General features: G+C 40.4%; 17 protein-coding genes, 3 long non-coding RNA genes and 3 pseudogenes across 30 annotated transcripts; 13 read left to right on the top strand and 10 right to left on the bottom strand.

Moving 5' to 3' along the window:
* Window positions 1–11535: 11535 nt before the first annotated feature.
* Window positions 11536–16458, bottom strand: LOC143304439 (venom serine protease Bi-VSP-like). Of its 2 annotated transcripts, XM_076626923.1 has the most exons (6): window positions 16327–16458; window positions 14502–15998; window positions 13839–14289; window positions 13495–13763; window positions 13338–13434; window positions 11536–13175 (listed from the first exon to the last, which is right to left on the bottom strand). In XM_076626923.1, the coding sequence occupies exons 1-2, from the start codon at window positions 16456–16458 to the stop codon at window positions 15843–15845; spliced, it is 288 nt and encodes a 95-aa protein (XP_076483038.1). In that variant the 3' UTR covers window positions 11536–13175; window positions 13338–13434; window positions 13495–13763; window positions 13839–14289; window positions 14502–15842. The 2 variants fall into 2 exon arrangements, with proteins under 2 accessions (XP_076483038.1, XP_076483037.1); XM_076626922.1 differs by having other exon boundaries at window positions 13839–15998.
* LOC143304443 (uncharacterized) lies at window positions 15184–23579 on the top strand. Of its 2 annotated transcripts, XR_013061123.1 has the most exons (3): window positions 15184–15248; window positions 17731–21113; window positions 21265–23579. It is a non-coding gene; the product is annotated as an uncharacterized LOC143304443 (long non-coding RNA). The 2 variants fall into 2 exon arrangements; XR_013061122.1 differs by lacking the exon at window positions 15184–15248 and having other exon boundaries at window positions 17044–21113.
* Window positions 23580–39717: 16138 nt separating this feature from the next.
* Window positions 39718–42817, bottom strand: LOC143304441 (uncharacterized). Its single transcript, XR_013061119.1, has 6 exons — window positions 42684–42817; window positions 42376–42471; window positions 42021–42299; window positions 41677–41945; window positions 41520–41616; window positions 39718–41357 (listed from the first exon to the last, which is right to left on the bottom strand). It is a non-coding gene; the product is annotated as an uncharacterized LOC143304441 (long non-coding RNA).
* Window positions 42818–43334: 517 nt separating this feature from the next.
* Window positions 43335–119413, top strand: LOC117165664 (omega-amidase NIT2-like). 2 transcript variants are annotated; one of them, XM_033348981.2, is made up of 5 exons: window positions 116868–116907; window positions 116995–117141; window positions 117698–117850; window positions 118245–118413; window positions 118688–119413. In XM_033348981.2, the coding sequence occupies exons 2-5, from the start codon at window positions 117133–117135 to the stop codon at window positions 118819–118821; spliced, it is 465 nt and encodes a 154-aa protein (XP_033204872.2). In that variant the 5' UTR covers window positions 116868–116907; window positions 116995–117132; the 3' UTR covers window positions 118822–119413. The 2 variants fall into 2 exon arrangements, with proteins under 2 accessions (XP_076483036.1, XP_033204872.2); XM_076626921.1 differs by lacking the exons at window positions 116868–116907; window positions 116995–117141 and adding an exon at window positions 43335–43430 and having other exon boundaries at window positions 118688–119411.
* LOC143304440 (venom serine protease Bi-VSP-like) lies at window positions 43826–44909 on the bottom strand. Its single transcript, XM_076626924.1, has 3 exons — window positions 44735–44909; window positions 44509–44663; window positions 43826–44180 (listed from the first exon to the last, which is right to left on the bottom strand). The coding sequence occupies exons 2-3, from the start codon at window positions 44638–44640 to the stop codon at window positions 44025–44027; spliced, it is 288 nt and encodes a 95-aa protein (XP_076483039.1). The 5' UTR covers window positions 44641–44663; window positions 44735–44909; the 3' UTR covers window positions 43826–44024.
* Window positions 45268–47952, bottom strand: LOC143304432 (venom serine protease Bi-VSP pseudogene; annotated as a pseudogene).
* Window positions 48640–55813, top strand: LOC143304438 (uncharacterized). 2 transcript variants are annotated; one of them, XM_076626915.1, is made up of 2 exons: window positions 48640–49355; window positions 51122–55813. In XM_076626915.1, the coding sequence occupies exon 2, from the start codon at window positions 53203–53205 to the stop codon at window positions 54562–54564; it is 1362 nt and encodes a 453-aa protein (XP_076483030.1). In that variant the 5' UTR covers window positions 48640–49355; window positions 51122–53202; the 3' UTR covers window positions 54565–55813. The 2 variants fall into 2 exon arrangements, with proteins under 2 accessions (XP_076483030.1, XP_076483029.1); XM_076626914.1 differs by having other exon boundaries at window positions 48641–49355; window positions 51119–55813.
* Window positions 54643–63834, bottom strand: LOC143304444 (uncharacterized). The gene is made up of 2 exons (XR_013061124.1): window positions 63492–63834; window positions 54643–55455 (listed from the first exon to the last, which is right to left on the bottom strand). It is a non-coding gene; the product is annotated as an uncharacterized LOC143304444 (long non-coding RNA).
* On the top strand, window positions 76578–80429 carry LOC117162956 (katanin p60 ATPase-containing subunit A-like 2). 4 transcript variants are annotated; one of them, XM_076626918.1, is made up of 8 exons: window positions 76580–76731; window positions 77063–77133; window positions 77191–77263; window positions 77550–77747; window positions 77865–78153; window positions 78330–78669; window positions 78876–79052; window positions 79203–80429. In XM_076626918.1, exons 2-6 carry the CDS (start codon window positions 77130–77132, stop codon window positions 78609–78611), a joined length of 846 nt encoding a protein of 281 aa, XP_076483033.1. In that variant the 5' UTR covers window positions 76580–76731; window positions 77063–77129; the 3' UTR covers window positions 78612–78669; window positions 78876–79052; window positions 79203–80429. The 4 variants fall into 4 exon arrangements, with proteins under 4 accessions (XP_076483035.1, XP_076483033.1, XP_076483034.1 ...); XM_076626919.1 differs by having other exon boundaries at window positions 76581–76731; window positions 77874–78153; window positions 78853–79052; XM_076626916.1 differs by having other exon boundaries at window positions 76581–76731; window positions 78853–79052.
* LOC143302415 (survival of motor neuron protein-like) lies at window positions 80944–82969 on the bottom strand (annotated as a pseudogene). The gene is made up of 6 exons (XR_013061117.1): window positions 82673–82969; window positions 82310–82492; window positions 82072–82184; window positions 81387–81684; window positions 81189–81268; window positions 80944–81120 (listed from the first exon to the last, which is right to left on the bottom strand). The product of XR_013061117.1 is annotated as a survival of motor neuron protein-like (transcript).
* Window positions 83550–85396, top strand: LOC117162955 (adrenodoxin-like protein 2, mitochondrial; annotated as a pseudogene). The gene is made up of 4 exons (XR_013061118.1): window positions 83550–84006; window positions 84297–84408; window positions 84573–84705; window positions 85073–85396. The product of XR_013061118.1 is annotated as an adrenodoxin-like protein 2, mitochondrial (transcript).
* LOC117165660 (uncharacterized) lies at window positions 88172–109183 on the bottom strand. Of its 2 annotated transcripts, XM_033348978.2 has the most exons (4): window positions 108227–109183; window positions 90763–90848; window positions 89785–89909; window positions 88172–88723 (listed from the first exon to the last, which is right to left on the bottom strand). In XM_033348978.2, exons 1-4 carry the CDS (start codon window positions 109174–109176, stop codon window positions 88301–88303), a joined length of 1584 nt encoding a protein of 527 aa, XP_033204869.2. In that variant the 5' UTR covers window positions 109177–109183; the 3' UTR covers window positions 88172–88300. The 2 variants fall into 2 exon arrangements, 1 of the variants encoding a protein (XP_033204869.2); XR_013061116.1 differs by lacking the exons at window positions 88172–88723; window positions 89785–89909; window positions 108227–109183 and adding an exon at window positions 91286–91299 and having other exon boundaries at window positions 90351–90848.
* A 16079-nt stretch (window positions 119414–135492) lies between the features above and the next one.
* LOC143304431 (uncharacterized) lies at window positions 135493–135960 on the bottom strand. Its single transcript, XM_076626907.1, has one exon. It carries the CDS (start codon window positions 135958–135960, stop codon window positions 135493–135495), a length of 468 nt encoding a protein of 155 aa, XP_076483022.1.
* A 4813-nt stretch (window positions 135961–140773) lies between these two features.
* Window positions 140774–148170, top strand: LOC117165663 (uncharacterized). The gene is made up of 4 exons (XM_076626906.1): window positions 140774–141763; window positions 141853–142208; window positions 147332–147867; window positions 147959–148170. The coding sequence occupies exons 1-4, from the start codon at window positions 140774–140776 to the stop codon at window positions 148168–148170; spliced, it is 2094 nt and encodes a 697-aa protein (XP_076483021.1).
* Window positions 148171–150110: 1940 nt separating this feature from the next.
* LOC117161901 (uncharacterized) lies at window positions 150111–154498 on the top strand. The gene is made up of 2 exons (XM_076626905.1): window positions 150111–150591; window positions 154428–154498. Exons 1-2 carry the CDS (start codon window positions 150111–150113, stop codon window positions 154496–154498), a joined length of 552 nt encoding a protein of 183 aa, XP_076483020.1.
* A 12861-nt stretch (window positions 154499–167359) lies between these two features.
* Window positions 167360–167878, top strand: LOC117165429 (uncharacterized). The gene has a single exon (XM_076626904.1). The coding sequence runs from the start codon at window positions 167360–167362 to the stop codon at window positions 167876–167878; it is 519 nt and encodes a 172-aa protein (XP_076483019.1).
* A 390-nt stretch (window positions 167879–168268) lies between these two features.
* On the top strand, window positions 168269–170521 carry LOC117162950 (uncharacterized). The gene has a single exon (XM_033344931.2). It carries the CDS (start codon window positions 168269–168271, stop codon window positions 170519–170521), a length of 2253 nt encoding a protein of 750 aa, XP_033200822.1.
* Window positions 170522–189963: 19442 nt separating this feature from the next.
* On the top strand, window positions 189964–193786 carry LOC117165366 (uncharacterized). Its single transcript, XM_076626903.1, has 3 exons — window positions 189964–190020; window positions 190898–192017; window positions 192801–193786. Exons 1-3 carry the CDS (start codon window positions 189964–189966, stop codon window positions 193784–193786), a joined length of 2163 nt encoding a protein of 720 aa, XP_076483018.1.
* Window positions 193787–194176: 390 nt separating this feature from the next.
* Window positions 194177–196432, top strand: LOC117162936 (uncharacterized). The gene is made up of 2 exons (XM_033344917.2): window positions 194177–194287; window positions 194537–196432. The coding sequence occupies exons 1-2, from the start codon at window positions 194177–194179 to the stop codon at window positions 196430–196432; spliced, it is 2007 nt and encodes a 668-aa protein (XP_033200808.2).
* Window positions 196433–196545: 113 nt separating this feature from the next.
* Window positions 196546–201284, bottom strand: LOC117164590 (uncharacterized). Its single transcript, XM_076626902.1, has 3 exons — window positions 201155–201284; window positions 198877–200047; window positions 196546–196594 (listed from the first exon to the last, which is right to left on the bottom strand). Exons 1-3 carry the CDS (start codon window positions 201282–201284, stop codon window positions 196546–196548), a joined length of 1350 nt encoding a protein of 449 aa, XP_076483017.1.
* Window positions 201285–206522: 5238 nt separating this feature from the next.
* On the top strand, window positions 206523–211922 carry LOC117165515 (uncharacterized). Its single transcript, XM_076626901.1, has 5 exons — window positions 206523–206648; window positions 209090–210017; window positions 210099–210227; window positions 210691–210897; window positions 211033–211922. Exons 1-5 carry the CDS (start codon window positions 206523–206525, stop codon window positions 211920–211922), a joined length of 2280 nt encoding a protein of 759 aa, XP_076483016.1.
* Window positions 211923–212312: 390 nt separating this feature from the next.
* On the top strand, window positions 212313–214568 carry LOC117163857 (uncharacterized). Its single transcript, XM_033346577.2, has 2 exons — window positions 212313–212423; window positions 212673–214568. Exons 1-2 carry the CDS (start codon window positions 212313–212315, stop codon window positions 214566–214568), a joined length of 2007 nt encoding a protein of 668 aa, XP_033202468.2.
* Window positions 214569–214681: 113 nt separating this feature from the next.
* LOC117162492 (uncharacterized) lies at window positions 214682–219408 on the bottom strand. The gene is made up of 3 exons (XM_076626900.1): window positions 219279–219408; window positions 217013–218183; window positions 214682–214730 (listed from the first exon to the last, which is right to left on the bottom strand). The coding sequence occupies exons 1-3, from the start codon at window positions 219406–219408 to the stop codon at window positions 214682–214684; spliced, it is 1350 nt and encodes a 449-aa protein (XP_076483015.1).
* Between the last annotated feature and the right edge of the window lie 38702 nt (window positions 219409–258110).

Here is a 258110-nt window from a genome sequence, read left to right as displayed (position 1 = left end):
CATACAGTCAACTACAACACCATTAGATACATCCACCATACAGTCAACTACAACACCATTAGATAACAGCAATACAATAGATTATAATTTTCTACGCGTCATTGATTCATCATCATCATTTTCCATTTTTTTAACATATGTAAAAACGTATCTGACGTAATCTTACCTCGCTCTTTGAGTACAAAAATCCATTCAAATGAAACAAAGGGAAAAGAAATAAGAAAACAAACACTCACATACGAATCTTCATCACATAACTGTATGTACTCCTCGAGGTATAATTACTCAGACACGTTACAGCGTACCTTCTTCGTTCCCTGATGGCTGATGTTGATCGTTGACGTTTATAATGAAAGAATTTCATCAACGGCGCCATCTGGATCCTTGTTGAAAAATTAAAATAGCCGCAACAGCACCATTAAGCTCATTACCCAGAGTAGCTCTTGTTGCTGAGTCGTGGAGGAATTCTTATCATCAACGACATAAACTATACCAGTTCCGGTAACGTTCTTCAGATGGTCCAGGCACTCGAACTCGCAACATCGCTCTCCAACACGGAATTTCTTGCATGTCTGTAGTAAAAAGAAATCGATCAATTGTACAGATCAATCGTCACTCGACTGCTCGAGAATTCAGATCATCCAGAGAATAGAATAGAGACGTGGAAAAATGTAGTGCGATCATCGCAGTGGGAGGAAATAGGGGGATAGGGACCAAATGAATGAACGAGATGTTAAGGACAACTGACGATAAGTTCTTCTTTTGTCGAGAATTGCATGTTTGTGAATGGTTTGTGGGTGGTTAGGTGGAGAGAATTGAAGAGTTTGGAGGTGACTGGGAGAGTGTTTTGGGCAAGGTAGATTGCAGAATGGTTGCGGTAGCATTGTGTTAATTATGGGTTTGTACATGTAATCTTTGTATGTATCACTACATACAACCTAACGTATATTTTTAATAATACATCAGAGTTTTAGTTATTTCATAGCTATGAATTTTATACTCTATAATCTTGACGTTTCATTTCACAGAAGCGTTTGAATATCCATAAAAATTAAATGAACCAATGTATTCATTATCTTATAGAGAAGATATATTATTTTTAATTATGTTCCAATTATTTATCATGATCCTGATTTCCTTATTCTGAAAATTTGAAAGAAAGTTTTGTAGTTTGATACTTTCAGCGACAAAGGGTCAATATTGCTTTAGTATATTTCGTCACATATACATGTATATCTATATGTCGGAGATGAAAGGACACCGGAACCTTTGGATAGCCCCGCAACATTGCAATCTAAAGTCTACTATAACTGTAACTAAACTATTGTAGTTATTCAATCCGATTGTAATTGTTCGAGATTAGTGACGGTGAACTTTGGCTCGAGGTGACAGTCTGTCGCCCAACGTAGCCGCGGTCAAGGGATGAACGCTTTGCCTAACAAAGGTATGGAGTAATTCTATAGCTCTCCTTAAAAGAAATATTCGTGGCGACACGCGACAGTAAACATTCCAACGGTTTCTGTCCCGTGGCTCGCCACACGCAGACCCTATTCTTCGAGTAAGATGATTGCCAGATGTCGATGCGTCTCCGCAGTACATGTTCGGCTAGCCCGAGGGCCCGTTATAAATCTTAAGGTTTAGTTAACTAAAGTCCTTCAAACAGACAAACAGTCTTTGTCCCAACTACGGGAAGATAGGGGAGACATATTTTTCAACGAGCGGCGTCTCCCACTAGCAACTTTCCCTCGAGGGCGGCTAGCATCATTTTCTAACCACCGATATGGAGATTGACCAATTAGCAGCAACGTCAATTTCCCTTACTTCCTAAACGAAGGCTTTCCTCGACGAATCCGATGATCTCGTGTCCTTAGACACACCCCATTATAGTTTTCCTCTGTGGCATCATCGGGACGGGACGGGCATTCTTTTACGCGCTCCCGTCGACCAAAGAGTAACGTTTTTACGCTCAGCAATTATTTTTACGAGTCAGACTTAGATTCAGCGAGAACGCCCATCTGTCATCCCGTTGGCCGCGGATTCGTTATTGAACCGGAGACCACTGTCACTAGTGTCGCGGACGTCTCACCGCCGTGGTAGATTGTCAAACCTGTGTTATTCATACCTGTGTCAATAAATCGTATCTTCGTTACACCGCAACGATGGCTACCTTCAATGAAGACTCCTCAAACACCGACAACCCTATCCCCAATGTCATTCCGACATATATATCCACCGAAAATGCGCTCCTGTAGACAAACGCTCGATTCGCGTCATAGCTTGTCGGATCTCAATCCGTTGGAAAAAGTTTTTCCTGTAGCATATTTTATTTTTACGAACCAACAAGGTCTTTGTTTATTTCCTTCTTTTGTTTGCTCCAATTCCCCCATTGTTTTTTCAAGGATAGTATTTCAGAGCCATTAGTCAAGTTCATTGTAACAATAAACGTACGTTTCGGAAACATTTTGTGCTGTGAAACAGAATACACTAAAGTTTGAAGGTCAACATTTTCGAAAGTTTATAAATGGAGGTGTATGACAGTATCACCAGCTGTTGCTGTCCAAGTAACTCCAACATCGAAATACTACAACGATTCCAATCGAAAACGCTAAGAGCCTTAATAGACGCACCTTGGTATGTTACCAACGAAACCATCCATCGCGACCTCAAGATACCTACAGTCAAAGAGGAAATAGCAAAATATAGCGACAGATATAGCAAAAGAGTCAAGAAACACCGAAACCCGCTAATCACTGGACTACTCGATACGACGGACCAGATTCGATTTCTTTTTACTACAGACATGCAAGAAATTCCGTCTTGGAAAGCGATGTTGCGAGTTCGAATGCCTGGACCATCTAAAGAACATTACCGGAACTGGTAAAGTTTATGTCGTTGATGATAATAATTCCTCCACGACTCAGCCACAAAAGCTACTCTGGGTGATGAGCTTAATGGTGCTGTTGCGGCTATTTTAATTTTTCAACAGGGATCCAGATGGCGCCGTTGACGAAATTCTTTCATTATAAACGTCAACGATCAACATCAGCCATCAGGGAACGAAGAAGGTACGCTGTAACGTGTCTGAGTAATTATACCTCGAGGAGTACATACAGTTATGTAATGAAGATTCGTATGTGAGTGTTTGTTTTCTTATTTCTTTTCCCTTTGTTTCATTTGAATGGATTTTTGTACTCAAAGAGCGAGGTAAGATTACGTCAGATACGTTTTTACATATGCTAAAAAAATGGAAAATGATGACGATGAATCAATGACACGTAGAAAATTATAATCTATTGTATTGCTGTTATCTAATGGTGTTGTAGTTGACTGTATGGTGGATGTATCTAATGGTGTTGTAGTTGACTGTATGTTGTTCAATATTGCTATGAAACTCTTCTGATTCATTGTCACTTATACGAAGGATGGAAGTATACGAATTGGGAGAAGTCAGGTTGAGAGATGCAAGATTTATACGCTCGTTCTGTCAGTTATCCCAGTGTCTGTTACGCGATAGAAAATGAACGAACTGAATAATAAATGCATTATCGGCATGAAGATTGCTTGATGTAGGCCACCGCTTTTTTTCTATCCTTCCGATACCATTTTTCTTTTCTTTTTTTTTTTTTTGCGAAACACTTTGCTAGTCGTGAGAAGCAGCAATTCCCTTCTGCGAATCAATTACGGTTCACGAGAAATTGTATTATAGCCTGGAACGTATTCAAATTATCTTCAATTATTCTCGGCTGTTTCCATTTCCATTCGTCTCTTACGTAAGTACTCGTTTGATGTACGTACATAGTGAGACAATAATCGTTAACACCTTTAATGTCTTCAGTATTATAGAATAAGACGCGAAAATACGTTGAAACCTGACTTTTAGATTCGCGAGACTCTATAAGGCTTCGAAGGTCTCTTGTTTCAGGCCGAATAAAAAATTGTAGATGAAGAATTACATTGCGAGGTCTGTTAAGGAAAATTTTAAATCGTATCGTTGTAATAGGATTATTTCAGCGAGGGAAATTACGTGTTGCGTGCGAAGCCACGAGCTTTCTTTCAGGCTAATATACATAATTGTCCTATCGAACTTTCCATCTAAACCGTTGCGCTCACACGTGGATTTTGCATTTCAATTTTCTTACTTACAGTCCAGTCCAGTGAGACCAAGTTAAATTTTTCAGCCCTCCGAGGTAGAATATGTTTTATAGAGAGACGTACAACGCCATGAAGGGGAGACAGATCAATAAATTGGGTTATCTTTAAATCACTGACAATCATTTCATCGACGCGGTTTCACCGACACCGAGTCCCCCGGCAACGTCTGTCGAAGCTTATTTACCGATACACTGAAATCAACCACAATCATTTTACCGACCTCTTCCTTTGCTGACAGTTATTATACTCGCTGTCATATGTTATCGTTGATTATACATCTTTATTTACAAATTCGTTCCTGTGTATAACGAAACAAAGGAAGAAACGAAAATGATACGTTTCATGACGCATTGTTAAATTATTAATTAACGAGAGTTACATATCTACATGAATGCTTTGAAATGTCAGTTATAATTCATGAAAATGGAAACAAGCCATTTTACTATACATAAATAGAATTATAAAGACATGTTACGTACTAATGCTTTTACGAAATATATTTCTGTATACGTTTGACGTTTCTGTATTATTCCTTATGTGCTTTCTGCTCTTGTGTTTAGCTCGTCGGAAGTAAAAATACGTTAAGCGAATCAGCTAATCTATTCGAGCGTTTCAATGGCTCAGTCTTCTCTTATGCAACTACCAAAAGAGAAGATAAGTCTTTGGTTATACAACATTTCATAACGTCCAAAGTAACGGGGCACTAATTAGTTGAAACTTTAAGACAGACCAGATATCAGTCATCGTCCGTAAATACATTTATTACGATCGTTTAAAGTTTAAAGAAACACCGTTATAAAGTCGTAATACGAGACAAAGCGAAGAGAAAGTAAACTGTTGGATATATGACAAAATAATTCTATTTTAAATAAGAGACTGATCAGCGTGGTTATTTTGTTTACAAAATCAAACGAATGTAATGAATGTAATGGTAAGGAAGTAACTATAAGTGGCTGTTAAATTATTTTTATGCTTGAAAAGTAATTCGCAAAGTAATGTAAAGCAGTACTACTGAGTTGTACATAACCTCTTTCAGAATTTGTTCTTAACCTCTTGCTTCATAACTTCCTTAATTATACTCTTCAAACTTATGGACTACTTCGATGTTGTTACGAACAGAAACTGATAAAATATTAATCTTAAATATAGATTGAAATGAAAGCTTGTCACGTAAGTATATATATGTACTAGTTACTCAAACTATGGATCACATAACCTATACAAAAAAAAAAAAAAAAAAAGAAAAAGAAAAAAATTATTGTACACTATAAAGCAAGAGGTTAAATCTTTAATCTGTTAAGAATTAAATTTTTTATTGTAACCGGAAAATTATAAAAGTACCAAGCGAAGCAAGTACGGAATATATGCGGAATATGAATCGCTCAACGAACCAAAGAGCGGCTCAGTGACAAAATTAGTAAAGCAAAGACCACGAATATTACAACATTATATTCTACCACAAAATAATTCTCTATACAAAAAAGGTACACAACGAATCGATTTTTCACAACGATAAGAGTCAACAGAACCAATCAAGACCAGGCGAGACTCTCATAAGACAACGATATCAGAGGGATCAAATCAGCGACTTCAATCTATGTTACAGAGTATAGTTATCAAGAAAAATTGCTGTTTTCATGAAAAGTATGGTAATGATACTCTTATAATACATTGTATATCTGGCAGTCGGATGTGCCCGTGGCCATCGGAAATGTAAAGTCGACGCTTTTAGAAAGTGATAGCGCCATCGCGTTTTAAAAACGCGTTAGAAGAAGGACGGTTTCGCTATCCAAGGCGAATCGAAAAGTGTGCGTGTTGCGAGAATCAGAGTTGATGGAGACGTCGAAGCATAGAGTCGTTAGAATTGAGTTGCGAGTGTTGTCGAGTGTTAGAGTTGCTAGTGAGAGAGAGAGAGAGAGAGAGAGAGAGAGTTACCAAATAGTTGTCAAGTTATTTGTTGTAAATACGAGCGTTGCATTTAGTTTTCCTGTTAATCAAACATCGTTTCTCTGTCTAACTAACATCTGTATTTTCAATCCATTATTAATATATTCCGATATTACAAGTGGGGGCTCGTCCGGGATTGAATAAGACAGAGAAACGATACGATTTAACGGAGCTATTTGTGCGGGAGTAGAAAAGAATAGAATAAAATGGCAAACGTTGAAGACGAACGATTGTCGGGTGAAGAGGATTTGACGCTGGAGGAGCTGAGGAGTAAGCTCGCACAGATGAATCTGCCTATATCCGGTGCGAGATCAGTGCTGGTTGCCAGGTTGAACAGAGCGTGCAAACCTGGTCGATCTACTCCTAAGGATTCGAAGCGTGGCGAAGAACCAACAAACCAGCGAGATCTAAGAAGCAAGCAGAGAGCCGAACGCAGTCAAGAGGGAGAGGAAGACCTCGAGAAGCTGAGGACGAAAGAGCTGAGAGCGCGTCTCGTTAGCTTGGGGTTGAAGGTAACGGGAAGAAAATCCGAACTACGCGCGCGGCTACAGGCGGCCCTAGAAGGAGACGATGTATCGTCGGAAGAAGGGAGCTCCGACGAAAGTGAAGGCGAGGACGATAAACAAGGCGCGCGAGAATACAGGAGAGGCACGCGAGCGGTGTGTCAGGACCGCGATGAGTATCAGCAGAAGTATATGCGTCGGTTCGATGTTGAGTCTTAAAGACGTGGAAGACTCATTAGAGAAATTCAGCGGGGATGATCTGCTGAGTGTAAATCAGTGGGTGGAAGACTTCGAGGAAATGGCAGAAGTGTGGGGTTGGTCAGACGCCCATATGGTGGCCTATGCTAAGAAATTACTCGCAGGCTCCGCTCAGGCCTTCGTACGACAAGAGCGATGCGCGAAGTTTTGGGCAAAGCTAAAAAAGGCGTTGAGGAATGAGTTTAAAAATGTAGTAAGCGACCAACAGATACATGGCGAGTTATCCCATAGAAAGAAGAAAGCAGATGAGAGTCTGCAACAATATATGTATCACATGTGCGGGATTGCAAAACAAGGAAGGGTTGATACGCAATCCTTGATAGACTACATTATTCAAGGCATTCCCGACGAGGTCGCGAACAAGACTGTGCTATACGGAGCCAGGAATATCGAGCAATTAAAAGAGCGTTTCAGGCGCTACGAAGCGATAAAAAGAGATATGGAGATGAGGACGAAATTTGAGGAGCCGAAGAGTAGCACGGTAAAGCCGGTGGCGAAGCTGTCCGAAACCGAGAGGAACAAGGAACCCGGTCGATCTGGAGATGCGAGGAAGGCGCGATGCTACAATTGCGGTGATGCGGAGCACGTGTGTGCGGAGTGTCCGAGCAAGTCGAGAGGACCTAAATGCTTCAAATGTAGGGAGTACGGACACATCGCATCAAAATGCGACAAGGCACTGGGTGAGCCCTCAAAAAAAGTTTACAGCGTGTTTCGGTCGTTACAAACAAGGCGTGGTAAGGATGTTAAGATGGAAAATTTCGAATTGAGCGCGTTGATAGACACCGGTAGTGAGCTGACTCTAATGCGAGCAGATCAGCATGTGAAAATCGGAGCGTCCAGATTAAGTCGGGAAATCGTTGGATTTCGCGGTGTCGGTTCCGGAAGGAATTTTACGCTCGGGAAATTTTCGACGAACATTATTATAGACAATGAGTCGTACTGTATAACCATACACGTAGTTCCAGACACAGTGATGCAACATTCGCTTATTATTGGCGCAGACTTTTTGGACACTGTTGAAATAAGTATAAAAGGGGGAAAATCTTTTATTAGTAGAATAAAGGACGAAAATCCCGATGAGTGTCCGGAAGTCCTCAAGATAGATGTAGAGACACAGGCGAGTGAGATAGATTCGTCACACGTTAAGGACATGCAACATAGGCTAAAAAGAGATTTGAAGAGAACCAAAGCATTGCTAAGAGACGCTCAAACGATGCTGGAGAGATCGAAAGGTGACTCGACGGGTAAAGCAGCTTTACGACAGCTGAAGAACCAGTTAGAAGATGCAGAATGCGCTAGAGCAGTTGCAGTTAAAGCGAAACAGGCACTGGAGCAAGAACCGAATGAGACGCAGGCTTCGTTGCAGGAAGTACTGCGGCAACGTTCCGAAGCAGAAGATCGTGTTAATGTAGCTAGTCGCGAACGAACTGAGCTACTGTCGCAATTGGAAGAAAATAAAGAAGAGTTAGCAGAAGTTTTGAAGAAGTATCGGGCAGCTGTGCAGCAAGTGTCGGAGGAACGGAGAATAGTGGCAAGACACGTGGTGATTGGTAAAGTGGATCACGAGATGGTGTCCTCGTCGGATTCTTGCGGCCAGCAGGAGGACTTAGCGAACATCACGAGGAGGAAGAATCTGGCTAAACAACAGCAACAGGATGTTGTTGATGATATTTGCGAATTTACTGAGAAGGATAGCGTTGCGGGTGTGAGGGTTGTTTCAAGTTTTCGGATAGACTCGAAGAGAGTGAGTGCAAGGCGAACGAAAAGACAAGGGAAGTCGCACGCGCGGAATCCCTCCAATAATATCGATACGAAGATTCGATATACAGAGGATGTGGATGACGAGGACGACGATGGGATTGTCGAGGACACGATGAACGTGAAGACCTTCGAAAAAGAAGAGATCATAGTCTCGGTAGATGGTAAGTTGTTAACGTCTTCCATGTACGAACCGAGCCTACGAAAATGTCACGATGCTGCCACGACGATCAAAGCCCCTGACAAGAGTGAAATGGGTAAACAAACAACGGAGAGGAAGATAGAGGAAGAGCGAAAGAGGAGCAGTAGCATCGAGGACGAACAGGCCGCGGTGTTCCAAGAGGAACGAGATCAGCTGCGTGCGGACGCAAAGAGACGGATTGAGGAGATCCAAATCCGAAACAAGCGGGCGTATAACAGGAGACGCAAGAAGGCGACAGCATACAGAACGGGAGATCTAGTGGCAATCGAGAGGATGCAGAGGGGTCCCGGGCTAAAGCTGCATCCGAAGTTTCTTGGACCGTATCGGGTGATAAAAGTCCTGCGAAATGACCGATACATAGTGCAGCGAGAGGGGGAGCGCGAAGGGCCACGTACAACTTCCACGGCAGCCGATCACATGAAATGGTGGAATGCTGACGATAGTGATGTAAGTGCGAGCGGCGATGATGAGCACATCTGAGGGCAGATGTGATTGTCAGGAAAGGCCGATTGTGATATCGTAGAATAGCTTTGATTGGAGATCGGCTGAAAATAGAAAAACCGTGTACGTCGTGTTTCTGTGGTTCGTTTACATTTAAGAGTGCCTACGTGACTAAAGGCACGTAGTTGGTAGTTCTTACATAGGTATGAGGGAAACCATAGACAACGTTAGAAGAAGGACGGTTTCGCTATCCAAGGCGAATCGAAAAGTGTGCGTGTTGCGAGAATCAGAGTTGATCGAGACGTCGAAGCATAGAGTCGTTAGAATTGAGTTGCGAGTGTTGTCGAGTGTTAGAGTTGCTAGTGAGAGAGAGAGAGAGAGAGAGAGAGAGAGAGAGAGAGAGAGTTACCAAATAGTTGTCAAGTTATTTGTTGTAAATACGAGCGTTGCATTTAGTTTTCCTGTTAATCAAACATCGTTTCTCTGTCTAACTAATATCTGTATTTTCAATCCATTATTAATAAATTATAATTAATCGGACAAAATTACACCTTTAATATATTCCGATATTACATTACCGTGATGTAATATTTATCATGCTTATTTTGTACGTAAAACGAATCGTTGGAATATTCCCGAAGCTAACGAAGCATTTCCCAAAAGTTAAACCGAAGAAATTAACGCGAATAGTTAAGTGAAATTTTTCCATTAACTTGCTGACCAACCGGCAAATAAAAAATCATAAAAATTGTTTCAATGTGTTGAGGTCACGCATAACTTCTTTTTTCATTGACGATTACCAAACAGGTAAAATTTCGAAATTGTACGAAGGCCACGTGACCAGATCGTATTGGAATTTGAAGTGCATGGAAAAAGACAACTCGAAGTACAAACCTTGAGCTGTACTACTCGAAGTACAAACGTGAACTAATGGATGAAGAAAAGCAATTAACGCCAAACATCCGAACAGCATCTTGGAGCCCGTCATTGTTCTGAAATAAAAGAAGTGACGAATTAAAAAGACGCAGGACTAATAATAATAAAGGAAACTTAGTTCGTATCATAAATTGAATTTACATCAGAAAAGAAGCACGATCAAGCGAAACAGATCGTAGAAATGACAAATATCATCGATATACGATTCAGTGTAATTTCACTTTTGAAAATTATTTAGTTTAATACGATCGTATTCATCGCTCTGAAACTTTCATTGTGCTGCAATTTGTGCTGCGTCTTTTTAATTTCTCTATCTTTCTGTGTTTTCGGAAAAATTACTTGAAAGATTAAGAATTGCTTGCCTTATTTTATTTTCGATTAGTTAGGATTTGATTGTTCCAGGTAAGGTTTATTATTTATAACAGGTTTTATCACTTGTTTATTATTTAGGAATTTGTTATTTTAGGATTAGTACCTTTTAGGATTTCTTATCCTTCGAGTTTCTGTTTCAGATATCTAGGGCTATTTCAAGATGTTTTATTACATTAGGATTATTTATTCGATTAAGATAATTTAAGAGTTTCACAATGTACAAAGAAATAATCGCGTGAAATTTAGATTTATGCTTTAAACGTATTAAACACGCGGTAATTTCAATGTCTATAGCCTCGAACGTGTTCTGATTAGTTGTGTCATTGTCTGTGACATTGAAATCACAAAAATCCATTGCAAGTGTGCTGTCATGCAATGTGGATGTAATTGGGTTTTTTGGGTATTTCCTGTATCATCTGATTTGTACAGTACTATTTTAACGCAAGGACAGGAAACTTATTATATATTTCCCGTCCATTATTTGAATCGTTGTGAAGTGTAACGAATTATATTCGATTCGAGGAGATGTTAATGAATTACCCATTTCATATGTAATTACATGGAAATAAAAATCAACAGACAACGGAATTTCCAATATTTTTTTGTTTCGTCACGTCTTTTTCATAATATATCTTTTATAGGTACGTGATCTATTAATCGTTCGAATGGAAATAATTATTCGTATAATATTCAAATGATTCTAGCCATAAAATAAATTAAAACGATACCTGTCAATGATATGCAATCTGCGTATGACGTCAACCTCGATCTATGCTTATACAAGAAATTTTATCAATCAATGACTAGATATACAATAATCAAATATTATAAAATTTCCTGAAAACCTTTAGGTGTTAATATTAAGGTGTTAATATCTTTAATATTTGCAAGTTATTGTTTAGCGCTAATTAGTTAGAATGTAACAAGTGGTGTACCAGAATTGAGATAATTAAGCCACACGAACAATCTTATTTAGATCTTTTTAATTTTTTAATTCTCTTTTGCTCCAATACTTCGTAAAATTAATCTTCGTTAGCTACTACACTTCATAGAATGACAAGAGATAATTTGTCTTATATAACGTTTCATTCATAAAATCTATCATTAAAGTATATCTTCATAAAAATATCATTCCATACTAACGGTATATTTGGTGTCATACGAGATAACAGTTACCAGTGATGACATATGTAACTTTATAAAGATATCTCGTTTTATTATATATTAAAAGAATGTACTCATTGCTGCTATATTTCAGATGAAAAAAAGGAGGCAACGATTTTACAGTAAAATCGTTCGTTTACAACTGATTCATTTACATTTCATGATAATACTGTGCATTCTGAATATGCTATGATTTGGTTTAAAATAATAAATAGTCCATTCTTGCATACTATTGCTCCGGCTTTACTTGTATTTTCGATATTGGTATAAATAGAAAGACAATTAATGTCGTTCGAGTCTATTTTCGGATCATTTATATTACGTTTAATCCATATAGTTATTATATGAGACATAGTATCGTAAAATTTGGAAGAATAAAACGTTCGTACAGGATGTACATTTTATAAGAACTCCAACAAATCTGCGTGTGCACCTAAAATACAAACCGATAGTGATTGTTCATAAGTTTATATACATTATCTAATGTCAATCGAAGGTATCAATTCTTTTTCTCCATAAGAGTACTTTTTCATTTATATGTGTTCAAAAATACATGTGTTCAACCGTGAAGCATATGTCACCTACAACGAAAAAGAGTTTTCCTATACTTAATATTTCCTTTATATACCTATGAAAGTCTATTCTTCGCGTAGTATGAAATTATGAATAAATCTGGAATATTGTTCAATCTGAAAAGAAAAATAACTTATTGACATCATTCATTGATACGAGATTCAGAATGTTTGTTTTGTCTTGCAGAGAAAGAAGGCAGTCCTTTCTTTTAATGTGAAATAGAAAGCGAAAATTTGAAAACAGATTTTTTGGAAATTTACTTGCAAATATCGTTTTCAATATCGTGATTTTCTTCCCAATGGTACTGTACTTTCAAATTTTCCAGTATCCCTCTAAAAACAAAAAGTCGAACCTCGTTATCATTAACATAGGCATTACAAGGAAGAGAAGTATTAGAAAGCAGCTCCTTCTTATTATGGATTTCTTTATAATCGTGTAAATAAGAAATTCCGGAAATTTTTTCCTCAAGAATTTAATTCTTGTGTTTTGATTGATAATTATTACACTGCATACTAACTTTTCGCATACTGTTCGCGTCTAACAATTTCCTAATAATAACTACTTCAAAATTACATATGTTCTTGCACGAATTCAAAAGTACGTATGATACAATTACAATTGATTCTAAAATAATAATTATTTAAAGATATTAAGATACTAATTAAACGTTTCACTATATTTCAAAATCTGGAACAACAAATTTTTATTTATAAAAAATGAAACTATCTTTATATATTCTTTGTCATGATGCTATTTCTTATTACCATGTCGACATTTTTTAAAATTCATTTTGTTATCTCTACGCAATATGAAAATTCATATACTGCTTAATATTTTTTACATATTATCCATCCACCGCATGATATCTCCTGAAAAATCAAAATATTAATGTTATATTATTACAATGCTTCTTAAATTTCAATTTTTGACAAATTTGAAATCCAATATATTTTGCACAATTATTATTTATCAAAAAATTCTAAGTTAGTAACTTTCTTTTCAAATGGCAAATAACATGTACATTGACTTACCTGTAAGTTTTTGTTCCTAATCATAATTTCCTCTTATAGAACATCGTTATTGTTCTCATAATTACTACCAGTGTCATAGATATTGTAGTGGCTACAACTGAATTAATAGAAAATGATAAATAACTGTGTATAACAATGACACATAACTTTTACTTACATATCAGTCGATAAGGGATTACTGTGATATCCTGTTGATGTTTCTTAAGGCACTTGATTAGGTGCGATACGGTATCATTCCTTATGGTATACTGTAGATAAGTATTTTAGAAAATAACAAGAATAAATGTAAATTATTCAGAGGTTCCAGTTTCGGCTTAGACATAAATACAGGACCATTTGCAAAGAAGAAAGGGTGCGTTTCTACAGCCTCGTTATAGTAACCATGAATACCAATCTCTGAATTACTGGTTACTAAACATAAATATCCTATAAAATTTAATATATTTCTTTAATTTGTAATACATACATGAGATAGTAGTTCTAAATTATGAATCATCCTACCTGTGATATTACACTTTTCCTTATAATATCATCACTCAAGTGAACAACATTAAGATCATGTAAACCATGTCATCCTATCTTACTGTGAAGATACTTAGCTATGTTATCTAACGTTACAAAAATATCATCAAATTCAAGTCCTTTTATTCACATCACATGGCCACGGCGATCTGGTTCTTCGTTATATAATGTTCTAAAATTTGTCGTATATATAGGATGTACAAACCGTGATATCAAGGTATCAGTTCTTCCTTCCCAAGGGACAGTTTCATTAAAATTCTGATAGAAATAAAGATTAATTATTAATATTCTAACAATCATATATGTTAAATACATTATAGTCAACGATATATACCTGAGCGAATGTAGGGGTGATTCCTTGATAATTATAAATGTCATCAGCCCACATCATTGTGCCACTTCTTTGTACTCCAGCCTCTAGATTAACAGCCTAAACAAACATACAAAATTTTATAGAAGCTGTACAAAATATAGTATATATGCGCAATATTGAAGCGTTCAAGGGGATATAAAGGTAATGTACATCACATACACGTGTACTCTCATGCAACAAAATACAATTAGATTTAATAGTATAAGCTCTTTTGTTCATCATAATAGATTGGAAATTTAAGTGTCTTACGAGGGTGAGTAAAAAGTTACCCGCTCTGTCGGTGTAGAATTTATTTTAAGCAATTGTCAAAAAAGACATACATCATTTTTTGACATAATCACTCAATTTCTGTATACACTTTGTCCATTTGCTGAAGGACCTTCGTATTTTCTCGTTAAAAAATGTTTTGGGCTGAGCTGCGAACCACGAATGCATCGTCGTCTTCACCTTTTCATCAGCTTTCTCGGCATCCATCTCGCACAAACTTTTTAAAACCCAAATCTGTCGTGCACTATTGCATAAGCAGAGCCGTGGCTGATTTGCAAATGATTTGCCACATTATCCAGTGTCACTCGTCTATTCCATAGAGCATAAGTTCATGAGCACGTTCAATGTTGTCGTCGTGGATGTGGACGGGCGTCCAGCTGCTTTTTCATAACACTTGTGCGATCTTCTTTGAACTTTTGTGCCCATTCAAACACACTTCGTGACAAAACACTTTCTCCATAATGTGCATTAAATCTTTGATAAATATAGGCATCAAACATAACTTCCGACCACAAGAAACGAATCACAGCATCCTGCACTGTTTTCCTGCAAATCGCCATTGCAAAGCGCCATTACTCGCGCAACGGTCACAAACGAATTGACGTAACACAATGAAACCTGCGCAGCAGCACTGAACAGATATTGACGTCATACGAAGAGTGCAGATGGATCAATACGGTCGACAGAAGTTTTAACTATCTGGAGTGCGGATAAATTTTTACCGAGAGTCGTATAGGAATCTATAATCTGTAAGTACACCTTTGGCTGAATGGAAATTTCTCTTACATATAGTCAAAAATGCAGAAACAGTGTATTGAATTGGAAAGTGATAAAAAATAAGCGAAGTTTCGAGGTTGCATGTGATTGCATGAGTACACAGGACGTTTTTAGCGAATAAAAAATAATTTTGAAAGACACGAGACTTATCTTGTATTTTATGCACTCTCTGTGTCCGAATCTCCAGAAGCTCTCTATCTTATGAAGTGTTTTAGATTAGCCGGAAAATTTTGTATGTACATACAAGAAGTATACGATCTAGGTGGAATATTCCATTATTCTCTTGATACAACAGAAACGAAATTTACAGAACTTCTCAGAAAGTTGGTTTATTATTACCAAATTAATAGAATTAATATACGTTTATCATCTTTACATACCTAAGTCGTGGAGGTTTATCGTGCGTAAAAAATTAGTGTCGTTTCAAAGTTACATTTCGTACATTTTAAGCCTATAATTTGTAACGTACAAAACAATGTAAATTTGAGCTGTTTCTTATCTCCACAATAAGAAAATCCAACTTTACGTTTTTTACACAATGATATTTATGGAACAGTAATATCATATTATTGCATCGCTTGGAGAATGAAGTCAAGGTACGATGTGACCCTAGTGTAAACGCTGGGATAGCCAGCTGTGCCGCACTTATAAGCGTAAGACACAATACCTATTAAATAGGAGGTTAATTCATGTTGTATCAGCAGTGGTCCGCCGCGGTCAGCCTGAAAGGATCGTTAAATTTTTAATCAAAGATACTGAAATATATCGATCGAATTGTATTGAAATTATACTTATATACAGTAACAATCTTCTATTGATTTGTGTATAGAAATACTCCAATTTATAATGTACATGTTATATGTATTTTGAGCAAAACTAAGATTAGAAGGAAATTAGATTAAATACCATAATGAGGTGTGAGAAGTGGGCAAAACTATTAAATTGTGTTTATCTATTATTTCTAATGTTTAAGACGTCGATTTGATGTTAATTCGAATTGACGTGTCTTCAGATACCGTATAGTTTGTAGTAACTCTGTAACTTAATTACCGTACAAGAATCCTCTCCACCCTGAGCATGTTCGGCGCATATTATACCATCAGTGATATCAGGTGCATTAGGAAATTTGGAATAAGCTATTTTGCATTCGGCGTTCTTAATCACTGGCATTTGTACTTCCATTAATGCATTACGTCGTGGTCGTCCTACGAAGAAAATAAGAAAGATATTTAAGACTGGAACTGTTTAATTTTATTATAAAATTGATATCACTTACTATATCTTAACGCTCTCCATCCAGCAACAAGGGGGTTATAGCCGACGAAGTTGCTCTTTCGTAGGGGCTCTTTCGTACAAATGGGATATACGTACCCTGAAAAATAAAAAAGTAAATGAAAATGCAGGAAACGAATGACGAAAAGTATGAGAAAGAATTGTACACGCTTTATGACACAATATATGTGTACAGTAAGAAATTTCAGGATATGATACTTCAGTAATACTCAATAGCATATATATATATATATATTTGAGGAGTTACTCGAAAATGGCACCTCCTCCACCAATCTAAGAATGGCAATATTATGATTGTGTATGTTTTCTATTCCATCCATATGTGCACAATGTGCTGCGGTCAAAACATGCCTAGCCGATATCAGGGAACCTCCGCACTTCCATAGTGGTTTGTCTGGGTTTCGGGGATTACGAAAACCTAATGCATAGTCATAGTTGTGAATATACATAATTTTTTACATATTTACATATACAATTTTTTACATATACATAATTATTCGATATTCGATCATACAGCAGACGATAAGTACATACGTACAAATACTGTGAAATAGAGATTTGATAAAGACAGAAATTAAATTTTTATTCCAGTGGAATACAAATTATTAAATAATTCTATATAATTTCTATTTGAACTATACTGAACTATAAAGTTCAAACGTGTAATTTCTGCCCTAACAGTTTTTGATCTCTATCCATATTATTACTCCTATATCAATTTTTTATTTCAAGCAAAAAGATACTCTTCCTAACATGAAGTAAAAGAAAGAAATAATTCAAGTTAATAAGTAAAGTTACTACCGATAAAATCATAGCATTATTATTTAGTCTAATTGAAATGTACATTGATGTGCTGTTTAATGCCTTTAAAGTTCATTCTTTGCAGTAAATGGCTTATTATTAATCGGAAAGAAAGACATAAAACGTACCAAGTTCAGCTGGTTTACCATCGACCACCCTGGTATGAGAGACGTTGCTAAAACCACGGTATGGTGGTCGCAAAGCCTTATACTTATACACAGTTTTTATTAAAATTTCTCTCTTCTCTTTGTTTGGATCGTTCGGACAGCAAACGATCGTAACATTGCCCTGGTATCTGCACACTGATCGTCTATAAAAATCGGTGGCTGTACGGTACTGTATCTGCCATATTTCTTGCAGAGGTTTACATTTTCTGTAGTCAAGGCACCTGCCTTCTTGATTGTCCGGTGTGGTACATTCTGGATCAAACAATTTTAAAACATTTATGCAGTTCAAAGATGCGTAAGAAAGCGACACCGATTACTCAACTTTCGAAGTAAAAAGCCGATCAAGTCCACCGGATTGCCCTACAGACACGTATTAATCCGTAAGAGTTAGTCATCATGTTGATAATAATTATCTAAAGAAACTTTTCACGTGAAAATATAAAATTTTAATTGATTAGATATTGTGTTAGCCATACTTAAGAAAGAAAATGAAAATGAATGAAATGAAAGAAAAGGACTACCTTCAACCTCATTTTTTAAATAAACACTTTGTCAGTTTTGCGGTAAATAAATTCTTAGGAATTCAGGACAGTTTTTAGTGAATCATTTTGTTTCGACCGTTCGCGGAGAGACGCGATCGCGAGATAGCACGTCAACGAGAGTTGTAAGTTCCCGTTACGATTAAATAATCGACGCCACGAACTGATCGATCCCCTTATTTCGATTATGATAATAAGGGTAGTTCAATGAAATTCCACGGAATTAACACAAATAAATTAATGTTTATTTCAACAACTTATTAACTAGAAAGATATAAAAGGAACAAAAAAAATGTAACTGCGTTTTGGTTGATAAGTAATGCGCGACATACCACATGTGTTGACGGTTCGACTTCTCGAAAAGTTCTGAACGCCTTTCGATTTTTTTCGTTTTTTCTGGAAGGCGACCCCCACTACGTTCGGATCACGCCACATTCTTTTACTGCGAGGTAAAATATGCTTAATGAACCACGCGCTTGCCACTACAATGTTTGTTTGCCGGGCAGACGCGACGATCCGCCTGCGACATTATAGTGGCGCGATCGATAGTTAAGAATATGACCTATGGTAAGCCGCATGGCGTAACATTCTCCCCCCGTTGAGAGGGTACCGATCAAACTAGGGAGGTGTGGTTGAAGTTCCCATCTTATTTCGTCTCGGTGGCTAGTTGTTCGGGTTTCTCGAGATCGGGTTGAATTGGCAGTGGGACAAGCCTTTTGACGCCCCGATCCAAAATGCTCTTTGCCGTCTGAACTGTAGCTGTCCGGATGACACCATCGGCGCCTGGATGAACCTTGATAACTCGGCCCAGAGGCCAATGCATGGAGGGAACGTTGTCCTCTCTGAGGATGACGATTGTGCCCTTTTGGATGCTGTGTCCACCCTTGCTCCATTTATTGCGGTTGGTTAGCTCGTTCAAATACTCCTTATGCCAGCGGTTCCAAAAATGTTGTTTAAGCTGTTGGATATGCTGCCATTTGGAGAGTCGGTTCGATGGAATGTCTCTGAAATCTCGATCACGTAAGCACATTAATGAATCGCCAATGAGGAAATGTCCGGGAGTGAGGGCTAGGAGATCATTTGGATCGGTGGAGATAGGAGTTAGCGGGCGGGAATTGAGGACTGCTTCTATTTCTATGATAAGAGTATTACGGTGTTAAGCTCATATGTTTCTGTTTCTCCACTCGCGCTGCGCCATAATATCCTTTGATATTTCCGATCCTCTGGTCGTACGAGGAATTGCCGATACATTTTCTCGATGTCGCCAGTGAGTACGTACTGATGAGCGCGGAATCTAATTAATATACAAAATAAATTGTGAGTTGATTCGAGAATATAGGATTTCCCCATTTTCATGATTATCGTGATTTTTGTATAAATATATTTTTTAAGATACTAATAATTAGGTAGTTATAAATTAGTATTATCAATTATTTTGCATTTATAATTCCGCCTCTAGTATAAGTGTTAATTGAAAACTAACTTTATGTTTCAAAAAGTACTAGCAAAGTCGTTGAGTAACAAGCCACTGATGCTAACACAAATAGCATTGTCGTGATTAAATATTTCTAAATATTCATTTTTCATTTTGAACCTGTAGAAACAATTTATTATATATACTATTAGCTAAGTAATTGCATATTTAATTAAGTCGAAATATAAAACTTAGTTATTTTAATAATTTAAAAAATAAAAAACTGACAAACATTTCAATTTAATTTATGGTTGGAACAAAAGACAGTTATTTTTCATTAATTGAAATATTGCAATGCAGAGTACTTTCCAAAATACGCCGAGAGTATTCCTGATGATGAAACGAGCGTTGCTTCATCGAACGCAGCTAAAGAAAACAACATCTATGTAGTTGGTGGTACGATGCCTGAAATAGAGGGCGATAAATTGTACAATACCTGTACTATTTGGGGTCCCGATGGAACGTTGATAGCAAAACACCGAAAGGTAAGTAATATATTCCTTTATGGCTTTGAATTTGAAAATATTGGGGTGAAGAAAGTGACTCTATCTAGGAATAATTTAGGAATATACATATGTACATACGTATACTATAACCAATTCTATAATTTACGGTTTATAAAATACGTTATGATACGGGAAACGCCCATTTTTGTTGTAATGTGTTTGTTGTTGTATAAATTTTTCACATACTTAAAATATTATTATACTTATTTTTTCTCCTTTTTAAACATTATTAAATGATAAGATTTTTTAATAAAAGAAAGTGATAAAAACGCTGTCAGTTATTAAATAAAAAGTAATTGAAGTTTAGGAGTTGGTAACTTTGATATTAAATTACAAAAGTTGCAGCAATAGAATTAGCGACTACATTTTTATGTTATTAGGTACATCTATTCGACATCGACATTCCTAATAAGATTACTTTTCGAGAGAGTGATTCACTCAGTCCTGGTAACTCCCTAACGACGTTCGATGTGGAGGGCTGCAAAATAGGTATTGGCATTTGCTATGATATTAGATTCGAGGAAATGGCACGCATTTATCGGAACAAAGGTACAGTAACTGAATCGATCAATACTTAACTAGCAAAAAATTAAATATCTTTCTTAAATATATTCTATATAAAATTAATATAATCTGTAACTCTGTATAAAAAGAAGCTTAATTTAAAAAACCAGTATATTTGCTGAAAATGAAACAAATAAAAGAATTAAAAGCACAATAAGAGGACTGTCCTCGCATATTCAGAAATGATGGAATGTGAACCGTGCAACTACGAAGTTAATTGGTATTCGGTGGCTTCATATTTCCTGCTTCTCTGAGTTAGGTTGCCAAATGCTGATATATCCAGCGGCATTCAATATGACCACTGGACCACTGCACTGGTCATTACTTCAGCGTTTCAGAGCGAATGATAATCAATTATACGTTGCCTGCATATCACCGGCTCGTGTTCCTTAAGCAAGTTACGTCGCACGGGGACATACACAGTTGACCAATCCCTGGGGAAAGATTCTTTACGATTTGGAAACTCAAGAGAATATGGCAGTCACCGATATCGGTAATTTACAGCTTAAAATTAAAAGCGAGAGATCCATGATGTAATTAATTTTTAGTCTCGTTAATTTATCGATTTAGCCATCTTCCTCTGTATTTGTTGAATTTATTAGTAAGCATTACTTATTACTTCGTATGTTTCTTTTTTCTATCAGATCTAAAAGTTGTTGAGGAAGTAAGGGCTCAGATACCTACATCTTCTCAGAGACGTACAGATTTGTATGACACTGTCTGTAAGAAGGAGTAACTCTACACTAAAACAGAAAATGTTTTTTTATAATATTTCTACTACGATATCCTTTTTCTGTGAATTATTACTAATTTCTTATCATTTGTACTACATGAATGACTCAATTAAGAAAACCAAAACGTTATAAATAATAATCTGTATATCTTGTGTATCAACATGTAATTGGATATTATAATAATATAGGAATGCTATAATAATATAGGATAATAATATAGGAGAATAATAATATAGAAAAAAATACATGCTTTTAAACACCTTTAATATCGATCACATAAATTGTTATAATTCACAATGATTACGCATACATAAAAGACTCCTTGATAGTAAAATTTACGATCAAAAGGCAATTACGTATCGTTTAACAACATTTAATTTATAACACCTTTTAAACATTTAGACAGATTAACACATAACACTTCTTATATATAAACATCAATTCGAAGTTATCGGCTTGGAGAAATTGGTCGATTAATACCTGTAGATTGTCTGTCTCGATGAAAGACTTAAAGAGAGCAAAAACATGATAATGCCGCTAATATAATATTCCTTCTTTCTTGTATCTGTCTGCCTCTCAGGTCGTTTTACTAATTACAATAAGTAATTTCGACTTCTTTGCGCTCTCTTTTAACGCATTCGAGACCGAAAGAAATTCATATCAGTCAGTAGGCAAGGGTATAATATACATATTTTATATATAACTTATGTAGTAATGTATATATCATGTTAATTTCATATTTTTTTCAATATAGAATTATTATATATATATATATATATATATATATATATATATATATATGTCGGAGATGAAATGAAAAATCGGAGCCTTCCCTATGCAATTTTGAGGAGGCCTTTTAGTGCCTTGGCCTAGATTTTATCATAACTGTAATTAAGTAATTGTCATCTGTAATTGTTTAACATTTGTGAAAAGCGAAAGTGGGTTCGAGGTGACAACTGGTCGCTGAACGTAGCCACGGTCACGGGATAAACGTTTTGCTTGATGAAGACAGAAATTGCCTAGTATCGGCGTTTGGATCTTTCTCGATGTTACCAAGGAGTATATAACAAACTTTTGACAGATATTGCCTAGCAATAACGATTGGAACCTTCTCGATGTTTCCAGCGAGAATATAACAAACAAATGCAGTCGTATTACGAAAAAGATTTTAATCAGAGAGGCATTCGTGTGGTCGCCTTGGAAAGTGATACATCGAGTAATTTTTCCGTGTGATTCAGCAAACGTATTTTTGTGTTATAAAATTGTTTAAAGTTTTCCCGTTGACCGTGTATTCGTTTGAACCCCGGATCATTGTTTATAGCGTAAATTAAATTCAATATTTGTAAATTTATCAATCGTTAATTTTCATTATTCGTTAAAATTAGTAAATCGTAAGATATATTATTCGTTTCTTTTATTGTTCGATAAAATTTATTATTCTTTAATCTAATTAATAATTTAATTTATCATTTGTTAATCAATCATATCATTTACAAAATTCATTATTCATAATATTTGTAAAACCTTGTTTATTCGTGTAAATATATTCTCTGTTTTGTAAAACAATGGCTAATTCAAACGAAGAATCGGTACGCGCCTTAAATCCTAATGTTAACCCGACATATATATATATGACTGTACATAATACATTATAGAATAACATAGTATATAATTTTATATTTTAAAAATATGAGGTATACTATTTAAGATTGTCATCGATTTAAAATCAAAGTATGAAAAGGATACCCTGGAGAGAGTAAAACACAGAATCATTCTAACTAAACATTCAGATCGTACCGACACCTAGGTATCGTCTTACAATTAAGTCTCGGTCTCGAATGGATTAAAATGAAATACATACTTGCAGCTTCAACATCTTCAATATCGAGGAGATTCAAACTTTACAAATAAATGTAAATTGCGATGTAAAACAAAGCGATGTAAAAAGGGAAAAAGGAGGAAAGAAGGAACAGGGAAGCAAAGAGAAGAAACGAATTTTTCATTTTCTCTTGCCAGGAATATAAGATGCTAAGTAATCTTCCTAAGTAATCTCCTCCAGCTTTTTCTAGTTTGCTCAATAATTATTAGTACATGTTAGGAAAACAAATAGAATTTTTGTTCTCAAGCGAGGTATAATTTAAATTTTGTATGTACACAAAAATGTTAAATATCTGTAATAAACATGGTATAATCAATTTTTTTACATAAAATTATATTGTATAGGCTATTGTTATTTAAACATTTTAAATTGGATAAAGAAAAAAAATGACGCAAATAAAACGTAGGACATTTTAATTAAAGAGACTAATATAGAGATTTATCTACTTAACTGTGATTAAATCATCTCCACTTAACGCTCTACCTCTTCTATTAATTATGCTTCGTTAAACTATGATTACAGAGGATGGGTTTTTTGATAAAATGACATTCTGACAAATATATATAGATCGATATATATAGATATAGATAGACAAATATATAGATTCTTACAACAGTAGTTATGAATGAACAGTAGTTATTGTATCAATTCCGTTCTTCAGAAGCTTCATTTGTGAAAAGACAATTCGCCAGAATATGGATTCACTGTAGTTATAGCTATAGGATTTCAATCTAGTTGACAGACTTGCTTTACGTAGAGAATATCTGTCTCTTGTTCTACCTTATCGCGATTCTCTCCTCATCTTATACGCTTTGTCGAGTGTCACGTAATTTTTGGGTTGGTTGGTGAAAATAAAATATAGTTGAGTCGTAACACAACTATTAACTTGGTTTTAATCAACCTTTATTATGAATTCAGCAATCACAATGTAACACGCACTGAGTTAACATAAATCACAATTCACTCCAACCACGTTATGTAAGACTTAGTTACAACAATACATTAAGTACGCGACTTATAAGAGTAGAGACCGACATAGATATGTTGACTATTCTAAGGATACAGAATAAGTGAAGTTTTACTGACGATACTGTGTCTGAGGAAAGCTAGGGGTGGGTGTGTCTAAGGACACGGGACTATCGGATTTGTTGATGACAATTTTGGTTAAGGAAGTGAGGGCAGTAGACACCATCTCCGATTGGATAATAGGACGGTTGGTAGACCAGGAAGGGTTTTAGCCGCCCTCGCGAGAAAGTTGCCAACGGAACATACCAGATGTGGAGAAAACCAACTTTCTAAGCTAACACGTGGTAGACAATAAACGTAAAGGGAAATTTAAGACAGGAAATACTCGCTTGGTCCGAAGGACCTTAACTATAAAAATGCCAAGGCCCCTGGTGGGCACTTAAGACTATTGAGGGTGCGCGCCAAGGATATGCAGACATCTGGGTGCCATCCTGTCCGTGGTGTGTGGCCTGGTCTCTGATATGAATTGACGTTACACGAGCAAAGTAATATTGGCATATATCTCGGCTCTGGTTACAATCATTAGTTTCCGCCTAAACGGTTAGAATCACATAGCTCGCGCTCTACTCTCGTTTATTCAACATTCAGGCCATATGGTCGCATGCGACGAGTTTTATGTTAATTCCGACCGATTACAATACCTTTCTTTCGTTTACAAGGAACGACGAGACTGGCAGTTGCGTGATTTCCAATGCAAAAGCCGCGATATCTGCACGATAACCTAACCTGAACCGATTTTGTTGTACTATTCTTATGTGGACTTCGTTTGTACCACTTTCGTAACAAAAATAGAATACGTAGAACACAGCATTCCGTTATGCGATATTGTCGATTCATAACATCCGAAAAATCAGAGATAATTATTTCCCTACAGTTGTACATTTGTGTGAAAAATTACGAACGTAAAGTTGTTTGGTGCATGCACAGTCCTCCCCTCCCCTGCATTTGCGTGGACATGCTAGAAAGATTCACTTTTCCACGGTGAAACTGTATGTATTATAATTTCATTTTTACAAAGGTCGAACATCCTACTATGCATAAATTTAATATTAATATAAGCAGGTTTCGTGTTAGGTATTACATCTGACGTATAAGCACACGTGTGTACGAGCCTTGGTTTTAAATGTCTTGTAGTAGACACCGAAAAGATTATTCAGATGGATATCTGACTCAACATCAATATTTTACTAGGAGATAACATGTTAAGAACACGTTGGTGGATGGCATGGGAGATGATGAATGAAGACATACTTCTGTGAGATACATAAAATAGTAGTCAAAACGTATTTTGGCGCTTGGGGACAGCAACAGCTTTTTTTTTTTTATTTATTTGTTGGAATTACAATCAATTCTCGCGTTGAGAATTTTCAGTAATTTTTCTGGCGTGGCGCAGTGACATGGCTGTTTATTTACAATAAGTTAATACTTATTATAGATAGGTATAATTTATAAGTATTATAAGTAAGTGCATATGCTTAATTTGGATAATTAAATGAATCTAACGTTTAGGTCTAGCGGGTAGTGCCTCTTCAGCCTGCGAATCTGGTCCGTCGTATCGAGTAGTCCAGTGATTAGGGGGTTTCGGTGTTTCTTGACTCTTTTGCTATATCTGTCGCTATATTTTGCTATTTCCTCTTTGACTGTAGGTATCTTGAGGTCGCGGTGGATGGTTTCGTTGGTAACATACCAAGGTGCGTCTATTAAGGCTCTTAGCGTTTTCGATTGGAATCGTTGTAGTATTTCGATGTTGGAGTTACTTGCTGTTCCCCATCGCTTCCTATATCCCTATATTCCGTACTTGCTTCGCTTGGTACTTTTATAATTTTCGTAGTTACAATAAAAAATTTAATTCTTAACAGATTAAAGATTTAACCTCTTGCTTTATAGTGTACAATAATTTTTTTCTTTTTCTTTTTTTTTTTTTTTTTTTTGTATAGGTTATGTGATCCATAGTTTGAGTAACTAGTACATATATATATTTACGTGACAAGCTTTCATTTCAATCTATATTTAAGATTAATATTTTATCAGTTTCTGTTCGTAACAACATCGAAGTAGTCCATAAGTTTGAAGAGTATAATTAAGGAAGTTATGAAGCAAGAGGTTAAAGACAAATTCTGAAAGAGGTTATGTACAACTCAGTAGTACTGCTTTACATTACTTTGCGAATTACTTTTCAAGCATAAAAATAGTTTAACAGCCACTTATAGTTACTTCCTTACCATTACATTCATTAAATTCGTTTGATTTTGTAAACAAAATAACCACGCTGACCAGTCTCTTATTTAAAATAGAATTATTTTGTCATATATCCAACAGTTTACTTTCTCTTCGCTTTGTCTCGTATTACGACTTTATAACGGTGTTTCTTTAAACTTTAAACGATCGTAATAAATGTATTTACGGACGATGACTGATATCTGGTCTGTCTTAAAGTTTCAACTAATTAGTGCCCCGTTACTTTGGACGTTATGAAATGTTGTATAACCAAAGACTTATCTTCTCTTTTGGTAGTTGCATAAGAGAAGACTGAGCCATTGAAACGCTCGAATAGATTAGCTGATTCGCTTAACGTATTTTTACTTCCGACGAGCTAAACACAAGAGCAGAAAGCACATAAGGAATAATACAGAAACGTCAAACGTATACAGAAATATATTTCGTAAAAGCATTAGTACGTAACATGTCTTTATAATTCTATTTATGTATAGTAAAATGGCTTGTTTCCATTTTCATGAATTATAACTGACATTTCAAAGCATTCATGTAGATATGTAACTCTCGTTAATTAATAATTTAACAATGCGTCATGAAACGTATCATTTTCGTTTCTTCCTTTGTTTCGTTATACACAGGAACGAATTTGTAAATAAAGATGTATAATCAACGATAACATATGACAGCGAGTATAATAACTGTCAGCAAAGGAAGAGGTCGGTAAAATGATTGTGGTTGATTTCAGTGTATCGGTAAATAAGCTTCGACAGACGTTGCCGGGGGACTCGGTGTCGGTGAAACCGCGTCGATGAAATGATTGTCAGTGATTTAAAGATAACCCAATTTATTGATCTGTCTCCCCTTCATGGCGTTGTACGTCTCTCTATAAAACATATTCTACCTCGGAGGGCTGAAAAATTTAACTTGGTCTCACTGGACTGGACTGTAAGTAAGAAAATTGAAATGCAAAATCCACGTGTGAGCGCAACGGTTTAGATGGAAAGTTCGATAGGACAATTATGTATATTAGCCTGAAAGAAAGCTCGTGGCTTCGCACGCAACACGTAATTTCCCTCGCTGAAATAATCCTATTACAACGATACGATTTAAAATTTTCCTTAACAGACCTCGCAATGTAATTCTTCATCTACAATTTTTTATTCGGCCTGAAACAAGAGACCTTCGAAGCCTTATAGAGTCTCGCGAATCTAAAAGTCAGGTTTCAACGTATTTTCGCGTCTTATTCTATAATACTGAAGACATTAAAGGTGTTAACGATTATTGTCTCACTATGTACGTACATCAAACGAGTACTTACGTAAGAGACGAATGGAAATGGAAACAGCCGAGAATAATTGAAGATAATTTGAATACGTTCCAGGCTATAATACAATTTCTCGTGAACCGTAATTGATTCGCAGAAGGGAATTGCTGCTTCTCACGACTAGCAAAGTGTTTCGCAAAAAAAAAAAAAAGAAAAGAAAAATGGTATCGGAAGGATAGAAAAAAAGCGGTGGCCTACATCAAGCAATCTTCATGCCGATAATGCATTTATTATTCAGTTCGTTCATTTTCTATCGCGTAACAGACACTGGGATAACTGACAGAACGAGCGTATAAATCTTGCATCTCTCAACCTGACTTCTCCCAATTCGTATACTTCCATCCTTCGTATAAGTGACAATGAATCAGAAGAGTTTCATAGCAATATTGAACAACATACAGTCAACTACAACACCATTAGATACATCCACCATACAGTCAACTACAACACCATTAGATAACAGCAATACAATAGATTATAATTTTCTACGTGTCATTGATTCATCGTCATCATTTTCCATTTTTTTAGCATATGTAAAAACGTATCTGACGTAATCTTACCTCGCTCTTTGAGTACAAAAATCCATTCAAATGAAACAAAGGGAAAAGAAATAAGAAAACAAACACTCACATACGAATCTTCATTACATAACTGTATGTACTCCTCGAGGTATAATTACTCAGACACGTTACAGCGTACCTTCTTCGTTCCCTGATGGCTGATGTTGATCGTTGACGTTTATAATGAAAGAATTTCGTCAACGGCGCCATCTGGATCCCTGTTGAAAAATTAAAATAGCCGCAACAGCACCATTAAGCTCATCACCCAGAGTAGCTTTTGTGGCTGAGTCGTGGAGGAATTATTATCATCAACGACATAAACTTTACCAGTTCCGGTAATGTTCTTTAGATGGTCCAGGCATTCGAACTCGCAACATCGCTTTCCAAGACGGAATTTCTTGCATGTCTGTAGTAAAAAGAAATCGAATCTGGTCCGTCGTATCGAGTAGTCCAGTGATTAGCGGGTTTCGGTGTTTCTTGACTCTTTTGCTATATCTGTCGCTATATTTTGCTATTTCCTCTTTGACTGTAGGTATCTTGAGGTCGCGATGGATGGTTTCGTTGGTAACATACCAAGGTGCGTCTATTAAGGCTCTTAGCGTTTTCGATTGGAATCGTTGTAGTATTTCGATGTTGGAGTTACTTGGACAGCAACAGCTGGTGATACTGTCATACACCTCCATTTATAAACTTTCGAAAATGTTGACCTTCAAACTTTAGTGTATTCTGTTTCACAGCACAAAATGTTTCCGAAACGTACGTTTATTGTTACAATGAACTTGACTAATGGCTCTGAAATACTATCCTTGAAAAAACAATGGGGGAATTGGAGCAAACAAAAGAAGGAAATAAACAAAGACCTTGTTGGTTCGTAAAAATAAAATATGCTACAGGAAAAACTTTTTCCAACGGATTGAGATCCGACAAGCTATGACGCGAATCGAGCGTTTGTCTACAGGAGCGCATTTTCGGTGGATATATATGTCGGAATGACATTGGGGATAGGGTTGTCGGTGTTTGAGGAGTCTTCATTGAAGGTAGCCATCGTTGCGGTGTAACGAAGATACGATTTATTGACACAGGTATGAATAACACAGGTTTGACAATCTACCACGGCGGTGAGACGTCCGCGACACTAGTGACAGTGGTCTCCGGTTCAATAACGAATCCGCGGCCAACGGGATGACAGATGGGCGTTCTCGCTGAATCTAAGTCTGACTCGTAAAAATAATTGCTGAGCGTAAAAACGTTACTCTTTGGTCGACGGGAGCGCGTAAAAGAATGCCCGTCCCGTCCCGATGATGCCACAGAGGAAAACTATAATGGGGTGTGTCTAAGGACACGAGATCATCGGATTCGTCGAGGAAAGCCTTCGTTTAGGAAGTAAGGGAAATTGACGTTGCTGCTAATTGGTCAATCTCCATATCGGTGGTTAGAAAATGATGCTAGCCGCCCTCGAGGGAAAGTTGCTAGTGGGAGACGCCGCTCGTTGAAAAATATGTCTCCCCTATCTTCCCGTAGTTGGGACAAAGACTGTTTGTCTGTTTGAAGGACTTTAGTTAACTAAACCTTAAGATTTATAACGGGCCCTCGGGCTAGCCGAACATGTACTGCGGAGACGCATCGACATCTGGCAATCATCTTACTCGAAGAATAGGGTCTGCGTGTGGCGAGCCACGGGACAGAAACCGTTGGAATGTTTACTGTCGCGTGTCGCCACGAATATTTCTTTTAAGGAGAGCTATAGAATTACTCCATACCTTTGTTAGGCAAAGCGTTCATCCCTTGACCGCGGCTACGTTGGGCGACAGACTGTCACCTCGAGCCAAAGTTCACCGTCACTAATCTCGAACAATTACAATCGGATTGAATAACTACAATAGTTTAGTTACAGTTATAGTAGACTTTAGATTGCAATGTTGCGGGGCTATCCAAAGGTTCCGGTGTCCTTTCATCTCCGACATATAGATATACATGTATATGTGACGAAATATACTAAAGCAATATTGACCCTTTGTCGCTGAAAGTATCAAACTACAAAACTTTCTTTCAAATTTTCAGAATAAGGAAATCAGGATCATGATAAATAATTGGAACATAATTAAAAATAATATATCTTCTCTATAAGATAATGAATACATTGGTTCATTTAATTTTTATGGATATTCAAACGCTTCTGTGAAATGAAACGTCAAGATTATAGAGTATAAAATTCATAGCTATGAAATAACTAAAACTCTGATGTATTATTAAAAATATACGTTAGGTTGTATGTAGTGATACATACAAAGATTACATGTACAAACCCATAATTAACACAATGCTACCGCAACCATTCTGCAATCTACCTTGCCCAAAACACTCTCCCAGTCACCTCCAAACTCTTCAATTCTCTCCACCTAACCACCCACAAACCATTCACAAACATGCAATTCTCGACAAAAGAAGAACTTATCGTCAGTTGTCCTTAACATCTCGTTCATTCATTTGGTCCCTATCCCCCTATTTCCTCCCACTGCGATGATCGCACTACATTTTTCCACGTCTCTATTCTATTCTCTGGATGATCTGAATTCTCGAGCAGTCGAGTGACGATTGATCTGTACAATTGATCGATTTCTTTTTACTACAGACATGCAAGAAATTCCGTGTTGGAGAGCGATGTTGCGAGTTCGAGTGCCTGGACCATCTGAAGAACGTTACCGGAACTGGTATAGTTTATGTCGTTGATGATAAGAATTCCTCCACGACTCAGCAACAAGAGCTACTCTGGGTAATGAGCTTAATGGTGCTGTTGCGGCTATTTTAATTTTTCAACAAGGATCCAGATGGCGCCGTTGATGAAATTCTTTCATTATAAACGTCAACGATCAACATCAGCCATCAGGGAACGAAGAAGGTACGCTGTAACGTGTCTGAGTAATTATACCTCGAGGAGTACATACAGTTATGTGATGAAGATTCGTATGTGAGTGTTTGTTTTCTTATTTCTTTTCCCTTTGTTTCATTTGAATGGATTTTTGTACTCAAAGAGCGAGGTAAGATTACGTCAGATACGTTTTTACATATGTTAAAAAAATGGAAAATGATGATGATGAATCAATGACGCGTAGAAAATTATAATCTATTGTATTGCTGTTATCTAATGGTGTTGTAGTTGACTGTATGGTGGATGTATCTAATGGTGTTGTAGTTGACTGTATGTTGTTCAATATTGCTATGAAACTCTTCTGATTCATTGTCACTTATACGAAGGATGGAAGTATACGAATTGGGAGAAGTCAGGTTGAGAGATGCAAAATTTATACGCTCGTTCTGTCAGTTATCCCAGTGTCTGTTACGCGATAGAAAATGAACGAACTGAATAATAAATGCATTATCGGCATGAAGATTGCTTGATGTAGGCCACCGCTTTTTTTCTATCCTTCCGATACCATTTTTCTTTTCTTTTTTTTTTTTGCGAAACACTTTGCTAGTCGGGAGGAGCAGCAATTCCCTTCTGCGAATCAATTACGGTTCACGAGAAATTGTATTATAGCCTGGAACGTATTCAAATTATCTTCAATTATTCTCGGCTGTTTCCATTTCCATTCGTCTCTTACGTAAGTACTCGTTTGATGTACGTACATAGTGAGACAATAATCGTTAACACCTTTAATGTCTTCAGTATTATAGAATAAGACGCGAAAATACGTTGAAACCTGACTTTTAGATTCGCGAGACTCTATAAGGCTTCGAAAGTCTCTTGTTTCAGGCCGAATAAAAAATTGTAGATGAAGAATTACATTGCGAGGTCTGTTAAGGAAAATTTTAAATCGTATCGTTGTAATAGGATTATTTCAGCGAGGGAAATTACGTGTTGCGTGCGAAGCCACGAGCTTTCTTTCAGGCTAATATACATAATTGTCCTATCGAACTTTCCATCTAAACCGTTGCGCTCACACGTGGATTTTGCATTTCAATTTTCTTACTTACAGTCCAGTCCAGTGAGACCAAGTTAAATTTTTCAGCCCTCCGAGGTAGAATATGTTTTATAGAGAGACGTACAACGCCATGAAGGGGAGACAGATCAATAAATTGGGTTATCTTTAAATCACTGACAATCATTTCATCGACGCGGTTTCACCGACACCGAGTCCCCCGGCAACGTCTGTCGAAGCTTATTTACCGATACACTGAAATCAACCACAATCATTTTACCGACCTCTTCCTTTGCTGACAGTTATTATACTCGCTGTCATATGTTATCGTTGATTATACATCTGTATTTACAAATTCGTTCCTGTGTATAACGAAACAAAGGAAGAAACGAAAATGATACGTTTCATGACGCATTGTTAAATTATTAATTAACGAGAGTTACATATCTACATGAATGCTTTGAAATGTCAGTTATAATTCATGAAAATGGAAACAAGCCATTTTACTATACATAAATAGAATTATAAAGACATGTTACGTACTAATGCTTTTACGAAATATATTTCTGTATACGTTTGACGTTTCTGTATTATTCCTTATGTGCTTTCTGCTCTTGTGTTTAGCTCGTCGGAAGTAAAAATACGTTAAGCGAATCAGCTAATCTATTCGAGCGTTTCAATGGCTCAGTCTTCTCTTATGCAACTACCAAAAGAGAAGATAAGTCTTTGGTTATACAACATTTCATAACGTCCAAAGTAACGGGGCACTAATTAGTTGAAACTTTAAGACAGACCAGATATCAGTCATCGTCCGTAAATACATTTATTACGATCGTTTAAAGTTTAAAGAAACACCGTTATAAAGTCGTAATACGAGACAAAGCGAAGAGAAAGTAAACTGTTGGATATATGACAAAATAATTCTATTTTAAATAAGAGACTGATCAGCGTGGTTATTTTGTTTACAAAATCAAACGAATGTAATGAATGTAATGGTAAGGAAGTAACTATAAGTGGCTGTTAAATTATTTTTATGCTTGAAAAGTAATTCGCAAAGTAATGTAAAGCAGTACTACTGAGTTGTACATAACCTCTTTCAGAATTTGTTCTTAACCTCTTGCTTCATAACTTCCTTAATTATACTCTTCAAACTTATGGACTACTTCGATGTTGTTACGAACAGAAACTGATAAAATATTAATCTTAAATATAGATTGAAATGAAAGCTTGTCACGTAAGTATATATATGTACTAGTTACTCAAACTATGGATCACATAACCTATACAAAAAAAAAAAAAAAAAAAAAAGAAAAAGAAAAAAATTATTGTACACTATAAAGCAAGAGGTTAAATCTTTAATCTGTTAAGAATTAAATTTTTTATTGTAACTGCGAAAATTATAAAAGTACCAAGCGAAGCAAGTACGGAATATATGCGGAATATGAATCGCTCAACGAACCAAAGAGCGGCTCAGTGACAAAATTAGTAAAGCAAAGACCACGAATATTACAACATTATATTCTACCACAAAATAATTCTCTATACAAAAAAGGTACACAACGAATCGATTTTTCACAACGATAAGAGTCAACAGAACCAATCAAGACCAGGCGATACTCTCATAAGACAACGATATCAGAGGGATCAAATCAGCGACTTCAATCTATGTTACAGAGTATAGTTATCAAGAAAAATTGCTCTTTTCATGAAAAGTATGGTAATGATACTCTTATAATACATTGTATATCTGGCAGTCGGATGTGCCCGTGGCCATCGGAAATGTAAAGACGACGCTTTTAGAAAGTGATAGCGCCATCGCGTTTTAAAAACGCGTTAGAAGAAGGACGGTTTCGCTATCCAAGGCGAATCGAAAAGTGTGCGTGTTGCGAGAATCAGAGTTGATGGAGACGTCGAAGCATAGAGTCGTTAGAATTGAGTTGCGAGTGTTGTCGAGTGTTAGAGTTGCTAGTGAGAGAGAGAGAGAGAGAGAGAGAGAGTTACCAAATAGTTGTCAAGTTATTTGTTGTAAATACGAGCGTTGCATTTAGTTTTCCTGTTAATCAAACATCGTTTCTCTGTCTAACTAACATCTGTATTTTCAATCCATTATTAATATATTCCGATATTACAAGTGGGGGCTCGTCCGGGATTGAATAAGACAGAGAAACGATACGATTTAACGGAGCTATTTGTGCGGGAGTAGAAAAGAATAGAATAAAATGGCAAACGTTGAAGACGAACGATTGTCGGGTGAAGAGGATTTGACGCTGGAGGAGCTGAGGAGTAAGCTCGCACAGATGAATCTGCCTATATCCGGTGCGAGATCAGTGCTGGTTGCCAGGTTGAACAGAGCGTGCAAACCTGGTCGATCTACTCCTAAGGATTCGAAGCGTGGCGAAGAACCAACAAACCAGCGAGATCTAAGAAGCAAGCAGAGAGCCGAACGCAGTCAAGAGGGAGAGGAAGACCTCGAGAAGCTGAGGACGAAAGAGCTGAGAGCGCGTCTCGTTAGCTTGGGGTTGAAGGTAACGGGAAGAAAATCCGAACTACGCGCGCGGCTACAGGCGGCCCTAGAAGGAGACGATGTATCGTCGGAAGAAGGGAGCTCCGACGAAAGTGAAGGCGAGGACGATAAACAAGGCGCGCGAGAATACAGGAGAGGCACGCGAGCGGTGTGTCAGGACCGCGATGAGTATCAGCAGAAGTATATGCGTCGGTTCGATGTTGAGTCTTAAAGACGTGGAAGACTCATTAGAGAAATTCAGCGGGGATGATCTGCTGAGTGTAAATCAGTGGGTGGAAGACTTCGAGGAAATGGCAGAAGTGTGGGGTTGGTCAGACGCCCATATGGTGGCCTATGCTAAGAAATTACTCGCAGGCTCCGCTCAGGCCTTCGTACGACAAGAGCGATGCGCGAAGTTTTGGGCAAAGCTAAAAAAGGCGTTGAGGAATGAGTTTAAAAATGTAGTAAGCGACCAACAGATACATGGCGAGTTATCCCATAGAAAGAAGAAAGCAGATGAGAGTCTGCAACAATATATGTATCACATGTGCGGGATTGCAAAACAAGGAAGGGTTGATACGCAATCCTTGATAGACTACATTATTCAAGGCATTCCCGACGAGGTCGCGAACAAGACTGTGCTATACGGAGCCAGGAATATCGAGCAATTAAAAGAGCGTTTCAGGCGCTACGAAGCGATAAAAAGAGATATGGAGATGAGGACGAAATTTGAGGAGCCGAAGAGTAGCACGGTAAAGCCGGTGGCGAAGCTGTCCGAAACCGAGAGGAACAAGGAACCCGGTCGATCTGGAGATGCGAGGAAGGCGCGATGCTACAATTGCGGTGATGCGGAGCACGTGTGTGCGGAGTGTCCGAGCAAGTCGAGAGGACCTAAATGCTTCAAATGTAGGGAGTACGGACACATCGCATCAAAATGCGACAAGGCACTGGGTGAGCCCTCAAAAAAAGTTTACAGCGTGTTTCGGTCGTTACAAACAAGGCGTGGTAAGGATGTTAAGATGGAAAATTTCGAATTGAGCGCGTTGATAGACACCGGTAGTGAGCTGACTCTAATGCGAGCAGATCAGCATGTGAAAATCGGAGCGTCCAGATTAAGTCGGGAAATCGTTGGATTTCGCGGTGTCGGTTCCGGAAGGAATTTTACGCTCGGGAAATTTTCGACGAACATTATTATAGACAATGAGTCGTACTGTATAACCATACACGTAGTTCCAGACACAGTGATGCAACATTCGCTTATTATTGGCGCAGACTTTTTGGACACTGTTGAAATAAGTATAAAAGGGGGAAAATCTTTTATTAGTAGAATAAAGGACGAAAATCCCGATGAGTGTCCGGAAGTCCTCAAGATAGATGTAGAGACACAGGCGAGTGAGATAGATTCGTCACACGTTAAGGACATGCAACATAGGCTAAAAAGAGATTTGAAGAGAACCAAAGCATTGCTAAGAGACGCTCAAACGATGCTGGAGAGATCGAAAGGTGACTCGACGGGTAAAGCAGCTTTACGACAGCTGAAGAACCAGTTAGAAGATGCAGAATGCGCTAGAGCAGTTGCAGTTAAAGCGAAACAGGCACTGGAGCAAGAACCGAATGAGACGCAGGCTTCGTTGCAGGAAGTACTGCGGCAACGTTCCGAAGCAGAAGATCGTGTTAATGTAGCTAGTCGCGAACGAACTGAGCTACTGTCGCAATTGGAAGAAAATAAAGAAGAGTTAGCAGAAGTTTTGAAGAAGTATCGGGCAGCTGTGCAGCAAGTGTCGGAGGAACGGAGAATAGTGGCAAGACACGTGGTGATTGGTAAAGTGGATCACGAGATGGTGTCCTCGTCGGATTCTTGCGGCCAGCAGGAGGACTTAGCGAACATCACGAGGAGGAAGAATCTGGCTAAACAACAGCAACAGGATGTTGTTGATGATATTTGCGAATTTACTGAGAAGGATAGCGTTGCGGGTGTGAGGGTTGTTTCAAGTTTTCGGATAGACTCGAAGAGAGTGAGTGCAAGGCGAACGAAAAGACAAGGGAAGTCGCACGCGCGGAATCCCTCCAATAATATCGATACGAAGATTCGATATACAGAGGATGTGGATGACGAGGACGACGATGGGATTGTCGAGGACACGATGAACGTGAAGACCTTCGAAAAAGAAGAGATCATAGTCTCGGTAGATGGTAAGTTGTTAACGTCTTCCATGTACGAACCGAGCCTACGAAAATGTCACGATGCTGCCACGACGATCAAAGCCCCTGACAAGAGTGAAATGGGTAAACAAACAACGGAGAGGAAGATAGAGGAAGAGCGAAAGAGGAGCAGTAGCATCGAGGACGAACAGGCCGCGGTGTTCCAAGAGGAACGAGATCAGCTGCGTGCGGACGCAAAGAGACGGATTGAGGAGATCCAAATCCGAAACAAGCGGGCGTATAACAGGAGACGCAAGAAGGCGACAGCATACAGAACGGGAGATCTAGTGGCAATCGAGAGGATGCAGAGGGGTCCCGGGCTAAAGCTGCATCCGAAGTTTCTTGGACCGTATCGGGTGATAAAAGTCCTGCGAAATGACCGATACATAGTGCAGCGAGAGGGGGAGCGCGAAGGGCCACGTACAACTTCCACGGCAGCCGATCACATGAAATGGTGGAATGCTGACGATAGTGATGTAAGTGCGAGCGGCGATGATGAGCACATCTGAGGGCAGATGTGATTGTCAGGAAAGGCCGATTGTGATATCGTAGAATAGCTTTGATTGGAGATCGGCTGAAAATAGAAAAACCGTGTACGTCGTGTTTCTGTGGTTCGTTTACATTTAAGAGTGCCTACGTGACTAAAGGCACGTAGTTGGTAGTTCTTACATAGGTATGAGGGAAACCATAGACAACGTTAGAAGAAGGACGGTTTCGCTATCCAAGGCGAATCGAAAAGTGTGCGTGTTGCGAGAATCAGAGTTGATCGAGACGTCGAAGCATAGAGTCGTTAGAATTGAGTTGCGAGTGTTGTCGAGTGTTAGAGTTGCTAGTGAGAGAGAGAGAGAGAGAGAGAGAGAGAGATACCAAATAGTTGTCAAGTTATTTGTTGTAAATACGAGCGTTGCATTTAGTTTTCCTGTTAATCAAACATCGTTTCTCTGTCTAACTAATATCTGTATTTTCAATCCATTATTAATAAATTATAATTAATCGGACAAAATTACACCTTTAATATATTCCGATATTACATTACCGTGATGTAATATTTATCATGCTTATTTTGTACGTAAAACGAATCGTTGGAATATTCCCGAAGCTAACGAAGCATTTCCCAAAAGTTAAACCGAAGAAATTAACGCGAATAGTTAAGTGAAATTTTTCCATTAACTTGCTGACCAACCGGCAAATAAAAAATCATAAAAATTGTTTCAATGTGTTGAGGTCACGCATAACTTCTTTTTTCATTGACGATTACCAAACAGGTAAAATTTCGAAATTGTACGAAGGCCACGTGACCAGATCGTATTGGAATTTGAAGTGCATGGAAAAAGACAACTCGAAGTACAAACCTTGAGCTGTACTACTCGAAGTACAAACGTGAACTAATGGATGAAGAAAAGCAATTAACGCCAAACATCCGAACAGCATCTTGGAGCCCGTCATTGTTCTGAAATAAAAGAAGTGACGAATTAAAAAGACGCAGGACTAATAATAATAAAGGAAACTTAGTTCGTATCATAAATTGAATTTACATCAGAAAAGAAGCACGATCAAGCGAAACAGATCGTAGAAATGACAAATATCATCGATATACGTTTCAGTGTAATTTCACTTTTGAAAATTATTTAGTTTAATACGATCGTATTCATCGCTCTGAAACTTTCATTGTGCTGCAATTTGTGCTGCGTCTTTTTAATTTCTCTATCTTTCTGTGTTTTCGGAAAAATTACTTGAAAGATTAAGAATTGCTTGCCTTATTTTATTTTCGATTAGTTAGGATTTGATTGTTCCAGGTAAGGTTTATTATTTATAACAGGTTTTATCACTTGTTTATTATTTAGGAGTTTGTTATTTTAGGATTAGTACCTTTTAGGATTTCTTATCCTTCGAGTTTCTGTTTCAGATATCTAGGGCTATTTCAAGATGTTTTATTACATTAGGATTATTTATTCGATTAAGATAATTTAAGAGTTTCACAATGTACAAAGAAATAATCGCGTGAAATTTAGATTTATGCTTTAAACGTATTAAACACGCGGTAATTTCAATGTCTATAGCCTCGAACGTGTTCTGATTAGTTGTGTCATTGTCTGTGACATTGAAATCACAAAAATCCATTGCAAGTGTGCTGTCATGCAATGTGGATGTAATTGGGTTTTTTGGGTATTTCCTGTATCATCTGATTTGTACAGTACTATTTTAACGCAAGGACAGGAAACTTATTATATATTTCCCGTCCATTATTTGAATCGTTGTGAAGTGTAACGAATTATATTCGATTCGAGGAGATGTTAATGAATTACCCATTTCATATGTAATTACATGGAAATAAAAATCAACAGACAACGGAATTTCCAATATTTTTTTGTTTCGTCACGTCTTTTTCATAATATATCTTTTATAGGTACGTGATCTATTAATCGTTCGAATGGAAATAATTATTCGTATAATATTCAAATGATTCTAGCCATAAAATAAATTAAAACGATACCTGTCAATGATATGCAATCTGCGTATGACGTCAACCTCGATCTATGCTTATACAAGAAATTTTATCAATCAATGACTAGATATACAATAATCAAATATTATAAAATTTCCTGAAAACCTTTAGGTGTTAATATTAAGGTGTTAATATCTTTAATATTTGCAAGTTATTGTTTAGCGCTAATTAGTTAGAATGTAACAAGTGGTGTACCAGAATTGAGATAATTAAGCCACACGAACAATCTTATTTAGATCTTTTTAATTTTTTAATTCTCTTTTGCTCCAATACTTCGTAAAATTAATCTTCGTTAGCTACTACACTTCATAGAATGACAAGAGATAATTTTTCTTATATAACGTTTCATTCATAAAATCTATCATTAAAGTATATCTTCATAAAAATATCATTCCATACTAACGGTATATTTGGTGTCATACGAGATAACAGTTACCAGTGATGACATATGTAACTTTATAAAGATATCTCGTTTTATTATATATTAAAAGAATGTACTCATTGCTGCTATATTTCAGATGAAAAAAAGGAGGCAACGATTTTACAGTAAAATCGTTCGTTTACAACTGATTCATTTACATTTCATGATAATACTGTGCATTCTGAATATGCTATGATTTGGTTTAAAATAATAAATAGTCCATTCTTGCATACTATTGCTCCGGCTTTACTTGTATTTTCGATATTGGTATAAATAGAAAGACAATTAATGTCGTTCGAGTCTATTTTCGGATCATTTATATTACGTTTAATCCATATAGTTATTATATGAGACATAGTATCGTAAAATTTGGAAGAATAAAACGTTCGTACAGGATGTACATTTTATAAGAACTCCAACAAATCTGCGTGTGCACCTAAAATACAAACCGATAGTGATTGTTCATAAGTTTATATACATTATCTAATGTCAATCGAAGGTATCAATTCTTTTTCTCCATAAGAGTACTTTTTCATTTATATGTGTTCAAAAATACATGTGTTCAACCGTGAAGCATATGTCACCTACAACGAAAAAGAGTTTTCCTATACTTAATATTTCCTTTATATACCTATGAAAGTCTATTCTTCGCGTAGTATGAAATTATGAATAAATCTGGAATATTGTTCAATCTGAAAAGAAAAATAACTTATTGACATCATTCATTGATACGAGATTCAGAATGTTTGTTTTGTCTTGCAGAGAAAGAAGGCAGCCCTTTCTTTTAATGTGAAATAGAAAGCGAAAATTTGAAAACAGATTTTTTGGAAATTTACTTGCAAATATCGTTTTCAATATCGTGATTTTCTTCCCAATGGTACTGTACTTTCAAATTTTCCAGTATCCCTCTAAAAACAAAAAGTCGAACCTCGTTATCATTAACATAGGCATTACAAGGAAGAGAAGTATTAGAAAGCAGCTCCTTCTTATTATGGATTTCTTTATAATCGTGTAAATAAGAAATTCCGGGAATTTTTTCCTCAAGAATTTAATTCTTATGTTTTGATTGATAATTATTACACTGCATACTAACTTTTCGCATACTGTTCGCGTCTAACAATTTCCTAATAATAACTACTTCAAAATTACATATGTTCTTGCACGAATTCAAAAGTACGTATGATACAATTACAATTGATTCTAAAATAATAATTATTTAAAGATATTAAGATACTAATTAAACGTTTCACTATATTTCAAAATCTGGAACAACAAATTTTTATTTATAAAAAATGAAACTGTCTTTATATATTCTTTGTCATGATGCTATTTCTTATTACCATGTCGACATTTTTTAAAATTCATTTTGTTATCTCTACGCAATATGAAAATTCATATACTGCTTAATATTTTTTACATATTATCCATCCACCGCATGATATCTCCTGAAAAATCAAAATATTAATGTTATATTATTACAATGCTTCTTAAATTTCAATTTTTGACAAATTTGAAATCCAATATATTTTGCACAATTATTATTTATCAAAAAATTCTAAGTTAGTAACTTTCTTTTCAAATGGCAAATAACATGTACATTGACTTACCTGTAAGTTTTTGTTCCTAATCATAATTTCCTCTTATAGAACATCGTTATTGTTCTCATAATTACTACCAGTGTCATAGATATTGTAGTGGCTACAACTGAATTAATAGAAAATGATAAATAACTGTGTATAACAATGACACATAACTTTTACTTACATATCAGTCGATAAGGGATTACTGTGATATCCTGTTGATGTTTCTTAAGGCACTTGATTAGGTGCGATACGGTATCATTCCTTATGGTATACTGTAGATAAGTATTTTAGAAAATAACAAGAATAAATGTAAATTATTCAGAGGTTCCAGTTTCGGCTTAGACATAAATACAGGACCATTTGCAAAGAAGAAAGGGTGCGTTTCTACAGCCTCGTTATAGTAACCATGAATACCAATCTCTGAATTACTGGTTACTAAACATAAATATCCTATAAAATTTAATATATTTCTTTAATTTGTAATACATACATGAGATAGTAGTTCTAAATTATGAATCATCCTACCTGTGATATTACACTTTTCCTTATAATATCATCACTCAAGTGAACAACATTAAGATCATGTAAACCATGTCATCCTATCTTACTGTGAAGATACTTAGTTATGTTATCTAACGTTACAAAAATATCATCAAATTCAAGTCCTTTTATTCACATCACATGGCCACGGCGATCTGGTTCTTCGTTATATAATGTTCTAAAATTTGTCGTATATATAGGATGTACAAACCGTGATATCAAGGTATCAGTTCTTCCTTCCCAAGGGACAGTTTCATTAAAATTCTGATAGAAATAAAGATTAATTATTAATATTCTAACAATCATATATGTTAAATACATTATAGTCAACGATATATACCTGAGCGAATGTAGGGGTGATTCCTTGATAATTATAAATGTCATCAGCCCACATCATTGTGCCACTTCTTTGTACTCCAGCCTCTAGATTAACAGCCTAAACAAACATACAAAATTTTATAGAAGCTGTACAAAATATAGTATATATGCGCAATATTGAAGCGTTCAAGGGGATATAAAGGTAATGTACATCACATACACGTGTACTCTCATGCAACAAAATACAATTAGATTTAATAGTATAAGCTCTTTTGTTCATCATAATAGATTGGAAATTTAAGTGTCTTACGAGGGTGAGTAAAAAGTTACCCGCTCTGTCGGTGTAGAATTTATTTTAAGCAATTGTCAAAAAAGACATACATCATTTTTTGACATAATCACTCAATTTCTGTATACACTTTGTCCATTTGCTGAAGGACCTTCGTATTTTCTCGTTAAAAAATGTTTTGGGCTGAGCTGCGAACCACGAATGCATCGTCGTCTTCACCTTTTCATCAGCTTTCTCGGCATCCATCTCGCACAAACTTTTTAAAACCCAAATCTGTCGTGCACTATTGCATAAGCAGAGCCGTGGCTGATTTGCAAATGATTTGCCACATTATCCAGTGTCACTCGTCTATTCCATAGAGCATAAGTTCATGAGCACGTTCAATGTTGTCGTCGTGGATGTGGACGGGCGTCCAGCTGTTTTTTCATAACACTTGTGCGATCTTCTTTGAACTTTTGTGCCCATTCAAACACACTTCGTGACAAAACACTTTCTCCATAATGTGCATTAAATCTTTGATAAATATAGGCATCAAACATAACTTCCGACCACAAGAAACGAATCACAGCATCCTGCACTGTTTTCCTGCAAATCGCCATTGCAAAGCGCCATTACTCGCGCAACGGTCACAAACGAATTGACGTAACACAATGAAACCTGCGCAGCAGCACTGAACAGATATTGACGTCATACGAAGAGTGCAGATGGATCAATACGGTCGACAGAAGTTTTAACTATCTGGAGTGCGGATAAATTTTTACCGAGAGTCGTATAGGAATCTATAATCTGTAAGTACACCTTTGGCTGAATGGAAATTTCTCTTACATATAGTCAAAAATGCAGAAACAGTGTATTGAATTGGAAAGTGATAAAAAATAAGCGAAGTTTCGAGGTTGCATGTGATTGCATGAGTACACAGGACGTTTTTAGCGAATAAAAAATAATTTTGAAAGACACGAGACTTATCTTGTATTTTATGCACTCTCTGTGTCTGAATCTCCAGAAGCTCTCTATCTTATGAAGTGTTTTAGATTAGCCGGAAAATTTTGTATGTACATACAAGAAGTATACGATCTAGGTGGAATATTCCATTATTCTATTGATACAACAGAAACGAAATTTACAGAACTTCTCAGAAAGTTGGTTTATTATTACCAAATTAATAGAATTAATATACGTTTATCATCTTTACATACCTAAGTCGTGGAGGTTTATCGTGCGTAAAAAATTAGTGTCGTTTCAAAGTTACATTTCGTACATTTTAAGCCTATAATTTGTAACGTACAAAACAATGTAAATTTGAGCTGTTTCTTATCTCCACAATAAGAAAATCCAACTTTACGTTTTTTACACAATGATATTTATGGAACAGTAATATCATATTATTGCATCGCTTGGAGAATGAAGTCAAGGTACGATGTGACCCTAGTGTAAACGCTGGGATAGCCAGCTGTGCCGCACTTATAAGCGTAAGACACAATACCTATTAAATAGGAGGTTAATTCATGTTGTATCAGCAGTGGTCCGCCGCGGTCAGCCTGAAAGGATCGTTAAATTTTTAATCAAAGATACTGAAATATATCGATCGAATTGTATTGAAATTATACTTATATACAGTAATAATCTTCTATTGATTTGTGTATAGAAATACTCCAATTTATAATGTACATGTTATATGTATTTTGAGCAAAACTAAGATTAGAAGGAAATTAGATTAAATACCATAATGAGGTGTGAGAAGTGGGCAAAACTATTAAATTGTGTTCATCTATTATTTCTAATGTTTAAGACGTCGATTTGATGTTAATTCGAATTGACGTGTCTTCAGATACCATATAGTTTGTAGTAACTCTGTAACTTAATTACCGTACAAGAATCCTCTCCACCCTGAGCATGTTCGGCGCATATTATACCATCAGTGATATCAGGTGCATTAGGAAATTTGGAATAAGCTATTTTGCATTCGGCGTTCTTAATCACTGGCATTTGTACTTCCATTAATGCATTACGTCGTGGTCGTCCTACGAAGAAAATAAGAAAGATATTTAAGACTGGAACTGTTTAATTTTATTATAAAATTGATATCACTTACTATATCTTAACGCTCCCCATCCAGCAACAAGGGGGTTATAGCCGACGAAGTTGCTCTTTCGTAGGGGCTCTTTCGTACAAATGGGATATACGTACCCTGAAAAATAAAAAAATAAATGAAAATGCAGGAAACGAATGACCAAAAGTATGAGAAAGAATTGCACACGCTTTATGACACAATATATGTGTACAGTAAGAAATTTCAGGATATGATACTTCAGTAATACTCAATAGCATATATATATATATATATATATTTGAGGAGTTACTCGAAAATGGCACCTCCTCCACCAATCTAAGAATGGCAATATTATGATTGTGTATGTTTTCTATTCCATCCATATGTGCACAATGTGCTGCGGTCAAAACATGCCTAGCCGATATCAGGGAACCTCCGCACTTCCATAGTGGTTTGTCTGGGTTTCGGGGATTACGAAAACTTAATGCAGCGATCCATGGCCAAGCGCCTAAAATGCAATAGTCATAGTTGTGAATATACATAATTTTTTCTCACATAACGAGTAACAACGATTATTACCTATTCGATATTCGATCATACAGCAGACGATAAGTACATACGTACAAATACTCTGAAATAGAGATTTGATAAAGACAGAAATTAAATTTTTATTCCAGTGGAATACAAATTATTAAATAATTCTATATAATTTCTATTTGAACTATACTGAACTATAAAGTTCAAACGTGTAATTTCTGCCCTAACAGTTTTTGATCTCTATCCATATTATTACTCCTATATCAATTTTTTATTTCAAGCAAAAAGATACTCTTCCTAACATGAAGTAAAAGAAAGAAATAATTCAAGTTAATAAGTAAAGTTACTACCGATAAAATCATAGCATTATTATTTAGTCTGATTGAAATGTACATTGATGTGCTGTTTAATGCCTTTAAAGTTCATTCTTTGCAGTAAATGGCTTATTATTAATCGGAAAGAAAGACATAAAACGTACCAAGTTCAGCTGGTTTACCATCGACCACCCTGGTATGAGAGACGTTGCTAAAACCACGGTATGGTGGTCGCAAAGCCTTATACTTATACACAGTTTTTATTAAAATTTCTCTCTTCTCTTTGTTTGGATCGTTCGGACAGCAAACGATCGTAACATTGCCCTGGTATCTGCACACTGATCGTCTATAAAAATCGGTGGCTGTACGGTACTGTATCTGCCATATTTCTTGCAGAGGTTTACATTTTCTGTAGTCAAGGCACCTGCCTTCTTGACTGTCCGGTGTGGTACATTCTGGATCAAACAATTTTAAAACATTTATGCAGTTCAAAGATGCGTAAGAAAGCGACACCGATTACTCAACTTTCGAAGTAAAAAGCCGATCAAGTCCACCGGATTGCCCTACAGACACGTATTAATCCGTAAGAGTTAGTCATCATGTTGATAATAATTATCTAAAGAAACTTTTCACGTGAAAATATAAAATTTTAATTGATTAGATATTGTGTTAGCCATACTTAAGAAAGAAAATGAAAATGAATGAAATGAAAGAAAAGGACTACCTTCAACCTCATTTTTTAAATAAACACTTTGTCAGTTTTGCGGTAAATAAATTCTTAGGAATTCAGGACAGTTTTTAGTGAATCATTTTGTTTCGACCGTTCGCGGAGAGACGCGATCGCGAGATAGCACGTCAACGAGAGTTGTAAGTTCCCGTTACGATTAAATAATCGACGCCACGAACTGATCGATCCCCTTATTTCGATTATGATAATAAGGGTAGTTCAATGAAATTCCACGGAATTAACACAAATAAATTAATGTTTATTTCAACAACTTATTAACTAGAAAGATATAAAAGGAACAAAAAAAATGTAACTGCGTTTTGGTTGATAAGTAATGCGCGACATACCACATGTGTTGACGGTTCGACTTCTCGAAAAGTTCTGAACGCCTTTCGATTTTTTTCGTTTTTTCTGGAAGGCGACCCCCACTACGTTCGGATCACGCCACATTCTTTTACTGCGAGGTAAAATACGGGCCACGAGTCGACGTTTCTGGAAGTCGCCCTGCTTAATGAACCACGCGCTTGCCACTACAATGTTTGTTTGCCGGGCAGACGCGACGATCCGCCTGCGACATTATAGTGGCGCGATCGATAGTTAAGAATATGACCTATGGTAAGCCGCATGGCGTAACATTCTCCCCCCGTTGAGAGGGTACCGATCAAACTAGGGAGGTGTGGTTGAAGTTCCCATCTTATTTCGTCTCGGTGGCTAGTTGTTCGGGTTTCTCGAGATCGGGTTGAATTGGCAGTGGGACAAGCCTTTTGACGCCCCGATCCAAAATGCTCTTTGCCGTCTGAACTGTAGCTGTCCGGATGACACCATCGGCGCCTGGATGAACCTTGATAACTCGGCCCAGAGGCCAATGCATGGAGGGAACGTTGTCCTCTCTGAGGATGACGATTGTGCCCTTTTGGATGCTGTGTCCACCCTTGCTCCATTTATTGCGGTTGGTTAGCTCGTTCAAATACTCCTTATGCCAGCGGTTCCAAAAATGTTGTTTAAGCTGTTGGATATGCTGCCATTTGGAGAGTCGGTTCGATGGAATGTCTCTGAAATCTCGATCACGTAAGCACATTAATGAATCGCCAATGAGGAAATGTCCGGGAGTGAGGGCTAGGAGATCATTTGGATCGGTGGAGATAGGAGTTAGCGGGCGGGAATTGAGGACTGCTTCTATTTCTATGATAAGAGTATTACGGTGTTAAGCTCATATGTTTCTGTTTCTCCACTCGCGCTGCGCCATAATATCCTTTGATATTTCCGATCCTCTGGTCGTACGAGGAATTGCCGATACATTTTCTCGATGTCGCCAGTGAGTACGTACTGATGAGCGCGGAATCTAATTAATATACAAAATAAATTGTGAGTTGATTCGAGAATATAGGATTTCCCCATTTTCATGATTATCGTGATTTTTGTATAAATATATTTTTTAAGATACTAATAATTAGGTAGTTATAAATTAGTATTATCAATTATTTTGCATTTATAATTCCGCCTCTAGTATAAGTGTTAATTGAAAACTAACTTTATGTTTCAAAAAGTACTAGCAAAGTCGTTGAGTAACAAGCCACTGATGCTAACACAAATAGCATTGTCGTGATTAAATATTTCTAAATATTCATTTTTCATTTTGAACCTGTAGAAACAATTTATTATATATACTATTAGCTAAGTAATTGCATATTTAATTAAGTCGAAATATAAAACTTAGTTATTTTAATAATTTAAAAAATAAAAAACTGACAAACATTTCAATTTAATTTATGGTTGGAACAAAAGACAGTTATTTTTCATTAATTGAAATATTGCAATGCAGAGTACTTTCCAAAATACGCCGAGAGTATTCCTGATGATGAAACGAGCGTTGCTTCATCGAACGCAGCTAAAGAAAACAACATCTATGTAGTTGGTGGTACGATGCCTGAAATAGAGGGCGATAAATTGTACAATACCTGTACTATTTGGGGTCCCGATGGAACGTTGATAGCAAAACACCGAAAGGTAAGTAATATATTCCTTTATGGCTTTGAATTTGAAAATATTGGGGTGAAGAAAGTGACTCTATCTAGGAATAATTTAGGAATATACATATGTACATACGTATACTATAACCAATTCTATAATTTACGGTTTATAAAATACGTTATGATACGGGAAACGCCCATTTTTGTTGTAATGTGTTTGTTGTTGTATAAATTTTTCACATACTTAAAATATTATTATACTTATTTTTTCTCCTTTTTAAACATTATTAAATGATAAGATTTTTTAATAAAAGAAAGTGATAAAAACGCTGTCAGTTATTAAATAAAAAGTAATTGAAGTTTAGGAGTTGGTAACTTTGATATTAAATTACAAAAGTTGCAGCAATAGAATTAGCGACTACATTTTTATGTTATTAGGTACATCTATTCGACATCGACATTCCTAATAAGATTACTTTTCGAGAGAGTGATTCACTCAGTCCTGGTAACTCCCTAACGACGTTCGATGTGGAGGGCTGCAAAATAGGTATTGGCATTTGCTATGATATTAGATTCGAGGAAATGGCACGCATTTATCGGAACAAAGGTACAGTAACTGAATCGATCAATACTTAACTAGCAAAAAATTAAATATCTTTCTTAAATATATTCTATATAAAATTAATATAATCTGTAACTCTGTATAAAAAGAAGCTTAATTTAAAAAACCAGTATATTTGCTGAAAATGAAACAAATAAAAGAATTAAAAGCACAATAAGAGGACTGTCCTCGCATATTCAGAAATGATGGAATGTGAACCGTGCAACTACGAAGTTAATTGGTATTCGGTGGCTTCATATTTCCTGCTTCTCTGAGTTAGGTTGCCAAATGCTGATATATCCAGCGGCATTCAATATGACCACTGGACCACTGCACTGGTCATTACTTCAGCGTTTCAGAGCGAATGATAATCAATTATACGTTGCCTGCATATCACCGGCTCGTGTTCCTTAAGCAAGTTACGTCGCATGGGGTCATACACAGTTGACCAATCCCTGGGGAAAGATTCTTTACGATTTGGAAACTCAAGAGAATATGGCAGTCACCGATATCGGTAATTTACAGCTTAAAATTAAAAGCGAGAGATCCATGATGTAATTAATTTTTAATCTCGTTAATTTATCGATTTAGCCATCTTCCTCTGTATTTGTTGAATTTATTAGTAAGCATTACTTATTACTTCGTATGTTTCTTTTTTCTATCAGATCTAAAAGTTGTTGAGGAAGTAAGGGCTCAGATACCTACATTTTCTCAGAGACGTACAGATTTGTACGACACTGTCTGTAAGAAGGAGTAACTCTACACTAAAACAGAAAATGTTTTTTTATAATATTTCTACTACGATATCCTTTTTCTTTGAATTATTACTAATTTCTTATCATTTGTACTACATGAATGACTCAATTAAGAAAACCAAAACGTTATAAATAATAATCTGTATATCTTGTGTATCAACATGTAATTGGATATTATAATAATATAGGAATGCTATAATAATATAGGATAATAATATAGGAGAATAATAATATAGAAAAAAATACATGCTTTTAAACACCTTTAATATCGATCACATAAATTGTTATAATTCACAATGATTACGCATACATAAAAGACCCCTTGATAGTAAAATTTACGATCAAAAGGCAATTACGTATCGTTTAACAACATTTAATTTATAACACCTTTTAAACATTTAGACAGATTAACACATAACACTTCTTATATATAAACATCAATTCGAAGTTATCGGCTTGGAGAAATTGGTCGATTAATACCTGTAGATTGTCTGTCTCGATGAAAGACTTAAAGAGAGCAAAAACATGATAATGCCGCTAATATAATATTCCTTCTTTCTTGTATCTGTCTGCCTCTCAGGTCGTTTTACTAATTACAATAAGTAATTTCGACTTCTTTGCGCTCTCTTTTAACGCATTCGAGACCGAAAGAAATTCATATCAGTCAGTAGGTAAGGGTATAATATACATATTTTATATATAACTTATGTAGTAATGTATATATCATGTTAATTTCATATTTTTTTCAATATAGAATTATTATATATATATATATATATATATATATATATATATATAACTGTACATAATACATTATAGAATAACATAGTATATAATTTTATATTTTAAAAATATGAGGCATACTATTTAAGATTGTCATCGATTTAAAATCAAAGTATGAAAAGGATACCCTGGAGAGAGTAAAACACAGAATCATTCTAACTAAACATTCAGATCGTACCGACACCTAGGTATCGTCTTACAATTAAATCTCGGTCTCGAATGGATTAAAATGAAATACATACTTGCAGCTTCAACATCTTCAATATCGAGGAGATTCAAACTTTACAAATAAAAGCGGCCTGTTCCCCTTTCCACGACAGACTCTCATACCATATCCGCTCTTATCCAGGCTTTTACTTGAAACCAGCAATGCGTTCATTTACAATTTAAATTTACCCGGACCATCCACTGAATCGTCAGCCCTTTATAAATATATAATGAACCCAGAACATGTGCCTGTGCCCCTGGTATCGATGTTCGGCTTGTGATGTTCGTACCGGAACCTTCGCACAATTTCAATTTGTCACGCGTGAACATCGATTCTTCCAAGGGTCACAGCTTTATGCGGCTAAATCCTTTAGAACGATTAAAATGATACTAATGATATGGTATTTTTTACAAAGATTTAACATATCCATAAAATAGGAAGTTTCGTGCTCTCCTATTTTATATTAATTATAAATTAATAAGTTTTATATGTGTTATTTATAGATCTAATAAATTTTGTATTGGTTTACAGCAGGTGCTCCGGGTATAAACAGACGACAAACGAACAAATAGAAATTCAAACTATTGTCGTTGTTTAACTCGCATGGGACTATAAGCTCGAATTGGACTTAAACGTTACGATCGTCGAGAATAATTAGTATATGTACCCTGTACGACGGGCAGAGAATCTTAAGTTATTAACGGCAATTCCTTTGTGCATAATTCAGGTTTATTAACAACCTGTAATGGATAATCATCGATGAACTCTTTTTGAATAAAGTTCACATTTATAAAGCAAACACTATAAAATACGACAGGACAATTGTAATCGATAAATAACATTTTATTAGGATATTATAAGAAGCTAAGATATCGAGGTACATTAAAATTGAGTCCGCTGCAACCCTCATGACATTTAAAATCCTACGCGTATATTGAGTAAAGTTGTTATATTAAATATAATCATATTAAATACAAGCTCGTCCGCTGGATTCCCAAATTATTTGGTTAAATACTTTGAATACGAGAATACCGAGTGTTAACAGTAGTAAATCCTCTGTATGGTATGTTTACTTTGCTATCTTGAATAGGTAAATAACATTTCACTTTAACGCATTTAACCAATATTAACATTTAACATTTAACCAATATTATACGCATATGCACATAATGTTACTGTTACATATAATGATATATACGTAGATATACACGTTAGTTAAATCCTCTATATGGTATTTTTATATCAGTATCGTAAACATTGTAAACCGGAAATCTTTTATTACACACGTACATATACAGTCAATATTATTGTTACATATAGTGATACATACGTTGATCCACACATTAATTAAATCCTCTATATAGTATTTTTACTTTGCTATCTTGAATAGATAAATAATCTCGAATATAGACATACAGGTACACTTACGTTGATATATACCTTTGTACAAGGTGTCAAAAAATTTTTTATCACGGCGTTTTTTTAAGACGATTTTATAGCTTCGAAATTGATCTTGACACGATTTTCAATGTCAAATTATTTTTCTATTGCATCATGTGATACTCATTAGGAGGAACAAAACTTCTGTTTTCTTAGAAAAAATGTTTGAAATTTCATTAATTCCTAGATTGATTTTATTTATACTTTAAGGTCAGATATGACATCAAATAATGTCAATACTAATATCTAGTTATTTGTCAATTTACAGTATCTGAAAAACAAGACATCTTCGAGACAGCGTGGGTTTTCTTTCCAACTTTCTTAACTTTCAACAATAAAATTTTCGTCAAACGATACAATCTATCCAACAAAGTTCTTGTACACAGCCAATCTCGTAAGAACATAGATCTTCTTCAAGTATTATTCTTCACAATGCTTCGTGTGGAATTTCTACTTGACGAGTTATTATTAAACGATTAAAAGCTTATTATTATACGATAATGTAATATCGTAGAATAGCTTTGATTGGAGATCGGCTGAAATTAGAAAACACCGTGTACGCCGTCTTTTTGTGGTTTGTTTACATCCAAGAGCGCCTAGTAACAGTGACGCGAGAAAAGATAAGCAGCGTCAAAACAGAAGTACGGTTTCATATTTCAAGGAGTGGCAATCGAGAGGCCAGAGTATGTGAGCCGAAAAGTGTGTGTGTGTGTGTGTGTGTGTGTGTGTGTGCAGGACCGAGCAGGAATGCATTGGCGAGGTTCAGAGTTGATCGAGACGTCGAAGCATAGAGTCGTTAGAATTGAGTTGCGAGTGTTGTCGAGTGTTAGAGTTGCTAGTGAGAGAGAGAGAGTTACCAAATAGTTGTCAAGTTATTTGATGTAAATACGAGCGTTGCATTTAGTTTTCCTGTTAATCAAACATCGTTTCTCTGTCTAACTAATATCTGTATTTTCAATCCATTATTAATAAATTATAATTAATCGGATAAAATTACACCTTTAATATATTCCGATATTACAATAACTTACCTTTTTCTACGTCAATGGACACGAAAGACGTTGAGTGAGGAATTAGAACAAGTGTGGATCGTTGGAAACCACTATGCTGCGGTCTACCATTCGTTTTACCCTACATATACCACGGAACAAAGGGTAATTTTCACCGGCTTGGCTATGGCTACTGGTGTGGATCCAAGTATTCGGGCCATACTAGACGCTATGCAGAAGCAGAACGAAATCAAGTTAAGAAAACTGTTAAAGGAGACTATTAAAGCAGCGACTAGTCGGAGTTATCAGGGTAGTTTAGTTTCTAATAATTTGAACAAAAGCTTGGAGAAAACAGACGTTACTGTAGGAAATGAAGAAATGGTTTTGAAAGAATTTTCAAAAGAATTGCAGTCTAATGTAGAAAATTCTTATGAAAAGAAAGTATCAATTGACACCGCTTCACAGGATTATATTTTCATTAAAACAGACTTAATGTTTGATGTCAATAGCTCAACAGAATACCAGAAAGAGTCTGTGAAACGAAGGAAAGAAGATATTGTAGTATTGTATAATGATTTGTCACCATCTTCGTCACAAGATACTCAAAATTTACAAGAATGGTTTGACAAAAAAAGTAAAAGTTTAGGAGAAGCAGAAAAAGATCATAACAAGAAGGATAATATTTCAATGAGAAATATTTTGGACGGCGATACAAATAAAGAAAACCAAATTGAAACGAAGGAATTAGAAGCAGTTAGTAAATCAACTGCTGAAAATGATACAAAATCAATAGACAACGTTGAACAAAATATATCATTAGAATCCATACAAAAAGCAAGAGATAATGCTTACAATAATGAACATTTGCTTATAGAAGAAGACCAAATGATGACAGCGAAAAATGCGTGTGACACTACAGAATCAAAAACTTCAGCAGATCTTATGTCGAGAAATTTAGATGCTAATACACAAGAGAAGTCTTTAGAGAATAAAGATGACAAGAATCCATCTCCATCTATGTTAGATAGTAGTAAACGGAGCAGTCGTTATAATGTTGCTGCAAAGCCTGCTACTTCGCCAAAATTTGAAGAAATTGTTTATAATCAAACCAGACAATCAAACACAAATAAAATTTTGCGAAGCGCTTTAAAGACGAAATTAATCGAAGACAAGTCTGAAATAATTAATAAACAAAAGGCATCGGAAAATGTAGAAAATAAATTTGCCAAAGAAGAAAAGAGAGGTGTTAAACAAAAATCAATTTCAGATAATGAAAACGAAACAACTGATACTCGTCAACGAAGGGAAGTTCTTTTAACAAACACAGCTAGTGATAGCGATAGGTATAAATCTGTAGAAAATGATAATGCAGTAACGGGTGTAATAATAGCAACTGATGAAGCGAAACATAGAGGCAGACCTAGGAGATCGGATAAAGTCGAAGTTAAAGAAGATGAAAATACAAGTGTAAATTCCGACCAATTGCGGGGAGACGTAACCGCGAGGAGAGACGTCAACGGGGGTCGTAAATCCCCGTTACGATTATAACAATCGACACCACGAATTGATCGATCCCCTGATTTCCGTTGAGATAATAGGGGTGATTGAGTTTGTATAACACTGTGATTCACTGAATTATAAATTATATATTTCCAACACTTAGATTACACTGACGTAGAGAAATAAATAGTTAACAACTTGTCGCACGAAGATGTGATAGATATGTACGCTAGAGCAGGGCTCTTATAATGGAAATTAATGTATTAATGGACTTAGCACTATAATATATTTAGGAGAGAAGATGTATGTTCGACAACACCGAGAACCGACAAAAGATTTTCGTGAAGTATGCGACTCTCGCGCTATGTGTAGACTGCCGCGTTAGGCGTTAGTTTTTAGACTGACTGTCGCTCTTTTTCTAATACAGAAGAAAAGTTCGGTGTGGGTGTGCCCCTGTGTCTAAAGAACGCGGATTCGTTGTTCCCACTTTCGTTAGGAAAAGTGAGGGTAACGAACCGCGGTGTCGATTGGTCATGACCTGCACTACTGCTCGAAGGGATGAGTAGGAAGTCTCCTACCATCGTGGTGGATAGATGACTGTGTGCGTGAGGAAAACATAGCTTGTTTTATTAGAGGGCTATTCGGATTTTCCTAATGGGTGCATACCCGCTTTCTCCGTGTTTTAAGTACGCCTAATAAACCCAAGGACCTCTCTAAAAACCGACTGTGTTTCGAGAATATTTTTATGCTTTAGAAATTCTTCAAGACAAACGGATTGAAGACACATGGCGAAACAATACAGGGAAGTGAAAGTTATGGTGGGTCCTTAGGTTTATTGAGGGTCGAAGTGACGTTACGCAGGCCGGTTGTTGTCCGGTGGCGTGAGCTGGCGCGGGCTGGCGTGCAGATGTTTTAGGCGGCGTAACAACAAGGAAGATCCTAGAAAATGAGAAGGGTGGATTAGAAGAACGAAGAAAACTCGAAGAAGATACAAAAGAAGAAACTACAGAGACAGAAGTCAATTCAAAAGGTATATTAAATAATAAGTGCGATTTACTTGATACCGAAAGAGCTATTGAAATTAATGATACGGTTCAAGATATTAAATTTACTGAAGGTAGAAGCCGCACTCAAAATGATATGGAAGATGTAGTAGAAGATTCACAAGAATTATCTAATAAAAGTAAGTTATCAGAAATAAGGATTGCACTTAACAAAATTGAATATACAAAAACTATTTTACGGAATAAAAAGAATTCATTAGAAAGAGAAAGAGGAGTAAGGGAAAAGAAGAAAATGTACAGACAGAAATTATTTCAAAAAATATATCAGATGATAAATGTGATTTGCTTTAGAAAAAAAAAAAAATATTATCCACAAACTACATTAGGAATTTATCTATTTTAGTGGGGAGAAAGAGAAAGGATAGAGGAGTTGATCAATAGACTGTGGATTTTGAAGCGTTTATGAAAAACTTACAATTTTAATAAAATATTCAATGTAAAGTCTTTGTTATAATATTCAGATAGATAGATGAAAAAAACTGAATTTGCATAATTACTCATGGCTTATTGATCAATCATGCGACTCGTTCAGAGGTAACTCGAGTTGTAAAGGCGACAATTTATTAAAAATGGTATATCTGACGTACGATGCATTTGCTCATGTTAAACTATTTAAATAAGTATAAAAATCACGCGAAAAAAAATCTACTGAAAATAATGTTGAACTAGTTAATAATAATAAATCATATAGTGAAACACAAACCTTAAATCAAGATTTTAAGTTCAAAAAAAAAAAAGAAGAAAGAAGTTGATAAAATGACAGCAACATGTAGCAGCAGGCGAGAGAAAATAAGCCAAATTTCTAAAAGAAGGAACGATGCTCAAGAACTCGGAATTTCTCGAGTGGATATGCTAAACAACGAATTTAATGAACAGTTGAAAGAACGTGAAACAGCAATAGAAGACTTACATCAAATGTTAAAGCATCAATCGGAAATTCATAAAGTTACCTTAAATGAAGCAAGTTTGAAAATAGGAGAACTGCAGAGTGCAGTGTATCAATGTGCACTAAAAATGCAAGCAACGTGACGATTACTTTTAGAACACCGCAAGCACCACGAAAACACAATCAAGACCAAACAAGATCAAGTTCAAAAGTGAAGTTACGTGAGCTTATTACTGCTAACGACCAAAAATTGAATTACGATCCCGAGCATCAACTCGCTGATCTTCAAGTAGAATGTTCCGACAAAGACAGGACGACACAAGAGTTCGAGAAGCACATAGAGGACATGAAGGAGGAAGTGCAAAAATTAGAATTGCAACTCGACGAGTTACAAAAAAAAGAAAAACACACACGCACGTAAAAAGAGTTCAATCTTTTGGAATACAAATTGAAGAACTAACAATAAAATTAAAAGAAATAACACAGAAGAAATAAGTCACAAATATGAAATTGCCTGATGGCTGATGTTGATCGTTGACGTTTATAATGAAAGAATTTCGTCAACGGCGCCATCTGGATCCTTGTTGAAAAATTAAAATAGCCGCAACAGCACCATTAAGCTCATCACCCAGAGTAGCTCTTGTTGCTGAGTCGAGGAGCTGGAGGATTTCTTATCCTCAAGGACATAAATTTTACCAGCTCCGGTAATGTTTTTTAGATGGTCCAGGCATTCGAACTCACAACATCGCTTTCCAAGACGGAATTTCCTGCATGGCTGTAGTAAAAAGAAATCGATCAATTGTACAGATCAATCGTCACTCGACTGCTCGAGAATTCAGGTCATCCAGAGAATAGAATAGAGACGTGGAAAAATGTAGTGCGATAATCGCAGTGGGAGGAAATAGGGGGATAGGGACCAAATGAATGAACGAGATGTTAAGGACAACTGACGATAAGTTCTTCTTTTGTCGAGAATTGCATGTTTGGGAATGGTTTGTGGGTGGTTAGGTGGAGAGAATTGAAGAGTTTGGAGGTGACTGGAAGAGTGTTTTGGGCAAGGTAGATTGCAGAATGGTTGCGGTAGCATTGTGTTAATTATGGGTTTGTACATGTAATCTTTGTATGTATCACTACATAGAACCTAACGTATATTTTTAATAATACATCAGAGTTTTAGTTATTTCATAGCTATGAATTTTATACTCTATAATCTTGACGTTTTATTTCACAGAAGCGTTTGAATATCCATAAAAATTAAATGAACCAATGTATTCATTATCTTATAGAGAAGATATATTATTTTTAATTATGTTCCAATTATTTATCATGATCCTGATTTCCTTATTCTGAAAATTTGAAAGGAAGTTTTGTAGTTTGATACTTTCAGCGACAAAGGGTCAATATTGCTTTAGTATATTTCGTCACATATACATGTAGTATCGTGGACGAAAGGCCTGGGAAATATCGGACGAACTATGAACAGTGTCGCGAGAGCCGGGGCGCCGTCGGGCCCATCAATGTGTCATCGGTCTTTTCAAGTGCATAGTTTCGTGGAAAAGACCTACGTGACCCTGGCCACGAGCGTCTGCAGAACACGTGTGCGGTGGGCCTAGGAAAAGGGCAATGGAATGCGACAACAGGCAGTCGAAAAGCAGAGCGCGAGTCGAGAACGAGAGTGCGAGTCGAGAAGCCGAGTGCGAGTCGAGCGGAGACGGAGGTTGCGAGTGGCGTTGCCGAGAGAGTGTGGATTGCGCTGTGTTCTGTACGTTTGGTATGAATAGTCCAAGTTAAGCCACAATCGTCTTTTCTGTCTGATTAACATCTCTATTGTCCACTCTTTGTGAACATATTACATCACGATATTACATATTTTTGGGGGCTCGTCCGGGATTGGACAAGACAGAAAACGAAACGGTTTAACAGAGCTATTCGAGCTAGTTGTGAATTTACCGATACGCGGTGCGGTAAAAGACGATATCGTTGACTGTTTAAGTTTGCGTTGTGTGAAAAATGGCCAACGTCGGGGACGAACGATTGTCGGGTGAAGAGGGTTCGACGCTGGAGGAGCTGAGGAATAAGCTCGCGCGAATGAACCTCCCTATATCGGGTGCGAGGTCAGTGCTGATTGCAAGGCTGAATCGGGCGTGTAGGGCTGGACAATCGTATCGTAAGGGATCGACGGGCGGTGAAGAGCTAACCGGTCAACGAGATTTAGAAAATGTACAGAGAGCTGAGCGTGATTGCAACGAACATGAGGATGTTGAGAAAATGAATACGAAGGAGTTGAAGGAGCGCCTCGCTAGTTTGGGTTTAAAAACGACGGGAAGAAAAGTAGAATTACGCGCACGGCTACGAGCGGCCATGGATGGTAATGACATATCGTCGGAAGAAGAAAGCGACGACGAAAGTGAGGATGAAGATGACAAGAAAAACGCAAGAGAATACAAGAGAGATACGCGAAGGGTGCATCAGGACCGTGACGAATGTTGTCGAAGGGCATGTGTTGGTTCGACACTGAGTTTTAGAGACGTCGAAGATGCATTAGAGTCGTTTAGTGGCAACAGAGGTGAAAATGTCGAACGATGGTTCGAGTCGTTCGAGGAAGTCGCTGATACGTGCATGTGGTCGGATGGGCAGAAGGCAGTCTACGCAAGGAAGCTGCTGAAGGGATCAGCGAAAATATTTGCGAGCTTCGAGTGTCATGCCAGGACTTGGCATGAGTTGAAGAGGGGGCTAGTGAAAGAATTTTCGAGGAAAGTCAACAGTAGGCAAGTACATCAGAAACTTGAAGAAACAAAAAAGGAGAGTGATGAAGCATGTTTGGCTTACATGTACCGCATGCTCGAAATAGCCAGCCATGTGGACATGGAGGAGGAAGCAAAGGTGGAATACATAGTGGATGGAATAATAGACGACGAGAACAATAAGGCTGTATTGTACGGCGCTACGTCAATCAAAGAGTTGAGGAAGAGGTTAGTAATGTACGAAGAGCAGAAGAGTCGCAGAGCAAAGTCGATTGTGAAGTCGGCTAAAACCCAGAAGAACGGGAAGCCCAGTCAATCTGTGGATGCAATGAAGAAAAGAAGATGCTTCATTTGCGGTAGTGAGGATCATCTAAGTGTTAAGTGTCCGGAGAGGGGAGAAGGTGTTAGGTGTTTCAAGTGCAGCGGATTTGGACATATTGCAGCGAGGTGTACGGCACAACCGAAAGAGACTTGCGTAGTGTCAAGATCCGAAAAGGGGAAGTATGTGAAGGAAGTGGCGATAGATGATTGTAGGTTTGTGGCATTAGTGGATACAGGTAGTAACCTTACGTTCCTACGAGCGGATGAGTATGTGAGGTTAGGATCACCACCTCTGGGAAACTGCAAACTTAAGTTTGATGGTTTTGGTTCCGCTGGCAATAGTACCTGGGGCGAGTTCACAAGGGTAATGACGGTCGACGGGTACGACTTTACTGTCACCCTGCATGTTGTCTCAAATAAGGTTATGACAAGACACAGTCTACTCTTAGGTACCGACTTTTTAGACCAGGTAGAGTTGCGAGTCAAACGGGGCGAGGTGACATTTTTACGACTCGACGATCAGACCGACGGTCACGAGGACGCGCCGGATGTACTGAGGGTAAACGCGGTAGAACAGACCGACGAAACAGACCTGACACACGTACAGGAACCGCATTATCGTGAAGCGATTCGAGATATCGTTAGGGGGTATAGGCCGGAGAAGAAGCGAGACGTCGGAATAACCGCAAAAGTAGTTTTGGGAAGCGACAAGCCGGTAGCGCGAAGACCGCGAAGACTGGCGCCGTCGGAAAGAAAGGAAGAAGATGATTTGATGGAAGCGTGGACAAACGAGGGTGTCATCAAATCGTCAGACTCGGAGTATGCGAGTACGATAGGTGTAGTTAGAAAGAAAGATTTGTGTGTGCGTGTGGCTAGATGGGCCTTGTTACTAGGCGAGTTTAAGTATCAGGTGTGTCATCGGCCGGGGAAAAGTAAGCAGCATGTAGATGCTCCGAGTAGGAACCCCCTGCCGAGCACTATGTATGTAACGGAGAGTGAAGACGGGCTGATTGCACGGTTGAGAAGGGCACAGAACAAGGACATCGAAGTCCGTAGGATTTTGGACGCCGCAACGTGCAGTCAGGCCGATGGGCAGGTAGTAAGAAACAATATTTTGTATAAGGAGTGTGAGGACGATGTGCTAATAGTAGTATCGAAGGCGATGCGGGCTCGGGTAGTCAGGCAAGCGCACGAGCGTGGGCATTTCGAGGTTACCAAAACAGAAGCTATGGTCAAGAAGGACTTCTGGTTCAAGGGGTTACGCGAAAAGGTCGAACACGTGGTATCCAACTGCCTTGACTGTAGCCTAACCGAGCGAAACATAGGTAAGCTAGAGGGGAACCTGCGAAATTACAAGAAAAGAAGAAAGCGTGCGAAGCAGTACCTAAGGGAGGACCCGCGCACACTTCGATTTTATGAAACCTTGGGTCCTAAACGCCGAAAGTGACGCATCTGATAACAGCGAGATAAAAGGCAACATCTGAGGGCAGATGTTATTGCAGGATGGCCGAATGTAGTATCGTGGACGAAAGGCCTGGGAAATATCGGGCGAACTATGAACAGTGTCGCGAGAGCCGAGGCGCCATCGGGCCCATCAATGTGTCATCGGTCTTTTCAAGTGCATAGTTTCGTGGAAAAGACCTACGTGACCCTGGCTACGAGCGTCTGCAGAACACGTGTGCGGTGGGCCTAGGAAAAAGGCAATAGAATGGGACAACGGCCAGAGAGGGCCAGTCGAGGAGCAGAGTGCGAGTCGAGAAACAGGGTGCGAGTCGAGAAGCGGAGTGCGAGTTGAGCGGAGACGGAGGTTGCGAGTGGCGTTGCCGAGAGAGTGTGGATTGCGCTGTTTTCTGTACGTTTGGTATGAATAGTTCAAGTTAAGCCACAATCGTCTTTTCTGTCTGATTAACATCTCTATTGTCCACTTTTTGTAAACATATTACATCACGATATTACATTAGTCTCTTTAATTAAAATGTCCTACGTTTTATTTGCGTCATTTTTTTCCTTCATCCAATTTAAAATGTTTAAATAACAATAGCCTATACAATATAATTTTATGTAAAAAAATTGATTATACCATGTTTATTACAGATATTTAACATTTTTGTGTACATACAAAATTTAAATTATACCTCGCTTGAGAACAAAAATTCTATTTATTTTCCTAACATGTACTAATAATTATTGATCAAACTAGAAAAAGCTGGAGGAGATTACTTAGGAAGATTACTTAGCATCTTATATTCCTGGCAAGGCTCGAACGTTTTATCTTCCTTTAGATTTTCCTAAGTTTCCATTTCTCTGACTTGCTATTTTAGTTAGCTTAGTATACGTGCTATACATAGGTATGTATAGTGTCATGATCGCGACAGTCGTGAGTTACCCACGCTTTATCCTCTGTAAACTATTTATAAAAGAAGAACAAATTACATGTTAGAACTTTCATTCAATTTACCAATACAAATAATTTTAAACAAGAAAAAAGACCTAATGCAGTGGTTTCAACTTAAACATATCCAACAGTTATTTACGAATAAATAGTATAAATCTTTTAGCAACATGAAATTCGCGATATTTATTCAAATATTTATATTTACAGTGCGCCATCAGCAAAGAAAACGTGTTTATCGAAACGTGCGCTATCGATTTTATGCTTTTGCCACGCAAACAGGGAAATTGCAACTCAAAATTGAATTCGCACTGCAAAGCGTCGACGTTACGACATCAATTACATACTTCAAAAACACCGAAGGTATCACACGGAATCAGAGAGATTCTATGAGAAGTTAAACGCATAGACACCCTATTGGGAATAGGATTGCTTTGATTCGAGCTCAAACATAGGGAAAGCTGAAAGAATCTTTTGCGGATCTTCCTTCTTCTCTACGTTGGATTTTATACAAAACGACTTTAACCTTTTCAAGGAAATACGGAAATAAGGGTTTTAGATAGAGAGATTTATCTGGAAGGAAATGGATAGAAAACGTAGAACCAGTTCTTGTTGGTTGAAAGATTTTTTCTCTTCGCAGAGATTCAAGCTTTAAAGAACGATCAAATATGTGCGCAGCTGACTTACGCGTGAAGTTATTATTAAAAAAAATTGTTGCATTTAAAAGGATAAATATTAATTTAAATTTAAAAAAATTGTTAGTTCAATTATCATGTTTAATTTAAATTTAAAAAAATTGTTAGTTCAATTATCATAAGTTTAAAGATATGTAGATATTGTATTTACGTATCGAAAATGAGACAGCAATATTAATTAACACACCTAGTCAAACGCACACGTACTTTAAAACCGTGCTTTAAAATCGATATTCGCTGAAACAATACATCGCTCTGCGCTTCCAATTTGTTTTCGCACGAAGAATCAGTCCACTCATTGTTACCGTCACCATCTCTACCGTAATCTATATTACTCGAATAAATTCTATATCGTGATTGGAAAATCACATATTTTAACGAACTTCCTTATGTTTTGTTTCTTATGACTTTAATTGGCAATTTTCATAATGTTCTATAACTTGACAATAGGATAACTGACAGAACGAGCGTATAAATCTTGCATCTCTCGACCTGACTTCTCCCGATGGAAAAATATTTACTGGTCTGGAATCGTGCATCGCTAATTAGTAAAAAAGTAATAAGCAAGAAAGCAATTATACTACCGGATTGGTATTTCTAATTTATTGGAGATTAATTAACCTGAGTAAACCAACAAAAACTTATCGAAAATCAATCGAAATTAAATCACCTTTTCAAACAGGCTATAAATAGCCAACTAATATTTGCAGTAATAAACTTCACTTTCGAATAAAGTATACGCTCTATAAGTTGTAAATTGATAATTTCGTTATTATATCATTTTTCTTAGTCTAAACTGAATTCAGTGAGAAGAGCTTTCAATTGAATTACACACTTCATTAGTTTATGAATTATATTCGTTACCATACGTACAAAAGAAGGGTGACTGGTTTAAAAATTCAAAGGGTAGAACCTCCAAGCTCACGATTGGAAACAGATTCAGTTCAATGGTTTAATTTGCCATTTAATTGAATTCTCTGGCAATTTCAGCGAACTGTGGGCTTTAGAAGTGTCCAGCATTCAAAGGCAAGACCTCCTCCATCTTTCTCTTTCTTTCAGTTCCAACCTCAAGTAATTGACCTGTTAATTCGACGCTATATTTACATGCTCGCAAGGGATTCAGACGACTTCATTGCGTTAAATTCGCAATTTAGCAAACACGAATGTCTCAATCAATTTGTAGTTCGAAACAAATAAAAGATAATCAATTTTTCAAAATAACAATCGATATGTTCAATGCATTTGTCGATGCATTTGATCGTTACGTTCATTTAGCATTTTTATAATAAAAGCGTAGAACACATGTACATACACATAATATTCCATGAAATGATTTATACAGAGTCTATTATGAGTCTCGTTTTATCATATTATAAAAGAATGAATTTTTCCCAATAAATGTAACTTCATACAAAATCTCGTTTAAAAAATTCAGTTTTTATTCTCATCAAATTAATTTAATATCGGAATATGTCATTTTAGTCGTTATAAAAATTTTATGTCAAAAAGCGTTCACAGATACATATATAAATAAATGTCCAATCCTATGCATTTATTTAAGCTGAAATCTGAACTTAAATATTTATTAACAATATTCTGACGAATATGTAATGAAAGATAAAAGCAGCTTTATTTTTTTTATAAGATGGCTCATGCTTTTTATTCATTTTATGTTTTTCGTTGTCAGCGCGTAACTACCTATCAGCCGCATGAATGCCAGGTTTTACTACTCAGAAACGAAGAAGCACAGATGCAAATATACGTTACCTTGCATGGAAAGACGTTAGATACATATAAAAGTCATAACGTAGCTATTTACACATAGGGAATATTTATTTTTGTATGAAATATTTTTGCTTCTGAATTCTCATTATAAATGTACGTCCATTTCCTACGTTAAAGTACGTCTCTGCTTTGAAAACCTTCATTTAAATATAACGGTTAACAAAATATTATTAGAGAAATATTAAAACGAGACGCTAAAAGAACATTTTAATAAAGTACAAATGATTATTTGTTCTTTGTTAAATTGCACTGCTGTAACTCTAATTTTATTAAATTCAAAATGAATCATTTATAAACTGAACCGGAATATAAAATTTTATTCCGCAAAAATCATAAAGTTGAAAGTTAGGAACGAATAACAAATGAATAACCTAGTTTCATTAAAAGGCACGTGTACGCCAATCCGCGTAATAACTTTGACACTCCAATTATTATAAAATATGTATCCTTAAGGGATTTTTTTGCGCGAATGCAAAATACTTTTCATACGTGCAACTGAATAAATGGGGCGTGATTTTCAATATTTCTTTTTGTAGAATTTATAACAAAGTAACTTTTTCACAGATGTTTTCGCTAACATTTTTACAACGTAAATGTCTTCTTTTGTAATTAATAATTTCAACATTTCTCTGAACAGTTTCGTTGCGATAAAAAAAATATACAAAGCTTATGACGTGCTTGTTTAAAAATATTTATACGGAACAAGACTTTGAATTTGTCAGACCAATCGTTCTAACGAACGAATAAATTAAACGACTCGTAACAAAAAATTATCCCTGTCCATGTTTCTCTTTGTAAAAGTAATTCAAGGCAAGTTAGATGAATCGCTGTGTACCCTATTCGCGTAGCATGTGCTTTAACGACCAGCGTGCAAGCGTTAACGGTGTGCTTTAGTTTCTCTCTGGTTGTGTTAAGTGTTTAAGTAATGAGCATATACTCACTACGGGCGGGTTGCATACGATCGACAGGCACCACTTCGGCCTCGAATTATAGCAGACGCAGAAACTGCAAACCGAAGGTCCCGGCTCAAACGTAAGAGCATGTCGAATGGTTTCTCCTTGAAAGTCAGCACAGCTGTTGTTTATAGCATCTGAAAACGATTCTCAGCTTGAATATCTTTGCCATTCGACGGTCGTACGCGCAGTTACGTTAACCGTTTCAACGCCACTCAGCGTGATCATGCTGTACGCGTAGTGTGGTGAACTGTGTCGCGATGTTTGGTTACGATTGTCAATTCACAACGCGCTCGGTTCCGAACGTAGCTTGTCGCTAGTCTATCAGAGTTTCCTCTCGTAATTACTTTTCTTTCAAATAATCGTAAACCAAATAAAGAAGAAACTAATGTATAAATTACCTCTTGAATTGGAAAACCAATTACAGAACGTCACACAAAAAAAAGGTAAAGCACGAATATTTGGCAACCTTTTGACTCTTTAGTGTAACGTTTCTGATATAGCTGATGAAGTGAAGCGTGAACGCGTTGAACGGTATGTTTCGACAAAAAAAAAAGAGCAGTGCAATCGAGTTGATCGGCACTTCTCGTAAATAAATAAACGAAGCGCTATTGCGCTTCATGGTACAATCCGATAAGGATTTTTAAAACATCCCTGATACTGAAACGGCTAATAGCGTTACGAAAACGATCGTGCCAGGAAATTTTTGTTCAACGGATCCGCATTGCGGCTGCCACGATGCTTCTACGTAGCATTGATGCTTCATCGATGAAGCACGATTGAAATTGGATATTCGATTTCTTACTGGGGAGAGAGTTTTCATATCGTGTTTACTGTTTCACTTCGCAAGTGTGCTTTACAGTATACGTTAGAACTTGAAATCGAGCTATTTGAGTTAAAGTCGCTTGTAGCTTGAAATGACGTTTAAAGGATATAAGAATAATAGAAGGCTAAAATTCAAAAGTGTATATATACATTACTAATATATAATGCCTATAATATATAATATAATAAATAATAATGCCTATATATTGACTAATTTATCAATTAATTAAATCCGTGTATATCAAGTTTTCTATAATTTAGTACTTTCGTGTAACTACAGAAATTTGATGCCATATAAAACTTGATTAAAACAGCGATTCATTAGGAAACGAGAATAATGATGCAAATATTTTTTGTAGCCATTATATAGGATTTCGATCGCATAATTAATCAGTATCAACTTACCAGTCTTTAACGGAAGAATGGAAAGAAGGGTAGGCGGTACACAGACCGCAATTATCATCATTTTCACGTAGACTGTTAAAATGCCGTACATCTTCGTTGGTCGTTAGAAGTAGCGACGAGAAGTGTAAAAGAAGTGCACTAGCCAGAAGTATCTGCGACAGAAATCAGAATACACTCGTTTTCGCATGGTTGGATCAATTTCGCGTGGGACTAACCTGATTGAACCTAACGCGGGATAATTGCTCAACTCACGACCTTAACCAGCCCGCTTGATTCTCTGTAAATGCTTGAAATTGACGCTTGGATTCTTTCCAGATTAACTAGCTTTGCCCCCCCTCCCGTTATCTATTTTCTTAGATCGACTTAAACTGCCGCAACATATTATCTTTCTTCTTTTCTTTTCTTTTCTTTTCTTTTGATCTTTTAAAGCCCTAAATCGCTGGCTATTATATTTTGTACACTCAATTACTCTGTAAGTCATAAGTACATATGTTTTACAACGTTATTTGTCATATTTCAGTTAAACCCCAGAAAAGCCAGAAATATATTTGCAGCGTGTTTTAACGCGTCCCTGGCAAAGATCTCAAAAACGAGTTGCGACACAATTTAAAGCGACAAATAGCACCGCGTGTCTCGTTGTGGTAACACACGGTTCGCCAGCTTTTTAAAAGCGCTCTCCGTTTGCTTTTTCCTCTCTTCCCTGTCTCTTCGTTTTTTCTTAACGAGCAAAACCATTTTCACGAGGACGAGAGTACGGAAATGACGTACTGGCAATTTTGTTTTGTGATAATACAAGCAGCTCGGTTTCAGTGAATTAAACTTGGCCCCAAGCTTCTACTTATCCCTACCTTCCTTTCCTTTATTTTCCCTTCTATATCGGTTTTGCGGTTTTCCACATTTCCATCACAATAAACCATGTTTTTTCTCGATTTTACATGTTAGCCAATGATTCACGGCAAAAGCGTCGACTGTAAAAATATTTGTAGTTGCAATAGCAACAAGTATGTTTTCTCAAATAGAAAATATTGGGAGCGTACACGCTGGCAAAACAATTCATGAATAGCTCGTCCTCTGCTTGTTATTTGTTTCTATACTGTTAGCAAACAAATTCATGAAACATACTGGTATAGCGTAAAATGAACATAAAAGTTTTGCGTACACTTGAGAGCTGAACTTTGGCTGTTATATGTATATTATATGTCGGAGATGAAAAGAACACCGGAGCCTTTGGAATTTTGGATAACCCCGCAACATTGTAACCTAGAGTCTACTATAGCTGTAACCAAACAATTGTAGTTATTCAACCCGATTGTAATTATTCGAGAATTGTGATAATGAGCTTGGGCTCGAGGCGACAGTCAGTCGCCGAACGTAGCCGCGGTCACGGGATGAACGTTTTGCCTAACAAGGTACGGAGTAATTCTATAGCTCTCCTTAAAAGAAATATTCGTGGCGACACGCGACAGTAAACATTCCAACGGTTTCTGTCCCGTGGCTCGCCACACGCAGACCCTATTCTTCGAGTAAGATGATTGCCAGATGTCGATGCGTCTCCGCAGTACATGTTCGGCTAGCCCGAGGGCCCGTAATAAATCTTAAGGTTTAGTTAACTAAAGTCCTTCAAACAGACAAACAGTCTTTGTCCCAGCTACGGGAAGATAGGGGAGACATATTTTTTAACGAACGGCGTCTCCCACTAGCAACTTTCCCTCGAGGGCGGCTAACATCCTTTTCTAATCACCGATATAGAGATTGACCAATTAGCAGCAACGCCAATTTCCCTTACTTTCTGAACGAAGGCTTTTCTCGACGAATCCGATGATCTCGTGTCCTTAGACACACCCCATTATAGTTTTCCTCTGTGGCATCATCGGGACAGGAAAGGCATTCTCGCTCGCGATCTCATCGATCAAGGAGTAACGCCTTCGCGATCAGTGATTATTTTCAGACTTAGACTTTGTGTGAACGTTCTGTCGTCATCCCGTTGGCCGCGGATTCGTTATTGAGCCCGAGAACATCGTCACTAGCGTCGCGAGTGCCGAACCGCTGTGATCAACTGTTAAGACTGTAATAATTCTATCATTGCAATAAACTACGCCTGTGTGTACTGTATCAATGGCTAATCCTCGAGAAGATTCATTTGACGCCCACAACCCCATTCCCAGTGATGATCCGACATATATATATACGCACACAGTTATGTATATGTATATATATATAGAAAATTCCTTAGAACTTTGAGCTTAATAACATATTAAAATCATTAACATTAAAGAGGTGAACTTTACTTACCAATTACCAAAGTTTCTTCCGCCAAATAATACATAAAAATTGAAAAAGATAATGTAACTAGTTTTAACTTTTTTTTGTGTTATAATTTGAATCACTCGATTTATCCGACTGAGGATGGTCGATCGCAATCTCAATTCATACATATTCTCATCGCATGAAATAGATCACATGAGGGATTTTCAAAAGTCGATGGAATATTAATGGCGATTAATTATTTACAGGTGTATTCTGTGCGGCTAAAGCAGTCACCTAATGAATTATTGAGTACCAGGAATGTTAGCGGTAAACAGGATTGCGGCTATGAATGATTCTCTAATGTGTATATTAGAGATGAATTTGATAATTTATCCTCATAATATGCAATCCGCTTTTAAGTGGAAATCATAATTAACAATTTCTGTTTGATCAAATATGAAGAGCAGATAAATCGATACGCTTAAATCAATATTAGAATTTCTTAACATTTTTATCAAATATTTTAGCACTGTAGAAGCGTCGTAGTAGAAAAATATTAGGTTGTTCCAAAAGTTTCTTTCGTTTTATAAGAAAGTAATAGATGTACAACATTTTTCGTTTTATATTATTTTATTGAATTACGTGTGATCCACCTTTTTCCAATTTAATATAAAATAATATAGAATAACATAACTGTCATTTCTTTATAAAACGAAAGAAACTTGGGACAACCTAATAGGAATTTACTTTTATTATCCATTATAAAAATGGATTGTTAATCCTCTAGGAGATACGAACAATATAATTGCAATTAATAAGGAATAAGCTAGCATAACTTAAACCAGCTTTTGCAGAAAGCTATTAGCTGAAGATGTTTATTAAACAATGACAACATGAATTTTCTTAAGTACCCCATTTGGTACTTAATCTACTTCGTAAGTACTGTGTGTCCTAGCCTTCAAAGGATGCAATTTTAACTAGAATGTTTTAACTAGAATGAATTACCTACCCGTATTGTATCCTTGTAATATAATTTATATTTACATTATCTACGTTACGTTACATTCTACGCGTTAATGTAATGTGATTTTTATTTCTAATCGAAGTTATTTAAAATTTGTAGTATCTCAATAAAAAATTAACAGCCTGCAAAAACTTCACAGAAGCATTAGTATCTTCGAAACTATTGAATTCAAATGGCTAATATTCTTTAACAATATGCACTCGACGACGTTTATCGAGAGAAGTATGTGACGTAATAGTTAAACTTTCAATTCATATACATATATCGTTTATGAAAAAGTAGTCATTCTACTTTTGTGATCTGTGACACACTATAAATTCTCATAAGCTAACTAACGCGTAATCTTCTGTAACGTATTAATATAATATAGGTATGTATATCTCGACTTTGAGCAACCAATTGGTGATAAATAAGCTTTAGTACATACTTCTTACACGTAACAAGAGACCAGTTAACATCTCTGCTCTTAAAAGAAAAACGAAAGAAACTCTGAAAAGCTGCAGAGTTCAGGTCGAATAACACCAGCTCAGATAAATGACCCTCTAACTTACCTTTGTCCTCATCGACGTCAGTGATTTTAAAGCTAGTTATAAAGTGCACTTCTCAGCCAGCGTCCACGGCAGTCAATATTATTTAACGGGTCTTAACGCGATGTAAAAAGGGAAAAAGGAGGAAAGAAGGAACAGGGAAGCAAAGAGAAGAAACGAATTTTTCATTTTCTCGAAACTGGATCAAGTTTCAGGCTGCTCGCCAAAGAGTCTGGAGCTAACGAGACAAGATTAGACAAACCACGCTTTAAAATTTCCACAGAACTATAATAATCCTCGAAATCAATACGATTCGTCGATCCATCGCCTGATTAAAAAATGAGATAGGATGAAGCTCACTAGTCGGCCTTTGAACTTTCAATAGTGCTTACGGCTCGTATACTCTAGTTTGAATGCTACAATGTAAGCCAAGTCAGCTGTAACTAGCGTTCGCGTGATTGTCGCTATCTATTATTCACGCGTTACACGTTCACCAGACAAACGCGTCTACCGGTTGACATTGTTTTCTGTCCTGAGTTTCAAAGCAATTATGTTGCTTCGTGTAATCAAATCTCGCCAAACTAACGATAAGTTCTTGTTTGATCTTACACAGTTACTAAAACTATACAAGTTAAACCAATCTAGCCTAAACAAGTAATGTCGTTATATATTCTTTTTTAAATCTATATATTGTTTAATAAATCGTGGTTAGGATATAGTAGCTGACAAAAATATTCGGACAAATATATTTGTAGAAACATTTTAGGAGTGTATTATGCATAATGGCACCATTTAATACTGTACTGTGACTATCATGGTCGTGTTGGTATTATTCGAAACTAATCTGAAAATCTGTATGGAATTTGTAAGATATTTAGTACGAGTACTGTGCATTACTGATATGTACACAACCGAGACGAGATAACGAAGGTACTGCTCTCCATCGTTCATCGCTACGCGTTGCTAATAGCAACGTATAATGCATATATATCTCGCAAAGACCATAAAAGTACCCAATGGAACCACGTTTAATATTTGATAATAATGTCCCATTACAGTTTCGTCATTTTCAATTAATTAAACACGACCCTCTCTTTAAAAATTAGAAGATAAAATACGTAATACAAATCTACTCGAAATCTTTTAAACCTTACGGACGACTACTTATGGTCTTTAAAAGCAGCAGGGATTAGCAGAATATTAACTGCGGATTTTTCTTGGACCGCAGCATGCAATATGGAATATGGTTATTAAAATGTACACTGAAAATTTCATATCCATAAGATACTCGTGCTTGTAGAACCTTGAAAATGAATTCTTAACCCAAATAGTCGACCGCGATACTCGAGAAATTTTGTGAAGCTGACGTCAATACCAATATGTACCGTCGTTGTGCTATTATTTCGTGATAAGCCGTATTGATTGCACTTCCATTTCACGGAATTAATTTTTCCACACAAAAAGTGATAACGATAATCGAAAAAAGAAAAATATACTACCACTTTTCGTATCAGCATACACAAGCGCACTCGATTTTACACGAGTATACAATTTGCAAATTCGACGGAACGATCGGATTTAATTATTTTTTCGATATTTCAGGCATCAAGTTCTATTTACACATCGAACGTTGAAATACGGCGAAATACAAAATGTACAAACCACTCTGGACATTAATTAACTTTAAACGTTATTGATTAATTAAAGAAACCAACCATTGTGTTGATTTTTACATTTTGAAAAATTGTTATCCACTTTTGCTTTGTTTAAAAATTGAAAAAAAATACGTTTATTGTAAGTCACGAGTATCTCTTTTATTTATTTAAACTTTAGATCAAATATTACAATTTATAAATATATCATTTATTTAGATATACTTGTAATATCTGTTTTATAAGTTTGTACAACCATTTATCTATTTATCTATTTTATTTGCACATAATCTTTAAAGACTGATTTTGTAAAGAATAAAAAATTGTGATTCTATTTAAAAACGATCGTGTCAGACTCAAGTGATAAGCGATATATATTTCAGCGATATATATATTCAGATTTCACCATCACATAAACGGTGCTATTGGAAACGTTTCACAATGGACGTTTTACAAGCGCCTGCGATGTCCGTCATATGTAAAGCTATACTACTGAATCACGGCCGCCATTTAGTGATTAAGGTCGATCACTTAGAGCTGTTAATCCGACATAATGGCGAGCAATACATCGAAGACATTATTGGAAACACAGTTACAGTTCGATTTCATTGAGCTTATTTGCAAATAAATGTGTACAATATATTTTAGAGGTTTTAAATATTATTGCTGACTAAACTTCGCGTCTGCGCATCATCTTTCTTTAACTTTTTTTGCATTTTCTTATCGACGCATGAAGACGAAATGCGTAAATTTTATTATTTATTTAAACATTACTATATTGTGCTCAAAGTAGCGGAATATCGTTTTATTACCAATATATGAAGAACTAAAAGAATTAAAAAAGAATTAAAAAAATATGTAGTTCAATCAATACTTCGTGTATTTTTCTATCTCCACAAGACAATATCCGGACCAGTTACGCTTACAGTATCAACAAAGATTTGTCCAGCCATACGGAATAAGTCGTACTCAGTAGTTTAAAAGTATTAACCGCACGAACTCCAGAAACACTTTTGAAGTAACTTTCGAACCAATAAATCCCCGAACTAAGAACTGTCATATTTCGTCTCTATTTATCGAATATTGTGAGAAAATGCAAAAAAAAAGAAGTTAAATAGAAAAAGTACTTGGAAACTTAAAAGAAAAAATCTCGAAAAATCTCTTAATACTTTTTACTGTCGTCTTGAGACGCACCATATGTTAAGCTTCTTCGTAGTTACAACTTTTACCGCAGATGTAACGAACTGACAAATGCTTCGAATGGCGCGCGCGCGTCAACGCCTACACTTAAATTTTAAATAAATGTTTTTAAATAAATGTTTAAAATAATACATTAAATGTATTAACTTTCTTGCGCAATTTCATTTAATTTCTTACGATATGGAGGGTTTAATTACGTTTAAGATATCTATTTGAATCTTTTAAATTCGAAGTTTTTTAAAAAATTACCTTAAACTTTATAAAATTAAATCGTCTTTCCACTTTGTTGTATCATAAAACAGTTACTTAAATTCAAACCTTACCATCGTCTTAAAATATTCTATATTTTCCTCGTCTTAAAAAATCTTCCTACAGAAAGAATAAAGAAGAATAAATTCCCATACGTTAAATTTCGCGTGATTGATGGAATACATAACGATAACGAGAACTAACTAGCGACAACAAGCAACCATTAGCAAGGACAACTGGCGACTATAACTGTCGTCTCTATGATGTATGACGACTAAGGAGAACAGCCAGCAACTACGGATTACATGTAACAACCAACTGCCCCACTTCTAAAAGGCAACTAACTTGCAAACCCTTTGATGGTTTCTGTAGCGTGATATACCCCTTGAACGTGGTTAAAGAATGTGGTCGCCGCTGGACGGCGGTTTGACAGCAGAGCGATCTCGCCAATTCAAAGCTTGACATTACAAACTACCGAGAATCATTAGGCTCGTTATCGAGCATCTAGCTTTCAGAAGGTTCTTTATCATATGATATGACTTCACGATATTTTTATAGCAAGAAGAATGGCCAACCTCTAACAAAACAAATTTTTACTAAGTGCTGCATGTGAGCTGCAGGCCGGCCTACTAGGGAAATTTGACGAATGAATAAACTAAAATATATACGAATATATTCGTTATATCATAAAATGCCCGCATTATGTTCTCTAACACCATAGAGGAAACTAAATTTATATATTAAAAAATTGGAATACCTATTATAAGAGAGTTAATTAAATTCTAACCTATCGATGACTCCATAAAAACCTTTATTTCCTAAAAATGTATATCTTCCAAATTCTCCTTAGAAAGTATCATAGAGAAAATATGAAACCTGAAAAGTACATCACGCTGATGCCTCGATCAACCCTCGTGCTTCGCAGTCCATGTGTCCGAGCGATGAATTCCTTCCAAACAAGGAAAAACCAAAGGGAGGTCTTCTTCGAAGGACGTGAGAGGGTAAGGGAAGCAACGGGAACGATGATCACGCGATATACTGGCGGCGTACGTATAGAACGGCTGTTGCGAGAGAGTTCGCAAGAAACAAGAAGAAAAAAGGAATCGTAGGCCGACGCGACTATACGCTGTCGACGGACAAACAGCGACTGAGCCTAACTGAAACGAACTCTGTCGCAGTATGAGCACGGGCTACGTTCGCGGGTCGATCGAACACGTTCTGCGTCTCTCCTCGGCACCGGCGTCAAAACCACCCCCGACGAGCGCAACGCACTGGTGCACTTGCAATATTAACCACTGGTCTTTCCTTTTTCGCGCGATATTATATCAGCACCTATGATACCATTTCAAAGACCGCAATCAAAACATTAAATACCGCATTAAAGCCATACAATAATTCGCAATATTCATTCGTAAACGTTATTGTATATGTGCTTAATTAATCGTTATTATGTTTCGAATGATTTACTACCTCGTATTCCATAAGCAGATATATGGTTCATTTTCACCTCAAGTACGATATAATTTGTAACAAATATTTATAATTCACAATGTAAAATATTTATAATTCATTGGAAATATTTTTCTATCACGGTATAATGGTCAAATTTCACATAAATCACAAACATATGGTAGTCAGAAGCTATACTCACGACATGACAAATCATGAAGATGTCATGAAAAATGGCGTCCGTCCATATATATTCAAACGCAACGAACAAATTCGAACTTTTCGAGAACAAACGATTTGTTCGATAACATCTGTCGCGAGCTTCTCTTCCTTTAACGATAACAATTGACAACTAAAGCTCGAGAGGCTCGTAAGGATGAACAGCGACGAGTATCTAGAAGCTATGTACTCACCTGGGCAAGGAGACTCCAACACCAAGGACGTTGGAAGTTTCGAGAAGCGAAGATGGAAACTGAAGTAGCACGTCAGGTCAACTCCGGCGAAAACTGCTAAAGAAAGAAAAATCCAACTAATTTGTTTCCAACAATAAAATGAAATTAATTTGTTTCACAAATTATTAACTGGATATTATTCAAAAATTATTCAAAATTCGCTTGATTGATTCACGGCCCGGGACATTTGGGTCATACCATTTTGGTAATGGACGAAAATGGCAGAAGGAAGAACGACCGTTTTTTTCATATTTCTCTTTCCCTGGGAAACGATGGAATGCCCGAGCACCTTGTTTCATTTCTTCTCGACATCAATTTCAATCTTTTTAAACGAAATATAATCTGAACGATGAAAAGTTCATTCAAATAATGCTCCGCGCCAGACACTCACGAAAATTAAGAAGAAACACGGAAAATTCGCGAATAAAACGGATTTCTTTGTCCCAGTGAGATAATAAACCTCGTTCACGTATTGGTTTTTAAAATCAATATATCCACCAATGTGCACTCGTTTAACAAGGGTGATGGAACGTGCCAAAAATCTCTCAAGAGGGTCTTGGCAACGGAAGAGTCGAAAACGTCACAATTTTGAATGAAAAATTCGAATAGTTGCTGATTTTACAGTCGAAACCGATAAAGAACTCCAGATATTCCCCCAATTATTCTGTATTCTAGAAAGATTGTAAAACGATAAAAATTTATTGAAAAAACTTATATTCGATGATAACACTTCTAATAAGAGTACTAAGAGGAGCGATTCTGTACTCACCTTCCTGCCTCGAAGTACCGAACGCAATTAACCGTCCGCCCAGGATGGAACCGTTCGGAACTTTTGTAAGTCACTGCACGGCCGCTGCTTATGGTGGAAATGTAATAGATATAAGTACAGAGCGCGTGAGCGAACTAAAAACGCGATAGAGAAGTAGAGAGAGGATGTTCCGTCCTTGTCTAATGACGCGTACTTGTACAGGAAATATGTAACAGCGGTATACGAGCAGCGTCAGTGTCCACTAGTGTGCATGCCTGATTAAACAAGGACAGGAAGTATCTATACATGGTGTTCTCTTTCTATTTCCATGTTGCATCCATCTTACTATACAGTACACACACTCAGCTATTCTATCATTATATTTGTGCGTTGCTTATGTGTGAACCAAATATTTCCATGGCAACAAATCGTTTGCCTCTTGTTTGATGCTCGGTTTTCGACGGAGTTGAAAGAATTTTTTAAGAGAAACGTAATGGACGGGTTGTTTTTAAAGTAATAAACGGAAATTCTCGTATCCATTGAGAAACGATAGGCGATTTGAAAGTGTCACTATGAACGGTGATTTATCGATGCAAGGTAGTATGAATAAGATATTTTATAATCTGCGAAAAAAGGTAAGGAATATTCTAGATTTTAGATTTTAGAATTTCCACGTCACAGACGAGTGTGTTTTGTTATTTGATTTGTAATATTGCTGCAGTTCTCTTAATAGCTGTTCGTTTCATGCGATACTCGCACATAGTATCTATGACTTTTGCTTCTAACAATTTTTATAATTAGGCTGTATCAAATATTTTTAACGTTCGTGTTTCATGAAAAATCATGTGTAACTCGTTGAATTCGCAAATGTAACAAAAAATTACATGAAAAAACTTATATTATTGTAATGAAAAAGTAATTATATTAGGAGGAGAGTCGTATTTCGGAACGTCATCGGAACATATTATACCTTGTATGTGATTATTTGGAACACAATGGGTGAGTATATCATAATTAAAATATATTCCTAGTTCCAATTCTTTTGAATAGTGTCAGTGACCAATCGAAATAGAAATCAGTGGACATCGTGGAAAGAGAAGGCGAAACCAAATTTGAAAATTCGACATCGGTAATTCAGTAGTTAAGAATAACTCAATCGATAATGTAGATTAACTGGTTATAAACAAATATATGAAATATAAATTCAAATTATTCTCATCCATCTAAAAATTGGAAATTAAAGAGCAGAAGACAAGAAATTATCTTCGAGGATTTATATAGTAAATACATTCTTTTGCCTGTCTTACCTAGAGATAAAACAGTTGTTTGATGGTTATCTTATAGTGTTCAGTCATTGCGAAAAATATTTTTAATCAGTTAAAAACTATAATTAATTAAAAACTACATTTTTTTAGGTATATAGACATTAGCGATGTATTATTCCGGGAAGCTCGTCTATCTCCCGAACATCGGGTCTGCGACAACATCGATTTGGAAATTATCGTTGCAGAGTATGAAAATTATTACAAGATGAAATTTCAAAAATATCCCATATTGTGTAAGAAAATGACTGGAAGGGAAATGACGAGGGAAGTGACAAATGCAAGCAAAACGTAAGAATTTAAATTATTTAACGATATTAAACGGTATTCAACGTATTCAACGTATCGTATTCAACGTATCGTATTCAACGTATCGTATTCAACGCATCGTATTACAATATGATCCAGTGTTTGTAGAAGTATTGAGACAAAAGCCAAATCTGTTAGTAAACAAGCGAGAAGTGAGCCTGTGAAAGAGACGAATCTACAGCAGAAGATAACTGATGACAATACGAATCATATTAATCTCGCAATGACAGTGACGTCGATATTTCCCAATGAGAGTGATGGGCGTTCATCAGAAGAGCTATTTAACGTCCCAATGGAACAATCCATGCAATCGAAGATATTGAAATGCATTGAAAAGCTTTATTCAGATAATCCGGAATTACGAAAGATTGCTGAGGACATCTCATGCGTAAGTTATTTTCGATTAATATACGTATCGTAAAGCTTTTAAACGATAAAATTCCCGTCGATAAACCGTTCAACGTATATCGACGATGACGTGATTTCAGTAACGCTTCAAATATCAAATTACGTAACACTTACTTAATATAGAGAAGACGCCATTTTATCTTTGTATCGTCACAGGAGATCATAGTAAACAAATTAAATGTACATTGGGATGACGTTATAGGCCTAGAAGAATGTAAAACCGCTGTTAAGGAGGCCGTTGTGTATGCCCTTAAGTATCCTATCTTTTTTGATGGCCCGTTTTCCCCCTGGAAAGGTATTTTGCTGTACGGCCCACCTGGTACAGGAAAGATACTCGCATTCTTTTCATTTCTGTACGTGTTTACAAGAAATATACAAAACAGGGAAAACGATGTTAGCGAAGACAGTCGCGACAGAATGCCATTGCACCTTTTTTAACATAACTGCCAGCTCATTGGTCAGCAAATGGAGAGGCGATTCCGAGAAGTATATACGTGTAAGTTGCTTTGTCTATGTAAGTTTCTTTGTTCCTTTGTCTATGAAGGAGAGATTCTAGGTATAAAAAGATTTGATTTTATTTTTCGTCATTTATATATAAATAGAATAGTTGTTTGGAAAACGAAATGATATCATATTCGTGATGTTACACGACATACAATACATTTGTTAAACTGAACAGGTTTTATTTGAACTTGCCTATAGTCATTCGCCTACAATTATTTTTATCGACGAGATTGACTGGATCGCCACAAATAAAGGAGACTGTATATTGTCTGAACCTGCAAAGAGATTCAGATCAGAACTTCTTTCTAGATTGGATGGATTAGTGTCTAATGAGAATTCTAATGTAGTTCTTCTGGCTACAACTAATTCCCCTTGGTACGTATATCACGTTATTTCAATGTTTTCTAAGTAGAAAATATCGTAATATTTCTCCAAATTCCAAATATGTTATTGTGTTGTTTGAAGTATTCCTTCATTATTATTAGTATAATAGAACGATAATATTTATTGTAAATATGTTATTAGGGGCATTGATGCAGCTTTACTCAGGCGTCTCGAAAAGCAAATATACGTATCATTACCCAATGAAGTTGCTCGACTTGGTATATTCAAATTATACCTTAGCAACCACTTATTAGAAAATACAGATATTGTAAACCACATAGTAAAATGCATTGAAAGATATTCTTGTGCAGATATAAAATTGCTTTGTAAGCAAGCGTGGCTACTAGAAATAAGCCCGATATGGAGGAGACTTGAAAAGAAAGAAACACCTGTTACCACTTTGAAATATGAATTAAAAAGTTATGAAATATTAGCAAAATTGTTAAAAAAAATGTCACCTACAGTTATGCAAATAGATAAATATGATACGTGGAACAAATAAATGCGCAATCGTAAGGACAGATATTGAAAAATATAAATAAATGGATTATCGTTCGAGAAATCATTCGCATGTGTGTGCATGTGTGTATGCGCGCATGTGTGTGCGCGCATGTGTGTCATGTGTGTCATGTGTGTGCGTGTGTGTGCGCGCACGCGCTATAGGCTAAGTTTAAAATGTTCGGTTGTATTATATCCTTGTATTATATATGTCGGAGATGAAAGGAAAACCGGAGCCTTCCCTTTGCAATTTTGAGGAAGCCTTCTAATGCTTTAGCCTAGATTTTATCATAACTGTAATTAAGCAATTGTCATTTGTAATTGTTTGATATTTGTGAAAGCGAAAGTGGGTTCGAGGTGACAACTGGTCACCGAACGTAGCCACGGTCACGGGATAAACGTTTTGCCTGACGAAGGTGTGGATCGGTTGTATTGTTCTCCCTAGAAATCACATAGAATTGTACTTTAGAGATGTCGATATAATGGGACACACGTTGTATTAGGAATTAATCTCCAGACAGAAACTGCCTAGTAACGGCGTTTGAATCTTTCTCGATGTTTCCAAAGAGTATACAACAAACTTTTGACAGAAATTGCCTAGCAACAACGATTGGAACCTTCTCGATGTTTCCAGCGAGCATATAACAAACAAATGCAGTCGTATAGCGAAAAAGATTTTCATCAGATATTCATTCGTGTGATCGCCTTGGAAAGTGATACATCGAGCAATTTACCGAGTGTCTCAGCAATTGTATTTTGTGTTTAAAATTATTCTACACATAGTAAAGAGTTATCCCGTTGACCGTGGATTCGTTTGAACCCCGGAACATTGTTAATAGCGTTAATTAAATTCATTATTCGTGAAACCTATCAATCGTTAATCTCATTATACGTTAAATTCATTATTCGTAAGACATATTATTCGTTCCTCTTATTGTTCGTTAAACTTATTAATCTTTAATCTAATTATTAGTTAAACTTATCGTTTGTTAATCTTATTATTTATTAAACTCATTATTCATAATATTTTGTAAAATCTTGTTTATTCGCGTAAATATATTCTGTTTCGTAAAACAATGGCTAATTATTCGTTCCTCTTATTGTTCGTTAAACTTATTAATCTTTAATCTAATTATTAGTTAAACTTATCGTTTGTTAATCTTATTATTTATTAAACTCATTATTCATAATATTTTGTAAAATCTTGTTTATTCGCGTAAATATATTCTCTGTTTCGTAAAACAATGGCTAATTCAAACGAAGGATCATTACGCGCCTTGAATCCTAATGATAACCCGACATATATATGTGAGAGTATTTTATCAAAAATAAGTTTTTTATGTTTTCTTATCTTAGTAATTATTTTTACAAAAGTCTTAAAGTCTTATATGAAAATAAAGCTGTTCTTTATTTCAAATAATTGAAGTAAATAAATACAATGAGTTTTATATTTTATTATATCTTATATTATCGTTATATTGTTATTGAAAAAATTGATATAATCAACAGTTCTTCCTGTTCTCTTGATTGTTTCTTGCTTGTTTCAAACCATGATAATAACCTACAAAAGAAATAACATAGTCCATTGAAAATTTAATATACAATAAAATACTTATATGAAATAATTACCTGTGTAATATACCATGTAACCACTAATATACCATGACATCAACATACTTGAAAGTGCGTCTGTATCATTATCTGGTAATCTAGTACATTTTATTAAAATTTCGTATTTTTTCCCAATAAAATGTTAAACTTATTCCAAATTACTTATTAATATTAGAAGTATTCAGCATTCCATTAGAATTTTTAAATTGTACTTACTTGGACATTAATTGTGGTGGTAAAGGAGGTGCAGGTGGCATTATATGAGTCATCGAATTGAAAGATGGTCCCGGTATGAAGTGATGTTTATACGCATTTGCTTCTTCAGAGTCACAATCCATTTTTTCTACATTATATTTTTTCGAATTTACATTTGTAGAAAAATTAGTCTCACAAGTCTCATCGTTCTCTTCATTGAATTTCTCTTCCAAAGCTTTCTTTTGTTGTGCTATTTGACTTTGCAAACCTTCTGATTCTAAAAGAGAACTCAACTCAACTTTCTCTGTATTACCATAGCCTAAACACAGAGTAAAAGAAATTTTTGTCATTTAATAGAATGACTGAGTGCCATTCAGTTACTGTCCTTACAGGCAATGTATTAGAATTTCCCGTGCATAAATGTATATGTATAAATGTTTGCCTTGATATATGTAGTAATAATCACTCGTCTAATGAGGAGAATTATATTCCAAGCAGCTAATAATGAACAATAAGTAACATGCATGTTTATGGTTCATGACCCTATATCCCACTGGTCTCCCCATAGACATTGACAGGTACTCCTGCCCAGTTAAGGACCTGCTGAATGACACTGTGATAGACTATGCGAAAGCCTTTACTTCATATATATATGTATTTTCAGTATATTTCTTAATTGACATAACCATCATGCTAAAGGTATTACCTACAAATTTTACAACACGTGCCATTGTTTTCGTAAATTTTTTATATTATACCTTCATAAATTTCTCCATCCTCTGAGTATATTGCACGACAAGGTGCTCCTATGATCCATTTCTATAGAGAAAAGATGTGTATACAAATAAATATAAGTAAATAGCAAAATAAAATAATTTGCTTCTTAATCAATATATTTAATAATATTCTGTATCAAATTTGTAATATTCTATCAAAATCACAACCTTGTGTAATTTACTTGCGTGTTTAGGCTGCTTAAGATTTTGTAGGTTTTCTTTCGGTTGAGAATTTCCAACATCCATTCCCATTCGCTTGATAACTTCTTCTTTTGCTAAATTTATTGCTTTATCATATGCTTCTATTAATGCACTATCATCCCAAACATTATCATTGGCTGTGTCTGTATCCTTTTGAGATAGCAAATTAAACGTTATTAATATTGATACAAGTATTTTATTATCAAACTATTGCAAATTATCATATATGTCATTTTTCAAAAATTGACTAAAAGGTAATGGATACTGTTAATTACTATTATGCTAAGATCTTGTACTAAAATAATGTTAAAACCATTACGTTTCCATTACCATACATACGTTTCCATTTCCTCGTATAAAAAGAACATTCATATCATCTGCCATTTTAAAATAACATCATTTAAATATTGAATTTGCTTCTGAAATATTAATTTGTCTCATTTCTTTAACTCTAACACATTGTAAACAATGATGACATTATACCAACTATAATACTAAAAATCTATTCCCCATTCATTCGAAAGATTATTTTTTGAAACAAGGTTAACATTGAATGTTCCCAGACTTCAATAACTGTATTTTACTTTCTTTACAATATCTAACAATATATTAGAATACTATAAAAAAATATTGTATGCACAAAAAACTGTTCATAGCGAAATAGCAAAAGAATTAATCACATATTATAACTAAAACGAGATTGTTAAGTAGATTATATTATACTGCATATGCGTTAGTGTTTCAGCTGGTAAATATAGTTTTTATATCTAAAGATAAATAAGATTTAATTCTATAAAATTGCATAATGAATTATACATCTATCTATTACTATTCGTATTTCCCCTTAGTTGTATGTTGTCAATAGCATCAATAACGAACATATAAATAAATATAGAAGAAACTGTTCGGAAATGGAAAGGGAAAAATGAACATGGAAGACAAGAAAGTTTTCTTCAGGTTTAGCGTATGTGTGATACGCTTTGAATGTCTCAGATAAAGATAAAGATACTCTGCTCATTTCTATTTGTTCCGCAGAACGAGAAATTTGTTGTCTTTCATATTGGTTTTTACGATTCAATTTTTGGGCAGTTTTCCCTAGCAAGTGTCGGTCCCTGTTTGATATAACCAGACCGTAATTTATACAGATATGTATTATAGATATATATTTGTAAAACTGAAATCAGATGAAATAAATGTTGCCTGAGATTTTAAACGTTTAATAAAAACAATATTTCATTTGGAAAAAATGTAAGATATGTAAAATTACACATTGATCATTTTGCTGGTCTTGTATCATAAAACGTGTGGCCCGAAGAGCACGTGTCCGGTAGAGATACGTCACTTGTGTTAGGAATCGTTTTATAACCTATCACAGTAAAGGAACGTCCCAGCATAGCAGCCGAAGAATGCCGTGAAAGTTTCTGTACAAAGTACAATTGATCTACAATTGATATTTTCCGCAATATCTGGTGTTCGGTCAGGGTGTCCCATACTCATGATATTTATGACAGTGGAATGGCGTTAGTAAATCAATTACAAAAATTTTCGAGATCAATTCTCGGTATTGCATCAAATTATTCAAAATATACAAGCAACACAACGTTGCCCTTTTTGCAGGCAACAAGAGGAATATCGACCACGCAACCACTTTCAGAAAAACAAGAGTAAGTGATACAAATTTTCTTGTGCTTTCCTTCTCTTTTTAATAGAATTTCAGTACTAACAACATTGACAGTGAACAACTAAAAATATAACACTGTTATAAATATATGATATACGAATTTTATTTATGTATTATTAAGACAAGTATATCTTATTTTTAAATTATTTCTATTATCATAAGTGATACATATAATTAAGGTATAATTAAGAGAAGATTAATTGAAGAAACACAAAAAATAAAGAAAATAATTATATTGAGATAATTTTTATCTTTCATAAATATTATTTTCAGAGTAAATATAACGTTTGTTAAAGCAAGTGGAGAGAGAATCAAAGCAAAGGGAAAGTTGGAGATACTATATTAGGCATAGTAGTAAATAATGAAATTGATTTAGATGGATATGGTATGTTTTAAAGAAGCATAATTTACTTAATTTAAAATAAATAATTTTGAGGTAGAAAATATTTGAAAATTTTCATTTTTATCAAGTTTAATATTCTTATTATTTTTAACTTTTGATACTTTATTATATAAGTATGTTGTAATATTAAAATATAATTGATATAGGTGCTTGTGAAGGAACATTAACTTGTAGTACGTGCCATTTAATATTTTCGAAAGAAGTTTATGATGCACTTCCTGACAAACCAACAGATGAAGAATTAGACATGTTGGATTGAGCATATGAATTAACAGATACGTTAGTTCATAATAATCAGTATCAAATCATTCACATTATTAATTCTATTACCTTTTAATATTTTATAAAGTGAATTTTTCTATTTAAATTTATGTAAAAACAGGTTAGTATTGGGTATTTCGAAATCTGCATCTCAATGTAGAATTTCAAATCGCTATCTCTGAATACTACGAAACTGAAATTATAATAAATTTTCATAGTTTTTTATTTATGACCCTATAATCATTACAAATCTATGTTGGAATTAGCATATTTACAATGTTGATTTTCAAATGGATAAATAGAAATCTTATTGTGTATTAGTATTAATTTGTATAGCAATAAATATATTTATTGACATATTCAGTTATATAATATTTAATTTCAGGTCACGGCTAGGCTGTCAAATAGTAATGTCTAAGGAACTAGATGGAATTGAGGTAAGAGTTCCATCAACAATTAATGATGCAAGAGCATAACTGAAATTATCTATAGGTTTTTGAAAATTTGTATACAATGTTTTTATACATCTCAATTATTATACAATTATTAAAATATTGGTATTAAAAAAATATAATAAAGAATCTTGTGTTTAAATGTGAAGCTTATATATATACATATGTTATAGTATAATTGCAATTTTGATATTTGTACATTGCCATTGTAAAAAGCCTATCCAATTATGAAGAAAATATATCTTTTATTTTTAATATACAGGGTGTCAATTTTAAAACGTTCATCTAAATTATTTTCGTTACTATTAAAGATAAGAAGAAATTACTAAGGAAGACTTAAATGGTTTTAAGATGTGTACTTGGTTATGATAAAAAAGACTCTTGTGGAATAAATTTTGCAACTTCTCAAAGATTAGATAAAAGCTTAGAACCTAAAAAATAATTTGAAATTAATTTCGTTTAGATATACTGTTTGATTTCTTAGCTGTGGGCAAGTTTAAAAGATCATCAAACTCATGGTCAACAAAACAACAGAAATGTACATGCAATGCTTTTTCGTTTCACAACAAGTTATCTGACACTATCATCATTTTCGTGGCACATGCAACATTATCGATTCAGTATAGTAATGTTTTGGATTAAAACAAATGTCTCGACATTGGGGCAAAATATTTCAACCTTTAAGGACTAAAATTAAAACTTATGAGTTTGTTTATAATTTTAATAGATTTTATTAATATTGTGTTTACTGGTTTATTAATTACAAGAAAGTTTGTAAAAGACTGAAGTTTTACGTAAAAGGTACAAATATTCTTTCAACAAAATTAGTCAAATCACATCATTATTTATACATATTGTATATAAATAAAATATGCGGATATATTACTTTACCCTAGAATTAAAATTCAATAATATTGAGGAATCTTATTTATTCAGATTTTGTACATTATCGCTTCTAACCTCGGATAATAGAACAACAAATTAAATATTTTTAAACAAAAAAACTTTGTTCCTTTGTTTGATTTCCCTTGCTCGCGTTTCTTAACTACTTAGATATAAAATACTTACGTTTTCGAAAATTCATACTTCACAAGCTACTAAACGCTTTATCTGTTCAGAATAATTTATTGTTTTCTTAACTAGGTACATACCAAATACATCTATTAAGTTGGTATTTCTCATAATTACCAGTACATAAAGCTAAAACACTTTTGTACTATGCTTGTTATACATGGATCTAACAAATAATTTAACTTGTGTATTGTCGTTTGTATATTTTGTTACGTGTAAATTATTCTATTTCTACACTACTTACAAGTTCGATAAAGTGTACATTACACATCGTGAAATTTACATATTTTCACTTGGTTACCCTGCCCAATTCGAATATAATTCAGAACGTATGTGCTATATTTATATATTCTGCATTTGTTTTGTATATTATGTACACTGATCTGATCTTTGTAAACGCGAGTTTTACGATATTAATGAGAAATTTGCCAATTTAATGGAAGTTGTTAATTTTTTCTGGCACGTTTCACGTTAGCAGACATTTTTCTTAAGTTACAGTCGAAAAGTGTTTTTATGTAAAAGAATAGGAATGATCAAGTTATTTTAAGATGACAAGATATTTCACGTCTTCTATTTAAATATAGCGTTAAATTTTAATTCCGTCAATTCGTATATACTCATACATCGAATTTCCTTTTCTCATGTCATTTCTTTTCTTTCACTTCACATTTAATTACAAAGATAAAGTGTAAGTACGTTCCTCATAAAATTAATATCAAATGTCGCAAAATATACAAAAGTAAACTAAGAAGAGGGGTACATATTATTATACAAACTGTCGTTCATATTGCATATGTACATATGCAGTATAAAAACAATACTTTTTAGTTTTTAATCTCTTGTTTAAATAATTCTAATATCTAAATTTGTATCGGTCATTGATTCGATATAACTGCGTTTATTGGAAGTAATTAAGCTATAGCCTGCGCACAAGAGAAGAAGGAACAAACACGTATAGTATACACGCTTAAATAACAAAATTAAGTCAGTTTACGTTCAATGTGAACTTGATCAAAGTTCCAGTCTCGAATTATAGAGTTTCTTACTATCAGTTTACAAAATTCGATATTACGATTATGTACCGTATTTGAAAAACATAAAATGCTTTGTTCAATTTTAAATAAAACTAATATTTACCAAAGCGAATACGAAAAGAATGTTATCATCAAACTCAATTTTCAATTATCAAACTTAATCCAGCACAAATACAAATGTTCTTCGTGCTTTTTTACTTTTACTACTTTTCAACTCTCTATAGTTCGAGATTTGAGTTCCGCTAACTTTCTTTCTACTGCGCATGCGCAACAGGAAAACTTGAATTACACGTAATAGTCAAAAATTCGAAAATCTTATCCTTTCGTGGCAGCGAAAGTAACCTAGGACTAGAAGTTCCATAACATTAATAATAATAAGGCAATAATATTAATATTAATAATAATGTAATCGAGTACTACTAACAATATTAATAATAATAATAATAGTATGGTAATGGCAAGATACAGGCGGGTATAAATTAATCATTCCTTTCGTAATATCTACGACGTCTTCGGGATATTCTTTAGAAATTACTTTATTTCTGGTCAATATTCATTAACGAGCAACTTTTCTCTCTGTTTCTTATCACGATTTTTTTCACTTCATCACAATTGTACCGTTAGAAATTATTCAAAACATTGTTAAAATGTCCATGAAATATATGCAATTGCCGTATTGAATAAGCGAGTAATGAAGTTGCTGTTTCACTGAATAAAAGTGAAATCTCCAATGCGTGTGCTCAAGTATATAAGTTAAAAAAGATTGGTACATCAATGCCTATTATTCTTAATCAATATTCATCATTTAACAATTAGGACCGAATTTTTACAAACCAACTCTAAACCACGACCCAATTTACAAATAAAAAGATCGATGTGTAAATTAACTATCAACTATTAATCTCCAATCCTATGTGAAGGTATAATGTTCGGACCAAATTTCTAAACTAACGTGGACAATTCATGCGGACTATTGGTGGTTGCTGCGCTACTTAGATCCAATGTGGCAGCCGGAAGACCAGGACTGACGCTGCCGGTTGCTTCCCGTGGCAAATGCTACGATCTATTTAGCTTATTTCCAGGACTCGGTGGCGATCTATCTGCTGGTGTATCCGGTGGCGTAACCACGTTTCTGTGTCCGCTCACGTTCAGATGATTGTGCGTCGCCGCGATCGGAGCTGGCGATGAGAGCAACAAGGGCGGTGGAGACATTGACACGTGTCGATGATGATGATGGTGATGATAGTGTTGGTACTGTGCAGCTCGGCCGTGCGTTGCGTGGCTGGTATTTAGTTGGTTCGTCACGGGCCCGACTTTCGTTGGGCAGCCAGCATGGTGGATGGTTAACGGGCCACGTAGTTGTTGTTGCTGTTGTAGCTGGGGCTGGTTCTGGTGCTGTTGCAGCTGCTGCTGACGCTGCAGCTGTACCGCCGCTTCGCACTGTTCGCGCGCTAACGCCTTCACGGCATTCGTCATCTCCTACGAAATAAGAATGATAGGTTAGGTTGTAGTCAGGGGCCATAACAAATTAAAAAAGTTATAATATAAGAATTTACATTTTAGTTGAAATGATTCTAGTTACGAATAAGTATTAAAGATGATTCAAATCTTTTTCGTTACCGATAACCATGGTGAAAACTCTTTTGGATTACTTTCAGCCATTGTCAATCTTATTGTTAATACTACATGCTTGAAGTAGAAGGAGGGGTACAGAGAAAAAGACTTTTTCTCAGCAAATATAATCGTTACTCAATTATTTTGTTCAACAGTTTTACAAATCTCCCAAAAATAAACGAGAATACGAAAATACACTGAATATCGTGTGTATGGTTATTTATAAAATCCCCTTGAAATAGTTGCGATCGCGGATCACATAAACAAATGAACCTGTCATTCTACAGAGTATCTTTTTCGGTGAAATTATGCAAACGTAAATGTAACTTCGGTAGAACTCCTCGAGAACTTGTAAGCTTATATCACTCTGACCCAACCAGTCCACTCTAAAGTGTATAATTTATAAAAGGGGATTATATTAATACGCGGAGGATGTGGTAGGTGGTAAGTTTTGCATATGAATGTTTGTTGATACAACGAATGGTTAAATGGAGGTTTTCATGAATGTGATAAGGACTAGATCGAATGTTTTAACACTTATAACTAGAATGCGTATTTTTATACAAGTTTGTAGTTTTACGAACATAATCAAAGAAATAAAATTTTAGTAGATTTGTTTTCTTATATACGTATATTTTAGCGCATTTTATGCATTTTGCGCCATTTGCGTACTTTTCAATTTCGCACGAACGTATAAAGATCCGCAATATAATTATAACGCTTCTTAAAAATGTGAAAAATCCTGGTTTCCTAAAAGCTTGCAATTGATTTCAGAAAAATTTTTATGAACTCTACCAGATAAATTATGGTAACTCTGAAAAACAAAATTTCACGATAAAATGATTTCCGGGTAAAATACACATAAAAGATGATTTAGACGTGTTTGAACGTGTTCGTTTTCTTTTTTAATAGCGATATGTTCTTACCCTCTGCCACACGAAGACGTTATGGACCATTGCGCATCCACAAAACACGATGCCAAGGCCTATGAAAACCGACGTAACGATTGCCGGCGTCGAATGAAACTGGATGAATGTATACAATATCATACCTGAAAGCATTGTTAGAGGATCATTATAACACGTATGCCATAACAAGTGGGACAAAGAATCAGCGCAAATACATATTCTCAATACATATAATTCTCGAAGCGTAAACTATATACATATGCTTTTCATTGAAATTTTCAATACTAGTCGCAAATTATTTTTCAATTAATTTATTATTTAAGTCTTTATATATCAATTCTCGACGAATAAATTACTTAAATTATAGAGAATCTATCTTCAGACAATAGAGAATTCAATATTTTTGGTCGTTAAGTAATTTACAAATTTCTAAAACGATTACGTTCGAAGTTTTGGACAGTATTTGAAGTTTCTAACATGACATTAAAAAAAATAAATAAATTTTATGATATAATTAAAAAAACATTGTAGTCTATCATAATTTCTATTCCGTCAAATTTATTAAAACGCAGTTTTTTTCTGAACAGAGTCAAAATGTCCGTCTTGAATCGAGTTCAACAGCTTAACGATCGATCGAGCGAATGATAGCTGTGTAAACTAGCATGACACAACGTAAACTTTAGATTAGATCTCGATCCATCCACCAGCCGTATTCATGCATGACATGAATATTCTGTTTCAGCTCTTTATAAATTAATCTGTTAAAACTTCCCTAAAGGACGATCATTTTTTATTTTTCTAAGAAAAATAATGACTATTCGGCGTTAAAATTAACTTTATTTCCATTGGATTTCTAAACTGATTTCATACACTCAGAGATAGTTCACAGTATCTTTTAGATTCATGCCTGAATTCAAGAAAAATTAAACGTATAACTTATGTACTAGTATCTTTCAAAAGGTTAAAGTTGACAGAATTGAAGGAATTGGTTCTTACCAGTTAGAAAGACGGGAATGCTAATGAAAAACCCTCCGACAGCACATATCCGGCTGATGGATGATTTTTGCAGGTACTTGTTACTCCTGAAACAGACAAAATTTGAAGTGAAAGTCAGTTTCACGATTCTATGATAATTGAGCGAAATATAAAGGAATCAGTTTTTTGTTTAACAGCCAAGAATCTTTCACAAATTCTACTGTAATTGATACTTCAAATATATTTAGTCAGACAAAGGATAATCATAATCGCAACGTTAATCTTAACTTTAATTCAAGGATCAAACAGTATCATTATACATATAAAAGTAAACATAAAGTCTATCCACATTATTGTTATTATTATTATTATTATTATTATTATATGTTATTCTATAATTGATTTTTATTTCTTTATTATCAATATTATTCTATTTTCTATAATGATTCAATTATAGATCTTATTTTTTGTCAATCATATTTCACTGAAAAGATCACTTTGAAAATAATCTAATAGTAAAAAATGAAAAATAATCTTTTTCTACCTTGTCTTCATTTTTTACAAACTCTGTCCACCGCCGTAAACCTATTAAATGCATGAAACGACAAAGCAAAGCTGCTTCACATAATTCCCTGCTCACGCAGTGTCAATCAGCTCACGACCGCAAACGATACTGCTAATTTCCAGCGACCACGAACGATTTCACCGTAATTGCCGGTGTGAAATTTACCAATACGTGCTCGAATTGGTCAATAATGGATAGAGCGCTCTTGCACACACTAATCTACCAACAAATAATATTGACTCAATTGAACAACAGCGCCTAGATTAACGGACAAACCGCATGTTCCAAACAGATTTACAATCACGGCAGAAAATACATGCCGTTATAGATGTTTCCTGGTCAAGACTAATTTCCACGCGTTAAAAACATTGTAACCGGAATCTAGGAAGAACTAGCACTTCCTGGAATAATACTATTGTGTCCTCGATGAATGTCTCTCCGCAATGCCCTCGAGTGAGTTGTTTTTGTCTTTGGTCGTACGACGTCCGGGATGAGAATTCGGGGAACGGTTTTGCGCTGCTTTAATACTCGCACAACCATCCATCCATGGGACTGCATCTTTTTAGGAGGACCAGTGATTAATCTTTTCCCACTCATTTTCATCTCTAATTTCTCATGAGGCTAAGATTCCTGCATCTTTTATCATAATAATTTATTAATACTATTAATAAATTGAGACAATTTTACACGTCGTATTTTGCGTTATAAGATGACTTGTAATTTGTAAAATTTACCTGTAAAATTCCTTTGTTTGTTTTACCGAAGCAATAGTTGGCATTTCTATACGACAATAAGAATTTGTTAATACTAATAATTTGTAAGGTTATCATGTTATCATTCTTCTAATGGATAGTATATTATTGAAACTTTTTTAATATTGAAACGCGATATTTTTTTGGAGAAGAAGTGCATAGTAGTAAAGAGTTGAATTCTACGGACGTAAAAAGTGGACATAACATTTTCTGTACATGGAGTCGCCTGGCCTAAACATTTTATGATTTCCGGGCAAAAAACAGACGAATCCAGCGCTGATTTTAAAGCAGCTTCATCCAAATAAGCCACAATAAGAAATTCCCACGAAACAGTTGCGTTCATCCCCTTTCGAGGTCGCCGACCTCTTTGAATGCGTTTCAAGTGCGTCGTACCAATGAAACTTCGAGTTCTAGACTAATTTCTCAGCCTTTTGCGTTAAATTTAACCTTCCGCGTTAGTGTATTTCGGACGAGCTCCTATTTTACGCTTTCGTCGACTTCACCAACGTAACACGCAGCATCCGCAAGTAAAACTGTCTCTTAAATTTGATGTGACACCGATACACGACGAGAAGAATCACAATGCCATTTTTATTCCACTTCGTTAATTTTTCGTCGTAAGGTTTAGCTGTAAATAGGATTAAAAAAATTTAGATTAACGAGGAATTTAAAATTGATCTGTTAAATCAACAATTTCCATTAGTTGTCAATAGATTTTATAAACCTCAGATTACTGAGAAATTATACACATTGCAAAATATTTACCATTGGTTACCCACGCTACACGTAAATTTGATCAATCTACCAATGCACTAACACTGCAATAAATTTCTATTGCAACATTCCACGCTCCTTTGCCGCACCTTAAACTCCTCGCTAGATTTATTCCATCTTAAAGTGTCACATAACTCCTACGACACCGATATCAAATCTTAAACTCCACCAAATTCCAGAGAAACTTGATTTCGTCGAAAGTAAGAGATTAAACTTAAAAAGCAATTTATTTCATCTTTAAACTATCCCAAACTTCTTAAATATAATTTATATATATATAAAATATTATACACTTATTGTGTGCATTATATATTTCAAGAACTTTGCAATAAAAAATAAAACTTATTACATTTAAGATATGGTTATATCGCACAGGCTCGAATATGATAAAGAGGTTAAATAAATGTCTCGAATCTCCGCAACAAACTCACACAAACCACCTAAAACACGTATACACAATGTGCATTCACTACGAACTCGACTCCCATTCCCTGCCAAAATCACAGGCATGCAGAGTCAATTTCACTGCTCGAGCTAGTTGAATAGGGAAGAAGGTCGAGAGCTGGAGTTAAGGAGCATAGTTGGTAAAGAATCGCGTGCCGCCGCGCCATTAAGATCAAGCCCACGATCTCAACAATAAATATTAGACGGTTCTCTGACCTGCATTTCGCGTGCGACTCGGAACGATTCAAAAACGCGTAAATTTCCCATGAGTCGAATCAAACGTTCGCGATTTATCGCATTTAGGTTATATCGATATTGTCCACGAGTGGAGGCATTCAAACACAGATTGCTTTGTGTCACTCTATCGTAACTGCCCGTAATACATGATAATTTAATTTCGAATTCTTTCGAATATATGCACGCAACGAAAAATTTGTATTGGTTCGTCAATTGCAGACCAACCAGTTGTTAGCCAGTGAAAATAATGTAGATAATAATAGTGAAGAATTAGCTCGAGAAGAGTAAACAAACAAGGCGCCTTAATAAAAGGCACAATGTGGGTCCGCAAAGTGGTGGGATTTCGGCGCATGCGCATTGTTTCGCATCAACTTACAATTAGACATGCACGAAAGCTTCATTTCTGCCGCATACATACTTGGATTCGCGTGCATGAAATTCACAAAGTAGGTTATTGCTTGAAAAACAGCTTTAATCGAGCGAAGCTTTTAACCAGACTGAAATCAAGTCTTGGTTTCTTTAGAAATTCAGATGGAATAAGAGAAACCTATTTTATCTGTGGATAAAGGTTAGGCTGCATCGGTTGGCTTATATGACTTTCCGGTGACTTTGAAGGGTAATACGGCGCCGGCGGTCGAGAAGGTAACTTCTCTATTGAACGAGATCTCGTTGATCTCGTCTAAGCAGGAAGAGTCTGTCGGCCCTTTGATTTTATACGAGTCTTTCCATTCACGATCGTGCGAGCTGGTTACAGGCGACGACACGGACCCCCGACAAAACTGTCTGAGCCTATTCAAGGCGACGTCAAATAGTTTCACTCGGAGAGATGAATGGAGATAAGAATCACCGGAGCGTCTCTGCGCTTCGATGACAATGATATTTGGTAAATCCTCTTCTTGTTTCTCGTTTTGAAAGAAGGTTGTAAAGAAGAGTGCTACTAGATCGTCTAGGGAAATCACACGGTATATATTGCGTAATGCTATTGATTTATCAAAAATAACAAAAGGTTAAGGAACTTTGGGGAGGTTGATTCAATTTTTTATAACCTGACATCTCTTTGAACAAATGTCTTAAGAAACGCTTGAATAAAATGTTAAAAAAAAATAATAATTATGAAATCTTTTCCTGTATTTTTAGACAATAAGATTTACTATATCCTACGCCATAATAAGAATCAATTTGCTATGAACTGGTATCTCGGAAATTGTAAGAATTCAGAAAATATAAGGAGGCCGGAAGAGGTAAATGAAATCCACAGAAACATTGACCCAACCTCAGCCCAGTTAGCCAACAAACTAAAATATCTCGCTGCCTTTTCTATATTTACGACCAGTGGTCATTAATTGAGTCTAGCGACTGCACCGTAGACGAGTCACTGACCGATGTTGCTTTAATGGATATGCGGAAAATCACGTGTTCCAGGTTCCAGGGATGTAGTTGTTTTCATTTCCGGAGAATACGGTCGACTCGCGTGTGTATACCAATCTATCTGAGGATAGGTGTTCGTTAGAATTACTAACTATATTACTTTCAACCTTGTGATTAAAATTTTTAAACGTCACTTAATAGCAATTCAGTCGAGTAAGTACAAACTTTCAAATGTCCTAATTTTCAAATCTTTATATTTTTTAATCTCAAAGATATTTTATTATTTGCCGTAGATCAAGCTTCGTGTTACCGGTACTGTAACATTACAATCCTACGAGAAGCAGAAAATAGTGAAAAAATCTGACCTAATAGATAGTAGTCAATATTCCTTTGACGCGTCTTATGCGAACCGCAGTTAGAGGAAATGCAAATAAGCTCTTGCGAAACGGTTTGCCGCACGACAAGCCTACGAACAACGCCCAATGCAAGTTCGGTGGGAGTTACAGGAAGAGGGACGTCTAAAATCAACTAGGAATCCCTATTCAATCGTCTAATTTTCGATTCCGGCATTGAACTTCCCGAAGAAAATTAAATACAATTCCGACTCGAGATTTAATTTCAGTCTCGTAGCTAATGCAATCTAATCGCGTTTGCAAGGCTACGCTTCCGGTCAGAAGCCACGCGCTTCGATCGCGTACTTTCCGCATCGGAAGCGTACGCTTCGGTACGAACCGCGTCGATTTTCAAAGGAATCATTGGACACCGGAAGAAGAAGAAGGAGGAAGAATAAAAGCACGTAAACCGGCAGGAAGTCAATCGAGACAAAATCGATATCGTTGAAAGCCGAAAAAAGACCCGAATTTAGGCTACAGTACATATTCGAATTGAATATATTCAAGGTTTAGATTTTCTTCTCCTGAAAATTATAAACATAAATGAGTCGACAAGCGATCTTGAAAAGCGTCTGTTCCATCTAGATTATGTAAATTGCGTGAATTACCGTTAGCCATAATTCATAATTTATCGAAAAAGCGCGCTTCTTCTCAACCACGCTTTCCCCTACCAGCACCAACATTATCGGCAGATCGATAAGTATCAAAATACCACAAAGATATTAATCTCATCTTTCTTCTAACCGCGAAAAAATGCCGCGCAAATGATAAAACAACAGATCAGCCAGAAACATCGAATTCTCCACGCTTCCGACTGCAAGAAGAAAAACAAAGTTATTTGTGTATGATGGAAACGTCTCTGGACGATGCTCTTAAGCGGTCGAGTGCGCGCGAGAATAGCATCGCAGATCGGCATTTCCACGGTGAGGATTGTAAAACGGTTACGCAGATGATGGATCATACGCATGGACCGTAGAGACTATCGTGAATGATGGATCAGACACACATACGCGTTCTTCGCTCTTCCGATATTTTTCGTAACAACTGCTGCGATCTCGTCATTGGAAGCGATCTCGGGAAATTCAATCGAATATCGAGGAAATTTATAGAAAGCTACAGCTGTGTTCGAGCATTATTCTAGAGAAAAGTGATTAACTCTATGAGACTAACGATACAATACCTCTCAAGATAACTTTTAGGAAAATGATTGTACCTTTAAAATTCTTTCGACACTTTTCGGTATATTCTTGTCATTGATTCTGAAAGTATTTGATTAATTTGCTGGTTAATAGGAAGTTGGTTAAAACCGAAGTTAGTTAAAGAAATAAGTAAACACGAAACCCGTGGATACTCAAGACATATGATTCTACCTGCACGCGACAAAAATATTCATGATCTGAACAAGGAAAGAAGTGTTGCTAGATTCGCGTCATGCTGCAAATGAAAGATTTACAGCTCGAACCCAATTATCTGTTACATTACATTCTCGGGCACGTGTAGGCTGAACGTCATGATATATGAACACAAGTATAGAAAGAACAACATGGATATTTCGCGCGAAGAAAACGAAGCTTCACATATACGGTGTATAACCACTCGACAGTATTTGCTCACGAAAAATACGAGTTGTTAAAGTCTAATAAAAATTACGTATACAGTGGCAAAGAAGGAAACTGTTATGCCGTTTACTCTTATTTCTAATTGACAGAAAGTCGTCAACGAACAAAGAGCGCTTTTTCTTATCCTCTGTACCTCCGCGAAGCAATCACAGAAATTCTCCAAAATGCTTCGTGTCGACTAAACAAAGAAAAAAAAATGGCAGCTGCTAAGAGCAAACTACCTCCGGAATTTTCTTCGTTTCTAAGTGAACCAGGAAGAAAGAAGGGAAGGGTTAATGACGCCGAAACTGAAGGGTGGCCACGGATCGTTTGAAAGGGGCCACGACAACCGTTACGATTCAGTCGCACTTGTTCCTCTTCCTAGGTTACCACGCCGAACCATTGCGCGCTTTTACGAGCGTTCCCGCGATAGTTTCCTGGCACTTGCTCGTCCTTTCAACGAAGGGTCGATCGGTTAATTTAAACTCTCGAAGGCTTTGTCCAGTCGGTAACATCGATAAGCTTAAGTCGAAATACGGATTTCTCGTAAATTCAGAATTTTATTGCCACCAGGATGTATATGGAGGCGACAGATGAAGAACACGATGTAAATTAGATTTCTTGCTTTTATAGAGAAGCAATTTTTAAATTGAACACCAGTCGTCGATCGGTTCTGTAGATCGTTTTTAATAACAAAATAAATTTGGTTAGTCCATAAAGGTTTGTTCGTGTGAATCTTCCCATAGATCATCCGTAGGTAACGTAAATACCGCTATAACCGGCTGCAGATACATTTTCCTTGAACATGTGGCGGCACTTGACAGTAAACTTCCCAACAGTTTACGTCGCGTGACGCACGACACAAAGACCCTATACCTGCGGACAAGATGATTGCCAGATGTCGATACATTCGTATCGAATATTTCCAGCTAGCCTAAGGACCGCTATAAATCTTAGGATTTATTTTAGCTAAGGTCCTCCAAAGAGACAAACAGTCTTTGTTTATCAGTCTCGAAGTCGACCACCTACCACGGGGACACACGAGAAATCTGCTATCTCTCACGTACGACGCTGCCCGCTAGCAACACCCTCTCAAGGGCAGCTAGCATCCTTTTCCAACGACCAACACGAATTAGCCAATAAACTTTAACGTACATTTCCCTCACTTTCCGAACCAAAGCTTTTCTCAACGAATCCGATGCCTTCGCATCCTTAGACACATCCCAACGAGTCTTCCTCCGCAGCAGCATCGCGACAAAAATGTCAGTCTATTACCGCGAGTTACCGCAGTATATCACGATCGTTATACTTACACGGTTCGAGCCGAATAATTACCTAAGCTCTCGACATCTCGTGCAATCATTGTCCGCACTCGCAGCGTATCTCGAATCGTAGCTATCCAAGCTCTATCTTATAACCGCGCATTCGCGAACCGAATACAATCGCGAATCCTGTATCAAGTGTACTCATTGACATTAGAGTGAATAAACATTTATCGTTCAAGAAATCTGAGTTTTCCTTCCGACCCTATCACGACATACCACCTCAAACAAATAAATCAAAATCGTAAAGTATGTTATAAATAAAATCTGACTTCACGAGGTGTTGATCCCTCATAAAAGAAGTCTTTTATATCTCGCAGATGATTCATAACATGACGTCTACTTTAACTTGTTCCTTATACCTCCTTGTCGAAAAAGTTAATAGTTTACAAATTCGAACATTACATATCTACATAACATCGGCAATTATATTTGCCAAACCAAATTTGTTTTCTTGTAACATTCTGTGATTAATTAATGCTACAACAAACTTAACATAGAGTGTCACGTGCAAAATTTGCACGATAAATCAGATGACTACGATACAATCTTCAAATACGATTGTATCTTTCGTATACAAATCGAGTTTCCACCTAACTGACAGATTTTTATACCCTTGGAAAAATAACGTCTTGACGAACAATTCACGCCAATCAACGCCAAGAATGAATCACGCAAATTCTACTGGAAGTCCTCTATTCACTTTTTCGATTTATCATCAGCTAGAAACATCAAAATTATCGGCTGGTGATTGGGAATTAATCGAAAAATAAATTACAAGCATTGAGACACGCGAGTGCCCGTTTCTTTCTCTATTTTTCTGTCTGCTTGTTGGAATATTAAGGCGCAGTCACGGCCCGCCAAATTTATTCCCGTTCCGTAGTGCCCTGTGTCGGTGAAAAAATTTGAAATGCCGGATTCGAAGGCGTGGAATGCCAACAGCCACGACAGAGAGCCCTCTTTTCTCTTTCTGGTGGAAAGACGAACGGGTGCACGCGTATGCTCGGACGCTCTGACGCACGAAGAACCGCTCGTGAACAGAAACCAGACACGCGTGTAACGTTAAACCGGGCCGTCGATGAAAAACGAACAAGACTTTCGCGACCGATGGGCGTTTTCAATGACAGATCGAATCGTTCAGTTTCACGGTTCGTTCGGGATCACAGTAGCGTTCATCTTGGCATAAAAACGCGCTAGAGACGATTTCTCATACATTGGTTAAAGTTGATGTGTGTTTCGGCGAATTGTCGTTTGGAGGAGCGATACACCTAAAGAAACGCACATATTCATAAGATTCTACGTTTCGTATTCTTCGTATCGATTTCTTTATTTTTATTGGTCGTATCATGTTCGATGTAATAGTTGGTTTTTTAGCTAGTGAATTAACAAGATTTAATAAGAAATTTAGTACAAATGCTCCATGCGTCGTGTTTGACACGTCGTTGTTAAACTCTCATTTATAGGAAATTCAAAGCTGTATTTTCTCACCCAGCTTAAACCTTACGAACTCTTTTCACGCGTTTCACCCGTCATTGAACAAAACGATGAAAACGTTCATCCATCCACGTCTCTCCAGTAATAATCCAATTAACCTGTTTCCCCAATAAGTCGAAATCCGCAATCGAAACGTGAGATCGCGAAGAAAAATGCGCGCCTACTTTAGGATCGCACCATCTAACAACGAAAAAAGAAAACTTCGTGAGCCAGCAACTACTTTGTCCAAAAGTGGCTGTTTCGACCGTTCGCGGAGAGACGCGATCGTGAGATAGCACGTCAACGAGAGTTGTAAGTTCCCGTTACGATTAAATAATCGACGCCACGAACTGATCGATTCCCTTATTTCGATTAGGATAGTAAGGGTGGTTCAATGAATTCCACAGAATTAACACCAATAAACTAACGTTTATTTTAACAACTTATCAACTAGGAAGACATAAAGAGAACAACAAAAAAATGCGCGATATATGAGATGTGTTGACGGTTCGACTTCTCGAAAAGTTCTATTCGCCTTTCGATTTTTTCCGTTTTTTTTCTGGAAGGCGACCCCCACTACGTTCGGATCACGCCACATTCTTTTACGCGAGGTAACATAACGGCCCCGAGTCGACGTTTCTGGAGGTCGCCCTGCTTAATGAACCATGCGCTTGCCACTACAATGTTTGTTTGCCGGGCAGACACGACGATCCGTCTGCGACATTATAGTGCCGCGATCGATTGTTAAGAATATGACCTATGGTAAGCCGCATGGCGTAACATTCTCCCCCCGTTGAGAGGATACCGATCAAATTAGCGAGATGTGGTTGAAGTTCCCATCTTATTTCGTCTCGGTGGCTAGTTGTTCGGGTTTCTCGAGATCGGGTTGAATTGGCAGTGAGATAAGTCTTTTGACGCCCCGATCCAAAACGCTCTTTGCCGTCTGAACTGTAGCTGTCCGGATGACACCATCGGCGCCTGGATGAACCTTGATAACTCGGCCCAGAGGCCAATGCATGGAGGGAACGTTGTCCTCTCTGAGGATGACGATTGTGCCCTTTTGGATGCCGTGTCCACCCTTGCTCCACTTATTGCGGTTGGTTAGCTCGTTCAAATACTCCTTATGCCAGCGGTTCCAAAAATGCTGTTTAAGCTGTTGGATATGCTGCCATCTGGAGAGTCGGTTCGATGGAATGTCTCTGAAATCTCGATCACGTAAGCACATTAGTGAATCGCCAATGAGGAAATGTCCGGGAGTGAGGACTAGGAAATCATTTGGATCGGTGGAGATAGGAGTTAGCGGGCGGGAATTGAGGACTGCTTCTATTTCTATGATAAGAGTATTCAATTGTTCAGAGGTGAGTAACTCGTTGCCGGCTACACGCCTGAGGTGGCGTTTAAATGACTTCACCGCTGCTTCCCATAGCCCACCGAAATGCGGTGAATGAGGGGGAATGAAGCGCCATTCGATTTGTTTGTCGGCTAAAAATGCGGTTACTTTTTCTTTGTGGTCGTCCGGTTGTAATAAATCGTGAAGCTCTCGTAATTCGTTGCTTGCTCCTCTGAAGTTGGTGCCGTTATCAGAATGGATGGTGGAGCAATACCCTCGTCGAGCGATAAATCTGCGAAGAGCGGCGATGAAGGCTTCGCTAGTGAGATCGTCAACGAGCTCGATGTGTACCGCTTTAATTGCTAGGCATACGAAAATGGCTACGTATACCTTTATCTGACGACGGTTACGATCTCGTTTTTCCTTGATGTGAAACGGCCCGCAGTAATCGACGCCGACGTTTGTGAATGGGCGAGATTCCGTTACTCGCGCTTCCGGCAGATTACCCATCACGTATTCTACCGGCGGTGGTTGAGCGCGACAGCAGCGGACGCAGCCTTTGATCGCCCGCCATACTTGACTTCGACCGTCGACGGGCCAGTATCTTTGTCTTACTGCGTATAACGTAGCCTGCGTTCCGGAGTGCATGTGGTTCTTGTGCTCGTGTTCTATGATGCGTGTTGTAACGGATGACTTAAGCAATACTATGGGATGTTTCTGGGCGAAGGTCATCGACGAATGACTGAGTCGACCCCCGACTCGCAATATTCCTTCCTTGTCTATGAACGGATTGAGTCGCGTGAGCTTACCCTTTATCGCCGCGTTCCGATCTTTTTGGAATGTACGAATTTCCTCGGAGAAATGGATGTTTTGCAACAATTTTATCAGCTTATTGTGCGTTATGCGTAATTCGGTAACGGTTAGGGGTGCCGCTCGGTTCTTTTTCTGTTTCCAACGGAGGCAACGAGCTATGATTCGTATCGACTTGGGCCAGGATGAATATCTTTACAACAAACTGTAATCGGCGGGGTTTGCGGACAAACAAATCGCCCCTTTCTGCTCCGGTACTTCAATTTGCGGTGTTAGAGCCCATGTCGGCCAGTAGCCTTCCGACTGGTAGAGCCATGCAGGACCGTGCTGCCAGATGGTTGGGCGCAGAAACTCTTCGGGTGTTTGGCCGCGTGATATTAAGTCCGCGGGATTGTCGTCGGTAGGAACGTGGCGCCAATCGCGGATGCTGGTTTTTGTTTGAATTTCGGAGATTCTGTTAGCGACGAATGTTTTAAGGGTGTGAGGTGATGTATTGAGCCAATGGAGGACGATAGTGGAATCGGTCCAATAGATAGTTCGAGTAATTTTGTGTGATAGGGCTTGTTGTACTGTTGACATCAGGGACGTAAGAAGGAGTGCTCCGCTCAGCTCGAGCCGAGGAATGGTCCAAACACGGCCGTTGATGGTAAGGGTTCGGAGATAAACACAGGCTCCGTAAGCCTTTTCGCTGGCATCGCAGAAACCATGCAATTCAATTTCTATTGCGGACTCGATTATTGCCTTGCGTTGGAACCTGACGTTGTTTAATAAGGGTAATTGGGCATAGTTCCTTTCCCACTCTGTATGTAACTCGATCGGAAGTGATTCATCCCAATCGATTTTCGACGACCATATTCGTTGAAGTAGCATCTTGGCCCGAACGATCACCGATGCGAGCAGACCGAGCGGATCGTAAATTTTTGCAATCTCCGAGCTGATGATTCGTTTCGTGACTCGGGAGGGCGTGGGTTTGACTTCGACCGAGTAAAGAATGGAGTCGTCGGATGAATTCCAAAACACCCCCGGCGTCTTCAAGGTTTGCGAGTCGCCCAAAAAATGCTGGTGATTTGTTTCTTCTAAGGAAAGCCCGTGTAATAAGTCATTATCGTTTGACGCCCATTTTCGTATGTTTAAGCCGGCCAGTTGAAGTAAATTGGTGAGTTCTGTTCTGAGCGTGAGGGCTTCGTCCTTCGTTTCAGCTCCGGTGAGAGTGTAACGTCAATTCATATCAGAGACCAGGCCACACACCACGGACAGGATATCACCCAGATGTCTGCATATCCTTGGCGCGCACCCTCAATAGTCTTAAATGCCCACCAGGGGCCTTGGCATTTTTATAGTTAAGGTCCTTCGGACCAAGCGAGTATTTCCTGTCTTAAATTTCCCTTTACGTTTATTGTCTACCACGTGTTAGCTTAGAAAGTTGGTTTTCTCCACATCTGGTATGTTCCGTTGGCAACTTTCTCGCGAGGGCGGCTAAAACCCTTCCTGGTCCACCAACCGTCCTATTATCCAATCGGAGATGGTGTCTACTGCCCTCACTTCCTTAACCAAAATTGTCATCAACAAATCCGATAGTCCCGTGTCCTTAGACACACCCACCCCTAGCTTTCCTCAGACACAGTATCGTCAGTAAAACTTCACTTATTCTGTATCCTTAGAATAGTCCACATATCTATATCGGTCTCTACACTAATAAGTCGCGTACTTAATGTATTGTTGTAACTAAGTCTTACATAACGTGGTTGGAGTGAATTGTGATTTATGTTAATTCAGTGCGTGTTACATTGTGATTGGTGAATTCACAATGAAGGTTGATTAAAACAAAGTTAATTGTTGTGTTACGACTCAACTATATTTTATTTCCATCAACCAACCCTAAAAATTACGTGACAAGAGCGTCGTCGACGTAGAAATCACGCTGCAGTACCTGTGCTGCACGTGGAAATCGATGTCCTTCGTCCTCTGCCAGTTGCTTGAGGCACCGAATAGCTAGATACGGTGCTGCGGATAAACCGTACGTTACGGTGTTAAGCTCATATGTTTCTGTTTCTCCACTCGCGCTGCGCCATAATATCCTTTGATATTTCCGATCCTCTGGTCGTACGAGGAATTGCCGATACATTTTCTCGATGTCGCCAGTGAGTACGTATTGATGAGCGCGGAACCTAATTAATATACAAAATAAATCTTCCTGTAACTTGGGTCATGTGTAAAGTGTATCGTTTAGGGAGGTTCCGGTAGTGCTTGGTGCCGATCCGTCGAAAACTACACGGAGTTTGGTGGTTCGACTCGATGCTTTGGTCACGCCAAGATGGGGTAAATAGTATCCGTTGTCGTCGGAGTGGTTGTCATTGACCTTCGTCATGTGTCCCAACGCCAGGTATTCCTGTATTACCGTTCGATATTCTGATTCGAAGCGTTTGTCGTGCTGGAATCGGCGATTGAGTGAGGCGAGTCGTCTAATTGCCAGCGTTTTAGAGGATCCGAGTGACTGAAGCTGATCGTTGAAAGGTAGAGCGACGATGTATCGTCCTTCGCTGGTGCGTCGGGTGTGGGCTTGGAAGTGTTCTTCAGATCGTCGATCTGCCTCTGAGATATGTTTAATTGAGGGTCCTTCATCGATTTCCCAAAACCGCGCGAGGTCTGCTTGTAAAGTCGTCGTGGATGTGTGAAATATGTTTGTCGCGGTTTGGGAAGTTGGACACCCCCCGATTACCCATCCGAATCGCGTCTTTTGCAGACGCAGTTCAGGCTCGTCTGGCTGCGTTAGGTTGACTTGTCCCACACACATCGACGCGAGTGTTGAACCTGAGCTCAGTAGTACATCGATCGGAGCTGGTAAATGAAATCGTGGATCGGCCAATTTGAGATTTTTTGGTATCTCAAGTGTCGAACGATCGATGGGTTCGCTGGGAATTAAGGTTGATATGGTTGGAATGACAAGGAACGTTAATGTCCGTGTGTATGTACCGTCGGTGGAAGTGATCGTGGCCGTGATGTGTCGCTTAGAAGTCGTTGTCAAGGTATCTAGAGCTCCGATCGGGACCGAACATTTGTTTTGCCTTATCTGTAGCGATTTTGCTAATTTCTCGGTAATGAAATTCATACTGGATCCGGTGTCGAGCAACGCTCGACAACGGATTGGTTGCTGTTTATCATTCAAAATGTTAATCTGCGCTGTGATGACTAGATCATTGGATAATAATTCGGATGCTGTTGGTCTGATATGTTCGGTCATCAACGGAGTCGTCGATCGTCGGCGTCATTGGTTATGTGTTCGTCAGTCACTGGGTGGTGGACTTGGAGACGCGGCTGTTCGTGGTGTTTCCGATCTGTGGTCTGTTGTGTGCTTTTTGCGACGAGTGGGTGATACGTAGGGTGGCAAAGAAGGTGTTGTGGATCGGCTATTTGATGGGAAGATTTCGGGCTGGACGTGCTGGAACGAGACCCTGAATGGCGTTTTGTCCTATGCAGCATTGTATGATGTCGCTCTCCGCATACGCGACATGATCCTGCGAAACAATGCTTCGTTGTGTGCCCTTTCCCGAGGCCGTTAAGGCATAGTGATGCTCTTTTGACCTCCCGAATGCGTTCGCGTAGGGAATTGGTTTTGAAGGTGTCACATCTCCAAATGGGGTGTGGTCCTTGACAGGTGGGGCATGTTGGAGTAACCTGTGTCGCCGTAAGTGCATGCCCTCGTGGTGCGCGTTGACGGACCGGAGTAGTTTGTTCCGGTGATTCTCTTGTTTGTCTGACCGTGGTGATCGGTCTGGAGCTTCGTGCTAAGAAGTCTATCTTTCTAGGAAGTTTAGTAAATGAATGTACGGAGGCACCTCGTTATTGGGCAGCGTCATTTCCCATTGCTTTTGGATACTTAGTGGTATTTTCGAGAGGATGAGGCTGTTGAGCGTAGCACTGGTATCGAGGTAGGATTCTCCTAATTTGTTCAATGCATATATGTGTTGTTTAAATGTGTGGACTAAGCGCCTTAATTCCGTTGGAGATTCCTTGGTTATCCTTGGATAATCAATTATTGCCATGCAGTGACTGAAAGCTGTGTATCGTGTACATTCAAAACTCTCCTTGAGAACGGCTATAGCCTGACTGTAGTTTACATTACTAAGGGGTAACGCGTTAGACACTCGGCTGCTTCTCCTTGCAGGGCGGACTGCAGGTAATGGAATTTCTGCATGTCCGTGAGACTAGGATTTTTATCGATTGTGGAAGAAAAGGTATCATAAAACGTGTTCCATTTTTCTAGGCTTCCGTCAAAAGTAGAGAGCCGAAGATCTGGTAATTTAATGGCTATCGGATTTAAACTTGCGGATGATGCACAGGTTGGAGGGTTTATGGATGTCGACGGCGAAGCTGTTTGCGCGTTCCTCAGAAGATTTTGTAGCTTTGTGTCTACCGCGACGTACTGATCCCTTATTTCGAAGCAGCGCGCTTGTTCCTCCTCGTCTAATACTTCTAACTCGAGTTGGATCGCTTCGAATTGATTCGCAACTTCGGTCAGTTGTTTCTCGTAGTTCGTTAATAAGGAGTTTTGCTGACTCCCGGATTGCTCGTACTCGTCCAGTCGGTTCGATAAGTATGTGAATCGGCCGCTACAATAGCCTCGTCTCGGACGCAGGGAGATGAGTTGGTCTTCGCTCGTCATCGTTGCCGAGGATAGGAGATGGTCGAAATAAGGAACGAGCTTACCTTACTGTCGTGCGGCGTGAGGTCGCGTGTATGTTTGGTGAGGAACGCCTTGTTCCTTCCCGACGGCCACTCGTTCGGTTGTATTGTTAAGTTGTGAAATTCGTTGCGTTGATGACTGTCCAGCTGCGGCGGAAGGCTGCGTGGTTGCGTTCCCTTGCCAATGGGATGTGCTTCTTCGAAGATGACGCGCCTGACGTCACTGGTTTCGCTGTAGTGGTTGCTCTCGCTCCCGCTGCTGGTTTTGATCAAGTCACGTGGCACTGTGTGGTCACTGGTAAGTGCACTCTTCACTGGCACGTGATCCGGCTCGAAGGACCAAATATTACGACCGTTCGCGTAGAAACGCGATCGCGAGATAGCACGTCAACGAGAGTTGTAAATTCTCGCTACGATCATGTTAATCGACGACGCGAAATAGTCGTTCCCCTGTTTCGTTTTGGATAACAGAGGCGGTTTAATGAATGTAACACTGTATTAACAGGTTAACATAGAACAATATATTTTACAATAATCTGATGAAGATGTTACAGAAATTTGACTCGACTTTGATCTCTAGTTAAATTCGTTTGCTATTGGTCTGATATGTTCGGTGTGTCACGTTTGACTCGTCAGAAGGAACTGCCCGCCCTTCGATTATTTTCTTCTTTTCTGGAAGGCGACCCCCACTACGTTCTGATCACGCCACATTCTTTTGCGCGAGGTAAAATAACGGCCACGAGTCGACGTTTCTGGAGGTCGCCCTGCTTAATGAACCATGTGCTTGCCAGTACAATGTTTGTTTGCCGGGCAGCCGCGACGATCCGTCTGCGACGTTGTAGGACCGCGAGCGACGGTTAGAAAATACAGCCCGTGGTAAGCCTCGTGACGTAACAGTAGTCTATATAAAAAAAATCTTACTAATAAAATTATTATACTACTTACTAATAAAATTATTTTCAAGGTTCGCGTCACGAAACATACGCATTTACGGATACATCTCACCACACAGTATCGTATTGTGATTGCAGACACGTGTTTGATCGGTGAAAACGGGACACGCGGTCGGTGAACGCTTGCACGTCAAGTACAAGACGTGAATTTTTGCGTTTCGTCCTCCAGGCCGCGTGAGAAGAAACACTAGACGGGCCTCTGATATATCGCACGGGATACGGGACACTGCCATTGTTCCAGACGCACGCAGATAGGCCACGCATGGACGAATGAGAACTTATATTCCGGCACAAGGATAATCTTGATTGAGGATAGCGTCGCCAGATTATAGAAATTAATGGTAATCATCGTTCGACCGCGAATCCCGCGAATTCCCAGCTACCAGGAAAATGCTTGTTTCTCTTTTCTTTATCAATACCTAAGTAAGTTTGAAAAGTTACATGTACAACAGCAACAATGTAAATATGGATGCTGTTGACATTTAGGAGGGAAAATGTCGATGACTATGAGAGTCCTCTTTCCATCATATGTATAGTTCGGATTAAAGGATATTTGTATCTCAATGTTTATTTGCACTTTTAGAAGTTTCTCTTTGTGTATTTTGTTTGACTTCCGGATTTTCAAAGATAACAGTATCTTAAGGATACAAACTTTAAACGTACATACTTTTCACACCTTGTTCGACCTTCGGGTTGAGTAAAGTACGGATTATGTACAAAGGTATTTAAAGCGTTATAAATCACAGATTTACCCAACGTGGCATAAAACGAAAACTCTACTCACCAATGTCCTTGATACGAAGTCTTTACGAGTTTCACAGTGAAGAGGAACTGTATAGCGCACACGAGGAGACAGCAGAGGTTTAGGGAGAGGGCGAGTGCGCACAGCGCTAACGTCACCTCGTAGACAATCGTATACTCCTCCGGGCTGATCAGGCTACTCGGCGTCACTGTTAACGGTGAGATCTTCAGCAAGAAGATCAACGAGAGTAGCGCCAGTAACAACGACAGTAGACACAATAAACCCAAACTGGTCAACGTCTCTTTCGCGCCAACCTCGTGGTCCTTGTGATTCCTTGACAGGGACGACGACCAGGAAGCGTTCAAGGGGTACGCCGTGGAACCGGGACCGGTTAACTGTCCCCCGGTAGTCATACCCTGAAGAGCAGGTGCAGGCGAAGGTGTCGCCTGACTGGGTAATCTGGACAGTCTCGAGATATCAAAGCCTCCATTCGCTTTAGGTCTGCTGTTCTGGTGCAGCGGCGCCCGGGATATCACCCCCAATGTAGTCGACAGATTATTATTATTGTTATTGTTATTCCCACCGGCAACAGGACTGACGCTGTTCACAGAATGCTTCGACGTGGACAACGTGGACAGATTAAGAGCATGCGAGTGATTCAATCGTTGAGAAAGATTGTTCACGCTCAACTGAGAATGATTCAAAGGGTGTCTGTGAGTGGAAGATGGCGTGGTGGCAGCCTGATGCACGTTAGCTCTTTGATGGACCACCGAGTCGTAAACGTCGACTCCCCGTCCTTGGCTCCCCCCTGTCGTTCCACGAACGTTGCTGTTTAGGTTGTAATGATGGTGTTGCTGTTGATCCTGTTGGTGACCAGAATGATGGTGGTGGTGGTGGCCGCCGTGCAACGAGCCCGAGCTCGCCTGGTAGTCATTGTGCTGGTGCCTGGAGCCCGCTGACGACGGTTGCCCCGTCAGGATATGCTTCAGCATTACTCGACGCTGGAATGGCGCTACGCGGGATTCGCTTCTGAGCACGTATTTCTTGTTGGAGGTTTCTTCTTTCTTTTCTTTCCCAGTAGAATTTTTACACAATTCTTTCTCCCTTTTATCATTAAATTACCTTTAATTCTTAACGATCTTTAATCTTTGTCTCTTCTTTCCTATATATATATATTTGTTTACTTTTCTCCGTAGCGAATTTTGTCTTTCTGACGCGGGATTAGGTTCCTGGACTTAGGGAGTTGCTACACGCCAGCTCCACCATGGCGACGGCATTCACTAGGCAGCCTACATAGCCACCTTTCAGCTCACGCTTCGGGACACTTTTTTCGCTGAGATTCTCCGCGATGAGGCATGAAAGCAGAGACCACCGTCTGCGGAGGTATGATTATTCTATTGTTCCTTTTAACGAGTAATCGTTTTACTCGAGTCCTCTTACTAAACCGTAAGTACAAAAGACTATTATACTTAGATAGGTACTTGGTCTCAAGAACCAACTTATTTTGGTCTTTCGATTAAGTTCTTAATTAAATGCTCAATTAGATATTCATAAATATATCTTCATAATATTTCCCTCATCTATTTCTTTGACATTCTAGCAACCTCGTTAAGACGTCCGCCACTTCAACTTCTATCTACAAGTGGCAAAAACTGAAGCTGACCTTCTTCATGGAGAAACATGCCGGAAATGGCATCCGCACGTGTGAATAATTATACTCAGTGTCCAGGTAGTTCTTTCGATCATCCGATAGAAGTCGTTACTGTTTTTCAGAGTTCGTTCACGCCTCCAGAATGTAAAAATATCCAAGGAAGTACCATTAGGAAGCAATGAAATTCAGAGCTTCTGTGGTTATTCCTTTTTCTGATTGTTTCTTATCTTTGCCCAAAATGGATGATTTCTATATCAAATTGTTTATTCGTATTTTTTTTTTAATATTCCTTGAGATTTTCAATCAACTCGATTTCGAACTTTTTACCACCCGATCTTCTGGTTGACGTCGTTAAGAAAGAGGAACGAGTGCACAGGAAGCATGGTCGGCGTGAGCATGATTAGATCCGGTCTGCCCGATGACCTTGCCAGTGATAATAGCGGTTCGTTAAGCTGGTTGCAGTCTTGGTTTGCTTCTGTTTCGATTTCCAGCGAACTCGTCAGCCGGCATGGCTTCCGAGATGCTCCCCCTGAAACAAGTCGAAGGGAAATAATTAATGGACTCTCTGTTCGATTGTACGTGGATGAGAAGCTGACCGTAAAAAGAAATATACAAATACGATTAGACAATATAATCCGAACCCCTTTCGGTTTGATCTGAAGGTTTCTTTTTCTAGATGGAACCAAAGATTCTTATCTGGTTTATGGTGAGCTAAGGAACTCTTTGAAAACAGCATTTATAACTTTCGAAAAAGAGACAGGTACTGAGTATTTCTTGCGCGAACAATTGAATAATTAATTCGTTCTCTAAATATCCTTATTTGTTGTTCCTAAAATACATAATGATTGGAAGCTTATTACGGGAAACGCAATCAGCCGCTGATATCATTGAAGTCGAAACGCCATTAAAACCATATTACGATTCGCATGCGACATGCTCCATTCATGAAAACACAAAAGCAATAAACAAGTACAAATCAACGAAATAAATCCTCCGAGAACGAGACGTTACAGGAATTATACCATTGCGAGGATACAAAAGACTTGCTCATGAGCTACTTCCTTTAAGTAGTCGAGCGGTGTATTTTCCGGTCGTTAACTTCCATATAATGGGATATTAAAGAGTACGGACACAACGCTGCTATTTTTTAACTGTTCATTATCAAATTACGCAGCGGGAATCGTTGCAACGACAAAACTGTAACGACTCGTACCTGCGTATCTCCCATTTAGCTGCGGTAAAAGCTGACTTATCTGCGTTTTTTTTTCACATCCTCGTTACGGAAACCAGGAAAAGTGATTCACAATACAGTTTCTAACTGTACTTCTCGCGATTCTTTCTTAGAAACAAGCAATTGCTTCTTTTCAATTTCCTAAACCTATAATAAAACAGTCCATTCCTTGAATAGAAATTAACTTTAAAACTTTAGGCGCATACATTGTACGTATCGTGTGTATGTATTTTGATTTGAAAAGAAACGCGGCAAACGCCTTTGAAAAGACGTTAGGTTTTCAACACCTTAACTAACTTAATTCCAGCGAGTCGTAAATCTGCTGCATCTCCAACATCTGAATATCCATCTTTTACAATGACTTGTTCTCCAATTTATTAAAATTACATCTCTCCCGTTGCACCGACCTTCTTTAAAGGTTCCCGCGGCAGGTTGAACCCGCATCACGTATCTTCCCTCTTCCTTCCACCCCCTGTTCCCTTTCTCTTTCTATCGGGCGGGAAGAGCGGGAACGCTTAAAACGCGCGAATCACGCGAGCGCCTCACGATTTGCGAAACATCACGTGAAAATCACCGATCCTATCTCCGTGCGCGCGGTGCACCGTGGGGGTAACGATTAAATCGACAGGATATACTTTATTGGCTATTCCGTTATTACAGGCTGTAGCTGACGGGGAAATAGTCATTATGGATCGATGAACTCCATTGTAACAACGCACCTTCGAATTGCATCGGAAACGCTTCTGTATTGCGTCCACCGTATAACCTATCATCGTCTGTTTAGGGTAAATCAATGGATCGGAAGTTACGTTTCTATGTTTCTCGCCTGTCAGTATAACACTGTGCAAGAGATACAGCAAGATCCTAAAATCATTCGAGTACAAGTAGCGTAAAATGGTCGTTTAAATTTCAATAAATTAACTATTCATACGTTAATTGTACGCGGTCAGGATTAAGGGGTACGGCGATGGAGAAGATTTTGTTAGCTAGATGTTGAGTAAATAATCGAAGATGATAATTTTATAAATGTTTCGTATTTATGATGATGGAAAAGATTTAATTTGAGTTACGTTACGTTTGAATAAGATAGACTTTTCCAAGAGTAGAGGATTTGTAGAGATAGTGGACGTAATAGTAGTATGATTTAATACTTGATGTGTCTTTTTTTTCTTTGACATATAGGTCACTGTGGGGAGTAATATTGATCTAGATATAACTATCTTTTCTGAGAAGTACGTATATGCTTATGGGAACTATGTTTGGTTAATCAATAGAGCCATTCCTTTGAGAAATTGAATGTAGAAGAATTCGACGATATTTTGCCTTGTTTCAATGGTACATCATTTTAAAGAAACGCCTGCGATTATAGTATATAATTGCACATAGGTATATGCAAAATTGCATTTTCAAATAATTAAATCAAAAATATAGATTTGTTAAAGATCTTTCCTTTTAATCAAATTCGTCCAACAACCCCATTCTCGTCAAACATAAAATGAACGGTGCCTTTCTCAAAGAAACAAGAAGAAAATTGCTGTCGTTCTAAAGTTCTTCTCCATTGCTAAACTACCGTTCGTGTTTCTAGTTACACTCCAATTATTCGATTGTAAGAAGCAAGCAATCCCTCAATCCAAGCGCTAGATATAGTTTCTCGAGTAGTTCTCTTCAATACCGTTATATCGATGAATTGTGAATATCAAGCGCTCGTCGTTCGAGGAGATTACCAATATTTTCTTCCTTAACAATATTAATTACGAAGTTTCGATACCGTTTATGACATTAAGATCTCTTGATAAAGTTGTATCGTTAAAATCTTACTGTTCCTAGGGAAAATATATAGTTAATATATATAGTTAAATATATGTCGGAGATGAAAGGACACCGGAACCTTCGGATAGCCCCGCAACATTGCAATCTAAAGTCTACTATAACTGTAACTAAACTATTGTAGTTATTCAATCCGATTGTAATTGTTCGAGATTAGTGACGGTGAGCTTTGGCTCGAGGCGACAGTCTGTCGCCCAACGTAGCCGCGGTCAAGGGATGAACGCTTTGCCCAACAAACATATGGAATAATTCTATAGCTCTCCTTAAAAGAAATATTCGTGGCAACACGTGACAGTAAACATTCCAACGGTTTCTGTCCCGTAGCTCGCCACACGCTGACCCTATTCTTCGAGTAAGATGATTACCAGATGTCGATGCGTCTCCGCAGTACATGTTCGGCTAGCCCGAGGGCCCGTAATAAATCTTACGCTTTAGTTAACTAAAGTCCTTCAAACAGACATACAGTCTTTGTCCCAACTACGGGAAGATAGGGGAGACATATTTTTCAACGAACGACGTCTCCCACTAGCAACTTTCCCTCGAGGGCGGCTAGCATCCTTTTCTAACCACCGATATGGAGATTGACCAATTAGCAGCAACGTCAATTTCCCTTACTTCCTAAACGAAGGCTTTCCTCGACGAATCCGATGATCTTGTGTCCTTAGACACACCCCAGTATAGTTTTCCTCTGTGGAATCATCGGGACGGGACGGGCATTCTTGGACGCGCTCCCGTCGACTAAAGAGTAACGTCTTTACGCTCAGCAATTATCGTTTACGAGTCAGACTTAGATTCAGCGAGAACGCCTATCTGTCATCCCGTTGACCGCGGCTACGTTGGGCGACAGACTGTCGCCTCGAGCCAAAGCTCACCGTCACTAATCTCGAACAATTACAATCGGATTGAATAACTACAATAGTTTAGTTACAGTTATAGTAGACTTTAGATTGCAATGTTGCGGGGCTATCCGAAGGTTCCGGTGTCCTTTCATCTCCGACATATATATAGTTAAAACCGGAATATATATAGTTAAAACTTCCAGAGGAGCATCTCGCAGACAAATTATTGATTGTTAGTGTCGATTGACTGTAATCGACATTTGGTGCGTGAAGTCGTATGTTTCGTGAACCTGCGTTGATGCAGGGATTCTGTTGGAAATCATAAACTAAAGAGCCACTGGTCAAGGTGAAAGAGGTTCAATAAATCCAGTGTTAGTGTAATTTGACACTTTATGTGCACCGGGTGTATGCAAACAGAGTTTGATGTTCTGAACACCACGGTTGTAAGATTTTATTGAGACCCCAGTATTGTATCTGCACGGTGTGACCCTCTGTTGATGATTGCCCTCTCCACCAGCCGTTTAGTCTCATCTGTCTATCGTGCCTTACCGGCCAGGGGGTTTCCCTAACATCTAAGATATCAGATTTGCAGCTCGGAGAGGACAGATAATGCGGAATATCCCAAAGAAGGGCAAGGTACTGGCCGAGCCCCAAATCACTTACATAGAATTACTTACATAGAATTACTTACATAGAACAATCACTTACATAGAATTTTTTTTTCTTTTTTCTTTCCTTTTCTTTTCTTTTTTATTTTCTTGTTGAAATTATAATTAATTCTCACGTCGAGAATTTTCAGTTACTTTACTTAGTATTATGCAGTGTTAGCTGATTATTAATAATAAGTTAAGACTTATTATAGATAAATATAATTTACTCACATAGAATAAATTCATTTAATTAATTATGAGATTAATTCACTTACATAATTATGACATACAAGTAAATTTTATAACCACAAATTTTTAAATGTTATACTTTGAATCTGTTCTTACATTTAATTTTAATTTTAATTTAAAAAAAAACCTTACAGCCAGTACCTCTAAAATATTCGATAAAAATTCTGATGAAACATTAATTGAAACATCTAAACGCAACAGAGAATGGATATAATTATACAATTTTCCAATATTTCAACATTCATTCATGTACACCGATTTTTATTATCACATTTGTTTCATATCTGAAGAATATGTATTTGTTGGCATCAAAATATTCTCTGTTTCAATCCTTGGTCATTTTAGATCGAGACTTCAAAATCTTCTTGATTAAAATTCTTAAATTTTTTTAAATGAGAATCATTAATTAGAGGACAAAAAGTTGTTTCAATTATTTGAACATTCTGCTATTCATACAATAACATATTTCATTTTAAATTAAAACGAGAATAAATACTATTGTGTATAAATTTAATAGAACGACACACGTGATTTGTAGTCAACACTGTGACAGTTTGTGCAATTACCTTTTAATCGAGTGGAAACGAGAGCATTTTCAAATTTCTATTAACCAAAGGTATTATCAATCAATTTTAACAATGATTGAAGGTTGCAAAATTAAATATAAAATGATTTATTAATAGCATACGTAGTGTTAAATTTGAAAACAAGCAGCGTATCTTTTAAGAATAATAAAGACACCAGAAAATAAAGATAATATTCTAATTACATTGCAAATTAATGAATAATTTAAGAAATGTATTTTTGTTATATTAATGTATCACAGATTCTAGGTAAAGTATTAATTTAATTTACTTATTACTTAGGAGATTGTATTTGAAATATAATTACAATTTGTAAGGTGTAATCAGCACACCTTTAAGCTAGTAGATATTTGGTAGCAGTTCTCAAGTCTTTGTGCAATATAGCACAATTGAGTTTAACCGAGTTTAATCCCTTTGACCAGCCAGTTTCCAATTTCATTTATGGCATAATCTCCTGACAATTTCATGCCCTTCAGAAGAAACACAATGTCCTATTATCGTTTTGTGATCGTTGAATATGATCACTCTAGCGTTTTAATCTCCTTTCTATGTATGATGCGGGTATACCGTTTTCTGTTGTTTTTAGATTCAAGTGACGAAAACTTATGAAATGATATTTTAAGTTTAAACTGATCAATTAATTTAATTAATTGATTTATTGTAGCAACAATGGTAAATTGTTTAAATAGAGAAAGAAATTTACAACGAAAAATGTATGAATGTAATATTTGAAATCTAAAATGATAAATTATTGTGCGAAAGTAATAAAACTCGCAATGTCGGCACATGGTCTCATTAGAACGTGTTTAACGAGCGTAGCGTAGGCGTGAAAATGAAAACGTTGAGGCTCTCGTGGTGTAAAAAGGCTACATTCCTCATAAAAATACAAGAAATGAGAGGGAACGTTCGCCCTTGAACACATAAAACCAAAAAAAAAGAATAGAAAAGGAAAAAAACCACAAATTTTAGTGGAGCTATTTTACTGAAACTTATTATATCATTTTAACAGCTATACATAAAACGTTGAATTATTTCCTTACGCGCAGAGCAATTTTATTTCAAATTTCTAGCTTCAGAATGATAATTACGTATTTGTAATTATCAACAAGCTTTAAAAATATGGAATATTCAGCCAGATGAAATATAGGTAAAGTATTTAGAAGAAAAAAGATTGAAATGTTTTATGTAAAACGATTAAATTAAGTGGTCGAGTTTGAAAATTTGACTCGGTTTAATAATTCAATGGAAAAATATTCGCCCTATGAAAAAAAATTCATGTTCCTGTCGATATATCGGCGAGGTGCTCCTCTACTTTCGACTGCTCTGCAATTCAAATGCAATACTCGAATATACATGGCGAAAGAAATGGAAATTGAGTAATTTAAGGGAACCAATTACTCTCGCGTCGACGTAACTTCAAAATGTTTCACGTGTCGGTGTTTGCGAAATGAAGTTCGTCGTTATCCGATTAACACGCTTGCAGATGCGTTCCTTTTGTTGCAAAGTAAATGAACAAATTGTGAACAAATAATGTTTACAATTACATCAAAATTAATGTCCTAAACTTTACCAAGAATTATTAAAAGTCCCTGCGTATTGCTTACGTAATGTTGATATTGAATAGTACCATACATAACCTCAACATTATGATACTTTCAAACATCGCTAAACAAGTAGTGCGAACGATGTCGAGTAAATATTCACTATGTAAAAAGTATTTATAGATAAAAAGTATGGGAAATATATAACCGAATGTATTTAACTTTTCCAACATTTTAGCATTTCGCTTGGCGTTGGTACAACTTGAAGTAAATGAAGTAAAACGCAAAAATGTAGAGCGGGCAGTTTCCTACATTTCTAGCGCAAAAGAGCACAATGCTGAAATTATAGCTCTTCCTGAATGCTTTAATTCACCATATGGAATACGTAATAATTTGTTTTTTTTTCAATAATTTACCATGTGTGTAACAACTATATAGAAAAAAGTAAAAGTAGACAAATTACCTTACCGTTTATACTTCCATAAAGATTGTGAATTGAGTCGAGAATATAGGATTTCCCCATTTTCATGATTATCGTGATTTTTGTATAAATATATTTTTTAAGATACTAATAATTAGATACTTATAAATTAGTATTATCAATTATTTTGCATTTATAATTCCGCCTCTAGTATAAGTGTTAATTGAAAACTAACTTTATGTTTCAAAAAGTACTAGCAAAGTCGTTGAGTAACAAGCCACTAACACAAATAGCATTGTCGTAATTAAATATTTCTAAATATTCATTTTTCATTTTGAACCTGTAGAAACAATCTATTATATATACTATTAGCTAAGCAATTGCATATTTAATTAAGTCGAAATATAAAACTTAGTTATTTTAATAATTTAAAAAATAAAAAACTGACAAACATTTCAATTTAATTTATGGTTGGAACAAAAGACAGTTATTTTTCATTAATTGAAATATTGCAATGCAGAGTACTTTCCAAAATACGCCGAGAGTATTCCTGATGGTGAAACGAGCCAACGCTGTAGTTGGTGGTACGATGCCTGAAATAGAGGGCGATAAATTGCACAATACCTGTACTATTTGGGATCCCGATGGAACTTTGATAGCAAAACACCGAAAGGTAAGTAATATATTCCTTTATGGCTTTGAATTTGAAAATATTGGGGTGAAGAAAGTGACTCTATCTAGGAATAATTTAGGAATATACATATGTACATACGTATACTATAACCAATTCTATAATTTACGGTTTATAAAATACGTTATGATACGGGAAACGCCCATTTTTGTTGTAATGTGTAATACAAATTTTTCACATACTTAAAATATTATTATACTTATTTTTTCTCCTTTTTAAACATTATTAAATGATAAGATTTTTTAATAAAAGAAAGTGATAAAAACGCTGTCAGTTATTAAATAAAAAATAATTAAAGTTTAGGAGTTGGTAACTTTGATATTGAATTACAAAAGTTGCAGCAATAGAATTAGCGACCACATTTTTATGTTATTAGGTACATCTATTCGACATCGACATTCCTAATAAGATTACTTTTCGAGAGAGTGATTCACTCAGTCCTGGTAACTCCCTAACGACGTTCCATGTGAAGGGCTGCAAAATAGGTATTGGCATTTGCTATGATATTAGATTCGAGAAAATGGCACGCATTTATCGGAACAAAGGTACAGTAACTTAATCGATCAATACTTAACTAGCAAAAAATTAAATATCTTTCTTAAATATATTCTATATAAAATTAATATAATCTGTAACTCTGTATAAAAAGAAGCTTAATTTAAAAAACCAGTATATTTGCTGAAAATGAAACAAATAAAAGAATTAAAAGCACAATAAGAGGACTGTCCTCGCATATTCAGAAATGATGGAATGTGAACCGTCCAACTACGAAGTTAATTGGTATTCGGTGGCTCCATATTTCCTGCTTCTCTGGGTTAGGTTGCCAAATGCTGATATATCCAGCGGCATTCAATATGACCACTGGACCACTGCACTGGTCATTACTTCAGCGTTTCAGAGCGAATGATAATCAATTATACGTTGCCTGCATATCACCGGCTCGTGTTCCTTAAGCAAGTTACGTCGCATGGGGACATACACAGTTGACCAATCCCTGGGGAAAGATTCTTTACGATTTGGAAACTCAAGAGAATATGGCAGTCACCGATATCAAAAAAAAAAAAATTTCAACAAATAAATAAAAAAAAAAGTCACCGATATCGGTAATTTACAGCTTAAAATTAAAAGCGAGAGATCCATGATGTAATTAATTTTTAGTCTCGTTAATTTATCGATTTAGCCATCTTCCTCTGTATTTGTTGAATTTATTAGTAAGCATTACTTATTACTTCGTATGTTTCTTTTTTCTATCAGATCTAAAAGTTGTTGAGGAAGTAAGGGCTCAGATACCTACATTTTCTCAGAGACGTACAGATTTGTACGACACTGTCTGTAAGAAGGAGTAACTCTACACTAAAACAGAAAATGTTTTTTTATAATATTTCTACTACCATATCCTTTTTTTGTGAATTATTACTAATTTCTTATCATTTGTACTGAATGAATGACTCAATTAAGAAAACCAAAACGTTATAAATAATAATCTGTATATCTTGTGTATCAACATGTAATTGGATATTATAATAATATAGGAATGCTGTAATAATATAGGATAATAATATAGGAGAATAATAATATAGAAAAAAATACATGCTTTTAAACACCTTTAATATCGATCACATAAATTGTTATAATTCACAATGATTACGCATACATAAAAGACCCCTTGATAGTAAAATTTACGATCAAAAGGCAATTACGTATCGTTTAACAACATTTAATTTATAACACCTTTTAAACATTTAGACAGATTAACACATAACACTTCTTATATATAAACATCAATTCGAAGTTATCAGCTTGGAGAAATTGGTCGATTAATACCTGTAGATTGTCTGTCTCGATGAAAGACTTAAAGAGAGCAAAAACATGATAATGCCGCTAATATAATATTCCTTCTTTCTTGTATCTGTCTGCCTCTCAGGTCGTTTTACTAATTACAATAAGTAATTTCGACTTCTTTGCGCTCTCTTTTAACGCATTCGAGACCGAAAGAAATTCATATCAGTCAGTAGGCAAGGGTATAATATACATATTTTATATATAACTTATGTAGTAATGTATATATCTTGTTAATTTCATATTTTTTTCAATATAGAGTTATTATATATATATATAACTGTACATAATACATTATAGAATAACATAGTATATAATTTTATATTTTAAAAATATGAGGCATACTATTTAAGATTGTCATCGATTTAAAATCAAAGTATGAAAAGGATACCCTGGAGAGAGTAAAACACAGAATCATTCCAACTAAACATTCAGATCGTACCGACACCTAGGTATCATCTTACAATTAAATCTCGGTCTCGAATGGATTAAAATGAAATACATACTTGCAGCTTCAACATCTTCAATATCGAGGAGATTCAAACTTTACAAATATATGTAAATTGCGATGTAAAACAAAGCGATGTAAAAAGGGAAAAAGGAGGAAAGAAGGAACAGGGAAGCAAAGAGAAGAAACGAATTTTTCATTTTCTCGAAACCATTTTCAGGAAGACCATCCAAGTAATTGATGTCCTCTGTAATTATTTGTTAATCATGCGCGGAATCAGAACGATTCGACCTCGTTCGAACGCAAATCGTTACTAGAGTAGAGACGGGAATTAATAATTCGTGTCAATTGTTCGATCGTGTTCACAAATTCAAATGCGGTTGAGTGGCGGAAACCATTTATAACACGTCCCATACAGCGTAGATCGCATACACGTCTTAGGATGTATTTTTGGTACTTATATATACTCTATATATATTCTTACTCTATATATACTTATATGTACTCTATATATATTCTCTATCTTAGATATACCATAAAATATTTCGTAAAATCGCGTATTCGTGTCTAATGTCAGGGATTCTCTTTCCATAATTCTGCGTTTTCTATATTATCTTTCTTCCTTATCAGTAGGCATTCTCACAATTTCTGATTAATACTGCTCGTACAGGAATGTTAGGTTTTTGACGTTGTAAAATTTCACGTGAAATAATAATGCCTATATATTGACTAATTTATCAATTAATTAAATCCGTGTATATCAAGTTTTCTATAATTTAGTACTTTCGTGTAACTACAGAAATTTGATGCCATATAAAACTTGATTAAAACAGCGATTCATTAGGAAACGAGAATAATGATGCAAATATTTTTTGTAGCCATTATATAGGATTTCGATCGCATAATTAATCAGTATCAACTTACCAGTCTTTAACGGAAGAATGGAAAGAAGGGTAGGCGGTACACAGACCGCAATTATCATCATTTTCACGTAGACTGTTAAAATGCCGTACATCTTCGTTGGTCGTTAGAAGTAGCGACGAGAAGCGTAAAAGAAGTCTAGTAGTAGTGTAGGTACAGCACTAGCCAGAAGTATCTGCGACAGAAATCAGAATACACTCGTTTTCGCATGGTTGGATCAATTTCGCGTGGGACTAACCTGATTGAACCTAACGCGGGATAATTGCTCAACTCACGACCTTAACCAGCCCGCTTGATTCTCTGTAAATGCTTGAAATTGACGCTTGGATTCTTTCCAGATTAACTAGCTTTGCCCCCCCTCCCGTTATCTATTTTCTTAGATCGACTTAGAATGGATCGAACAAAGGCACAAAAGAATTCGAAGAAAACAACAACTTATTATCCAAATTGTTCATCGAGGGTAATCAATGCTGTATACTTCCTAGAATTAGGATGAATAGGGATTTGGAGAAACCCACCGGCCATGTCCAGAATAATAAAATATCTCGCTTTTGCAATCTCGCGACTCGATCCGCAATGAGGGGTAAAGGATACCGATCCGCGACCGTATATTTATTTAGTTCTCGAAAATCTGCCTATCATCTATCTGAACCATTGTTCGTCTTCACGAGTAACACGGGGCTCGCGAACGGTGAATTACTAGGCTTTATGATTTTTGGCTGTAATTAAATGGCTTGTTCTATCACGTACTACTCTGCGCTCGCGAAGTCTATTAGGATCAATTAATTGTACTTCTAACTGTCCTGTATTTTTTTTGTACGAGTACGTAGGGAACCCATAACGGATGAATCTCTAAATTTTCGAAAAGAAAGATTAATCGACTTTTATCACTACCACGTACCTCATTGTCAATTTCATTGACATCGATCTCGTTTTCAGCGGTTTTATTACGGGCATGAATTATTTTTGTTTTACACATAGCGAGGCTAGTTTGTGTAATATTACGTCAAGATCTTGGCTTAAAATTTGACGAGCAATCGCGATATCGTATTTTTAAATAACTATCAGCCAGGACATGAAAAATTTATCTCTAACCACTAACACCTGCAACGGACAAGATTTGAGCGATACGTTTAGTACCAATATCTCTTATTCCTCACATTACTACTATATCAATCGTTCTTTTGCCAGAAATTCTCATGACTACGGATTCTTTAATTAGCGAATACTCGGCTCCGAAATCGGGGTAAAATGGAAACGACTCACCCGGATGGCTTGATCTACCAGTTAGCGCGTCCACTACGTAGAAGTCGATTCGACACTCGGTATTGAAATTATATTCAGGGCACTGCTTTGTAAAGGATTTTCCTCCATAATCAGATTGGTAGCTGCGCATCATGCAGCGGAGTCGAAAAATTGTTAGATTCCACACTCGACTTTTTGCACTAGCGACGGAATTAACTCGCGCACGATGGTCGTAAGCTCTTGCACTGTTATAACCGGCACTGATCCCACTTCTGATGTCGGGTTTACATTAGAATTAGGGTTAGGGGTGTGAAACGAATCTTCGTTTGGGTTACACGTTGTCGTTATGCAATAGAGAAGACATTGACTAGTGTAAATACGATTATTATAGAACCGGACAAGTAACCGTGGTAGTTAGGTACTCGAGAAACTAATGACAATGATCCTAGGTTCAATAACGAATCCGCGGTCGACGGGATGATAGATGAACGTACTCACAAAATCTAAGTCGCACGCGTAATATTCACTGGTCGTAAAGAGTTACTCCTTTCATCAATGAGATCGCGAGCGAGAATGCCTTTCCCGTCCCGATGATGCCACAGAGGAAAACTATAATGGGGTGTGTCTAAGAATACGAGATCATCGGATTCGTCGAGAAAAGCCTTCGTTCAGAAAGTAAGGGAAATTGGCGTTGCTGCTAATTGGTCAATCTCCATATCGGTGGTTAGAAAAAGATGCTAGCCGCCCTCGAGGGAAAGTTGCTAGTGGGAGACGCCGCTCGTTGAAAAATATGTCTCCCCTATCTTCCCGTAGTTGGGACAAAGACTGTTTGTCTGTTTGAAGGACTTTAGTTAACTAAACCTTAAGATTTATAACGGGCCCTCGGGCTAGCTGAACATGTACTGCGGAGACGCATCGACATCTGGCAATCATCTTACTCGAAGAATAGGGTTTGCGTGTGGCGAGCCACGGGACAGAAACCGTTGGAATGTTTACTGTCGCGTGTCGCCACGAATATTTCTTTTAAGGAGAGCTATAGAATTACTCCATACCTTTGTTAGGCAAAGCGTTCATCCCGTGACCGCGGCTACGTTCGGCGACTGACTGTCGCCTCGAGCCCAAGCTCATTATCACAACTCTCGAACAATTACAATCGGATTGAATAACTACAATTGTTCAATTACAGCTATAGTAGACTCTAGGTTACAATGTTGCGGGATTATCCAAAATTCCAAAGGCTCCGGTGTTCTTTCATCTCCGACATATATATACATATACATAACTGTGTGCGTATATATATAATATACAGCCAAAGTTCAGCTCTCAAGTGTACGCAAAACTTTTATGTTCATTTTACGCTATACCAGTATGTTTCATGAATTTGTTTGCTAACAGTATCGAAACAAATAACAAGCAGAGGACGAGCTATTCGTGAATTGTTTTGCCAGCGTGTACGCTCCCAATATTTTCTATTTGAGAAAACATACTTGTTGCTATTGCAACTACAAATATCTTTACAGTCGACGCTTTTGTCGTGAATCATTGGCTAACATGTAAAATCGAGAAAAAACATGGTTTATTGTGATGGAAATGTGGAAAGCCGCAAAACCGATATAGAAGGGAAAATAAAGGAAAGGAAGGTAGGGATAAGTAGAAGCTTGGGGCCAAGTTTAATTCACTGAAACCGAGCTGCTTGTATTATCACAAAACAAAATTGCCAGTACGTCATTTCCGTACTCTCGTCCTCGCGAAAATGGTTTTGCTCGTTAAGAAAAAACGAAGAGACAGGGAAGAGAGGAAAAAGCAAACGGAGAGCGCTTTTAAAAAGCTAGCGAACCGTGTGTTACCACAACGAGATACGCGGTGCTATTTGTCGCTTAAAATTGTGTCGCAACTCGTTTTTGAGATCTTTGCCAGGGACGCGTTAAAACACGCTGCAAATATATTTCTGGCTTTTCTGGGGTTTAACTGAAATATGACAAATAACGTTGTAAAACATATGTACTTATGACTTACAGAGTAATTGAGTGTACAAAATATATAGTATACAAAATAGCCAGCGATTTAGGGCTTTAAAAGATCAAAAGAAAAGAAAAGAAAAGAAAAGAGAAGAAAAGAAAAGAAAAGAAAAGAAAAGAAGAAAGATAATATGTTGTGGCAGTCTAAGTCGATCTAAGAAAATAGATAAAGGGAGGGAGGGGCAAAGCTAGTTAATCCGGAAAGAATCCAAGCGTCAATTTCAAGCATTTACAGAGAATCACTATTGAAAGTTCAAAGGCCGACTAGTGAGCTTCATCCTATCTCATTTTTTAATCAGGCGATGGTCTAATCTTGTCTCGTTAGCTACAGACTCTTTGGCGAGCAGCCTGAAACTTGATCCAGTTTCGAGAAAATGAAAAATTCGTTTTTCCTCTTTGCTTCCCTGTTCCTTCTTTCCTCCTTTTTCCCTTTTTACATCGCGTTAAGACCCGTTAAATAATATTGACTGCCGTGGACGCTGGCTGAGAAGTGCACTTTATAACTAGCTTTAAAATCACTGACGTCGATGAGGACAAAGGTAAGTTAGAGGGTCATTTATCTGAGCTGGTGTTATTCCGCTGTGCAAACTATTTCCGGCCAGTACCTTTTATGTACTTTCGCTTCCGCTAACAAGCAACGCGCCATGTCCATCACTGTTCTATTATACCTTTCCGCTGTCCCGTTTAATTCATGTACGTACGTTGGGCAATTATTTATTCTTATACCTTTATCCCTAGCAAATTTATAAATTCGACTATTTAAATATTCTTTACCATTATCGCATCTTAATATTTTTAAAATCTTGCCCGTTAAATTTTCGGCTTCATTTACGAACTGTACGAAAGAATCAAAGACCTCATCTTTTGATTTTATACAATAGATCCTAGCTATTTTACTATAATCATCGATAAATGAAATGAAATATTTTTCTCCATTGAATCCGGTAGTCTTAAAGGGACCACATACGTCCGTATGAATAATTTCCATTATTTCCTTAGCCTTAGTTCGATTATTTTTGAAAGGTAAGTTATGCATTTTGCTTTCTATACACACCCTACATTTCAAAAGTTCCTTTTCAAATTCATTCGGTATGCCAGTCACTAGCTGCTCTTTACCCAAAATCTCTAAATATTTAAAATTTACGTGTCCTAGCATCCTATGCCATCTTTCCTTTTTACTCATACCACTACGTTCGGCGCTGTTTACTAAGTGCTTCTTCCCTTTCAATATACTTTTTATTCTATATGTCCCATTCTCTTTGAACGCTACAGCTGTAAGTATATTATCCTCATCTATTACTTTCGCAATATTTCCTTTGGAAATAACCGTATTCTTATAGTCTGTTAGTTTACCTAAACTAATCAAATTTGCGGACATTTCTTTCGCGTAAAATACTTTCCTCATATTTATTTTATTTTGTTTTTCGAATGCTTCAAAATGACTTATAACATTCCCAACTTTTGTCGCTTTTATCGGTCTATTATCGCCTAAATATATATTTACCGGTTCTTTTAGGTCGATAGATTTATCGAAATAATTTATATTATTAATTATGTGATCGGTACAACCGCTATCTAATAGCCACACTATTTCGTTCTTACTTATCTCATTCGTCTCACTGCTGTTTGCTGCGTGCGCCGTTACTGTCCATATGCCTGCTCTTGAGTTTCCATGCTCGCCCGTGCCGGTTCTTGATTGACGATGAATGTTTCCACGTCCTCTGCTCGTATTGCCTTTGTTCCCTCTTCCTCTGTTTCGACCACGTGTTGGCCCATGCCAATAGCCGTTACTGCTTCCCGCTTGGACGCCATTTTGACACTCTCTCGCAAAGTGTCCTAATCTTCCACATCTGAAGCATCCTTCCTTTTTTGCAGAAAAGGCGTTGATTTGCCTTTCTCCTCGATTGGATTTATTTTTCTTCTCTGCTATCTCTATTTTATTTTTCACATACGCTACCGTTTGATTCTCTTCTTTCAATGCGTCTATTATGTCCGCTATGTAGCTGTATTCTTCGGGTAACGTATTCAGCATGTAATTCAGCTTTTCCCTCTCACTTACCTGTGCGCCCGCACTTTTTAATTCATTGATTAATTTTTCAAAATCGTTAAAGAATGATGCTGAATCACTGTAGTTCTCCAGTCTTATGTTTTCCAATCTCCTTCTGCATACGATCTGCAGTGCCGTCGACTCTTTCAAGTACATTTCATCGAACCTTTTTATTATATCATACGCCGTTTTTCCTTCCCTAACATACTCCAATTGTCTGTTCGATATTGCGCTATAAATTATATTTATCGCCTTCAAATCCTTTTTGTCCCAGTCTTCATCGTCTCTTCCGTTCCTCATTCTAGTTGTAACAACCTCGCATTCCTTATATTTGAGAAACATCGTGATTCTTTGCTTCCACATTCCATAATCCTCACCATCGAATATAAGTATCATGATTTCCGATCTCTCCATTTTAATTGATTCTTCTTTTTTTTCTTTTCTTACTCAAGCGTTCCTACGTGCTCGAAGTATATTTTTTCCTCTGAAAGTTTTTTTTTTCTTTACTGAAAACTCACTCGCAAGATCGTAACCACGCACTAAATATCTTGCAAAACTAGTAACCACGCTCTGCTACCATGTTAAGGAAATTCGAGGATTTGGGAATACAAATTATTGACTATATTTCACACACTACAGTTATACATCTATATTACACTCTGAAGAACGTCTTGCACGCACGCTTGTCGCCAACGGACTATCCTAGATTCTTCTAACATCTGGAAACAGTCTTTTGTCTCCACTAAGACCTTGACGCCCTCTAACCCTTACACACACACTCTCATGTACAGTGTAAATGTATCACTTCCCTAACAACTATCATAGGCGTAATTGAACAATTGTCGTCATTCGATCCGATTGTATTTGTTCGAGATTTGTGATAATGAGTCGCCGAACGTAGCCGCGGTCACGGGATGAACGCTTTGTCTAACAAAGGTATGGTGTAATTCTATAGCTCTCCTTAAAAGAAATATTTGTGACGGCACGCGACAGTAAACATTCCAACGGTTTCTGTCCCGCGGCTCGCCACACGCAGACCTTATTCTTCGACTAAGATGTTTGCCAGATGTCGATGCGTCTCTGCAGTACATGTTCAGCTAGCCTGAGGACCCGTTATAAATCTTAAGATTTAGCCAACTAAAGTCCTTCAAACAGACAAACAGTCTTTGTCCCAACTACGGGAAAATAGGGGAGACCTATTTTCCAACGAACGACGTCTCCCACTAGCAACTTTCCCTCGAGGGCGGCTTGCATCTTTTTCTAACCACCGATATAGAGATTGACCAATTAGCAGCAATGCCAATTTCCTTTACTTTCTGAACGAAGGCTATCCTCGACGAATCCGATGATCTCGTGTTCTTAGACACACCCCATTATAGTTTTCCTCTGCGGCATCATCGGGACGGAAATTCATTCTCTCTCGCGATCTCATCAACTACAGAGTAACGTCTTTACAATCAGTGATTATTTCACGTTTTACCAATAATGAGTCAGACTTAGATTTTGTGAGAACGTTTATCTATCGTCCCGTTGACCGCGGATTCGTTATTGAACTTTTTTTTTTTGTACGTGGAGAAATCCTCATGGACATTCCGCTGTTGTAGTAATTGCGTAACAACAGAGTAGTGTCGGACTCTTACCGACTAAAACTCCACGATGACCGTCCTTACACGTATGACAGGGGTGCTCCAGGAACCTCTTATGAATTAACTTCATTTGCACTTCCTTCACGCGTTCTCTTGTTCTAGCCAGTCCTAATATTTCCTGGCTATTGAATTGGCGTTAGGCCATTACCCTGGGGGGCATTACCCCTAGCGCTGTCTCTCCTTATTGATATTCACCAGAGGCTTGTCTTGTGTGCTTCGACCATCGGCGACCAAGGGCGAAAAATGGCTTCGGCGCGTCTCCTCTTCGTCAACGCCTCACGGAGCGGTCACCCATCCTAGACCGCTCCGTGACTGCTGCTGCTTAACTTTCGTGATCGGCCGGGAACGGGTGTTTCCAGCGCGGCTTACGGCGTTGTTTATTAAACCCAAGATACAACTTTAAATACATTTTGGTATTCACAATAAACGGTGAATTTATGTAATGATGTTTTAGGCAAAGGTACCGATACGCAACGGTACGACGTAGCATATGTCCAGGTATGAGCCTCCTTTTGGGTAAGAAGGTAGCTCGGAATTGTATAAGTTTGTTTTGTAATGGATGCTTTTATTGTCTAGCCAGTTTCTAATGAAGTTGCCTCTCGTGTTGTTTATTTCGTTTTTCCAGCTTGTATGTTTCGCGTTAAGGTCTCCTGCTATTATATAGTAGTTTTCCGGTTTGTTGAGCTGTAAGAGTTCGAAAAGATTATTGAATTCGTAGTTAAATTCTTTCTGGTTTCCGTAGGTTGCGTAGGCTGCAGTGATGAATAAATTTTCCTTATTGCTTATTTTTATTTTTATGATCGTTGTTTCTGATGTTTTGAAACTTGTTATTTTGTCAATTAGAATTGTTTTGTATTTTATAGGGTTTTTTATGAGGATCGCTGTTCCTCCTCCTTGGCTGGCGTTCGGTCTGTCGTGTCTTATCATGGAGTAGTTTTTGAAGTGTACATTGTGTCTTTTGTTTAGTTTTGTTTCTGAGATGAGTACCATATCGGGGGTGTCTTTATTTATTAGGGTTAGCATACTGTATCTTTTTTGGTTTGAAATTAAAGAGTTAGCATTTATTGCAATAATTTTCAGATGTTTTAGGTTGAATTTATGTGTTTTTTGCTGTAATTGTTGGTTTAGTGGATTTTGGTTATTCGTCATTTGTACTATTGAAAGTGCTGAAGATGGCGTCGAATCTTTCTTCGTGCGTTGATAGTGTTTTTTTATTTCATTCACTTGCATTTGTTATTCTTTTAACGCTTGGAGAATACCTTTTTTAAAGTCTTCAATAACGTTTATAATGTTTAGATGGGGGGAGTTATCGATTGTAATTGAGCTTTGGATGAACTCGGATCTAAGTTTGTTAATTGTGATGTGTTTTCGATGTAGTGTATTCGTACTTGTAGTGGATTCGTGCGTTCCTCTGCGGTGCATCTGGTGGGGTGTCCGTCCGGTGCTCGGTCCCCCCGTGGCGATGCTGGTGGCGCTGGGCCTCCTGGGTTGTACGATGAGGCCTGTCGCCCCTGCGCTGTTGATTGTTTTGGTGGTATAATGGGACTGTGTTTTCCCATTTTGCCTCGTAATGTTTCGTTTTTCTTTTTTATTAGTTCTAGCGTTGAGCTCGAAGTAAAGTAGTTAGATGGTCCCGGTTGTGGATGAGGTACTGTTTCAGATTGCAGTATACTGAATCTGTTTTTTGTTATGATCGCTGGAGGCGAGATAGCTCTTATGGGCTTCATGTTTTTGATTTCTTTAGCCTTTTCTTCTTGGCTGGAGTGATAGTCTTCAATTGTGTTTTCTAGGATGTTTACTAGTCTTTTCGTCCTGGCAACCAGGTTTGGTTGTGGTGTTGAGTTTCCGCTTCTTTTGAGCGGAAAGTCTACAACTATTGTTGATTTCTTTGGCTGCTTTTTGTGTGATTATTTTTCTCTTGATGGCTTTTTTATTGGGTCCACGGTGGGCTCCGTTTCGTTGCTTTTGACTTCATTATCGGTAACTTCTATCTTTTTATACAATTTTATTTTGACTTATTTTATTTTATTTTCTTTTTATTCTTATTTGTATTTATAGAGATGATGTCAATGCAATATTTTTTACTTCTTGTCACTTCTTGTCACTTATTCCTTCTACTTTAGTGAATGTTCGTGAACTTTGACGCGCGCACTGAGAGGTCCGTCCTGCTCGGCGGTCTACAGTCAACTGCGGCTAACGGCGTTGACACGTCGTTATTGAACCTAGGATCATTGTCATTAGATTCTCGAATATCTAATTAGCACGGTTACCTGTCCAGTTCTACAATAATCGTGTTTGCACTAGTCAATGTCTTCTCTATTGCATAACGACAATGTGTAATCCAAATGAAGATTCGTTTCACGCCCTTAACCCTAATTCTAATGTAAACCCGATATGTAAAAAAACATATAAAAACATATAAAAAAATATTCCATGTATATATTAAAAAGGTAAGATATTTACCTTTAAGGTAATGTTAGCTATTATTCTTCCATAATATGTGTATATATACTATTGTCTTATATAATGCACATATATATAGATATATATTTGTCGGACAAGGGTCAGGAATAAGGTTGTGGGCGTTTGATGAATCTTCATTGGAATCGGCCATCGTCCTGTTATAACGAAGGTACCGTCTGTTAATACGAGTATGGATGCTACCGACTCGACAATCAACCGCAGCGGTTGGACACTCGCGATACTAGTGATGTTGGTCTTAGGTTCAATAACGAATCCGCGGTCAACGGGATGATAGATGTACGTGCTCACAAAAATCTAAGTCGGACTCTTTGCGAAAACGTGGAATATGTACCGAGCGTACAGACTCTAAGTAACTCGCTAATACGACCTCACGAGAGAATGATGATGCTCCGTCGCGAAGATGCTGCAGAGGAAAACTATGATGGGGTGTGTCTGAGGACACGAGATCATCGGATTCGTCGAGGATACCCTTCGTTCAGAAGGTGAGGGAACTTGGCGTTGCTGCTAATTGGTCAATCTCCAAATCGGTGGTTAGAAAAAGATGCTAGCCGCACTCGAGGGAAAGTTGCTAGTCGTTCGTTGAAAAATAGGTCTCCTCTATCTTCTCGCAGTTGGGACAAAGACTGTTTGTTTGAAGGACTTTAGTTGGCTAAATCTTAAGATTTATAACGGGTCCTCAGGCTAGCTGAACATGTACTGCGGAGACGCATCGACATCTGGCAATCATCTTACTCGAAGAATAAGGTCTGCGTGTGGCGAGCCGCGGGACAGAAACCGTTGGAATGTTTACTGTCGCGTGCCGTCACAAACATTTCTTTTAAGGAGAGCTATAGAATTATTCCATGCCTTTGTTAGACAAAGCGTTCATCCCGTGACCGCGGCTACGTTCGGCGACTGACTGTCGCCTCGAGCCCAAGCTCATTATCACAACTCGCGAGCAATTACAATCGGATTGAATTACTACAATTGTTCAATTATAGCTATAGTAGACTCTAGGTTACAATGTTGCGGGATTATCCAAAATTCCGAAGGCTCCGGTGTTCTTTCATCTCCGACATATAGATACATACTACTACCATATGTAATATACTAGTGGAAATGCTAACACCATGTACTTATGCTATGAATTAATATTAATACATAGTAATAGACATTAATACCGATACTAATGCTATAGGATATTAAACATCATCCTAATAATGTTACTTTTGATAATTAAATAATTAGTTTCGTAGTCAGGGATTTCCACCTTTTGCACTGAGCGCAGGCGTGTCTGCTTAGTTACTCTTGAGAGATTCAATGTTTGTCCAGGCAAGGGCACTGACGAAACGTTTGAATAAGCAATATGCATATAGTAAGCATTAATATTCGGCAATGCATTAGGGCAGATATTGTATTATTGTATCTACAGATACAATTTTGGTGGGACAAATAGAGATTATGTTACTGTATCTACAGATACTTGTCCTACCAAAGTTGTCCACTTGGAACATCATTGTTATTCCAAATAATAAAGGAAATTGTTACATGCGAAAGTTGTAAGGTATAACGAATGAAGAATTCGCCATTCGATTTATGTAACAGCCGAAATTGCAACATATACTAGGCTGTACCGCTACCCACCGATGAATCAAGAGAAGTTACAGAATCAATTTGAAGCTCTGTTATTCCAAGAAACAATTAGACCGTCCACTTCACCGTATAACTCCGCTTTATGGATTATATCGAAAATATCGGACGCTCGTTACACTGAACATTGGCGCATGATAATTAATTTTTGTGTACTGAACGAAAAAAACAAAGCGACAGGTATCCACCATCTCAAATTACCGAAACTCTGGACCAACTGAGAGGTGCAAAGTATTTCTCAATGTTTGATCTGGCAAATGAATTTCAACGTTTAATATATCTGGTATTAATTCCGTGAAATATAAATTCAAAATTGTTTGAATGATATAGTAATCTACTCTTCAGCTCTATAGGAAGTCAAAATTTGAAGATTGTTGAATCATCTCAAAATTCGCGGATTTACGGCGTCATTGACGATGTCAAACCAGGTCCAAGGAAACTCCATGCGATAGAAAATTTTCTTACTCCAAAGTCAGAATCCAACAATCCAGATCCAAGGACATGTAACAATTCTTAGGATTGACAAGTCACATATTATCGTCGTTATCATAGACTATTTTGTTACGGCAAAATCATTGATTTAACTGCTAAAAAAAGAGATCCGTTTGAAATGGATCGATGAACAATAGAAGCAGTTTGAAAATCTGTAACACTATATTATCCAGATCTCAACCATCCAATTTTTATCATTACCGACGCTTTAGATCATACAAATATTGAGTGCAGTATTGAGCCAAGATGAAATTGGTCCCGATTTATCGGTTCCATATGGTTCACACAATTTATACCCAATCGGAAGCAACCAACACAACAACGAAATACGTTGGTGCAAAGTTAATCGAAACCACATGGAAGGCGATACAAACTCATACGATTCATTTACTCTAATAGCACACACAACACTAACCAACAATCATCTCACGTTAAGTCTGAACAATAAATAAAATACTAATCATTCACAAAGGGATCTAATAACGTTGGATGAAGGAGAAACCGAAGAAGCTACTTTACTTGAAAATCCCAACCCATTGAGTGAAATAGAGAAATCACGCGATCAAAGCCTGCAATCTCGTCCATCTCCTCAGCTTATAAGAATATAGATCCCACAAATTCTGGAAAGTACTTGAACGCAGTTGAGAAGCATTATTCCCGATTACTGAGAATCAGATCTGAATCTCCGAAGATTCACAACCCGTGGAAGAAGAAGATAATCGCGAACCCTGTAAAATAAACATATCCGGAGAAATATTAAATGTACATATTAAATGTAAACGGTTTCCCTTTATAGCGATACATATTTCTCCGGAGTCATCTGCTAAGGAGAATCCGCAGGAAGGACAAATTATTATCACTACCATTCAGCCGTTCAGAAAAATTTCCATGAATCTAAAATAAATTTGTCATAAAATATATCTTTGAAGAACTAAAGGACGAAAATTCCACGTGAGCATCACAGGGCCGTGTTTTCAAATTATGGATAATCTTGCGGAATTCACTTTTATGAGTTAGACATGATCAACAGTTGCGCAAGATGCGGCGAGAACTCGACGACGAAACGTTATCATTGATTGAAACAAACTTTACATAATGTGCCGGTATTAGTTTCTAGTGCGGTACAAGAATCGAGAGCAGAAGAATGAAAGACATGGCGTGTCGTACAGAAAATAGAATCTTACTAAACCAAAGGCGACTTTAACAGTACCACTAAAATACTTTGACATAGACCTCGGTCTCATTGACCGAGCAATGGAAACGATATCTTCAACAGATAAATTTCCTGTTGAAAATAACAACGTGAGTTCGTGCTCGCCATCCATATGCAGATGCGTTAGTTATAAGAAATAGTAACTAGAAGATAATCTTACTTACAATCGATAGATTTAACACTAAACCTACCGACATTTCGTATTACCTATTCCTACCAGGCGCGGTTAAAATGACCGCTGATTTAAAAAGTAATAGTTTTTATAATTTAACTTAAATAATGGTTAATTTATAACCGAATGTATATAAAATGATGATCTGTCAGAAAATATCGTCCAAATTCACTTTTATTTAATTTCAATTATAGACTTAAATAAAATTACACTTTAATTTATATAGAGATATCTTATTCAACTCCGCTGCATTTTTTACAAATTATCTTTTTATCAAATGTACATTTGCCGCATACATATTTCCTGCATGTTGAACAGATTTTCATAGTTTTGTAACCTTTACAATTTCTTACTTGACAAGTTTTTCGTGATAATGTATCTGAACTTGTTAATAGTTTTATAGCATGATTTTCTTCCCACGATTCTGTATACTCAACAGCGAGCTCCGTAGCTAATTGGAATTAAAATTCCTGTCTTGAAATATTTTTATCTGTTGTTTCTTTATACAAAATCCAGGCATTTATTCCAGCTAGGTCCAAAATGTTGAAAAATACCTGGAGGGGCCACCTACAAGATTTTGACTTCACACTGTATTTCCTTGACATCTGGTCCACTACATCTATTCCAAATTTTGTATCATTATAAAATCTAATCGTTTCCAGTATACGTTTATTGCTTTTTTCAATTTCTATCGCTTTATGCATGGAACTTATCACAAACACTTTTTTTCTTAGTTTGCGTTTATTCACCGTAAAAGAAATTTGATTCGAAATATAAAATTTGCTTGAAAACAGAGTCATTTTGTCCTTTCAATCTTTGACCATCTTTGGCAATTCCCGTTTATTTTCACGAATTGTTCCAACGATTGTAGTTTTTCTTGCGAGTAGCTTTGTGGCCAGTGATGCACTCGTAAAAGAATTATCTGTTGTTAGGTTCCTTCCACATCCTGTGAATGGTTCCATCAACGTCAGAGCAACGAATTCTCCAAGTGGAATTGAATTTTCTCTCTTCTCATCCTTTCCCAAATAGGGAAATCCATTTATTGCTATTTATTTATTTATACTTGCTATTCACATCACACGCCAACCAGAATTTTATGCCGAATTTGCCTGGTTTGTTCGGCATATACTGGGCAAATCTACACCTAGTCTTCGACGGAAACAACTGCTCATCAATAGTAATATATGCACCAGGTTTATAACACTTTTGTGAATTCTCTATAAATCGGTCCCACATTGTAGATACCATTGCAAATTTATTGGATCGTAAACGCTGGCTTCTTTCGCTCTCTTTATCAAATCGTATAAACTTCATAATTTCAGTAAAATCATTCTTGCTCATTGTTTTTGAAAAAAATGCAGGTCCCCAAATTTTATTCCACAAATATGAGATATCTAAGTTCTTTCCCTGATATGCACCGCGGGCATATAGCAGAGCAATAAATACATCTAGTTTTGTTGTATCTAGCTCCTACTTAGTCCCTAATACTGTAAATGCATCTTCTTTCGTACATTTTATTACATGATTCCTTGTACGGTGATCAATGATAGGATAAAATGCTGTCTTTACTTGTCCTTTCACTATATGCCGTTTAGTATATCCTGTCAGACCTGAGACACTCCTAAAACTATTATGAACTGGTATCCTGCCAGGTTTGGAACTTGCATTTAGTTCTTTCCAAACTGTTCCATCGAGCCCAGTTTCGATACGTTGTTTCTTTACGCCAATCTTACGTTCTGCTGTGAATGATAATTTCTTTCTTTTTTGCCCTGGACGTGAACGCTCATTGATAATATTCTCCTCTTCATTATTGCTGTCTAACTTTGATTCGGTTGTAAATAGCTTTTCATGTATTTCCATGCTGTTTTCAGTTGCTGAAGTTTCTTGTTCATCGCACACTGTACAGACTTCTGCTATGTCCATTATTTTTTTAATCATTTTTTTTTGCAAAGTCTTGACATTTTTAGGGTAAATATTTACCACAGAATAACGCTATGTATGGAATACAAAATTAATGTCAAATTTTATATGCTTTACTATTTCTTTTATAACCACTTTACACAAAACACTCCGGGATACTTTCCGTGTGAGTTATAGAGATAACAAGTTTAGATGTCGACTGATTCACTAAGAAACCGAGACGTATTCTGGTCGAAAGAAAGATACCACGTAAAAATATAGTCTCTGGCGGCGATATTTATATGAAAATATTGATTGGTACTGGCCATTTTCCATCAATGGTTGCTCGAGGGTGGAATTGACCGTTGAACATGGGAAAAACCCACTTTTTCCGTGTTTTACCGGAATGAGCAATAACCCTAAAAAACTTTTCGTCTTTTAAAATGTTTGTAACAATTGACCATAAAAATTCTAAATCTCATGGTGTTTCCTTAGGGTCATTATATGGGACTGAGTCACCCTCTTAATTCAGGGATGAATTATGGTTTATGACAAGGTTACGTGTGTAACAGTTGTTATCATTTGTTATTACTAATTTTGTTTGTCATCTGACCTTGATATAGCCTTTTCTTTGCACTGATAGTATTTATTTTCAGAATAAATAGAATATTCCATCGAACGATCAAATTGACCGCCCACGGTAGACAAGGCAAAGTACAAATCTTTCTTGGAAAAGAAAAAAGCAAACTAGAAATAAATACTGAAAAATGTATTGTATGCGTTTTAGGAAAAGTCATGAAGCGATTTGATAACGTTTAAATATGGTTAAATTTGAGTAGAAGTTTCGAAAGCGGTCTAAAAGACCGCGTCGGTGGGTTTAGTGTTAAGTTGTCTATGTAAGTGATCTACCATCCCATTAGACGCGGGATGATAGGCCGACGTGCGTAAGTGAGTGACGCCGAGCAACCGGCATAACTCTTCAAATAGACGCGATTCGAATTGGCGATCGGTCGTTATTTTCAAGGGGATGCCGAAACAAGAAATCCAGGTCGAAAGGAGGGCCGAGGCAACGGTTGGCGCTTCCAAATCGGCAATGGGAACGGCTTTAGGCCAACGCGAAAAACGTTCGATGCACGTTAGATAATATCGACGCACGTTAGACAATATCGATAGCCTTGCGAGTATTGCATCACGATAATGTCTAATCGTATATGTTCGAACCGGCCTTCTAACGATTTGAACGTTCCAACTGGTGAGGATACGTGCCTTTATTATGCTGGTACGATATGCATTGCCGCGTCCACATTCGACAATCTTTATTTACGGACGGCTAGACAAAACACGTCGTCACCAGTTTTTGCGTGGCGCGCATCCTCGGATGGGAAAGTCCATGCAATAACCGAAATACGGTGCGTCGTAGCGGTTCCGGTACGAATGGTCTTCGGTCGAGAGATGAAAATATAATCCGACATCCTGATCGGGAAATCGCACCTTTCTTAATTGCAACGCGCTAGAGCTAGACTTAATTATCTCGGGCAACTTGGTATCGTTTTGTTACGCTGCGGCTAGCGTTTGATGGTCAACTAATTTCCCGATAGCTTCGATCCGGGATAGAGTATCGGTTTCATTGTTATCTATCCCTTTTATATGCCGGATATCGGTCGTAAATTGTCCGACGTAGTCAAGATGACGATGTCAAAATGTAACCGTTGAACTCCTGCCTGTTCACATTAGGGGAACAATGTATTCACTGATACACATAATGTCCTCGACGCTGATGCCAACCACTCCTCTCTTGCCGATCAGCGTCTCAGTAGACGCCTGTCATCCATTAAAAAGAGTGACCCATAGCAATGCATTCCGGACCGTATCATTGTACCAATACGGTAATTGTTTTTACGGCTCGGATACGATCACTATGTCCACCCTGTTTTCGCACACACATTTAGCTAAAAGATCCTGCGCTAGCCTGCATCTATTCAGATTAATCTGCAGGACCTTTATCCTCTTAGTTCTCAGTCTCGACCCTGACTATCGGGCAGGCCAGCAAGCTCGTAACGTGCCTAACATTTGCACCTTCCTTTCTGGAGCACATCGCACGTCTCGGCTCCTTCGTGCACCCCTTCATTGTGTGTTCTCCACTCCCACACCTCCTGTATAGCTCCCTGCCAGGGCATACAACGGTGCATCTCGCAACCGTATGCCCTAGCATATGGCACCTCTGCACTTCCGGCAGGATCCTGGCCGATGCTATAGTCAGACCAGTTCTAAATTAAGGATTTTTTATGAATTTTTTTTGTCTTCGATATTATATTAAATTTTGTCATTCCCTTAGCCTCTGCGAAGCCTGCTATAACAAAGGAAAATTTAAAAAAAACATAATGCTATTCAAGGGATTTGTGGCGGATCGGTACCAACAGGACGCCGACAGGTCGAGGCATCAACACAGTCGTAACACCTCTAGGGCGATCCGGGTACCAACCGCCAACACCAGAGGGCCGCTACGACGACAACGAGTCTGTCTATCTCGCTAGAGGTCGAATATACGAGGCATGATACAAATATCGCACCTAGCGAGACTCCCTCAACGTCTGAGGCAGGGACTACCGCGCATAGCCTTACTGACGAGTCCACCGGTAGTCCCGGGACGAAACGCTCAGTCCCTTTCCACACGGCAGTGCCATAACACTGCCAAAATGACAGCAAGCCTGGATTCATGAGCATGAAGAGATCGTTGATCTCGTTGATCCTGCGGCTGCTCGAAATATATCAAGTAAGTCTAGATATTTTTCTCAATTCGATTAGTCGAAGTTAGAATTAGATGTACAAAATAATTTTTAAGCAACGCAACCTATAGTCGCTATTAATTCAAAAATAGCAGCTATAAAGCGGAAAGATCGTGAATTTAAGACTACGTCTGATGGCCGTCTTATTGTCACAGTAGAAAAAGATGAACCAGAACGCAAGAGAAAGAAGAAATCTGCACTTTTGTGCAGTGATTCAGAAAACGATTGTGGTAAGAATTGGGGTTAGATTTGGGGTTAGGAATTGTAGAATGTTACGTTTTGTCTGGCTCGTTTTGGTTGCGTTGCCGTTAATTTTTGAATTTAGACTAAATTGTAGTATTGTCTGTTATATAATGCGATTTGAAATTAAACTCCGTGGTTGTGAGGTTCGAATTTGGTTACGTTACGGCGCGTGCGCAGCGCGGGACGTGACAAGAAAAATGTAAAGTAATTCAGCCATCATTCGCAAATGGCAGCGCACATTGCCGGACAAGAAAATGCCGTCATATACGCATCTGGTAGACTTTCTGAAAACACGGACGAACGGCGACAGGACGAACTCAGCATCAACCGTGATAAAAAGGGAGTCCGATCAACACAAACGTCAGCGACCGAACGCACCGCGAAGTTACGCATTCACAAGTACACATAATACGTTGGTGTGTCCGAATTGTCAAGGACAACACGAATTATGGAATTGTGATGTCTTCAAAGCGAAGTCGCCTAAAAAACGCCTTGAAATCGCCAAGAGGGCGTCTCTATGTACCAATTGTTTAGGTAAGGGACACGCTATTACTCATTGCTCCGCCGGTTCGTGTCGCATCTGCAAGCAGCGACACCATACATACCTACATCAAGACCATGGTCATAGCAAATCACGACCACGTGTAAGCCGGTCATCGAGCGGTCGATCATCGAGCGATCGATCATCCAACGGTCGATCTTCGCCTAGTTCACCGACCCCGCGATCGTCACATCGTTCGAGACGCGCATCCACGTCTGCCCGATCGTCTCCCCGATCGTCTCCCCGATCGTCTCCCCGATCGTCTCCCCGATCGTCTCCGCGAGCATCTCCGAAACGTGAATCTCGGTTATCGCGAACGCCGGCATCGGGATCAAATATATCGTCCAGTCCTAGACGACAAGGAAAACAATGACGTCATCAAACGACCTTGTTAGGGACCGAACCACAGAAAACGGACTCATTGATCTCGCTTCCTTGTGAACCACTGCAGCACGATTTGTTAGTCACAGCGCAGGTCAACATATTGAACAATAAAGTTCAACCATTCCGTTGTAGAACTCTGCTAGACACCGGCTCTAGCATGAACTTTATCACTGAAAAACTCGCTGATTCGCTAAAACTTAACCAACGGAAATGTTAGGTCCCAATCGGAACACTCAACACGTTATCGACAACCTCGAAACGTTACATCACGGCCACGATCACCTCCATCGAGGGCACATACGAACGCACCTTGACGTTCCTAATCATACCGACAATATCGCCTTGAGTCCCAGATCAACCCGTAGATCGCTCAATAATACATATACCGAGGAATCTCCAACTAGCCGATCCAAGATTAAATAGGCCTGCGCCGATCGAAATATTGTTGAGCGCCGGACCAACGCTAGCATCACTCTGTGTCGGCCAACTTGACATCAGTCAAGCAAACGGGCCCGACTTGCGTCTGCAAAAAACGCGATTCGGATGGGTCATCGGGGAGAGCCCAACCTCGCAATCATCAGCACTTGCATTTCACGCCTCCACGGCGGCTTTACAGGCGGACCTCGCCCGTTTTTGGGAAATCGACGAATGACCGCCCACTGCACACATTTCGGAAGCGGAACGACAGTGCGAAGAACACTTTCGAAATCACGTTCAACGCACCAACGAAGGGCGATACATGGTCGCTCTCCCATTCAACGAAACAACTCCTTCGCTTGGATCCTCTAAGACAATAGCGATGAAGCGACTCATTTCCCTCTGTCGTCGATTCCAACGAGACAAACGATTCGAAGCCGACTATCGCGCCGTGATACAAGAATATGTCGAATTAGGACACATGACGAAGATTACCACGGACAACTGCACGGACGACGGATATTTTCTGCCACATCACGGCGTGATCAAAGAGTCCAGCCAAACTACAAAACTCCGAGTTGTGTTTGACGGATCTGCACCAACCACCACCGGAGTTTCATTAAACGACGTACTTCATACGGGACCGAAACTACAAGATGACTTATTCTTCATCCTTCTAAGATTTCGTTCTCATCAATACGTCATTACAGGCGATGTCGAAAAGATGTATCGACAATTTCTTGTGCGTCCAGAGGATCGAAAATTTCAACAAATTTTGTGGCGCAATTCTGATGGAGAAGTTGACACCTATCAACTTAATACAGTGACATTCGGGCTGTCAGCGGCCCCTGATCTAGCCATTCGGTGCCTCAAACAACTGGCGGACGACGGGGGACATCGGTACCCACGAGCGGCGACGGTCTTACAGCGAGACTTCTACGTCGACGATGTTCTCACTGGAGTTGATAGAAAGGTCGAGGCACGATCATGGAGAACGGAGCTCACGGAACTGCTTAAACTAGCCGGCTTAAACATTCGAAAATGGGCATCGAACGACCGGGAACTGCTACGAGGACTTTCCGAGCAGGACATAAACGACAAGCTGCTACTAGGCGAATCGCAAACCTTCAAAACTCTGGGTGTGGTTTGGAATTCCTTTGACGATTCGATCCTATACTCCGTAAAAATTAATTCCACCGCCTCTCGAATCACGAAGAGAACAATCAGCTCCGAAATCGCCAAGATCTACGACCCCCTCGGATTATTGGCACCAGTGATCGTCCGAGCTAAGATGCTGCTCCAACGACTCTGGACTTTAAAAATTGATTGGGACAAATCTCTACCGGCTGACGTGCACACGGAATGGAGCAAATATTATGCACAGCTGCTATTATTGAATAACGTGAAGTTTCCACGTAAAACGATAATCAAGGCTGCAGCGGAAATGAATTACACGGGTTCTGTGACGCTAGTGAAAGGGCTTATGGGGCATGCGTTTACCTTCGCATCATCACTCCGGATGGTCATGTCTGGACACGACTCCTCACTGCAAAATCAAAGGTGGCTCCACTGAAATCACAAACCATTCCAAGGCTGGAACTGAGTGGAGCACTTCTTCTCGCATCATTGGCCACCACAGTCCGTCAAGCTTTACCAAGCAACATTTCTCGGACTGTTTACTGGACGGATTCTACAATCGTACTTCATTGGATCAATACATCACCCCATACGCTGAAAACCTTTGTCGCTAATCGTGTGACAGAAATTCAGCAGAAGACTCACACCTCAGATTGGAGTCACATTCCCACTGCCGATAACCCTGCAGATCTCATATCTCGAGGCCAATCACCCGAAGATTTCCTGCGACCAACCATTTGGCAACATGGTCCGGAATGGCTCCAACAACCAGAAAGATTGTTAAGGAAATTCGAGGATTTGGGAATACAAATTATTGGCTATATTTCTATACAACAGTTATACATCTATATTCCTCTCTAAGAACGTCTTGCACGCACGCTGGTTGCCAACCGACTAGCCTAGATTCTTCTAACATCTGGCAACAGTCTTTTGTCTCCACTGAGTCCTTGACGCCCTCTAACCCTTACACACACACACTCATGTACAGTGTAAATGTATCACTTCCCTAACACGCATCCTTACATTTATACTGTACACTTAATTTTATTTACATACTTGTCGAATTAACAAAATATTTGACATTTATCGCTTTCTTTACATTTCTCTTATTTTACATTCATCCATGACCTAAACCTTTCAAATTTCTCTCTACACAGTGCCTTCGTAAAAATATCCGCAGTGTTTTCTTCTGTACTTACTTTTATTATGTTTATCTTATTTTCTGGTAATGAACTTCGATGTGTTTAGAATTTTTTGTAAAAGTTCCGTATTTTGCTATACTCATTACTCCAGAGTTATCCTCATAGATTTTTACAGGGTTATCGTTTACATTTACATCGAAGATTTTCATTAGTTCTCTGATAGTCATTACTTCGCTCACCGCTTCCGATAGAGCTACATACTCTGCATACGTCGAGGCTTTTGTCACACACCTTTGTTTTTTAGACTTCCATCCAATTACATTTCCATACAATCTAATTACATACCCACAAGTCGATTTCCTATCTATATGATCTCCTGCCCAATCAGCGTCCACATAACAATCTATCGTTTCGCACTTTTCATTTCTTTTATAATGTAGCCCTAAATCTCTAGTCCGGTACAAATATTTCAATATTCGCAAGGCATATTTAAAATGTGTCTCGTTACAACAATCTTGAAATCTACTCAGATAATTCACACTATAACTTATATCGGGTCTGGTATTTACACTAATATACAGCAATGCGCCAATTAAATTCTTGTATCCAATGTCCTCTCTATTTATCTCAGCTTTTTCAATTTTTAAGTTGGTCTCCATAGGTGTACAGTACAATTTGCTGTTATGTAATTTATATTTGTTTGCTAATGATTCTATGTATTTCTTTTGGCTTAATCTCATTTCATTTTTTAAATAATCATACTCTATATTTATTCCAAGATATTCTTTTACTTCACATAAATCTTTCATTTCAAATTTATCAGTTAATAATTTTTTTTTGCACTTTGTATCTTCCCTTTGTTTTTACTACAAATCAACAAATCGTCTACGTATATTAACAAATAAACAACATTTTCTCCCTCTCCATAAGTATATAGGCACAGCTCTATATTGTTCCTTTTAAAACCTAATCTCGTCACATACTTATCAAAACACTCATACCAGTCCCTCGGACTTTCTTTTAACCCATAAAGCGCTTTCGATAATTTACAAACTCTATTCGTTCCGTCCGCATATCCCTTTGGTTGATTTACATATACCTCCGAGGTTACTTCACCATTTAAAAAGGCAGTTTCTACATCCATTTGCTCAATTATTAATCCATTTTGACAACAATATGATAGCAATATCTTAAAGGTCTGATTACTCGCCACTGGAGAATATATGTCATCGGCTACGTTTCTTTGTTGAAATCCCCTTACCACTAATCTAGCCTTATACCTGTCCTCTGATTTTTTCGTGTAAACCCATTTTACATCTAATACTTCTTTGCCTTTTACCCTTTCTACCAATTTCCAAGTTTTATTCTTATAGAGACATTCTATTTCCTTATCCATAGCCTGTTTCCAAACTTCATTATTTTCGCAACAAATCGCCTCCTCAAATGTACGAGGGATATCTACTTTACAATAATTTGCATGAATCTCGCAAATATTTTCCTTTTCTGGATACCTTACTGGAGTTTTCTTAATACGTGTAGATCTCCTAGGAGTGTTTGAGCTTTCAATACTACTATTATTTTCATCTTTCCTACCTTCTAACTCTTCCTTATCCATACCATCCAATGAATAGTTATCTTCGCTATCATTTCTATCTGCCTCTAATGAATTTTCCTCAAAACCGATACATTTAGTGTCTGTCTCTATGACCTCTACATGTCTAGCTATTGTTATTTTCCCACCTAATAAGACTCTGTATCCTACTTCACTATATCCTAATAGAATTCCCATATATGCCTTCTTGTCCCATTTGGAAACTCTTTTTTGTTCTGGCCTTCTTACAAAAACTTTACTTCCATATAGATGTAGATTTTTAACACTTGGTTTTCTCCCGAAGAATATTTCAAAAGGTGTCTTTCTTTCTATAGTATTCGCTAATATTCGATTTTTCAAGTATGCCGCTGTACAAACTATTTCCGGCCAGTACCTTTTATGTACTTTCGCTTCCGCTAACAAGCAACGCGCCATGTCCATCACTGTTCTATTATACCTTTCCGCTGTCCCGTTTAATTCATGTACGTATGTTGGGCAATTATTTATTCTTATACCTTTATCCCTAGCAAACTTATAAATTCGATTATTTAAATATTCTTTACCATTATCGCATCTTAATATTTTTAACCTCTTGCCCGTTAAATTTTCGGCTTCATTTACGAACTGTACGAAAGAATCAAAGACCTCATCTTTTGATTTTATACAATAGATCCTAGCTATTTTACTATAATCATCGATAAATGAAATGAAATATTTTTCTCCATTGAATCCGGTGGTCTTAAAGGGACCAGATACGTCCGTATGAATAATTTCCATTATTTCCCTAGCCTTAGTTCGATTATTTTTGAAAGGTAAGTTATGCATTTTGCTTTCTATACACACCCTTCATTTCAAAAATTCCTTTTCAAATTCATTCGGTATGCCAGTCACTAGCTGCTCTTTACCCAAAATCTCTAAATATGTAAAATTTACGTGTCCTAGCATCCTATGCCATCTTTCCTTTTTACTCATACCACTACGTTCGGCGCTGTTTACTAAGTGCTTCTTCCCTTTCAATATACTTTTTATTCTATATGTCCCATTTTCTTTGAACGCTACAGCTGTAAGTTTATTATCCTCATCTATTACTTTCGCAATATTTCCTTTGGAAATAACCGTATTCTTATTGTCTGTTAGTTTACCTAAACTAATCAAATTTGCGGACATTTCTTTCGCGTAAAATACTTTCCTTATATTTATTTCATTTTGTTTTCCGAATGCTTCAAAATAACTTATAACATTCCCAACTTTTGTCGCTTTTATCGGTCTATTATCGCCTAAATATATATTTACCGGTTCTTTTAGGTCGATAGATTTATCGAAATAATTTATATTATTATGTGATCGGTACAACCGCTATCTAATAGCCACACTATTTCGTTCTTACTTATCTCATTCGTCTCACTGCTGTTTGCTGCGTGCGCCGTTGCTATCCATATGCCTGCTCTTGAGTTTCCATGCTCGCCCGTGCCGGTTGTTGATTGACGATGAAAGTTTCCACGTCCCCTGCTCGTATTGCCTTTGTTCCCTCTTCCTCTGTTTCGACCACGTGTTGGCCCATGCCAATAGCCGTTACTGCTTCCCGCTTGGACGCCATTTTGACACCCTCTCGCAAAGTGTCCTAATCTTCCACATCTGAAGCATCCTTCCTTTTTTTGCAGAAAAGGAGTTGGTTTGCCTTTCTCCTCGATTGGATTTATTTTTCTTCTGTGCTACCTCTATTTTATTTTTTACATACGCTACCGTTTGATCCTCTTCTTTCAATGCGTCTATTATGTCCGCTATGTAGCTGTATTCTTCGGGTAACGTATTCAGCATGTAATTCAGCTTTTCCCTCTCACTTACTTGTGCGCCCGCACTTTTTAATTCATTGATTAATTTCTCAAAATCGTTAAAGAATGATGCTGAATCACTGTAGTTCTCCAGTCTTATGTTTTCCAATCTCCTTCTGCATACGATCTGCAGTGCCGTCGACTCTTTCAAGTACATTTCATCGAACCTTTTTATTATATCATACGCCGTTTTTCCTTCCCTAACATACTCCAATTGTCTGTTCGATATTGCACTATAAATTATATTAATCGCCTTCAAATCCTTTTTGTCCCAGTCTTCATCGTCTCTTTCGTTCTTCATTCTAGTTGTAACAACCTCGCATTCCTTATATTTGAGAAACATCGTGATTCTTTGCTTCCACATTCCATAATCCTCACCATCGAATATAGGTATCATGATTTCCGATCTCTCCATTTTAATTGATTCCTTTTTTTTCTTTTCTTACTCAAGCGTTCCTACGTGCTCGAAGTATATTTTTTTTCTGAAAGTTTTTTTTCTTTACTGAAAACTCACTCGCAAGATCGTAACCACGCACTAAATATCTTGCAAAACTAGTAACCACGCTCTGCTACCATGTTAAGGAAATTCGAGGATTTGGGAATACAAATTATTGGCTATATTTCCATACAACAGTTATACATCTATATTCCTCTCTAAGAACGTCTTGCACGCACGCTGGTTGCCAACCGACTAGCCTAGATTCTTCTAACATCTGGCAACAGTCTTTTGTCTCCACTGAGTCCTTGACGCCCTCTAACCCTTACACACACACTCTCATGTACAGTGTAAATGTATCACTTCCCTAACAAAGATACTGGCCGACGTGGAACCCAGTACCATTAACTGAAATATCAGAGCAGAAGAAAGCAACATGTCTGGCCGTGACTCCCGCTGACCACAGTCTACTGGAGAGATTTTCTTCTTGGCCCAAGCTGATTAGAACTACCACTCGTTGCCTCCGATGGAGACAAAAACAGGATCGAGGGAGACCTCTAACCACACATGATTTAACCAATGCGCATAACAAATTGATCAAACTGTTACAACTCTGTTATTTTTCAGATGAAATCCGCACTCTCCGAACAGATCGAAATTCTGCAGTGAAGGGGAAGCTGCAACGACTCAATCCATTTCTCGACAAAGACGGGATGTTGCGAGTCGGAGGCCGACTCAGTCACTCATCAATGCCGTTCAGTCAGAAACACCCACTCATTCTACCCAAATCCTAAGTCACAGCGCTCATAATCGAGCATGAACACCTCATCAATGTCCACTCCGGAACTCAAGCTACCTTATACGCCTTAAGAAGATCTTATTGGCCTATCGATGGCCGTAGTCAAGTTTGGAGCACGCTGAAGAAGTGCGTCCGTTGCTGCCGAGCTAATCCACCTCCAGTGGATTACGTAATGGGCGACCTCCCAGCTGCACGGATAACGGAATCTCGACCGTTTACCAACGTCGGAATAGATTATTGCGGACCGTTTTACATCAAAGAACGAAAGGATCGCAACCGACGCAAAACTAAGGTATATGTAGCAATCTTTATATGTCTTGCAGTCAAAGCAGTCCACATCGAGCTGGTCAGCGACCTCACTAGCGAGGCCTTCATTGCTGCTCTGCGAAGATTCATCGCTCGCCGAGGATTCTGTGTGACAATTTACTCCGACAACGGTACCAACTTCGTTGGCGCCAACAATGAATTACGAGAGCTCCGAAATCTCCTGCAATCCGACGATCATAAGGTAAAGGTTCAGTCCTTTTTAGCCGACCGACGGATCGAATGGCTCTTCATTCCTCCCAACTCACCTCACTTCGGAGGGCTATGGGAAGCTGCAGTGAAGTCCTTCAAACGACATTTCAGGCGTGTCGCAGGTAACGAGCTCTTTACATTCGAAAATTTAAATACACTTATCATTGAAATCGAGTCTATGACTCCAGTATCATCTGATCCATTACAACACAGGCTGGGGATACATGGGAGGCAGACGTAGAGAGGACGGAGCTGCGAGCGTAATCGAAATCTCCGGTAAACTGGAGAGCCTGGGCAAGGGAGGTAACCAGAATGGAGGACTAGTGCCTGTGAGCGCAAAACGGGTGTGGATGCGGGTAGTCCGGCTTGGACAAGGAGGAGTTAAAGCAAAACATACCAAGTGTGAGGTTAGGACGGTGGAGTAGCCATATTAGGACGCGTGACAACAGCGCCGCTACAAGGGCTACCTGAGGAACTACCCAGACGCAGCCATATTGGCCCGTGCGCCGAAGCGCGTTGCGCGGGCCACTTGAAAGTGACAGCGACCGGCAGAGTGGCAAGTGCTGACCGAGCGACATTTCCTGCCCAACGGGGAAACGGACGCAACCATGGCGAAAGAGAAGGAGGTAGAGGAAAACGCTAGGGGACGGAGGGAAACGGAACTGGCTGCGGAGCCGCCGCACGTTAGCACTTGGAGCGTGACGAAGGCGATGCCGCCAAAGGAGGGACCCTCCCGCTTCACGCTGTACAAGGAGGGAATATAGACTGAGGAAACAACAGAGGAGGAGGAAACCCCCGCCAGAGAAGCACCCCGAGCGAAGAGAAAGAAGGCCAACGAATCCCCCGAACTCCCCGCGGACCCGGCTGAAGAAATGAGAACAGCCACAACGGCGGACATAGGAGCCACTGATTCGCCGGGCCGCCGAGGTGGCCAAGGCTGCCGAGGCACCCCGCAGCCACAAGGGCACGCAGGGGAAAACCCTGAAGGAGGCGGCGAGAACCATCACCGCGGGCGTGACAGAGATAGTGAGGAGAACGGACCCTGTCACCGACGTACTCGCTATAGCGCAAGGACGCATAGCAACACTGGAGGCGGCGGTAGAGGCACTCCGAAAAGAGCCGGCCTCGCGCCCCACCGCGGATGAGAGCAGCTACAGGGCGCGTCTCGCTGCAGTCGAGCACCATGTAGAGGAGATGAGGTCCTTGCTGCACCGACTGGAGGAACAACTGCAGGGAACAGAAAAAGGAGAAGGAAAGGAGGTCGCCCCTGCCGCGAACACGAGAGGGATGGAGCCTGGAGCCCCAAGCGCCCCAGCGCTCAAGGGAGGCCGAACGGCTGTCACCGAATGGCAGACCGTCGGAAGGAAAAGAAGAGGAAAGAAGAAGGAGGCAGGGAAGAAGCAGCAGGCGAAGCTGATCCCCGAGACAGGGGCGGAGAGCCAGAGGAAAACTCCGGAGAGTGGATTGGAGAACGCACGAAGAGGGGGAGGCAGGGGGGCCCTCCCGCGCGCACCGCGAACGTCAGCGGTAACAATCACCCTGACGGACAAATCGAGCCAATCCTACGCGGAAGTGGTGGCTGCGGCCAAGGACAGTGTCTCCCTGACCTATCTCGGCATCAACACGATGAGGATGCAGAAGACCATCACCGGAGGTGGCATCTTAGAGGTCACTGAGGACCAGGGAAGGGAGAAGGCCGCAGCGCTCGCAGCACAGCTGACGCGGGCTCTGGACCCGAACGAGGTCCGCGTGGCGACCTCCTTCCGAGCCGCGGAGGCAAGGGTGTCCCTGATAGACATAGCGGCCACCAAGGCGGAAATCCAGAACACCCTGGCGAGGGAGAGCGGCTGCAAGCCGTGGACATCCGGCTGGGAGAAATCCGCCCCGCCCGGAACGGACTTGGCACCGTATGGATACGAGGCCCTGCCTGTGCAGTGAGGAAACTGGCCCAGGCTGGAAAGGTCGCCATAGGCTGGTCGACGGCGAAGGTCGAAGCCATCGAACGGAGACCGTTACAGTGCTACAGGTGCCTTGGGATAGGACACACGGGGAAGACCTGCACCGCCAAGGAGGACAAGGGGCACCTGTGCTTCAGATGTGGCGAACCAGAGCACCAGGCGACAGCATGCACTACTGCGAGCCCGAAATGCCTGCTCTGCGAGGGGCTTGGAGCACCGTCGGTGCACAGGATGGGGGGACCGGCCTGCGCCCCCTCGAAGAAAGGAACGAAAGGAGCCGCCCGCGGATCCACGGCTGCAAGAGGCAGCGAGAAAGGCTCCCCGTCGCAAAGCGACCCTAAGCGCGCGAAAAAGGAGGTAGGCACGGAGGAAGCCACAAACAAGGAAAGAACACCAAAGAACTGAGAATGCGCATCCTCCAGACTAACCTGGGAAGGTCAAGGCGAGCACAAGACCTGCTCCACCAAACCATCCGGGAGAGCACGGTCGCCCTAGCGGTGGTGGCGGAACCATACAGAGTTCTGGATGCCCCGGCGTGGGTCGGAGACACGGACGGAATGGTTGCCGTCACCTGGACATCAACGCCCGGGGCGTTCGCCCACGGAGCCCTGCTGGAACGCGGCAACGGGTACGCCGCGGTCGAGTGGGCAGTGATGATGGTGGTGGGGGTGTACGTGTCACCTAACAGCGGACGGGCAGCGTTCGAAGAATTCCTAGACGGAGTTGGCGACTGCGTCAGGCGACGACTCCCCCGACAAGTGCTCGCCCTGGGAGACTTCAACGCACACTCCACGGAATGGGGGAACGCCAGGACCAACGCGAGCGGCCGCATGGTATCAAACTGGGCCGCGGGACTTGGACTTCTGTTAGTGAACAGGGGCTCGACCAGTACCTGCGTGACGTGCAGAGGGAGCTCCATTGTTGACATAACATGGGCCTCCCCCGAGGCATTCAGGCGGATCTCAGGCTGGAGAGTGGCCGAAGGGGTCGAGACGCTGTCGGACCACCTCTACATATTCATGGAGGTGGACGCACCTGGACCTGGAATGCCGACGACAAACGACGGGCGCGGCCCGCCGAGGGGGAGACACGCGCGCCCACCACCTAGATGGAAAATAAAGGAGAGGAATGAAGATCTACTCCGGGCGGCTGCTATAGCAACAGCTTGGAGCTGGGAGGCCTCAACAACGACGACCGAAGCAGACGTGGAAGAGGCCGAGAACCTCCGCCAAGCCATGACAGCAATCTGCGACGCATCCATGCCACGAGCCACACCGGGCACGGTGCGACGCAGAGCAGTTTACCGGTGGAACCCCGACATCGCGGAACTGAGGACGAGATGTGTCCGGGCTCGAAGACAGTACCTAAGGGCCCGCCGCTGGCGACGACGCGACGAAGAAGAAGTCTCCTTGCGCTACCGGACGTACCGCGCGCTACGGCGCTCGCTACAAAGGGAAATTAAAAAAGCGAAGGACCGTGCCTGGTCCGAACTGGTCGAAACAGTCGAGTCGGACCCATGGGGGAGGAGATACAGGACGGTGACACAGAAACTACGCGCGAAGGACCCCCTGACAACGGCGGAAATGGAACCTGCGCTGCTGACGCGGATCACCGGAACGCTCTTTCCCCCGCAGGAAAACAGAGCGGCGGAACGGCCACGGGAAACGACACGACCGCTGGAATGGAGGGACGACTGGGAAGTCACGGAGGAGGAGATATGTGAGGCAACCAGAAGAATAACCGCCCGCAACGTGGCACCGGGCCCGGACGGAATCCCTGGCCGGATCTGGGGCGAAGTGATGGGGGTCACGGCCCCCAGACTCCGGCACCTCTTCACAAGATGCCTGAGGGAGGGAGTCTACCCCCGGGCGTGGCGGACGGCGAGGCTGGTCCTGCTCCATAAAGAGGGCCGACCGACGACCTCGCCGTCAGCGTACCGGCCGATATGCCTACTGGACGAGGTCGGCAAACTACTCGAGAGGGTAGTCGCCGCCCGGTTGGAACGACACATAGCGGGCCAAGTGCCAGGTTTGCACGAAAGCCAGTACGGCTTCCGGAAGGGGCGCTCGAGGATTGACGCGGTCAGACGCGTACGAGCGATTGCGGAGGACATGGTCTCCCGGAAAGGCGTGGCGCTGGCGGTTTCCCTGGACATCGTCAATGCGTTCAACACCATGCCATGGGACAGGATAGTGACGGCCCTGGAGCACTTCGAGGTTCCCAGCTACCTCGTCCGATTGATCCGAGCCTACCTCGACGACAGGTGGGTGTGTTACACCAGTAAGGAAGGAGAGGAAAAGCGATCCGTTGAGCGTGGCGTCCCGCAGGGCTCGGTGCTGGGCCCCATACTATGGAACGTTGCGTACGACGAGGTACTACGATGCCCGCTACCCCCAGGCGCGGCCATAGTATGCTATGCGGACGACACCCTAATCCTGGTCGAGGGTCGTGGCTGGCACGAGACGCTGCGCATTGGCGGAATCGCAACGGCCTGTGCGACCCGTGCCGTGGACGAACTGGGCCTGAGAGTCTCCCCTGCGAAGTCGGAGGCCACCTGGTTCTTTGACAGGAAGAGGCGAGGGACACCACCGCCCGGCCTATGCATAAACATGGCAGGTAAAACCGTCCGGGTGGGATCACAGATGAAGTATCTGGGACTCACCATCGACAGCCAGTGGACGTTCGAGCCACACTTCGACTCACTGATCCCGAAGGTGTCAGCGGCTGCCAATGCCCTGTGCGGCCTACTACCGAACATCGGCGGGGCCGGAGACGCGGTGCGCCGACTTTACGAGGGCGTCGTTCGGTCACGAGTGATGTACGGGGCCCCAGTATGGGTGGACGACCTGATGGCAAGCCGTCGCAGCATTCTGCTCCTGAGAAGACTGCACAGAATGACCGCCATCAGAATCATTAGGGGATACCGGACGGTGTCGCACGTGTGACATCAATCACATCTCAACCTACAGCAGTGATAATACATCGACGGCCGACTCTCGAACACTTTTGGACACATCACCACCTTATCATCATAGCATACACCAAGACTGTGACGCACCTTAGTCCACATCAGAGATAGGATATGGACCCCAGACCTTTGGACACTTTTGGATACATCACCACCTTATCATCATAACATACACCAAGGCTGTGATGCACCTCAGTCCACATCAGAGATAGGATATGGACTCCTGACCTTCGGACACTTTCTACATCATAACCTACACCTAGCCCCTCAACATCCTAAAACCAAAACGTATATAAACCGAGACTTCAAACAGCTCGGGCAGTTCTTGTTCTTCTTCTAGTTGCTGTACTCATATAACCCCTTTTCTCCAGGTCGGTATTATTTTGTAAGTGTGAACATTTATAATAAAGTTTTATAAAGGAGATAAGTAGTTGGGTTACGACTCAGCCTTCTTACTACCACACAAGTACCGACTTTACGTGACACACGCGTCGGCGTCCACCCTAGCCGCGTCCCCCCCGTGGGAGCTGCGGGCGCTGGCGCTCAAAAAGAGATACACCCGCCGGAGAGAATGGCACCCGGGAGAAGACCCCACCGAGCAGGCGGCTTCAAACGACACAGGAACCGTCGAAGAGGACACATGGAACCTGTGGCGATCCCAACTGATCAACGGGAGAAGCGAACACCGAGGCGCGGATGCGGTCCTACCAAACTGGGAGGCATGGAGGAGCCGCCACGGCCTCCCACTCACATTCAGGATGACACAAGTACTCACCGGACACGGCGTGTTCGGCGAGTTCCTGAAGAGAAAACGGCGAGATACGACAGACATCTGCCAAGACTGCGGAGAGGGCAGGGACACAGCGCAGCACACCCTGGAGCTCTGTCCGGCGTGGGAGCTGCTCCGCTACACCCTGCGGCACGCCGTAGGAGAAACGTTGACCCCCTCAGCGATTGTGGAAGCGATGTTGAGAGGGTCACAGGAATACGAGACCGTCCGCCTCTTCTGCGAGCGAGTTATGCTCGCGAAGGAGCGAGCGGAAAGGGAGAGAAAGAAAAACTCTCAACCCTGCAGGATAAGACGATGGAGAAGGATGGCAGTCAGACGACCCAGAGCCGCCCCGCCTCCACCCCAACGGACTACGACCAGAAGAAGTGACAGCACTAGGGGCAACGACATCCCCCTAACGCCTACTCAATAGCCGGCTCGAACTAGAGAACGCGTGAAGTGGGTGCAACTGAAGTTAATTCATAAGAGAATCCTGGAGCATCCCTGTCATACGCGTCGGGTGGTCATCGTGGAGCTTTAGTTGGTAAGAGTCCGACACTACTGTGCTGTTACGCAATTACTGGAACAGCGGAGTGTCCATGAGGATTTCTCCACGTAAAAAAAAAAGAAAAAAAATTTGTATGTGAGTTACTCTGGCTTATCAATATGCCCTGTTCAAAGTTGGCCAAGCTGAATACTGTCACAGGCCTCTATCTTCCTTAATAAGAGCTGTAGGGGATCGAATAATGAGACTACCAATATGTGTACTCGTTAGTGTATTTGAAACAGATTTTGTCGCGAAACGATATCTATACAGACGTTTAGTCACACTTTATACTGAATCGTTTGCGATCACGTTCGTTTAGCCATAATCGTCAGAAGAAGGTCAAAAGATACAAATTCGTCTTGTCTTACGGTTACATGTAGCGGCACCATTGTTTTGCCCGGAGCTTATAATTCCTTACAATACCTCTTGATATTCCGCAGCAAAACAACAACATGGTTTGAAGCAAATTCTAACTATTGTGCCGCTACAGAGCGTTTTAAGGCATGGATAAATTGAATGCATCTTTGTTGAGTCTAGATGATCCAGAATGGCGAACTACCGCAAGTAGAGCAACTAATCGAAATACTAGACATGCACATATACGTAATATGTTTAACATGGATAGGAAATTGTTTTGAAATTTAACAATCATTGCAATAATTACATCGGTTCGGAAGTCGTATTACTAGATACTTATTGTAATATCGTAAAGTAATTCGAATTAGAAATCAGTGGAAAATAGAAAAACCGTGTACGTCGTGTTTCTGTGGTTCGTTTACATTTAAGAGTGCCTACGTGACTAAAGGCACGTAGTTGGTAGTTCTTACATAGGAATGAGGGAAACAATAGACAACGTTAGAAGAAGGACGGTTTCGCTACGCAAGGCGAGTCGAAAAGTGTGCGTGTTGCGAGAATCAGAGCTAATTGTGTCGTCGAAGAGTAGAGTCGTTAGAGGTATCGAGTCGTCGAAGAGTAGAGTTGTGAGAATTGATAGCGTTGTTAGAGAGAGAGAGAGTGTGTGTGTGTGTGTTAGATTCGTTGTGACGAGAGTGGTCAAATAACTGTAAAGTTATTTGATATAGATACGAGTATTGCATTTAGTTTCCGTTAAATAAATATCGTTTCCTGTCCAATTTATATATGTATATTCAATTTAAAATTAATAAGTTGCAAGTAATCGGGAAAAAATTTCTATCCTTATTTTCCGATATTACATCATTTTCACAGATTTCAATTCACTTATCCATTGATTGATATTAGGACAAATGAGGAACTTCGCATCTTGTTAGATTAACAAATAAAATGTATTGTTCCTGATAAATGGTATGCAGAATAGTATTGGAAATAAAAGACTGGTTTATATTACAGTTCAAGTGACTGATAGTAGGAAAGCAGTGATGGAAAGTAAGGCAACGTATTATAAAATTGAATCCCTAATTATAGCATGTAGATAGTATTTTGAGTGTGGACGGAGGACAAAATTATGCACATTCCTTTTTCAATTCCAAGGAAAAACATCATCGATGAGTCAGTTGTCAAAACACGATGGAAACTGCTCCTTCTTAATTGAGCAAGTTTGATATAATTACACAAGCTAAAGATTTAACTTGAAATTTGTTTGAAGAAATTTATTTTTGCTTATACCTGATGTCAAGCCTGGTATTAAGCATCATGCTTTTATAACTATTGTTTTAAATATTTTTGTGTTGAAATATTGTCGTTTGAGTGTCTGTTTTGTACTGGAGGAGTACCCGAAAAAATTATACTCGTCGTGTACAGCTAAACAACTACAGACAGTTGACTCTATTCCTGGAACTCGTTGGATTCGTGTTTACATGGAACGTTGATTGGAATGACTTAGATGTGGGATACTGGGAGTGTGAGTAATTATGTTTCAGCCAGGATTGGATAGAGAACGCGTTTAATCGACGTTTAAAGATCCGCTTAAAATACACATACTCTGGTAGTTTCTAAATGGATCGTTGTAGATGTCGTATACTTTCTGCTAAATCCGTTTTTGGGAGACATTAAGATGAAAAAGGTCATATTTTTATCTCGTAATGTAATGTAAATTTCGATGATTTGGCTGCATTGGTTGCTTTTATGTATCAGGGTGAAGTAAATGTGGTTCGGGCACAATTGGCTAGTTTTTTAACAACTGCTGAACTGCTTGCTGTTCAGGGCCTTGTCGATGGTATAGGAAAAGATAATGATAGTTTAGTAGAGGTATGTTTTTCAAAATTGTTAAATATGATTAGATATTTTCTGCTTAAATTAAAATAATACACTTGTATCACGTCAAACTGTGTTTCGGGATGACATTTTTATATCAGCGTTATTGTTTTTGTATTCGTAATGACGCAATTTTATTTGATACTAGTGCTTCAAAAAAATAATTAAAAGTCAATAGATCTTGTTCATATATTTGATTTGAATGTAATTTAATATATTATATTTACAAGATTTATGTTCCATATACATATACATTTATTTAGTTATTATTCTCTGCTTATTTCATACGAATTTCATAGTCTACAGCCTACTTTATCTATTATATGTGTAACTTAAAATCATTGGAATAATTATTTTTGCATCAACATTAATGTACGTGCCAAATAATACGTGCAGTACACCTTCATACGCTATTGATTATTTCCTGTAAATCAGGAATTTTAATATAATGTACAAAATATATAAAATTTAGCACTAAAATTGTCGCACATATATTTAAAAATTAATTGGATTGAAGTATTTTTCAAAAATTCTTAGAATGTAAGGCCAACGTAAGATTTTACACGGAACTAGTTTCCATTTTCGCGCGTAAGACTACGCCATAAAGACAGGGGAGGGGGTATAGAAAGCGGAATTCAGACGCGCAGCGTAGACTTCCCTTAGTCATCTTACGACTGTGCTGTGAGGAGGGTGTTTTGCTCGGTGGTTTCAAATCCTTTGTGTGCAGTTGTGTGAATCTCTTCTGTTTTGTTCTACAACAAACACGAGCCGGATACAGGTTGGTATACATTTTACTTACTCAATAATTGGGTGAAATAGTTGAGAAAGCATGGCGAGGACAAAGAAGGGACTTTCAAAAACAAACGCCAACAAGCCAGAAACAGAACGGTTACTAACTTGGATTGACGAAGTTCGCCGCAAAAGATCAAAGTGTCGCCGAATGCGCAGACGCGATTTACGGATTGAAGCAATGCTGACGTGCGCTCTTTCCAAAGCTAAAAATGATTTACGCATCCGGCGATTATCAGCAGCTTCAAAATGGCAGAAATTTAAAAAACAATGCTTGAAGAAGAAGGTAAATTATACAAATTATGAACTCTACAATGGTGAGGACACGGAAAATCAGGGACCGTCTCAACAGAATCCCCGGGAGGAGCCATCGTGTCCTGAAGTGGGCAGTTTAGACGATGTCGTGTCTAAGTTGGCAGAAATAAAAGTAACGTTACAACGCTGAAGTAGCGGGAAAAATGCAAGCGATCAGGTTTGGAAGACCTAACTGTGACAAGAGGATTTCTCGCATCGTTTTATCTACCAAATGCGTAGAGATTTCAACAACTAAATGGAATCTCGAGCGATTACGGAGCACCGTGTATTACGTCGGTGCTTCAAGAATAGAAATCGCATTACTATCTTGATGTATATATGGATATTTTTTGTTTGCAGTCTCACCGCACGAGATGGCATTGGGACAAGCGGAGGGAGTTGGTGTTTGCAGCGATGCTGCAGAGTACTGCACGCTCGAGGACCCCATGTTCTCAAGTCTCTGCGCCTTTCATTGGTTTGGTTTATATATTATATTATATGTATTGATTTGGTAATATACGTAATAATGAGCGTTCGAGGTATGTTCGAAGAGTGTTTGATCCGATATTTTTTATTTTCAGAAATATATACTTTGTATGTTTTATAGTTTGAAGAAAATTTGTATAGTACATTTTAGCTTGTAGATTTAGTAGTATCGTTTCTAATATTCGCGCCATTATTCTGTACGTCAAGATTTTGTATATTTGCTTAATGTTGATTAACAGTTTTGTAGACTTTAAGAAATGAAATGAAATTAATAAAATTTGGAAAATGTTTACAGTTTTTCTGCAATCTTCTAGTTCATATTAATGGCAAAAATGCTTTTCTGCCCCGCATACTACACATAACGAAATTCTGTCGCAGGCAAGAGACCCGTACATGTACCCAGGCTGTTGGCCGTCATCGGCAACATTATTTGGCCTGTCTCTGTATGAGATAAGGAACGACGAGAGAGGATTGGTACGGCATAAAGAAGGGGGGAAATGTCTTTCTTTTTAGAAAATGGTGCATGAAGTTTTCTGGCGGATGAATGGGTTGCACCATGTTCAAGTTGTACATAAACGTCTCATCACTCCACGCTTCCGTATCTTGAACATCCAAGCATCAACTAATTCGAAAATCGTCTGACGCGCGATACTCATAGGCTTATTGTGACGAACTACAGCAAATTGTAGCAAATCTTATTTGGTGGGCTCTAATACCTTTTGTACGTTATCTGGGCTAATGTGTTTTCTCATGTCCGGAAAAGTGTTTTCATAGCTTGTACCACCAGGTTGTATGCGAGTTGTCGAAGCACACAAGACAAGCCTCCACTGAATATCAATAAGGAGAGACTGCGCTAGGGGTAATGGCCCCCCCTAACGCCAATTCAATATTCAGGAAATATTAGGACTGGCTAGAACTAGAGAACGCGTGAAGGGGGTGCAACTGAAGTTAATTCATAAGAGAATCCTGGAGCATCCCTGTCATACGCGTCGGGTGGTCATCGTGGAGTTTTAGTAGGTAAGAGTCCGACACTACTCTGCTGTTACGCAATTACTGCAACAGCGGAGTGTCCATGAGGATTTCTCCACGTAAAAAAAAAAAGAAAAAAGATTTGTATGTGAGTTACTCTGGCTTATCAATATGCCCTGTTCAAAGTTGACCATGCTGAATACTGTCACAGGCCTCTATCTTCCTTCATAAGAGCTGTAGGGGATCGAATAATGAGACTACCAATATGTGTACTCGTTAGTGTATTTAACACAGATCTTTTCGCGAAACGATATCTATACAGACGTTTAGTCACAGTTTATACTGAATCGTTTGCGATCACGTTCGTTTAGCCATAATCGTCAGAAGAAGGTCAAAAGATACAAATTCGTCTTGTCTTACGGTTACATGTAGCGGCGCCATTGTGTTGCCCGGAGCTTATAATTCCACACAATACCTCTTGATATTCCGAAGCAAAACAACAACATGGTTTGAAGCAAATTCTAACTCTTGTGCCGCTACAGAGCTTTTTAAGGCATGGATAAATTGAATGCATCTTTGTTGAGTCTAGATGATCCAGAATGGCGAACTACCGCAAGTAGAGCAACTAATCGAAATACTAGACATGCACATATACGTAATATGTTTAACATGGATAGGAAATTGTTTTGAAATTTAACAATCATTGCAATAATTACATCGGTTCGGAAGTCGTATTACTAGATACTTATTGTAATATCGTAAAGTAATTCGAATTAGAAATCAGTGGAAAATAGAAAAACCGTGTACGTCGTGTTTCTGTGGTTCGTTTACATTTAAGAGTGCCTACGTGACTAAAGGCACGTAGTTGGTAGTTCTTACATAGGTATGAGGGAAACAATAGACAACGTTAGAAGAAGGACGGTTTCGCTACGCAAGGCGAGTCGAAAAGTTTGCGTGTTGCGAGAATCAGAGCTAATTGTGTCGTCGAAGAGTAGAGTCGTTAGAGGTATCGAGTCGTCGAAGAGTAGAGTTGTGAGAATTGATAGCGTTGTTAGAGAGAGAGAGAGTGTGTGTGTGTGTGTTAGATTCGTTGTGACGAGAGTGGTCAAATAACTGTAAAGTTATTTGATATAGATACGAGTATTGCATTTAGTTTCCGTTAAATAAATATCGTTTCCTGTCCAATTTATATATGTATATTCAATTTAAAATTAATAAGTTGCAAGTAATCGGGAAAAAATTTCTATCCTTATTTTCCGATATTACATCATTTTCACAGATTTCAATTCACTTATCCATTGATTGATATTAGGACAAATGAGGAACTTCGCATCTTGTTAGATTAACAAATAAAATGTATTGTTCCTGATAAATGGTATGCAGAATAGTATTGGAAATAAAAGACTGGTTTATATTACAGTTCAAGTGACTGATAGTAGGAAAGCAGTGATGGAAAAGTGAGGCAACGTATTATAAAATTGAATCCCTAATTATAGCATGTAGATAGTATTTTGAGTGTGGACGGAGGACAAAATTATGCACATTCCTTTTTCAATTCCAAGGAAAAACATCATCGATGAGTCAGTTGTCAAAACACGATGGAAACTGCTCCTTCTTAATTGAGCAAGTTTGATATAATTACACAAGCTAAAGATTTAACTTGAAATTTGTTTGAAGAAATTTATTTTTGCTTATACCTGATGTCAAGCCTGGTATTAAGCATCATGCTTTTATAACTATTGTTTTAAATATTTTTGTGTTGAAATATTGTCGTTTGAGTGTCTGTTTTGTACTGGAGGAGTACCCGAAAAAATTATACTCGTCGTGTACAGCTAAACAACTACAGACAGTTGATTCTATTCCTGGAACGCGTTGGATTCGTGTTTACATGGAACGTTGATTGGAATGACTTAGATGTGGGATACTGGGAGTGTGAGTAATTATGTTTCAGCCAGGATTGGATAGAGAACGCGTTTAATCGACGTTTAAAGATCCGCTTAAAATACACATACTCTGATAGTTTCTAAATGGATCGTTGTAGATGTCGTATACTTTCTGCTAAATCCGTTTTTGGGAGACATTAAGATGAAAAAGGTCATATTTTTATCTCGTAATGTAATGTAAATTTCGATGATTTGGCTGCATTGGTTGATTTTATGTATCAGGGTGAAGTAAATGTGGTTCGGGCACAATTGGCTAGTTTTTTAACAACTGCTGAACTGCTTGCTGTTCAGGGCCTTGTCGATGGTATAGGAAATGATAATGATAGTTTAGTAGAGGTATGTTTTTCAAAATTGTTAAATATGATTAGATATTTTCTGCTTAAATTAAAATAATACACTTGTATCACGTCAAACTGTGTTTCGGGATGACATTTTTATATCAACGTTATTGTTTTTGTATTCGTAATGACGCAATTTTATTTGATACTAGTGCTTCAAAAAAATAATTAAAAGTCAATAGATCTTGTTCATATATTTGATTTGAATGTAATTTAATATATTATTTTTACAAGATTTATGTTCCATATACATATACATTTATTTAGTTATTATTCTCTGCTTATTTCATACGAATTTCATAGTCTACAGCCTACTTTATCTATTATATGTGTAACTTAAAATCATTGGAATAATTATTTTTGCATCAACATTAATGTACGTGCCAAATAATACGTGCAGTACACCTTCATACGCTATTGATTATTTCCTGTAAATCAGGAATTTTAATATAATGTACAAAATATATAAAATTTAGCACTAAAATTGTCGCACATATATTTAAAAATTAATTGGATTGAAGTATTTTTCAAAAATTCTTAGAATGTAAGGCCAACGTAAGATTTTACACGGAACTAGTTTCCATTTTCGCGCGTAAGACTACGCCATAAAGACAGGGGAGGGGGTATAGAAAGCGGAATTCAGACGCGCAGCGTAGACTTCCCTTAGTCATCTTACGACTGTGCTGTGAGGAGGGTGTTTTGCTCGCTGGTTTCAAATCCTTTGTGTGCAGTTGTGTGAATCTCTTCTGTTTTGTTCTACAACAAACACGAGCCGGATACAGGTTGGTATACATTTTACTTACTCAATAATTGGGTGAAATAGTTGAGAAAGCATGACGAGGACAAAGAAGGGACTTTCAAAAACAAACGTCAACAAGCCAGAAACAGAACGGTTACTAACTTGGATTGACGAAGTTCGCCGCAAAAGATCAAAGTGTCGCCGAATGCGCAGACGCGATTTACGGATTGAAGCAATGCTGACGTGCGCTCTTTCCAAAGCTAAAAATGATTTACGCATCCGGCGATTATCAGCAGCTTCAAAATGGCAGAAATTTAAAAAACAATGCTTGAAGAAGAAGGTAAATTATACAAATTATGAACTCTACAATGGTGAAGACACGGAAAATCAGGGACCGTCTCAACAGAATCCCCGGGAGGAGCCATCGTGTCCTGAAGTGGGCAGTTTAGACGATGTCGTGTCTAAGTTGGCAGAAATAAAAGTAACGTTACAACGCTGAAGTAGCGGGAAAAATGCAAGCGATCAGGTTTGGAAGACCTAACTGTGACAAGAGGATTTCTCGCATCGTTTTATCTACCAAATGCGTAGAGATTTCAACAACTAAATGGAATCTCGAGCGATTACGGAGCACCGTGTATTACGTCGGTGCTGCAAGAATAGAAATCGCATTACTATCTTGATGTATATATGGATATTTTTTGTTTGCAGTCTCACCGCACGAGATGGCATTGGGACAAGCGGAGGGAGTTGGTGTTTGCAGCGATGCTGCAGAGTACTGCACGCTCGAGGACCCCATGTTCTCAAGTCTCTGCGCCTTTCATTGGTTTGGTTTATATATTATATTATATGTATTGATTTGGTAATATACGTAATAATGAGCGTTCGAGGTATGTTCGAAGAGTGTTTGATCCGATATTTTTTATTTTCAGAAATATATACTTTGTATGTTTTATAGTTTGAAGAAAATTTGTATAGTACATTTTAGCTTGTAGATTTAGTAGTATCGTTTCTAATATTCGCGCCATTATTCTGTACGTCAAGATTTTGTATATTTGCTTAATGTTGATTAACAGTTTTGTAGACTTTAAGAAATGAAATGAAATTAATAAAATTTGGAAAATGTTTACAGTTTTTCTGCAATCTTCTAGTTCATATTAATGGCAAAAATGCTTTTCTGCCCCGCATACCACACATAACGAAATTCTGTCGCAGGCAAGAGACCCGTACATGTACCCAGGCTGTTGGCCGTCATCGGCAACATTATTTGGCCTGTCTCTGTATGAGATAAGGAACGACGAGAGAGGATTGGTACGGCATAAAGAAGGGGGGAAATGTCTTTCTTTTTAGAAAATCGTGCATGAAGTTTTCTGGCTGATGAATGGGTTGCACCATGATCAAGTTGTACATAAACGTCTCATCTCTCCGCGCTTCCGTATCTTGAACATCCAAGCATCAACTAATTCGAAAATCGTTTGACACGCGATACTCATAGGCTTATTGTGACGAACTACAGCAAATTGTAGCAAATCTTATTTGGTGGTCTCTAATACCTTTTGTACGTTACCTGTGCTAATGTGTCTTCTCATGTCCCGGAAAGTGTTTTCATAGCTTGTACCACCAGGTTGTATGCGAGTTGTCGAAGCACACAAGACAAGCCTCCACTGAATATCAATAAGGAGAGACTGCGCTAGGGGTAATGGCCCCCCCTAACGCCAATTCAATATTCAGGAAATATTAGGACTGGCTAGAACTAGAGAACGCGTGAAGGGGGTGCAACTGAAGTTAATTCATAAGAGAATCCTGGAGCATCCCTGTCATACGCGTCGGGTGGTCATCGTGGAGTTTTTGTCGGTAAGAGTCCGACACTACTCTGCTGTTACGCAATTACTGCAACAGCGGAGTGTCCATGAGGATTTCTCCACGTAAAAAAAAAAAAAAATTTGTATGTGAGTTACTCTGGCTTATCAATATGCCCTGTTCAAAGTTGGCCAAGCTGAATACTGTCACAGGCCTCTATCTTCCTTAATAAGAGCTGTAGGGGATCGAATAATGAGACTACCAATATGTGTACTCGTTAGTGTATTTAAAACAGATCTTTTCGCGAAACGATATCTATACAGACGTTTAGTCACAATTTATACTGAATCGTTTGCGATCACGTTCGTTTAGCCATAATCGTCAGAAGAAGGTCAAAAGATACAAATTCGTCTTGTCTTACGGTTACATGTAGCGGCGCCATTGTGTTGCCCGGAGCTTATAATTCCACACAATACCTCTTGATATTCCGAAGCAAAACAACAACATGGTTTGAAGCAAATTCTAACTCTTGTGCCGCTACAGAGCTTTTTAAGGCATGGATAAATTGAATGCATCTTTGTTGAGTCTAGATGATCCAGAATGGCGAACTACCGCAAGTAGAGCAACTAATCGAAATACTAGACATGCACATATACGTAATATGTTTAACATGGATAGGAAATTGTTTTGAAATTTAACAATCATTGCAATAATTACATCGGTTCGGAAGTCGTATTACTAGATACTTATTGTAATATCGTAAAGTAATTCGAATTAGAAATCAGTGGAAAATAGAAAAACCGTGTACGTCGTGTTTCTGTGGTTCGTTTACATTTAAGAGTGCCTACGTGACTAAAGGCACGTAGTTGGTAGTTCTTACATAGGTATGAGGGAAACAATAGACAACGTTAGAAGAAGGACGGTTTCGCTACGCAAGGCGAGTCGAAAAGTGTGCGTGTTGCGAGAACCAGAGCTAATTGTGTCGTCGAAGAGTAGAGTCGTTAGAGGTATCGAGTCGTCGAAGAGTAGAGTTGCGAGAATTGATAGAGTTGTTAGAGAGAGAGAGTGTGTGTGTGTTAGATTCGTTGTGACGACAGTGGTCAAATAACTGTAAAGTTATTTGATATAGATACGAGTATTGCATTTAGTTTCCGTTAAACAAATATCGTTTCCTGTCCAATTTATATATGTATATTCAATTTAATATTAATAAGTTGCAAGTAATCGGGAAAAAATTTCTAGCCTTATTTTCCGATATTACATTATTTTCACAGATTTCAATTCACTTATCCATTGATTGATATTAGGACAAATGAGGAACTTCGCATCTTATTAGATTAACAAATAAAATGTATTGTTCCTGATAAATGGTATGCAGAATAGTATTGGAAATAAAATACTGGTTTATATTACAGTTCAAGTGACTGATAGTAGGAAAGCAGTGATGGAAACTGAGGCAACGTATTATAAAATTGAATCCCTAATTGTAGCATGTAGATAGTATTTTGAGTGTGGACGGAGGACAAAATTATGCCCTAGCCGGTCGACTTGCAACCATAAAGCGCGAACTCGATGAATACGAAGCGTCTGGGAAGGCAAACAGAATCTTCCTAACATCTTGCCGCAGCTCGTTCGATGAACTTTGGAGGAGGATACTCGCGGTTCAAGAAGAGTTAGATGGGTTAGATGAGGGGGAAGATGCGCGTGTAGCTTCGTTGTCGCAAGAGCATCGGGAGCTTGACGTGCGGTTCCTAGGTCTCTTTGAGCAAATGTCAGCAACAACCCCGTCGACAACAAAAACAGGCGAGACATGCCGGAAACCAGAGCCGACCACCTTTCCAGAGGTCCGCGTGCCCCAATTCGACGGTGCCCTCGAGAACTGGACCTATTTCTACGACACGTTCTCATCCATAGTGGACCGTAACGAAAGTTTGCCGAATGTCCAAAAGTTCCAGCATCTACGCTCATCTATAACTGGACGGGCCGCACAGAGTATCCAGTCATTAGAACTCACAGAGGCCAACTATCCCATCGAGCTTGACACACTGAAGGATAAGTTTAATTGCCCCCTCCAAATCTGCATGCGCCATAGGAATTTGATGCGCAACTATCCGGAAATCAAAAAGGAAACTCCAGAAGCCCTAGAGGATTTTTTGGAAACCATCAGCGTAAATCTAAAGGCGCTCGAACACCTAAAAGAGCCCGTCATATCAAATATAGCGATTATCGAATTGATCGCGTCGAAATTGCCCTCGTCCAGCCTGCGTAAATGGCAACGCACACTGCCCCGCCAACAGGTGCCATCCTATCAGCATCTGATACACTTTCTCAAAACAGGGGCGAACGGGACTCAATTCCTCTCTAAAGCGAAGGAATCAAAAGGGTCAATCCACAAACACCACAGTCAGCGAACAAGCATACCGCATGGGCGAACCCTTGCTACAACCAGCAGAACGGTAGTGTGTCCGACCTGCAACGGACCTCACGATATCAGACACTGTAAAATCTTCAAGGCCAAATCATCGACCAAACGTTTTCAGATCGTGAAGAAGGCATCGTTGTGTATAAATTGCCTAGGCAGAGGACATTCGCCGACACAGTGTACATCGTGTTCGTGTCGTATCTGCGGTCACCGACACCATACTTACCTACACCGCGAACAAACCCAGGTAGACTCACGGTCGTCGAGCGGTCGATCTTCGAGCGGTCGATCGTCGAGCGGTCGATCGGCAAGCGGTTGGTCGCCGAGCAGTCGGTCGTCGGACAGTCGCGCATCGAGCGGTCGGTCGTCGGGCAGTCGCGCACCGAGCGGTCGGTCGTCGGGTAGTCGTTCATCACAGTCGAGACGAACATCCGACACTTCACGGAAACATACATCTTCGGCTCGAAGAGGTACGAAAGAGCATGCCTCGTATGAGTCACGCTCAGCCCGGATCAAGAACACCACCCCAACCTCCTCGTCCAAGTCCCAACCGGGGCAAAACTGACTGTCCGAGACTACGACAGCAAGGGGGATCGGACTAACAAACACATCTCCCCACAGCCCTCTGCATCATGATCTGTTGGCCACAGCACAGATCAAGGTTTTGAACAAACAGGCACAACCAATCCGAGCCCGAGCCTTACTCGACACTGGGACGAGCATGAACTTCATGACCGACAAGCTCGCGAAATCCCTCGGTATAAAACAAAGGAGATGTGCGATCCAGATCGGAGCCCTCGACAATTTGAGCACCACGGCAAAACGATACACCACGGCCACAATCACGTCGACGGACGGCAAGTATAAGAAAACATTGAGATTTCTTGTTATCCCGGCCATGTCGACTTTCATACCAAGCGAGCCCATCGACCCCTCGAGTCTGGGATTACCCAGAAATATTGAATTAGCCGATCCACAATTCCATTGCCCAGCCCCGATCGATGTCTTACTTAGTACCGGATCAACATTTGCGTCGCTGTGCATCGGGCAGGTCAATCTGGCGCAACCAGGCGAACCTGAACTACGTCTACAAAAAACACGGTTCGGCTGAGTAATCGGGGGGAGTCCAACGTCCCAAACCGCGATAAATACGTTCCACGCAACCACAACGGCTCTGCAAGAGGACCTCGCACGGTTTTGGGAGATCGACGGGGGACCGGCCACTACTCATCTTTCGGAATCTGAACGACTATGTGAAGAACATTTCCGAAACCATGTCCGACGAACCAAGGAAGGCAGATACATCGTTGCATTACCATTCAACGAAAAGCTTTCCTCACTAGGGTCATCGAAGGCCGCTGCAATGAGCAGGCTCGCCTCTCTTCATCGTCGATTCCAACGCGACAAACAATATGAAACCGCGTATAGTGCTGTGATCCAAGAATATTTAGACTTGGGTCACATGACGAAGATCAACACGGATCACGCCACCGACCACGGATATTATTTACCACATCACGGCGTGATCAAGGAATCGAGCAACACCACCAAGCTCCGGGTTGTGTTCGACGGTTCAGCATCAAGTACCACGGGAGTGTCTCTAAACGACGCCCTTCATACGGACCCGAAATTACAAGAAGACCTGAGAAACATCCTATTGAGATTCCGGTCATTTCAATATGTCCTTACCGGCGACATCGAGAAAATGTACCGTCAATTCATCCTACGTCCAGAAGATCGTCCTTATCAAAAGATTCTGTGGCGTGCCGACAACGGAGAGATCGAAACATACCGACTCAACACCGTAACGTTCGGTCTATCCGCAGCCCCGTATCTGGCCATCCGATGTCTCAAACAGTTGGCAGAGGACGAGGGACCTTGATTTCCGAGAGCAGCGCAGATCCTGCGGCGAGACTTCTATGTCGACGATGCGTTGACCGGAGCCGATACGAAGGACGAAGCCTTATCAGTCAGGAATGATCTCACGAAATTACTTAAGCTAGCCGGTCTAAATATCCGCAAATGGGCATCAAACGATCGGGATCTGCTACGAGGGCTACCTGAAGAAGACACCAACCAGAAATTACATCTCGGTGAGTCATCCACGTTAAAAACACTCGGCGTCTTTTGGGATTCAGCCGACGATGCCATACTCTATTCGGTCAAGACGATCAGTGACACTTCCCGAGTCACAAAGCGATCAATCAGTTCAGTCATCGCACAAATCTATGATCCACTAGGATTGCTCGCGTCGGTAATCGTTCGAGCAAAAATGATTTTGCAACAAGCCTGGACATTGAAGGTAGATTGGGACGAATCCCTTCCGACAGACGTACACACAGAATGGATCAAATACCACACCCAATTGCCGTTGTTAAATGTGGTAAGGTTCCCTCGGAAGACCATCATTGAATCCGCAACGAAAATTGAGCTACGCGGATTCTGTGACGCTAGCGAAAGGGCATATGGGGCGTGCGTCTACGTGCGGACGACGGACCGAAAGAACAATATTTGGACTCGACTCCTCACGGCGCGGTCGAAGGTAGCGCCGCTCAAATCGCTCTCCATACCACGTCTCGAATTAAGCGGGGCACTTATTTTGACGTTCTTGATTTCGTCAATACGACAGGCCCTGGCGACCAAGATATCGCGGATAGTATACTGGACTGACTCCACCATCGTGCTCCATTGGATCAGGTCTTCGCCGCACACCTTGAAAACATTTGTGGCGAATCGAGTCGCTGAGATACAGACCAAGACCAATACCTCCGACTGGCGTCATGTGCCTACCGACGATAATCCAGCGGATCTCATCTCCCGAGGCCAGACGCCCAAGGAATTCCTATGTCCGTCCATTTGGAAAAACGGGCCAAGGTGGCTCCTGCAAAGCAAAAACTATTGGCCGATCTGGAGCCCGACACCGGTAGTCGACCTCCCGGAGCAAAAGAAGACGATCTGTCTGAGGACGAATATTAGCGACAACACACTCCTCCTTCGTTACTCGTCTTGGCCAAGACTAATAAGAATCGTCGCCCGGTGTCTTCGATGGAGACATAAGCAACACCTATCTGCCCATCTCACCACAGACGAACTGACTGCAGCGCACGACAGACTAATAAAAATATTACAATCCAGTCATTTCGCGCCTGAAATTCGGATCCTCCAGAAAAATCGAAGCGAGGATGTTGGAGGGAAACTACAGCCATTAAACCCCTTCCTCGACGAAGATGGGCTACTCCGGGTAAGAGGACGACTAACCAACTCCGCCGTACCCTTCAGCCAAAAACACCCGATCATCCTACCGAAATCCCCGGTGACAGAGCTAATTATAGAGCAAGAGCACCGGAACAATCGTCACACAAGGACACAAGCTACACTATACGCGGTGAGACTGCGCTGTTGGCCGATCGACGGCCGTAGCCAGGTATGGCGCACTCTCAGAAGGTGCGTCCGATGCTGCAGAGCCAACCCTCCACCAGTGGAATACTTGATGGGTGATTTGCCAGAGGCGCGTATTACCGAATGGCGGCCGTTCACGAACGTCGGAATCGACTACTGCGGCCCATTCTACATCAAGGAGTGGAGGGACCGCAACCGACGTAAAATCAAGACGTACGCCGCCATATTCGTTTGTCTGGCGACAAAGGTGGTCCACGTAGAGTTAGTCAGCGACCTAACCACCGACGCCTTCTTGGCCGCGCTACGCCGTTTCATCTCGCGGCGAGGATACTGCGCAACGATCCTCACCGACAACGGCACCAATTTCGTCGGGGCTAATCGGGAGCTGCAAGAACTCCGGAACCTATTGCAGTCCGACGACCACCAGGATAGGGTACAGAATTTTCTCGCCGACCGACAAATACAATGGCGTTTTAATCCTCCGAACTCACCACATTTTGGCGGCTTATGGGAAGCCGCGGTTAAAGCGTTCAAACGCCATCTCATCCGCGTGGTCGGCACGGAGCTCCTGACCTTTGAGCACCTCAACACCCTTGTGATCGAAATTGAAGCCATTCTCAATTCACGCCCACTGACTCCCATCTCAACCGATCCGAAAGATCCTCCTGTCCTCACTCCCGGACATTTTCTGATTGGTGACACACTAACCAGTTTACGGGAGCGTGATTTCAGGACAGTTCCATCAGGCCGGCTATCCAGTTGGCAGCGCATTCACCAGATTAAGCAGCACTTCTGGAGCAGATGGTATCGAGAATACCTAAATGAGCTAACCCGCCGCAACAAATGGGACAAGGGCAAACATAACATTCGTGAAGGCACCGTAGTAATCCTCAGGGAGGATAACGTACCCTCTATGCAGTGGCCGTTGGGCCGCGTAATCAAGGTCCATCCAGGAGCCGACGGAATCATCCGGACCGCTACCGCGCAGAAGGCAACAAGCATCCTGGACCGCGGTGTCAAAAGACTGGTCCCCTTACCCATCCACCCAGATCCAGACGAGGCCGAACGTCCACACGGAGCGAAGGAGGTCACCAACGACACACCTGACTCCACAGCCAGAATTTGATCGGTGCCCTCTCAACGGGGGGAGGATGTTACGCCGCCTAAAACATCTGCACGCCAGCCCGGGCGACCGGACAACAACCGACCTGCGTAACGTCACTTCGATCCTCAATAAACTTAAGGACCCACCATAACTTTCATTTCCCTGTATTGTTTCGCCCTGTGTCTTCAACCCGTTTGTCTTGAAGAATTTCTAAAGCTTAAAAATATTCTCGAGACACAGCCGGTTTTTAGAGAGGTCCTTGGGTTTATTAGTCGCACTTAAAACACGGAGAAAGCGGGTATGCACCCATTAGGAAAATCCGAATAGCCCTGTAATAAAACAAGCTAGGTTTTTCTCACGCTCACAGTCATCTATCCACCACGATGGTAGAAGACTCCCTACTCATCCCTTCGAGCAGTAGTGCAGGTCATGACCAATCGACACCGCGGTTCGTAACCCTCACTTTTCCTAACGAAAGTGGGAACAACGAATCCGCGTTCTTTAGGCACAGGGGCACACCCACACCGAACTTTTCTTCCGTATTAGGAAAAGAGCGTCAGACAGTCTAAAAACTAACGCCTAACGCGGCAGTCTACACATAGCGCGAGAGTCGCATACTTCACGCAAATCTTTTGTCGGTTCTCGGTGTTGTCGATCGTACATCTTCTCTCCTAAATTTATTATAGTGCTAAGTCCATTAATACATTCCTTTCCATTATAAGAGCCCTGCTCTAGCGTACATATCTATCGCATCTTCGTGCGACAAGTTGTTAACTATTTATTTCTCTACGTCAGTGGAATCTAAGTGTTGGAAATATATAATTTATAATTCTGTGAATCACAGTGTTATACAAACTCAATCACCCCAATTATCTCAACGGAAATCAGGGGATCGATCAATTCGTGGTGTCGATTGTTATAATCGTAGCTACCGTAATAAATCGTAATAGATTTACGACCCCCGTTGACGTCTCTCCGCGCGATTACGTCTCCCCGCAATTGGTCGAAATTTACATGAGGAACGTATTATAAAATTGAATCCCTAATTATAGCATGTAGATAGTATTTTGAGTGTGGACGGAGGACAAAATTATGCACATTCCTTTTTCAATTCCAAGGAAAAACATCATCGGTGAGTCAGTTGTCAAAACACGATGGAAATTGCTCGTTGTTAATTGAGCAAGTTTGATCTAATTACACAAGCTAAAGATTTAACTTGAAATTTGTTTGAAGAAATTTATTTTTGCTTATACCTGATGTCAAGCGCGGTTTTAAGTATCATGCTTTTATAACTATTGTTTTAAATATTTTTGTGTTGAAATATTGTCGTTTGGGTGTCTGTTTTGTACTGGAGGAGTACCCGAAAAAATTACACTCGTCGCGTACAGCTAAACAACTACAGACAGTTGATTCTATTCCTGGAACGCGTTGGATTCGTGTTTACATGGTACGTTGATTGGAATGACTTAGAGGTGGGATACTGGGAGTGTGAGTAATTATGTTTCAGCCAGGATTGGATAGAGAACGCGTTTAATCGACGTTTAAAGATCCGCTTAAAATACACATGCTCTGGTAGTTTCTAATTGGATCGTTATAGATGTCGTATACTTTCTGCTAAATCCGTTTTTGGGAGACATTAAGATGAAAAAGGTCATATTTTTATCTCGTAATGTAATGTAAATTTCGATGATTTGGCTGCATTGGTTGATATTATGTATCAGGGTGAAGTAAATGTGGTTCGGGAACAATTGGCTAGTTTTTTAACAACTGCTGAACTGCTTGCTGTTCAGGGCCTTGCCGATGGTATAGGAAAAGATAATGATAGTTTGGTAGAGGTATGTTTTTCAAAATTGTTAAATATGATTAGATATTTTCTGCTTAAATTAAAATAATACACTTGTATCACGTCAAACTGTGTTTCGGGATGACATTTTTATATCAACGTTATTGTTTTTGTATTCGTAATGACGCAATTTTATTTGATACTAGTGCTTCAAGAAAATAATTAAAAGTCAATAGATCTTGTTCATATATTTGATTTGAATGTAATTTAATATATTATTTTTACAAGATTTATGTTCCATATACATATACATTTATATAGTTACCATTCTCTGCTTGTTTCATACGAATTTCATAGTCTACAGCCTACTTTATCTATTATGTGTGTAACTTAAAATCATTGGAATAATTATTTTTGCATCAACATTAATGTACGTACCAAATAATACGTGCAGTACACCTTCATACGCTATTGATTATTTCCTGTAAATCAAGAATTTTAATATAATGTACAAAATATATAAAATTTAGCACTAAAATTGTCGCACATATATTTAAAAATTAATTGGATTAAAGTATTTTTCAAAAATTCTTAGAATGTCAGGCCAACGTAAGATTTTACACGGAACTAGTTTCCATTTCCGCGCGTAAGACTACGTCATAAAGACAGGGGAGGGGGTATAGAAAGCGGACTTCAGACGCGCAGCGTAGACTTCCCGTAGTCATCTTACGACTGTGCTGTGAGGAGGGTGTTTTGCTCGGTGGTTTCAAATCCTTTGTGTGAAGTTGTGTGAATCTACATCAAACACGAGTTGGATACAGGTTGGTACACTTTTTAGTTATTCAACAATTAGGTGAAATAGTTGAGAAAGCATGGCGAGGACAAAGAAGGGACTTTCAAAAACTAACGCCGACAAGCCAGAAACTGAACGGTTACTAACTTGGATTGACGAAGTTCGCCGCAAAAGATCAAAGTGTCGCCGAAAGCGCAGACGCGATTTACGGATTGAAGCAGTGCTGACGTGCGCTCTTTCCAAAGCTAAAAGTGATTTACGCATCCGGCGATTATCAGCAGCTTCAAAATGGCAGAAATTTAAAAAATAATGCTTGAAGAAGAAGGTAAATTATACAAATTATGAACTCTACAATGGTGAGGACACGGAAAATCCGGGATCGTCTCAACAGAATCCCCGGGAGGAGCCATCCTGTCCTGAAGTGGGCAGTTTAGACGATGTCGTGTCTAACTTGGCAGAAATAAAAGTAACGTTACAACGCTGAAGTAGCGGGAAAAATGCAAGCGATGAGGTTTGGAAGACCTAACTGTGACAAGAGGATTTCTCGCAACGTTTTATCCACCAAATGCGTAGAGATTTCAACAACTGTATGGAATCTCGAGCGATTACGAAGCACCGTGTATTCCGTCGGTGCTGCAAGAATAGAAATCGCATTACTATCTTGATGTATATATGGATATTTTTTGTTTGCAGTCTCACCGTACGAGATGGCATTGGGACAAGCGGAGGGTGTTGGTGTTCGCAACGATGCTGAAGCGTACTGCACGCTCGAGGACCCCATGTTCTCCAGTCTCTGCGCCTATCATTGGTTTGGTTTATATATTATATTATATGTATTGATTTGGTAATATACGTAATAATGAGCGTTCGAAGTATGTTCGAAGAGTGTTTGATCCGATATTTTTTATTTTCAGAAATATATACTTTGTATGTTTTATAGTTTGAAGAAAATTTGTATAGTATATTTTAGCTTGTAGATTTAGTAGTATCGTTTCTAATATTCGCTCCACTATTCTGTACGTCAAGATTTTGTATATTTGCTTAATGTTGATTAACAGTTTTGTAGACTTTAAGAAATGAGATGAAATTAATAAAATTTGGAAAATGTTTACAGTTTTCCTGCAATCTTCTAGTTCATAGTAATGGTAAAAATGCTTTTCTGCCCCGCATACCACACATAACGAAATTCTGTCGCAGGCAAGAGACCCGTACATGTACCCAGGCTGTTGGCCGTCATCGGCAACATTATTTGGCCTGTCGCTGTATGAGATATGGAGCGACGAGAGAGGATTGGTACGGCATAAAGAAGGGGGGAAATGTCTTTCTCTTTAGAAAATCGTGCATGAAGTTTTCTGGCTGATGAATGGGTTGCACCATGATCAAGTTGTACATAAACGTCTCATCACTCCGCGCTTCCGTATCTTGAACATCCAAGCATCAACTAATTCGAAAATCGTCTGACGCGCGATACTCATAGGCTTATTGTGACGAACTACAGCAAATTGTAGCAAATCTTATTTGGTGGGCTCTAATACCTTTTGTACGTTATCTGGGCTAATGTGTTTTCTCATGACCGGAAAACTGTTTTCATAGCTTGTGCCACCAGATTGTATGCGAGTTGTCGAAGCACACAAGACAAGCCTCCACTGAATATCAATAAGGAGAGACAGCGCTAGGAGTAATGGCCCCCCCTAACGCCAATTCAATGTTCAGGAAATATTAGGACTGGCTAGAACTAGAGAACGCGTGAAGGGGGTGCAACTGAAGTTAATTCATAAGAGAATCCTGGAGCATCCCTGTCATACGCGTCGGGTGGTCATCGTGGAGTTTTAGTAGGTAAGAGTCCGACACTACTCTGCTGTTACGCAATTACTGCAACAGCGGAGTGTCCATGAGGATTTCTCCACGTAAAAAAAAAAGAAAAAAGATTTGTATGTGAGTTACTCTGGCTTATCAATATGCCCTGTTCAAAGTTGACCAAGCTGAATACTGTCACAGGCCTCTATCTTCCTTAATAAGAGCTGTAGGGGATCGAATATTGAGACTACCAATATGTGTACTCGTTAGTGTATTTAAAACAGATCTTGTCGCGAAACGATATCTATACAGACGTTTAGTCACAGTTTACACTGAATCGTTTGCGATCACGTTCGTTTAGTCATAATCGTCAGAAGGAGGTCAAAAGATACAAATTCGTCTTGTTTTACGGTTACATGTAGCGGCACCATTGTTCTGCCCGGAGTTCATAATTCCTTGCAATACCTGTGACCTAACGGTCTTGATACTCCGAAGCAAAACAACAACATGGTATGCAGCTAATTCTAACTCTTGTGCCGCTACATCACCCCCCTACCAGTGATAACGTCTTATTGCCTTGGCCGAGAAAGTCCCCGTGGGTAATCTTTTGTGATGCCTAGCCGAAACCTGCCTGTAACCAATCAGGAAAACGGACTCTTCGGCCTGACCGTGTAACATACCTATTACTAGTGTTTCCTTCGTTGTCGCTATTCACGTCGCTTTCATTGCGAGCGTTCATTTGTTCTAGTGGAATAAGTATGTCACGGGTTTCGGCGGTTTTCGCGTCGAGATCCTCTGATACTACAAATGCTGGCTTAAGCCGGTCGACGGAAACTTTTATATCGCGATTGTTAACATTGATGGTGTACATTTTCTCGCCTCTTCCCGTTACTCTAAACGGTCCATCGTAAGGCGGCTGTAAAGGGCCTCTAATTGCGTCGTGTCGCAGGAATACGTAGGGAGAAGACTCCAATTCGCGGAAAGTGAATAATTTCTTTTCCCTGTGTTGTGTCACAGGCTGAGGTCGGACTTTCTCCATTTGTTCCTTGAGCAGGGATGCAAATTCCGTGGTGGCACGCTGCTTAGTTGGGTATCGTGCGAACATTTAACGTTCGGTAGTCGCCGCATGGTCGCAAATTTCCATCCTTTTTGGGCAGATCGTGAAGGGGTGATGCCCACGGGCTTTTCGATGGGCGCATCACGGCTTGTTCTATCATCAACTCAAATTCAGCTCTCACCTGCTTGAGGCGGTCCGGTACAAGGCGTTGGTGTTTGTTGTAGACCGGCGGGCCAGGCGTAGTTTCGATGTGGTGTACTACACCGTGTCGGGCCTTTTCCTTCCCGAAAGACGGAGGACGCGTGAGGGCCGGGAATTCCGCCAGTAATTGGGGGTACACCGAATCGCCGCAGATAGTTTTCACCGATGGCTTGTTGTCTATGTCGGCGTACCCCTTTGATTATAACTGGGTCGTCGTGTCGATTAATCTTTTGTTCCGTGGGTCCACGAGCAACCCGTAGTGACTGAGGAAATCCATGCCGAGGATAGGTGTCTGGACGTCAGCCACTGTAAAATACCACTTGAAGGCGCGTCGGAGGGACGGGTTGAGGTGGATCGCGACTGTACCATACGTCGCAATTCGTGCCCCATTAGCCGCGAACAACACGTACTCGCTCTTCATCGCAGGTCCCTGCACTTTGCTGCGCGGGTAGACGCTGATGTCTGCGCCGGTGTCCACCAAGTACGAGATGCGCGTGTTTTTATCCAGAACAAAAATGCAGCGGGAGATCAAACCGTCGTCGTTTGCCGCGTTTACGGACGGCCGGTTCCGTTTCCCGATTTCCATGTGCACGGTGAGTGCACTTCTCGGTGCAATTTCTCGCGCGTTCCCCGTACGTCGCATGATAAAGGCATAAGCCACCTTGCCGTGACGGGCTTCGGGATCGCCAACGGCGACGGTATTTAGCGCTGGAGAATGGTCGCCGGCGGCCCCCGATGGTCAACGCGCTTACCTGCGCCTGTATCTGCGTTATTTGTTCCTTCAGCTCGTTGATGGCGGCAGCCGTAGCATCGTTCACCCCGCCGCCGTACGTTGTTGGATTGCCTCCTGCCGTGGTTCGGTCTGTACTGACCGCAACAACCTGTCTTAGTTCCGGGCGTATTTCGTAGATGCTGTCGGCGATCGCGGTCAGAGTTTCGGACCTCTTATCTTGGACGGCGGCTAGGACGCGTTGCACGTACACCGGGAGTCGGCCTTCCCAGAGAGTCCGGATTAATTCGTCTGATATTGCCGGAGTGGCGAGGCTTTTCAGATCCCGTAGAATTGAGAAGGCGTCCCGTCGTCTAGTTGTTGACTCACTATTATTTTGCGTAGGAGTCCGGCGTCTGACTCGCCCAGGAGCGTAGGACGAGCTGCGTGGCACCTCGATCCAAGATGCTCCTTGCCGTGTGAACAACAGCCGTCCGGATGATGCTGTCGTCCCCAGGGTGAACTTGGCGATGCGGCCGAAGGGCCGTTGCCTGGATGGCACGTTGTCTCCCTTGTAATCTAGATCGCCGTCTTCCTCGTCGATGCCGAGCGATTTCCAGGTGAAATTCACGACCCAGGAAGTGTCGTGGATCTTGCTTCTGGAAGTGTCGTTAAACACCTCGGCCCAGGAAGTGTCGTTGAAGGGAACGTCGGTGGCGCTTTGTGAAGATTCATCAAGCGCGGTGCGGAGTTTTGAGGTTCATTGGGAGGCTGGACTCCCCCCGATGACCCGCTCGAATCGCATTCTCTTAGTGATGATCCTCGGTGGAGAATGACCGTTGGACGTCGTGACTGTGACTTGCCTTTGTGTTGGAAAGTATACTGGCGTTTTTGGAGCCACGGGTGACTCCAGTGAGATGTTTATGATACGCGACTAGTTCGGTACGGCGCTCTGTGAACTCAGTAGAGAATCGTTGGGATCAGATAGAATGTTCTGTAAATTACCGACACCATTTGAGTGATTAGTCATGGTATTAATAATGCTGAAATTATTCTGAGTAGGACCAATTGCAGGCGTAGCACATGTCTGAGGTGGCGAAGGAGGAGTCTTCACGTTACGTCTCGGAGTGTGACTGTCCGATGCAATGTTTCTAATCTGGGGTGGTGCAGATGACGTGATGTAAGAGAGATGATTGGACGTCGATACGTTGTGTTGGACGTCCATCGTGTAAGTATTGGCCAAAGAAACACTGCCCCTGGATGGTTTGTTCACAGTGGATTTCGAAGCCTTTACAGTAGGTTTCGACTCGACGTTGACCTTGTTGCTGTCCTGGATGGGACTCAACCCGTTACTTTCTAGGTTGTGAACTACGGTCAAAGAGTCATGAACGTTCTGTAACAGATTGGGGGAGATTACTTTCTGAATCGATTTGTCGCCTGGTGAGACCTTCTCTTTCTTCAGGTCCGAAGGCTCGTTGAAGGTTGTCACCTTCAAGGTTGTTTGTGTCTGTTAAGGAAATTCGAGGATTTGGAAATACAAATAATTGACTATATTTCACACACAACAGCTATACATCTATATTACACTCTGAAGAACGTCTTGCACGCACGCTTGTCGCCAACCGACTATCCAGAATCTTCTAACGTCAGTCTTTTGTCTCAACTAAGACCTGGACGCCCTCTGACCCTTACACACACACACTCTCATGTACAGTGTAAATGTATCACTTCCCTAACACGCCTCCTTACATTTATACTGTACACTTAATTTTATTTACATACTTGTCGAATTAACAAAATATTTACCATTTATCGCTTTATTTACATTTCTCTTATTTTACATTCATCCATGACCTAAACCTTTCAAGTTTCTCTCTACACAGTGTCTTCGTAAAAATATCCGCAGTGTTTTCTTCTGTACTTACTTTTATTATGTTTATCTTATTTTCCTTTACGTACTCGTGAACGTAGTGGTAATGAACTTCAATGTGTTTAGAATTTTTTGTAAAAGTTCCGTATTTTGCTATACTCATTCTCCAGTGTTATGCTCATAGATTTTTACAGGGTTATCGTCTACATTTACATCGAAGATTTTAATTAGTTCTCTGATTACTTCTCTGATTAGTTCTCATTACTTCGCTCACCGCTTCCGATAGAGCAACATACTCCGCATACGTCGAGGCTTTTGTCACACACCTTTGTTTTTTAGACTTCCATCCAATTACATTTCCATACAATCTAATTACATACCCACAAGTCGATTTCCTATCTATATAATCTCCTGCCCAATCAGCGTCCACATAACAATCTATCGTTTCGCACTTTTCATTTCTTTTATAATGTAGCCCTAAATCTCTAGTCCGGTACAAATATTTCAATATTCGCAAGGCATATTTAAAATGTGTCTCGTTACAACAATCTTGAAATCTACTCAGGTAATTCACACTATAACTTATATCGGGTCTGGTATTTACACTAATATACAGCAATGCGCCAATTAAATTCTTGTATCCAATGTCCTCTCCATTTATCTCACCTTTTTCAATTTTTAAGTTGGTCTCCATAGGTGTACAGTACAATTTGCTGTTATGTAATTTATATTTGTTTGCTAATGATTCTATGTATTTCTTTTGGCTTAATCTCATTTCATTTTTTAAATAATCATACTCTATATTAATTCCAAGATATTCTTTTACTTCACCTAAATCTTTCATTTCAAATTTATCAGTTAATAATTTTTTTTACACTTTGTATCTTCTCTTTGTTTTTACCACAAAGCAACAAATCGTCTACGTATATTAACAAATAAACAACATTTTCTCCCTCTCCATAAGTATATAGGCACAGCTCTATATTGTTTTTCTTATAACCTAATCTCGTCACATACTTATCAAAACACTCATACCAGTCTCTCGGACTTTCTTTTAACCCATAAAGCGCTTTCGATAATTTACAAACTCTATTCGTTCCGTCCGCATATCCCTTTGGTTGATTTACATATACCTGCGAGGTTACTTCACTATTTAAAAAGGCAGTTTCTACATCCATTTGCTCAATTATTAATCTATTTTGACAACAATATGATAGCAATATCTTAAAGGTCTGATTACTCGCCACTGGAGAATATATGTCATCGGCTACGTTTCTTTGTTGAAATCCCCTTACCACTAACCTAGCCTTATACCTGTCCTCTGATTTTTTCGTGTAAACCCATTTTACATCTAATACTTCTTTGCCTTTTACCATTTCTACCAATTTCCAAGTTTTATACTTATAGAGACATTCTATTTCCTTATCCATAGCCTGTTTCCAAACTTCATTATTTTCGCAACAAATCGCCTCCTCAAATGTACGAGGGATATCTACTTTACAATAATTTGCATGAATCTCGCAAATATTTTCCTTTTCTGGATACCTTACTGGAGTTTTCTTAATACGTGTAGGTCTCCTAGTAGTGTTTGAGCTTTCAGTACTAGTATCATTTTCATCTTCCCTACCTTCTAACTCTTCCTTATCCATACCATCCAATGAATAGTTATCTTCGCTATCATTTCTCTAATCTGCCTCCAATGAGTTTTCCTCAAAACCGATACATTAAGTGTCTGTCTCTATGACCTCTACATGTCTAGCTATTGTTATTTTTCCACCTAATAAGACTCTGTATCCTTCTTCACTATATCCTAATAGAATTCCCATATCTGCCTTCTTGTCCCATTTGGAAACTCTTTTTTGTTCTGGCCTTCTTACAAAAACTTTACTTCCATATAGATGTAGATTTTTAACACTTGGTTTTCTCCCGAAGAATATTTCAAATGGTGTCTTTCTCTCTATAGTATTCGCTAATATTCGATTTTTCAAGTATACCGCTGTACAAACTATTTCCGGCCAGTACCTTTTATGTACTTTCGCTTCCGCTAACAAGCAACGCGCCATATCCATCACTGTTCTATTATACCTTTCCGCTGTCCCGTTTAATTCATGTACGTATGTTGGGCAATTATTTATTCTTATACCTTTATCCCTAGCAAATTTATAAATTCGATTATTTAAATATTCTTTGCCATTATCGCATCTTAATATTTTTAACCTCTTGCCCGTTAAATTTTCGGCTTCATTTACGAACTGTACGAAAGAATCAAAGACCTCATCTTTTGATTTTATACAATAGATCCTAGTTATTTTACTATAATCATCGATAAATTCAATAAGATATTTTTCTCCATTGAATCCGGTAGTCTTAAAGGGACCACATACGTCCGTATGAATAATTTCCATTATTTCCCTAGCATTAGTTCGATTATTTTTGAAAGGTAAGTTATGCATTTTGCTTTCTATACACACCCTACATTTCAAAAATTCCTTTTCAAATTCATTCGGTATGCCAGTCACTAGCTGCTCTTTACCCAAAATCTTTAAGTATTTAAAATTTACGCCATAAATTTACGCCAAGTATTTAATATTTATGCCATCTTTCCTTTTTACTCATACCACTACGTTCGGCGCTGTTTACTAAGTGCTTCTTCCCTTTCAATATACTGAGGTGGTATGGTGATAGGTGCGTAAGGAACTACTCTTGGTGTTTTTAACGAACAATAGTTTAATTAGAACTAATCAACAATCAGAGTTAACAATTAACAACTAACCATTACACTTAACAGACAACAGGTAACAACTAACAAATAACGATAGACACCGAGAGATCATTCGACGCGTTGCTATGCAAATAGTACCGAGGAGTTACACATTTAATGGCGCAAGACAGACTGACTCTGCTTTTGTTTCGGATCGCGCAGATTCTTCCCTTCGTAGCCCATCGATATCCCCCACTAGCGTGCATTCATTAGATGTGCCGCCAGTGCTGGCACGTGTATGGTCTTCCGAGAATTCGGCGGAAAGAGTGTGAAGATATCGATGGTACATTGGGCACGTCGGTGTTGCGCTTTGGCGGCGTCGCGCTTTGCATCCGGAGCCGTTGAAAGTTCCGTGGCCCGTGCCGTCACAGTACCCCCTTACCAGTGATAACGCTATATAAATGAAAAATATATAAATGTTACAGGCAAGGGTGCACGTTCGCCGGCTCCTAACGCCTATCCGAGACCCGCCTGAAACCAATCAGGAAATCGAACTCTCCTGCCCGCGCGTGTGGTGTGATGAACTCTTGAGTCCCCTTCGCTTTGTTCGTTTCGGGCACCGGGCGGTATTGTTACATTGCGCCTTTCCGTGCTATGGTGTTCAATATTATCGTTAAATAGAAATGCGGGTTTCAATCGGTCTATGGACACTATTACGTTTTTATTATTTATTTTAATAGTGAAGGTCTTTTTTCCTCGCTCTATAACCTGATACGGCCCGTCGTAGGGTGGTTGTAAGGGGTCTCCGATGGCGTCGCGACGCAGAAATACATAAGGCGATGTTTCGAGGTCGCGGAACACGAAGGTTCTCTTTTCGCCGTGTCGCGTAATTGGATGAGGTCTGATTTTTCCTATTCGGTCTTTTAGGCGACTTGCGAATTCCGAATTGGCCTGTTGTTTAGTCGGTATAAAAAATTCTGCCGGCAATCGTATGCCGGTGCCATAAACCATTTCGGCTGCCGTCGCGTTTAGGTCCTCTTTAATAGCTGTTCGTATGCCTAATAGAACTATCGGCAAGATATCCACCCAGTTGCTCGTATCGTGGCATTTGATTGCTGCTTTTAGTTGTCGGTGGAGGCGCTCTACCATCCCGTTGGACGCGGGGTGATAGGCTGTCGTGCGCAAATGTCTGATGCCGAGCAACCGGCATAGTTCGTTAAATAGGTTCGACTCGAACTGGCGTCCTTGATCGGTCGTTATTTTTAAAGGCACGCCGAAACGAGATATCCACGTGGAAAGGAAAGCCGAAGCGACGGTTGCCGCCTCCATGTCGGCGATGGGAATGGCTTCGGGCCAACGCGAAATACGGTCGATACACGTTAGACAATATCGGTAGCCTTTTGAATATTGCATCGCGATAATGTCTATGTGTAAGTGTTCGAAACGGCCCGCTAATTCTCCGAATGTTCCGACGGGTGAGGATACGTGCCTGGTGACTTTACATTGTTGACACGGGATACATTGTCGTGTCCTATTTCGGGAGTCCTTGTTTATGGACGGCCAGACGAAACGCGTCGTCACCAGGTTTTGAGTGGCACGTATCCCTGGATGGGAAAGTCCATGGAGCGAATTAAATACGTCGCGCCGCAAGGATTTCGGTACGTACGGTCGTACAAAGTCACTCGATACGTCGCAATATATTTCTACGTCGTGATCGGGGAAACGTATTTTCTTTAACCGTAGCGCGGATGTACCGGAGTTGACGATGTTGCTTAGTTCTTTGTCGGTTTCTTGCGCGGCGGCGAGAGCTCGATGGTCCACAGACTTTCCTATCGCTTCGATGCGTGACAGAGCGTCGGCAACATTATTGTCTAACCCCTTGATATATCTTATGTCGGTAGTGAATTGTCCGATGTAATCTAGTTGCCGGAATTGTCGCGGCGAACACTTATCAGGATCTTGGTTGAACGCATATGTAAGGAGTTTATGATCGGTGTAAATTATAAAATTTCTCCCTTCAATGGCGTGTCGAAATCGCTTTACCGCAGTGTACATAGCGAGTAATTCGCGGTCGTACGCGCTGTACTTTCGCTGCGCGGATTTCAACGGTTTGGTAAGGAAACCTAACGGCTGCCAAGAGTCGTTGACGCGTTGCTGGAGGACCGCTCCTATTCCATAGTCGGATGCGTCTACCGCGAGGCTAACAGGAGCGCCAGGTATCGGATGCGCTAACATCGTGGCGTTAGCGAGGGCGCGTTTCGACTCGCGGAAGCTGGCTTCGGATTGCTCTGTCCATTTGATGGGCGCGTTGCCCTTTTTTCCTCCTTTTAATAGGTCGTTTAGGGGTTGAAAAATTTTTGCGGCCCCCGGTATGAAACGTCGGTAGAAATTAATCATACCGAGGTACCTGCGTAGTGCTTTAACGGTCCCGGGGAGCGGTACTTCTACAATAGCGTCAACGCGTTCGGCTAGCGGCTTTATCCCGTCGGCGTTTACGGTGTGTCCCAAGAATGTGACTTCGTTCACACCGAATTCGCACTTTACTGGGTTGATGACTACGCCATACTCGTTTAAGCGTTCAAACAAAATCCGAAGGTTTTCGCGATGTTGTTCTTCGGTTTGGGATGCGATTAAGAAATCGTCTATGTAAGCGAACACGAAGTCCAGACCACAGGTAATTTCGTCAACGAATCTTTGACACGTTTGCGCGGCGTTTCGAAGCCCAAACATCATGTTGGTTGCTTCGAAAAGTCCGAAAGGTGTCGTGATCGCGGTTTTCTTAACGTCTTCTGGCGCGATCGGGATTTGGTGATAAGCGCGGACAAGGTCGATTTTTGAGTAGACACGCTTACCGTACAGATGTTGCGCGAAATCTTCGATATGTGGTGGGGAGTACCTGTCGGGTATGGTGCGAGCGTTCAACGCACGATAGTCGCCGCATGGTCGTAGACTTCCGTCCTTCTTTGGGACGACATGCAGGGGTGATGCCCATGGACTCTTCGATGGCCGCATCACTCCTTGCTCGATCATTGTTGCGAAATCCGCCTTGACTTGCTTGAGACGATCCGGTGGGAGACGTCGAGGTTTACTGTAGACGGGTGGCCCGGGTGTGGTTTCAATATGTTGTACCACACTGTGTCGGATTTTCTGTCGTCCGAAGGCCGGTGGACGAGTTAGATTCGGAAACTCCGCCAAAAGTCGATGGTAGACCGATTCGCCGATTACGGTTTTGATGGATATTTCTTCCGTCGTGGCAGCATATCCCCTTGTTGATAATTGGGTTGTCGTGTCGAGGAGTCGTTTGTTTCGCGGGTCCACGAGCAAACCATAATGGCTTAAAAAATCTACGCCTATGATAGGCGTTTGAACGTCAGCAATTACGAAGTTCCACTTGAAGGCTCGTCTTAGGGACAGGTTAAGGCCAATCGCAGTGGCACCATACGTTGCGATGCGCGTCCCGTTGGTCGCGAATAGTTCGTACGCGTTTTTCCTGACGTGCCTATGGATTTTACTGCGGGGGTATACGCTGATGTCGGCGCCGGTGTCTACAAGGAAAGAGATCTTCGTTCCCTTGTCCGTAACGAAGATGCGGCGGGAACTCAGGCCGTCGTCGTCTGCCGCGTCTACGGACGGCTGGTCTCGTTTCCCGACTTCCACGTGCATGGGAAACGACAGCTCCTCGCGCGTTCTCCGAACTTTGCATGATAGAAACACAGACCGTCTTGCCGTGGCCGATCTCGCGAGCGCGAACGTCGGTGGTATCGCGAACGCGAGCGTGATCGTGATCGTGGTCGACGATGATTAATCATGCTCAACGCGTTCATCTGTGCCTGCAACTGTGATATTTGCTCTCTCAACACGTTGATTGCGGCGGCCATTGGTTCGTATACTCCAGCGTTTTGCGCTGGTGGGTCCATTACTGCCGTTACCCGGGCGGTGCGCTGAAAATCCTCCGTGAATTCTTCAGCGATCAGGTCCGCCTGCCGCAATAACCTTTCTGGGTCCGAATCGTCGACTGCCGCGAGGATACGCCTGATGCGGGCGGGTAATCGGTTCCTCCACAGCGTGAGGGTAAAATCATCGGGCGTGGAGGGACTGGAGAGTTTTTTTAAGTGTTGGTTAAACTGGGATGGCTTTCTATCTCCCATCTCCTCGCTTTCCACCAACTTCTTTATCCGGGTCGCGTCCGTATCGGATAATTTGCGAATGAGCGCATGTTTTAATTTCTCGTAGCGTCCGATGTCTGGAGGGTTCGTCATTAGGTCTTCGACGTCCTGGAGCTGTTGATCGTTGAGGCATTTTGCCAGCGTCACATACTTAATGGTGTCTTCCGTAATTCGCGCTGCCTCGAATTGTCTCTCCAGAAGGGCAAACCATGCCGCCGTGTTCGTGGGCAGCAGTGGAGACATGCTGATCACCTGGCTGGCTATGGTTCCCTGTGTATTACTTTCCATCGTCGCGGTGCACTCAAAATCGGTGGTTAAAAACGATAGCACTATCACGGTCACCTCTTTCACTAAATGTCACGTTAAATCACGTCGGGGTCACCAGTTTGAGGTGGTATGGTGATAGGTGCGTAAGGAACTACTCTTGGTGTTTTTAACGAACAATAGTTTAATTAGAACTAATCAACAATCAGAGTTAACAATTAACAACTAACAATTACACTTAACAGACAACAGGTAACAACTAACAAATAACGATAGAGACCGAGAGATCATTCGACGCGTTGCTATGCAAATAGTACCGTGGAGTTACACATTTAATGGCGCAAGACAGACTGACTCTGCTTTTGTTTCGGATCGCGCAGATTCTTCCCTTCGTAGCCCATCGATATCCCCCACTAGCGTGCATTCATTAGATGTGCTGCCAGTGCTGGCACGTGTATGCTCTTCCGAGAATTCGGCGGAAAGAGTGTGAAGATATCGATGGTACATTGGGCACGTCGGTGTTGCGCTTTGGCGGCGTCGCGCTTTGCATCCGGGAGCCGTTGAAAAGTTCCGTGGCCCGTGCCGCCACAATACTTTTTATTCTATATGTCCCATTCTCTTTGAACGCTACAGCTGTAAGTTTATTATCCTCATCTATTACTTTCGCAATATTTCCTTTGGAAATAACCGTATTCTTATTGTCTGTTAGTTTACCTAAACTAATCAAATTTGCGGTCATTTCTTTCGCGTAAAATACTTTCCTCATATTTATTTTATTTTGTTTTCCGAATGCTTCAAAATAACTTATAACATTCCCAACTTTTGTCGCTTTTATCGGTCTATTATCGCCTAAATATATATTTACCGGTTCTTTTAGGTCGATAGATTTATCAAAATAATTTATATCATTAATTATGTGATCGGTACAACCGCTATCTAATAGCCACACTATTTCGTTCTTACTTATTTCATTCGTCTCACTGCTGTTTGCTGCGTGCGCCGTTGCTATCCATATGCCTGCTCTTGAGTTTCCATGCTCGCCCGTGCCGGTTGTTGATTGACGATGAAAGTTTCCACGTCCCCTGCTCGTATTGCCTTTGTTCCCTCTTCCTCTGTTTCGACCACGTGTTGGCCCATGCCAATAGCCGTTACTGCTTCCCGCTTGGACGCCATTTTGACACTCTCTCGCAAAGTGTCCTAATCTTCCACATCTGAAGCATCCTTCCTTTTTTGCAGAAAAGGCGTTGGTTTGTCTTTCTCCTCGATTGGATTTATTTTTCTTCTCTGCTATTTCTATTTTATTTTTCACATACGCTGCCGTTTGATTCTCTTCTTTCAATGCGTCTATTATGTCCGCTATGTAGCTGTATTCTTCGGGTAACGTATTCAGCATGTAATTCAGCATTTCCCTCTCACTTACTTGTGCGCCCGCACTTTTTAATTCGTTTCTTAATTTTTCGAAATCGTTAAAGAATGATGCTGAATCACTGTAGTTCTCCAGTCTTATGTTTTCCAATCTCCTTCTGCATACGATCTGCAGTGCCGTCGACACTTTCAAGTACATTTCATCGAACCTTTTTATTATATCATACGCCGTTTTTCCTTCCCTAACATACTCCAATTGTCTGTTCGATATTGCACTATAAATTATATTTATCGCCTTCAAATCCTTTTTGTCCCAGTCTTCATCGTCTCTTTCGTTCTTCATTCTAGTTGTAACAACCTCGCATTCCTTATATTTGAGAAACATCGTGATTCTTTGCTTCCACATTCCATAATCCTCACCATCGAATATAGGTATCATGATTTCCGATCTCTCCATTTTAATTGATTCTTCTTTTTTTTCTTTTCTTACTCAAGCGTTCCTACGTGCTGGAAGCATATTTTTCCTGTGAAAGTTTTTTTTTCTTTACTGAAAACTCACTCGCAAGGTCATAACCACGCACTACATATCTTGCAAAACTAGTAACCACGCTCTGCTACCATGTTAAGGAAATTCGAGGATTTGGAAATACAAATAATTGACTATATTTCACACACAACAGCTATACATCTATATTACACTCTGAAGAACGTCTTGCACGCACGCTTGTCGCCAACCGACTATCCAGAATCTTCTAACGGCAGTCTTTTGTCTCAACTAAGACCTGGACGCCCTCTGACCCTTACACACACACTCTCATGTACAGTGTAAATGTATCACTTCCCTAACAGTGTCCTTGGGTAGGACGGTCGAGATAATGCGGACGCGAACTTGGTTGTCGTCAAGTCGCGTGTAGGTGATGAGCTGCAGGTGTCATGCAATGAGCTACGCGTGACTCGCGACGCGATCGACGTTCGAGTCGATGCGATATTCTCCGTCGGCGGAGTCTGAATAGCGTTGCTGTTTAGATTATTATTGTTTCCCAGGAAACTGATAGACGTGTTGCTGCTATATTCTGGTGGTTGTGAATTCGCCATGGTGGGTACTTTATCCGTGGGCCCTTGTGGCAATGGCGAAGGTGGCGTCATCGCATTATGTCCCGGAAAATGATTCTCCGGTAATTTAAGCGAAGCAGTCTCGCGACCGGCAGCTGATTCGTCGTTGGTCGATTGTGACGTCGTAGTTAGTCGTATGTGGTTTAACTGATTGGTTACTCGGAGTACTAATTTTTTGTACTCGTCTGCTATTTCAAGGCCGCGCTCGCTCGCTTCCTCGTCTATGCTCACAATCTCGTTTTAAATGACGCGGAGTTCCGTCTCATAGATTTCCAGACGATTTTTGATTTGGATACACTTGGCCTCTCGCGGACAGCCGGATTGTTCGATTACGTCCAGTTTTTTTGATAAGCGTGTAAAGTGGCCGGTATATTGGCCCCGGCGTCGACGCAAGGCGGCAAGTTCGTTTCCGGTTGTCATTATTTGTTATATAATTGAGAATGGGGTGGTTATAACTTACTTCTGTTGACGATTGTCCAGTTGCGGCAGGAGGCTGTGTGGTTGCGTTTGAACCACCGGATTATACCTCTTCGAAGGTGACGGCCCTTGACGTTACTGACATCGCTGGGATGGTAACGCTTCCGCTGCGAGGATTGGTACGGCATAAAGAAGGGGGGAAATGTCTTTCTTTTTAGAAAATCGTGCATGAAGTTTTCTGGCTGATGAATGGGTTGCACCATGATCAAGTTGTACATAAACGTCTCATCACTCCGCGCTTCCGTATCTTGAACATCCAAGCATCAACTAATTCGAAAATCGTTTGACACACGATACTCATAGGCTTATTGTGACGAACTACAGCAAATTGTAGCAAATCTTATTTGGTGGGCTCTAATACCTTTTGTACGTTATCTGTGCTAATGTGTATTCTCATGTCCGGAAAAGTGTTTTCATAGCTTGTACCACCAGGTTGTATGCGAGTTGTCGAAGCACACAAGACAAGCCTCCGGTGAATATCAATAAGGAGAGACAGTGCTAGGTGTAATGGCCCCCCCTAACGCCAATTCAATATTCAGGAAATATTAGGACTGGCTAGAACTGGAGAACGCGTGAAGGGGGTGCAACTGAAGTTAATTCATAAGAGAATCCTGGAGCATCCCAGTCATACGCGTCGGGTGGTCATCGTGGAGTTTTAGTCGGTAAGAGTCCGACACTACTCTGCTGTTACGCAATTACTGCAACAGCGGAGTGTCCATGAGGATTTCTCCACGTAAAAAAAAAAAAAAAAAATTTGTATGTGAGTTACTCTGGCTTATCAATATGCCCTGTTCAAAGTTGGCCATGCTGCATACTGTCACAGGCGTCTATCTTCCTTAATAAGAGCTGTACGGGATCGAATAATGAGACTACCAATATGTGTACTCCTTAGTGTATTTAAAACAGATCTTGTCGCAAAACGATATCTATACAGACGTTTATTCACAGTTTATACTGAATCGTTTGCAATCACGTTCGTTTAGTCATAATCGTCAGAAGGAGGTCAAAAGATACAAATTCGTCTTGTCTTACGGATACATGTAGCGGTGCCATTGTTTTGCCCGGAGCTTATAATTCCTTACAATACCTCTTGATATTCCGAAGCAAAACAACAACATGGTTTGAAGCAAATTCTAACTCTGTTGACGCTACAGAGCTTTTTAAGGCATGGATAAATTGAATGCATCTTTGTTGAGTCTAGATGATCCAGAATGGCGAACTAACGCAAGTAGAGCAACTAATCGAAATACTAGACATGGACATATACGTAATATGTTTAACATGTATAGGAAATTGTTTTGAAATTTAACAATCATTGCAATAATTACATCGGTTCGAAAGTCGTGTTACTAGATACTTATTGTAATATCGTAAAGTAATTCGAATTAGAAATCAGTTGAAAATAGAAAAACCGTGTACGTCGTGTTTCTGTGGTTCGTTTACATTTAAGAGTGCCTACGTGACTAAAGGCACGTAGTTGGTAGTTCTTACATAGGAATGAGGGAAACAATAGACAACGTTAGAAGAAGGACGGTTTCGCTACGCAAGGCGAGTCGAAAAGTGTGCGTGTTGCGAGAATCAGAGCTAATTGAGACGTCGAAGAGTAGAGTAGTTAGAGGTATCGAATCGTCGAAGAGTAGAGTTGTGAGAATTGATAGAGTTGTTAGAGAGAGAGAGTGTCTGTGAGTTAGATTCGTTGTGACGAGAGTGGTCAAATAACTGTAAAGTTATTTGATATAGATACGAGTATTGCATTTATTTTCCGTTAAATAAATATCGTTTCCTGTCCAATTTATATATGTATATTCAATTTAATATTAATAAGTTGCAAGTAATCGGGAAAAAATTTCTATCCTTATTTTCCGATATTACATTATTTTCACAGATTTCAATTCATTTATCCATTGATTGATATTAGGACAAATGAGGAACTTCGCATCTTATTACATTAACAAATAAAATGTATTGTTCTTGATAAATGGTATGCAGAATAGTATTGGAAATAACAGACTGGTTTACATTACAGTTCAAGTGACTGATAGTAGGAAAGCAGTGATGGAAAGTGAGGCAACGTATTATAAAATTGAATCCCTAATTCTAGCATGTAGATAGTATTTTGAGTGTGGACGGAGGTCAAAATTATGCCCTAGCCGGTCGACTTGCAACCATAAAGCGCGAACTCGATGAATACGAAACGTCTGGGAAGGCAAACAGAATCTTCCTAACATCTTGCCGCAGCTCGTTCGATGAACTTTGGAGGAGGATACTCGCGGTTCAAGAAGAGTTAGATGGGTTAGATGAGGGGGAAGATGCGCGTGTAGCTTCGTTATCGCAAGAGCATCTGGAGCTTGACATGCGGTTCCTAGGTCTCTTTGAGCAAATGTCAGCAACTACCCCGTCGACAACAGAAACAGGCGAGACATGCCGGAAAGCAAAGCCGACCACCTTTCCAGAGGTCCGCGTGCCCCAATTCGACGGCGCCCTCGAGAACTGGACCTATTTCTACGACACGTTCTCATCCATAGTAGACTGTAACGAAAGTTTGACGAATGTCCGAAAGTTCCAGCATCTACGCTCATCTATAACTGGACGGGCCGCACAGAGTATCCAGTCATTAGAACTCACAGAGGCCAACTATCCCATCGCGCTTGACACTCTGAAGGATAAGTTCAATTGCCCCCTCCAAATCTGCATGCGCCATTGGAATTTGATGCGCAACTATCCGGAAATCAAAAAGGAAACTCCAGAAGCCCTAGAGGATTTTTTGGAAACCATCAGCGTAAATCTAAAGGCGCTCGAACACCTAAAAGAGCCCGTCATATCAAATATAGCGATTATCGAATTGATCGCGTCGAAATTGCCCTCGTCCAGCCTGCGTAAATGGCAACGCACACTGCCCCGTCAACAGGTGCCATCCTATCAGCATCTGATAGACTTTCTCAAAACACGAGCGAACGGGACTCAATTCCTCTCTAAAGCGAAGGAATCAAAAGGGTCAATCCACAAACACCACAGTCAGCGAACAACCATACCGCATGGGCAAACCCTTGCTACAACCAGCAGAACGGTGGTGTGTCCGACCTGCAACGGACCTCACGAGATCAGACACTGTAAAATCTTCAAGGCCAAATCATCGACCAAACGTTTTCAGATCGTGAAGAAGGCATCGTTGTGTATAAATTGCCTAGGCAGAGGACATTCGCCGACACAGTGTACATCGGGTTCGTGTCGTATCTGCGGTCACCGACACCATACTTATCTACACCGCGAACGAACCCAGGTAGACTCACGGTCGTCGAGCGGTCGATCTTCGAGCGGTCGATCTTCGAGCGGTCGATCGTCGAGCGGTCGATCGGCAAGCGGTTGGTCGCCGAGCAGTCGGTCGTCGGACAGTCGCTCATCGCGCGGTCGGTCGTCGGGCAGTCGCGCACCGAGCGGTCGGTCGTCGGGTAGTCGTTCATCACACAAGCGAGCCTCCACCGAACAATCACCATCTGGATTATCGAAGTCGCGGTCGTCCCGCAAGTCGAGACGAACATCCGACACTTCACGGAAACATACATCTTCGGCTCCAAGACTTACGAAAGAGCATGCCTCGTATGAGTCACGCTCAGCCCGGATCAAGAACACCACCCCAACCTCCTCGTCCAAGTCCCAACCGGGGCAAAACTGACTGTCCGAGACTACGACAGCAAGGGGGATCGGACTAACAAACACATCTCCCCACACCCCTCTGCATTATGATCTGTTGGCCACAGCACAGATCAATGTTTTGAACAAACAGGCACAACCAATCCGAGCCCGAGCCTTACTCGACACTGGGACGAGCATGAACTTCATGACCGACAAGCTCGCGAATTCCCTCGGTATAAAACAAAGGAGATGTGGGATCCAGATCGGCACCCTCGACAATTTGAGCACCACGGCATAACGATACACCACGGCCACAATCACGTCGACGGACGGCAAGTATAAGAAAACATTGAGATTTCTTGTTATCCCAGCCATGTCGACTTTCATACCAAGCGAGCCCATCGAACCCTCGATTCTGGGATTACCCAGAAATATTCAATTAGCCGATCCACAATTCCATTGCCCAGCCCCGATCGATGTCTTACTTAGTACCGGATCAACATTTGCGTCGCTGTGCATCGGGCAGGTCAATCTGGCGCAACCAGGCGAACCTGAACTACGTCTACAAAAAACACGGTTCGGCTGGATAATCGGGGGGAGTCCAACGTCCCAAACCGCGATAAATACGTTCCACGCAACCACAACGGCTCTGCAAGAGGACCTCGCACGGTTTTGCGAGATCGACGAGGGACCGGCCACTACTCATCTTTCGGAATCTGAACGACTATGTGAAGAACATTTCCGAAACCACGTCCGACGAACCAAGGAAGGCAGATACATCGTTGCATTACCATTCAACGAAAAGCTTTCCTCACTAGGGTCATCGAAGGCCGCTGCAATGAGCAGGCTCGCCTCTCTTCATCGTCGATTCCAACGCGACATACAATATGAAACCGCGTATAGTGCTGTGATCCAAGAATATTTAGACTTGGGTCACATGACGAAGATCAACACGGATCACGCCACCGACCACGGATATTATTTACCACCTCACGGCGTGATCAAGGAATCGAGCGACACCACCAAGCTCCGGGATGTGTTCGACGGCTCCGCATCAAGTACCACGGGAGTGTCTCTAAACGACGCCCTTCATACGGGCCCGAAATTACAAGAAGACCTGAGAAACATCCTATTGAGATTCCGGTCATTTCAATATGTCCTTACCGGCGACATCGAGAAAATGTACCGTCAATTCATCCTACGTCCAGAAGATCGTCCTTATCAAAAGATTCTGTGGCGTGCCGACAACGGAGAGATCGAAACATACCGAGTCAACGCCGTAACGTTCGGTCTATCCGCAGCCCCGTATCTGGCCATCCGATGTCTCAAACAGTTGGCAGAAGACGAGGGACCTTGATTTCCGAGAGCAGCGCAGATCCTACGGCGAGACTTGTATGTCGACGATGCGTTGACCGGAGCCGATACGAAGGACGAAGCCTTATCAGTCAGGAATGATCTCACGAAATTACTTAAGCTAGCCGGTATAAATATCCGCACATGGGCATCAAACGATCGGGATCTGCTACGAGGGCTACCTGAAGAAGACACCAACCAGAAATTACATCTCGGTGAGTCATCCACGTCAAAACTACTCAGCGTCTTTTGGGATTCAGCCGACGATGCCATACTATATTCGGTCAAGACGATCAGTGACACTTCCCGAGTTACAAAGCGATCAATCAGTTCAGTCATCGCACAAATCTATGATCCACTAGGATTGCTCGCGCCGGTAATCGTTCGAGCAAAAATGATTTTGCAACAAGTCTGGACATTGAAGGTAGATTGGGACGAATCCCTTCCGACAGACGTACACACAGAATGGATCAAATACCACACCCAATTGCCGTTGTTAAATGTGGTAAGGTTCCCTCGGAAGACCATCATTGAATCCGCAACGAAAATTGAGCTACACGGATTCTGTGACGCTAGCGAAAGGGCATATGGGGCGTGCGTCTACGTGCGGACGACGGACCGAAAGAACAATATTTGGACTCGACTCCTCACGGCGCGGTCGAAGGTAGCGCCGCTCAAATCGCTTTCCATACCACGTCTCGAATTAAGCTCGAATTAACTTATTTTGACGTTCTTGATTTCGTCAATACGACAGGCCCTGGCGACCAAGATATCGCCGATAGTATACTGGACTGACTCCACCATCGTGCTCCATTGGATCAGGTCTTCGTCGCACACCTTGAAAACATTTGTGGCGAATCGAGTCGCTGAGATACAGACCAAGACCAATACCTCCGACTGGCGTCATGTGCCTACCGACGATAATCCAGCGGATCTCATCTCCCGAGGCCAGACGCCCAAGGAATTCCTATGTCCGTCCATTTGGAAAAACGGTCCAAGGTGGCTCCTGCAAAGCGAAAACTATTGGCCGGTCTGGAGCCCGACACCGGTAGTCGACCTCCCGGAGCAAAAGAAGACGATCTGTCTGAGGACGAATATTAGCGACAACACACTCCTCCATCCTTACTCGTCTTGGCCAAGACTAATAAGAATCGTCGCCCGGTGTCTTCGATGGAGACATAAGCAACACCTATCTGCCCATCTCACCACAGACGAACTGACTGCAGCGCACAACAGACTAATAAAAATATTACAATCCAGTCATTTCGCGCCTGAAATTCGGATCCTCCAGAAAAGTCGAAGCGAGGATGTTGGAGGGAAACTACACCCATTAAACCCCTTCCTCGACGAAGATGGGCTACTCCGGGTAGGAGGACGACTAACCAACTCCGCCATACCCTTCAGCCAAAAACACCCGATCATCCTACCGAAATCCCCGGTGACAGAGCTAATTATAGAGCAAGAGCACCGGAACAATCATCACACAGGGACACAAGCTACACTATACGCGGTGAGACTGCGCTATTGGCCGATCGACGGCCGTAGCCAGGTATGGCGCTTTCTCAGAAGGTGCGTCCGATGCTGCAGAGCCAACCCTGCACCAGTGGAATACTTGATGGGTGATTTGCCAGAGGCGCGTATTACCGAATCGCGGCCGTTCACGAACGTCGGAATCGACTACTGCGGCCCATTCTACATCAAGGAGAGGAGGGACCGCAACCGACGTAAAATCAAGACGTACGCCGCCATATTCGTTTGTCTGGCGACAAAGGCGGTCCACATAGAGTTAGTCAGCGATCTAACCACCGACGCCTTCTTGGCCGCGCTACGCCGTTTCATCTCGCGACGAGGATACTGCGCAACGATCCTCACCGACAACGGCACCAATTTCGTCGGGGCTAACCGGGAGCTGCAAGAACTCCGGACCTTATTGCAGTCCGACGACCACCAGGATAGGGTACAGAATTTTCTCGCCGACCGACAAATACAATGGCGTTTTAATCCTCCGAACTCACCACATTTTGGCGGCTTATGGGAAGTCTCGGTTAAAGCGTTCAAACGCCATCTCATCCGCGTGGTCGGCAGGGAGCTTCTGAGCTTTGAGCACCTCAACACCCTTGTGATCGAAATTGAAGCCATTCTCAATTCACGCCCACTGACTCCCATCTCATCCGATCCGCAAGATCCTCCTGTCCTCACTCCCGGACATTTTCTGATCGGTGACACACTATCCAGTTTACGGGAGCGTGATTTCAGGGCAGTTCCATCAGGCCGGCTATCCAGTTGGCAGCGCATTCACCAGATTAAGCAGCACTGCTGGAGCAGATGGTATCGAGAATACCTAAATGAGCTAATCCGCCGCAACCAATGGGACAAGGGCAAACATAACATTCGTGAAGGCACCGTAGTAATCCTCAGGGAGGATAACGTACCCTCTATGCAGTGGCCTTTGGGCCGCGTAATCAAGGTCCATCCAGGAGCCGACGGAATCATCCGGACCGCTACCGCGCAGGCGGCAACAAGCATCCTCGACTGCGGTGTCAAAAGACTGGTCCCCTTACCCATCCACCCAGATCCAGACGAGGCCGAACGTCCACACGGTGCGAAGGAGGTCACCAACGACACACCTGACTCCACAGCCAGAATTTGATCGGTGCCATCTCAACGGGGGAAGGATGTTACGCCGCCTAAAACATCTGCACGCCAGCCCGGGCGACCGGACAACAACCGACCTGCGTAACGTCACTTCGATCCTCAATAAACTTAAGGACCCACCATAACTTTCATTTCCCTGTATTGTTTCGCCCTGTGTCTTCAACCCGTTTGTCTTGAAGAATTTCTAAAGCTTAAAAATATTCTCGAGACACAGTCGGTTTTTAGAGAGGTCCTTGGGTTTATTAGTCGCACTTAAAACACGGAGAAAGCGGGTATGCACCCATTAGGAAAATCCGAATAGCCCTGTAATAAAACAAGCTAGGTTTTTCTCACGCTCACAGTCATCTATCCACCACGATGGTTGTTTCGATCGTTCGCGGAGAGACGCGATCGCGAGATATCACGTCAACGAGAGTTGTAAGTTCCCGTTACGATTAAATAATCGACGCCACGAACTGATCGACTCCCTTATTTCGATTAGGATAATAAGGGTAGTTCAATGAATTCCACAGAATTAACACAAATAAATTAACGTTTATTTTAACAAATTATCAACTAGGAAGACATAAAGAGAACAACAAAAAGAAATGTAACTGCGTTTTGCTTGTTAAGTAATGCGCGATATAAGAGATGTGTTGACGGTTCGGCTTCTCGAAGAGTTCTGCTCGCCTTTCGATTTTTCCCGTTTTTTATGGAAGGCGACCCCCACTACGTTCGGACCACGCCACATTCTTTTACGCGAGGTAAAATAACGGCCACGAATCGACGTTTCTGGAGGTCGCCCTGCTTAGTGAACCATGCGCTTGCCACTACAATGTTTGTTTGCCGGGCAGCCGCGACGATCCGTCTGCGACATTATAGTGCCGCGAACGACAGTTAAGAATATGATCTATGGTAAGCCGCATGGCGTAACATTCTCCCCCCGTTGAGAGGGTACCGATCAAGTTAGGTTGAAGTTCCCATCTTAGTTCGTCTCGGTGGCTAGTTGTTCGGGTTTCTCTAGGTCGGGTTGAATTGGCAGTGGGACAAGCCAAAACGCTCTTTGCCGTCTGAACTGTAGCTGTCCGGATGACACCATCGGCGCCTGGATGAACCTTGATAACTCGGCCCAGAGGCCAATGCATGGAGGGAACGTTGTCCTCTCTGAGGATGACGATTGTGCCCTTTTGGATGCCGTGTCCACCCTTGCTCCACTTATTGCGGTTGGTTAACTCGTTCAAATACTCCTTATGCCAGCGGTTCCAAAAATGCTGTTTAAGCTGTTGGATATGCTGCCATCTGGAGAGTCGGTTCGATGGAATGTCTCTGAAATCTCGATCACGTAAGCACATTAGTGAATCGCCAATGAGGAAATGTCCGGGAGTGAGGACTAGGAGATCATTTGGATCGGTGGAGATAGGAGTTAGCGGGCGGGAATTGAGGACTGCTTCTATTTCTATGATAAGAGTATTCAATTGTTCAGAGGTGAGTAACTCGTTGCCGGCTACACGCCTGAGGTGGCGTTTAAATGACTTCACCGCTGCTTCCCATAGCCCACCGAAATGCGGTGAATTAGGGGGAATGAAGCGCCATTCGATTTGTTTGTCGGCTAAAAATGCGGTTACTTTTTCTTTGTGATCGTCCGATTGTAATAAATCATGAAGCTCTCGTAATTCGTTGCTTGCTCCTCTGAAGTTGGTGCCGTTATCAGAATGGATGGTGGAGCAATACCCCCGTCGAGCGATAAATCTGCGAAGAGCGGCGATGAAGGCTTCGCTAGTGAGATCGTCAACAAGCTCGATGTGTACCGCTTTAATTGCTAGGCATACGAAAATGGCTACGTATACCTTTATCTGACGACGGTTACGATCTCGTTTTTCCTTGATGTGGAACGGCCCGCAGTAATCGACGCCGACGTTTGTGAATGGGCGAGATTCCGTTACTCGCGCCTCCGGCAGATTACCCATCACGTATTCTACCGGCGGTGGTTGAGCGCGGCAGCAGCGGACGCAGCCTTTGATCGCCCGCCATACTTGACTTCGACCGTCGACGGGCCAGTATCTTTGTCTTACTGCGTATAACGTAGCCTGCGTTCCGGAGTGCATGTGGATCTTGTGCTCGTGTTCTATGATGCGTGTTGTAACGGATGACTTAGGTAATACTATGGGATGTTTCTGGGCGAAGGTCATCGACGAATGACTGAGTCGACCCCCGACTCGCAATATTCCTTCCTTGTCTATGAATGGATTGAGTCGCGTGAGCTTACCCTTTATCGCCGCGTTCCGATCTTTTTGGAGTGTACGAATTTCCTCGGAGAGATGGATGTTTTGCAACAATTTTATCAGGTTATTGTGCGTTATGCGTAATTCGGTAACGGTTAGGGGTGCCGCTCGGTTCTTTGTCTGTTTCCAACGGAGGCAACGAACTATGATTCGTATCAACTTGGGCCAGGATGAATACCTTTGCAACAAACTGTAATCGGCGGGGTTTGCGGACAGACAAATCGCCCCTTTCTGCTCCGGTAGTTCAATTTGCGGTGTTAGCTCCCATGTCGGCCAATAGCCTTCCGACTGGTAGAGCCATGCAGGACCGTGCTGCCAGATGGTTGGGCGCAGAAACTCTTCGGGTGTTTGGCCGCGTGATATTAAGTCCGCGGGATTGTCGTCGGTAGGAACGTGGCGCCAATCGCGGATGCTGGTTTTTGTTTGAATTTCGGAGACTCTGTTAGCGACGAATGTTTTAAGGGTGTGAGGTGATGTATTGAGCCAATGGAGGACGATAGTGGAATCGGTCCAATAGATAGTTCGAGTAATTTTATGTGATAGGGCTTGTTGTACTGTCGACATCAGGGACGTAAGAAGGAGTGCTCCGCTCAGCTCGAGCCGAGGAATGGTCTGGCACTTGAGGGGGGCGACTTTCGATTTTGCGGTTAAAAGTTGGGTCCAAACACGGCCGTTGGTGTTAAGGGTTCGGAGATAAACACAGGCTCCGTAAGCCTTTTCGCTGGCATCGCAGAAACCATGCAGTTCAATTTCTATTGCGGACTCGATTATTGCCTTGCGTGGGAACCTGACGTTGTTTAATAAGCGTAATTGGGCATAGTACCTTTCCCACTCTATATGTAACTCGATCGGAAGTGATTCATCCCAATCGATTTTCGACGACCATATTCGTTGAAGTAGCATCTTGGCCCGAACAATCACCGGTGCGAGCAGACCGAGCGGATCGTAAATTTTTGCAATCTCCGAGCTGATGATTCGTTTCGTGACTCGGGAGGGCGTGGGTTTGACTTCGACCGAGTAAAGAATAGAGTCGTCGGATGAATTCCAAAACACCCCCGGCGTCTTCAAGGTTTGCGAGTCGCCCAAAAAATGTTGGTGATTTGTTTCTTCTAAGGAAAGTCCGTGTAATAAGTCATTATCGTTTGACGCCCATTTTCGTATGTTTAAGCCGGCCAGTTGAAGTAAATTGGTGAGTTCTGTTCTGAGCGTGAGGGCTTCGTCCTTCGTTTCAGCTCCGGTGAGAGCGTCGTCGACGTAGAAATCCCGCTGCAGTACCTGTGCTGCACGTGGAAATCGATGTCCTTCGTCCTCTGCCAGTTGCTTGAGGCACCGTATAGCTAGATACGGTGCTGCGGATAAACCGAACGTTACAGTGTTAAGCTCATATGTTTCTGTTTCTCCACTCGCGCTGCGCCATAATATCCTTTGATATTTCCGATCCTCTGGTCGTACGAGGAATTGCCGATACATTTTCTCGATGTCGCCAGTGAGTACGTATTGATGAGCGCGGAATCTAATTAATATACAAAATAAATCTTCCTGTAACTTGGGTCCTGTGTGAAGTGTATCGTTTAGGGAGGTTCCGGTAGTGCTTGGTGCCGATCCGTCGAAAACTACACGGAGTTTGGTGGTTTGACTCGATGCTTTGGTCACGCCATGATGGGGTAAATAGTATCCGTTGTCGTCGGAGTGGTTGTCATTGACCTTCGTCATGTGTCCCAACGCCAGGTATTCCTGTATTACCGTTCGATATTCTGATTCGAAGCGTTTGTCGTGCTGGAATCGGCGATTGAGTGAGGCGAGTCGTTTACTCGCCAGCGTTTTAGAGGATCCGAGTGACTGAAGCTGATCGTTGAAAGGTAGAGCGACGATGTATCGTCCTTCGCTGGTGCGTCGGGTGTGGGCTTGGAAGTGTTCTTCGCATCGTCGATCTGCCTCTGAGATATGTTTAATTGAGGGTCCTTCATCGATTTCCCAAAACCGCGCGAGGTCTGCTTGTAAGGTCGTCGTGGATGTGTGAAATATGTTTGTCGCGGTTTGGGAAGTTGGACTCCCCCCGATTACCCATCCGAATCGCGTCTTTTGCAGACGCAGTCCAGGCTCGTCTGGCTGCGTGAGGTTGACTTGTCCCACACACATCGACGCGAGTGTTGAACCTGAGCTTAGTAGTACATCTATCGGAGCTGGTAAATGAAATCGTGGATCGGCCAATTTGAGATTTTTTGGTATCTCAAGTGTCGAACGATCGATGGGTTCGCTGGGAATTAAGGTTGATATGGTTGGAATGACAAGGAACGTTAATGTCCGCGTGTATGTACCGTCAGTGGAAGTGATCGTGGTCGTGATGTGTCGCTTAGAAGTCGTTGTCAAGGTATCTAGAGCTCCGATCGGGACCGAACATTTGTTTTGCCTTATCTTTAGCGATTTTGCTAATTCCTCGGTAATGAAATTCATACTGGATCCGGTGTCGAGCAACGCTCGACGACGGATTGGTTGCTGTTTATCATTCAAAATGTTTATCTGCGCTGTGATGACTAGATCATTGGACAGTAATTCGGATGCTATTGGTCTGATATGTTCGGTCATCAACGGAGTCGTCGATCGTCGGCGTCATTGGTTGTGTGTTCGTTTGTCACTGGGCGGTGGACTTGGAGACGCGGCTGTTCGTGGTGTTTCCGATCTGTGGTCTGTTGTGTGCTTTTTGCGACGAGTGGGTGATACGTAGGGCGGCAAAGAAGGTGTTGTGGATCGGCTATTTGATGGGGAAGATTTCGGGCTGGACGTGCTGGAACGAGACCCTGAATGGCGTTTTGTCCTATGCAGCATTGTATGATGTCGTTCTCCGCATACGCGACATGATCTTGCGAAACAATGCTTCGTTGTGTGCCCTTTCCCGAGGCAGTTGAGGCATAGTGATGCTCTTTTGACCTCCCGAATGCGTTCGCGAAGGGATTTGGTTTTGAAGGTGTCACATCTCCAAATGGGGTGTGGTCCTTGACAGGTGGGGCATGTTGGAGTAACCTGTGTCGCCGTAAGTGCATGCCCTCGTGATGCGCGTTGACGGACCGGAGTAGTTTGTTCCGGTTTGTCTGACCCTGGTGATCGGTCTGGAGCTTCGTGCTAATCTCTCTAGCAAGTTTAGTAAATGAATGTACGGAGGCACCTCGTTATTGGGCAGCGTCATTCCCCATTGCTTTTGGATACTTAGTGGTATTTTCGAGAGGATGAGGCTGTTGAGCATAGCACTGGTATCGAGGTAGGATTCTCCTAATTTGTTCAATGCATATATGTGTTGTTTAAATGTGTGGACTAAGCGCCTTAATTCCGTTGGAGATTCCTTGGTTATCCTTGGATAATCAATTATTGCCATGCAGTGACTGAAAGCTGTGTATCGTGTACATTCGAAACTCTCCTTGAGAACGGCTATAGCCTGACTGTAGTTTACATTACTAAGGGGTAACGCGTTTAAACAATCGGCTGCTTCTCCTTGCAGGGCGGACTGCAGGTAATGGAATTTTTGTATGTCAGTGAGACTAGGATTTTTATCTCTTGTGGAGGAAAAGGTATCATAAAACGTGTTCCATTTTTCTAAGCTTCCGTCAAAAGTAGGGAGCCGAAGATCTGGTAATTTAATGGATATCGGATTTAAACTTGCGGATGATGCACAGGTTGGAAGGTTTATGGATGTCGACGGCGAAGCTGTTTGCGCGTTCCTCAGAAGATTTTGTAGCCTTGTGTCTACCGCGACGTACTGGTCCCTTATTTCGAAGCCGCGTGCTTGTTCCTCCTCGTCTAATACTTCTAATTCGAGTTGGATCGCTTCGAATTGACTCGCAACTTCGGTCAGTTGTTTCTCGTAATTCGTTAATAAGGAGTTTTGCTGACTGTCGGATTGCTCGTACTCGTCCAGTCGGTTCGATAAGTATGTGAATCGGCCGCTACAATAGCCTCGTCTCCGACGCAGGGAGATGAGTTGGTCTTCGCTCGTCATCGTTGCCGAGGATAGGAGATGGTCGAAATAAGGAACGAGCTTACCTTACTGTCGTGCTGCGTGAGGTCGCGTGTATGTTTGGTGAGGAACGCCTTGTTCCTTCCCGACGGCCACTCGTTCGGTTGTATTGTTAAGTTGCGAAAATTCGTTGCGTTGATGATTGTCCAGCTGCGACGGAAGGCTGCGTGGTTGCGTTCCCTTGCCAATGGGATGTGTTTCTTCGAAGATGACGCGCCTGACGTCACTGGTTTCGCTGTGGTGGAAGCTCCTGCTCCCGCTGCTGGTTTTGATAAAGTCACGTGGCACTGTGTGGTCACTGGTAAGTGCACTCTTCACTGGCACGTGATCCGGCTCGAAGGACCAAAATGTTTCGATCGTTCGCGGAGAGATGCGATCGCGAGATATCACGTCAACGAGAGTTGTAAGTTCCCGTTACGATTAAATAATCGACGCCACGAACTGATCGATTCCCTTATTTCGATTAGGATAATAAGGGTAGTTCAATGAATTCCACAGAATTAACACAAATAAATTAACGTTTATTTTAACAAATTATCAACTAGGAAGACATAAAGAGAACAACAAAAAGAAATGTAACTGCGTTTTGCTTGTTAAGTAATGCGCGATATAAGAGATGTGTTGACGGTTCGGCTTCTCGAAGAGTTCTGCTCGCCTTTCGATTTTTCCCGTTTTTTATGGAAGGCGACCCCCACTACGTTCGGACCACGCCACATTCTTTTACGCGAGGTAAAATAACGGCCACGAATCGACGTTTCTGGAGGTCGCGCTGCTTAATGAACCATGCGCTTGCCACTACAATGTTTGTTTGCCGGGCAGCCGCGACGATCCGTCTGCGACATTATAGTGCCGCGATCGACAGTTAAGAATATGATCTATGGTAAGCCGCATGGCGTAACAATGGTAGAAGACTCCCTACTCATCCCTTCGAGCAGTAGTGCAGGTCATGACCAATCGACACCGCGGTTCGTAACCCTCACTTTTCCTAACGAAAGTGGGAACAACGAATCCGCGTTCTTTAGGCACAGGGGCACACCCACACCGAACTTTTCTTCCGTATTAGAAAAAGAGCGTCAGACAGTCTAAAAACTAACGCCTAACGCGGCAGTCTACACATAGCGCGAGAGTCGCATACTTCACGCAAATCTTTTGTCGGTTCTCGGTGTTGTCGAACATACATCTTCTCTCCTAAATATATTATAGTGCTAAGTCCATTAATACATTAATTTCCATTATAAGAGCCCTGCTCTAGCGTACATATCTATCGCATCTTCGTGCGACAAGTTGCTAACTATTTATTTCTCTACGTCAGTGTAATCTAAGTGTTGGAAATATATAATTTATAATTCTGTGAATCACAGTGTTATACAAACTCAATCACCCCAATTATCTCAACGGAAATCAGGGGATCGATCAATTCGTGGTGTCGATTGTTATAATCGTAGCTACCGTAATAAATCGTAATAGATTTACGACCCCCGTTGACGTCTCTCCGCGCGATTACGTCTCCCCGCAATTGGTCGAAATTTACATGAGGGACGTACTATAAAATTGAATCCCTAATTATAGCATGTAGATAGTATTTTGAGTGTGGACGAAGGACAAAATTATGCACATTCCTTTTTCAATTCCAAGGAAAAACATAATCGATGAGTCAGTTGTCAAAACACGATGGAAACTGCTCCTTGTTAATTGAGCAAGTTTGATATAATTACACAAGCTAAAGATTTAACTTGAAATTTGTTTGAAGAAATTTATTTTTGCTTATACCTGATGTCAAGCGCGGTATTAAGTATCATGCTTTTATAACTATTGTTTTAAATATTTTTGTGTTGAAATATTGTCGTTTGGGTGTCTGTTTTGTACTGGAGGAGTACCCGAAAAAATTATATTCATCGTGTACAGCTAAACAACTACAGACAGTTGATTCTATTCCTGGAACGCATTGGATTCGTGTTTACATGGTACGTTGATTGGAATGACTTAGAGGTGGGTTACTGGGGGTGTGAGTAATTATGTTTCAGCCAGGATTGGATAGAGAACGCGTTTAATCGACGTTTAAAGATCCGCTTAAGATACATATGCTCTGGTAGTTTCTAATTGGATCGTTATAGATGTCGTATCCTTTCTGCTAAATACGTTTTTGGGAGACATTAAGATGAAAAAGGTCATATTTTTATCTCGTAATGTAATGTAAATTTCGATGATTTGGCTGCATTGGTTGATTTTATGTATCAGGGTGAAGTAAATGTGGTTCGGGAACAATTGGCTAGTTTTTAAACAACTGCTGAACTGCTTGCTGTTCAGGGCCTTGCCGATGGTATAGGAAAAGATAATGATAGTTTAGTAGAGGTATGTTTTTCAAAATTGTTAAATATGATTAGATATTTTCTGCTTAAATTAAAATAATACACTTGTATCACGTCAAACTGTGTTTCGGGATGACATTTTTATATCAATGTTATTGTTTTTGTATTCGTAATGACGCAATTTTATTTGATACTAGTGCTTCAAAAAAATAATTAAAAGTCAATAGATCTTGTTCATATATTTGATTTGAATGTAATTTAATATATTATTTTTACAAGATTTATGTTACATATACATATACATTTATTTAGTTACTATTCTCTGCTTATTTCATACGAATTTCATAGTCTACAGCCTACTTTATCTATTATGTGTGTAACTTAAAATCATTGGAATAATTATTTTTGCATCAACATTAATGTACGTGCCAAATAATACGTGCAGTACACCTTCATACGCTATTGATTATTTCCTGTAATTCAAGAATTTTAATATAATGTACGAAATATATAAAATTTAGCACTAAAATTGTCGCACATATATTTAAAAATTAATTGGAGTGAAGTATTTTTCAAAAATTCTTAGAATGTAAGGCCAACGTAAGATTTTACACGGAACTAGTTTCCATTTTCGCGCGTAAGACTACGTCATAAAGACAGGGGAGGGGGTATAGAAAGCGGACTTCAGACGCGCAGCGTAGACTTCCCTTAGTCATCTTACGACTGTGCTGTGAGGAGGGTGTTTTGCTCGGTGGTTTCAAATCCTTTGTGTGCAGTTGTGTGAATCTCTTCTGTTTTGTTCTACAACAAACACGAGCCGGATACAGGTTGGTATACATTTTACTTACTCAATAATTGGGTGAAATAGTTGAGAAAGCATGGCGAGGACAAAGAAGGGGCTTTCAAAAACGAACGCCAACAAGCCAGAAACAGAACGGTTACTAACTTGGGTTGACGAAGTTCGCCGCAAAAGATCAAAGTGTCGCCGAATGCGCAGACGCGATTTACGGATTGAAGCAATGCTGACGTGCGCTCTTTCCAAAGCTAAAAATGATTTACGCATCCGGCGATTATCAGCAGCTTCAAAATGGCAGAAATTTAAAAAACAATGCTTGAAGAAGAAGGTAAATTATACAAATTATGAACTCTACAATGGTGAGGACACGGAAAATCCGGAATCGTCTAAACAGAATCCCCGGGAGGAGCCATCGTGTCCTGAAGTGGGCAGTTTAGACGATGTCGTGTCTAAGTTGGCAGAAATAAAAGTAACGTTACGACGCTGAAGTAGCGGGAAAAATGCAAGCGATCAGGTTTGGAAGATCTAACTGTGACAAGAGGATTTCTCGCATCGTTTTATCTACCAAATGCGTAGAGATTTCAACAACTAAATGGAATCTCGAGCGATTACGGAGCACCGCGTATTACGTCGGTGCTGCAAGAATAGAAATCGCATTACTATCTTGATGTATATATGGATATTTTTTGTTTGCAGTCTCACCGTACGAGATGGCATTGGGACAAGCGGAGGGAGTTGGTGTTTGCAGCGATGCTGAAGCGTACTGCACGCTCGAGGACCCCATGTTCTCCAGTCTCTGCGCCTTTCATTGGTTTGGTTTATATATTATATTATATGTATTGGTTTGGTAATATACGTAATAATGAGCGTTCGAGGTATGTTCGAAGAGTGTTTGATCCGATATTTTTTATTTTCAGAAATATATACTTTGTATGTTCTATAGTTTGAAGAAAATTTGTATAGTACATTTTAGCTTGTAGATTTAATAGTATCGTTTCTAATATTCGCTCCATTATTGTGTACGTCAAGATTTTGTATATTTGCTTAATGTTGATTAACAGTTTTGTAGTCTTTAAGAAATGAAATGAAATTAATAAAATTTGGAAAATGTTTACAATTTTTCTGCAATCCTCTAGTTCGTATTAATAGTAAAAATGCTTTTCTGCCCCGTATACTACACATAACAAAATTCTGTCGCAGGCAAGAGACCCGTACATGTACCCAGGCTGTTGGCCGTCATCGGCAACATTATTTGGCCTGTCTGTGTATGAGATAAGGAGCGTCGAGAGAGGATTGGTACGGCATAGAGAAGGGGGGAAATGTCTTTCTTTTTAGAAAATCGTGCATGAAGTTTTCTGGCTGACGAATGGGTTGCACCATGATCAAGTTGTACATAAACGTCTCATCACTCCGCGCTTCCGTATCTTGAACATCCAAGCATCAACTAATTCGAAAATTGTCTGACGCGCGAAACTCATAGGCATATTGTGACGAACTACAGCAAATTGTAGCAAAGCTTGTTTGGTGGGCTCTAATACCTTTTGTACGTTATCTGGGCAAATGTGTTTTCTCATGTCCGGAAAAGTTTTTTCATAGCATGTACCACCAGGTTGTATGCGAGTTGTCGAGGCACACAAGAAAAGCCTCCGGTGAATATCAATAAGGAGAGACAGTGCTAGGGGAAATGCCCCCCCGCCTAGCATCAATTCAATAGTCAGGAAATATTAGGACTGGCTAGAACTAGAGAACGCGTGTAGGGGTGCAACTGAGGTTAATTCATAAGAGAATCCTGGAGCACCTCTGTCATAAGCGTCGGGTAGTCATCCTGGAGTTTTAGTCCGTAAGAGTCCGACACTACTTTGCTGTTACGCAATTACTGCAACAGTGGAGTGTCCATGAGGTTTTCTCCACGTAAAAAAAAAAAAAATTTGTATGTGAGTTACTCTGGCTTATCAATATTCCCTGTTCAAAGTTAGCCAAGCTGAATACTGTCACAGGCCTCTATTTTCCATAATAAGAGCTGTAGGGGATCGAATAATGAGACTACCAATATGTGTACTCGTTAGTGTATTTAAAACAGATCTTGTCGCGAAACGATATCTATACAGACGTGTAGTCACAGTTTATACTGAATCGTTTGCGATGACGTTCGTTTAGTCATAATCGTCAGAAGAGCGTCAAAAGATACAAATTCGTCTTGTTTTACGGTTACATGTAGCGGCGCCATTGTGTTGCCCGGAGCTTATAATTCCTTGCAATACCTCTTGATTTTCCGAAGCAGAACAACAACATGGTTTGAAGCAAATTCTAACTCTTGTGCCGCTACAGAGCTTTTTAAGGCATGGGTAAATTGAATGCATCTTTGTTGAGTCTAGATGATCCAGAATGGCGAACTACCGCAAGTAGAGCAACTAATCGAAATACTAGACATGCACATATACGTAATATGTTTAACATGGATAGGAAATTGTTTTGAAATTTAACAATCATTGCAGTAATTACATCGGTTCGGAAGTCGTATTACTAGATACTAATTGTAATATCGTAAAGTAATTCGAAATAGAAATCAGTTGAAAATAGAAAAACCGTGTACGTCGTGATTCTGTGGTTCGTTTACATTTAAGAGTGCCTACGTGACTAAAGGCACGTAGTTGGCAGTTCTTACATAGGTATGATGGAAACAATAGACAACGTTAGAAGAAGGACGGTTTCGCTACGCAAGGCGAGTCGAAAAGTGTGCGTGTTGCGAGAATCAGAGCTAATTGAGTCGTCGAAGGGTAGAGTCGTTAGAGGTATCGAGTCGTCGAAGAGTAGAGTTGTGAGAATTGATAGAGTTGTTAGAGAGAGAGAGAGTGTGTGTGTGTTAGATTCGTTGTGACGAGAGTGGTCAAATAACTGTAAAGTTATTTGATATAGATACGAGTATTGCATTTAGTTTCCGGTAAACAAATATCGTTTCCTGTCCAATTTATATATGTATATTCAATTTAATATTAATAAGTTGCGAGTAATCGGGAAAAAATTTCTATCCTTATTTTCCGATATTACATTATTTTCACAGATTTCAATTCACTTATCCATTGATTGATATTAGGCCAAATGCGGAACTTCGCATCTTATTAGATTAACAAATAAAATGTATTGTTCCTGATAAATGGTATGCAGAATAGTATTGGAAATAAAAGACTGGTTTATATTACAGTTCAAGTGACTGATAGTAGGAAAGCAGTGATGGAAAGTGAGGCAACGTATTATAAAATTGAATCCCTAATTCTAGCATGTAGATAGTATTTTGAGTGTGGACGGAGGACAAAATTATGCCCTAGCCGGTCGACTTGCAACCATAAAGCGCGAACTCGATGAATACGAAGCGTCTGGGAAGGCAAACAGAATCTTCCTAACATCTTGCCGCAGCTCGTTCGATGAACTTTGGAGGAGGATACTCGCGGTTCAAGAAGAGTTAGATGGGTTAGATGAGGGGGAAGATGCGCGTGTAGCTTCGTTGTCGCAAGAGCATCGGGAGCTTGACGTGCGGTTCCTAGGTCTCTTTGAGCAAATGTCAGCAACAACCCCGTCGACAACAGAAACAGGCGAGACATGCCGGAAACCAAAGCCGACCACCTTTCCAGAGGTCCGCGTGCCCCAATTCGACGGTGCCCTCGAGAACTGGACCTATTTCTACGACACGTTCTCATCCATAGTAGACTGTAACGAAAGTTTGACGAATGTCCGAAAGTTCCAGCATCTACGCTCATCTATAACTGGACGGGCCGCACAGATTATCCAGTCATTAGAACTCACAGAGGCCAACTATCCCATCGCGCTTGACACTCTGAAGGATAAGTTCAATTGCCCCCTCCAAATCTGCATGCGCCATTGGAATTTGATGCGCAACTATCCGGAAATCAAAAAGGAAACTCCAGAAGCCCTAGAGGATTTGTTGGAAACCATCAGCGTAAATCTAAAGGCGCTCGAACACCTAAAAGAGCCCGTCACATCAAATATAGCGATTATCGAATTGATCGCGTCGAAATTGCCCTCGTCCAGCCTGCGTAAATGGCAACGCACACTGCCCCGTCAACAGGTGCCATCCTATCAGCATCTGATAGACTTTCTCAAAACACAATTTTTCAATCCACAAACACCACAGTCAGCGATCAACCATACCGCATGGGCAAACCCTTGCTACAACCAGCAGAACGGTGGTGTGTCCGACCTGCAACGGACCTCACGAGATCAGACACTGTAAAATCTTCAAGGCCAAATCATCGACCAAACGTTTTCAGATCGTGAAGAAGGCATCGTTGTGTATAAATTGCCTAGGCAGAGGACATTCGCCGACACAGTGTACATCGGGTTCGTGTCGTATCTGCGGTCACCGACACCATACTTATCTACACCGCGAACAAACCCAGGTAGACTCACGGTCGTCGAGCGGTAGATCTTCGAGCGGTCGATCGTCGAGCGGTCGATCGGCAAGCGGTTGGTCGCCGAGCAGTCGGTCGTCGGACAGTCGCTCATCGCGCGGTCGGTCGTCGGGCAGTCGCGCACCGAGCGGTCGGTCGTCGGGTAGTCGTTCATCACACAAGCGAGCCTCCACCGAACAATCACCATCTGGATCATCGAAGTCGCGGTCGTCCCGCAAGTCGAGACGAACATCCGACACTTCACGGAAACATACATCTTCGGCTCCAAGACTTACGAAAGAGCATGCCTCGTATGAGTCACGCTCAGCCCGGATCAAGAACACCACCCCAACCTCCTCGTCCAAGTCCCAACCGGGGCAAAACTGACTGTCCGAGACTACGACAGCAAGGGGGATCGGACTAACAAACACATCTCCCCACACCCCTCTGCATCATGATCTGTTGGCCACAGCACAGATCAAGGTTTTGAACAAACAGGCACAACCAATCCGAGCCCGAGCCTTACTCGACACTGGGACGAGCATGAACTTCATGACCGACAAGCTCGCGAATTCCCTCGGTATAAAACAAAGGAGATGTGGGATCCAGATCGGCACCCTCGACAATTTGAGCACCACGGCAAAACGATACACCACGGCCACAATCACGTCGACGGACGGCAAGTATAAGAAAACATTGAGATTTCTTGTTATCCCAGCCATGTCGACTTTCATACCAAGCGAGCCCATCGACCCCTAGAGTCTGGGATTACCCAGAAATATTCAATTAGCCGATCCACAATTCCATTGCCCAGCCCCGATCGATGTCTTACTTAGTACCGGATCAACATTTGCGTCGCTGTGCATCGGGCAGGTCAATCTGGCGCAACCAGGCGAACCTGAACTACGTCTACAAAAAACACGGTTCGGCTGGATAATCGGGGGGAGTCCAACGTCCCAAACCGCGATAAATACGTTCCACGCAACCACAACGGCTCTGCAAGAGGACCTCGCACGGTTTTGCGAGATCGACGAGGGACCGGCCACTACTCATCTTTCGGAATCTGAACGACTATGTGAAGAACATTTCCGAAACCACGTCCGACGAACCAAGGAAGGCAGATACATCGTTGCATTACCATTCAACGAAAAGCTTTCCTCACTAGGGTCATCGAAGGCCGCTGCAATGAGCAGGCTCGCCTCTCTTCATCGTCGATTCCAACGCGACATACAATATGAAACCGCGTATAGTGCTGTGATCCAAGAATATTTAGACTTGGGTCACATGACGAAGATCAACACGGATCACGCCACCGACCACGGATATTATTTACCACCTCACGGCGTGATCAAGGAATCGAGCGACACCACCAAGCTCCGGGATGTGTTCGACGGCTCCGCATCAAGTACCACGGGAGTGTCTCTAAACGACGCCCTTCATACGGGCCCGAAATTACAAGAAGACCTGAGAAACATCCTATTGAGATTCCGGTCATTTCAATATGTCCTTACCGGCGACATCGAGAAAATGTACCGTCAATTCATCCTACGTCCAGAAGATCGTCCTTATCAAAAGATTCTGTGGCGTGCCGACAACGGAGAGATCGAAACATACCGAGTCAACGCCGTAACGTTCGGTCTATCCGCAGCCCCGTATCTGGCCATCCGATGTCTCAAACAGTTGGCAGAAGACGAGGGACCTTGATTTCCGAGAGCAGCGCAGATCCTACGGCGAGACTTGTATGTCGACGATGCGTTGACCGGAGCCGATACGAAGGACGAAGCCTTATCAGTCAGGAATGATCTCACGAAATTACTTAAGCTAGCCGGTATAAATATCCGCACATGGGCATCAAACGATCGGGATCTGCTACGAGGGCTACCTGAAGAAGACACCAACCAGAAATTACATCTCGGTGAGTCATCCACGTCAAAACTACTCAGCGTCTTTTGGGATTCAGCCGACGATGCCATACTATATTCGGTCAAGACGATCAGTGACACTTCCCGAGTTACAAAGCGATCAATCAGTTCAGTCATCGCACAAATCTATGATCCACTAGGATTGCTCGCGCCGGTAATCGTTCGAGCAAAAATGATTTTGCAACAAGTCTGGACATTGAAGGTAGATTGGGACGAATCCCTTCCGACAGACGTACACACAGAATGGATCAAATACCACACCCAATTGCCGTTGTTAAATGTGGTAAGGTTCCCTCGGAAGACCATCATTGAATCCGCAACGAAAATTGAGCTACACGGATTCTGTGACGCTAGCGAAAGGGCATATGGGGCGTGCGTCTACGTGCGGACGACGGACCGAAAGAACAATATTTGGACTCGACTCCTCACGGCGCGGTCGAAGGTAGCGCCGCTCAAATCGCTTTCCATACCACGTCTCGAATTAAGCTCGAATTAACTTATTTTGACGTTCTTGATTTCGTCAATACGACAGGCCCTGGCGACCAAGATATCGCCGATAGTATACTGGACTGACTCCACCATCGTGCTCCATTGGATCAGGTCTTCGTCGCACACCTTGAAAACATTTGTGGCGAATCGAGTCGCTGAGATACAGACCAAGACCAATACCTCCGACTGGCGTCATGTGCCTACCGACGATAATCCAGCGGATCTCATCTCCCGAGGCCAGACGCCCAAGGAATTCCTATGTCCGTCCATTTGGAAAAACGGTCCAAGGTGGCTCCTGCAAAGCGAAAACTATTGGCCGGTCTGGAGCCCGACACCGGTAGTCGACCTCCCGGAGCAAAAGAAGACGATCTGTCTGAGGACGAATATTAGCGACAACACACTCCTCCATCCTTACTCGTCTTGGCCAAGACTAATAAGAATCGTCGCCCGGTGTCTTCGATGGAGACATAAGCAACACCTATCTGCCCATCTCACCACAGACGAACTGACTGCAGCGCACAACAGACTAATAAAAATATTACAATCCAGTCATTTCGCGCCTGAAATTCGGATCCTCCAGAAAAGTCGAAGCGAGGATGTTGGAGGGAAACTACACCCATTAAACCCCTTCCTCGACGAAGATGGGCTACTCCGGGTAGGAGGACGACTAACCAACTCCGCCATACCCTTCAGCCAAAAACACCCGATCATCCTACCGAAATCCCCGGTGACAGAGCTAATTATAGAGCAAGAGCACCGGAACAATCATCACACAGGGACACAAGCTACACTATACGCGGTGAGACTGCGCTATTGGCCGATCGACGGCCGTAGCCAGGTATGGCGCATTCTCAGAAGGTGCGTCCGATGCTGCAGAGCCAACCCTGCACCAGTGGAATACTTGATGGGTGATTTGCCAGAGGCGCGTATTACCGAATCGCGGCCGTTCACGAACGTCGGAATCGACTACTGCGGCCCATTCTACATCAAGGAGAGGAGGGACCGCAACCGACGTAAAATCAAGACGTACGCCGCCATATTCGTTTGTCTGGCGATAAAGGCGGTCCACATAGAGTTAGTCAGCGATCTAACCACCGACGCCTTCTTGGCCGCGCTACGCCGTTTCATCTCGCGACGAGGATACTGCGCAACGATCCTCACCGACAACGGCACCAATTTCGTCGGGGCTAACCGGGAGCTGCAAGAACTCCGGACCTTATTGCAGTCCGACGACCACCAGGATAGGGTACAGAATTTTCTCGCCGACCGACAAATACAATGGCGTTTTAATCCTCCGAACTCACCACATTTTGGCGGCTTATGGGAAGTCGCGGTTAAAGCGTTCAAACGCCATCTCATCCGCGTGGTCGGCAGGGAGCTTCTGAGCTTTGAGCACCTCAACACCCTTGTGATCGAAATTGAAGCCATTCTCAATTCACGCCCACTGACTCCCATCTCATCCGATCCGCAAGATCCTCCTGTCCTCACTCCCGGACATTTTCTGATCGGTGACACACTAACCAGTTTACGGGAGCGTGATTTCAGGGCAGTTCCATCAGGCCGGCTATCCAGTTGGCAGCGCATTCACCAGATTAAGCAGCACTGCTGGAGCAGATGGTATCGAGAATACCTAAATGAGCTAATCCGCCGCAACCAATGGGACAAGGGCAAACATAACATTCGTGAAGGCACCGTAGTAATCCTCAGGGAGGATAACGTACCCTCTATGCAGTGGCCTTTGGGCCGCGTAATCAAGGTCCATCCAGGAGCCGACGGAATCATCCGGACCGCTACCGCGCAGGCGGCAACAAGCATCCTCGACTGCGGTGTCAAAAGACTGGTCCCCTTACCCATCCACCCAGATCCAGACGAGGCCGAACGTCCACACGGAGCGAAGGAGGTCACCAACGACACACCTGACTCCACAGCCAGAATTTGATCGGTGCCCTCTCAACGGGGGGAGGATGTTACGCCGCCTAAAACATCTTCACGCCAGCCCGGGCGACCGGACAACAACCGACCTGCGTAACGTCACTTCGATCCTCAATAAACTTAAGGACCCACCATAACTTTCATTTCTCTGTATTGTTTCGCCCTGTGTCTTCAACCCGTTTGTCTTGAAGAATTTCTAAAGCTTAAAAATATTCTCGAGACACAGTCGGTTTTTAGAGAGGTCCTTGGGTTTATTAGTCGCACTTAAAACACGGAGAAAGCGGGTATGCACCCATTAGGACAATCCGAATAGCCCTGTAATAAAACAAGCTAGGTTTTTCTCACGCTCACAGTCATCTATCCACCACGATGGTTGTTTCGATCGTTCGCGGAGAGACGCGATCGCGAGATATCACGTCAACGAGAGTTGTAAATTCCCGTTACGATTAAATAATCGACGCCACGAACTGATCGACTCCCTTATTTCGATTAGGATAATAAGGGTAGTTCAATGAATTCCACAGAATTAACACAAATAAATTAACGTTTATTTTAACAAATTATCAACTAGGAAGACATAAAGAGAACAACAAAAAGAAATGTAACTGCGTTTTGCTTGTTAAGTAATGCGCGATATAAGAGATGTGTTGACGGTTCGGCTTCTCGAAGAGTTCTGCTCGCCTTTCGATTTTTCCCGTTTTTTATGGAAGGCGACCCCCACTACGTTCGGACCACGCCACATTCTTTTACGCGAGGTAAAATAACGGCCACGAATCGACGTTTCTGGAGGTCGCCCTGCTTAGTGAACCATGCGCTTGCCACTACAATGTTTGTTTGCCGGGCAGCCGCGACGATCCGTCTGCGACATTATAGTGCCGCGAACGACAGTTAAGAATATGATCTATGGTAAGCCGCATGGCGTAACATTCTCCCCCCGTTGAGAGGGTACCGATCAAGTTAGGTTGAAGTTCCCATCTTAGTTCGTCTCGGTGGCTAGTTGTTCGGGTTTCTCTAGGTCGGGTTGAATTGGCAGTGGGACAAGCCAAAACGCTCTTTGCCGTCTGAACTGTAGCTGTCCGGATGACACCATCGGCGCCTGGATGAACCTTGATAACTCGGCCCAGAGGCCAATGCATGGAGGGAACGTTGTCCTCTCTGAGGATGACGATTGTGCCCTTTTGGATGCCGTGTCCACCCTTGCTCCACTTATTGCGGTTGGTTAACTCGTTCAAATACTCCTTATGCCAGCGGTTCCAAAAATGCTGTTTAAGCTGTTGGATATGCTGCCATCTGGAGAGTCGGTTCGATGGAATGTCTCTGAAATCTCGATCACGTAAGCACATTAGTGAATCGCCAATGAGGAAATGTCCGGGAGTGAGGACTAGGAGATCATTTGGATCGGTGGAGATAGGAGTTAGCGGGCGGGAATTGAGGACTGCTTCTATTTCTATGATAAGAGTATTCAATTGTTCAGAGGTGAGTAACTCGTTGCCGGCTACACGCCTGAGGTGGCGTTTAAATGACTTCACCGCTGCTTCCCATAGCCCACCGAAATGCGGTGAATTAGGGGGAATGAAGCGCCATTCGATTTGTTTGTCGGCTAAAAATGCGGTTACTTTTTCTTTGTGATCGTCCGATTGTAATAAATCATGAAGCTCTCGTAATTCGTTGCTTGCTCCTCTGAAGTTGGTGCCGTTATCAGAATGGATGGTGGAGCAATACCCCCGTCGAGCGATAAATCTGCGAAGAGCGGCGATGAAGGCTTCGCTAGTGAGATCGTCAACAAGCTCGATGTGTACCGCTTTAATTGCTAGGCATACGAAAATGGCTACGTATACCTTTATCTGACGACGGTTACGATCTCGTTTTTCCTTGATGTGGAACGGCCCGCAGTAATCGACGCCGACGTTTGTGAATGGGCGAGATTCCGTTACTCGCGCCTCCGGCAGATTACCCATCACGTATTCTACCGGCGGTGGTTGAGCGCGGCAGCAGCGGACGCAGCCTTTGATCGCCCGCCATACTTGACTTCGACCGTCGACGGGCCAGTATCTTTGTCTTACTGCGTATAACGTAGCCTGCGTTCCGGAGTGCATGTGGATCTTGTGCTCGTGTTCTATGATGCGTGTTGTAACGGATGACTTAGGTAATACTATGGGATGTTTCTGGGCGAAGGTCATCGACGAATGACTGAGTCGACCCCCGACTCGCAATATTCCTTCCTTGTCTATGAATGGATTGAGTCGCGTGAGCTTACCCTTTATCGCCGCGTTCCGATCTTTTTGGAGTGTACGAATTTCCTCGGAGAGATGGATGTTTTGCAACAATTTTATCAGGTTATTGTGCGTTATGCGTAATTCGGTAACGGTTAGGGGTGCCGCTCGGTTCTTTGTCTGTTTCCAACGGAGGCAACGAGCTATGATTCGTATCAACTTGGGCCAGGATGAATACCTTTGCAACAAACTGTAATCGGCGGGGTTTGCGGACAGACAAATCGCCCCTTTCTGCTCCGGTAGTTCAATTTGCGGTGTTAGCTCCCATGTCGGCCAATAGCCTTCCGACTGGTAGAGCCATGCAGGACCGTGCTGCCAGATGGTTGGGCGCAGAAACTCTTCGGGTGTTTGGCCGCGTGATATTAAGTCCGCGGGATTGTCGTCGGTAGGAACGTGGCGCCAATCGCGGATGCTGGTTTTTGTTTGAATTTCGGAGACTCTGTTAGCGACGAATGTTTTAAGGGTGTGAGGTGATGTATTGAGCCAATGGAGGACGATAGTGGAATCGGTCCAATAGATAGTTCGAGTAATTTTATGTGATAGGGCTTGTTGTACTGTCGACATCAGGGACGTAAGAAGGAGTGCTCCGCTCAGCTCGAGCCGAGGAATGGTCTGGCACTTGAGGGGGGCGACTTTCGATTTTGCGGTTAAAAGTTGGGTCCAAACACGGCCGTTGGTGTTAAGGGTTCGGAGATAAACACAGGCTCCGTAAGCCTTTTCGCTGGCATCGCAGAAACCATGCAGTTCAATTTCTATTGCGGACTCGATTATTGCCTTGCGTGGGAACCTGACGTTGTTTAATAAGGGTAATTGGGCATAGTACCTTTCCCACTCTATATGTAACTCGATCGGAAGTGATTCATCCCAATCGATTTTCGACGACCATATTCGTTGAAGTAGCATCTTGGCCCGAACAATCACCGGTGCGAGCAGACCGAGCGGATCGTAAATTTTTGCAATCTCCGAGCTGATGATTCGTTTCGTGACTCGGGAGGGCGTGGGTTTGACTTCGACCGAGTAAAGAATAGAGTCGTCGGATGAATTCCAAAACACCCCCGGCGTCTTCAAGGTTTGCGAGTCGCCCAAAAAATGTTGGTGATTTGTTTCTTCTAAGGAAAGTCCGTGTAATAAGTCATTATCGTTTGACGCCCATTTTCGTATGTTTAAGCCGGCCAGTTGAAGTAAATTGGTGAGTTCTGTTCTGAGCGTGAGGGCTTCGTCCTTCGTTTCAGCTCCGGTGAGAGCGTCGTCGACGTAGAAATCCCGCTGCAGTACCTGTGCTGCACGTGGAAATCGATGTCCTTCGTCCTCTGCCAGTTGCTTGAGGCACCGTATAGCTAGATACGGTGCTGCGGATAAACCGAACGTTACAGTGTTAAGCTCATATGTTTCTGTTTCTCCACTCGCGCTGCGCCATAATATCCTTTGATATTTCCGATCCTCTGGTCGTACGAGGAATTGCCGATACATTTTCTCGATGTCGCCAGTGAGTACGTATTGATGAGCGCGGAATCTAATTAATATACAAAATAAATCTTCCTGTAACTTGGGTCCTGTGTGAAGTGTATCGTTTAGGGAGGTTCCGGTAGTGCTTGGTGCCGATCCGTCGAAAACTACACGGAGTTTGGTGGTTTGACTCGATGCTTTGGTCACGCCATGATGGGGTAAATAGTATCCGTTGTCGTCGGAGTGGTTGTCATTGACCTTCGTCATGTGTCCCAACGCCAGGTATTCCTGTATTACCGTTCGATATTCTGATTCGAAGCGTTTGTCGTGCTGGAATCGGCGATTGAGTGAGGCGAGTCGTTTACTCGCCAGCGTTTTAGAGGATCCGAGTGACTGAAGCTGATCGTTGAAAGGTAGAGCGACGATGTATCGTCCTTCGCTGGTGCGTCGGGTGTGGGCTTGGAAGTGTTCTTCGCATCGTCGATCTGCCTCTGAGATATGTTTAATTGAGGGTCCTTCATCGATTTCCCAAAACCGCGCGAGGTCTGCTTGTAAGGTCGTCGTGGATGTGTGAAATATGTTTGTCGCGGTTTGGGAAGTTGGACTCCCCCCGATTACCCATCCGAATCGCGTCTTTTGCAGACGCAGTCCAGGCTCGTCTGGCTGCGTGAGGTTGACTTGTCCCACACACATCGACGCGAGTGTTGAACCTGAGCTTAGTAGTACATCTATCGGAGCTGGTAAATGAAATCGTGGATCGGCCAATTTGAGATTTTTTGGTATCTCAAGTGTCGAACGATCGATGGGTTCGCTGGGAATTAAGGTTGATATGGTTGGAATGACAAGGAACGTTAATGTCCCGTCAGTGGAAGTGATCGTGGTCGTGATGTGTCGCTTAGAAGTCGTTGTCAAGGTATCTAGAGCTCCGATCGGGACCGAACATTTGTTTTGCCTTATCTTTAGCGATTTTGCTAATTCCTCGGTAATGAAATTCATACTGGATCCGGTGTCGAGCAACGCTCGACGACGGATTGGTTGCTGTTTATCATTCAAAATGTTTATCTGCGCTGTGATGACTAGATCATTGGACAGTAATTCGGATGCTATTGGTCTGATATGTTCGGTCATCAACGGAGTCGTCGATCGTCGGCGTCATTGGTTGTGTGTTCGTTTGTCACTGGGCGGTGGACTTGGAGACGCGGCTGTTCGTGGTGTTTCCGATCTGTGGTCTGTTGTGTGCTTTTTGCGACGAGTGGGTGATACGTAGGGCGGCAAAGAAGGTGTTGTGGATCGGCTATTTGATGGGGAAGATTTCGGGCTGGACGTGCTGGAACGAGACCCTGAATGGCGTTTTGTCCTATGCAGCATTGTATGATGTCGTTCTCCGCATACGCGACATGATCTTGCGAAACAATGCTTCGTTGTGTGCCCTTTCCCGAGGCAGTTGAGGCATAGTGATGCTCTTTTGACCTCCCGAATGCGTTCGCGAAGGGATTTGGTTTTGAAGGTGTCACATCTCCAAATGGGGTGTGGTCCTTGACAGGTGGGGCATGTTGGAGTAACCTGTGTCGCCGTAAGTGCATGCCCTCGTGATGCGCGTTGACGGACCGGAGTAGTTTGTTCCGGTTTGTCTGACCCTGGTGATCGGTCTGGAGCTTCGTGCTAATCTCTCTAGCAAGTTTAGTAAATGAATGTACGGAGGCACCTCGTTATTGGGCAGCGTCATTCCCCATTGCTTTTGGATACTTAGTGGTATTTTCGAGAGGATGAGGCTGTTGAGCATAGCACTGGTATCGAGGTAGGATTCTCCTAATTTGTTCAATGCATATATGTGTTGTTTAAATGTGTGGACTAAGCGCCTTAATTCCGTTGGAGATTCCTTGGTTATCCTTGGATAATCAATTATTGCCATGCAGTGACTGAAAGCTGTGTATCGTGTACATTCGAAACTCTCCTTGAGAACGGCTATAGCCTGACTGTAGTTTACATTACTAAGGGGTAACGCGTTTAAACAATCGGCTGCTTCTCCTTGCAGGGCGGACTGCAGGTAATGGAATTTTTGTATGTCAGTGAGACTAGGATTTTTATCTCTTGTGGAGGAAAAGGTATCATAAAACGTGTTCCATTTTTCTAAGCTTCCGTCAAAAGTAGGGAGCCGAAGATCTGGTAATTTAATGGATATCGGATTTAAACTTGCGGATGATGCACAGGTTGGAAGGTTTATGGATGTCGACGGCGAAGCTGTTTGCGCGTTCCTCAGAAGATTTTGTAGCCTTGTGTCTACCGCGACGTACTGGTCCCTTATTTCGAAGCCGCGTGCTTGTTCCTCCTCGTCTAATACTTCTAATTCGAGTTGGATCGCTTCGAATTGACTCGCAACTTCGGTCAGTTGTTTCTCGTAATTCGTTAATAAGGAGTTTTGCTGACTGTCGGATTGCTCGTACTCGTCCAGTCGGTTCGATAAGTATGTGAATCGGCCGCTACAATAGCCTCGTCTCCGACGCAGGGAGATGAGTTGGTCTTCGCTCGTCATCGTTGCCGAGGATAGGAGATGGTCGAAATAAGGAACGAGCTTACCTTACTGTCGTGCTGCGTGAGGTCGCGTGTATGTTTGGTGAGGAACGCCTTGTTCCTTCCCGACGGCCACTCGTTCGGTTGTATTGTTAAGTTGCGAAAATTCGTTGCGTTGATGATTGTCCAGCTGCGACGGAAGGCTGCGTGGTTGCGTTCCCTTGCCAATGGGATGTGTTTCTTCGAAGATGACGCGCCTGACGTCACTGGTTTCGCTGTGGTGGAAGCTCCTGCTCCCGCTGCTGGTTTTGATAAAGTCACGTGGCACTGTGTGGTCACTGGTAAGTGCACTCTTCACTGGCACGTGATCCGGCTCGAAGGACCAAAATGTTTCGATCGTTCGCGGAGAGATGCGATCGCGAGATATCACGTCAACGAGAGTTGTAAGTTCCCGTTACGATTAAATAATCGACGCCACGAACTGATCGATTCCCTTATTTCGATTAGGATAATAAGGGTAGTTCAATGAATTCCACAGAATTAACACAAATAAATTAACGTTTATTTTAACAAATTATCAACTAGGAAGACATAAAGAGAACAACAAAAAGAAATGTAACTGCGTTTTGCTTGTTAAGTAATGCGCGATATAAGAGATGTGTTGACGGTTCGGCTTCTCGAAGAGTTCTGCTCGCCTTTCGATTTTTCCCGTTTTTTATGGAAGGCGACCCCCACTACGTTCGGACCACGCCACATTCTTTTACGCGAGGTAAAATAACGGCCACGAATCGACGTTTCTGGAGGTCGCGCTGCTTAATGAACCATGCGCTTGCCACTACAATGTTTGTTTGCCGGGCAGCCGCGACGATCCGTCTGCGACATTATAGTGCCGCGATCGACAGTTAAGAATATGATCTATGGTAAGCCGCATGGCGTAACAATAGTAGAAGACTCCTTACTCATCCCTTCGAGCAGTAGTGCAGGTCATGACCAATCGACACCGCGGTTCGTAACCCTCACTTTTCCTAACGAAAGTGGGAACAACGAATCCGCGTTCTTTAGGCACAGGGGCACACCCACACCGAACTTTTCTTCCGTATTAGAAAAAGAGCGTCAGACAGTCTAAAAACTAACGCCTAACGCGGCAGTCTACACATAGCGCGAGAGTCGCATACTTCACGCAAATCTTTTGTCGGTTCTCGGTGTTGTCGAACATACATCTTCTCTCCTAAATATATTATAGTGCTAAGTCCATTAATACATTAATTTCCATTATAAGAGCCCTGCTCTAGCGTACATATCTATCGCATCTTCGTGCGACAAGTTGCTAACTATTTATTTCTCTACGTCAGTGTAATCTAAGTGTTGGAAATATATAATTTATAATTCTGTGAATCACAGTGTTATACAAACTCAATCACCCCAATTATCTCAACGGAAATCAGGGGATCGATCAATTCGTGGTGTCGATTGTTATAATCGTAGCTACCGTAATAAATCGTAATAGATTTACGACCCCCGTTGACGTCTCTCCGCGCGATTACGTCTCCCCGCAATTGGTCGAAATTTACATGAGGGACGTACTATAAAATTGAATCCCTAATTATAGCATGTAGATAGTATTTTGAGTGTGGACGAAGGACAAAATTATGCACATTCCTTTTTCAATTCCAAGGAAAAACATAATCGATGAGTCAGTTGTCAAAACACGATGGAAACTGCTCCTTGTTAATTGAGCAAGTTTGATATAATTACACAAGCTAAAGATTTAACTTGAAATTTGTTTGAAGAAATTTATTTTTGCTTATACCTGATGTCAAGCGCGGTATTAAGTATCATGCTTTTATAACTATTGTTTTAAATATTTTTGTGTTGAAATATTGTCGTTTGGGTGTCTGTTTTGTACTGGAGGAGTACCCGAAAAAATTATATTCATCGTGTACAGCTAAACAACTACAGACAGTTGATTCTATTCCTGGAACGCATTGGATTCGTGTTTACATGGTACGTTGATTGGAATGACTTAGAGGTGGGTTACTGGGGGTGTGAGTAATTATGTTTCAGCCAGGATTGGATAGAGAACGCGTTTAATCGACGTTTAAAGATCCGCTTAAGATACATATGCTCTGGTAGTTTCTAATTGGATCGTTATAGATGTCGTATCCTTTCTGCTAAATACGTTTTTGGGAGACATTAAGATGAAAAAGGTCATATTTTTATCTCGTAATGTAATGTAAATTTCGATGATTTGGCTGCATTGGTTGATTTTATGTATCAGGGTGAAGTAAATGTGGTTCGGGAACAATTGGCTAGTTTTTAAACAACTGCTGAACTGCTTGCTGTTCAGGGCCTTGCCGATGGTATAGGAAAAGATAATGATAGTTTAGTAGAGGTATGTTTTTCAAAATTGTTAAATATGATTAGATATTTTCTGCTTAAATTAAAATAATACACTTGTATCACGTCAAACTGTGTTTCGGGATGACATTTTTATATCAACGTTATTGTTTTTGTATTCGTAATGACGCAATTTTATTTGATACTAGTGCTTCAAGAAAATAATTAAAATTCAATAGATCTTGTTCATATATTTGATTTGAATGTAATTTAATATATTATTTTTACAAGATTTATGTTACATATACATATACATTTATTTAGTTACTATTCTCTGCTTATTTCATACGAATTTCATAGTCTACAGCCTACTTTATCTATTATGTGTGTAACTTAAAATCATTGGAATAATTATTTTTGCATCAACATTAATGTACGTGCCAAATAATACGTGCAGTACACCTTCATACGCTATTGATTATTTCCTGTAATTCAAGAATTTTAATATAATGTACGAAATATATAAAATTTAGCACTAAAATTGTCGCACATATATTTAAAAATTAATTGGATTAAAGTATTTTTCAAAAATTCTTAGAATGTCAGGCCAACGTAAGATTTTACACGGAACTAGTTTCCATTTTCGCGCGTAAGACTACGTCATAAAGACAGGGGAGGGGGTATAGAAAGCGGACTTCAGACGCGCAGCGTAGACTTCCCTTAGTCATCTTACGACTGTGCTGTGAGGAGGGTGTTTTGCTCGGTGGTTTCAAATCCTTTGTGTGAAGTTGTGTGAATCTACATCAAACAAGAGATGGATACAGGTTGGTACTCTTTTTACTTATTCAATAATTAGGTGAAATAGTTGAGAAAGCATGGCGAGGACAAAGAAGTGATTTTCAAAAACTAACGCCGACAAGCCAGAAACTGAACGGTTACTAACTTGGATTGACGAAGTTCGCCGCAAAAGATCAAAGTGTCGCCGAAAGCGCAGACGCGATTTACGGATTGAAGCAGTGCTGACGTGCGCTCTTTCCAAAGCTAAAAATGTTTTACGCATCGTGCGATTATCAGCAGCTTCGAAATGGCAGAAATTTAAAAAACAATGATAGAAGAAGAAGTTAAACTATACAAATTATGAACTCTACAATGGTGAGGACACGGAAAATCCGGGATCGTCTCAACAGAATCCCCGGGAGGAGCCATCGTGTCCTGAAGTGGGCAGTTTAGACGATGTCGCGTCTAACTTGGCAGAAATAAAAGTAACGTTACAACGCTGAAGTAGCGGGAAAAATGCAAGCGATGAGGTTTGGAAGACCTAACTGTGACAAGAGGATTTCTCGCAACGTTTTATCTACCAAATGCGTAGAGATTTCAACAACTGTATGGAATCTCGAGCGATTACGGAGCACGGTGTATTCCGTCGGTGCTGCAAGAATAGAAATCGCATTACTATCTTGATGTATATATGGATATTTTTTGTTTGCAGTCTCACCGTACGAGATGGCATTGGAACAAGCGGAGGGAGTTGGTGTTCGCAACGATGCTGAAGCGTACTGCACGCTCGAGGACCCCATGTTCTCCAGTCTCTCCGCCTTTTAGTGGTTTGGTTTATATATTATATTATATGTATTGATTTGGTAATATACGTAATAATGAGCGTTCGAAGTATGTTCGAAGAGTGTTTGATCCGATATTTTTTATTTTCAGAAATATATACTTTGTATGTTTTATAGTTTGAAGAAAATTTGTATAGTATATTTTAGCTTGTAGATTTAGTAGTATCGTTTCTAATATTCGCTCCATTATTCTGTACGTCAAGATTTAGTATATTTGCTTAATGTTGATTAACAGTTTTGTAGACTTTAAGAAATGAAATGAAATTAATAAAATTTGGAAAACGTGTACAGTTTTTCTGCAATCTTCTAGTCCATATGAATGGGAAAAATGCTTTTCTGCCCCGCATACTACACATAACGAAATTATGTTGCAGGCAAGAGACCCGTACATGTACCCAGGCTGTTGGCCGTCATCGGCAACATTATTTGGCCTGTCGCTGTATGAGATATGGAGCGACGAGAGAGGATTGGTACGGCATAAAGAAGGGGGGAAATGTCTTTCTTTTTAGAAAATCGTGCATGAAGTTTTCTGGCTGATGAATGGGTTGCACCATGATCAAGTTGTACATAAACGTCACATCACTCCGCGCTTCCGTATCTTGAACATCCAAGCATCAACTAATTCGAAAATCGTCTGACACGCGATACTCATAGGCTTATTGTGACGAACTACAGCAAATTGTAGCAAATCTTATTTGGTGGGCTCTAATACCTTTTGTACGTTATCTGGGCTAATGTGTTTTCTCATGACCGGAAAACTGTTTTCATAGCTTGTGCCACCAGGTTGTATGCGAGTTGTCGAAGCACACAAGACAAGCCTCCACTGAATATCAATAAGGAGAGACAGCGCTAGGGGTAATGCCCCCCCTCCTAACGCCAATTCATTGTTCAGGAAATATTAGGACTGGCTAGAACTAGAGAACGCGTGAAGGGGGTGCAACTGAAGTTAATTCATAAGAGAATCCTGGAGCATCCCTGTCATACGCGTCGGGTGGTCATCGTGGAGTTTTAGTAGGTAAGAGTCCGACACTACTCTGCTGTTACGCAATTACTGCAACAGCGGTGTGTCCATGAGGATTTCTCCACGTAAAAAAAAAAGAAAAAAGATTTGTATGTGAGTTACTCTGGCTTATCAATATGCCCTGTTCAAAGTTGGCCAAGCTGAATACTGTCACAGGCCTCTATCTTCCTTAATAAGAGCTGTAGGGGATCGAATAATGAGACTACCAATATGTGTACTCGTTAGTGTATTTAAAACAGATCTTGTCGCGGAACGATATCTATACAGACGTTTAGTCACAGTTTATACTGAATCGTTTGCGATCACGTTCGTTTAGTCATAATCGTCAGAAGGAGGTCAAAAGATACAAATTCGTCTTGTTTTACGGTTACATGTAGCGGCACCATTGTTCTGCCCGGAGTTCATAACTCCTTGCAATACCTGTGACCTAACGGTCTTGATACTCCGAAGCAAAACAACAACATGGTATGCAGCTAATTCTAACTCTTGTGCCGCTACATCACCCCCCTACCAGTGATAACGTTTTATTGCCTTTGCCGAGAAAGTCCCCGTGGGTAATCTTTTGTGATGCCTAGCCGAAACCTGCCTGTAACCAATCAGGAAAACGGACTCTTCGGCCTGACCGTGTAACATACCTATTACTAGTGTTTCCTTCGTTGTCGCTATTCACGTCGCTTTCATTGCGAGCGTTCATTTGTTCTAGTGGAATAAGTATGTCACGGGTTTCGGCGGTTTTCGCGTCGAGATCCTCTGATACTACAAATGCTGGCTTAAGCCGGTCGACGGAAACTTTTATATCGCGATTGTTAACATTGATGGTGTACATTTTCTCGCCTCTTCCCGTTACTCTAAACGGTCCATCGTAAGGCGGCTGTAAAGGGCCTCTAATTGCGTCGTGTCGCAGGAATACGTAGGGAGAAGACTCCAAATCGCGGAAAGTGAATAATTTCTTTTCCCTGTGTTGTGTCACAGGCTGAGGCCGGACTTTCTCCATTTGTTCCTTGAGCAGGGATGCAAATTCCGTGGTGGCACGCTGCTTAGTTGGGTATCGTGCGAACATTTAACGTTCGGTAGTCGCCGCATGGTCGCAAATTTCCATCCTTTTTGGGCAGAACGTGAAGGGGTGATGCCCACGGGCTTTTCGATGGGCGCATCACGGCTTGTTCTATCATCAACTCAAATTCAGCTCTCACCTGCTTGAGGCGGTCCGGTACAAGGCGTTGGTGTTTGTTGTAGACCGGCGGGCCAGGCGTAGTTTCGATGTGGTGTACTACACCGTGTCGGGCCTTTTCCTTCCATTAGCCGCGAACAACTCGTACTCGCTCTTCATCGCAGGTCCCTGCACTTTGCTGCGCGGGTAGACGCTGATGTCTGCGCCGGTGTCCACCAAGTACGAGATGCGCGTGTTTTTATCCAGAACAAAAATGCAGCGGGAGATCAAACCGTCGTCGTTTGCCGCGTTTACGGACGGCCGGATCCGTTTCCCGATTTCCATGTGCACGGTGAGAGCACTTCTCGGTGCAATTTCTCGCGCGTTCCCCGTACGTCGCATGATAAAGGCATAAGCCACCTTGCCGTGACGGGCTTCGGGATCGCCAACGGCGACGGTATTTAGCGCTGGAGAATGGTCGCCGGCGGCCCCCGATGGTCAACGCGCTTACCCGCGCTTGTATCTGCGTTATTTGTTCCTTCAGCTCGTTGATGGCGGCAGCCGTAGCATCGTTCACCCCGCCGCCGTACGTTGTTGGATTGCCTCCTGCCGTGGTTCGGTCTGTACTGACCGCAACAAACTGTCTTAGTTCCGGGCGTATTTCGTAGATGCTGTCGGAGATCGCAGTCAGAGTTTCGGACCTCTTATCTTGGACGGCGGCTAGGACGCGTTGCACGTACACCGGGAGTCGGCCTTCCCAGAGAGTCCGGATTAATTCGTCTGATATTGCCGGAGTGGCGAGGCTTTTCAGATCCCGTAGAATTGAGAAGGCGTCCCGTCGTCTAGTTGTTGACTCACTATTATTTTGCGTAGGCGTCCGGCGTCTGACTCGCCCAGGAGCGTAGGACGAGCTGCGTGGCACCTCGATCCAAGATGCTCCTTGCCGTGTGAACAACAGCCGTCCGGATGATGCTGTCTTCCCCAGGGTGAACTTGGCGATGCGGCCGAAGGGCCGTTGCCTGAATGGCACGTTGTCTCCCTTGTAGTCTAGATCGCCGTCTTCCTCGTCGAAGCCGAGCGATTTCCAGGTGAAATTCACGACCCAAGAAGTGTCGTGGATCTTGCTTCTGGAAGTGTCGTTAAACACCTCGGCCCAGGAAGTGTCGTTGAAGGGAACGTCGGTGGTGCTTTGTGAAGATTCATCAAGCGCGGTGCGGAGTTTTGAGGTTCATTGGGAGGCTGGACTCCCCCCGATGACCCGCTCGAATCGCATTCTCTTAGTGATGATCCTCGGTGGAGAATGACCGTTGGACGTCGTGACTGTGACTTGCCTTGGTGTTGGAGAGTATACTGGCGTTTTTGGAGCCACGGGTGACTCCAGTGAGATGTTTATGATACGCGACTAGTTCGGTACGGCGCTCTGTGAACTCAGCAGAGAATCGTTGAGATCAGATAGAATGTTCTGTAAATTACCGACACCATTTGAGTGATTAGTCATGGTATTAATAATGCTGAAATTATTCTGAGTAGGACCAATTGCAGGCGTAGCACATGTCTGAGGTGGCGAAGGAGGAGTCTTCACTTTACGTCTCGGAGTGTGACTGTCCGATGCAATGTTTCTAATCTGGGGTGGTGCAGATGACGTGATGTAAGAGAGATGATTGGACGTCGATACGTTGTGTTGGACGTCCATCTTGTAAGTATTGGCCGAAGAAACACTGCCCCTGGATGGTTTGTTCACAATGGATTTCGAAGCCTTTACAGTAGGTTTCGACTCGACGTTGACCTTGTTGCTGTCCTGGATGGGACTCAACCCGTTACTTTCTAGGTTGTGAACTACGGTCAAAGAGTCATGAACGTTCTGTAACAGATTGGGGGAGATTACTTTCTGAATCGATTTGTCGCCTGGTGAGACCTTCTCTTTCTTCAGGTCCGAAGGCTCGTTGAAGGTTGTCACCTTCAAGGTTGTTTGTGTCTGTTAAGGAAATTCGAGGATTTGGAATTACAAATAATTGACTATATTTCACACACAACAGCTATACATCTATATTACACTCTGAAGAACGTCTTGCACGCACGCTTGTCGCCAACCGACTATCCAGAATCTTCTAACGTCAGTCTTTTGTCTCAACTAAGACCTGGACGCCCTCTGACCCTTACACACACACACTCTCATGTACAGTGTAAATGTATCACTTCCCTAACACGCCTCCTTACATTTATACTGTACACTTAATTTTATTTACATACTTGTCGAATTAACAAAATATTTACCATTTATCGCTTTATTTACATTTCTCTTATTTTACATTCATCCATGACCTAAACCTTTCAAGTTTCTCTCTACACAGTGTCTTCGTAAAAATATCCGCAGTGTTTTCTTCTGTACTTACTTTTATTATGTTTATCTTATTTTCCTTTACGTACTCGTGAACGTAGTGGTAATGAACTTCAATGTGTTTAGAATTTTTTGTAAAAGTTCCGTATTTTGCTATACTCATTACTCCAGTGTTATGCTCATAGATTTTTACAGGGTTATCGTCTACATTTACATCGAAGATTTTAATTAGTTCTCTGATAGTCATTACTTCGCTCACCGCTTCCGATAGAGTAACATACTCTGCATACGTCGAGGCATTTGTCACACACCTTTGTTTTTTAGACTTCCATCCAATTACATTTCCATACAATCTAATTACATACCCACAAGTCGATTTCCTATCTATATAATCTCCTGCCCAATCAGCGTCCACATAACAATCTATCGTTTCGCACTTTTCATTTCTTTTATAATGTAGCCCTAAATCTCTAGTCCGGTACAAATATTTCAATATTCGCAAGGCATATTTAAAATGTGTCTCGTTACAACAATCTTGAAATCTACTCAGGTAATTCACACTATAACTTATATCGGGTCTGGTATTTACACTAATATACAGCAATGCGCCAATTAAATTCTTGTATCCAATGTCCTCTCCATTTATCTCACCTTTTTCAATTTTTAAGTTGGTCTCCATAGGTGTACAGTACAATTTGCTATTATGTAATTTATATTTGTTTGCTAATGATTCTATGTATTTCTTTTGGCTTAATCTCATTTCATTTTTTAAATAATCATACTCTATATTAATTCCAAGATATTCTTTTACTTCACCTAAATCTTTCATTTCAAATTTATCAGTTAATAATTTTTTTTACACTTTGTATCTTCTCTTTGTTTTTACCACAAAGCAACAAATCGTCTACGTATATTAACAAATAAACAACATTTTCTCCCTCTCCATAAGTATATAGGCACAGCTCTATATTGTTTTTCTTAAAACCTAATCTCGTCACATACTTATCAAAACACCCATACCAGTCTCGCGGACCTTCTTTTAACCCATAAAGCGCTTTCGATAATTTACAAACTCTATTCGTTCCGTCCGCATATCCCTTTGGTTGATTTACATATACCTCCGAGGTTACTTCACCATTTAAAAAGGCAGTTTCTACATCCATTTGCTCAATTATTAATCTATTTTGACAACAATATGATAGCAATATCTTAAAGGTCTGATTACTCGCCACTGGAGAATATATGTCATCGGCTACGTTTCTTTGTTGAAATCCCCTTACCACTAATCTAGCCTTATACCTGTCCTCTGATTTTTTCGTGTAAACCCATTTTACATCTAATACTTCTTTGCCTTTTACCATTTCTACCAATTTCCAAGTTTTATTCTTATAGAGACATTCTATTTCCTTATCCATAGCCTGTTTCCAAACTTCATTATTTTCGCAACAAATCGCCTCCTCAAATGTACGAGGGATATCTACTTTACAATAATTTGCATGAATCTCGCAAATATTTTCCTTTTCTGGATACCTTACTGGAGTTTTCTTAATACGTGTAGGTCTCCTAGTAGTGTTTGAGCTTTCAGTACTACTATCATTTTCATCTTCCCTACCTTCTAACTCTTCCTTATCCATACCATCCAATGAATAGTTATCTTCGCTATCATTTCTCTAATCTGCCTCCAATGAGTTTTCCTCAAAACCGATACATTAAGTGTCTGTCTCTATGACCTCTACATGTCTAGCTATTGTTATTTTTCCACCTAATAAGACTCTGTATCCTTCTTCACTATATCCTAATAGAATTCCCATATCTGCCTTCTTGTCCCATTTGGAAACTCTTTTTTGTTCTGGCCTTCTTACAAAAACTTTACTTCCATATAGATGTAGATTTTTAACACTTGGTTTTCTCACGAAGAATATTTCAAATGGTGTCTTTCTCTCTATAGTATTCGCTAATATTCGATTTTTCAAGTATACCGCTGTACAAACTATTTCCGGCCAGTACCTTTTATGTACTTTCGCTTCCGCTAACAAGCAACGCGCCATATCCATCACTGTTCTATTATACCTTTCCGCTGTCCCGTTTAATTCATGTACGTATGTTGGGCAATTATTTATTCTTATACCTTTATCCCTAGCAAATTTATAAATTCGATTATTTAAATATTCTTTGCCATTATCGCATCTTAATATTTTTAACCTCTTGCCCGTTAAATTTTCGGCTTCATTTACGAACTGTACGAAAGAATCAAAGACCTCATCTTTTGATTTTATACAATAGATCCTAGTTATTTTACTATAATCATCGATAAATTCAATAAAATATTTTTCTCCATTGAATCCGGTAGTCTTAAAGGGACCACATACGTCCGTATGAATAATTTCCATTATTTCCCTAGCATTAGTTCGATTATTTTTGAAAGGTAAGTTATGCATTTTGCTTTCTATACACACCCTACATTTCAAAAGTTCCTTTTCAAATTCATTCGGTATGCCAGTCACTAGCTGCTCTTTACCCAAAATCTTTAAGTATTTAAAATTTACGCCATAAATTTACGCCAAGTATTTAATATTTATGCCATCTTTCCTTTTTACTCATACCACTACGTTCGGCGCTGTTTACTAAGTGCTTCTTCCCTTTCAATATACTGAGGTGGTATGGTGATAGGTGCGTAAGGAACTACTCTTGGTGTTTTTAACGAACAATAGTTTAATTAGAACTAATCAACAATCAGAGTTAACAATTAACAACTAACCATTACACTTAACAGACAACAGGTAACAACTAACAAATAACGATAGACACCGAGAGATCATTCGACGCGTTGCTATGCAAATAGTACCGAGGAGTTACACATTTAATGGCGCAAGACAGACTGACTCTGCTTTTGTTTCGGATCGCGCAGATTCTTCACTTCGTAGCCCATCGATATCCCCCACTAGCGTGCATTCATTAGATGTGCCGCCAGTGCTGGCACGTGTATGGTCTTCCGAGAATTCGGCGGAAAGAGTGTGAAGATATCGATGGTACATTGGGCACGTCGGTGTTGCGCTTTGGCGGCGTCGCGCTTTGCATCCGGAGCCGTTGAAAAGTTCCGTGGCCCGTGCCGCCACAGTACCCCCTTACCAGTGATAACGCTATATAAATGAAAAATATATAAATGTTACAGGCAAGGGTGCACGTTCGCCGGCTCCTAACGCCTATCCGAGACCCGCCTGAAACCAATCAGGAAATCGAACTCTCCTGCCCGCGCGTGTGGTGTGATGAACTCTTGAGTCCCCTTCGCTTTGTTCGTTTCGGGCACCGGGCGGTATTGTTACATTGCGCCTTTCCGTGCTATGGTGTTCAATATTATCGTTAAATAGAAATGCGGGTTTCAATCGGTCTATGGACACTATTACGTTTTTATTATTTATTTTAATTGTGAAGGTCTTTTTTCCTCGCTCTATAACCTGATACGGCCCGTCGTAGGGTGGTTGTAAGGGGTCTCCGATGGCGTCGCGACGCAGAAATACATAAGGCGATGTTTCGAGGTCGCGGAACACGAAGGTTCTCTTTTCGCCGTGTCGCGTAATTGGATGAGGTCTGATTTTTCCTATTCGGTCTTTTAGGCGACTTGCGAATTCCGAATTGGCCTGTTGTTTAGTCGGTATAAAAAATTCTGCCGGCAATCGTATGCCGGTGCCATAAACCATTTCGGCTGCCGTCGCGTTTAGGTCCTCTTTAATAGCTGTTCGTATGCCTAATAGAACTATCGGCAAAATATCCACCCAGTTGCTCGTATCGTGGCATTTGATTGCTGCTCTTAGTTGTCGGTGGAGGCGCTCTACCATCCCGTTGGACGCGGGGTGATAGGCTGTCGTGCGCAAATGTCTGATGCCGAGCAACCGGCATAGTTCGTTAAATAGGTTCGACTCGAACTGGCGTCCTTGATCGGTCGTTATTTTTAACGGCACGCCGAAACGAGATATCCACGTGGAAAGGGGAGCCGAAGCGACGGTTGCCGCCTCCATGTCGGCGATGGGAATGGCTTCGGGCCAACGCGAAATACGGTCGATACACGTTAGACAATATCGGTAGCCTTTTGAATATTGCATCGCGATAATGTCTATGTGTAAGTGTTCGAAACGGCCCGCTAATTCTCCGAATGTTCCGACGGGTGAGGATACGTGCCTGGTGACTTTACATTGTTGACACGGGATACATTGTCGTGTCCTATTTCGGGAGACCTTGTTTATGGACGGCCAGTCGAAACGCGTCGTCACCAGGTTTTGAGTGGCACGTATCCCTGGATGGGAAAGTCCATGGAGCGAATTAAATACGTCGCGCCGCAAGGATTTCGGCACGTACGGTCGTACAAAGTCACCCGATACGTCGCAATATATTTCTACGTCGTGATCGGGGAAACGTATTTTCTTTAACCGTAGCGCGGATGTACCGGAGTTGACGATGTTGCTTAGTTCTTTGTCGGCTTCTTGCGCGGCGGCGAGAGCTCGATGGTCCACAGACTTTCCTATCGCTTCGATGCGTGACAGAGCGTCGGCAACATTATTGTCTAACCCCTTGATATATCTTATGTCGGTAGTGAATTGTCCGATGTAATCTAGTTGCCGGAATTGTCGCGGCGAACACTTATCAGGATCTTGGTTGAACGCATATGTAAGGAGTTTATGATCGGTGTAAATTATAAAATTACTCCCTTCAATGGCGTGTCGAAATCGCTTTACCGCAGTGTACATAGCGAGTAATTCGCGGTCGTACGCGCTGTACTTTCGCTGCGCGGATTTCAACGGTTTGGTAAGGAAACCTAACGGCTGCCAAGAGTCGTTGACGCATTGCTGGAGGACCGCTCCTATTCCATAGTCGGATGCGTCTACCGCGAGGCTAACAGGTGCGCCAGGTATCGGATGCGCTAACATCGTGGCGTTAGCGAGGGCGCGTTTCGACTTGCGGAAGCTGGCTTCGGATTGCTCTGTCCATTTGATGGGCGCGTTGCCCTTTTTTCCTCCTTTTAATAGGTCGTTTAGGGGTTGAAAAATTTTTGCGGCCCCCGGTATGAAACGTCGGTAGAAATTAATCATACCGAGGTACCTGCGTAGTGCTTTAACGGTCCCGGGGAGCGGTACTTCTACAATAGCGTCAACGCGTTCGGCTAGCGGCTTTATCCCGTCGGCGTTTACGGTGTGTCCCAAGAATGTGATTTCGTTCACACCGAATTCGCACTTTACTGGGTTGATGACTGCGCCATACTCGTTTAAGCGTTCAAACAAAATCCGAAGGTGTTCGCGATGTTGTTCTTCGGTTTCGGATGCGATTAAGAAATCGTCTATGTAAGCGAACACAAAGTCCAGACCACGGGTAATTTCGTCAACGAATCTTTGACACGTTTGCGCGGCGTTTCGAAGCCCAAACATCATGTTGGTTGCTTCGAAAAGTCCGAAAGGTGTCGTGATCGCGGTTTTCTTAACGTCTTCTGGCGCGATCGGGATTTGGTGGTAAGCGCGGACAAGGTCGATTTTTGAGTAGACACGCTTACCGTACAGATGTTGCGCGAAATCTTCGATATGTGGTGGGGAGTACCTGTCGGGTATGGTGCGAGCGTTCAACGCACGATAGTCGCCGCATGGTCGTAGACTTCCGTCCTTCTTTGGGACGACATGCAGGGGTGATGCCCATGGACTCTTCGATGGCCGCATCACTCCTTGCTCGATCATTGTTGCGAAATCCGCCTTGACTTGCTTGAGACGATCCGGTGCGAGACGTCGAGGTTTACTGTAGACGGGTGGCCCGGGTGTGGTTTCAATATGGTGTACCACACCGTGTCGGAGTTTCTCTCGTCCGAAGGCCGGTGGACGAGTTAGATCCGGAAACTCCGCCAAAAGTCGATGGTAGACCGATTCGCCGATTACGGTTTTGATGGATATTTCTTCCGTCGTGGCAGCATATCCCCTTGTTGATAATTGGGTTGTCGTGTCGAGGAGTCGTTTGTTTCGCGGGTCCACGAGCAACCCATAATGCCTTAAAAAATCTACGCCTATGATAGGCGTTTGAACGTCAGCAATTACGAAGTTCCACTTGAAGGCTCGTCTTAGGGACATGTTAAGGCCAATCGCAGTGGTACCATACGTTGCGATGCGCGTCCTGTTGGCCGCGAATAGTTCGTACGCGTTTTTCCTGACGTGCCTATGGATTTTACTGCGGGGGTATACGCTGATGTCGGCGCCGGTGTCTACAAGGAAAGAGATCTTCGTTCCCTTGTCCGTAACGAAGATGCGGCGGGAACTCAGGCCGTCGTCGTCTGCCGCGTCTACGGACGGCTGGTCTCGTTTCCCGACTTCCACGTGCATGGGAAACGACAGCTCCTCGCGCGTTCTCCGAACTTTGCATGATAGAAACACAGACCGTCTTGCCGTGGCCGATCTCGCGAGCGCGAACGTCGGTGGTATCGCGAACGCGAGCGTGATCGTGATCGTGGTCGACGATGATTAATCATGCTCAACGCGTTCATCTGTGCCTGCAACTGTGATATTTGCTCTCTCAACACGTTGATTGCGGCGGCCATTGGTTCGTATACTCCAGCGTTTTGCGCTGGTGGGTCCATTACTGCCGTTACCCGGGCGGTGCGCTGAAAATCCTCCGTGAATTCTTCAGCGATCAGGTCCGCCTGCCGCAATAACCTTTCTGGGTCCGAATCGTCGACTGCCGCGAGGATACGCCTGATGCGGGCGGGTAATCGGTTCCTCCACGGCGTGAGGGTAAAATCATCGGGCGTGGAGGGGCTGGAGAGTTTTTTTAAGTGTTGGTAAAACTGGGATGGCTTTCTATCTCCCATCTCCTCGCTTTCCACCAACTTCTTTATCCGGGTCGCGTCCGTATCGGATAATTTGCGAATGAGCGCATGTTTTAATTTCTCGTAGCGTCCGATGTCTGGAGGGTTCGTCATTAGGTTTTCGACGTCCTGGAGCTGTTGATCGTTGAGGCATTTTGCCAGCGTCACGTACTTAATGGTGTCTTCCGTAATTCGCGCTGCCTCGAATTGTCTCTCCAGAAGGGCAAACCATGCCGCCGTGTTCGTGGGCAGCAGTGGAGACATGCTGATCACCTGGCTGGCTATGGTTCCCTGTGTATTACTTTCCATCGTCGCGGTGCACTCAAAATCGGTGGTTAAAAACGATAGCACTATCACGGTCACCTCTTTCACTAAATGTCACGTTAAATCACGTCGGGGTCACCAGTTTGAGGTGGTATGGTGATAGGTGCGTAAGGAACTACTCTTGGTGTTTTTAACGAACAATAGTTTAATTAGAACTAATCAACAATCAGAGTTAACAATTAACAACTAACAATTACACTTAACAGACAACAGGTAACAACTAACAAATAACGATAGACACCGAGAGATCATTCGACGCGTTGCTATGCAAATAGTACCGAGGAGTTACACATTTAATGGCGCAAGACAGACTGACTCTGCTTTTGTTTCGGATCGCGCAGATTATTCCCTTCGTAGCCCATCGATATCCCCCACTAGCGTGCATTCATTAGATGTGCTGCCAGTGCTGGCACGTGTATGCTCTTCCGAGAATTCGGCGGAAAGAGTGTGAAGATATCGATGGTACATTGGGCACGTCGGTGTTGCACTTTGGCGGCGTCGCGCTTTGCATCCGGAGCCGTTGAAAAGTTCCGTGGCCCGTGCCGCCACAATACTTTTTATTCTATATTTCCCATTCTCTTTGAACGCTACAGCTGTAAGTTTATTATCCTCATCTATTACTTTCGCAATATTTCCTTTGGAAATAACCGTATTCTTATTGTCTGTTAGTTTACTTAAACTAATCAAATTTGCGGACATTTCTTTCGCGTAAAATACTTTCCTCATATTTATTTTATTTTGTTTTCCGAATGCTTCAAAATAACTTATAACATTCCCAACTTTTGTCGCTTTTATCGGTCTATTATCGCCTAAATATATATTTACCGGTTCTTTTAGGTCGATAGATTTATCAAAATAATTGATATCATTAATTATGTGATCGGTTCAACCGCTATCTAATAGCCACACTATTTCGTTCTTACTTATTTCATTCGTCTCACTGCTGTTTGCTGCGTGCGCCGTTGCTATCCATATGCCTGCTCTTGAGTTTCCATGCTCGCCCGTGCCGGTTGTTGATTGACGATGAAAGTTTCCACGTCCCCTGCTCGTATTGCCTTTGTTCCCTCTTCCTCTGTTTCGACCACGTGTTCCTACGTGCTGGAAGTATATTTTTCCTGTGAAAGTTTTTTTTTCTTTACTGAAAACTCACTCGCAAGATCGTAACCACGCACTACATATCTTGCAAAACTAGTAACCACGCTCTGCTACCATGTTAAGGAAATTCGAGGATTTGGAAATACAAATAATTGACTATATTTCACACACAACAGCTATACATCTATATTACACTCTGAAGAACGTCTTGCACGCACGCTTGTCGCCAACCGACTATCCAGAATCTTCTAACGGCAGTCTTTTGTCTCAACTAAGACCTGGACGCCCTCTGACCCTTACACACACACTCTCATGTACAGTGTAAATGTATCACTTCCCTAACAGTGTCCTTGGGTAGGACGGTCGAGATAATGCGGACGCGAACTTGGTTGTCGTCAAGTCGCGTGTAGGTGATGAGCTGCAGGTGTCATGCAATGAGCTACGCGTGACTCGCGACGCGATCGGCGTTCGAGTCGATGCGATCTTCTCCGTCGGCGGAGTCTGAATAGCGTTGCTGTTTAGATTATTATTGTTTCCCAGGAAACTGATAGACGTGTTGCTGCTATATTCTGGTGGTTGTGAATTCGCCATGGTGGGTACTTTATCCGTGGGCCCTTGTGGCAATGGCGAAGGTGGCGTCATCGCATTATGTCCCGGAAAATGATTCTCCGGTAATTTAAGCGAAGCAGTCTCGCGACCGGCAGCTGATTCGTCGTTGGTCGATTGTGACGTCGTAGTTAGTCGTATGTGGTTTAACTGATTGGTTACTCGGAGTACTAATTTTTTGTACTCGTCTGCTATTTCAAGGCCGCGCTCGCTCGCTTCCTCGTCTATGCTCACAATCTCGTTTTAAATGACGCGGAGTTCCGTCTCATAGATTTCCAGACGATTTTTGATTTGGATAAACTTGGCCTCTCGCGGACAGCCGGATTGTTCGATTACGTCCAGTTTTTTTGATAAGCGTGTAAAGTGGCCGGTATATTGGCCCCGGCGTCGACGCAAGGCGGCAAGTTCGTTTCCGGTTGTCATTATTTGTTATATAATTGAGAATGGAGTGGTTATAACTTACTTCTGTCGACGATTGTCCAGTTGCGGCAGGAGGCTGTGTGGTTGCGTTTCAACCACCGGATTATACCTCTTCGAAGGTGACGGCCCTTGACGTTACTGACCTCGCTGGGGTGGTAACGCTTCCGCTGCTGGTTGTGTTGGATTCAAGTGGCACTGTGTAATAGTGGGTGTCACTGGTGTGCACTTTTCACTTGACCCTGAATAGGGCTCGAAGGACCAAATGTTACGACCCTTCGCGGAGAGACGCGGTCGCGAGGAAAACGCGTCAGCGAGAGGCGTAAGTTCTCGCTACGATTCGGTTAATCGACGCCCCGAAATCGTCGTTCCCCCTGTTTCGGTTAAGATAACAGAGGTGGTGAAATGAATATGAAACAGTATAGTAAGTTATATATCACCGTTTATTCTGACAACTTGTAAAGAAGACAGTTACGCTGGTGCGTATGTACGAGATGAGTGAGTGACTGATCTACGGGTGTATTCCCGGTCAATGGATGTTGACAGTTCGAAGGATGTAAAATCAGTGTGGATCGGAGAGGATGCTGTGACGGAGGAAAGCTAAGGATGGGTGTGTCTAGCCCACGGGGCCATCGGATTTGTTGGTGACGATTTTAGTTAAGAGAGTGAGGGAAATAGGCTTCGTTGTTAATTGCTTAATCGAAGGGTCTTAACCGCCCTCGAGTGAAAGTGGTTAGTGGGAGGAAAGTTGCATCATACGTGAGAAGAACTTCCCTTGTCAAGCCGTAGTAGAGAAAGGACTTTAGAAATGCTTCGGAAAGAGACGTTTGTTCAGTTTGAAGGACCTCGACTAGGAAATTCCTGAGATTTATGGAAGGTCCGCGGTGTGTGGCCTGGGCTAGGTAGAGTGTTACGCGACGTAACAAATTACGTCGGTCCGGAAGTCGTATTACTAGATACTTATATTCACAGATTTCAATTCACTTATCCATTGATTGATGATAGGACAAATGAGGAACTTCGCATGTTATTAAATTAAAAAAATAAAATGTATTGTTCCTGATAAATGGTATGCAGAATAGTATTCGAAATAAAAGACTGGTTTATATTACAGTTCAAGTGACTGATAGTAGGAAAGCAGTGATGGAAAGTGAGGCAACGTATTATAAAATTGAATCCCTAATTATAGCATGTAGATAATATTTTGAGTGTGGACGGAGGACAAAATTATGCACATTCCTTTTTCAATTCCAAGGAAAAACATCATCGATGAGTCAGTTGTCAAAACACGATGGAAATTTCTCGTTGTTAATTGAGCAAGTTTGATATAATTACACAAGCTAAAGATTTAACTTGAAATTTGTTTGAAGAAATTTATTTTTGCTTATACCTGATGTCAAGCGCGGTATTAAGTATCATGCTTTTATAACTATTGCTTTAAATATTTTTGTGTTGAAATATTGTCGTTTGGGTGTCTGTTTTGTACTGGAGGAGTACCCGAAATAATTATACTCGTAGTGTACAGCTAAACAGCTACAGGCAGTTGTTTGTATTCCTGGAACGCGTTGGATTCGTGTTTGTATGGTACGTTGATTGGAATGACTTAGAGGTGGGTTACTGGGGGTGCGAGTAATTATGTTTCAGCCAGGATTGGATAGAGAACGCGTTTAATCGGCGTTTAAAGATCCGCTTAAGATACACATGCTCTGGTAGTTTCTAATTGGATCGTTATAGATGTCGTATACTTTCTGCTAAATACGTTTTTGGGAGACATTAAGTTCAAAAAGGTCATTTTTTTAAAGAGGAGGAGAGAGGTGGTATGCATTGGATAAAGGTAACAATTTTATATGAAGGATGTTACGCCACGAGGCTCACCACAGGCTGTATTTTCCAACCGTCGCTCGCGGTCCTACAACGTCGCAGGCAGACCATCTTATCTGCCCGCCGGATCATATACAATGTATCGACGAGAGCATAGTTGTCGCCAAGCAGCGAGCTCTAGAAACGTCGATTTTTGACCGTTACGTTTTTCACACAAGAAGAGGCATACGTGATCATAGGCGCGAGCGGTGGCGTGACCCGTGCATAGTGGGGGTCGTCTTCCAAATGAGACAAAGGAATAATCGAAGGGCGATCAGTTCCTTCTGACGAGTCAAACGTGACACGTCGACAAATAAGACGAGCAAACGAATTTATCTAGAGAGAACGCAAAGTCGAGTCAAATTTCTGTAATATATTCATCATATTATTGTAAAATATATTATTCTATGTTAACCTGTTAATACAGTGTTACATTCATTAAACCACCTCTGTTATCTTAACCGAAACAGGGGAACGACTATTTCGCGGCGTCGATTAACATAATCGTAGCGAGAATTTGCGCCTCTCGCTGACGCGTTTTCCTAGCGAACGCGTCTCACCGCGAACGGTCGTAACAAAGGATGATTATTGTAAACATTGAAAATAATTGGGGAAAATTGATAAACTGGTGCAACTTGTTGTATTATGAGCTGCAGGCTTGGTGCTGTGTCTATCTCTTATCACTTTAATACAATGGATGAGACATTTGTATGGCGTTTTTTGATAATGGAAAACGTGTTCGTGCTGTATGTTTTGCATTCAATAACAGGAAATGGTTCTGCAATTTCAGTGATTCAAAGTACTTGCAGTATAATGATAAGCATAATACAATATAAATTTGCATTTCATCCGGCTACTGACGGAAATACTTGTTTGACAATGGAACAGATCATTGCTAAGAAAGGAAAAAACGAACAGATTGTGTATCTATAATCTATTCCAAATTAAGATCATCGTTTCACGTTTAATATTTTAGATCTGCAGAAGGTAATTCACATTTCATTGTGATGACCGTATACATTGAAGCTATATTTGTCCTCGCTATTTTTTGTTATTTGTGAAAGTATGTAGGATGTATAATAGACAAATATAGGGAGGATACAAATAGTCTTAACTCTTCCGCAGAAGGAGAAAGAAAAATAAAGGGTGATAAGGAAATGGGCATACCATACAAATAATTTCAATATAAAGTCATTTGAAGCATGCTAATGAAAGCATGGTAAGCATGGTAGTGTTAAATTCTTAGAAATATGTAATACCCAAATATGAAATTTGTATTATTTAAGTGTTTCAAAATGTTGGGTATTCCTGGGTGGACACTTATAACTTTTGCTTTAGGAAGTTGAAGAAAATTACATTTATGACGTGAATTTTGTAATAAGTCACCTGCTCTATGGGAAAGTCATATTGTGAAAGGCATCTAAACAAGTATGTATTGTTTAAATATTATTGCTTTTATTATACTCACAAAAAGAGAAATAATGTGGTGTTCATACAATGAGTCATAAAATGTTCAAATGCGTTGCATCAAAATTTTTATGACAATTTTTATATTTATAAAAGTTTTGTCTTGTTTTAATTACATAAGTACATGATTGTTGTAACAAATTTTTGTTCCATCAGTTTTCTGGCAGGTAAAAATCAAAATATACTCATTGAAGTCAAATGTTTTTCAGATTGAAAATTGCAAATTTAATATAATTGTTTTACGGATTCAACAGTTTTCTCTTAGCTGGAATAATTACTTAAAACATATTACTTGTGCTTTTGATACGCTGAGAACAGAAGGAGATCTCGTTGATGTAAATTTAAGCTGCGAAGGAAAAAGGAATAAGAGCAGACAAACTGCTATTATCTGCATGTAGTACATATTTTAGAGATATATTTAAGGTAAAGTGAAATTAAGAATTTAATAATTTGTTACTGTTAACATATATTTTATAAATGATACTTATTCTATTTTACGAAAATCCATCTCAGCATCCTGTTATAATATCTCGTAATGTAAAATTCGATGATTTGGCTGCATTGGTTGATTTTATGTATCAGGGTGAAGTAAATGTCGTTCGAGAACAATTGGCTAGTTTTTTGACAACTGCTGAACTGCTTGCTGTCCAGGGCCTTGCCGATGGTATAGGAAAAGATAATGATAGTTTAGTAGAGGTATGTTTTTCAAAATTGTTAAATATGATTAGATATTTTCTGCTGAAATTAAAATAATACACTTGTATCACGTTAAACTGTGTTTCGGGATGACATTTTTATATCAACGTTATTGTTTTTGTATTCGTAATGACGCAATTTTATTTGATACTAGTGCTTCAAAAAAATAATTAAAAGTCAATAGATCTTGTTCATATATTTGATTTGAATGTAATTTTATATATTATTTTTAGAAGATTTATGTTCCATATACATATACATTTATTTAGTTATTATTCTCTGCTTATTTCATACGAATTTCATAGTCTACAGCCTGCTTTATCTATTATGTGTGTAACTTAAAATCATTGGAATAATTATTTTTGCATCAACATTAATGTACGTGCCAAATAATACGTGCAGCACACCTTCATACGCTATTGATTATTTCCTGTAAATCAAGAATTTTAATATAATGTACAAAATATATAAAATTTAGCACTGAAATTGTCGCACATATATTTAAAACTTAATTGGATTGAAGTATTTTTCAAAAATTCTTAGAATGTAAGGCCAACTTAGATTTTACACGGAACTAGTTCCGATTTTCGCGCGTAAGACTACGTCATAAAGACAGGGGAGGGGGTATAGAAAGCGGACTTCAGACGCGCAGCGTAGACTTCCCTTAGTCATCTTACGACTGTGCTGTGAGGAGGGTGTTTTGCTCGGTGGTTTCAAATCCTTTGTGTGCAGTTGTGTGAATCTCTTCTGTTTTGTTCTACAACAAACACGAGCCGGATACAGGTTGGTATACATTTTACTTACTCAATAATTGGGTGAAATAGTTGAGAAAGCATGGCGAGGACAAAGAAGGGACTTTCAAAAACAAACGCCAACAAGCCAGAAACAGAACGGTTACTAACATGGATTGACGAAGTTCGCCGCAAAAGATCAAAGTGTCGCCGAATGCGCAGACGCGATTTACGGATTGAAGCAATGCTGACGTGCGCTCTTTCCAAAGCTAAAAATGATTTACGCATCCGGCGATTATCAGCAGCTTCAAAATGGCAGAAATTTAAAAAATAATGCTTGAAGAAGAAGGTAAATTATACAAATTATGAACTCTACAATGGTGAGGACACGGAAAATCCGGGATCGTCTCAACAGAATCCCCGGGAGGAGCCATCGTGTCCTGAAGTGGGCAGTTTAGACGATGTCGTGCCTAAGTTGGCAGAAATAAAAGTAACGTTACGACGCTGAAGTTGCGGGAAAAATGCAAGCGATCAGTTTTGGAAGACCTAACTGTGACAACAGGATTTCTCGCATCGTTTTATCTACCAAATGCGTAGAGATTACAACAACTAAATGGAATCTCGAGCGATTACGGAGCACCGTGTATTACATCGGTGCTGCAAGAATAGAAATCGCATTACTATCTTGATGTATATATGGATATTTTTTGTTTGCAGTCTCACCGTACGAGATGGCATTGGGACAAGCGGAGGGAGTTGGTGTTTGCAGCGATGCTGAAGCGTACTGCACGCTCGAGGACCCCATGTTCTCCAGTCTCTGCGCCTTTCATTGGTTTGGTTTATATATTATATTATATGTATTGGTTTGGTAATATACGTAATAATGAGCGTTCGAGGTATGTTCGTAGAGTGTTTGATCCGATATTTTTTATTTTCAGAAATATATACTTTGTATGTTTTATAGTTTGAAGAAAATTTGTATAGTACATTTTAGCTTGTAGATTTAGTAGTATCGTTTCTAATATTCGCTCCATTATTCTGTACGTCAAGATTTTGTATATTTGCTTAATGTTGATTAACAGTTTTGTAGACTTTAAGAAATGAAATGAAATTAATAAAATTTGGAAAACGTGTACAGTTTTTCTGCAATCTTCTAGTCCATATGAATGGGAAAAATGCTTTTCTGCCCCGCATACTACACATAACGAAATTATGTTGCAGGCAAGAGACCCGTACATGTACCCAGGCTGTTGGCCTTCACCGGCAACATTATTTGGCCTGTCTCTGCATGAGATACGGAGCGACGAGAGAGGACTGATACGGCATAAAGAAGGGGGGAAATGTCTTTCTTTTTAGAAAATCGTGCACGAAGTTTTCTGGCTGATGAATGGGTTGCACCATGATCAAGTTGTACATAAACGTCTCATCACTCCGCGCTTCCGTATCTTGAACATCCAAGCATCAACTAATTCGAAAATCATCTGACACGCGATACTCATAGGCTTATTGTGACGAATTACAGCAAATTGTAGCAAATCTTATTTGGTGGGCTCTAATACCTTTTGTATGTTATCTGGGCTAATGTGTATTCTCATGTCCGGAAAAGTGTTTTCATAGCTTGTACCACCAGGTTGTATGCGAGTTGTCGAAGCACACAAGACAAGCCTCCGGTGAATATCAATAAGGAGAGACAGCGCTAGGTGTAATGGCCCCCCCCTAACGCCAATTCAATATTCAGGAAATATTAGGACTGGCTAGAACTAGAGAACGCGTGAAGGGGGTGCAACTGAAGTTAATTCATAAGAGAATCCTGGAGCATCCCTGTCATACGCGTCGGGTGGTCATCGTGGAGTTTTAGTCGGTAAGAGTCCGACACTACTCTGCTGTTACGCAATTACTGCAACAGCGGAGTGTCCATGAGGATTTCTCCACGAAAAAAAAAAAAAAAAAATTTGTATGTGAGTTACTCTGGCTTATCAATATGCCCTGTTCAAAGTTGGCCATGCTGAATACTGTCACAGGCGTCTATCTTCCTTAATAAGAGCTGTACGGGATCGAATAATGAGACTACCAATATGTGTACTCGTTAGTGTATTTAAAACAGATCTTGTCGCAAAACGATATCTATACAGACGTTTAGTCACAGTTTATACTGAATCGTTTGCGATCACGTTCGTTTAGTCATAATCGTCAGAAGGAGGTCAAAAGATACAAATTCGTCTTGTCTTACGGATACATGTAGCGGCGCCATTGTTTTGCCCGGAGCTTATAATTCCTTACAATACCTCTTGATATTCCGAAGCAAAACAACAACATGGTTTGAAGCAAATTCTAACTCTTTTGACGCTACAGAGCTTTTTAAGCCATGGATAAATAGAATGCATCTTTGTTGAGTCTCGATGATCCAGAATGGCGAACTACCGCAAGTAGAGCAACTAATCGAAATACTAGACATGCACATATACGTAATATGTTTAACATGGATAGGAAATTGTTTTGAAATTTAACAATCATTGCAATAATTACATCGGTTCGGAAGTCGTGTTACTAGATACTTATTGTAATATCGTAAAGTAATTCGAATTAGAAATCAGTTGAAAATAGAAAAACCGTGTACGTCGTGTTTCTGTGGTTCGTTTACATTTAAGAGTGCCTATGTGACTAAAGGCACGTAGTTGGTAGTACTTACATAGGAATGAGGGAAACAATAGACAACGTTAGAAGAACGACGGTTTCGCTACGCAAGGCGAGTCGAAAAGTGTGCGTGTTGCGAGAATCAGAGCTAATTGAGTCGTCGAAGAGTAGAGTAGTTAGAGGTACCGAATCGTCGAAGAGTAGAGTTGTGAGAATTGATAGAGTTGTTAGAGAGAGTGTCTGTGTGTTAGATTCGTTGTGACGAGAGTGGTCAAATAACTGTAAAGTTATTTGATATAGATACGAGTATTGCATTTAGTTTCCGTTAAATAAATATCGTTTCCTGTCCAATTTATATGTGCATATTCAATTTAATATTAATAAGTTGCAAGTAATCGGGAAAAAATTTCTATCCTTATTTTCCGATATTACATTATTTTCACAGATTTCAATTCATTTATCCATTGATTGATATTAGGACAAATGAGGAACTTCGCATCTTATTACATTAACAAATAAAATGTATTGTTCTTGATAAATGGTATGCAGAATAGTATTGGAAATAAAAGACTGGTTTATATTACAGTTCAAGTGACTGATAGTAGGAAAGCAGTGATGGAAAGTGAGGCAACGTATTATAAAATTGAATCCCTCTTTATAGCATGTAGATAGTATTTTGAGTGTGGACGGAGGACAAAATTATGCACATTCCTTTTTCAATTCCAAGGAAAAACATCATCGATGAGTCAGTTGTCAAAACACGATGGAAACTGCTCCTTGTTAATTGAGCAAGTTTGATATAATTACACAAGCTAAGGATTTAACTTGAAATTTGTTTGAAAAAATTTATTTTTGCTTATACCTGATGTCAAGCCTGGTATTAAGTATCATGCTTTTATAACTATTGTTTTAAATATTTTTGTGTTGAAATATTGTCGTTTGGGTGTCTGTTTTGTACTGGAGGAGTACCCGAAAAAATTATACTCGTCGTGTACAGCTAAACAACTACAGACAGTTGATTCTATTCCTGGAACGCGTTGGATTCGTGTTTACATGGTACGTTGATTGGAATGACTTAGAGGTGGGATACTGGGAGTGTGAGTAATTATGTTTCAGCCAGGATTGGATAGAGAACGCGTTTAGTCGACGTTTAAAGATCCGCTTAAGATACACATGATCTGGTAGTTTCTAATTGGATCGTTATAGATGTCGTATCCTTTCTGCTAAATACGTTTTTGGGAGACATTAAGATGAAAAAGGTCATATTTTTATCTCGTAATGTAATGTAAATTTCGATGATTTGGCTGCATTGGTTGATTTTATGTATCAGGGTGAAGTAAATGTGGTTCGGGAACAATAGGCTAGTTTTTTAACAACTGCTGAACTGCTTGCTGTTCAGGGCCTTGCCGATGGTATAGGAAAAGATAATGATAGTTTAGTAGAGGTATGTTTTTCAAAATTGTTAAATATGATTAGATATTTTCTGCTTAAATTAAAATAATACACTTGTATCACGTCAAACTGTGTTTCGGGATGACATTTTTATATCAACGTTATTGTTTTTGTATTCGTAATGACGCAATTTTATTTGATACTAGTGCTTCAAAAAAATAATTAAAAGTCAATAGATCTTGTTCATATATTTGATTTGAATGTAATTTAATATATTATTTTCACAAGATTTATGTTCCATATACATATACATTTATTTAGTTACTATTCTTTGCTTATTTCATACGAATTTCATAGTCTACAGCCTACTTTATCTATTATGTGTGTAACTTAAAATCATTGGAATAATTATTTTTGCATCAACATTAATGTACGTGCCAAATAATACGTGCAGTACACCTTCATACGCTATTGATTATTTCCTGTAAATCAAGAATTTTAATATAATGTACAAAATATATAAAATTTAGCACTAAAATTGTCGCACATATATTTAAAAATTAATTGGAGTGAAGTATTTTTCAAAAATTCTTAGAATGTAAGGCCAACGTAAGATTTTACACGGAACTAGTTTCCATTTTCGCGCGTAAGACTACGTCATAAAGACAGGGGAGGGGGTATAGAAAGCGGACTTCAGACGCGCAGCGTAGACTTCCCTTAGTCACCTTACGACTGTGCTGTGAGGAGGGTGTTTTTCTCGCTGGTTTCAAATCCTTTGTGTGCAGTTGTGTGAATCTCTTCTGTTTTGTTCTACAACAAACACGAGCCGGATACAGGTTGGTATACATTTTACTTACTCAATAATTGGGTGAAATATTTGAGAAAGCATGGCGAGGACAAAGAAGGGACTTTCAAAAACAAACGCCAACAAGCCAGAAACAGAACGGTTACTAACATGGATTGACGAAGTTCGCCGCAAAAGATCAAAGTGTCGCCGAATGCGCAGACGCGAATTACGGATTGAAGCAATGCTGACGTGCGCTCTTTCCAAAGCTAAAAATGATTTACGCATCCGACGATTATCAGCAGCTTCAAAATGGCAGAAATTTAAAAAACAATGCTTGAAGAAGAAGGTAAATTATACAAATTATGAACTCTACAATGGTGAGGACACGGAAAATCCGGAATCGTCTCAACAGAATCCCCGGGAGGAGCCATCGTGTCCTGAAGTGGGCAGTTTAGACGATGTCGTGTCTAAGTTGGCAGAAATAAAAGTAACGTTACGACGCTGAAGTTGCGGGAAAAATGCAAGAAATCAGGTTTGGAAGACCTAACTGTGACAAGAGGATTTCTCGCATCGTTTTATCTACCAAATGCGTAGAGATTTCAACAACTAAATGGAATCTCGAGCGATTACGGAGCACCGTGTATTACGTCGGTGCTGCAAGAATAGAAATCGCATTACTATCTTGATGTATATATGGATATTTTTTGTTTGCAGTCTCACCATACGAGATGGCATTGGGACAAGCGGAGGGAGTTGGTGTTTGCAGCGATGCAGAAGCGTACTGCACGCTCGAGGACACCATGTTCTCCAGTCTCTGCGCCTTTCATTGGTTTGGTTTATATATTATATTATATGTATTGGTTTGGTAATATACGTAATAATGAGCGTTCGAGGTATGTTCGAAGAGTGTTTGATCCGATATTTTTCATTTTCAGAAATATATACTTTGTATGTCTTATGGCTTGAAGAAAATTTGTATAGTACATTTTAGCTTGTAGATTTAGTAGTATCGTTTCTAATATTCGCTCCATTATTCTGTACGTCAAGATTTTGTATATTTGCTCAATGTTGATTAACAGTTTTGTAGACTTTAAGAAATGAAATGAAATTAATAAAATTTGGAAAATGTTTACAGTTTTTCTGCAATCTTCTAGTTCATGTTAATGACAAAAATGCTTTTCTGCCCCGCATACTACACATAACGAAATTCTGTCGCAGGCAAGAGACCCGTACATGTACCCAGGCTGTTGGCCGTCATCGGCAACATTATTTGGCCTGTCTCTGTATGAGATAAGGAACGAAGAGAGAGGATTGGTACGGCATAAAGAAGGGGGGAAATGTCTTTCTTTTTAGAAAATCGTGCATGAAGTTTTCTGGCTGATGAATGGGTTGCACCATGATCAAGTTGTACATAAACGTCTCATCACTCCGCGCTTCCGTATCTTGAACATCCAAGCATCAACTAATGCGAAAATCGTTTGACACGCGATACTCATAGGCTTATTGTGACGAACTACAGCAAATTGTAGCAAATCTTATTTGGTGGGCTCTAATACCTTTTGTACGTTATCTGTGCTAATGTGTCTTCTCATGTCCCGAAAAGTGTTTTCATAGCTTGTACCACCAGGTTGTATGCGAGTTGTCGAAGCACACAAGACAAGCCTCCACTGAATATCAATAAGGAGAGACTTCGCTAGGGGTAATGGCCCCCCCTAACGCCAATTCAATATTCAGGAAATATTAGGACTGGCTAGAACTAGAGAACGCGTGAAGGGGGTGCAACTGAAGTTAATTCATAAGAGAATCCTGGAGCATCCCTGTCATACGCGTCGGGTGGTCATCGTGGAGTTTTAGTCGGTAAGAGTCCGACACTACTCTGCTGTTACGCAATTACTGCAACAGCGGAGTGTCCATGAGGATTTCTCCACGAAAAAAAAAAAAAAAAATTTGTATGTGAGTTACTCTGGCTTATCAATATGCCCTGTTCAAAGTTGGCCATGCTGAATACTGTCACAGGCGTCTATCTTCCTTAATAAGAGCTGTACGGGATCGAATAATGAGACTACCAATATGTGTACTCGTTAGTGTATTTAAAACAGATCTTGTCGCAAAACGATATCTATACAGACGTTAAGTCACAGTTTATACTGAATCGTTTGCGATCACGTTCGTTTAGTCATAATAGTCAGAAGAAGGTCAAAAGATACAAATTCGTCTTGTTTTACGGTTACATGTAGCGGCGCCATTGTTTTGCCCGGAGTTTACAATTCCTTACAATACCTCTTGATATTCCGAAGCAAAACAACAACATGGTTTGAAGCATATTCTAACTCTTGTGCCGCTACAGAGCTTTTTAAGGCATGGATAAATTGAATGCATCTTTGTTGAGTCTAGATGATCCAGAATGGCGAACTACCGCCAGTAGAGCCACTAATCGAAATACTAGACATGCACATATACGTAATATGTTTAACATGGATAGGAAATTGTTTTGAAATTCAACAATCATTGCAATAATTGCATCGGTTCGAAAGTCGTGTTACTAGATACTTATTGTAATATCGTAAAGTAATTCGAATTAGAAATCAGTTGAAAATAGAAAAACCGTGTACGTCGTGTTTCTGTGGTTCGTTTACATTTAAGAGTGCCTACGTGACTAAAGGCACGTAGTTGGTAGTTCTTACATAGGAATGAGGGAAACAATAGACAACGTTAGAAGAAGGACGGTTTCGCTACGCAAGGCGAGTCGAAAAGTGTGCGTGTTGCGAGAATCAGAGCTAATTGAGACGTCGAAGAGTAGAGTAGTTAGAGGTATCGAATCGTCGAAGAGTAGAGTTGTGAGAATTGATAGAGTTGTTAGAGAGAGAGAGTGTCTGTGAGTTAGATTCGTTGTGACGAGAGTGGTCAAATAACTGTAAAGTTATTTGATATAAATACGAGTATTGCATTTATTTTCCGTTAAATAAATATCGTTTCCTGTCCAATTTATATATGTATATTCAATTTAATATTAATAAGTTGCAAGTAATCGGGAAAAAATTTCTATCCTTATTTTCCGATATTACATTATTTTCACAGATTTCAATTCATTTATCCATTGATTGATATTAGGACAAATGAGGAACTTCGCATCTTATTACATTAACAAATAAAATGTATTGTTCTTGATAAATGGTATGCAGAATAGTATTGGAAATAACAGACTGGTTTACATTACAGTTCAAGTGACTGATAGTAGGAAAGCAGTGATGGAAAGTGAGGCAACGTATTATAAAATTGAATCCCTAATTATAGCTTGTAGATAGTATTTTGAGTGTGGACGGAGGACAAAATTATGCACATTCCTTTTTCAATTCCAAGGAAAAACATCATCGATGAGTCAGTTGTCAAAACACGATGGAAATTGCTCGTTGTTAATTGAGCAAGTTTGATATAATTACACAAGCTAAAGATTTAACTTGAAATTTGTTTGAAGAAATTTATTTTTGCTTATACCTGATGCCAAGCGCGGTATTAAGTATCATGCTATTATAACTATTGTTTTAAATATTTTTGTGTTGAAGTATTGTCGTTTGGGTGTCTGTTTTGTACTGGAGGAGTACCCGAAATAATTATACTCGTCGTGTACAGCTAAACAGCTACAGGCAGTTGTTTGTATTCCTGGAACGCGTTGGATTCGTGTTCGTATGGTACGTTGATTGGAATGACTTAGAGGTGGGTTACTGGGGGTGTGAGTAATTATGTTTCAGCCAGGATTGGATAGAGAACGCGTTTAATCGACGTTTAAAGATCCGCTTAAGATACACATGCTCTGGTAGTTTCTAATTGGATCGTTATAGATGTCGTATCCTTTCTGCTAAATACGTTTTTGGGAGACATTAAGATGAAAAAGGTCATATTTTTATCTCGTAATGTAATGTAAATTTCGATGATTTGGCTGCATTGGTTGATTTTATGTATCTGGGTGAAGTAAATGTGGTTCGGGAACAATTGGCTAGTTTTTTAACAACTGCTGAACTGCTTGCTGTTCAGGGCCTTGCCGATGGCATAGGAAAAGATAATGATAGTTTAGTAGAGGTATGTTTTTCAAAATTGTTAAATATGATTAGATATTTTCTGCTTAAATTAAAATAATACACTTGTATCACGTCAAACTGTGTTTCGGGATGACATTTTTATATCAACGTTATTGTTTTTGTATTCGTAATGACGCAATTTTATTTGATACTAGTGCTTCAAAAAAATAATTAAAAGTCAATAGATCTTGTTCATATATTTGATTTGAATGTAATTTAATATATTATTTTTACAAGATTTATGTTCCATATACGTATACATTTATTTAGTTACTATTCTCTGCTTATTTCATACGAATTTCATAGTCTACAGCCTACTTTATCTATTATGTGTGTAACTTAAAATCATTGGAATAATTATTTTTGCCTCAACATTAATGTACGTGCCAAATAATACGTGCAGTACACCTTCATACGCTATTGATTATTTCCTGTAAATCAAGAATTTTAATATAATGTACAAAATATATAAAATTTAGCACTAAAATTCTCGCACATATATTTAAAAATTAATTGGAGTGAAGTATTTTTCAAAAATTCTTAGGATGTCAGGCCAACGTAAGATTTTACACGGAACTAGTTTCCATTTTCGCACGTAAGACTACGTCATAAAGACAGGGGAGGGGGTATAGAAAGCGGACTTCAGACGCGCAGCGTAGACTTCCCTTAGTCATCTTACGACTGTGCTGTGAGGAGGGTGTTTTGCTCGGTGGTTTCAAATCCTTTGTGTGAAGTTGTGTGAATCTACATCAAACAAGAGATGGATACAGGTTGGTACACTTTTTACTTATTCAATAATTAGGTGAAATAGTTGAGAAAGCATGGCGAGGACAAAGAAGTGACTTTCAAAAACTAACGCCGACAAGCCAGAAACTGAACGGTTACTAACTTGGATTGACGAAGTTCGCCGCAAAAGATCAAAGTGTCGCCGAAAGCGCAGACGCGATTTACGGATTGAAGCAGTGCTGACGTGCGCTCTTTCCAAAGCTAAAAATGTTTTACGCATCGTGCGATTATCAGCAGCTTCGAAATGGCGGAAATTTAAAAAACAATGATAGAAGAAGCAGTTAAACTATACAAATTATGAACTCTACAATGGTGAGGACACGGAAAATCCGGGATCGTCTCAACAGAATCCCCGGGAGGAGCCATCGTGTCCTGAAGTGGGCAGTTTAGACGATGTCGCGTCTAACTTGGCAGAAATAAAAGTAACGTTACAACGCTGAAGTAGCGGGAAAAATGCAAGCGATGAGGTTTGGAAGACCTAACTGTGACAAGAGGATTTCTCGCAACGTTTTATCTACCAAATGCGTAGAGATTTCAACAACTGTATGGAATCTCGAGCGATTACGGAGCACGGTGTATTCCGTCGGTGCTGCAAGAATAGAAATCGCATTACTATCTTGATGTATATATGGATATTTTTTGTTTGCAGTCTCACCGTACGAGATGGCATTGGAACAAGCGGAGGGAGTTGGTGTTCGCAACGATGCTGAAGCGTATTGCACGCTCGAGGACCCCATGTTCTCCAGTCTCTCCGCCTTTTAGTGGTTTGGTTTATATATTATATTATATGTATTGATTTGGTAATATACGTAATAATGAGCGTTCGAAGTATGTTCGAAGAGTGTTTGATCCGATATTTTTTATTTTCAGAAATATATACTTTGTATGTTTTATAGTTTGAAGAAAATTTGTATAGTATATTTTAGCTTGTAGATTTAGTAGTATCGTTTCTAATATTCGCTCCATTATTCTGTACGTCAAGATTTAGTATATTTGCTTAATGTTGATTAACAGTTTTGTAGACTTTAAGAAATAAGATGAAATTAATAAAATTTGGAAAATGTTTACAGTTTTTCTGCAATCTTCTAGTTCATAGTAATGGTAAAAATGCTTTTCTGCCCCGCATACCACACATAACGAAATTCTGTCGCAGGCAAGAGACCCGTACATGTACCCAGGCTGTTGGCCGTCATCGGCAACATTATTTGGCCTGTCGCTGTATGAGATATGGAGCGACGAGAGAGGATTGGTACGGCATAAAGAAGGGGGGAAATGTCTTTCTTTTTAGAAAATCGTGCATGAAGTTTTCTGGCTGATGAATGGGTTGCACCATGATCAAGTTGTACATAAACGTCACATCACTCCGCGCTTCCGTATCTTGAACATCCAAGCATCAACTAATTCGAAAATCGTCTGACACGCGATACTCATAGGCTTATTGTGACGAACTACAGCAAATTGTAGCAAATCTTATTTGGTGGGCTCTAATACCTTTTGTACGTTATCTGGGCTAATGTGTTTTCTCATGACCGGAAAACTGTTTTCATAGCTTGTGCCACCAGGTTGTATGGGAGTTGTCGAAGCACACAAGACAAGCCTCCACTGAATATCAATAAGGAGAGACAGCGCTAGGGGTAATGCCCCCCCCCCTAACGCCAATTCATTGTTCAGGAAATATTAGGACTGGCTAGAACTAGAGAACGCGTGAAGGGGGTGCAACTGAAGTTAATTCATAAGAGAATCCTGGAGCATCCCTGTCATACGCGTCGGGTGGTCATCGTGGAGTTTTAGTAGGTAAGAGTCCGACACTACTCTGCTGTTACGCAATTACTGCAACAGCGGAGTGTCCATGAGGATTTCTCCACGTAAAAAAAAAAGAAAAAAGATTTGTATGTGAGTTACTCTGGCTTATCAATATGCCCTGTTCAAAGTTGGCCAAGCTGAATACTGTCACAGGCCTCTATCTTCCTTAATAAGAGCTGTAGGGGATCGAATAATGAGACTACCAATATGTGTACTCGTTAGTGTATTTAAAACAGATCTTGTCGCGGAACGATATCTATACAGACGTTTAGTCACAGTTTATACTGAATCGTTTGCGATCACGTTCGTTTAGTCATAATCGTCAGAAGGAGGTCAAAAGATACAAATTCGTCTTGTTTTACGGTTACATGTAGCGGCACCATTGTTCTGCCCGGAGTTCATAACTCCTTGCAATACCTGTGACCTAACGGTCTTGATACTCCGAAGCAAAACAACAACATGGTATGCAGCTAATTCTAACTCTTGTGCCGCTACATCACCCCCCTACCAGTGATAACGTTTTATTGCCTTTGCCGAGAAAGTCCCCGTGGGTAATCTTTTGTGATGCCTAGCCGAAACCTGCCTGTAACCAATCAGGAAAACGGACTCTTCGGCCTGACCGTGTAACATACCTATTACTAGTGTTTCCTTCGTTGTCGCTATTCACGTCGCTTTCATTGCGAGCGTTCATTTGTTCTAGTGGAATAAGTATGTCACGGGTTTCGGCGGTTTTCGCGTCGAGATCCTCTGATACTACAAATGCTGGCTTAAGCCGGTCGACGGAAACTTTTATATCGCGATTGTTAACATTGATGGTGTACATTTTCTCGCCTCTTCCCGTTACTCTAAACGGTCCATCGTAAGGCGGCTGTAAAGGGCCTCTAATTGCGTCGTGTCGCAGGAATACGTAGGGAGAAGACTCCAATTCGCGGAAAGTGAATAATTTCTTTTCCCTGTGTTGTGTCACAGGCTGAGGCCGGACTTTCTCCATTTGTTCCTTGAGCAGGGATGCAAATTCCGTGGTGGCACGCTGCTTAGTTGGGTATCGTGCGAACATTTAACGTTCGGTAGTCGCCGCATGGTCGCAAATTTCCATCCTTTTTGGGCAGAACGTGAAGGGGTGATGCCCACGGGCTTTTCGATGGGCGCATCACGGCTTGTTCTATCATCAACTCAAATTCAGCTCTCACCTGCTTGAGGCGGTCCGGTACAAGGCGTTGGTGTTTGTTGTAGACCGGCGGGCCAGGCGTAGTTTCGATGTGGTGTACTACACCGTGTCGGGCCTTTTCCTTCCCGAAAGACGGAGGACGCGTGAGGGCCGGGAATTCCGCCAGTAATTGGGGGTACACCGAATCGCCGCAGATAGTTTTCACCGATGGCGTGTTGTCTATGGCGGCGTACCCCTTTGATGATAACTGGGTCGTCGTGTCGATTAATCTTTTGTTCCGTGGGTCCACGAGCAACCCGTAGTGACTGAGGAAATCCATGCCGAGGATAGGTGTCTGGACGTCAGCCACTGTAAAATACCACTTGAAGGCGCGTCGGAGGGACGGGTTGAGGTGGATCGCGACTGTACCATACGTCGCAATTCGTGCCCCATTAGCCGCGAACAACTCGTACTCGCTCTTCATCGCAGGTCCCTGCACTTTGCTGCGCGGGTAGACGCTGATGTCTGCGCCGGTGTCCACCAAGTACGAGATGCGCGTGTTTTTATCCAGAACAAAAATGCAGCGGGAGATCAAACCGTCGTCGTTTGCCGCGTTTACGGACGGCCGGATCCGTTTCCCGATTTCCATGTGCACGGTGAGAGCACTTCTCGGTGCAATTTCTCGCGCGTTCCCCGTACGTCGCATGATAAAGGCATAAGCCACCTTGCCGTGACGGGCTTCGGGATCGCCAACGGCGACGGTATTTAGCGCTGGAGAATGGTCGCCGGCGGCCCCCGATGGTCAACGCGCTTACCTGCGCTTGTATCTGCGTTATTTGTTCCTTCAGCTCGTTGATGGCGGCAGCCGTAGCATCGTTCACCCCGCCGCCGTACGTTGTTGGATTGCCTCCTGCCGTGGTTCGGTCTGTACTGACCGCAACAAACTGTCTTAGTTCCGGGCGTATTTCGTAGATGCTGTCGGCGATCGCAGTCAGAGTTTCGGACCTCTTATCTTGGACGGCGGCTAGGACGCGTTGCACGTACACCGGGAGTCGGCCTTCCCAGAGAGTCCGGATTAATTCGTCTGATATTGCCGGAGTGGCGAGGCTTTTCAGATCCCGTAGAATTGAGATTGCGTCCCGTCGTCTAGTTGTTGACTCACTATTATTTTGCGTAGGCGTCCGGCGTCTGACTCGCCCAGGAGCGTAGGACGAGCTGCGTGGCACCTGGATCCAAGATGCTCCTTGCCGTGTGAACAACAGCCGTCCGGATGATGCTGTCGTCCCCAGGGTGAACTTGGCGATGCGGCCGAAGGGCCGTTGCCTGGATGGCACGTTGTCTCCCTTGTAATCTATATCGCCGTCTTCCTCGTCGATGCCGAGCGATTTCCAGGTGAAATTCACGACCCAGGAAGTGTCGTGGATCTTGCTTCTGGAAGTGTCGTTAAACACCTCGGCCCAGGAAGTGTCGTTGAAGGGAACGTCGGTGGCGCTTTGTGAAGATTCATCAAGCGCGGTGCGGAGTTTTGAGGTTCATTGGGAGGCTGGACTCCCCCCGATGACCCGCTCGAATCGCATTCTCTTAGTGATGATCCTCGGTGGAGAATGACCGTTGGACGTCGTGACTGTGACTTGCCTTGGTGTTGGAGAGTATACTGGCGTTTTTGGAGCCACGGGTGACTCCAGTGAGATGTTTATGATACGCGACTAGTTCGGTACGGCGCTCTGTGAACTCAGTAGAGAATCGTTGAGATCAGATAGAATGTTCTGTAAATTACCGACACCATTTGAGTGATTAGTCATGGTATTAATAATGCTGAAATTATTCTGAGTAGGACCAATTGCAGGCGTAGCACATGTCTGAGGTGGCGAAGAAGGAGTCTTCACGTTACGTCTCGGAGTGTGACTGTCCGATGCAATGTTTCTAATCTGGGGTGGTGCAGATGACGTGATGTAAGAGAGATGATTGGACGTCGATACGTTGTGTTGGACGTCCATCGTGTAAGTATTGGCCAAAGAAACACTGCCCCTGGATGGTTTGTTCACAGTGGATTTCGAAGCCTTTACAGTAGGTTTCGACTCGACGTTGACCTTGTTGCTGTCCTGGATGGGACTCAACCCGTTACTTTCTAGGTTGTGAACTACGGTCAAAGAGTCATGAACGTTCTGTAACAGATTGGGGGAGATTACTTTCTGAATCGA

The sequence above is a fragment of the Bombus vancouverensis genome, unplaced genomic scaffold (genome assembly GCF_051014615.1).
Source record: "Bombus vancouverensis nearcticus unplaced genomic scaffold, iyBomVanc1_principal scaffold0035, whole genome shotgun sequence".
NCBI lineage: Eukaryota > Metazoa > Arthropoda > Insecta > Hymenoptera > Apidae > Bombus > Bombus vancouverensis.
Note: the sequence above shows the minus strand (reverse complement) of the source record. Positions and strands in the feature narration are given on the sequence as shown.

Bases quoted from the DNA above. Each gene is read 5' to 3' on its own strand.
- LOC143304439 (XM_076626922.1), bottom strand. From the start codon at position 16,458: ATGGAAGTACAAATGCCAGTGATTAAGAACGCCGAATGCAAAATAGCT. The intron at 15,999-16,326 runs GTAATTAAGTTA...CGATCCTTTCAG, and splicing joins GTGGAGAGGATTCTTGTACG to GCTGACCGCGGCGGACCACT.
- LOC143304440 (XM_076626924.1), bottom strand. From the start codon at position 44,640: ATGGAAGTACAAATGCCAGTGATTAAGAACGCCGAATGCAAAATAGCT. The intron at 44,181-44,508 runs GTAATTAAGTTA...CGATCCTTTCAG, and splicing joins GTGGAGAGGATTCTTGTACG to GCTGACCGCGGCGGACCACT.
- LOC143304438 (XM_076626915.1), top strand. From the start codon at position 53,203: ATGGCTACTGGTGTGGATCCAAGTATTCGGGCCATACTAGACGCTATG.
- LOC117162956 (XM_076626918.1), top strand. The intron at 77,264-77,549 runs GTAATTCAGTAG...ACATTTTTTTAG, and splicing joins AATTTGAAAATTCGACATCG to GTATATAGACATTAGCGATG. The intron at 77,748-77,864 runs GTAAGAATTTAA...AATATGATCCAG, and splicing joins GTGACAAATGCAAGCAAAAC to TGTTTGTAGAAGTATTGAGA.
- LOC117165660 (XM_033348978.2), bottom strand. From the start codon at position 109,176: ATGCTGAAGCATATCCTGACGGGGCAACCGTCGTCAGCGGGCTCCAGG. The intron at 89,910-90,762 runs GTAAGAACCAAT...CAATGCTTTCAG, and splicing joins CATTCCCGTCTTTCTAACTG to GTATGATATTGTATACATTC. The intron at 88,724-89,784 runs GTAAGAACATAT...CTTATTTCGTAG, and splicing joins ACGTCTTCGTGTGGCAGAGG to GAGATGACGAATGCCGTGAA.
- LOC117165664 (XM_033348981.2), top strand. The intron at 117,851-118,244 runs GTAAGTAATATA...TTATGTTATTAG, and splicing joins TGATAGCAAAACACCGAAAG to GTACATCTATTCGACATCGA. The intron at 118,414-118,687 runs GTACAGTAACTT...TCTCTGGGTTAG, and splicing joins ACGCATTTATCGGAACAAAG to GTTGCCAAATGCTGATATAT.
- LOC143304431 (XM_076626907.1), bottom strand. From the start codon at position 135,960: ATGATTAAAAAAATAATGGACATAGCAGAAGTCTGTACAGTGTGCGAT.
- LOC117165663 (XM_076626906.1), top strand. From the start codon at position 140,774: ATGACGAAGATTACCACGGACAACTGCACGGACGACGGATATTTTCTG. The intron at 142,209-147,331 runs GTTAAGGAAATT...CGATGGCCGTAG, and splicing joins CTCCAACAACCAGAAAGATT to TCAAGTTTGGAGCACGCTGA. The intron at 147,868-147,958 runs GTAACGAGCTCT...ATTACAACACAG, and splicing joins ACATTTCAGGCGTGTCGCAG to GCTGGGGATACATGGGAGGC.
- LOC117161901 (XM_076626905.1), top strand. From the start codon at position 150,111: ATGCGCATCCTCCAGACTAACCTGGGAAGGTCAAGGCGAGCACAAGAC. The intron at 150,592-154,427 runs GTACCTGCGTGA...GATATTCCGCAG, and splicing joins AGTGAACAGGGGCTCGACCA to CAAAACAACAACATGGTTTG.
- LOC117165429 (XM_076626904.1), top strand. From the start codon at position 167,360: ATGAGCAGGCTCGCCTCTCTTCATCGTCGATTCCAACGCGACAAACAA.
- LOC117162950 (XM_033344931.2), top strand. From the start codon at position 168,269: ATGATTTTGCAACAAGCCTGGACATTGAAGGTAGATTGGGACGAATCC.
- LOC117165366 (XM_076626903.1), top strand. From the start codon at position 189,964: ATGGATAAATTGAATGCATCTTTGTTGAGTCTAGATGATCCAGAATGG. The intron at 190,021-190,897 runs GCAAGTAGAGCA...CCCTAATTCTAG, and splicing joins ATCCAGAATGGCGAACTAAC to CATGTAGATAGTATTTTGAG. The intron at 192,018-192,800 runs GTTCGTGTCGTA...TTGTTATCCCAG, and splicing joins GCCGACACAGTGTACATCGG to CCATGTCGACTTTCATACCA.
- LOC117162936 (XM_033344917.2), top strand. From the start codon at position 194,177: ATGATTTTGCAACAAGTCTGGACATTGAAGGTAGATTGGGACGAATCC. The intron at 194,288-194,536 runs GTAAGGTTCCCT...TCAATACGACAG, and splicing joins AATTGCCGTTGTTAAATGTG to GCCCTGGCGACCAAGATATC.
- LOC117164590 (XM_076626902.1), bottom strand. From the start codon at position 201,284: ATGACCGAACATATCAGACCAATAGCATCCGAATTACTGTCCAATGAT. The intron at 200,048-201,154 runs GTATGAATTTCA...GTTTATCCGCAG, and splicing joins GTTGCTCGACACCGGATCCA to CACCGTATCTAGCTATACGG. The intron at 196,595-198,876 runs GTATTCATCCTG...AACGGGTTGAAG, and splicing joins GATTACAGTTTGTTGCAAAG to ACACAGGGCGAAACAATACA.
- LOC117165515 (XM_076626901.1), top strand. From the start codon at position 206,523: ATGGCATTGGGACAAGCGGAGGGAGTTGGTGTTTGCAGCGATGCTGAA. The intron at 210,228-210,690 runs GTAGACTCACGG...TGTTGGCCACAG, and splicing joins TACACCGCGAACAAACCCAG to CACAGATCAAGGTTTTGAAC. The intron at 210,898-211,032 runs GCAAGTATAAGA...TCCATTGCCCAG, and splicing joins CACAATCACGTCGACGGACG to CCCCGATCGATGTCTTACTT.
- LOC117163857 (XM_033346577.2), top strand. From the start codon at position 212,313: ATGATTTTGCAACAAGTCTGGACATTGAAGGTAGATTGGGACGAATCC. The intron at 212,424-212,672 runs GTAAGGTTCCCT...TCAATACGACAG, and splicing joins AATTGCCGTTGTTAAATGTG to GCCCTGGCGACCAAGATATC.
- LOC117162492 (XM_076626900.1), bottom strand. From the start codon at position 219,408: ATGACCGAACATATCAGACCAATAGCATCCGAATTACTGTCCAATGAT. The intron at 218,184-219,278 runs GTATGAATTTCA...GTTTATCCGCAG, and splicing joins GTTGCTCGACACCGGATCCA to CACCGTATCTAGCTATACGG. The intron at 214,731-217,012 runs GTATTCATCCTG...AACGGGTTGAAG, and splicing joins GATTACAGTTTGTTGCAAAG to ACACAGGGCGAAACAATACA.